The 288,358-nt window shown below is 43.8% G+C and overlaps 1 protein-coding gene across 1 annotated transcript; it reads left to right on the top strand.

Annotated features, from left to right (window-relative positions):
* Window positions 1–164,744: 164,744 nt before the first annotated feature.
* LOC123426711 lies at window positions 164,745–168,005 on the top strand. Its single transcript, XM_045110581.1, has 6 exons — window positions 164,745–165,419; window positions 165,503–165,616; window positions 166,043–166,123; window positions 167,006–167,178; window positions 167,257–167,353; window positions 167,612–168,005. The coding sequence occupies exons 1-6, from the start codon at window positions 165,114–165,116 to the stop codon at window positions 167,729–167,731; spliced, it is 891 nt and encodes a 296-aa protein (XP_044966516.1). The 5' UTR covers window positions 164,745–165,113; the 3' UTR covers window positions 167,732–168,005.
* The last annotated feature ends 120,353 nt before the right edge of the window (window positions 168,006–288,358 follow it).

Genomic DNA, 288,358 nt, shown 5'->3' with positions numbered 1-288,358 from the left:
GAGTCCGTACTCAACATAGTAGTCATCTATTCAAACATTGCATACTCAAATTCCAGACTATAAATAGATATACTTGTTATTAAAATAGTTAATTATACTATGATATTGCAATGCAATTAAGAAAATGAGAGTTGTGGCTTGCCTGGGGGTGATGGAACCATCGGGAAGAAGTGCGGAGAGTCTGCGGAATTGATTGCCAGACACAGTTCTCTCTCGGTGGGGCTCTTCAGAGGCAAGGGCAAACTGGTCATTTCCACTGTATGAACACATAGTGAAAACTATACCTACATGACGGGCTCGATGAGACGAAGACGTGGGCTTTGGAATCACCAAAATCGGAGTTACGTATGAAGAGATATGGGTGTTTGAATACCAAGGACTAATCTGTAAAAATTAGTTCTACAAACAGGCCCCTGGCTAAGAAACAGAACGCGCCTTCTCTGGAAATACGCTTTCCAAAAAGGAAAGCGCATCTCCTGGTTTACGCATCCACTTATCCAGCTGGCGGGCCTCCTCTCTCTCTCTCTCTCTCTCTCTCTCTGGATGACGCGCGGGCCCTACCTCATCCCTTTCTCTCTCCTGGCCGGCTTCTCCTACCTCTTGACGGGGCTACACGGGCGGCCGGCCGTGGCAGATGCCGGCGAGGCGAGGCACGACAGGCCCGACCAGCTAAGGGGATGGGCTCGCAGCTCCTTCCCGTGCCCGTGGGTGGTCGAGGTGGAGGCGGGGATGCACTGCGGCGGGCGGTTGAGGAGGAGGCCGAAGGCGGCGGCCATGGCGGCACAGGGTGGTGGAGAGGGGTTCCCAGCTGGATGGGGGTTTCGGGGAGGAACAAGGGAGGGAGAAGAGGATGTCGGTCAGCACGAGGGGCTCCGAGGCGGCCTATATATAGGCGCCCGACGACGAGCGGATGAGATAGGCTGCCATGGCGGCCTTAGCCACACACTGAGCTCGTAGTGAGCTGGTCGTGGACGGTAGAGGGGTCAGGAGGCTTCGAGGAGGGAAGGAGATGGCTCAGGCGAGCTCGGGAAAGCTCCAGAGAGCTCAGGGGAAAAAGACGACAATGCAGGTCGCGAGCAGAACAGAGTGGGGCTCGTCGCGGGACGGCGAGGAAGAATCTGGAGGGGGGAGGGGTCCAGGAGGAAGGGGGCAACAAGGGGAAGCTGCTGGACATGCCTAGGGGTCGAGGGAGAGAAGAAATCGACGAGGCCGAGGCCTCCACTGCACAGAACACGACTATTGCACGCCTGCTGCATGGTCACCGCGTGTGCTGGTGCACGCGGTGCACCCTGACATGCAGCACCATGTCTAGCAGAGAGTCCTTCCAAGGACCAGCCCCTCTGAGGAGATAGGTCACCAAAAGACACCAAGAGATGATGGGAGGCTTCACTGGACGTTTCCTGCAGTAGACTTGACCCTATTACTGTGATCAACAGAGAAGATATAAGGGCAAAATATCATGTCTGGGAGGTTTATGGTAGGAAGGACTACTATCCGCGGAAGTTGGAGAAGAAGAGGACTAAGATTTAATATAGTTGCTTTGCAACTACCCAATCTGGTCCAGAACAAACATTTTGATGTGGCACTCACATACTTGCTTGGATGGAGCTGAAACTTGGAGGAAATGAATTATTTAGGATTATTAAGATGTTGTATAAATTTCATACCATCTGGATAAACCAAAGTGGCACTTCCTTCACATAGTATCCCACTAGACAGAATCTTAGGAAAATTACTGGGGAAAATGGCTAGGTAAAATGAGCTTAAATTTGGTTTACAGATGTTTTATAGATAGGAGAATGTCGTGGTAAAATTTCAGAAATTATGGAGCAACATAAAGCATAGTTGCTTCACAATCCAAAATAATGACGCGAGACAAAGATTTGATGTTGTGGTCACATGGTTGATGAGGTGATGCTCAAATTTGGTGGAGAGGCATGATTTGAGAATATTGAGATGATGGCAAAGTTTCAACTCATTTTCATACTCTCACCTACACTTGCTTCACAAAGCTTCCTCTAGATCAAAAACTTTGGAAATTTGCCATGAAATATTTAATAGTCAAATGAAGTTGAATTTTGTCATGAGGCAATGATATGGATAGGAAAGAGTGCCCACAAATTTTGAGAGCAAGAAAACACATATAAAGGGTACTTGCTTCACAACTTGACAGATAGGGCAGAATCAGAAAAGGAATATTTGAGGAATATTTCTGAACATGACAAGGGAGGATTTTTTCATATCTCGGGAATATATGACCCAAGAGATTTATGAGAATTATTTGGGAATTTTTGGGATGATAGAAATGTGGGTTGCTTCACAACCCACAGCAAACAGGATTATTCCTTTAAAAGAAAAAGGAATATTCCTAGGGAAAAGAATATTGGGATTGGCTCAAGATGAAATTGGCAAGGTCTTGGGATGGTTTGGAGGTTGGCAAGCCACTAGGGAAGAGGAATCAAGGGTGATCCCTTTAGGTATCAAAACTATTAAGACACACAAAAGCAGAACCAGACCATAATAAAAAAAGAAAGGGGCAGAATCGAGGGTGTTACACTCGACCCCCTTTAACAGTATGGTGTTCCTATGACTCAAGAGTGAAGAAAATGAACAGAAAAAATAAATCTTCACGCTTAAAAGTCTTTGACTGATTTTCTTCGGAACACCCCGAATTCCTCATCTTCAATATCTTCATGAGGAATATCAATTTCATCGCAATTTCTTCGCGATCAAAGTCTTCAGCATAAGAACAATTTCTTCAGCCGAAGACATACATTTTTTGGGGTCGATATTCATCGTATAACTCAAACTCCTTGGCAACTTATAGAGCATGTGAACACTTATAAACACATTAGTTACTTAACCTATAAGTCTTCAAACCACCAAAATCACCAAGGGCACTAGATGCACTTACAATCTCCCCCTTTTTGGTGGTTGATGACAATAAGGTTAAGTGTTCAACGGGGATAAAAATGTGTAGTGTAAATACTGAGTTTGAGGAATTTGTAATCAAGATACTGAGAGACTCCCCTGAAGATGTGCATATTTTGAGGAATTTGCTTTTCACAACAAATGCACATTGGTGATTTTTATCATGGAGATCTCCTCCTGTATCTCGTAAATCATGCATACATTTGACATATAAAATGAGGAATTTGAGAATGCATGATGAGAAATGGTATCTGACGAATTTTATCATGCGTGCATTACTATATTTTGAGGAATAAGCATGCGAAGAAAAACGTTCAAAAGAGTCAGAGTACCATCGGGCTTAAGTTACAACTCATTACATAAAACACTTCACAAGAACCAAGAGTTTGTAACTTAAGAAAGTTCATAAGCCCCAAAATATATACCCCACGTGAAGACTAACTCAGATTTCTCCCGCTTTGTCATCAAGTGACGAAAAGGGACAAAACTGAGGACTAACGCCCCATGAAGACTTTCACTTCTTGGCTGCTGAAGAGGCGTGACGATTCTTGGCGACAGCCTTCTTCCTTGGACCAGTTGCAGTGTCTTCTGGTTCTTCATCAGACTATGCAGTGCGGAATGAAGAAAAAGAACTGTCCTCAAGGTCAGGAACTGGGATTGGCTTGAATTTCTTCTTGGGAGGCCAATTCCTCAAGTTCCTCTTGAGTCTTCATATGAGCCAAGGTGGCCTAGGTACGATCAAACACCTCATGAAGATAATAGTTATTTTTCCTCACTACATTCTGAGTCTCGTTGAGGGTTTTCACAATGGCACTGAATTGACGTTTGACCCATTTGTGATTGCGATCGACCTTCTAATGAAGACTGAGGAGTAGCTCTTTGTTATTCATCACTCTTGGGCCAGTTGAGCTTGGTGGATCTTGGGTAGCAGTGTCATCATATGAAGAATATGACTCTGCTTCACTAAACTGGCCATCAAGGGGCCGATTTCCTTCATCAATAACATATTTTCCTTTTCCTTCAACAGGCTCAAATGTCTTCTTGATGACTCTGATGGGCGGCAGATATCCAATGTGGTTAGGAAAATCAGCATGGTAGTTGATGTCTGACCTGCTTCTGATGAATATCATGATCCACGGAGCATAAATCTTCATGTCCAAAGGCGACAGTGCATTATCAGCCAAAGTCCTCAGGAAGAAGTCATAAAGGTTTATTGGTATGCCATGGATGATATTGAAAAGGATATTCTTCATGATGCCTACGACATCTTCTTCATCATCATGGCCTTTGATAGGAGCGATGACATTGGCTAGGATTCTGTAGACTTTTCGTGGTTCATACTTCAAGTCTTGAACCAGAAAGCGAGTCCTTGGAGGTTGGTCCTTGGCCAAAGGCTTCATGAGGACTTCCATCAGTCTGTTGGGCAGCTCACGTTCATCATACATCAGCACCACATTTTTTGAGGGAATTGAGACTAGAAGAGCTCGAAGCAATTCAGTGGCAGGTGCTTTGTAGTGCGTGTGCTGAGTCGTCTAGTCCAAAACCCAAGTGTTGACATCCTTTGTGTCACCAGAGATATGTAGAGTGGCATAGAACTGAAGAATTATGTCACAGTTCCAGTCACCAATGTCATTGCAGAGAGGGAGCAGTCCAGCTTCATGAAGAACATTGAGGACTGGAGTGAAGCAACTTCCATGTCACAGTGAGGAATATGCTTGTGCTGAAATATTTTGTTCCTCCCACAGAGCACAGAGGCATAGTAGTTGAGCTGGTTCCTCGTCCAAAACTTCCGGTGCCTGATGCGAAGCTTATCATACGGATTTGCACTTGTGAAGTACATCCTTTATTCATAGAATGCTTCCTGTTGAAACTTTGGCCTTTTTGAAAAAGGTTGATTTTGCTTCGGTTGAAGATTATGCTGCTGTCCTTGACGAGGAGCTACTATCATTGTTGTTTCTGTGTGGACCACAACAATAGCAGTTTTGGTATTTGGGGCAGGAGCATTTTCTTCATTCTGACCTTTTTCTTCAGGTTGACGATTTTCCTCAACTTGAGGAATTTTCTTGGTGGAGGAGGCAGTTGTAGCATTGGTCGCTGCACTATCCTTAGCTGATGCAGCTGATTCTTGAGAAGATTCCTCATGGAAGGTCTTCCCATCAGATCATGTGAGGATTTCTGTTGCAGCAGGAGTAGGAGGGATTTGGGTTGGCTTTGGTGAGCGATGAGTTTCTTCCCATAAGTTATCACGAATAACTAGAGTGGTGCATCCAGTTTCATCATCACCCACAATTTCATCAGAGATCTTTTGAGGAATGGAGGGTTTAGGAATGTCATCAATTTGTATTTCCTCATCCATGATTTCTTCAGCTTCAGCATCTTCCATTTCCTCGTCATCTTGAGGAATGACATAGTCAACTCTGAAGGGAACCGGTGAGTAGGATGAGCTACATTTAGAGGTGTAGCATCCACTGGGGCAGTTGAAGACTCTGTCTGAGTGACCTTTGGGCGCTTGGCCTCTAAGGATTCTGAGGTCATCGAAGCTTTTCTCTTCTTTGCTTCTTTCTCAGCAACTTTGATCTTCTTAACGTCTGATGCAGACGAAATCATCTTCTTCACCTTTGAGGGTTGAGGTGAAGGTATTGTTTCTTCAGGAGCTGGTGCAGACACAGTCCTGGCAGTTTCCTCGGCTGAAGGATTTTCTTTAGCTCGAACGTTTTCTATAGCTGCAGCAAATTCATCAGCTGGAGCATCTTGAGGAATTTCCTCAACAGCAGGTTCATCATCTTCATCTTCTTCTGTCAGCTGAACCGTGTAGCTAGACTCAGGTAGCTTTTCTTGCACAGTAGGAGCAGCTTTCTTGTTGTATTCATCAACTGCGTCAGTTGCAAGCTTGATGAAATTCACCTTGACACTTTGACGATCAGATTGGCTTGTGTACTTATCAGACAAGGTTTTCAGTTCACCCTGGGTTGAAACAAGAGCTCCAGGCGTCAGATTGAGGATATTCTACTTGAGGAATTTCTCCTTCTTTAGTTTAGCAGCCTTTGCTTGCCTGGCTTGTTGTTCTTTCCATTTTGGCTCATTGATGAATGTGGCAACCATGTGACTGACACTAGGGGAAGCTTCAAGTCATCAATGGGAGTGTTTGGATCTTCATACCAGAGATTGATGAAGTCGAGCAGAACTTTGGGGTAAATGGCAAGAGGCATAGAGATGCCTAAGGCTTGTGCAACTCGTTCCTGCTTGTTTCTGATGATTGCTTGAAGAGTTTCATCATCGGATTCCTCACTTCCTTCTGATGGAGAAGGAATGTTGATGACTTTGCTTGGACTGGGCCTGATGCCTCTTCCAGCAGTCATTTTAGTCTTCAAAAGAGTTGGTGAAGACTTTGTAGCAGAGCTCGTGGCAGATGGCACTCGGGAACTTGAATGAACAGGCTGATGCTTCACTATCTACTTTTGTTGAGGTTGTACGGACTGTGGTGTTGTTGAAGGTTTTGGCCCTGGTGCAGCCTTCTGAGGCAATTGCTCTTTTGGCATTGAGGCCTTTGGTTTCTTTGGCACAGTTTTCTTCTGAGTAATAGTTGTACCAGAGGCTTCAACATCTGAAGAGGTGGCAGCAGTAGCAGAGTCCTCATTGAATTTGTTCACTGCAGCTTCTGTTTTCTTCTGTAGCTTTGACAAATGTTTGTCATTTTTCTGAGGGTAATCCTCAATTGTTTCAACACTTGAGGGATGTGCAGCTTGTTGATTACCCAGAGGAGGCCTCTTGCAAGATGGCTTGAGGGCGAATTTCTTCACATATTTTGGAGATACATGGCGGTATTCCTTCCACTCCTTAGTCCACTTGCATTCGATTTTCTGAAGACTTATCTTGTGCTTCGCCATGGTTTCTTTGCCATATATTTCCTCATCAAGAGTGCAGTAGTCAGCATATATTTCTTCAGGAATAACAACTACAGTGTTCTGTTCAAGTTTCTTTCCTCCCTTTTGCTTTCTGTCATCTTAAATTTTCTTCAACTGAGGCTTTTGCTGAGGAATATGCACTTTTGAAGATTCTGATGACACTAGTAAGTTTCTTCGAGGAACGCTGCAAATGAGTTAAGTTGATGAGAACCTAGTGATTCATCAGCTGGCATTTTGTACCTGTGAACAGAGTATGGGTGCGAAGAATTTGGAGAGGTCATATGCGTTCTTAGATTTGAAGAAATTGAAAAATTTAGAAGTTGAGGAATTTGACCAGCGGTTGAGGAATTTGACTAAGCATTCTCATATTGGGTTCCAGAGTTGTGCAGATTCGAGAATTTATACAATTGAGGTATATCATCAAGAATTTGAGTTGCTTAGTGAAATCCATAAAGGGTTTTAGGAGTGTGCGAGGCTGACACACACTAAGGAAAAACATATTTCATGAATCTAAAGTGAAATAATGGATCAACAAAGGTAGTAAAATAAGATTTTAATTACCCTGAGCAAAGAACACAAAGAACAGGAGCAGTAAAAGTGAGAAGCTCTTCGGTTAAGATCTTCTGTGCCCTAACTTGGCAGCAGAAGTCAGCTTCGGCGGTGGCGGAGGAAGAGATTCGGCTTCCGGCGGGAGTTCGGCGACGGCGAGGGCGAGGCAGTGAAGTTGTTCCTCACCGGCGACGAGATTGCTAGTGGTGGCGCTAGGGTTGAGCTCGCGCGGAGAGGTGACGAGAGGAAGAAGGGTTTTAACTGAGGGGGGTAAGGATCTATTTATAGCTCAGGTGAAAAACTGTTCAGGCGAATCTTTCAGACCGAACTGCCCTTTCCTATTCATCTCCGCACAACATGTGGAGCCCACGATTGAAGCAGTGGAGATCGTGCTTAGCCGATCATGGGGGGTGGGTCCAGTTACTGTGTAACGTTATAAAATTCATTTTTGAATATTTGAGGATTTTGTTGCAAAATACTCAGCTGACAAGGACACAGTGAGGACTTTGAACAAGTTTCAAGTTGAACGCATATGAAGAATTGAATAGACTGGGTTGAGTATAGCATAGAGGGGAGTCGGGTCCGATCACATTCACTTAGATGAAATATCAAATTGAAGACAGAGCTATAAGTGAATGTTGTTGAGGACTTTGAAATCTCAGTCTATATATATAGGCAAATAAAAATCATCAAGCATTTTGAAGATTTTGAAGGTTTATGAGAATCTCGAGGATTTTGTGACAAAGCGTCAGGTTGATGAATTTCATCTTTGAAGAAAAACAGCTTGAAGAATTTCAAAGTTGGGTTGTGGCATGACCCACCGTATAAGAAAGATGATTTCAGGTGCCGCGTACAATTGTCGTAGGGCCCTGAGAGCCAAATTCTTCATTAATTTTCTCAAACTAAGAGTGATATTCTTCATTGATTGAAGAAAATCGATTCTTTGTGTGTTGCACATCTAAGACATCAATTTTGCATAAGTGTTAGGATGTGTGCACTTTTTCACAAAATATTCGAAGACTCTAAGATATTTAGCTCACACCTCAACTTGCAAAACCTTTTCTCATCCAAGGGCTTAGTGAAAATATCTGCTAGTTGATCGTCAGTCTTCACATGGTCGATGATGATATTGCCCTTGAGGACATGGTCCCGAAGAAAATGATGACGAATCTGGATGTGCTTAGTCTTGGAGTATTGTACTGGGTTGTATGCGATCTTGATTGCACTCTCATTGTCGCAGTAGAGAGGCACATTCTTCATGTTGATGTCGTAGTCTTTGAGGTTTGCTTCATCCATAGCAATTGAGCACATCATGATCCAGTAGCAATGTACTCCGCTTCGGCAGTGGAGAGGGAAACACAGTTCTGCTTCTTTGAGGACCAGCGGACTAATGATCTCCCAAGGAAATGACAAGTGCCAGATGTTGACTTGCGATCCACGCGGTCACCAGCATAGTCAGAATCAGAATATCCCACGAGATGAAGATTTGAGCCCTTGGGGGTACCATATCCCTAGTGTTTGTGTGTGAGCTAAGTATCGAAGAATATGCTTCACAACCTTATGGTGTGATTCCTTCGGTTTTGCTTGAAAATGAGCACACATTCAAACACTAAGCATTATATATGGCCTAGATGCACATAGATACAATAAGGATCCAATCATCGAGCGATATACCTGTTGATCGAAATCTTTACCATTTTCGTCAGTGAAGAGGTGGCCGTTGGTAGGCATGGGAGTCTTGGCGCCTTTGCATTCATGCATGTTTAATTTCCTCAGAACATCCTTGAGGTATTTCTCCTGTAATATGAAGATGCCATTGCGTTGTTGACGAATTGGAAGACCTAAGAATAATTTTAGCTCCCCCATCATAGACATCTGATATTCTTCACTCCTCATGTAAGCAAATTCATCACTATAGCGTTTGTCAATACAACCAAAGATGATGTCATCGATATATATTTGACACACAAATAGTTCATTATCATAGGATTTTGTGAAAAGAGTTGGATCGAGTGAACCAGGTTTGAAGCCTTTCTTCATGAGGAATTCCTTCAATGTATCATACCATGCCCGCGGGGCTTGGTTGAGGCCATAGAGTGCCTTTTTGAGTCTGAAGACTTTGTCTGGATCCTTCGGATCCTCAAAACCTGGAGGCTGAGACACATATACTTCTTCCTCAAGCTTACAATTGAGGAATGCACTTTTCACATCCATTTGATATAAAGTAATGTTATGATGTTTAGCATAAGCAAGTAGAATTTGAATAGCTTCAAGTCTAGCAACAGGTGCAAAAGTTTCATCGAAATCAATTCCTTCAACATGTGTGTAGCCTTGGCCTACAAGTCGTGCCTTATTCCTCACCACTTGACCATCCTCATCTTGCTTGTTTTGGAAAATCCACTTGGTACCGTTGATAATGTTCTTGCGGGGATCTGGCCATTTGACGAGTTCCCACACGTCATTTAGCTTGAATTGAAGAAGTCCATCTTGCATGGCTTGAATCCACTCAGGTTCCATGAAAGCTTATGCAACTTTTGAGGCTTCTGTGATAGACACAAAAGAAGAATGCCCGCAAAAGTTAACTAAGTGTGAAGCTTTTGAGAGAGTGAGAGGACCTGATGCGTTGATGTAATCAAGGATTTTGTCGAGTTCTACTTCATTTGCAATCCTTGGATGAACTGGTTGAGGATATTTTCTGGGCTGAGGAATTTGTTCTGGAGCAATTTCCTCAGGAGCATCTTCTTGAATTTCATCAGTGCTAGGGACGATTTCTTCAACAATTTCCTCAATAGGAACAATGTCTTCAGTAGCTTCGAACTTGATGGCTTGCTCATGAGATAATTTATATGGCAGAGGAGGCAATTGCTCTCTTTGCGAGCCATTAGTTTCATCGAATCGCACATCTACAGATTCAACAACTTTGTTGTGATAGGTGTTGAAGACTTTGTAGGTGTGCGAGTCCTTTCCATAACCAAGCATAAAACCCTTATGTGCTTTAGGATCTTTAATCCAACACCTTGCACCGAAGACTTTGAAATAACTTACATTGGGTTTCTTGTCATTGAGGAGTTCATATGAGGTTTTCTTGAGGAATTTGTGAAGATATACCCTGTTGATGATGTGGCAAGCAGGATTGATTGCTTCAGGCCAGAAACGACGAGGAGTCTGATATTCTTCAAGCATAGTCCATGCCATTTCAACCAGAGTCATGTTCTTTCTTTCAACGGCGCCATTCTGTTGAGGAGTATAAGGAGCAGATAATTCATGAGTAATACCAAGTTCATCAAGATAATCATCAAAACTAGTGTTTTTGAATTTTGTCCCATTGTCACCCCTGATGTGTTTGATCTTGACGCTGAAGTTTGTCGAGGGCCTTGAGGAAAATCATTTGAAGACTTCCTGCACTTCAGTTTTATATAGAATGATATGCACCCAAGTATATCTAGAGTAGTCATCAACGATGACAAACCATATAAGGATGTTGCATTGGTTAGAGTAGCATAATGAGTAGGTCCAAATTGATCCATGTGAAGCAATTCAAACGGATGAGTAGTGGTCATGATAGTCTTCGAGGAGAGTTTGGATCTGGTCATTTTTCTAGACTCGCAAGCACCACAGAAGTGATCCTTGAGGAATTTGACGGATTCGATGCCGATGACGTGCTCTTTCTTTGCCGGCATGTGCAAATTCCTCATACCTGCATCACCAAGTCTTCGATGCCATAGCCAGCCTTCTGAGGTTTTTGCTAGTAAGCATGTGGTTAGTTGAGGACGTGTGGAAAAATCAACAATGTACAAATCTCCTCTCCTAAAGCCTTCGAAGACTTTGGATCTGTTAGATTCCATGATGGCTAAATATCTATATTTTCCAAAGATAACAACCATATCAAGATCACAAATCATTGAGACTGACATGAGGTTAAACCCAAGGGATTCGACAAGCATCACCATGTCCATGTGCCTGTCCTTGGAAGTAGCCAGTTCGCCAAGTCCGAGTACCTTGCTTTTACCTTTGTCAGCGTAAGTGATTTGCTTCAGTGGTGATGGAGTCAGTGGCATATTCATCAGCAAGCTTCTATAACCATTCATGTGGTTTGTGCAACCACTATCAAGAACCCACTCAGTACTCGTGGGTTTGTCATCCTGCAGATGAATTAGTATAGCTTACCATCTCATATGCTTCAGACTTGAATAATATGATATCAATTTCATCAGATGGGAATTTTATCATAAGCAGTAAATTTGAGGACGTGTGAAATGTTGTCATTTCATCAATTTTAGCTTGCGACCAATCAAGCATTTTCCTCAGGTCTCCAGCAAATTCTTTCGATAATAATTTTCATCTGGAGACCTGACCTGCAGAAGTGATTAGTTCAATTTCTTCACCACCCACATCTGAAGGGGTGGCAAAGAGTTCATCATCCCGCGAGCACCATATGAGAAAGGGGGCATTGAAGCTAATGCACTTCTCTTTACAGTAGGGGGGTTAGAGTACTCAAATGAATAGGCAGAGAAGTTCTTTGAGGATTTATGAACATAATGATTTGAGGTATAAGGCTCGTATTCATATCCCTTGTAATTTTTCTGCATATCACATGCATTAGGACGAGTACGAGCATAGTTTTGACCAGTTGGGGATTTTGCTTCTCTTGAAGACTTTGGTCCACCTGAGGAATTTGATCTGGGGTTCAGGTTCTTCACAGGTGGTGTCATGAGGACATTCACATGAAGATTTTCCAAGCAACTTTTGGGGACCCATATTTTCCTCACGGGTGGTCCATTCCTGCAGTTAGTTCCAACATATCGAGAAAATACTTCACCAAATTGATTTTTGAACAATTTATAGTTGGAGTCAAATGACTCATCTGAGGAATATGGTAATTCACATGCAAAGCCTTTTAGATTGGATGGATTAACAGGAGGTCCTTTAGCAGCATCCCATGAGGTTTTGGGATACTGCTCAGGTTTCCAGTATGATCCATCAGCATTCAGTTTCCTTTCAAAGGCAATTGCTTCTTTTCTTTGGTTCCTGTTCAAAATCTGCTTTTGGAGCACATCGCAAAGGGTTTGATGCCCTTTGAGACTTTTGTACATGCCTGTCACATACAATTCCTTCAGACCTGCATTTTCGTCAGTAACATTTGTGGTTTCCTCAAGTGAGGAATTTGTTACCACATGATCAGTTGAAGAATTTGTAGCAATAGAAGCATTTGATGATTCTGGTGAAGAATTGGCAGTTTCATGCTCGATGCATTTGAGACATGGTGGAGTGAATTCAACCTGAGCGGCACTGATCTATTTAGCAAGTAATGAATCATTTTCCATTCGAAGATCATTATGAAACATCTTCAACTTCTCAAGATCAAGTTTCCTTTGAAGAAATTGATAGAAAAGTTTCTCATGATTAGCCAAGAGTGTGTCGTAAAGATCTTGAAGACTATCAAATCTGGACTGAAGAGTTTTCACATCTTCAGTGAGGATTTGAGTATGATTCATTTCATCATTCAACAAGTCGTCGCTTCTATCTAGCAGTTTTTGAAGCTTTTCAATGGCACTTTGTTGTTTAGTTGCAATGTTGGCAAGTTTACTGTAACTGGGTTTTTTATAACCATCAGGTTCACAGTCACTTGAATTAAAGGAGGAATTGTCACTCGGTACCTTTGAACCTTTTGCCATGAAGCAATAGGTTGGGGCAAAATCATTAGCATAGTCATCAGTGTAGATAGCGTTGTCATTATCTTCAAGGTTGAAGATTGACTTGCTGACGAATGTGGTAGCCAGGGCAAGACTTGCCACACCAGACTCTGAGTCTTCTTCAGAACCTTCCTCTTCATCACATTCCTCAGATTCTTCCTCAGAATCCATTTTGTTGCCAATGAATACCCGAGTCTTCCTGAAACTACTCTTCTTGTGCGATGAGGACTTTGAGGATGAGGATTTTGAAGATTTCTTCTTTTTCTTCGAGACATCAGAACTTTCATCCCTCTATTTCTTCTTCTTTGATTCCTTTACCCAACGAGGACAATCAGCAATATAGTGACCGGATTTCTTGCATTTGTGGCAGGTTCTTTTCTTGTAGTCCTCAGATGAAGATTCTGATTTCCTCATATCTCTTCTTGAAGATTTACCAAACTGGCCACTCCTTGTAAACTTCTGGAATTTCCTCATGAGCATTGCAAGTTCCTGTCCAAGTTCTTCAGGATCACCAATGTTGCAATCTGAGTCTTCTTCTTCAGATGAGGAAATTGCTTTGGAGTTTAGCGCACGAGGTCTAGAGTAGCTTGGTCCATACATATCTCTCTTTTCTTCCTGCTGAAGCTCATGAGTATTGAGTCTTTCAAGTATATCAGCAGGATCAAGCATCTTGTATTCTTCTCTTTCTTGAATCATTAGAACCAGTGTATCAAATGATGGATCCAGAGATCTCAGCAGTTTCTTCACAACTTCATGGTCAGTGATGTCTCGAGCTCCCAGTGCTTGCAGTTCATTTGAGATGTGAGTGAGGCAATCAAAGGTGTCTTGGCAGCTTACATTGTCAAGCCTCTTGAAGCGATTGAAGAGATTGCGAAGAACATCAACACGAGAGTCACGCTGAGTGGAAATTCCTTCATTGACTTTGGACACCCTATCCCAGATAAGCTTCGTTGTGCCCAAGGCACTCACTCTACCATACTGACCATTGCCCAGATGGCCACAGATAATATTCCTTGCTTGAGAATCAAGTTGCTTGAATTTCTTCACGTCAGCGGGAGAGACAGTAACAGCGATGGAGGGAATGCAATGTTCCACAATGTACGAGAGATCATTGTAAATAGCCTGAAGATGCATTTGCATCTTCGTCTTCCAATAGGGAAAGTCCTTTCCTTCAGAGGTAGGACATCCAGCAGTAACCTTGATCATACCTGTAGTCGACATAACTAAAACTCCAGGTGGTTAAATGCAAATCACACAGAACAAGGGAGTACCTCGCTCTGATACCAATTGAAAGTGTGTTATATCGACTAGAGGGGGCGTGAATAGGCGATTTTTTGAATTTTATCGTTGAGGAAATTCCTTTCGAGGAAATTCCTCACTGATGAATAACATGCAGCGGAAATAGCACACGATCAGAGGTGCAACGATTACAAAAGCAGTTTACTTGACAAAGATTATGAGAATATGTTTGCATAGTATGCAGGCACAGAATAAGAAGGTGAAGATTAACTGGTATGAAGAATTTGAGGTTGAGGAAATTCACAGAAAGTCTTCACCAAATTCTTCAAACACTGACAATGAAATTCATCAACATACAATATTGAGGAACTGAAAGAGTTGAAGAAATAGAACCCGTATCACGATGAAGAGAGTTGTTGATGACCCAGTTCCAACTGTTGTGATAGTCGTACGTCTGGTTTGGAGCGGCTTGATATTTAAACCAAAGGACACACAGTCCCTACCATATTCTCCTTGATCTAAGGACACACAGACCTCGCCCAATACTCATGGTAAGTCTTTAGGACAGACTTCCAAACCGTCACAAACTCGGTCACCCGGCGATCCACAATTGACTATTGGATGCTCTAGACCATGACGCCTAATAGTCTGGAGGATGCACAGTCCTCAAAGTTAAAAGGCTTCAGTTACACACAGGAACAAATTCTTCAGTGATGCTCAAACACTTGGTTTGGTTTGTGGTTTGGTGTTTGGGGTATTTCCTCACTTGATGATTAACTCTCGAAGACTCTGAGGAATTTGGGTTGCTCTAAATGACAAGTGTCAGTTTCTCGCGGAGTAGCCAACCAGCTAGTGGTTGTGGGGGGTGGCTATTTATAGCCTGGGAGCATCCCGACATGATTTGATATAAATGCCCTTACATAATATGACTGTTGGTGTGGATAAGATCGGTGAGGTGGCGCGTATCCCGGCAACGGTCGGAACTCTCAACTGTGAGAGTCCTCATGTGTCTCGTATTCCTCACTTGAGGCTTTTGTACGTTTAGGCTTGGGTTGAGCATCATGAGGAAATTCATTCCGTAATATTACCTCGACCCCCTTTAATAGTATGGTGTTCCTATGACTCAAGACTGAAGAAAATGAAACAGAAAGAATAAATCTTCCCGCTTCAAAGTCTTCGGACTGATTTTCTTCGGAACACACCGAATTCCTCATCTTCAATATATTCATGAGGAATATCAATTTCATCGCAATTTCTTCTTGATCAAAGTCTTCAGCACAAAACCAATTTCTTCAGCCGAAGACATACATTTTTAGGGGTCGATACTCATCGTATAACTCAAACTCCTCAGTGACTTGTAGAGCATGTGTACACTTATAAACACATTAGTTACTTAACCTATAAGTCTTCAAACCACCAAAATCACTAAGGGCACTAGATGCACTTACATGTCTCCTTTACCATATCGGTAATAAAAGCTAGCTCCTCCTCGGTGGTGTCACGAATGAGGTCCTTCTCCTATCTGACGGGCCTCTCCAACATAGTAGCAAACCACTCCCTCACCACATCGTCTGGTGGTGCCTTCCATGAGCTTTTGACTCCATGAGTATTGCACAATGGCATCATTTCCGACATGGCATCCTTGGCGCGGTTATTGTATAGTGGAACAATGACTACTCACAACTTGAACTTGTCGGTGGTTTGGAAAATTTGGTGCCAAAGGGCTTTGTGATCCAGTACCATCAAGTTGGCGCCAAGCCCGATGCGCAATCACATGATATCTTCCATGTTCTAGAAATCCCAAGCACAATGCTTCCTGCCCAACAGGGGTCGGTGCGGCAGCGAAGGAAATCAACGCCAGTCATCTCGATGGTGAGGTCGACGACTCTAAGGTGAATAATGCAGTTAGTGGCAATTTTGAGCTTGTCATCATAGGCATCAAGATTGATCCAGCCCTTGATGCGGTCCAACTTATTTGTCCGGGGTTGGCAGAAGTGAGGGAAATCATTCTCCTTGATCCAACACTAGTCCGCCCGCCATTCATTCCACTTTAAGTGTAGCTGGCCCTCGGGATAGACCTCCTTGCTGTCGGTCCTATTATCTAGGTGACACTGCCAGAGGGAGAGTCTCCTTTGATGCGTGGGATGAATAAGTGGTGGAACAAGGCTACATTGGGTTCTACTCCAACAAAATTCTCGCACATGTGTGAGAATACGAACATACAATTGACCACATTCGAGGTGAAATCTAGAAGGTGGAATCCGTAAGTCCACATGAGCTCATATAAGAAATCTGAGAAAGGGGGATGAGTCCGCGATAGAAGTATGCATAGAAGAAAGGGTGCTTGTCGTCGATGGGGTTGGAACTATAGGGGAGCACGAGTGGTGCCGTGTGTGCTGACTTCTCCTTTCCCCACATGTACGCATACCGCATCACAAGGTCGTTGCGGTCAAGCAGCGCCGATATGAAGACAATGTTCTCCCTCCACAACTTCTCTAAGGCCTCCTTCCTCGGCTACGCCTACGGGTCAACTGGCTTGCTAGCTTAATTCGGTGCCATGGATGACTCGGGAAGGTGAATTTGGTGATGGTGAAGGCGCAACACGGCGATGGTGAGAAGCTCTTCTTTGTGCAAGGTTGAATATGGAGGCAGCAAGATTTGGGAATGGTAGCAATGAATGAGAAGTGCCCTCGTGGTTACCTTTTTAGGGGGAAGGCACGGGGCCTGTCTCTTCACTATCTCTCGTGGCTACGCTTTTTTAGGTGCACTACCCCTCGGCATTGTTTCACTCCACCTCTGCCATGTCATGCATTTAATGTGTGTCATGGGCAGGTAGTAAAAGTCATGATTATAGTAGTAACTTCCCTCCACTATGCCTACACTGCTTTGGGCTTAGCCTAACGATGCTCCGCACATGTGTGTGGCCCAGGCCTGGGGCTTCTGTCGGTGTACTAAGACATGAGTGCCCTAGTACCCTGAGTTGTGTATAGGTGAGAATAGCAGCCCTCATGGTGTCACGACTTGTCAAAGGATGACTCTAGTACAAGAGATCAACCATTAGGTTGCTGGCAAGCTATTTGGCAGCAACAGAAGACCCGACAAGCTCCATGTTGGCAAGCTCTCCACTACCAGCCCATTGCTCCACCTTTGCAACCAACCAATCAAATGTCAAATAGGTATTTAGTGGGCAGGTGGTTCGATGAGGTTTATCATGGCACGTGTTAGCTCACCACCGAAGGATCAACTTTATTGCCACCCATCCTAGTGGCATGGTAAGGAAATAGGAGGTGGTTGGGCGAGCTACACGAAAGGAGAGGCATTCCTTGCCAGAGAACATCCTCAGTGTGACACCTCATGACGAATATAATGTGTTTGTCCTAACCCATTATGGTTAGGTATTTGGCACTGTAGCCACTATTTACCCACTATAAAGACCATTTTTCGACTGTGGTAACCCCTTAATCTATAAAAGGAGAGCCAAGGCTACCTTTACAAGGGTCGACACCCTGCTCATTTTCATCTAGTAGCTGCACTTCCCGTGCACTCTTGCCCGCAAGCAACGATCCTTGTAATTTGAGCTCCCACATATTAATCCAAAAAAGAAGGAGTAAGGTTCTACACCTCGCGGTGGCTCAAACCTAGGTAATGTGTTTGTGTTGATTGTTGGTTCCGCTCCTTGCGTACACTGATCCCCATAGTCGAACCACAAAGGGGACTTTGTTGGTGCCATAAATTGTCGTACCGCAACACGCAACTGCTATGAGGCCTCCTCCTCCTCGTCACTAGAGGGGACTATGATCTCCTCCTTGTTCGAGGAACCGACCGTGGCGGTGCCAAGATCTGGATCAAGAGGAGATCCAGAGCCACTTCCTGCACATGGAGAGAACCATAACTTCAGCATGGTGCGGTGTGTTGTGGACGGCACCAGTGCAAAGAAGATCAGAGACGTTGTGATTTGAGAAGAGAGGTGTGGTGTGTGTGCACTATGCCACAGTCGTGCTTAAATAGGCACGACCATGTGAACGGACGGGAAATCTTCTTCAATGCGGCGCAACATACGGAGTAGGCTTCTTGATTGTTGTATCAGCATTGAGGCGGCACGGCCTGCGCGTTCGGCCCCGTCATTCTGACTTGCATCTATATCATTGGTTCATGCCTGCTATGGAGGGGCGCTGGCCTACATGAATGCACAACAACCACTTCGCGTGAAGAGGGCCTACATGTACACGCAATAACCACTTCGCGTGAAGTGGTTTTTTGGTGGGGATAGTGTGTCCGTCCGTGGCTATGGTCTGTACAACCACAAAGCCCATGATTTCATTCAGTTTGCGGGAAAACAAAGAACTGAACTGTCTGGGAACAAATGGAATACATTATTGGATGGCAAAGTCCACCTGGACACATCAGTCTAGCATTTGCGACAGTTTGAATGGTCCGCATTAGAGACGCCCCTAGACATAGTGAAAGAATGGAGTATCACGTCAAATTATATCCTACATTACTACAAAAGAAATGTATAATTTTGAACATACAAATGTTAGATATCACAACAACAAATCTATCGAGTAGTTTGAGCGTATGATTTTTCAATCTAGCATAGAGTATAAATGGATACTATTATAAACTAGTAGAATGCACGTGCGTTGTTACGGGCAAACTACGAAAACAAATCGTTTATCTATTTATTTAGTGGATACATGAGAGAAATTATGCATCAATCGCTTGTTTACTTTTTTGGTGGTAAAATAAAATGATCGTTGTCTTATTCCTATTTCTCTTCATCCTTACGCCCTCACGACCGATACTTCAACATAGGTCATGGCCAACGCCAATGTCGTGTGCCACATTACCCAAGCCACTTTCTCCGTCGGTTCTTCATTGTCCCTGACCATCCCTCTATCACCTCCCCTCTTCTAGAATTCCATGCTCGGTGTCTTCTTTTCCTCCTTCCATCCCCATGACCCACCTTTTGTCACTAGTTGTGGCTGGTGCCGATATTGTGTGCCACCCTGGCCGGGGAGCCTTCTTCGACGCCAACGTTTCCCCCGACCATACCTCTAAACCCTTTCCCCCTTCTACGACATTGGTGAACACCCACACAACATGATTGGTAAGGCTACAATTTTTGTTGCCAAATTTAAGATAAATATTTTTTTTCTAGTTTTCATTCATAACTTGCACTTTATTTGAATACCAACATGGTATAAGAAAAACATGCAGTAGAATGACGGTAAAGACAAGAACTTATAGTGAACTTCATCAGGTGGTCTACCACTCTATCTTTGGACGTCACATTTGTCATAATTTGTTGAATCCTTAGCACGACCTATACAAAACTGAAGAGTTTGACAGATGATTTCTCCTGCTATAGTATGACACTTCAAAGTGTGAGCACATCCAGTTGTTTTTATATTCTAATTAAGTTATGTTGTAGAAATAACCTTTTGTGTTAGAAAAATGGAATAATAAAGAAGCGAGTTGTTGCAAGTAATTAGCTGAATTATGTAGTATTTACCTCTTGTGTCATCGCCTTCATCTAGCCAATTATAAATAAGAATGACCCTCCACTACCTACCCACCATCAATTCTATAGAACAATATTTTAATTATGATTAGTGGTAAAAAAGCAACGACCACTCATCTACTTCCTCCTCTAGGATCAACCTAAGTACTAATATAGAGGAAGACTAATTTCTCCCAGTTTTCGGTACTTGTTCTTAATTCCTATCATGGAATCACTGCACAATGCATTGCACTAAGAACCTTCTTTGTGATATTGAGATGGGCGGTTTAAAAGATCAAGGAACTAGTTTCTTAAAAGGATATATAAGTTGTACTTCAATAACCCTATGGGAGTCAACACACAAAAATAAATAAGTTTACTTTAATAAGTAGATATGGGATGTAACTACCACAACAAAGGATTCAATGTATTTTTGTAATAATAGCCTCAGAGCTAAGTTATAAGTACTCCTTAAAATATGTCTCTAGCATTTTGTTCAAGTACCTTGTAGGCAACAACAATGACAATGCTTCGAGGGAATTAAATTCTCTCGCAAACAATCCGACTTGTATATAGGGTTCATAATACAAGTATAGACTGTAAGCCTATGTAATGTTTATTTTCTTCAACTACCTTGTAGGCAACAAAAAAAATACAAGTAATCCTATTACTTGCATTGTTGTACACAAATCCCAACCAATCATTACATAGGTTATCCAAAGAATCGATAAACCAGAATCGGGACTTTAAGAGAAAAAGTATTTTTACCTAAACATCCAAGAAATCATCGAAGGAGAAGTAGTTTCCCTCCCATTAATAAATTTCCAGGTGAATAGGAGAAACACGACAGTAGAATCATTCATGGATACCTAAATAGAGTCATAACTATCCTGCCAATATCACATCTCTCCCTCCCTCTCCCCCCTCTCTCTCCCTCCCCCCATCTCTCTCCGTGAATACAAAATAAAAAACTTGATATTTTACAGAAATAAAATAAAATTTAGGGTCTCTATTGTGGCCTTCTAGTTTACGAAAGGATAAAAAAAGAACTTAAATAAACTTGTACACATTGAGGATTCATTATATGAAGGACAAAAATGATATCATTCTTCAGTGTTGAATGCAACTAAATTGAAAACCTTGCGTACCCCTAGGGCATCAAAACCAGAATATTGCAATCAAAACAAAAGGAAGTTGATAGGTCACACCACATAAATAAATAGTGTTATATTCTCTCATCACCAATAGGTAGGATGCAAAGAATGGATAAACATTTTCTCTCAATTGTGTGTGCAAGATTACCTTTTCTACAACAAAGAAAAATTGGACGTGAAAATTATGAAATCAACTACTTCAATGAATTCATAAAGTTTCTTCACCAAGGAGTCACTCTTTACCATATTGCTCGTCTTCTACTCATTTTCAACAAAGTACTTCCTTGTCACTCCCTTCGGCTGATATGGTTGAGCCCGATATAACATGTAGTTGTTGCTCTCTTGAAAGCCAAAAAGCATCTTTGTTTAGATACAGTTAAATCAAAAGAAAATATACAATGATAAATAGTACTTAGTTGAACACAAGATCATAAGAGTATCGAAGAAATAATTCATATACTTGTAGAGAAATAAAGACATGAAACTATTATATAGCTTAAAGTTAACATTTAACAAATACACTCAGAAGAAAGAATAGCTAGATAGCTTCCTCATTAGATGAAAGGAGGCCTCGTCAAATTGATGATAATTAGTCCATGATGAACGCAATCAAACCACGATGGTAAATCCTTCCTTTCTCAGTAAACTAACGATTTATGGAACACCAGAATAGTTGAAAAAAAATAGACACTCCCAATTAATACGAGTCCTTAATTTCGTGTCATCGGATGCTACCTCTAGCGAATTATGTAGTACAAATTCATTATTTTAGGTATTTTATGAAACCCATGGCATTCACTTGATACAGGAATACCTCGGCACTCACTTGTTCTCAATGAAGTCCATGCCCCCTCTAGTCGAGCCCGCACAGAACAATCTTGACATGTTGGACTAGAGGTCTCTATACATGCGACGGTATGCGTAGTTAATGGATGCCTCCATCTAATATGGGAACCAATTTAATGGAAACTTTTAGCTAAAAAATTCAAAAATGCAATGGTGTAGTAAGGGAAAACTTAAAATCCAAACATGGGATCAACTAAATACTACTCAAGTCAGTAAATTGCTTAAAGGCCTAACCAGGGTCAGCTAAATAAAATTAAGATCCCACGATTCCTAGCAGTACTATGAATTGGCAGTGGACTAACATAACAACACAACACATAATCAAAGGAATGTAGGGGAAAACCTTTCTTTCTCTTTAAATTCTTGAGGATGGTAACATTTTGTTAATAGTGTTTAAGATTGAGTTCTAATATTTTGGGGTTGCTAATCCATTTTAAGTAATCATTGCTTAACTACAATGTTATCCCAATCTAATACAATTACAATGATTCAGAAGGATTTACATGAGTACAAGAACTACCATATGTAAAGAAAAATCATTCTCACACAAAATAAATATGATATAAAATCCAATCCAGTAGAACTGGGGACAGTACTATCTGTTGCATAACTAAAAAAGACTAAATATGTAGTTTTAGTAATACACTATTGATTAATAGACAAAATATCACATTCAATCTTTCCACGTGAAGTTGCTAGCAACCTCTGTCGTTTAGTGAAGATGTGGTGGGTGTGGTGTTAGTACAAAAATTAGAAAGAATGGTGCACTGATGTATTGCAAGTTTCTTGAGACAAATATAACAGCTTTGAAGATTTCCTACACTAATCCTAGTGTCATGCCATTCCACACATCCTATTTAGATGAAGCAAGAGCAACCATGTACTGTAAAATAAATATATATCAGCTTCACAAAGGTACTACAGAAAATATTTGAATTAAACATACACATATCTCTATGGTTCTACCTTCTACATATTACTTCTATATTCCTGGATTTTATAGCACTTCTTTCACATAGAGTTACTTTAAGAAGAATTCATTCTACTGCTAGTACATGTCTCTTCCAAAGCTATTTATATATCTCTTTAAAAATCAATTGCTGAAAATGCTTATGGATGGACTTGAAGGTGGCTGTATATCCGACGACATCATTTTTCAGAGGACATACTGATAACATATTCAAAAGTTTTCCAAGTTATAGAAAATGTAGGTGCCAACAAAGATATTTTAAAAATTGCACATTATTTGCATGACATAAAACGAAATGAGGTACCACTCAAGTCACATGAACTTTGGCTAACATTCTAGATAAGCAGTGATTACTTCAAATGGATTAGCAACCCCAAAATGTTAGGACTCAATCTTTAACACTTGTAACAAAATGTTACCGTCCTCAAGAATTTAAAGAGAAAGAAAGGTTTGCACTTACATTCGTCTATTTATGTTTATGTGTTGTTTTGTTAGTCCACTGGAAATGGAATACATCCGGTGCTTCGACATTCCTTGTAATATGGAAGAAATAAATATATTACAAATACCATAAATATGTCACTAAATGCTGAAAAAATTACTGTTATGTAATATGAAAGTATTAGAAGTGATGGAAGATGGTTTCAATAACACCAATAACATGCATTCGTATTTTAAGTCTTAATACTATAGAATTATCTACGTACAAATGATTTGTGCATAAATACTCACAACACTTGGATAGTACATACACATGGGATTATATATTTAATTCACATAATCAGTTCTTCTGCTTCCATAAATCCAGAATTGCATCAAAAAGTATGTGTCTATTGTCGGGACCCCGATCCTAAGTCATAAGAACCCAGCCTGTAACACATCACATCACTTTGCGGCCTCACGCACGGTAACTCCACGGCTGCCACCTTACCTTGGTCGGGACCGTTTGTGTCTTTTGGCTCACGTATATGAATATGTTGCTAGCGTTCAAACGACAAAGAACCCGGGTCGACATGACTAGTTATAAACCCAAGCGATACATCCGTACAGGGACAGGCATACATAACCCAGCAAAGCAGGTGTCGGTCATCAGCTTGTGTAGAAGAGTCGTAGAAAGCTACAAGGACTCCATTACACCGCGTGACATTTCCCCGAGGGGATAGCAGCAAAGAAGGATACATGCCGGTCAATCAATGTGTTCCGAGCAGTAGCAAACTACCAAGGCTCGATGGAATCACAAAGAGGCATTTCCCTGTAAAGAGTACTACTAAAGGCAAACAACTAGGTGTCGAATCCCACACATATAATGCATTTCAAACATACACACATTATGCACGATATGTGCAGATACAACATGGCATCACAACATAACTCTATGACTCAAGCATTTATTAAAGACTCATGAGAGTCAACATAGTAAGATACTACAAACAGGGGTCTCGTGACCCGACACTCAAGTCATACAAACAACAAGCGGAAGCAAATCATGTCTGGGTACACACATCTACTAAAAGTGGCTAGAAGAGCCTGAAAAGTTGCTACGACCCTACCAAAGGAGCCAGACCTCTGTCTGGGATTCCCAAGCTATTCCGGTCAACATCGAACACATCGCGTAGAACCTTTTAATGAGTCTAAGTCTTCTCTGCAAAACATAAATAAAGCAACCGTGAGTACAAAGGTACTCAGCAAGTCTTACATCAGAACTATCTACATATGCATCATGTTTCAATGAAAGGATTGTGGGGTTTGATTGCAGCAAGCCAGCTTTCACTCTCGGCTAACCTGTACTACGACTACAAGTTCTTTCTTTGAAGTGGGATAATGCACACGAGTCCACATATTCACCAATTCAATACACCACTATGGATCCACTCTCGTCTCCCTACGAGAAGGCCTTCCATAGCACTCACACTTATCTTGCATGTTTTAGAGTATCCATTTAAATTGTCTATGTACCACGTAAAGTTTCCAAGTAGTCCATAACCGAGGACGTGGCTATTCGAACAGATTGAATCACCCTGCAGGGGTATACTTCTTCACACATGCTCCCACCACTTAGCACCATATGCACGTCATGCATCTCGGCAACCTTCAAGCGGAAGCACTGGCGTGGGTGTCGGCCACGACCGTTAACCACACAAGACCCTAGTCCAGGTTTATTGCCTATTTGAGACTGAACCCGCAAGGAAGTCGGGCCGAGGTTTCCTCTACGGCCCCAAACGATGCGCGCAGGGTTCCCAAGCCCACCATTTGGGTGCCACTTGGTACACCGTGCAACTGTGTATCTACCGTAGTGAAGCCTACCCCGTCGGGCAGAGCTAAACACGGCCGCCAACACTTTTCCTACGAACACCAGAAACTAATTGCAACTCCTGGACATAGATCTAGGCAATTAATAAGCCGAGCGGGGTCATATTTCAGGGCCCAATGCATGGTAGTATCTTGTCTTGGATAACATACACAGAACTCAGTTCTTAAGGACGGTCCCAATGAGGCAACCCGCCATGTACTCCTACATGGCCCCTCATCGCTACCTTTACGAAATCAGATTCACACCTTTACTCTCACACTGTAGGACATGAACACAACCATTCCGATTCATCATCCAGACGGATCAGACCCGACACGACTCTAAGCATAGCAGGCATTGTAAACAAGCATGGATGAGTAAGCACATCAAGGCTCAAGCAGTTTCTACTCATGCTAAATGGTTTCAACTATTTACTGTGACAAAATCAGGTCATGCAAAGGAATGGGTTCAACTACCGATAACATGTACAGTTGAATCGTGTTTGTCCTAATGCAGTAAAAGAGAGAGCAGGAGCGAGAGAGTGGGTTTATTTCAATATGCTCAAGGGGGTTTGCTTGCCTGACACGTCTGAAGATAGCAATGAGTCGTCATCAATGTCAACGATCATATCATCAGAAACATCGTTTAGCGAGAGGAAACAACACCGACAAACAAGAAAGAACAACAATTACTTCACGAAAATGCAACACTATGATGCATGCTCAAGACATAAATGAAAAGTGGCAGGGCTAATGTGGCTATCATTTCTTAAGTCGAAGTTGGTTTGAATTAGGATACAAGCATGACTTCAAACCGAGTATCTTTCCAAGTACCCTTATAATTGATTCGACCTGATGCTCATAACAAATTTTTTGAACATGCATGGGGTTAGTTTTTGAGGTACTGATTTGCATTGACCAATGTTTGGTCATAACAATTGAAGTGGATTCAAATAAGCATCAAATTCCAACTCCAAACTATTTATTAAATTTACCCTATTCATCATTTTGCCTATTTGGTGTTGTTAACTTTTTCAAACATGCATGAAAATGCCATAATCAGATTCTTTGGATTTTTCTGATCCTTTTTCATATATAAATTATTTCCATCCGAGTTATATTTTAATTTCTATGATTTTTACAAGTTTTAGCAATTTCCTGGATTTATCTTATAATTGAAAATCAATTACTACGTCAGCACTGCATCTGAATTACGTCAGCAGTCAACTGGTTTGGTCAGAGTCAAACCTGACGGCCAGGGCCCACTAGTCAGTGACACACGTGTTAAGAACAGTTTAATTTTAATCTTTTATTCCTAATTAGGGTCTGGGCCCACTGTCAGTGAGTCATTAGATTAGTTAACCTATTTATTTAATTTTTGAGATTAACTAAAACCTAACACGGGCTAGGCCCCACGTGTCTGTGACCCTGGTGATGGGGAACGTAGCATAAATTCAAAATTTTCCTACGCATGTTCAGATCTTCCTATGGAGAGACCAGCAACGAGAGAAGGGTGAGAGCATCTTCGTACCTTTGAAGATCGCTAAGCGGAAGCGTTGCTAGAACGCGGTTGATGGAGTCGTACTTGCAGCGATTCCGATCTAGTGCCGAACAACCGCACCTCCGCGTTCAACACACGTGCAGCCCGGAGACGTCTCCCGCACCTTGATCCAGCAAGGAGGAGGGAGAGGTTGGGGAAGAAGTCCAGCAACACGACAGCGTGGTGTCGGTGGAGAGACGAGGTCTCCCGGCAGGGCTTCGCCAAGCACCGGCGGAGAGGAGGAGGAAGAAGAGCAGGGCTGCGCCGAGGGAGAGGGAAAAGTGTGTTCTCCAAAGGCCAAAACCCCTCTATATTTATAGGAGTAGGAGGAGGGGGTGCAGCAGCCACCAGATGGGAGGGGGGCGGCGGCCAGGGCAGGGAAAGAGGGGGGGCGCGCCCTAGGTGGGCCTTGGGCCTCATCTGCGCCTAGGGTTTCCCCCTCCCCCCTTCTCTGGTGCGCATGGGCTGGGTGGGGGGCGCACCAGCCCACCTAGGGGCTGGTTCCCTTCCCCACTTAGCCCATCTAGCCTCCCGGGGTCGTTGCCCCCCTTCGGTGGTCCCGGTGGTCCCGGTACATTACCGGTGACGCCCGAAACTCTTCCGGTGTCCAAAACCATCCGTCCTATATATCAATTTTTACCTCCGGACCATTCTGGAGCTCCTCGTGACGTCCGGGATCTCATCCGGGACTCCGAACAACTTTCGGTAACCTCGTACAACAATTCCCTATAACCCTAGCGTCATCGAACCTTAAGTGTGTAGACCCTACGGGTTCGGGAGACAGGCAGACATGACCGAGACACCTATCTGGCCAATAACCATCAGCGGGGTCTGGATACCCATGGTGGCTCCCACTTGCTCCACGACGATCTCATCGGATGAACCACGATGTCCAGGATTCAATCAATCCCGTATACGATTCCCTTTGTCTGTCGGTATAGAACTTGCCCGAGATTCGATCGTCGGTATACCTATACCTTGTTCAATCTCATTACCGGTAAGTCTCTTTACTCATTCCGTAGCACGTCATCGTGTGACTAACTCCTTAGTCACATTGAGCTCATGATGATGTTCTACCGAGTGGGCCCAGAGATACCTCTCCGTCACACGGAGTGACAAATCCCGATCTCGATTCGTGCCAACCCAACAGACACTCTCGGAGGTACCCGTAGTGCACCTTTATAGTCACCCAGTTACGTTATGACGTTTGATACACCCAAAGTACTCCTACGGTATCCGGGAGTTGCACAATCTCACGGTCGAAGGAAAAGATACTTGACATCAGAAAAGCATTAGCATACGAACAATACGATCTAGTGCTACGCTTAGGATTGGGTCTTGTCCATCACATCATTCTCCCAATGATGTGATCCTGTTATCAATGACATCTAATGCCCATGATCAGGAAACCATGATCATCTATTGACTAATGAGCTAGCCAACTAGAGGCTTGCTAGGGACACATTGTGATCTATTCATTCACACATGTATTACTGTTTCCTGTTAATACAATTATAGCATGAAAGATAGATGATTATCATGAACAAGGAAATATGATAATAACCATTTTATTATTGCCGCTAGGGCATATTTCCAACACCTGGGAGGTCAAACCCCTGGTCGACAGGGTCAGACCCACCGGCGGCTCGACGCCGGCGAGGTCCGAGACGCCGGAGGTGATCGGAAATCACCCTCCGGTGACCAATCGAGCGGCGGAGGCTACCTACATGGAGCTGGGACTCGCCCGCATCCATTCCAGCCGATTTGGGGCTCTGAGGTGAGCTGGAGCAACGGCGGCGACGAGTGGAGCGGTCGCCGGAGTTCGGCCACGGTGGGGAACAGGGGTACGGGGCACGAGAGAAAGAGTTGGAGGCGGCTACGGGTTCCTCCGAGCGCGGAGAGGTGCTCGGCTGCGGCCCTAGGTGGCTCTAGCCACGACGGCGCCATGGCCGGCGGCAACGACCTTCAGACTACAGTGGCACACGCCTCTAGGAGAGGGGAACGGCGATGAGGCGAGGGGGAAACGGATCCGGAGCTCACCGCGAGTCTTATGGCGTCAACGGCAAGCTCGGGGTCGCTTCAGATGCTGCGAATCGACGGCGGCGACGTCTGGTGGCCGGCGGTGAGGATGATGCGGATGGCTGCGCTGCAGGGCGCCTGAGATCCATTCTTCTGGCATAGGGATGGGGAGGAGAACGGCGGAGCTAGGGGACACAGACTCTGGGCCGGTGGTCGCGGTGGTGTTCGCCGGCGCTCTCGGGCGTGCGCTAGGAAGAGAGACAGAGGGGGAAGGAAGATAGAGGGAGCAAGGAAAGAGGTTGAGGGAGGCAAGGAAGAGAGCGTGGCATCCTTAGCCAGCTCCAGACGACCGGAGGCAAGCATGAGGTGGCCAGGGGACGTGGCGGTGCCCGGCGATGCGTCGGGCACGCAACTGCTTCTCCTCGTGACAGGAGGAAGAAGATAGTGGTGCCCTTGGTGGGCTGGGCCGCTTCAGGTGAGCGCAGGTAAGGTCTTCCCTCTGTTTTTCCTTTTTCTGTTTTTATTTCTTTCTGGCATTTCGGTTTAGGTTTTAAAATAAAATGTTTAAATATTTTATAAAACCCTAAATTAGTGTTATGTGACAGTGATAAAAATAAGCAATGCCACATAATAGTTTCAACATTTTTGAAACTTTTAAAAAATATAAAAGACAAAATAACTCCATTCCAAAGAGTTATTTGATCAAATCAAAAATCCATCTCAATAAGTTCTTGTCACCTAAAATTTTGTTTTGACAAAGTTATTTTATGTCACTATTTTCTCAAATATTTGGAACATTTTCCTGGTTCATTTTAAGGTAATAATTTTATTGCCTTTTTGTCAAATTTCAAATAATTGGGCTTGATCACTTCCCAAAAGAAAAACAAAAGAGTTTAAATATGCATGCATGAATGCTTGTCAAGCAAGGTGAAACCAGGGCTGTAACAGCTCACCCCTACTAAACAAGAATCTCGTCCCGAGATTCAAGCGTAGTCGGCAAGAGGAAGAGGGGACACTAAATTATCACAATCTTCACGATCCATTTGCTCCTCTCGAGGACGTTGATTCATCGCACCATGTTGATCTTGACATCTTTGTCCTTGTGGTCTTCATCTGGCTTGGCGACAAAAGAACAGGGAGACTACACAAGATTCGATCTCCTCGAAGATCGAGCAACTCAAGATCAACTCATAGAATGAGACATAGGAACGTCCCTTGAGCTGAGACACAACACATAACACGAATGAGAAGATGAGGCATAAGACGAAGGTTCAATTGGTAGGCAACAATTCCACGCTTAAAATAGATGGGGACGAGGTTTCAAAGTAGCGATGATTAGGTTGCCCTTCATACCACAACGGGGCACCTTAGGAAGGTGACTCTTAGAGTTATTCTCCTCAAGTGGCAAAAAGAATTACTTTTGATACTAAGATCATTGAAACTCTTCCTATCAGGAAAGACAATTCACGAATGATTGTTCGAAGGAATTTGAAAGAATGGCATACTCAGGTTGGAAAGAAACTAGGGTTATAGAACAACTCGACGAACGGATGGCACATTCCAAATATTACCGAGGATATAACCTAGTGTCTAAGCGTGCTCTCAAGAACTTTAGCATTTCCATATTCATCAGGGTTCACCAACATCCGTGCCAAGGATCCTGGTGACACAACATACTACCATGATGAACAGTGATGGAGGATGCGGATGCAAGGGAAGACAACACTTCCTCAGATTTCATCTTAGCTGTGCCAAGGAAACGAAATCTGGTTGATCGACCGAGAGACATTTAGCACTCCGCTTCTAATGTTCTCCTTGATGTACTAGCACAACCCAATTATAGATCATGCTTGATATCTAGCACATCGAGTATAGGTCGGAATTCGGGGCATAAAAGGAAGTCCATGAGGAACAACTTCCAAAATAAGGCATACAAAACCTCACGAGGAGATGGCTAAGATTGCTGATACAAGATATTATAATATCAAGTCTTCCGGCTAGATGTGTTAGCCATTACATCACTTTACCAGGTTACATAGAGACCAATATTATAATTCTTGGGGAAAATTCCAACCATTATAACTGCCTGAGATTCAGCTCCGGTTGGTGACATGATGCTTCAGACTCAGCATGTCTGAAAAGAAAGTTTGCAAGAAAAATCGACGGGATAACGTTGCAAGATTCTGAGGAAATGAACCACGGAGGACAACTCCAAAACATGAGTTGGATCGCAAGACCCACGTGAACACACTGCCCAAGACAACTGCGAACACATGAAAAGTCTTACAACAAAACACTACCGAGTTCTGGATGGGAACCATCATTAAGAATACCAAAGTCCTTACACAAGTCATATGATTAGCTCTTAGGAAGGAACTCCTTTTTCTTAAACAAATCAATCAGTGGCTTGGTGTGATAGGAGATACACATGGAGAGAAGATGATCAGTCTATCAAACCATAGAATAGTTCACACGTGCATGATTGACTTGGGATGATTCCGAAGAAACAAATTAACTTTTCTCGAATTCACGGCGGCTACTTGTATCAGATGCACATGAATTAGAGGAAGTCACTTCTTACACCTAACATATACCTCGTGCTCAAGACACGAAGACAATATCTACAAAGTTTCCAGCACTAGCTTAATGTCCAACATAGATCATGGAACAAATGAGAATGTTGCCGATGAGCTCAACAACAATTCATCAAGATACCCATATAAATGGATTTCCATAACTATGTGAGCAAGATAATAGCATTGGTCAGATCAAAGAATACAATAGTGTAGGCTCAAGGTAAACCCTGAGTAAGACACCGCTACGAAAATCTTTGGTTCTGAGTTTGATTTGACAATAGCCCATGCTCAAATCAAAATTGAACAAGATAATATATGCAACAGTTGATCACATGAATCAACCAATGAAAATATCATATTTCTTCAGACTCACACAACAAAAGGATATCCCTTTTAATTGAGCTGAGTTTAGGCGAAGCTTTTATCTTCCAACTCTCCAAGATGTTGTTTAGCTTAAACAACTAGCTCGGGGTATCCAACACGGACTCTTGGAGAAGATGGCTTATAAAGAAACCAACTTGATCACGAGCTCTATCATAACAGTCAGGGAACGACCTGGTAATACTTTCGATAAGATATTCGAAAAATTACGAACCACCGATATATTATTAAGCTCGGGAACAATCTTGCTTTTGAGGGCAAGATGATGTGATCAATAGAGCGAGGGATTGACACAATCCTAACCCATCGATCTAAAAGTGCACCATGAAACATGGACTAGGTAGCACGGTCAATCCTAGGATGACAATTCAATCATCATCACCATAAGAGTGAATTAATTGTCCATTAACTACTAAACAATGGCATTTCTAGGAGTATTGATTTCACACATCATGGTTCACTTGTCGATATTCCGGTTACAACCAACACGAAAACCGAGGGATGAACAATGATAGCGAGAAGTATCACTACATCAAGAGTTCCTAAGAGATGGTGCAATTCTCACAACACTCTTGACAAAAGAGGGTAATACTCCAAGATAGAACAGAACAAAAGCTGGTTTAGCATTTCGATCTGCGGAATACAACTACTTTGACCCAATCGAAGAAATGGATGAGGTACTGGAGTTTGCTTCTCCCAGTCCTTCAAGAATAGAACAACTTGATAGACTAAAAGAATAATAGGCATCGATGACATGGATGCACAACTGCTCTTAACTATCCTCTCATAGATGAAGCTCAGAATCCAACTAAGGAGGGAAACTAAAAGGCGCATGATTTTCGGAGTTGTAGATGCATAGAATAACATGTCGAACGAGTTCAACATAATTCTTCCAGATAACCCATGCAGAAGGGCAGAGTAGGCAGTATCACAATATGGAGTGGGGAATGCATCACGAGCACTCTTATTATGATCTTTAGTTCAAGAAGAACTTTTGACAGAGATGGTCCGTGGTATTGGAAGAATGATATACCATGCACCTTGAGGATTACAACAAGGTTACTAATCATTCTAGAGGAACTAGCAACACTATCAACAGAGATAAGCAGAATGATCATTGGATTCAGAGACCCAGAAATAGAGTACCTACAAGCTATTTAATATCACGAGATGTTTTCCGAAAATGATGGCCAGAACTATCACACTGGAAGACATACCACACATCTGGACTATTGGGTAGTTTTCGGAGTAACATGTTTTCCTAATACTTCAACAAAACATTGAGGTAATAAAGTACCTCAACACAATTATTAGTGTGCTTTGTCCGGCCAAAAGACATTGGGAAAAAGGAAGGAATTTGCATTCGCATCAGACTATTTGGGAACTTTGGAAAACTCGGACAGCATAACGGCTGTACGGGCATGAAATATGAGGCAACCTGCAAGAAAACTAACAACATAACAATAGAATTCTTATGGAGACACTGATCCAGGAAGACAACAACTTTTCTATAAGTCTCTAGCATGGTAACTCGTCATCCTAATGAATAGATGAGAAAGCTAATTCTTAAACCCCGTAGAATAAAGAAGAGGGTGACTCAGAATGAGAAGGACACAAGGAAAGGAGTAAAAAGAGCCTTACGTTCCCTTCCACAAAGAATTCCCTTATATAACTAAAGAGGTGCTAGACTCAACATCGACAAGTTTGGCTTGGTTATCCTACAGGCAGTCAAGCTCTGATACCAAAGCTATCGGGACCCCGATCCTAAGTCATAAGAACCCAGCCTGTAACACATCAGATCACTTTGCGGCCTCACGCACGGTAACTCCATGGCTGCCACCTTACCTTGGCCGGGACCGTTTGCGTCTTTCGGCTCACGTATATGAATATGTTGCTAGCGTTCAAATGACAAAGAACCCGGGTCGACATGACTAGTTATAAACCCAAGCGGTACATCCATACAGGGACAGGCATACATAACCCAGCAAAGCAGGTGTCGGCCATAAGCGTGTGTAGAAGAGTCGTAGCAAGCTACAAGGACTCCATTACACCGCGTGACATTTCCCCGAGGGGACAGACACAGTAGCAAAGAAGGATACATGCCGGTGAATCAATGTGTACCGAGCAGTAGCAAACTACCAAGGCTCGATGGAATCACAAAGAGGCATTTCCCTGTAAAGAGTACTACTAAAGGCAAACAACTAGGTGTCGAATCCCACACATATAATGCATTTCAAACATACACACATTATGCACGATATGTGTAGATACAACATGGCATCACAACATAACTCTATGACTCAAGCATTTATTAAAGACTCATAAGAGTCAACATAGTAAGATATTACAAACAGGGGTCTCGTGACCCGACACTCAAGTCATACAAACAACAAGCGGAAGCAAATCATGTCTGGGTACAGACATCTGATAAAAGTGGCTGGAAGAGCCTGAAAAGCTACTACGACCCTACCGAAGGAGCCAGATCTCTGTTTGGGATTCCCAAGCTATTCCGATCAACATCGAACACATCACGTAGAACCTTTTAATGAGTCTAAGTCTTCTCTGCAAAACATAAATAAAGCAACCGTGAGTACAAAGGTACTCAGCAAGTCTTACATAAGAACTATCTACATATGCATCATGTTTCAATGAAAGGATTGTGGGGTTTGATTGCAGCAAGCCAACTTTGACTCTTGGCTAACCTGTACTACGACTACAAGTTCTTTCTTTGAGGTGGGATAAGGCACACGAGTCCACATATTCACCAATTCAATACACCACTATGGATCCACTCTCGTCTCCCTACGAGAAGGCGTTCCATAACACTCACACTTATCTTGCATGTTTTAGAGTATCCATTTAAATTGTCTATGTACCACGTAATGTTTCCAGGTAGTCCATAACCGAGGACACGGCTATTCGAACAGATTGAATCACCCTGCAGAGGTATACTTCTTCACACATGCTCCCACCACTTAGCACCATATGCACGTCATGCATCTCGGCAACCTTCAAGCAGAAGCACTGGCGTGGGTGTCGGCCACGGCCGTTAACCACAAAAGACCCTAGTCCAAGTTTATCGCCTATTTGAGACTGAACCCGCAAGGAAGTCCGGCCGAGGTTTCCTCTACGGCCCCAAACGATTCGCGCAGGGTTTCCAATCCCACCATTCGGGTGCCATTTGGTACACCGTGCCACTGTGTATCTACCGTAGTGAAGCCTACCCCATCGGGCAGAGCTAAACACGGCCGCCAACACTTTTCTTACAAACACCAGAAACTAATTGCAACTCCTGGACAGAGATCTAGGCAATTAATAAGCCGAGCGGGGTCATATTTCAGGGCCCAATGCATGGTAGTATCTTGTCTTGGATAACATACACAGAACTTAGTTCTTAAGGACGGTCCCAATGAGGCAACCCGCCATGTACTCCTACATGGCCCCTCATCGCTACCTTTACCAAATCAGATTCACACCTTTACTCTCACACTCTAGGACATGAACACAACCATTCCGATTCATCATCCAGACGGATCAGACCCGACACGACTCTAAGCATAGCAGGCATTGTAAACAAGCATGGATGAGTAAGCACATCAAGGCTCAAGCAGTTTCTACTCATGCTAAATGGTTTCAACTATTTACTGTTACAAAATCAGGTCATGCAAAGGAATGGGTTCAACTACCGATAACATGTACAGTTGAATCGTGTTTGTCCTAATGAAGTAAAAGAGAGCAGGAGCGAGAGAGTGGTTTTATTTCAATATGCTCAAGGGGGTTTGCGTGCCTGACACGTCTGAAGATAGCAATGAGTCTTCATCAATGTCAACGATCATATCATCGGAAACATCGTTTAGCGAGGGGAAACAACACCAACAAACAAGAAAGAACAACAATTACTTCACGGAAATGCAACACTATGATGCATGCTCAAGACATGAAATGAAAAGTGGCAGGGTGATGTGGCTATCATTTCTTAAGTCGAAGTTGGTTTGAATTAGGATCCAAGCATCACTTCAAGCCAGGTATCTTTCCAAGTACCTTTATAATTGATTCGACCTAATGCTCATAACTAATTGTTCCAACATGCATGGGGTTAGTATTTTGAGGTACTGATTTGCATTGACCAATGTTTGGTCATAACAATTGAAGTGGAATTCGAATAAGTATCAAATTCCAACTCCAAACTATTTATTAAATTTACCCTATTCATCATTTTGCCTATTTGGTGTTGTTAACTTTTTCAAACATGCATGAAAATGCCATAATCAGATTCTTTGGATTTTTCTGATCCTTTTTCATATATAAATTATTTCCATCCGAGTTATATTTTAATTTCTATGATTTTTACAAGTTTTAGCAATTTCCTGGATTTATCTTACAATTGAACATCAATTACTGCGTCAGCACTGCATCAGCAATGCGTCAGCAGTCAACTGGCTTGGTCAGAGTCAAACCTGACGGCCAGGGCCCACTAGTCAGTGGCACACGTGTTAAGAACAGTTTAATTTTAATCTTTTATTCCTAATTAGGGTCTGGGCCCACTGTAAGTGAGTCATTAGACTAGTTAACCTATTTATTTAATTTTTGAGATTAACTAAAACCTAACAGGGGCTAGGCCCCACCTGTCTGTGACCCTGGGAGGTCAAACCTCTGGTCGACAGGGTCAGACCCACCGGCGGCTCGACGCCGGCGAGGTCCGAGACGGCGGAGGTGATCGAAAATCACCCTCCAGTGACCAATCGAGCGGCGGAGGCTACCTACATGGAGCTAGGACTCGCCCGCATCCATTCCAGACGATTTGGGGCTCTAAGGTGGGCTGGAGCAACGACGGCGACAAGCGGAGCGGTCGCCGGAGTTCGGCCACGGTGGGGAACAGGGGTACGGGGCATGAGAGAAAGAGTTGGAGGTGGCTACGGGTTCCTGCGAGCGAGGAGAGGTGCTCGGCTGCGGCCCTAGGTGGCTCTAGCCACGACGGCACCATGGTCGGCGGCAACGACCTTCAGACTACGGTGGCACATGCCTCTAGGAGAGGGGAACGGTGATGAGGCGAGGGGGAAACGGATCCGGAGCTCACCGCGAGTCTTATGGCGTCAACGGCAAGCTCGGGGTCCCTTCAGATGCTGCGAATCGACGACGGCGACGTCTGGTGGCCGGCGGTGAGGATGATGCGGATGGCTGCGCTGCAGGGCGCCTGAGATCCATTCTTCTGGCGTAGGGATGGGGACGAGAACGGCGGAGCTAGGGACACAGACTCTGGGCTGGAGGGGGCCGGTTGTCGCAGTGGTGTTCGCCGGCGCTCTCGGGCGTGCGCTAGGAAGAGAGACAGAGGGGGAAGGAAGAGAGAGGGAGCAAGGAAAGAGGTTGAGGGAGGCGAGGAAGAGAGCGTGGCATCCTTAGCCAGCTCCAGACGACCGGAGGCAAGCAGGAGGTGGCCAGGGGACGTGGCGGTGCCCGGCGATGCGTCGGGCACGCAGCTCCTTCTCCTCCTGGCAGGAGGAAGAAAACAGTGGTGCCCTTGGTGGGCTGGGCCGCTTCAGGTGAGCGCAGGTAAGGTCTTCCCTCTGTTTTTCCTTTTTCTGTTTTTATTTCTTTCTGGCATTTCGGTTTAGGTTTTAAAATAAAATGTTTAAATATTTTATAAAACCCTAAATTAGTGTTATGTGACAGTGATAAAAATAAGCAATGCCACATAATAGTTTCAACATTTTTGAAACTTTTAAAAAATATAAAAGACAAAATAACTCCATTCCAAAGAGTTATTTGATCAAATCAAAAATCCATCTCAAAAAGTTCTTGTCACCTAAAATTTTGTTTTGACAAAGTTATTTTATGTCACTATTTTCTCAAATATTTGGAACATTTTCCTGGTTCATTTGAAGGTAATAATTTTATTGCCTTTTTGTCAAATTTCAAATAATTGGGCTTGATCACTTCCCAAAAGAAAAACAAAAGAGTTTAAATATGCATGCATGAATGCTTGTCAAGCAAGGTGAAACCAGGGCTGTGACATCTATCTAGCTAGTATAGATAAGGATTTGAATTGTTGATGCATGGCGGTGGAGCCATCCACTTGCCAATTGCTTTTTTAGCATGGACGACATCCACATAGTGCAAAGCTGGCTGAAGTAGCTGATAGATTAGATCTCGACAAGACTCACACATCCATAATGTTTGTTTCCCCTGCCTTGATTGATTTACCCACTATGGCAAGGTTGCACACATAGAGGAAGACTCGACGGATTCTTGCCGGCTAGAAACGAACACAAGCAAACATGTAGGTGATGCCAATATCTTTGCAACACATGTGTGTCGCTTGACGCAACGGTGGTAAATTAATATGTATATAGTGATTTTACCTCATAGATATTTTGGCAGCTCCACTCCATAAGTATAAAATTCGTGGTGTTGGAAACCCGAAACAAAAAGGGAAATAATGATTTCCTTCATAAATATCAACAAAAGGAGAATGTGTTATTTGGGCGACCAATCAAAGTCCTTCAAAGTTCAATACATCAGTTTGTTTACAGCAAGTGTGTACCTGCAAATCAATTCTTTCTTTGAGTTGCATGTAAATATATCATCACATTAAGATAGACCATCCACAACGCACGAGAGTTCATCTCTGGAGTGCCTCCGAGCTCCCACCATTGGCGCTGCAGTTCACATCTGGTCACCGTCGAACTCCCATGATCATTGCCGCCGTTACAGTTCACATCTGGTCGCGTTCGACGCTCTGAGCTCGCATCGATAGTGGGAGGTAGCTCACCCTTGCCATCTCGTTAGGTTGTTTCCCTGCGGCCACTACCACCACTGAAAAAATAGTGAGTATGGGATGCATGGAGAGAAGGGGTCTAGTCCAGAGTGGATGTAGAGGAGCTGCATGACGGCTGGTCTTGGCCTTCAAAAATCCGCAGCGCACCAACGCCCACGCCCTTAGGCCTCCGCCCCCTCTGGTCATGTGCTACAAAGAGAGCACGAGTGGGACATGCTTGGGGAGAGAGGGGCTCCTACCTGATTTGTCGTCGCGCCAAACGATACGTTTATCGGTCACCAATGTTCCAAGGGAGAGGGGAACGAGGGGGCCATCGCCACCACCTAGGCGTCCTTCTCCATATCCTTGTCAGCGCGCCAGCGTGGGCAGGGTTGGCTACGCCCGAACCCTGGACATGGGTTCGACAGGAGAGATCACGGAGACCATGCGGGCATGGGTCTTGTGCCTTCCTTGTTGTCGGTGATGATTCTTCGATCTTAGGCATGATCCACGCGAGCGACTCATAAAATACAGGCGTGGCTTAGCACTAAAAAATCAGTGGGGTGGGGGCTTATGATCAAACAAAAATCGGTGGTGGGAGGAGGGATCGATGAGGGAGTACCAACAAGGACGTACGAACGAAACAAGCCACCCCTTAGGTACCAACACTTTAGGAGTAGATATTTTGCAAGATAAGAAAAGACATGTAAAAAATTTTATTAGGAAAATTGTGATTGTGATTCTAATATAGATAATGATCTCATCACCTTCCTAAATATTTTTTATTGTTGACTATTTGATTTATTTTGGGTGGTTACTAAGAAAAATCTACGGTCTACATTTTAGGAAGGTGATCTCACATATAAGGGCTCTTTTTAAAATCTCAGTTACCTTACATGATTTAATTGAATGGACACCTTCCAAAGAAAACACACAAAAATGGAAAGAGAATTTTGGAAGGTTATTAAGAAAAATCTTGGGTCTATATTTTAGGAAGGTGATCTTACACATATGGGCGGTTTTTAATTCTCAACTACCTTACATGATTTAATTGAATGGGCACCTGCCAAAGCTAACACACAAAAATGGAAGGAGGATCATACAAATTGATTTGGATTTTAGTGGGAGGAAAACAATTGAGTGGGGTGGTGGTGGTGGGAGGTGAGACAAAAATAAACGAGTGGGTTGCCTCCACATCACATGAGAGTTAACCCCTGGGTTGCTTCCTAGCTCCCACCACCGGCGCTGCAGTTCACATCTGGTCGCCTCCGAGCTCCCGCCTTTGCCGCCGCCGTTGTAGTTCACACCTGGTCGCGTCCGAGGATCCAAGCTCACATTGATAGTGGGAGGTGTTGGGGAACGTTGCATGGGAAACAAAAAATTCGTATGTACACGAAGACCTATCATGGTGATGTTCATCTACGAGAGGAGATTAGATCCACATACCCTTGTAGAGCGCTAAGCGGGAAGCGTTAAGAAACGCGGTTGATGTAGTGGTACAGCTTCGTGATTCAAATCACCGTCATCCCACGATCCGTCCCGATCTAGCGCCAAACGGACGACACCTCCGCGTTCAGCACACGTATAGCTCGATGACGATCCCGGCCTTCTTGATCCAGCAAGAGAGACGGAGAAGTAGATGAGTTCTCCGGCAGCGTGATGGTGCGCCGGTGGTGGTGATGATCTACTCCTACAGGGCTCCGCCTCAGCTCCGCAGAAATCCGATCTAGAGGTAGAACTACGTGGTATAGGTTTGAGTTGCACGCGGAAAAAGTTGTGTCTCAAAAGCCCTAAAACCACCAATATATATAGGAGGAGGGAAGGGGCTAGCCTTGGAGCTCAATGGAACCCCAAGGGCGCCGGCCAAGGAGGAGGAGGTGGACTCCCACCCCAATTCTGTTTGGGGGAAGGGGTCCACTCCTTCCTTCCCACCTCCCTCTTTCCTTGTTTTTCCTTTTTCCTTTGGATTTTTCTTCTTGTGGTGCCATAGCCCTCTTGGGCTAGCCTCACCATCCCACTAAGAGCTGGTGCACCACCCTAGGGTCACTGGGCTCACTCCCGCGTGGGTGGGCCCCTCCCGATGAATACCCAGAACCCATTCGTCACTCCCGGTATGCTACCGGTAATGCCCGAAAACTTTCTAGTGACCAAATGAAACCATCCTATATATCAATCTTCATTTCTGGACCATTCCGAAAACACTCGTGACGTCCGTGTTCTCATCCGGGACTCCGAACAACCTTCGGTCACCAACACATATAACTCAACTATACTAAAACATCATCGAACCTTAAGTGTGCAGACCCTACGGGTTCGAGAACTATGTAGACATGACCCAAGACACTCCTCGGTCAATATCCAATAGTGGGACCTGGATGTCCATCTTGGATCCTACATATTCTACGAAGATCTTATCAGTTGAATCTCTGTGCCAAGGATTCATATAATCCCGTATATCATTCCCTTTGTCCTTCGGTATGTTACATGCCCGAGATTTGATCGTCGGTATGCCTACACCGATTTCAATCTCGTTACCGGCAAGTCTCTTTACTCATTTCATTAATACAAGAACCCGTGACTAACACTTGAGTCACATTGCTTGCAAGGCTTGTATGTGATGTTGTATTACCGAGTGGGCCCCGAGATACCTCTCCGTCACACGGAGTGACAAGTCCCAGTCTTGATCCATGCTAACTCAACGGACACCTTCGGAGATACCTGTAGAGCACCTTTATAGTCACCCAGTAATGTTGTGATGTTTGATACAGACAAGGTATTCCTCCGGTGTCAGTGAGTTACATGATCTCATGGTCATAGGAATGAATACTTGACACACAGAAAACAATAGCAACAAAATGACACGATCACATGCTATGTTTATAATTTGGGTCTTGTCCATTGATACGTCCATTTTGCATCATGCTTTCATGTTGATATTTATCACTTTGTGGGCTGTTATTACACTTCACGGTACAATACTTATGTCGTTTCTCTCTTATTTTATAAGGTCTACATGAAGAGGGAGAATGCCGGCAGCTGGAATTCTTGTCTAAAAAAGGAGCAAGTTTGAGATACCTATTCTCCGCAACTCCAAAAGCCGTGAAAATCAACGAGGAATTATTTTGGATTTTATAAAAAAATACTGGGCTGAAGAAGTACCAGAGGGCAGCCACCACGAGGCCACAAGCCTGCCAGGCGCTGCCTACCCCCCTGGTCGCACCTAGGTGGCTTGTGGGCCCCATGTTGCCCCTCTGGCTCCCATCCTTTGCTATAAGGAGGGTTTTGTTCCAGAAAAAATCAAGAGGAGGCTTTCAGGAGGAATCGCCGCCGCCACGAGGCGGAACTTGAGCAGAACCAATCTAGAGCTCCGGCAGGGCCGTTGTGCCGGGGAAACTTCCCTCCCAGAGGGGGAAATCGTCGCCATCATCATCACCAACACTCCTCTCATCGGAGGGGACTCATAACCATCAACATCTTCATCAGAACCATCTCATCTCCAAACCCTAGTTCATCTCTTGTAACCAATCTCCGTCTCGCGACTGCGATTGGTACTTGTAAGGTTGCTAGTAGTGTTAATTACTCTTTGTAGTTGATGCTAGTTGGATTACTCGGTGGAAGATTATATGTTCAGATCCTTGATGCTATTCAATACCTCTCTGGTCATGAACATAATTATGCTTTGTTAGTAGTCACTTTTGTTCCGGTGGACATGGGATAAGTCTTGCTATAAGTAGTCATGTGAATTTGGTATTCGTTCGATATTTTGATGCGTTGTATGTTGTCTTTCCTCTAGTGGTGCTATGTGAACATCGACTACATAACACTTCACCATTATTTGGACCTAGAGGAAGGCATTAGGAAGTAATAAGTATATGATGGGTTGCTAGAGTGATAGAAGGTTAAACCCTAGTTTATGCGTTGCTTCATAAGGGGCTGATTTGGATCCACTAGTTCAATGCTATGGTTAGACTTTGTCTTAATTCTTCTTTGGTAGTTGAGGATGCTTGCGAGAGGGGCTAATCATAAGTGGGATGTTTGTCCAAGTAAGGGCAGCACCCAAGCACCGGTACACCCACATATCAAACTTTCAAAGTAGCAAACGCAAATCATATGAACATGATGAAAACTAGCTTGACAGAAATTCCCATGTGACAGAAATTCACCTCCTACAAGAGTTTGTCCAGGCTTGTCCCTTGCTACAAAAGGGATTGGGCCACTTTGCTGCACCTTTGTTACACAACTATCTGTTACCGATAATTTCAGTGCTTGCAGAGAATACCTTGCTGAAAACCATTTGTCAGTTCCTTCTACTCCTCGTTGGGTTCGACACTCTGAATTATCGAAAGGACTACGATAGATCCCCTACACTTGTGGGTCATCTAGACTTATTTCTGGCGCCATTGCCGGGGAGTAAAGCGCCTTTGGTAAGTGGAATTTGGTAAGGAAACATTTATATAGCATGCTGAAATTTATTGTCACTTGTCACTATGGAAACTAATCCTTTGAGGAGCTTGTTCGGGGTATCTTCACCTCGAACGGAAGCAAAAGGAGTTGCTCCTCAACCTAATGCACCTACTGAAAATATTTGCTACGAAATTCCTTCGGGTATGCTAGAGAAACTGTTGGCTAATCCTTTTATAGGAGATGGAACATCACATTCCGACTTGCGTCTAATCTATGTAGATGAAGTTTGTGGTTTATTTAAGCTTGCAGGTTTGCCCGAGGATGAGGTCAATAAGAAGGTCTTTCGCTTATCTTTGGGGGATAAAGCATTGACATGGTATAGTCTATGTGATGATAATGTATCATGGAACTACAACCGACTGAAATTGGAATTTCATCAAAACAATTGTCATATGCATTTGGTACATTGTGATCGGAATTATATCTATAACTTTTGGCCTCGTGATAGAGAAAGTATCGCTCAAGCTTGGGGGAGGCTTAAGTCAATGTTATATTCATGCCCCAACCATGAGCTCCCGAGAGAAATTATTATTCAGAACTTTTATGCTCGGCTTTCTCATGATAATCGCACCATGCTTGACACTTCTTGTACCGGTTCTTTTGTGAAGAGAGATATTGACTTCAAATGGAATTTATTGGAAATAATTAAACGCAACTCTGAATATTGGGAGTTTGATGAAGGTAAGGAGTCACGTATGAATCTTAAGTTCGATTGCGTTAAATCCTTTGTTGAAACAAATACTTTTTTGTGATTTTAGCTTAGTAGCTTCATTATGTGAATCTTTTGCTGCTCATATTAATCTCCCTAAAGAGAAGTGGTTTATGTTGGAAATATGCCCTAGAGGCAATAATAATTATTTATTATTATATTTCTTAGTTCATGATAATCGTTTATTATCCATGCTATAATTGTATTGATTGGAAACACAGTGCATATGTGGATACATAGACAAAACACTGTCCCTAGTAAGCCTCTAGTTGACTAGCTCGTTGATCAAAGATGGTCAAGGTTTCCTGACCATAGGCAAGTGTTGTCACTTGATAACGGGATCACATCATTAGGAGAATCATGTGATGGACTAGACCCAAACTAATAGACGTAGCATGTTGATCGTGTCATTTTGTTGCTACTGTTTTCTGCGTGTCAAGTATTTGTTCCTATGACCATGAGATCATATAACTCTCTGACACCGGAGGAATGCTTTGTGTGTATCAAACGTCGCAACATAACTGGGTGACTATAAAGATGCTCTACAGGTATCTCCGAAGGTGTTCGTTGAGTTAGTATGGATCGAGACTGGGATTTGTCACTCCGTGTGACGGAGAGGTATCTCGGGGCCCACTCGGTAATACAACATCACACACAAGCCTTGCAAGCAATGTGACTTAGTGTAAGTTGCGGGATCTTGTATTACGGAACGAGTAAAGAGACTTGCCGGTAAACAAGATTGAAATAGGTATGCGGATACTGACGATCGAATCTCGGGCAAGTAACATACCGAAAGGACAAAGGGAATGACATACGGGATTATATGAATCCTTGGCATTGAGGTTCAAACGATAAGATCTTCATAGAATATGTGGGATCCAATATGGGCATCCAGGTCCCGCTATTGGATATTGACCGAGGAGTCACTCGGGTCATGTCTACATAGTTCTCGAACCCGCAGGGTCTGCACTCTTAAGGTTCGACGTTGTTTTATGCGTATTTGAGTTATATGGTTGGTTACCGAATGTTGTTCGGAGTCCCCGATGAGATCACGGACGTCACGAGGGTTTACGGAATGGTCCGGAAACGAAGATTGATATATAGGATGACCTCATTTGATTAGCGGAAGGTTTTCGGAGTTACCGGGAATGTACCGGGAATGACGAATGGGTTCCGGGTGTTCACCGGGGGGGCAACCCACCCCGAGGAAGCCCATAGGCCTTGGGGGTGGCGCACCAGCCCTTAGTGCGCTGGTGGGACAGCCCAAGAAGGCCCTATGCGCTATAGGAAGAAAATCAAAGAGAAAAGGAAAAAAAGAGGAGGTGGGAAAAAGGGGAAGGACTCCTCCTTCCAAACCTAGTTGGACTCGGTTTGGAAGGGGAGGGTTGTCCCCCTTGGCTCGGCCGAACCCCTTGGGGGTCCTTGGACCCCAAGGCAAGGCTCCCCCTCTTCCCCCTATATATACGGAGGTTTTAGGGCTGATTTGACACAACTTTGCCACGGCAGCCCGACCACATATCTCCACGGTTTTACCTCTAGATTGCGTTTCTGCGGAGCTCTGGCGGAGCCCTGCTGAGATAAGATCACCACCAACCTCCGGAGCGCCGTCACGCTGCCGGAGAACTCATCTACCTCTCTGTCTCTCTTGCTGGATCAAGAAGGCCGAGATCATCGTCGAGCTGTACGTGTGCTGAACGCGGAGGTGCCGTCCGTTCGGCACTACATCGTGGGACGGATCGCGGGACGGTTCGTGGGACGGTTCGCGGGGCGGATCGAGGGACGTGAGGACGTTCCACTACATCAACCGCGTTCACTAACGCTTCTCCTGTGCGATCTACAAGGGTACGTAGATCGGAAATCCCCTCTCATAGATGAACATCACCATGATAGGTCTTCGTGCGCGTAGGAAAATTTTTGTTTCCCATGCGACGTTCCCCAACAGTGGCATCATGAGCTAGGTTCATGTGCAGATGTAATCTCGAGTAGAACACAAAAGTTTTTGTGGGCGGTGATGTGTGTTTTGCTGCCCTCCTTAGTCTTTTCTTGATTCCGCGGTATTGTTGGATCGAAGCGGCTCGGACCGACATTACTCGTACGCTTACGAGAGACTGGTTTCATCGCTACGAGTAACTCCGTTGCTCAAAGATGACCGGCGAGTGTCGGTTTCTCCAACTTTAGTTGAATCGGATTTGACCGAGGAGGTCCTTGGATGAGGTTAAATAGCAATTCATATATATCTGTTGTGGTGTTTTTTGTAAGTAAGATGGGATCCTACTAGATACCCATGGTCACCACGTAAAACATGCAACAACAATTAGAGGACGTCTAACTTGTTTTTGCAGGGTATGCTTGTGATTTGATATGGCCAACGATGTGATGTGATATATTGGATGTATGAGATGATCATGTTGTAATATTTAATATCGACTTGCACGTCGATGGTACGGCAACCGGCAGGAGCCATAGGGTTGTCTTTAAACTAACGTTTGTGCTTCCAGATGCGTTTACTATTTTGCTAGGATGTAGCTTTAGTAGTAATAGCATGAGTAGCACGACAACCCCGATGGCGACACGTTGATGGAGATCATGATGATGGAGATCATGGTGTGACGCCGGTGACAAGAAGATCGTGCCGGTGCTTTGGTGATGGAGATCAAGAAGCCCATGATGATGGCCATATCATGTCACTTATGAATTGCATGTGATGTTAATCCTTTTATGCACCTTATTTTTCTTAGAACGACGGTAGCATTATGAGGTGATCTCTCACTAAAATTTCAAGACGAAATTGTGTTCTCCCCGGCTGTGCACCATTGCGACAGTTCTTCGTTTCGAGACACCACGTGATGATCGGGTGTGATAGACTCAACGTTCACATACAACGGGTGCAAAACAGTTGCACACGCGGAACACTCGGGTTAAGCTTGACGAGCCTAGCATGTGCAGACATGGCCTCGGAACACATGAGACCGAAAGGTCGAGCATGAATCGTATAGTTGATATGATTAGCATAGAGATGCTTACCACTGAAACTATTCTCGACTCACGTGATGATCGGACTTGAGATAGTGGATTTGGATCATGTACCACTCAAATGACTAGAGAGATGTACTTTTTGAGTGGGAGTTCTTAAGTAATATGATTAATTGAACTAATTATCATGAACATAGTCTAATGGTGTTTGCGAATTACGATGTAGCTTGCGCTATAGCTCTACTGTTTTTTATATGTTCCTAGAGAAAATTTAGTTGAAAGTTGATAGTAGCAAACTTTGCAGACTAAGTCTGTAAAACCGAGAATTGTCCTCGTTGCTGCGCAGAAGGCTTATGTCCTTAATGCACCACTCAGTGTGCTGCACCTCGAGCGTCGTCTGTGGATGCTGTGAACATCCGACATACACGTTTATGATGACTACACGATAGTTCAGTGCAAAATACTTAATGGCTTGGAAGCAAGGCGCCGAAAACGTTTTGAAACGTCACGGAACATAAGTGATGTGCTAAAGAGATGAAATTGTGATTTCATGCTTGTGCCCTTGTTAAGAGGTACGAGACCTCCAACAAAATTCTTTTTCCACAAAGTAAAGGAGAAAAGCTCAATCGTTGAGCGTGTGCTCAGATTGTCTGAGTACGACAATCGCTTGAATCAAGTGGGAGTTAATCTTCCAGATGAGATAGTGATAGTTCTCCAAAGTCACTGCCACCAAGTTGTGAGAGCTTCGTGATGATCTATAACATATCAAGCATAGATACAATGATCTTTGAGTGATTCGCGATGTTTGACACTGCGAAAGTAGAAATCAAGAAGGAGCATCAATAGTTGATGGTTAGTTAAACCACTAAGTTTCGAGAAAGGCAAGGGCCAGAAGGGATACTTCGTGAAACGGCAAAACAGTTGCTGCACTAATGAAGAGACCCAAGATTAAACCCAAACCCGAGACTAAGTGCTTCTGTAATGAATGGAACAGTCACTGAGGCGGAGCAACCCTAGATACTTGGTAGATAAGAAGGCTGGCAGAAGTCGAAAGAAGTATATTTGATATACATGATGTGTACTTTACTAGTACTCCTAGTAGCATGAGGGTATTGGATACCAGTTCGGTTGCTAAGTGATTAGTAACACGAAATTATAGCTACGGCATTAACGGAGACTAGCTAAAGGCGAGGTGACGATACGTGTTGGAAGTGTTTCCAAGATTGATATGATCAAAACGTCGCACGCTCCCTCTACCATCGGATTGGTGTTAAACTTAAATAATTGGTATTTGGTGATTGCGTTAAGCATGAACATGATTGGATCGTGTTTATTGCAATATGATTATTCATTTAAAGAGAATAATGGTTACTCTAATTGCTTGAATAATCACCTTCAATGGTTTATTGAATCTCGATCGTAGTGTTACACATGTTCATAATATTGGTGCCAAAAGATACGAGGTAATGATGATAGTACCACTTACTTGTGGCACTGCCGCTTGAGTCATGTTGGTATAAATTGCATGAAGAGGCTCCATGCTGATGGATCTTTATACTCACTTGATTTTGAATCACTAGTGACATGCAAATCATACCACATGAGCAAGGCCTTGTTTTCATTGAGATGAAACAAGATAGTAACTTGTTGGAAGTGATACATTTTGATGTATGCAGTCCAATGGGTGCTGAGGCACGCAGTGGATATCATTATGTTCTTACTTCAATGACGATTTGAGTACATACTAGAGTATTTACTTAATGAATCACAAGTCTGAAATATTGAAAAGTTCAATTCTGCTTCGGAGTGAAGTTCGTCGTAACAAGAGGATAAACTGTCTACGATATGATCATAGAAATGAATATCTGAGTTACGAGTTTTGGTACGCGGTTAAGACAATGTGGAAATTGTTTCACAGTTCATGCAACCTGGAACATCATACTGTGATGATGTGTCTGAACGTCATAGCCATGCATTATTTGGTATGGTGCATGCTATGATGTCTCTTATCGAATTACCACTATCGTTTATGGGTTATGCATTAGAGACAACCGCATTCACTTTAAATAGGGCACCGCGTATTTCCGTTGAGGTGACAAAGTATAGACTGAGGTTTAGAGAAATCTAAAATGTCGTTTCTTGAAAGTTTGGGGCTTCGACACTTGTGTGAAAAAGTTTTAGTCTGATAAACTCGAACCGAAAGCGGATAAATGCATCTTCATAGGATACCCAAAACAGTTGGGTACATCTCCTATCTCAGATCCAAAAGCAAAGTGTATGTTTCTAGAAACGGATCCTTTCTCGAGGAAAGGTTTCTCTCGAAAGAATTGAGTGGGAGGGTGGTAGAACTTGATGAGGTTATTGAACCATCACTTCAACCAATGTGTAGCAAGGCGCAGGAAGTTGTATCTGTGGCGCCTACACCAATTGAAGTGAAAGCTGATGATGGCGACCATCGAGCATCAAATCAAGTTACTCCAAGCCTCGTAGGTTGAAAAGGTCGTGTACTACTGCAGAGTGGTACGGTAACCCTGTCTTGGAGGTCATGTTGTTGAGCAACAGTGAACCTACGAGTTATGGAGAAAGCAATGGTGGGCCCGGATTCCGACAAATGGCTTGAGGCCATGAAATCCGAGAGAGGATCCATGTACGAAAACAAAGTGTAGACTTTGGAAGAACTACTTAATGATCAAAGGACTATTGAGTAAAGATGGATCTTTAAAAGGAAGACAGACGATGATGGTGATAAGTCACTATTAAGAAAAGCTCGACTTGTCGCAAAGATGTTTCCGACAAGATCAAACAGTTGACTATGATGAGACTTTCTCACTCGTAGCGATGCTGAAAGTCTATTAGAATTATGTTAGTAGTTGCTGCAGTATTTATGAAATATTGCACATAGGATGTCAAAACAGTGTTTCCTCGACGGTTTCCTTGAGCAAACATTGTATGTGATACAACCAGGAGGTTTTGTCGATCCTAAAGATACTAGCAAGGATGCAAGCTCCAGCGATCCTTCAATGGACTGGTGCAAGCATCTCGGAGTTGGAATATACACTTTGATGAGATGATCAAAGATTTTGGGTTTGTACAAGGTTTATGAGAAACTTGTATTTCCAAACAAGTGAGTGGGAGCACTATAGAATTTCTGATAAGTATATGTGGTTGACATATTGTGGATCAGAAGTAATGTAGAATTTCTGTAAAGCATACAAGGTTGTTTGAAAGGAGTTTTCAAAGGAGTACCTGGATTACGCTACTTGAACGTTGAGCATCAAAGATCTATGGAGATAGATCGAAAGCGCTTAATAGAAGTTTCAACAAGATGCATGCCTTGACAAGTTTTTGAAGGAGTTCAAAATAGATCAGCAAAGAAGGAGTTCTTGGTTGCGTTGTGAGGTGTGAATTTTAGTACGACTCAAAACCCGACCCCGGCAGAATAAAGAGAATAGACGAAGGTCGTCTTCTATGCCTTGGCCGTAGAATCTGAAGTATGCCATGCTGGGTACCGCACCTGATGTGTGCCTTGACTCAAAGTCTGTTGAGAGGTACAGAAAGTGATCCATGATTGAATCATTGATCAGCGGTCAAAGTTATCCTTAGTAACTAAATAGACTAAGGAATTTTTCTCGATTATGGAGGTGGTTAAAGAGTTCGTCGTAAAGGGTTACGTCGATGCAAGCTTTGACACTAATCCAAATAACTATGAGTAGTGAAACGGATTCGTATAGTAGAGTAGATATTTGGAGTATTTCCGAATAGCACATAGTAGCAGCATCGATAAGATGACATAAAGATTTGTAAAGAACACACGGATCTGAAAGTTTCAGAACCATTGACTAAAACCTCTCTCACGAGCAAGACGTGATCAGACCCCATAACTATATGGGTGTTGGATTCGTTGAAATCACATGGTGATGTGAACTAGATTATTGACTCTAGTGCAAGTGGGAGACTGTTGGAAATATGCCCTAGAGGCAATAATAATTAGTTATTATTATATTTCTTAGTTCATGATAATCGTTTATTATCCATGCTATAATTGTATTGATTGGAAGCACAGTGCATGTGTGGATACATAGACAAAACACTGTCCCTATTAAGCCTCTAGTTGACTAGCTCGTTGATCAAAGATGGTCAAGGTTTCCTGACCATAGGCAAGTGTTGTCACTTGATAACGGGATCACATCATTAGGAGAATCATGTGATGGACTAGACCCAAACTAATAGACGTAGCATGTTGATCATGTCATTTTGTTGCTACTGTTTTCTGCGAGTCAAGTATTTGTTCCTATGACCATGAGATCATATAACTCACTGACACCGGAGGAATGCTTTGTGTGTATCAAACATCGCAACATAACTGGGTGACTATAAAGATGCTCTACAGGTATCTACGAAGGTGTTCGTTGAGTTAGTATGGATCGAGACTGGGATTTGTCACTCCGTGTGACGGAGAGGTATCTCGGGGCCCACTCGGTAATACAACATCACACACAAGCCTTGCAAGCAATGTGACTTAGTGTAAGTTGCGGGATCTTGTATTACGGAACGAGTAAAGAGACTTGCCGGTAAACGAGATTGAAATAGGTATGCGGATACTGACGATCGAATCTCGGGCAAGTAACATACCGAAAGGACAAAGGGAATGACATACGGGATTATATGAATCCTTGGCACTGAGGTTCAAACGATAAGATCTTCGTAGAATATGTGGGATCCAATATGGGCATCCAGGTCCCGCTATTGGATATTGACCGAGGAGTCACTCGGGTCATGTCTACATAGTTCTCGAACCCGCAGGGTCTGCACACTTAAGGTTCGACGTTGTTTTATGCGTATTTGAGTTATATGGTTGGTTACCGAATGTTGTTCGGAGTCCCGGATGAGATCACAGACGTCACGAGGGTTTCCGGAATGGTCCGGAAACGAAGATTGATATATAGGATCACCTCATTTGATTACCGGAAGGTTTTCGGAGTTACTGGGAATGTACCGGGAATGACGAATGGGTTCCGGGTGTTCACCGGGGGGGCAACCCACCCCGGGGAAGCCCATAGGCCTTGGGGGTGGCGCACCAGCCCTTAGTGGGCTTGTGGGACAGCCCAAGAAAGCCCTATGCGCCATAGGAAGAAAATCAAAGAGAAAAGGAAAAAAAAGAGGAGGTGGGAAAAAGGGGAAGGACTCCTCCTTCCAAACCTAGTTGGACTCGGTTTGGAAGGGGAGGGTTGTCCCCCTTGGCTCGGCCGAACACCTTGGGGGTCCTTGGGCCCCAAGGCAAGGCTCCCCCTCTTCCCCCTATATATACGGAGGTTTTAGGGCTGATTTGACACAACTTTGCCACGGCAGCCCGACCACATATCTCCACGGTTTTACCTCTAGATCGCGTTTCTGCGGAGCTCGGGCGGAGCCCTGCTGAGATAAGATCACCACCAACCTTCGGAGCACCGTCACGCTGCCGGAGAACTCATCTACCTCTCCGTCTCTCTTTCTGGATCAAGAAGGCCGAGATCATCGTCGAGCTGTACGTGTGGTGAACGCGGAGGTGCCGTCCGTTCGGCACTAGATCGTGGGACGGATCGCGGGACGGTTCGCGGGGCGGATCGAGGGATGCGAGGACGTTCCACTACATCAACCGCGTTCACTAATGCTTCTGCTGTGCGATCTACAAGGGTACGTAGATCGTAAATCCCCTCTCGTAGATGAACATCACCATGATAGGTCTTCGTGCGCGTAGGAAAAATTTTGTTTCCCATTCGATGTTCCCCAAGTTTAAATATCATCCTCCCATAGAAGTCAATGTAGTTAAACCCAATCCGGTTGAAGAGAAAGTCATTGCTTATAATGATCCTATTGTTCCTAGTGCTTACATTGAGAAACCACCTTTCCTTGTTAGAATAAAGGATCATTCTAAAGCTTCAACTGTGATACGTAGGGGCTACATTAGAACACCTACACCCCCTGAGAAAATTAGAGTTGAACCTAGCATTGCTATTATCAAAGATCTCCTATCCAACAATGTTGATGGCCATGATATTCACTTCTGTGAAGATGCTGCTAGAATTGCTAAACCTCATGCTAGAGACAAACATAGGCCTGTTGTTGGCATGCCTCTTGTTTCTATTAATATAGGAGATCTTTTTTATCATGGTTTATGTGACGTGGGTGCTAGTGTTAGTGCAATACCTCAATCTTTATATGATGAAATTAAAGACGAGATTGCATCTGTTGAGATGGAACTTATTAATGTCACTATTCAGCTTGCCAATAGAGATACTATCTGCCCTTTGGGAATTTTTAGAGATGTTGAAGTCTTGTGTGGTAAAACTAAGTATCCTGCTGATTTTCTCGTTCTTGCTACTACACAAGATAGCTTTTGTCACATCATATTTGGCAGACCCTTCCTCAATACTGTCAATGCTCATATTGACTGTGAGAAGCAAATTGTCACTGTTGGCTTTGAAGGTGTGTAACATGAATTCATTTTCTCCAAGTTTGGTACACAACCTCATGAAAAAGAATTGTCTAGTAAGGTTGAAATTATTTCCCTAGCTTCTATTGATGTGCCTCCTACTGATCCTTTAGAGCAATACTTGCTTGAGCATGAAAATGATATGCATATGGATGAAAGGAATAAGATAGATAGAGTTAGCTTTGAACAACATCCTATCCTTAAGAATAATTTGCGTGTTAAACTGCTTGGAGATCCACCCCCACCATAGGGTGATCCTGTGTTCGAGCTTAAACAGTTACCTGATACTCTTAAGTATGCTTATCTTGATGAAAAAGGGATATATCTTGTTATTCTTAGTGCTAGCCTTTCAGAGCATGAAGAAAAGAAATTATTGAAAACTCTGAGGAAGCAACGTGCTGCTATTGGATATACTCTCGATGATCTTAAGGGCATTAGTCCCACTCTATGCCAGCACAAAATTAAAACCGATCATTATTCCAAACTAGTTGTCGATCATCAACGGAGATTAAATCCTAAGATGAAAGAGGTAGTAAGAAAAGAAATACTAAAGCTCCTGGAAGCAGGTATTATCTATCTTGTTGCTCATAGTGATTGGGTAAGTCCGGTGCATTACATCCCTAAGAAGGGAGGTATTACCGTTGTCCCTAATGATAAAGATGAATTGATCCCACAGAGGATTATTACTGGCTATAGGATGGTGATGTATGTTATGAAATTGAATAAAGCCACTAGGAAAGATCATTACTCTTTGCCTTTTATTGACCAAATGCTAGAAATATTGTTTAAACACACACACTCCTGCTTTCTAGATGGTTATTTTGGTTTCTCCCAAATACCTGTTGCACAATCTGATCAGGAGAAACACACTTTTACTTGCCCTTTCGGTACCTTTGCTTACATACGTATGCCTTTTGGCTTATGTAATGCACCTGCTACCTTTCAAAGATGTATGATGGCTATATTCTCTGACTTTTGTGAAAAGATTGTTGAGGTTTTCGTGGATGACTTCTCCGTTTACGGGTCTTCTTTTGATGATTGCCTCAGCAACCTTGATCGCGTTTTGCAGAAAGTGCCATGCCCTACAGATATCAAAGGTATAAGAAGTTTCCTTGGTCATGCTAGTTTCTATAGAAGGTTCATTAAGAACTTTTCTAAGATATCTAGGCCTCTTACTAATCTCTTGCCAAAGGATATTCCTTTTGTTTTTGGCCATGATTGTGAGGAAGCCTTTGAAATACTTAAGAAGGCCTTGATAACTTCACCTATTGTTCAACCACCTGAATGGAACTTACCTTTTGAAATTATGTGTGATTCTAATGATTATGATGTTGGTGTTGTTCTAGGATAAAGAGTTGATAAGATATTGAATGTTATTCACTATGCTAGTAAAACTCTAGACAGTGCCCAAAGAAACTATGCTACTACTGAAAAGGGATTTTTAACAGTCGTGTTTGCATGTGAAAAGTTGAGATCTTACATTGTTGATTCCAAGGTTACTATTCACACTGATCATGCTGCTATTAAGTATCTCATGGAAAAGAAAGATGCCAAACCTAGACTTTGATTTGCATGTTGTTGATACGAAGGGTGCTGAGAACCCCGTAGGAGATAACTTGTCTAGGTTGGAGAATGTTCTTGATGACCCACAACCTATTGATGATAGCTTTCCTGATGAGCAATTGAATGTCATCAATGCTTCACGTAGTACACCGTGGTATGCTGATTATGCAAGTTATGTAGTTGCCAAATATGTACCACCTAGTTTCACATACCAACAAAAGAAGAAATTCTTCTTTGTTTTGAGACATTACTTCTTGGATGATCCTCACCTTTATAAGGAAGGAGTAGATGGTCTTATTAGATGTTGTGTACCTGAGCATGAACAGGGACAGATCCTACACAAGTGTCACTCCGAGGCTTACGGAGGACACCATGCGGGAGAGAGAACTGCACACAAGGTATTGCAATCAGGTTTCTCTTGGCCTACTCTCTTCAAGGATGCTCGTAAGTTTGTCTTGTCTTATGATGAATGTCAAAGAATAGGTAATATCAGTAAACGTCAGGAAATTCCTATGAATTATTCACTTGTCATTGAACCATTTGATGTTTGGGGTTTTTATTATATGGGACCTTTTCCAGAGTCCAACGGGTATACTCATATCCTACTTGTTGTTTATTACATTACTAAGTGGGTAGAAGCTATCCCAACTAGTAGTGTTGATCATAACACCTCTATTAGGATGCTTAAAGAAGTTATTTTCCCTAGATTTGGAGTCCCTAGATATCTAATGACTGATGGTGGTTCACATTTTATTCATGGTGCTTTCCGTAAAACGCTTGCTAAGTATGATGTCAACCATAGAATTGCACCTCCCTATCATCCTCAGTCTAGTGGTCAAGTAGAGCTAAGTAATAGAGAGATTAAACTAATTCAGCAAAAGACTGTTAATAGGTCTAGAAAGAATTGGTCTAAGAAGCTTGATGATGCACTTTGGGCTTATAGAACTGCTTATAAGAATCCCATGGGCATGTCTCCGTACAAAATGGTTTACGGTAAAGCATGTCATTTACCTCTTAAGCTAGAGCATAAGGCTTATTGGGCAATCAAAGATCTCAACTTTGATTTCAAACTTGCTGGTGAGAAGAGGTTATTTGATATTAGCTCACTTGATGAATGGAGAACTCAGGCATATAAAAATGCCAAGTTGTTCAAAGAAAAAGTTAAGAGGTGGCATGATAAAAGGATACAAAAACGTGAGTTCAATGTAGGTGATTATGTCTTGCTATACAATTCTCGTTTAAGATTTTTTGCAGACAAGCTTCTCTCTAAATGGGAAGGTCCTTACATTGTTGAGGAAGTATATCGTTCCGGTGCCATCAAGATCAATAACACAAAAGGTAATTTTCCAAGAGTGGTAAATGGGCAAAGAATCAAGCATTATATCTCACGTACTCCCGTAAATGTTGAAATCAATGTTATTAATACCATAACTCCGGAGGAGTACATAAGGGATATTTATCAGCCTGTTTTAGACTCCAAAAACGAAGAGGTATGTGATTGATGATCCATAAGTATAGGGGATCTATCGTAGTCCTTTCGATAAGTAAGAGTGTCGAACCCAACGAGGAGCAGAAGGATCTGACAAGTGGTTTTCAGCAAGCACTGAAATTATCGGTAACAAGTAGTTGTGTGGTGAGATGATTCATAGCAAGCAACAAGTAACAAAAGTAAAAACGGTGTAGCAAAGTGGCCCAATCCCTTTTGTAGCAAGGGACAAGCCTGGACAAAGTCTTATAGGAGGTAAAACGGTCCCGAGGACACATGGGAATTTTTGCCAAGCTAGTTTTCATCATGTTCATATGATTCGCGTTCGTTACTTTGATAGTTTGATATGTGGGTGGACCGGCGCTTGGGTACTGCCCTTACTTGGACAAGCATCCCACTTATGATTAACCCCTCTCGCAAACATCCTGAAATACGAAAGAAAAATTAAGACAAAGTCTAACCATAGCATTAAACTAGTGGATCCAAATCAGCCCCTTACGGAGCAACGCATAAACTAGGGTTTAAGCTTTTGTCACTCTAGCAACCCATCATCTACTTACTACTTCCCAATGCCTTCCTCTAGGCCCAAATAATGGTGAAGTGTTATGTAGTCGACGTTCACATAACACCACTAGAGAAAAAACAACATACAACACATCAAAATATCGAACGAATACCAAATTCACATGATTACTTATAGCATGACTTATCCCATGTCCTCAGGAACAAAAGTAACTACTCACAAAGCATAATCATATTCATGACCAGAGAAGTAATGAGGAGCATCAAATATCTGAACATAAACTATTCCACCAAGTAATCCAACTAGCATCAACTACAAAGAGTAATTAACACTACTAGCAACCTTACAAGTACCAATCGGAGTCGCAAGACGGATATTGGTTACAAGAGATGAACTAGGGTTTGGAGATGAGATGGGGCTGATGAAGGTGTTGATGGTGACGAGTCCCCTCCGATGAGAGGAGTGTTGGTGATGACGATGGAGACGATTTCCCCCTCCGGGGGGGGGGGGACGTTTCCCCGGCAGGATCGTCCTGCCGGAGCTCTAGATTGGTTCTGCTCAAGTTCCGCCTCGTGGCGGCGGCGAATCCTCCGAAAAGCCTCCTCTTGATTTTTTCAGACCGAAATCCTTCTTGTAGCAAAAGGGGGAGCGAGAGGGCCAAGTGGGAGCCCACAAGCCCCCTAGGCGCGGCCAGGGGGAGGTTGTGCCTAGCAGGCTTGTGGCCTCCTGCTCGCACCCCTCTGGTACTTCTTCAGCCCAGTATTTTCTATAAAACCCCAAAAAAATCCACGTTGGTTTTCACGGCTTTTGGAGTTGCGCATAATAGGTATCTCAAACTTGCTCCTTTTTCAGGCCAGAATTCCAGCTGTCGGCATTCTCCCTCTTCATGTAAACCTTGCAAACTAAGAGAGAAAAGGCATAAGTATTGTACCTTGAAGTGTAATAACAGCCCAAAAGGCGATAAATATCAACATGAAAGCATGATGCAAAATGGGCGTATCAACTCCCCCAAGCTTAGACCTCGCTTGTCCTCAAGCGAAAACCGATATCAATAAATATGCCCACATGTTTAGAGAGAGAGGTGTCGGCAAAACAAGATACGAACATGCAGGCATCATGATCATGATCAGAACAACAATACCATCATATCATCTCTTATGCTGAAGTGACAATTCCTTCACAAAGTAAAGTATGGATCAAGAACCTTACCGAGAATTAACAACCGATATCCTTTAGTCATTGAAGCAATTGCAATTTATCACAACATCAGAAAGAGTCAAATAAGAGCTTGTAAAGGAAATCCACATACTCAATCATCTTTTCGTTCTCTACAGTTGCTACAACTCACGTGGTACTCATGAGGTCAAAGTTTTAGTTGGACACAGAGAAAGATAGGGGCTTTAGTTTCGCCTCCCAACCATTTACCTCAAGGATAATGTCAACAACAATAATTCCTGAATACTTACCTCCAAGTTGACATATGAATATAGATCTTTCCCAAGCATATGACGTTAGCCAAGATAAAGGCGAAATAAGGAATTGGTGTAGATCACCATGACTCTTTCAGGGGCAAAAAGTAAAGGTACAAGATAGGCCCTTCGCAGAGGGAAGCAGAGGTTGTCATGCGCTTTTGAGGTTTGGATGTGTGTCCTCTTAGTGTGGAGGAACGTCACTTTATATTGCCTCCTGTGATAAAGAACTTTAGTATGCAATCTGTTGCTTTTATGTCTTCCTCATCACAAGTTCGTACAAAGCTTATTTTCCATGCACTAATAGATCATACATATTAGGGAGCAATTTTTATTGCTTGCACCGATGACAACTTACTTGAGGGTCTTATTCAATCCATAGGTAGGTATGGTGGACTTTCATGGCAAAACTGGATTGAAGGTTTATGGATGCACAAGTAGTATCTCAACTTGGTGCGGGAGTTTTGGCTAATATGAGGTGGAAGCAATCGTCACATGCTAAGGGATCTCTAGTCATATAACGTTGTTGGAAACCAAGCAAACACAATTCATTATGTTGTCTTCCTTGTCCAACATCTACTTCTGAGCATGTAATAGTTTACTGAGTGTTCACAATCATAGATGGTGTCAAAGATGATATATTTATATGTGAACCTCACCTTGTTTATCACTTCATATTAATTGCGACAAAGACCAAGGTCTACATTTGTCTACCCTCAATAAATTTCAATCATCATTCTTTTTATATGTGAAGCCATCACTTCCCATAAGATCGTTGCACGATCTTTCATGCTTTTGTTGTTTTCTCATTCTATTGATCATGGCATGAGGCAAGGCCCTTAACTAAGTAACTCTTTATTATATGGCTCACGAGCTCGAATACATCGGGGGTGACATAAAGCAAAACTCAAGCCTAAAACACTAAGACCTTTAATCTACTAGAGAAAGAGAAAACTGAAAAGGAACAAACTAAAACAAAGGTAAAGGCAAAAGATGTGATGGTGATACGATACCGGGGCAACTCCCCCAAGCTTGGCACTAGCCAAGCGGATTGCCCATACCCATGCTTAGTTGTCTTCCTTTGGAGGTGATGGTGGTGGAGTTGTTTCAACATGGGTTTGATCCTCCGTCTTCCAAGGCATAGGTGCTCCAACATGGAAAGATGACCGAGTCTCCGGAATCCTCAAATCTGCAGCCAACTGTATTGATTTAAATCTATACTCATACTCATAGTTTTGGTTGTGCAGGTCATAGATCTGGGCTTGGAGGTGATCAATCATATCATAGAGCCTGGAGAGGTGCTTCCCGATGTCATTGGCATCGATCTTGTACTTGCTGGTGAACTCCGTGATCATCATGTGGTTGGCGCTGAGTCCACGCTCCACCATCCCTTGGCACTTGAAGACTTGTTGCTCCATTGCTTCGAGCCTCGCGTCCACTCTTCCAGTCTTCTTAGGCCCCTCAACATCACGGATGTGCAACATCCCCTCACGCATCTTGATAGATTGAGGGTGTTGCAGCACTCCTGTGAGGTAGGGATTGATGACCTTCTCGAAGATCTTGTCCATCGGAGCTTTTGGGGACGTCATAGCAATCTAGATCTGCAAGAGAAACAGGCTCGAAATGAAAACAGAGGAAGTTTGCGTGATATGAGAGTCAGACCTTTCGGGAGAATATATAATTATTTTTTTAGACCAAAAGGAGTACTCCGCAAGAAAACGGAGTCCAGGAGGCACACGAGGTGGCCACAAGCCCCCAAGGCGCGGCCAGGGGGTGGCCCGCGCCTGGCAGGCTTGTCGCCTCCTCGTGCGCTTTCCGGACTACTTCAAACTTTTCTATTTTTTTAAATATTCCAAAACGGAGAAAATTACAACTGGAAAAGTTTTGGAGTCTGTTTACTTACAGAATCACATACCTCTTCGTTTTCGGAGTGTGAAACAAGCTGATAAATATACCTTAGGTACTCCTCCGGAGTTATGGTATTGATAATATTTCTTTCGACATTTATGGGAGTACCTGAGATATAATGCTTGATTCTCTGCCCATTTACCACTCTCGGACAATTACCTTCCGTGTTGTTGATCTTGATAGCACCGAAACGATATACTTCCTCAACAATATAGGGACCTTCCCAATTAGAGAGAAGCATGCCTGTAAAAATCTTAAACGAGAATTATATAGCAAGACATAATCACCTACATTGAACTCACGCATTTGTATCCTTTTATCATGCCACCTCTTAACCTTTTCTTTGAACAACTCGGCATTTTCATATGCCTGAGTTCTCCACTCATCAAGTGAGCTAATGTCAAATAACCTCTTCTCACCAGCAAGTTTGAAATCAAAGTTGAGCTATTTGATTGCCCAATAAACATTATGCTCTAGCTCAAAAGGTAAATGACATGCTTTACCGTACACCATTTTGTACGGAGACATGCCCATGGGATTCTTATAGGCAGTTCTATAAGCCCACAGTGCATCATCGAGCTTCTTAGACCAATTCTTTCTAGACCTATTGACAGTCTTTTGCAGAATTAGTTTAATCTCTCTATTTCTTAGCTCTACTTGACCACTGGACTGAGGGTGATATGGGGACACAATTCAATGGTTGACATCGTACTTAGCAAGCGTTTTACGGAAAGCACCATGAATGAAATGTGAAAAACCGTCGGTCATTAGATATCTAGGGACTCCAAATCTAGGGAAAATAACTTCTTTAAGCAGCCTGATAGAGGTGTTGTGATCAGCACTACTAGTGGGGATAGCTTCTACCCACTTAGTGACGTAATCAACAGCAACTAGGATATGAGTATACCTGTTGGATTTTGGAAAAGGTCCCATATAATCAAAGCCCCAGACATCAAACGGTTCAATGACAAGTGAATAGTTGATAGGCATTTTGTGACGTTTACCGATATTACCTATTCTTTGACATTCGTCACAAGACAAGACAAACTTACGGGCATCCTTGAAGAGAGTGGGCCAATAGAAACCTGATTACAATACCTTGTGTGCAGTTCTACCTCCCGCATGGTGTCCTCCGTATGACTCGGAGTGACACTTCTGTAGGATATGTCCCTGTTCATGTTCAGGTACACAACGTCTAATAACACCATCTACTCCTTCCTTATAAAGGTGAGGATCATCCCTGAAGTAATGCCTCAAGTCAAAGAAGAATTTCTTCTTTTGCTCGTATGTGAAACTAGGTGGTATATATTTGGCAACGATATAGTTTGCATAATCAGCATACCACGGTGCACTATGTGACGTATTGATGACATTCAATTTCTCATCAGGAAAGCTATCATCAATAGGTTGTGGGTCATCAAGAATATTCTCCAACCTAGACAAGTTATCTGCTACTGGGTTATCAGCACCCTTCCTGTCGACAACATGCAAATCAAATTCTTGAAGCAAGGGAACCCATCTGATAAGTCTAGGATTAGCGTCCTTCTTCTCTATAAGGTACTTAATAGCAGCGTGATCAGTGTGAATAGTGACTTTGGAATCAACTATGTAAGACCTGAACTTTTCACATGCAAACACGACTGCTAAAAATTCCTTTTCCGTAGTAGCATAGTTTCTTTGCGCACTGTCTAGAGTTTTACTAGCATAGTGAATAACATTCAACTTCTTATCAACTCTTTGCCCTAGGACAGCACCAACAGCATAATCACTAGCATCAGACATGATTTCAAAAGGTAAGTTCCAATAAGGTGGTTGAACAATAGGTGCAGTTATCAAAGCCTTCTGATGTATTTCGAAGGCTTCCTCACAATCATTGTCAAAAACAAAAGGAATATCCTTTTGCAAGAGATTGGTAAGAGGCCTAGAAATCTTAGAGAAGTCTTTAATGAACCTTCTATATAAACCAGCATGACCAAGGAAACTTCTTATACCTTTGATATCTGTGGGGTATGGCATTTTCTCAATTGCATCAACCTTAGCCTGATCGACTTCAATACCTCTTTCAGAAATTTTATGTCCTAAGACGATGCCTTCATTAACCATAAAGTGGCACTTCTCCCAATTCAAGACAAGGTTGGTGTCTTTACATCTCTGCAAGACTCGATCAAGGTTGTTGAGGCAATCATCAAAAGAAGACCCGTAAACGGAGAAGTCATCCATGAAAACCTCAACAATCTTTTCAAAAAAGTCAGAGAATATAGACATCATACATCTTTGAAAGGTAGCAGGTGCATTACATAAGCCAAAAGCCATACGTCTATAAGCAAAGGTACTGAAAGGGCAGGTGAAACTGGTTTTCTCCTGATCAGCTTGTGCAACTGGTATTTGGGAGAAACCAGAATGACCGTCTAGAAAGCAGAAGTGTGTGTGTTTAGGCAGTCTTTCTAGCATTTGGTCGATAAAAGGCAAAGGGTAATGATCTTTCCTAGTGGCCTTATTCAATTTCCTAAAGTCGATGACCATCCTATAGCCAGTAATAATCCTCTGTGGGATCAATTCATCCTTATCATTAGGGACAATGGTAATACCTCCCTTCTTAGGGCCGCAATGCACCGGACTCACCCAATCACTATGAGCAACAGGATAGATAATACCTGCTTCCAGGAGCTTTAGTATTTCTTTTCTTACTACCTCTTTCATCTTAGGATTTAATCTCCGTTGATGATCAGCAACTGTTTTGGAATCAGGATCAGTTTTAATCTTATGCTTGCATAGAGTGGGACTAATGCCCTTAAGATCATCAAGAGTATATCCAATAGCAGCACGGTGCTTCCTCAGAGTTTTTAATAACTTCTTTTGTTCATGCTCTAAGAGGCTAGCACTAATAATAACAGGATATATCTCTTTTTCATCAAGATAAGCATACTTAACAGTATCAGGCAATTGTTTAAGCTCGAACACAGGATCACCCTTTGGTGGGGGTGGATCCCCAAGCAGTTCAACAGGAAAATTATTCTTAAGGATAGGATATTGTTCTTGGAAAACTCTATCTATCTCATCCCTATCATCCATATGCATATCATTTTCATGCTCAAGCAAGTATTTCTCTAAGGGATCAGTAGGAGGCACGACAATAGAAGCTAAGGCAATAGTTTCATCCTTACTGGGCAACTCTTTTTCATGAGGTTCTCTACCAAACTTGGAGAAATTGAACTCATGTGACACGCCTTCAAAGCCAACAGTGACAGTTTGCTTCGCACAGTCAATATGAGCATTGACGGTATTAAGGAAGGGTCTGCCAAATATGATGGGACAAAAGCTATCTTGTTTGGTAGCAAGAACGAGGAAATCAGCACGATACTTCATTTTACCACACAAGACTTCAACATCCCTAACAATTCCCACAGGACATATAGTATCTCTATTGGCAAGCTGAATAGTGACATCAATAGGTTCTATCTCAAAAGGTGCAATCTCGTCTTTGATTTCATCATATAAGGAATGAGGTATTGCACTAACACTAGCACCCACGTCACATAAACCATGATAACAATGACCTCCTATCTTAACAAAAACAATAGGCGTGCCAACAACAGGCCTATGTTTGTCTCTAGCATGTGTTTACCAATTCTAGCAGCATGTTCACAGAAGTGAATATCATGTGTTTACCAATTCTAGCAGCATGTGTTTACCAATTCTAGCAGCATCTTCACAGAAGTGTATATCATGGACAGGAGATCTTTGATAATAGCAATGCTAGGTTCAACTCTAATTTGCTCAGGGGGTGTAGGTGTTCTAATGTGGCCCCTACGTATCACAGTTGAAGCATTAGAATGATCCTTTATCCTAACAGGGAAAGGTGGTTTCTCAATGTAAGCACTGGGAACAATAGGATCATTATAGGCAATGACTTTCTCTTCAACTGGATTGGGTTTAACTACATTGAGTTCTAAGGGAGGATGATATTTAAACAACTTCTCTTTGGGGAGATCAATATGAGCAGGAAATGATTCACACAATGAAGCTACTAGCTCAGAGTCAAGTCCATACTTAGCGCTAAAATCACAAAAAGTATTTGTTTCAACAAAGGATTTAACGTAATCAAACTTGAAATTCATACCTTACTCCTTACCTTCATCAAGCTCCCAATCTTCAGAGTTGCGTTTAATTATTTCCAATAAATTCCATCTGAAGTCAATATCTCTCTTCATAAAAGAACTAGTACAAGAAGTGTCAAGCATGTTGCGATCATCATGAGAAAGCCGAGCATAGAAGTTCTGAATGATAATTTATCTTGAGAGCTCATGGTTGGGGCATGAATATAACATTGATTTAAGCCTCCCCCAAGCTTGAGCGATGCTTTCTATATCACGAGGCCAAAAATTATAAATATAATTCCGATCACGATATACTAAATGCATAGGATAAAACTTTTGATGAAATTCCAATTTCAACCGATTGTAGTTCCATGATCTAGTATCATCACATAGCCTATACCATGTCAACGCCTTATCCCTCAAAGATAAGGGAAAGACCTTCTTCTTGACCTCATCCTCGAGCAAACCTGCAAGCTTAAATAAACCACAAACTTCATCTACATAGATTAGATGCAAGTCTAGATGTGATGTTCCATCTCCTGTAAAAGGATTATCCAGCAGTTTCTCAAGCATACCCGAAGGAAATTCATAGAAAATATTTTCAGTAGGTGCAGCAAGTTGAGGAGCAACTCTTTGTGCTTCTGTTCGAGGTGAAGATACCCCCGAACAACCCCCTCAATGGATTAGTTTCCATAGTGACAAGTGACAATAAATTTCAGCACACTATATAAATATTTCCTTACCAATTTCCACTTACAAAAGGCGCTTTCCCCAGCAACGGCGTCAGAAAAGAGTCTTGATGACCCACAAGTATAGGGGATCTATCGCAGTCCTTTTTATAAGTAAGGGTGTCGAACCCAACGAGGAGGAGAAGGATCTAACGAGTGGTTTTCAGCAAGGTAATATCTGCAACAACTGAAATTATCGATAACAAGTAGTTGTGTGGTGAGATGATTCATAGCAAGCAACAAGTAACAAAAGTAACAACGGTGCAGCAAAGTGGCCCAATCCATTTTGTAGCAAGGGACAAGCCTGGACAAAGTCTTATAGGAGGTAAAACGCTCCCGAGGACACATGGGAATTTCTCTGAAGCTAATTTTCATCATGTTCATATGATTCGCGTTCGTTACTTTGATAGTTTGATATGTGGGTCGACCGACGCTTGGGTACTGCCCTTACTTGGACAAGCATCCCACTCTCTCGCAAGCATCCGCAACTACTAAAGAAGAATTAAGACAAAGTCTAACCATAGCATTAAACTAGTGGATCCAAATCAGCCCCTTACGAAGCAACACATAAACTAGGGTTTAAGCTTCTGTCACTCTAGCAACCCATCATCTACTTACTACTTCTCAATGCCTTCCTCTATGCCCAAATAATGGTGAAGTGTTATGTAGTCGACGTTCACATAACACCACTAGAGGAAAAACAACATACAACACATCAAAATATCGAACGAATACCAAATTCACATGACTACTTGTAGCATGACTTATCCCATGTCCTCAGGAACAAAAGTAGCTACTCACAAAGCATAGTCATATTCATGACCAGAGAGGTAATGAGTAGCATCAAAGATCTGAACATAAACTATTCCACCTAGTAATTCAACTAGCATCAACTACAAAGAGTAATTAACACTACTAGCAACCTTGCAAGTACCAATCGGAGTCGCGAGACGGAGATTGGTTACAAGAGATGAACTAGGGTTTGGAGATGAGATGGTGCTAATGAAGATGTTGATGTTGATGAGTCCCCTCCGATGAGAGGAGTGTTGGTGACGACGATGGCGATGATTTCCCCCTCCGGGACGGAAGTTTCCCCGGCACGATCATCCTGCCGGAGCTCTAGATTGGTTCTGCTCAAGTTCCGCCTCGTGGCGGCGGCGAATCCTTCGAAAAGCCTCCTCTCGATTTTTTCCAGACCAAAACCCTTCTTGTAGCAAAAGGGGGAGCCAGAGGGCCAAGTGGGAGCCCACAAGCCCCCTAGGCGCGGCCAGGGGGGAGGCCGCGCCTAGCAGTCTTGTGGCCTCCTGCTAGCGCCCCTCTCGTACTTCGTCGGCCCAGTATTTTTTATAAATCCCAAAAAAATCCGCGTTGATTTTCACGGCTTTTGGAGTTGCGCGGAATAGGTATCTCAAACTTGCTCCTTTTTCAGGCCAGAATTCCAGCTGCCGGCATTCTCCCTCTTCATGTAAACCTTGCAAAATAAGAGAGAAAATGCATAAGTATTGTACCTTGAAGTGTATAACAACCGAAAAAGCGATAAATATCAACATGAAAGCATGATGCAAAATGGATGTATCCGTGATTCGGTAAGTAAACCGACTCCAAAACTTTTCCAGTAGCAATTTTTCTCCGTTTTGGAATTTTTAGAAAAATAGAAAAAATTGAAGTAGTCCAGAAAGCGCACGAGGAGGCAACAAGCCTGCCACGCGCGGCCTACCCCCTAGTCGCGCCTGGGTGGCTTATGGGCACCTCGTGTGCCTCCCGGACTCCGTTTTCTTACAGAGTACTCCTTTTGGTCGGGAAAAATTCATTATATATTCTCCTGAAAGGTCTGACCCTCGTATCACGCAAATATCCTCTGTTTTCGTTTCGAGCTACTGTGGAGACAGATCTAGATCGCTATGGCGTCCCCAAAAGTTCCGAAGGACAAGTTCTTCGAGAAGGTCATCAATCCCTACCTCGCGGGAGTGCTGCAACACCCTCAATATATGTTGATGGATGAGGGGGTGCTGCACATCCGTGATGTTGAGGGGCCCAAGAAGACCGGAAGCGTGGAGGCAAGGCTCAAAGCAATGGAGCAGCAAGTGTTCAAGTGCCAAGGGATGGTGGAACGCAGACTCAACGCCAACCACATGATGATCACGGAGTTCACCAACAAGCACAAGATCGATGCCAATGACATTGGGAAACACCTCTCCAGGCTCTATGACAAAATTGGTCACCTCCAAGCCCAGATCTATGACCTGCAGAACCAAAACTGTGAGTATGAGTATAGATTTAAATCAATACGGTTGGCTGCAGATTTGAGGATTCCGGAGACTCGATCATCTTTCCATGATGGAGCACCTATGCCTTGGAAGACGAAGGATCAAACCCAGGTTGCAACAACTCCACCACCATCACCTTCGGAGGAAGACAATTAAGCACGGGTATGGGCAATCGCCTTGGCTTGTGCCAAGCTTGGGGAGTTGCGCCGGTATCGTATCACCATCACATCTTTTCCCTTTACCTTTTTCTTAGCTCGATCCTTTTTCGCTTTATCTTTCTCTAGTAGAATAAAGTTCTTAGTGTTCTAGGCTTGAGTTTTGCTTTGTGTCACCCCCAATGTATTCGAGCTCGTGAGTCATATAATAAAGAGTGCTTTATTTAAGGGTTTTGCCTCATGCCATGATCTAAAGAAAAGAATGATAAAAGAACAAAAGCATGAAAGATCATATAATGATCTTATGGGAAGCGATGGCTTCACATATAAAAAGAATGATGATTGAAACTTGTTGTGGGTGGAAAAACGTAGACCTTGGTCATTGTTGCAATTAATAGGAATTAATAAAGAAAGAGAGGTTCACATATAAATATATCATTTTGGGCACCATCTATGATTGTGAACACTCATTAAACTATTACATACTTAGAAGTAGATGTTGGACAAGGAAGACAACATAATGAATTATGTTTGTTTGGTTCCGAACAATTTATATGACGAGATCCCTTAGCATGTGACGCTAGCTTCCACCTCATATCAGCCAAAACTTCCGCACTAAGTAGAGATACTACTTGTGCATCCATAAACCTTCAACCCAGTTTTGCCTTGAGAGTCCACCATACCTACCTAAGGATTGAAGAAGATCCCTCAAATAAGTTGTCATCGGTGCAAGCAATAAAAATTGCTCCCTAAATATGTATGATCTATTAGTGTGTGGAAAATAAATTGTGTACGAACCTGTGATGAGGAAGACATAAAAGCGACAGACTGCATAATAAAGTTCTTTATCACAGGAGGCAATATAAAGTGACATTCCTTCACACTAAGAGGACACACATCCAATCCTCAAAAGCGCATGACAACCTCTGCTTCCCTCTGCGAAGGGCCTATCTTGTACCTTTACTTTTTTGCCTTAAAAGAGTCATGGTGATCGACACCAATTCCTTATTTCGCCTTTATCTTGGCTAACGTCATGTGCTAGGGAAAGATCTATATTCATATGTCAACTTGGAAGTAAGTATCCGTGAATTATTATTGTTGACATTACCCTTGAGGTAAGTAGTTGGGAGGCGAAACTATAAGCCCCTATCTTTCTCTGTGTCCAACTAAATCTGGGAACGGGTTGATAACCAAACCATAACTAAACCATACCCATACACATATGTATCAAAACCAAACGTAAACCATAAACAATTAATACCATTTTCAGCCCAACCAAACTAAACCCAATATTTTTCTCACCCAAACCAGTTTAAACCCAATACATAACTATGGGTTTAAACCCAATACAAAACCATGGTAGCCAATATATAATAATTGTTGAACAACAATATTTTGAACAACAATATTTTGAACAACAATATTTAAAATGATCATGGAATATATTCGAATGCGCCCTTGGGAGTTTGTGAGGGCAATACATGGAATATATTTAACCATTAATTCCCCGAATGCCAGCAACAGGAATAACAGAACAGAGATGACCGAGCGGTTCAGTACCCAGATGACATTAATGATACTAGCCAGATGCAAAAAGGGTTCAGTACATCGTTCAGTAGCCAGATGCAAACAGGAATAACAGGAATATCACTCTGAAATGCACAATGGGTTCAGTACCCTACTTCTACATTCAGAATGCTCATGTCAGCCAACAACACAATTAGGAGGGAAACGATGACCTCCATTTCGATGACCGAGCGGGACATTGGCTCGTAGAATAAGTGATGTGACACCACTGCTTCATCAGTTCGTCCAGAAGAGAATGGCAGCCATGGCATGTATATATGATGCGCTTTAAGTACACCAAGGATCCCTGTAAGCAGAGGCCGGGAGTTAATCTTCCATATATAATAATTGTCTGCGCCAATGATTCAAAGAGAATATGGTAAACACGTCGACGGTGGCTCCCCACCTATGCTCCTAAAGGAAAAAAGAATATTAACAAATAATAATCAGCTACTTGTAAACTTGTAGCGCATCTACCGCTAGTAATAGTGGAACCAAAAGACAAAGACAAACTAGTGGCTCCCCACCTATGCTCCTAAAGGAACAAAAGTACGACAGCGTACTGTGATGGCCCCATAGATGGCCCCATAGAAATGTAATCAGGATTCAGGATAATCCCCAGCAAGTAGATGGATTCAGGATAATCCCCGGCAAGTATCTACTGCTAGTATTTGGGACAGCTCAGCGTGACAAGAAGCAAATGAAACAAGTCTGATCTACTGCAAATGAAACAAGTCTGATCTACTGCAAATGAAACAAGTGTGGACTACCATTAAGTTTACATACCATTAGGTTTACAGGGATAACCTTGTTCCAGTGAGTTGCGTCCTTACTGTCCATCTACTGCAAATGAAACAAAATATTAATTTAAAGGCATATCAACACTTTTATACTTCAAGTTTCATATATCACAAGTTACATCCACACATACTCACCTTTCTTTGGTATGAACAACCAATCTTTAGCACAAACAAGCGCTTCTAGCATATCAGGGGTCAAAGAGCTTCACGAGTCGCCAAGTATCCTTTTACCACAGCTAAAGGCTGCTTCAGACGCCACGGTGCTCAAAGGAATTGCAAGAAAGTCACGAGCCATGGTAGCCAATATAGGAAACTTCTCGGCATGCCTCTTCCACCAAGCCAAAACATCAAAGTCAGCACCATCCTCCTCGGATGCTTCTTCCAAGTATGCGTCAAGCTCGGATTTGTGTACACGTGTCCTCCGACGGGACTTGTGTTGGGCAAACTCTTCTTCCAACTTTATTTTCCCTACAATAGGAGATCCAATAGTGGTATTGCCTTGACTAGAGGGTGTCGAGTGTGCAGTGCTTGTCGCTACAAGTAGCTCATATTCTTTGAAATACTTTCTCAACCATTCTAAAGCAACCTCCACTTGTTTTGAAACCTCCTCCTAGTTGGTAGACAATTTGCAATAGAAGAAATCCAAGTAATCTTCTTTCCTCCTTGGATCTAGGAATGTAGCAATGACAAGTGCGTGGTTGAAGGCAATGTCCTTGCTTTTTCTGCGACGGTTAGGCTCTGCATTCTCCTTCTCCTCGGGATCCCAATATTTATCCAGCTTTGTTTGCATCGCTGCCGCCAATTCTTTCAGCACATCAGAGGTCTGCCAACCCGGATCTTTCAATGCATGGCGAATACAAAGCACAACCCGCAGAAACTTATGTGCAGTTGGCTTCTTGTGAGCTGAAACAATTAAGGTAAGCTCTTCAAAAGCTTTTAGAAAGTCACAAATAGCTTCTGCCCTCTTCCATTCTTGCTCACTTGGAGATTCTATCATCTTTCGATTGGCGTAACTAGTAAGGACAGATTTGTATCTCAATGCTTCTACAAGCATTTTCCAAGTTGAGTTCCATCTGGTTGGTGTATCAACAGAGATACCTTTTTTTGAAGGCAGGCCCATCCCAATTGCAATTGTATTGAATTCTTGAAGCCTTGAAGAAGAAGAGTTAATATATTTCAGCAGCTCACGTATCTTATCAATGGCTCCATGGATTATTTTCATTCCATCCTGAACCAAGATATTAAGAATGTGTGCACAACACCTGACATGCAAATGTTCACCTTCAAGGAGAAGCTCATGCTTGTGATACTTTATTAACTCGTCACATGCATTAGCGTTATTACTCGCATTATCTAGTGTCAAAGTGAATAGCTTGCCCCTTATGCCCCATTCTGTTAAGCAACCAACGATTTCTTCTTCTATTGCATAGCCTGTGTGGGGATACTTCACGTCTGTGAAACTTATGATCTTCTTCTTGTAGTTGAATTCTGCATCGATATAATGGGCGGTGATGGACATGTAGCCCAAATTTTGTGATGATGTCCACATGTCAGATGTTAAGCAAATGCGGGAGTCCAAATTTTGGAGCTCAACTTCGATATCTTTCTTCATTCCCTTATACATCTTCAGTGCATCATCACGAATCGTGTGACGACCCTTGATTTGAAATGCTGGCTGGAATGAGTCAATCCATGGCTAAAGGTGTGGATCTTCAAACTTAAGAAAGGGGATCTCAGCATGGATGCAAAACTTGACCATTAGTTCACGACTAACTGTTTCATCAAACACTAACGGGCCTTCGGATGGCTTTTTTTCATGGTGAATAGGAACCTCTTCCTGCAAGCATCCTCAATTGATCGGCAAGCCTCTGCAATATGGGTTCTCAAATTACTAGTCCCAAACTTGGTGTGAAATTGCCGTCGACAGTATTTGCACACGGCCTTGGGGTCTCCTTCTACGACAACCAGTTCTTGTTCATAGTGCTCCCATACTTTGGACCTTCTAGCATGTGGTACTTGACTCGTATCCTCATCCATGGAATTGGCAGTCTCATGTCACATCCCTGACCCCTTAAGAAAGTTAGCTTGTGCTCATGTTTTCTTGGCATTGCATCTATGAAATTCTCAACAAGAACAAAGCAAATGATGAAGGAAAATGCTAAAACCCTAGCCACTTCTTAAAGTGAGGGAAAATTTCAAACTAGTTAAAATCAATGAACCCAAAATGGCCTCAAGAAAAGTTCAAACTTTCTGATAAATCATGAAAGTAAATGAGCAATGAAGAAAACCATTTTCTTGACACTTTAAGCATTTTAAATAAATGCAAAAAGCTACTGGTTTCAAGTTTTAAATTTGAAATTAGAAACTTTAAACTTTCAAAAATGTTGAAAACTTTAGGAATGGTTGGAAATATTCCAACAAATATTCTAGGGTGCTTAACATAGTTTTTACAAATTATTTGGGAGTTGAAATAAATAGAAAATCAATGAAATAGCAAAACAAAAACAAAAACAGAAAAAAAAGAAGAGAAAAGAAGTTACCTGTCGCCTAACCGGCCCAGCCCAGCTCCCCCTGTCGTCTTCCTCCCCAGCCAGTGGGCAGCAGGAGGTGGCCGCCGCGTACTCCGGCGCGGCCACATACCTGTGCGTGCCTGGCCGCCGCTTCGCGCTGGCAAGCATGGGGATAAGCTCCCCGAGGCCGACCCTATCGATTCCCAGCGCCAGTTCCCCCCCCCCTCCTCTCGGATCTCTCCTCCCTCCTTCTGCCGCCATTGGAGCCCGAGCAGAGCTCAAGCTCGCCGTCGATCTAGCCGACCCTTCTCCCTCCTGAGCCACGCAGTAGGTCCGTCGCATCCCCCTGAAGCTCCCTAGCCACGAGCCCGACGCCCAGATGCAGTGAAACGACGAGAAGCAGTCGTCTTCTTCCTCGGGTCACCGAAGATCGTCGCCGACGTTCTCCCTCTCCAGGCCGTCCCCGAGCAAACTAGCGCCACCACTGCACTCCCCGTGAGCATGTGGTCATTTCCCCTAAGCTCTCCCCGTTGATCCCCTCCTCTAGGCTTAGTTCCATCGGAGCCCGACGAGGACCTCCGCTGCAGCTCGTGGCCGGTAGCCCTCCGGTGACGGGTTGGTCCGTCTGAGGTCACCAACAGCCTCAGGACATCATGTAGATGCGTTAGGTGCCCAGCCCCGCGCGTTTTGACCCCGTATTCGATGGCTTCAACGATGGCCGAACTTGGTCGCTGCCAAGCTCGTCGCCGGCGTTGATTCCGGCCACCCCAGCCCCTGGGGCTTGTCCCATCGTGCGTGTCGTCGAGTGGCCGTTCTTCCCGTGGTCTCTGCCGTGAGTTTGGCCATCGGAGACGAGTTTCCGAGCCTCCCCCCCCCCCCCCCCGACGTTCTGGTGCTCACCGGAAGCTCCCCGCCGGCGAGGACGACCTCGCCACCGGTGGATCTCAGCTGGCCTGAGCCACTGACGGGTGGGGCCAGCCTCTAGATAGTTTAGAGATAATAAAAATAAATCAGATAAATTAATAAGACACTAACATGTGGGTCCAGTGAGTTTAATTAACTAAATAAGATTAATCCTAATCTAAAATTGACCAGAGACACTGACCAGTGGGTCCCACTGGTCAGGTTTGACTTTCAACGGCCAAATGGACCTGCTGATGTCATGCTGATGCAGTAAAAGTATTTTCCAGTATAAAAATAATTCCAGAAATGTTTAAAACTTCAAAAATTCATAGAAATTAATCTGTAACTCCAATGAAAATAATTTATATATGAAAAAGTATCAGAAAAAATTCAAGGAATCTGAATATGCTATTTTCAATCATGTTTGAAAAAGTTACAGAACCCAAACATGTAGATTAATGAATAAGTCAATTCTTATAAATACTTTATAAATGGAATATGGAAAGTATTTAAATTTCTTTTTGTTTGACATGATCAAACATTGTTCTAATAACAAACCAGCAACTTAACATGACATCCCATGCATGTTAACATCAAGTTGATCTGAGCATCAGGTCGAATCAATTAAATCGGTATCCGAGAATACCTCATTTGAGGTGATATTTGAATTTAATTCAAATCAGCTTCAAACCCAATACATGTTGATTATAATAGTATATCACCTTGCATTCTCATGCCATGCTCATGCATCATCTTGTTTCCATATGATTGTTATTGATTGTTGTCATTCCTTCCGGTAGGCTCCGCTCCCCCGGATTCCACCGAATGTCCGTCTGACGGATATTGTCCCTCCTCTGAGCAACAAGGCAAGCAACCATTTTGATCATCCCGATAAATCCCATGTTCTTGCTCCTGCACCTGTTTATTGCATTAGAATCAAATGCTTCAACTGCTTTTGCCACGTTAGTTGAACCCACTTCCTTTGCATAACCTATCCTTGTCACAGTAAATAGTCGAACCTTGCAACCAAGCATACCTGGTAGTTGCTTGAGCCATAATGTGCCTTATCCTGCTATGCATGCTATGCTTAGAGTTGGGTATGGTCTGTCATCTGGGAGATGAACAGAATTGTGAGAATGTGTTCGGTAATCAAAGGTTGTGTGTGTGAACCTGATTTGGTAAAGGTACCGGTGAAAGGCTGTGTAGGAGTACATGGCGGGTTGTTTCATTGGAACCGTCCTTAGGAACTGAGTTCCGTGTATGTAATCCAAGACTAGATACTACCACACGTTGGGATACTTAATTGACCCTCTCGACTTATTAATCGCTTAGTACTCGGTCCAGGAGTTGCAAGTAGTTTCTGGTGTTTATAGACATGCTGGAGGCCGTGCATGGTGCTGACCTGAGAGGTGGGCCGTGATGCGGTAGGCAGTGGCACGGTGTACCAAGTGGCACCCGGATGGTGGGCTTGGGAACCCTGCGCACATCGTTTGAGGCCGTGGCGGAAACCCCGGCCGGACTTCCGTACGGGTTACTCTCAGATAGGCGATAAACTTGGACTAGGTACTAGTGTGGTTAACGGTCGTGGCCGACTCCCTCGCTAGGCTTCCGCTTGAAGGTTGCCGAGGTGCATGACGTGCACATGGCGATAAGTGGCGAGAGCGTGTGTGACGAAGTACACCCCTGCAGGGTTATGAGCTATTCGAATAGCCGCGTCCGCGGATATGGACTACTTGGAGACATATGTTGTTCATAGATAACTTCAATGGCTACTCATAAAATTGTCAAGATAAGCGTGAGTGTCGTGGACGGCATTTCCGTATGGAGACGGAATGATTCCACGATGGTGTATTGTTGTGGTGTTAGTGGACTCGTGTGCGAGAAATCAAGTTGTCAAAATTATTTAAAAATGCAAGTTGTCTAGCCACGAGTCAAATGCTGGCTTTCCGCATGAAACCCCACAATACCTTATTGATACCTTGCATGAGTAGTTAGTTATCCTAAAGTCTTGCTGAGTACCTTCGTACTCATGTTTGCTTAATAAATGTTGTAGAGGTTGCTAATGACCCTAATGGAGGGTTCTTCGTAGACATCGACGACGACGAGTAGCTGGTGTCCCAGCTACGATCTGGCCCTACGTTGGGTCTATAGTTTAGTCAGGCCATGTGCCTTCTAGTTGCCCTGTCTGTACTCAGACAGTTTTAAACTCTTCCGCTGGCTTGTAACTGAATGACTGCTATTATGGGTCATGAGACCCTTAATGTGTAATATTATGTGTGTGGCTCTTCTGAGCCTCTTAAATAAAGCTTGTATGTTTATGGTTATGTTGTGATGCCATCGAAGTATCTATACATATCGGTATGCCATGCGTACGTGTGTCGTACTTGATATGTATCGGGTTCGATTACCTAGTCATGAACTTTAGTAGCACTCCTTACAAGGAAATGCCCCTTTGTGATCCAACGAGCCTTGGTAGTTCGCTACTGCTCCGGACACATTGGTTGACTGGCATGTGTCCTTCTTAGCTGCTGTGTCTGTCCCCTTTGGGGAAATGTTACACGATGTAATGGAGTCCTTGTAGCTTGCTAAGACTTGTCTACACTCGCTGGTGACCGACACCTGCTTTGTTGGGTCATGTATGCATGTCCTTGTGCGGTACTGCCACTTTGGTTTGTGACTAGACTTGTCGATCCGGGTTCTTGACATTGGAATGCTAGCGACACTATTGCATACGTGAGTCAAAAGACGCAAACGGTCCCGGCTAAGGTAAGGCTGCAGCCGTGGAGTTAACCGTGCGTGAGACTGCAAAGGGATGCGATGTGTTACAGGCTGGATTCCTATGCCCTAGGATCGGGGTCCCGTCAGTGTTGGTATCAGAGCCTGACTGACTGTAGGATTACTAAGCCAAACTGGTCGAAGTTGAGTCTAGAATTGCTTTGGTTATATATAAGGGAATTGTTTGTGGAAGGGAACGTAAGAATCTTGTTCTCTTCTCAAGTTATTCTATTCTGGTCATCCTCATCTTTTCTGCGGGAATTAAGGACTAGGTTACTCATCTTCTTCTAGGCTCGTGTTTCTGATCGGTAGATTATAGGACTACGGGTCAAGAGATATTTGGGTTTCTTTCATTCCTAGGAAAAAGGAAGTAGGTTTGATGATCATAGAATTGAACTTGATAGCTGAGTGGTTACGCTATTCCATTTTGGGTTGTCTCAAAATTTGTTTTGAGCATTTACAGCTGTTATGCTACCCAATTTTCCGTTCGGAGCTCTAATGCTTTTGCATTACTCTCTATTTACAGATGCCTGGCCGTCCTTCTCGTCAGGTGGTACGTCTGACCAGGTGCATTGATGTACCGGGTCATACGGCCATGCTGGTTAGGGTGATGTCGGTGTGCGGTTACCGCTGGTACCCCGAGTACACAGTGGAGGAACAGTACCGAGACTTCAACCAGAGCCAGTACATCTGCACTGTTAGGGTATTTCCAGACTACCCTGGAGCTGAGGAACCAATCCATTGGTCCTATGGGTTGGGAGTCACTGTTGACATGGCAGTACAAGATGTTGCCTATTCAATGCTGACCATTATGAGAGCGAGACATGCACTGCTGCAGAATTCAGAATTCTGCTATGTTCCGGCCTCTCAGCCTGGTGAAGAGGGATACCTCAGTGGAGTCTATTTTTATTCTTCTATGGAGGATCCACTACTGCAGTCCACTGTTGAGATGCTAGAGAACAGAAACAGGGGTGCTCGTGCTCTCCGCATGGAGCTTTATGCTACCCGTGCCCGTCTGTGGACGGCTTTGACGCAGCTGGCACCGGTAGTCCAGACAGGGTATGGAGAGATGGAGATGTTGAACCCTGTTAGGACCCATCTTCTAGCCCACGTTGACTGGCCAGCTATAGGAGGAGTCACACCTCTTCGGGGACCCCTCTTACCACCAGTCAGGGGACCAAGGCCCCATCCGTGTCCTTATGGATCCCAGGGATCTCAGGCTAGAGTGTTTCCTGATCCGCAGGTTGAGCTTCCAGGTCATGGAGGTAATCTCTATGAGATGTTCTATGCGGATGCCTGAGCAGTGAGCGGAAGGATAGTATGGTAGTAGCCGTACGTTCACAGTCCTGTCTGACTTGTGAAGTATGCCTCTAATGTGAAATGAATTCCGGAGGCCTAGATAAATCATGTATAGGAAGCTTGTAAGCCTCTGATGAGTAGTTTCATAATTTCAGTAGTTTGCTCTTCGGTTAAGGTTGTACTGAACTATGTAAGGGTGTGTATGAACCATGGTGTATATATAGCAGTTGCTTGTTACCATGATGTTCGGATATTCATTTCCGCATTCCGTGTGTTCAGTACATTCTTAATCCATAGCTAGTATTGATATGATATTGGTCTAAGCTGTGAGTTTGTTTGTCAGGATGGTGTTCACCAGGTTGAACCGTGCCCCTGGTCGTGAGCAAGGCGAGGGTAGTCAAGCGTCGCAGGAAGACCTGCCTCACCCGCCCTCTCTGGCGGAAGTGATGATTGAGGCAGAGAGAAACAAAAGGGAGACCAACCGACTGTTAGAGCGTATTGAGCAGAATACGGCTCGTCAGCCTAGGAATGTTGCAGTGTCCCTCAACGACTTTGTGCAGCTGAATCCTCCAAAGTTTCATCATTCCGTCGATCCCCTCGACGCTGATGACTTGCTGTGCAGCATCTCACGCAAGATTCGCTCTGCGAATGTGTCTGAGGCTGACAAGGTGACCTTTGCAGCGTATTTCGTGGAAGGACTCGCCAATCTGTGGTGGGAGAATTTTGAAGCAATGCGTCCCGCTGAACCAGCAGCCACATGGGCAGACTTCAGTGCAGCTTTTCGTCTGCACCGTATTCTAGAGGGCCTGATGGACAGAAAGAGAGAGGAGTTCTGTGCCTTCACTCAGGGCAAGTTGACTGTGGATGCCTATAGCCGCGAGTTCGGTAATCTCGCCCTCTATGCAACAGAGGAGGTGTCTATTGACGCCAAGAAGCAAGCAAGGTTCCGTAAGGGTCTGAGCTTCGTCGTGATCTGCGCCTCCATGAGTGTGCAAGCTTTCAAGCCCTGGTCAACAAGGCGATCAGTGCCGAGACTGGTCATACTGACTTTGAAGCCATAAGGAAGCACTCCCGTGACTTTGGCTCGTCTTCTGGTTCCGCGTTTCCCAAACACAGGCTGTGGGTTCCGAACAGTTCTCTGCCGCCAAGATACACTCCGAGGCCATCCTACGTGGCGCCTTAGACGAATCAGGCCAACCCTCCAGCAAAAGCTTATGGTGGTCCAGCTAGCAATGCTGCACCACGTGCCAAGCTTATGGAGAACCAGGGCACTATTCCTGTGAGTGTCCTCAAAATGTGGGTGCCAAGCAACCCGGAAAGTCCGTCAGGCAAGCCAAGTCGGGCAAAGCTTACTATGTGAAGCCAACTCCTGCACGTGGCCGAGTGAACTATGTCTCAGCAGAAGAAGCTGCAGAGGATCCCGACGTCATGCTGGGTATGCTTCTTGTTAATCATCACCCAGCGTCCGTTCTCTTTGACACTGGGTCTTCTCATTCCTTCATTTCAGAAAGTTATGCACAGTTGCATAACATGTCTTTTTGTGATGTGCCAATTCCATTGGTTGTCCAAACTCCTGGTAGTAAATGGCAAACCTCTAGGATAACCTATGACAATGAAATTCTAGTAGATAGGCTAGTTTTTCTAGCCTCATTGATAGCCTTGAAATCTTCGCATATTAATATCATCTTGGGCATGGACTGGATGTCAGCTCACTATGCCAAGATTGATACTCATTCTAGAAATGTCCAGCTTACCCATCCCTCGGGTGAGATAGTAAATGTCTCTACTCGAGTTGCCCAGTGCCAACTCTATTCCTTAAATGCCAACCCTCTTCCGGAACTTGAAGACATTCCGGTAGTCCGTGACTTCCCGGATGTTTTTCCAGAGGAACTGCCAGGAATTCCACCTGACAGAGATGTAGAGTTCGTGATAGATCTTGTTCTGGGAACTGTCCCAATAGCCAGAAGACCTTATAAGATGGCACCCCTGGAGCTAGCCGAACTTAAGAAGCAATTAGATGAGGCGTTGAACAAAGGTTTCATTCGTCCTAGCTCTTCTCCTTGGGCTTGCCTCGTCCTCTTCGTCAAAAAGAAAGACGGAACGGATCGGATGGTTGTAGATTACCGACTAGTTAATCTGGTCACCATAAAGAACAAGTATCCGCTCCCCAGGATCAACGATCTGTACGATCAGCTCGCTGGATCCTCAGTCTTCTCCAAAATGGATTTGAGGTTGGGATACCATCAAATCAAGATCAAAAATGGGGACATTCCAAAAACGGCTTTTGTTACTCGTTATGGCCAATACGAGTACACCGTCATGTCCTTCGGTTTAACCAATGCCCCAGCCACCTTCTCTCGTCTGATGAATTCAATCTTCATGGAGTATTTGGATAAATTCGTCGTGGTATACCTCGATGATATTCTCATCTACTCGAAGAACGAACAAGAACATGCCGAGCATCTAAGGCTGGTATTGATGAAACTTCGAGAGCATCGCCTTTATGCCAAGTTTTCAAAATGTGAATTTTTGTTACCAGATGTGACCTATCTAGGACACGTAATCTCTGGTAAGGGTATTGCTGTCAACCCCGAGAGAGTTCAGCTGTCCTTGATTGGACTCAACCTGAATCGGTTAAGCAAGTTAGGAGTTTTCTTGGTCTAGCGAGCTATTGTCGCCGCTTTGTCGAGAATTTCTCCAAGGTTGCAAAGCCTCTAACTGAACTCCTCAAGAAGGATAAAAAGTTCGAGTGGACACCACAGTGTGAGCATAGTTTTCAGGAATTGAAAAGACGCCTGACTTCCGCACCTGTGTTGCTACCACCAGATTTTTCTAAAGACTTTGTTATCTATTGCGACGCCTCGTGACAAGGATTAGGTTGCATTCTCATGCAAGATTGTCATGTGATCGCATACGCATCTTGACAGTTGCGTCCACATGAGGATAATTATCCCACACATGACCTTGAGCTTGCAGCTGTGGTCCATGCACTAAAAACCTGGCGACATTACCTTCTGGGTAATCGTTGCGAAATATTCACTGATCACCAAAGTCTGAAATATATCTTCACCCAGCCGGATTTGAATCTCAGGCAAAGACGGTAGGTTGAGTTGATCTCGGATTACGACTTAGGGATAACTTACACCCCGGGGAAGGCCAATGTTATGGCCGATGCACTAAGTCGTAAATCTTATTGTAACAATTTGATGCTACAACAAGGTCAACCACATCTCTATGAGGACTTTCGGAAGTTGAATCTTCATATTGTTCCTCAAGGATTCCTTTCTACCCTAGTGGCGAAGCCTACTCTTAGGGATCAAATCGTAGCCGTGCAGGCCTATGATAAGGGTATATCCCGGATCAAGGAGAATATTGCTTGCGGCAACGCTAGGGAATTCTCCATCAATGAGAAAGGTGTTGTGTTCTTTCAGAACCGTTTAGTGGTTCCCAAGAGCAAACGTCTGCGGCAATTGATCCTTAAGGAGGCTCATGATTCTCCTCTCACCATTCATCCCGGTAGTACTAAGATGTATCAGGACCTACGCCAGAGGTTCTGGTGGACTAGGATGAAGAGAGAAATTGTTGAATTCGTTGCTAACTGCGACATTTGTCGTCGAGTTAAGGCAGAACATCAAAGGCCTGCTGGCACCCTTCAACCTCTAGCTATTACTGCATGGAAATGGGATAAAGTTAGCATGGATTTCATTACCGGATTTCCCAAGACCAAGAAAGGAAATAATGCTATCTTTGTGGTCATTGACCGTCTTTCCAAAGTGGCTCATTTTCTTCCCGTTCGTGAGAGTATAACAGCTAGCCAGCTAGCAGAATTATATGTCTCTCGAATAGTGTCTCTTCATGGTGTCCCCCTGGAGATTAACTCGGACCGTGGAAGTATCTTTACTTCTCGCTTCTCGGAAAGTTTTCAGAATGCCATGGGGACTCACTTATCTTTTAGCACTGCTTTCCATCCCCAATCAAGTGGTCAAGTAGAAAGAGTGAATCAAATCCTAGAAGATATGCTCCGAGCTTGTGTTATATCGTTCGATATGAATTGGGAGAAGTGCCTTCCATTCGCCGAATTCGCTTATAACAATAGTTATCAATCAAGCTTGGGCAAAGCCCTTTGAAGTTCTCTATGGACGAAGATGTCGAACACCTCTTAATTGGTCAGAAACCGGAGAGAGGCAACTCTTTGGCCCGGATATGATCCAGGATGCAGAAGAGCAGGTTCGCATTTTTCGTGAAAAGTTGAAAACAGCCCAGTCTCGTCAAAGGAGCCAATATGATCGTCATCATAAGGCTGTGACATTTGAAGTTGACGAGAAGGCTTACCTTCGGGTTACACCTTTGAAGGGCACCCATCGATTCGGTATCAAGGGCAAGTTGGCTCCTCGTTACATTGGTCCTTTTCGCATTCTTGCCAAACGAGGAGAAGTTGCCTACCAGTTGGAACTTCCTCCGCATCTTTCCAAGGTTCATGATGTCTTCCATGTCTCACAACTCACGCGTTGCTTTTCGGATCCTATCCGTGAACTGGACCACGAAACGCTTGATCTCCAAGATAACCTTTCATACCGAGAATACCCCGTGCGTATTCTTGATCAAGCTGAGCGTACCACTCGAGGTTGAAACCTCAAGTTTCTTAAAGTTCAATGGTCAAATCATTCTGAAAAGGAGGCAACTTGGGAAAGAGAGGATCGTCTCCGACTTGAGTATCTTGCGTTATTCCCGACGACTTCTAAATCTCGGGACGAGATTCCTTTGAGTGGGGGTGAGTTGTCACGTCCCCGACCCCTTAAGCAAGTTAGCTTGTGCTCATGTTTTCTTGGCATTGCATCTATGAAATTCTCAACAAGAACAAAGCAAATGATGAAGGAAAATGCTAAAACCCTAGCCACTTCTTAAAGTGAGGGAAAATTTCAAACTAGTTAAAATCAATGAACCCAAAATGGCCTCAAGAAAAGTTCAAACTTTCTGATAAATCATGAAAGTAAATGAGCAGTGAAGAAAACCATTTTCTTGACACTTTAAGCATTTTAAATAAATGCAAAAAGCTACTCGTTTCAAGTTTTAAATTTGAAATTAGAAACTTCAAAAATGTTGAAAACTTTCGGAATGGTTGGAAATATTCCAACAAATATTCTAGGGTGCTTAACATAGTTTTTACAAATTATTTGGGAGTTGAAATAAATAGAAAATCAATGAAATAGCAAAACAGAAACAAAAACAGAAGAAAAAAAGAGAAAAGAAGTTACCTGTCGCCTAACCGGCCCAGCCCAGCTCCCCCTGTCGTCTTCCTCCCCCGCCAGTGGGCAGCAGGAGGTGGCCGCCGCGTACTCCGGCGCGGCCACACACCTGTGCGCCTGCCTGGCCGCCGCTTCGCGCTGGCAAGCACGGGGATAAGCTCCCCGAGGCCGACCCTATCGATTCCCAGCACCAGTTCCCGCCCCCTCCTCTCGGATCTCTCCTCCCTCCTTCTGCCGCCATTGGAGCCCGAGCAGAGCTCGAGCTCGCCGTCGATCTAGCCGACCCTTCTCCCTCCTGAGCCACGCAGTAGGTCTGCCGCATCCCCCTGAAGCTCCCTAGCCACGAGCCCGACGCCCAGATGCAGTGAAACGACGAGAAGCAGTCGTCTTCTTCCTCGGGTCACCGAAGATCGTCGCCGACGTTCTCCCTCTCCAGGCCGTCCCCGAGCAAACTAGCGCCACCACTGCTCTCCCCGTGAGCATGCGGTCATTTCCCCTAAGCTCTCCCCGTCGATCCCCTCCTCTAGGCTTAGTTCCATCGAAGCCCGACGAGGACCGCCGCTGCAGCTCGTCGCCGATAGCCCTCCGGTGACGGGTTGGTCCGTCTGAGGCCACCAACAGCCTCAGGACATCATGTAGATGCGTTAGGTGCCCAGCCCCGCGCGTTTTGACCCCGTATTCGATGGCTTCGACAATGGCCGAACTTGGTCGCCGCCAAGCTCGTCGCCGGCGTTGATTCCGGCCACCCCAGCCCCTGGGGCTTGTCCCATCGTGCGCGCCGTCGAGTGGTCGTTCTTTCCGTGGTCTCTGCCGTGAGTTTGGACGTCGGAGACTAGTTTCCGAGCCCCCCCGACGTTCTGGTGCTCGCCGGAAGCTCCCCGCCGGCGAGGACGACCTCGCCGCCGGTGGATCTCAGCTGGCCTGAGCCACTGACGGGTGGGGCCAGCCTCTAGATAGTTTAGAGATAATAAAAATAAATCAGATAAATTCATAAGACACTGACATGTGGGTCCACAGAGTTTAATTAACTAAATAAGATTAATCCTAATCTAAAATTGACCAGAGACACCGACCAGTGGGTCCCACTGGTCAGGTTTGACTTTCAACGGCCAGATGGACCTGCTGATGTCATGCTGATGCAGTAAAAGTATTTTCCATTATAAAAATAATTCCAGAAATGCTTAAAACTTCAAAAATTCATAGAAATTAATCTGTAACTCCAATGAAAATAATTTATATATGAAAAAGTATCAGAAATATTCAAGGAATCTGAATATGCTATTTTCAATCATGTTTGAAAAAGTTACAGAACCCAAACATGTAGATTAATGAATAAGTCAATTCTTATAAATACTTTATAAATGGAATATGGAAAGTATTTAAATTTCTTTTTCTTTGACATGATCAAACATTGTTCTAATAACAAACCAGCAACTTAACATGACATCCCATGAATGTTAACATCAAGTTGATCTGAGCATCAGGTCGAATCAATTAAATTGGTATCCGAGAATACCTCATTTGAGGTGATATTTGAATTTAATTCAAATCAACTTCAAACCCAAGACATGTTGATTATAATAGTATATCACCTTGCATTCTCATGCCATGCTCATGCATCATCTTGTTTGCATATGATTGTTATTGATTGTTGTCATTCCTTCCGGTAGGCTCCGCTCCCCCGGATTCCACCGAATGTCCGTCTGACGGATATTGTCCCTCCTCTGAGCAACAAGGCAAGCAACCATTTTGATCATCCCGATAAATCCCATGTTCTTGCTCCTTCACCTGTTTATTGCATTAGAATCAAATGCTTCAACTACTTTTTCCACGTTAGTTGAACCCACTTCCTTTGCATAACCTATCCTTGTCACATTAAATAGCCGAACCTTGCAACCTAGCATACCTGGTAGTTGCTTGAGCCATGATGTGCCTTATCCTGCTATGCATGCTATGCTTAGAGTTGGGTATGGTTTGTCATCTCGGAGATGAACAGAATTGTGAGAATGTGTTCGGTAATCAAAGGTTGTGTGTTGAACCTGATTTGGTAAAGGTATCGGTGAAAGGCTGTGTAGAAGTACATGGCGGGTTGTTTCATTGGAACCGTCCTTAGGAACTGAGTTCCGTGTATGTAATCCAAGACTAGATACTACCACACGTTGGGATACTTAATTGACCCTCTTGACTTATTAATCGCTTAGTACTCGGTCCAGGAGTTGCAAGTAGTTTCTGGTGTTTATAGACATGCTGGAGGTCGTGCATGGTGCTGACCTGAGAGGTGGGCCGTGATGCGGTAGGCAGTGGCACGGTGTACCAAGTGGCACCCGGATGGTGGGCTTGGGAACCCTGCGCAGATCGTTTGAGGCCGTGGCGGAAACCCCGGCCGGACTTCTGTACGGGTTACTCTCGGATAGGCGATAAACCTGGACTAGGTACTAGTGTGGTTAACGGTCATGGCCGACTCCCTCGCTAGGCTTCCGCTTGAAGGTTGCCGAGGTGCATGACGTGCACATGGCGATAAGTGGCGAGAGCGTGTGTGACGAAGTACACCCCTGCAGGGTTATGAGCTATTCGAATAGCCGCGTCCGCGGATATGGACTACTTGGAGACATATGTTGTTCATAGATAACTTCAATGGCTACTCATAAAATTGTCAAGATAAGCGTGAGTGTCGTGGACGGCACTTCCGTATGGAGATGGAATGATTCCACGATGGTGTATTATTGTGGTGTTAGTGGACTCGTGTGTGAGAAATCAAGTTGTCAAAATTATTTAAAAATGCAAGTTGTCTAGCCACGAGTCAAATGCTGGCTTTCCGCATGAACCCCACAATACCTTATTGATACCTTGCATGAGTAGTTAGTTATCCTAAAGTCTCGTTGAGTACCTTCGTACTCATGTTTGCTTAATAAATGTTGCAGAGGTTGCTAATGAACCTAATGGAGGGTTCTTCGTAGACATCGACGACGATGAGTAGCTGGTGTCCCAGCTACGATCTGGCCCTACGTTGGGTCTGTAGTATAGTCAGGCCATGTGCCTTCTAGTTGCCCTGTATGTACTCAGACAGTTTTAAACTCTTCCGCTGGCTTGTAACTGAATGACTGCTATTATGGGTCGTGAGACCCTTAATGTGTAATATTATGTGTGTGGCTCTTCTGAGCCTCTTCAATAAAGCTTGTATGTTTATGGTTATGTTGTGATGCCATTGATGTATCTATACATATCGGTATGCCATGCGTACGTGTGTCGTAATTGATATGTATGGGGTTCGATTACCTAGTCGTGAACTTTAGTAGCACTCCTTACAAGGAAATGCCCCTTTGTGATCCAACGAGCCTTGGTAGTTCGCTACTGCTCCGGACACATTGGTTGACCGGCATGTGTCCTTCTTAGCTGTTGTGTCTGCCCCCTTTGGGGAAATGTCACGCGATGTAATGGAGTCCTTGTAGCTTGCTACGACTCGTCTACACTCGTTGGTGACCGACACCTGCTTTGTTGGGTCATGTATGCCTGTCCTTGTGCGGTACTGCCACTTTGGTTTTTGACTAGACTTGTCGATCTGGGTTCTTGACATTGGAATGCTAGCGACACTATTGCATACGTGAGTCAAAAGACGCAAACGGTCCCGGCTAAGGTAAGGCTGCAGCCGTGGAGTTAACCGTGCGTGAGACCGCAAAGGGATGCGATGTGTTACAGGCTAGATTCCTATGCCTTAGGATCGGGGTCCCGACATCTCAGAACCCTCCGAGGTAGACATTCCTCAAATTTTAGAGCACACTGCATATGAAAAAACCAGCAAAGTATATTAGACAAAATGGTTCAAGACAAAGTATATTAGACAAAGTGGTGAGAGCAGCTGCAGAGAGCCAACCATCGAGCAGACATGATTAATTCACACCCTCCAAATTGTTCTTCAGATCAGACCCAACCTAAAGAAAGAGCACACTGCAGGTGGTTGCTATGTTCGCACACTGCATTTAGGGCAGTTTCGGGACCTGATACTACTCTGCTGCTTCATCTTAGTACGTACCAAGCAGGGAGAAACCATAAACGCTACTGAACCCGAAGTCAATAATCTTCAGAGTACCGAACAAGGATGCAGCAGGATGCGAAAGCTCCCTTGTTGCAGAAGCTGATGGTGATGATGCCAATAACTTGAAGTGAAATATCCAAGCATTACAGTGGAGATATGTATGTTCAGAAGTTCTCGAGACTGAAGGTCTGAAGAACCTGAACTTTGTTCCTCTCCAAGTCTCCATACGGCCATGCTATGAAACTGTACATGTTTTCCCTCCCTATTTATGTAAACCTTGTCCTCTGGTGCTGAATTTCTCATCACTCGCTGCACTAAATCGGGTCCTGATCTGGGCACATAACTCGGATCAAGGTTCAACGAACAGAAGCCCGATAAGAATTGATACTGTTTTTCATGTAAATTGCAAGAGACAGTTTTGAGAATTGATACTGCCTTCTTCATCAGAATCATAAGCTACTCTACTCTACATGTTAGTGCTACATGACCACAAAGTTCTTCCTGCTTCTTGTCCCGAAGTGAAACCTACCTAAAAGGCTCTGTTCCTAAAATTTGGGCACAAATAGCGATTCCCCACGAAACCAAACAAGCAGAAAATCGAGATCACCGGAAGGAAGCAATCACGGGAGGGGAGGGAGGAGAGGGAGGCTTACCAAGTGATGGTCCGGGAAGGGGCGACCGCTACTGCCCGCGCCGCGCGATCTTTGGAGGCTTAGGCACCGCGGTCGGGGAGAGGGCGGCCGACGGGGAGGAGGCCTGCGTGCGGCGGACGGTGGGGAGGAGGCGTGCGTGCGGCGGACGGCGGGGAGGAGACCTGCGTGCAGCGGGCAGCGGCCGGTGGGGAGGAGCTTGTGCGTGCGGCGGCCGAGTCGGGAGTAAATCTGAGAACGAGACAGGGGTGGCCGAACCAGTGCAATAACCGGGTTCTACCGACAGTTCAAGCCCAAAATCCATAAAACGGTTCCGGCCCCTAACCAGCCATATCCAAATTACTTTCTCTGTAAACTCAAACCAAACCAAACTTAAAAATCCTCAACCCAATTAAACCTAAACCAGTCAAGGCCCAGTATAAAAACCAAACCATTTTAACCAGTTTTTTTTAAACCGTTCTCATATTTATGTCCAACTGAAACTTTGATCTCATGAGTACCACGTGAGTTTAAGCAATTGTAGAAGACGAAAGGATGATTGAGTATGTGGATTTGCTTTACAAGCTCTTATTTGACTCTTTCCGATGTTATGATAAATTGCAATTGCTTCAATGACTAAAGGCTATTGGTTGTTAATTCTCAATAAGGTTCTTGACCCATACTTTACTTTGTGAAGGAATTGTCACTTTAGCATAAGAATTTATATGACGCTATTGCTGTTCTAAGTATGATCATGATGCCTGCATGTCCGTATTTTGTTTTACCGACACCTCTATCTCTAAACATGTGGGCATACTTATTTATCTCGGCTTCTGCTTGAGGACAAGCGAGGTCTAAGCTTGGGGGAGTTGATACGTCCATTTTGCATCATGCTTTCATGTTGATATTTATCGCTTTATGGGCTGTTATTACACTTCACGGTACAATACTTATGTCTTTGCCCTCTTATTTTATAAGGTTTACATGAAGAGGGAGAATGCCGGCAGCTGGAATTCTGGTCTGAAAAAGGAGCAAGTTTGAGATACCTATTCTGTGCAACTCCAAAAGCTGTGAAAATCAACGAGGAATTATTTTGGATTTTATTAAAAAATACTGGGCTGAAGAAGTACCAGAGGGGAGCCACCAGGAGGCCACAAGCCTGCCAGGCGCGGCCTACCCCCCTGGCCGCGCCTAGGTGGCTTGTGGGCCCCCTGTTGCCCCTCTGGCTCCCATCTTTTGCTATTAGGAGGGTTTTGTTCCAGAAAAAATCAAGAGGAGGCTTTCGGGAGGAATCATCGCCGCCATGAGGCAGAAATTGAGCGGAACCAATCTAGAGCTCCAGCAGGGCCGTCTTGCCGGGGAAACTTCCCTCCCGGAGGGGTAATCGTCGCCATCGTCATCACCAACGCTCCTCTCATCGGAGGGGACTCATCACCATCAACATCTTCATCAGCACCATCTCATCTCCAAACCCTAGTTCATCTCTTGTAACCAATCTCCGTCTCGCGACTCTGATTGGTACTTGTAAGGTTGCTAGTAGTGTTAATTACTCTTTGTAGTTGATGCTAGTTGGATTACTCGGTGGAAGATTATATGTTCAGATCCTTGATGCTATTCAATACCTCTTTGGTCTTGAACATAATTATGCTTTGTGAGTAGTCAGTTTTGTTCCTGAGGACATGGGATAAGTCTAGCTATAAGTAGTCATGTGAATTTCGTACTCGTTCGATATTTTGATGTGTTGTATGTTGTCTTTCCTCTAGTGGTGTTATGAGAACGTCGACTACATAACACTTCACCATTATTTGGGCCTAGAGGAAGGCATTGGGAAGTAATAAGTAGATGATGAGTTGCTACAGTGACAGAAGCTTAAACCCTAGTTTATGCGTTGCTTCGTAAGGGGCTGATTTGGATCCACTAGTTTAATGTTATGGTTAGACTTTGTCTTAATTCTTCTTTCGTAGTTGCGGATGCTTGCGAGAGGGGTTAATCATAAGTGGGATGTTTGTCCAAGTAAGGGCAGCACCCAAGCACCGGTCCACCCACATATCAAACTATCAAAGTAGCGAATGCGAATCATATGAACATGATGAAAACTAGCTTGACAGAAATTCACGTTTGTCCTCGGGAGCACTTCACCTCCTATAAGAGTTTGTCCAGGCTTGTCCCTTGCTACAAAAGGGATTGGGCCACTTTTCTGCACCTTTGTTACTATTGTTACTTGCTACTCGCTACGAATCATCTTATCACACAACTATCTGTTACCGATAATTTCAGTGCTTGCAGACAACCACTTGTCAGTTCCTTCTTCTCCTCGTTGGCTTCGACACTCTTACTTATCAAAAGGACTACGATAGATCCCCTACACTTGTGGGTCATCATCCATCTAATGATTCTCCTAATGATGTGATCCCATTATCAAGTGACAACACTTGTCTATGGTCAGGAAACCTTGACCATCTTTGATCAACGGGCTAGTCAACTAGAGGCTTACTAGGGACAGTGTTTTGTCTATGTATCCACACATGTATTTGTGTTTTCAATCAATACAATTATAGCATGGATAATAAAAAATTATCATGAACAAATAAATATAATAATAACTAATTTATTATTGCCTCTAGGGCATATTTCCAACAGTCTCCCACTTGCACTAGAGTCAATAATCTAGTTCACATCACTATGTGATTTTAACGAATCCAACACCCGTACAGTTATGGGGTTTGATCACGTCTTGCTTGTGAGAGAGATTTCTAGTCAACAATTCTGAACCTTTCAGATCGTGTGCTTTACAAATCTTTATGTCATCCTATAGATGCTGCTACTACGTGCTATTTGGAAATATTCCAAATGACTACTCTACTATACGAATCCGTTTTTACTACTCTGAGTTATTCGGATTAGTGTCCAAGCTTGCATCGACGTAACCCTTTACGACGAACTCTTTAACCACCTCCATAATCGGAAAAAATTCCTTAGTCCATTTAGTTATTAAGGATAAGTTTGACCGCTGTTTAGTGATTCAATACTGGATCACTCTTTGTACCCCTTGACAGACTCATGGCAAGTCACACATCACGTGCGGTACATAGCATGGCATACTTTAGAGTCTACGGATAAGGCATAGAAGACGACCTTCCTCCATTCTCTTTATTCTATCGTGGTCAGGCTTTGAGTCTTACTCAAATTCACACCTTACAACACAGCCAAGAACTCCTTCTTTGCTGATCTATTTTGAACTCCTTCAAAAACCTGGCAACGCATGCGTTTCATTGAAAGTTCTATTTAGCGTTTTGATCTATCTCTATAGATCTTGATGCTCAATGTTTAAAGTAGCTCTATATAGGTCTTCCTTTGAAAAACTCCATTCAAACAACCCTTTATCCTTTACAGAAATTCTACATTACTTCCAATCAACAATATGTCAACCACATATACTTATCAAAAATTATATAGTGCTCCCACTCACTTCTTTGGAAATACAAGTTTCTCATAAAACTTGTATAAACCCAAAAGCTTTGATCATCTCATCAAAGCGTATATTCCAACTCCGAGATGCTTGCACCAGTCCATAGAAGGATCGTTGGAGCTTGCATACTTGTTAGCATCCTTAGGATCAACAAAACCTTCTGGTTGTATCGCATACAACCTTTCCTCAAGGCAACCGTCGAGGAAACAATGTTTTGACATCATATGTGCAATATTTCATAAATAATGCAGCAACTGCTAACATAATTCCAACATACTTTTAGCATCGCTACGAGTGAGAAAGTCTCATCATAGTCGACTCTTTGAACTTGTTGGAAACATCTTTGCGATAAGTCGAGCTTTTCTTAACAGTGACTTTTCACCATCATCGTGTGTCTTACTTTTAAAGATCCATCTTTACTTAATAGTCTTACGACCATCAAGTAGTTCTTCCAAAGTCTACACTTTGTTTTCATACATGGATCCTCTCTCGGATTTCATGGCCTCCAGCCATTTGTCGGAATCCGGGCCCACCATCGCTTCTCCATAGCTCGTAGGTTCATTGTTGTTCAACAACATGACCTCCAAGACAGGGTTACCATACCACTCTGTAGTAGTCGCGACCTTCTCAACCTACAGGTTTGTAGTAAGTTGATCTGAAGCTTTAATGATCACCATCATTAGCTTCCACTTCAATTGGTCTAGGCGCCACAGGAACAACTTCCTGCGCCCTGCTACACACTGGTTGAAGTGACGGTTCAATAACGTCATCAAGTTTCACCACCCTCCCACTCAATTCTTTCGAGAGAAACCTTTCCTCGAGAAAGGACCCGTTTCTAGAAACAAACACTTTGCTTCCAGATCTGAGATAGGAGACACTACTGGAAATCAGTACTTTGCCATCTGCCTAGTCTTTGCCGTCTGCTAGCTGATGGCAAAGATAGTCTTTGCCGTCATCTTCAGCAAAACGGACGGCACAGTACTGGCTGATGGCATACAGCCTTTTTGCCATTTTTCACCTCTTTGTCGTCTGCTAGCGGACGGCAAATAGTCCAGAGGCAGACGGCAAAGATGTAGATAGTCCCACCTGACCGCGGGGTGGCAAGGTCAAACAGGAGTCGGAGCTTTGCCGTCTGCTAGCGGACGACAAAGAGTCCGGAGGCAGACGGCAAAGAGTCTAGACTCTTTGTCGTCCGCCGGCAGACGGTAGAGCGCTAACTCCGTTAACGGCTCCTTCCCCCCCACCCCGCCCCTCTCTCTCTCTGTAACGGATCATCCCCGCGTGCCCCTCGCTCTCTCTCCCCACCCCGCGCGCTCCTCTCTCTGTAACGGCCACCAGGACCACCGTCGCGCCGCCGGCCCCATCGCGTCGCCACCCCTACCGCTGCCCCACCTCGCCCCCACTGTCGCTGCCGCTGTCGCTGCCGCCCCTGCTGCCGCTGCCCCACCTTGCCCCCGCTGCCGCTGTCGTTGCCCCACCACCGTCGCGTCGCCGCACCTGGCGCCCCCGGCACCGCCCCGCCACCCCGGCCCCTCCACAGCCGCCCCTCTCGGTGAGCCCCCACACCCCCACCCCCACCCCCCCACCCGCATTATTTTTTACGTGTTTTATTATTTTTTAGTAGTTTTAGTAGTTGTTATTGTTAGTAGTTTTAGTGGTAGATTTAGTTAGGTTAGTAGATTTAGTTAGGTTAGTAGTTTTAGTTAGGTTAGTCGATTTAGTTAGGAGGAGAAGAGGAGAAGAGGAGGAGGAGGAGGACAAGAAGAGGAGAAGAAGAAGAGGAGTAGGAGGAGGAGGAGGAGAAGAAAAAGAAGAAGAAGAGGAGAAGAAAAAATAAGAAGGAGAAGAAGAAGAAAAAGAAGAAGAAGGGAAGAAAAAAAATAAGAAGGAGAAGAAGTAAAGAAGAAGAGAAGAAGAAGAGAAGAAGAGAATAAGAAAAAAATAAGAAGGAGAAGCAGAGAAAAAAGAAGAAGAAGTTGATTTTTTATTGTTTGGTATTTAGTGGTAGCTAGATTCTTTTTTAGTTACTTAGTCGTAGATTCTGTTTTTGTTATAGTGGTAGATTCTGTTTTTGTTATTTTTTTGCTGTTTAGTGCTATCTAGGTTTAGCGATAGGTTTAGTTAGCTTGGTTAGTTAGGTTAGTTAGTTAGTTAGCTTACTAGAAAGAATAGGAAGAAGAAGAAGAGGAGGAGGAGAAGAGGAGAAGAGGAGGAGGAGGAGAAGAAGAAGAAGAAGAAGAATAGGAGGAGGAGGAGACAAAAAGAAGATCACATGTTTGGTATTTAGTTTTTTGGAATTAATTAGTAGTTTTAGTGGTAGATTCTGTTAGTTAATTAATAGATTTAGTGGTAGATTCTGTTAGTTCATTCGCCCATCATTGCTTAGGTTCAAGACTAGTTCAAAGAAGATCACATGTTCTTTTGTTGAAATCAAGTCTATCAAAATAATGTATCGTCTATATTAATTGGTACCGGAGCAAAACAGGACAACTTAAATAATATTGCCATCCTCAAATGTAGAAGATATCGAAAAGTTTTATATAAACTGAAAAGTAGTATCGGTAACCTGGAAAGTCCTCTGGACCAAAAGGGCAACTTCTGGACCTGCGAACTTTGCATGGTAGGTGCATGTCCATGCAGCAGGGTAATTTCCCCAACAATGACATAATTAGCCCATTTAGCTCCAAACTACCATAATAAGCTCAAAATGGCATAAGAACCTTGGTTACTCATGAATATTATATACTTAGCTTGTTTTCCTCTAAAATGGGATAATTAGCCCATTTAGCTCAAAAAATACATAATTAGGTAATTTAGCTCCAACAAGAGGAGAAGAGGAGAAGAAATAGGCAAAATGAAAAGAAAGAAGAAGAAGAAGAAGAAGAAGAAGAAGAAGAAGAGAATAAGGAGAAGGAGGAGGAGGAGGAGGAGAAGGCCAAGGACCTTCTATCCTTCTCCTCCTCCTCCTCCTTCTTCTTGATTTCTTCTTCTTCTCCTCCTCCTCCTATTTCTTCTCTTCTTTCATATTATCCTTGCTTTAATTAACCCAACAATGACATAATTAGCCCATTTAGCTCCAAAATACCATAATAAGCTCAAAATGGCACAAGAACCTTGGTTAGCTCATGAATATTATATACTTAGCTTGTTTTCCTCTAAAATGACATAATTGGAATATTTAGCTCAAAAAAGACATAATTAGGTAATTTAGCTCCAACAAGAGGAGAAGAGGAGAATAAATAGGCAAAATGAAAAGATAGAAGAAGAAGAAGAGATGAAGAAGAAGAGAAGAAGGAGGAGGAGGAGGAGGAGGAGGAGAAGGCCAAGGACCTTCTAGTCATTCTCCTCCTCCTCCTTCTTCTTGATTTCTTCTTCTTATCTTCCTCCTCCTCTTTCTTCTCCTCTTTCATATTATCCTTGCTTTAATTAAACCAACAATGACATAATTAGCCCATTTAGCTCCAAAATACCATAATAAGCTCAAAATGGCACAAGAACCTTGGTAAGCTCATGAATATTATATACTTAGCTTGTTTTCCTCTAAAATGACATAATTGGAATATTTAGCTCAAAAAAGACATAATTAGGTAATTTAGCTCCAACAAGAGGAGAAGAGGAGAAGAAATATGCAAAATGAAAATATAGAAGAAGAAGAAGAAGAGATGAAGAAGAAGAGAAGGAGACGGAGGAGGAGGAGGAGGAGGAGGAGGAGAAGGCCAAGGACCTTCTAGTCCTTCTCCTCCTCCTCCTTCTTCTTGATTTCTTCTTCTTGTCCTCCTCATCCTCTTTCTTCTCCTCTTTCATATTATCCTTGCTTTAATTAACCCAACAATGACATAATTAGCCCATTTAGCTCCAAAATACCATAATAAGCTCAAAATGGCATAAGAACCTTGGTTAGCTCATGAATATTATATACTTAGCTTGTTTTCCTCTAAAATGACATAATTGGAATATTTGTGTTGATCGGGTGGATTTACATGTGATAGTTGTCTCGTCGCTGTGAGGTCTGCTATGTGAAGACCTGCCCGTGCGTTGTACGAGCTCCTCCCCTGCATTCGTGGGTCAGTACAAATTTCATCTCCTCCTCGCCCCTTCATTTACTGTGGCTCGGTTTCCGGATGAAACTTTATAGATTTAGGTAATTCAATTAATTTATCAGTATGCGTGACCAGTATGCGTCTCCCGTTCGACAGGGCGACATCTATAAATATGCATGTCTTTGCATATTTATAACCGCCATCCTTTCGAATTGTCCAACATTATCCATGGACAGCCCAAGTATGTGTAGATTGGGTTCGTTTTCCCGTATGCTGTGCTCTGGATCCGATGCGGAATTTCGTCAGTGCCTCCCTGTTGTTCTCCGGATGCACATCCTCTCTGTTTATTGCGGAGACGTGTATCAGGAGAACAACGGGGAGGTGCTGCCAAAATTTTGCGTTGGATCCGGAGCAGAGCATGGGAAAACGAACCCAATCTACACATACTCGGGTGGGATTAGGACCTATCTTTACCTATTAGCATGTAGGTTGCCTGGACGTAATAAAAATGGCGAACCTGATTAACCGATGAATATAAATGCTAAATTATATATAAATATATTTCTTCTGTATTTAGTAGCTACGCAAGATGAGTGATCGTGCGTGGATGTATACCGGTCACCCTAGTCAGAAAGAGATGACGAAAGAATGGTTTTTTTATAACAAAGGAATTTGTGAAAGCCGCATTCGCAGATGGCCAAGAAAGAAACTATTGCCCCTGTCCTGGATGCGACAACTATAAAAAGACGACAGAGGCTGTAATGATTAAACACCTACAGAGGAGGGGTTTTAAGCCTAATTATACGGTGTGGACATTTCATGGTGAGTCTATACAACGCACAAGAGCTGAGGTGGTCCGTCGTCGCACGAACGATCATGGTACTGGGATCGAAGACATGGTGCAAGACTTTGATGATGCTCGGGATTCGGAAGATGAGATGGAGGAATCTGCAAAGGCCTTTTATGAAATGTTGGAGTCTTCAAAACGTCCTCTCCATGAGCACACTGAGCTCTGTCAGCTGGATGCAATTGCACAAGTAATGGCTCTGAAGGCTCAGTTCAACTTGGGAAGAGAATGCTACGACGCGATGATGACACTATTTGGACGTTTCCTACCCAAAGGCCATGTCATGCCTACAAACCTGTACCAGTCGGACAAAATACTTCGTGTACTTAAGATGCCTTATGAGAAGATAGATGCATGTGAGAAAGGATGTGTCTTATTTAGGAAGGAGTATGCACACTTGGACTATTGTCCCAATTGCGAGTCTTGCAGGTATCTTGTGGTAGACAGCGGTATGGGTGAGAAGAGGCAGACCAAAATCGTAGTTAGTGTTCTTCGGTATATGCCAATCGTACCAAGACTTCAATGTATTTTCATGGTCGAAGAGACAGCCAAACAGATGACATGGCACAAATTGGGCAAAAGAACCGAACTAGATGCGGATGGGAATAAGATGATGGTACACACATCGGATGGGGAAGCGTGGAAACATTTCGATGGATTGCATCAGGATAAAGCGGCAGATCCAAGGAATCCTCGAGTCTGCGCCGCCACGGATGGTTTTAATCCCTTCGACATGACGGCAACCCAATACAGTTGTTGGCCTGTATTTGTCATTCCACTGAATCTCCCCCCCCCCTGGCAGATTATGCAAAGAAAGAACATATTTCTGACGTTGATAATTCCAGGGCCCAATTATCCGGGGAAGAATATGAATGTGTACCTGCAACCGCTTAAGGATGAATTGTAAGAAGCTTGGGAAAATGGGGTCAAGACATACGATGCCGCTAGAAAAAAAACTTCAAAATGCATGTGTGGTACATGTACTCTATGCATGACTTGCCAGCGTATGCGCTATTCTCTGGATGGTGTGTGCATGGAAGGTTCCCGTGCCCCCAATGCAAGGCAGCTCTTCAGTTTCATTGGTTGCAGGAGGGTCGGAAGTATTCTTGCTTTGACTTGCATAGACAGTTCCTGGATCCTGACCATCAGTTCAGAAAAGACAAGAAGAACTTTACCAAAGGTAAAGTTGTCAAAAACTTGGCACCACCTGCGTTCACAGGCCAACAGATCCTGGATCAGTTAAACGCCCTCGAGCCTGATCCAGAGCGTCCAGGGTATTTCAAGGGGTATAATTCAAAACATGCCTGGACTCACAAGCCATGCTTCTGGGATCTGCCTTACTTCAAAGACCTCCTTCTTCCACACACTATCGACATGATGCACACTGAAAAGAATATCGGAGAGGCTATTTTTGGTACATTGTTCGACATAGATGGGAAGACAAAGGATAATATTAAGGCTAGAGTCGATCAAGAGACACTATGTCATAGACCGTTACAAAACATGCGAGAAGGCAAAGGAAAGCAGAAGTGGTCGAAGCCAAAGGCCTGGTTCAATCTTGGAAGGCCAGCTATGAGGGAAATTATCTTGTGTGTCAAAATGCACTTGATGTTCCCCGATGGGTATGCAGCGAATCTAAAGAGGGGAGCGAGTCTTGAAAAATTAAAAATCTTTGGTCTCAAGAGTCATGATTGGCACATATGGCTAGAGTGGGTAATGCCGGTGATGTTACGTGGCTTTATTCCTGAGGATGAATGGCTAGTACTGGCGGAGCTGAGCTATTTCTTCCGTGTTCATTGTGCGAAAAAATTGTCACCTGGCGTGGTAGAAGACATGGAGGAGTTTGCACCGGAGTTGTTGTGCAAGTTAGAGAAGATCTTTCCACCGGGCTTCTTTAATCCAATGCAGCATTTGATTTTACATCTACCGACCGAGGCAAGATTGGGTGGGCCCGTGCAAGATCGTTGGTGCTATGCAACTGAGAGGATGCAGAAGACCCTTCGAGCTAAATGTAAAAATAAGCGTAGAATTGAAGCATCGATGGCTGAGGCATTCATTACTGAGGAGGTGGCAAACTTTGTGACAGCACACCACGAAGCCAAAAATCATCATTTGCATAATCCGAAGCCTCGGCACAATGATGGAGACCCTAAAAAGGTGGGTCCAACCTCAGCCTATTCAAAGGGAAGCTCGCACCAGCCGGTGCTTCGAAACCAATAACGTTGGATATCGAAGAATGGCAGAACATTTCGTTGTATATCTTCAACAACCTAACAGAAGTGCGGCCGTACATCGAGTGAGTTCTCGGCACATTTTCCCGTAACTTCTAATTCATTTGAACTGCTCTTATTCCTGGATATTTCAAACAGCCGTTACGTCGTCAAATTCTCGGATGGAGCGGTGATCGAAAATGATTCCGTCGAAGAGTATGAGCTTCTGTCAAAGACAGGAGGCGGCTATCCCGGTTTCATCTCTTGGTTCAAACAAATGGTAATTATCAATAATGGACCATTTCATTCTTGGTCTAACTTGTGGCTAATGCAACAACCGTTTCGTATTAAACTTGTAGGCTAATTCAGAGTCTATGGACGCTGAATTGAGACAAGTCGCTAATGGTTTTGACTATAAGGTCCGTTCATTTGAGAAATACAACATCAACGGGTAACTCTTTCGTACCTTTGGCAAAGAGCTATCTATGCCCGACCGGAAATCTACAAATTGTGGTGTCTCTGCTATCGGCGAAGGTGTTATCGAGTATTATGGAAGAGTTGAAGCAATTTATGAACTTCAATTCTATGGTGAAAACCCATCGAACGTCGTAGTCTTCAAATGTTATTGGTTCCAGCCGAAAAAGACTAGAAGGACTCATGAACATATAGGACTAGTCAAAATCAATCCAAACACCCATTTAGATGTTCCCGATGTCTATATTACGGCTCAATAGGCGACCCAAGTTTTCTATCTACCGTGGGCATGCCAAACGAATAAGAATCTTGAAGGTTGGTATGTTGTTTATGAAGTGCCGCCACATGTCAGACCACCTCTCCCAAATGAACAGGATTATGAACCTCACATTAACCCAGACACATATGATGGAGAATTCTTCCAAGAAGCACGTCTTTCCAGGAAACATTTCAAGAACCGCCGTGCTTCATCCAAGAACATGGAAGTAGACAGCAACAATGAATCCGACTCCAGCCCTGAGCCGGAACCAGAAGACCTGGAACTCGTAGAGGTTACTGATGCGGATGACCTGTCAATGCTTCAACGATTAAAGGAAGGCCTTTCACAACTTCACGCCGTTGAACCCGATGAGCACGTCATTCATGAAGACATGCGTGATAGTGATGATGATGATGATGCATTTATTGATGATGATTATTAGTTTGTAAGATTCACAACTTAAATTATATATATATTTGAATCTTTATTATTCATGTACATATTATTATTCATGTCAGTCATTCAATTTTTTTATGTTGTACTAATTTCTTTTAATCTTTATCATGGCAGGTGTTGAAAGATGGTGGGTGCGGGTCCAGAGTGCTCGACGGGTTCTTCCCAGGCACCCCGCACGAGGGGTGGTACTTCCCTTCCACCCCTATCTCTCCGTAGAGCCTTGGCAGACAGTCTTTCGACACCAACCGGGGGTTCTTCTTCGTCGCGGCATTGCCTACTGCGAGAGGTGCTGGTCGGGTAGGGAGGAAGGGGAAGGGTACAGGGAGAGGTGGTGGCCGCGGAAGATCCAGGAGGACTATTGAGCCGTCCTCGCCACCACCACCAGCTCATTCACCCGAGCATCGGACTAGTATGGTCGATCCGTTTGCGGAGGAGGCTACGGGGACTCCGGTCCAGGAGCCCGGTGTTCACGGGCATTCGTCCCATGAGACTCCGGTCCAGGAGCAGCCTCGGGTCGAGGTGCACTCGGCCCAGGAGCAGCCGGAGGAGACTGCGGTTCCGGAGGCTTCACCCGACGTGGAGAGGCCCGGATGGGAGCCTTGGCCAGATCGTACCGAGTTGCCGGATTGGACCGAGGGTCCGGGTGGCTCACGGGGCGGGGATGGCGGGGATGAGCTTACGGATAGTGAGGGCGATGTGCAGGTGGACGGGGCCACCGTGTACAAGCGTGGTAGTACACGTCTCCCGGTCGCCCCGGCTACCCGCGAGCAGAGGCCGGTGATTAAACCTGAAGGAGATAGGTAAGTACATTTACCCTTTTTTTAGCTTTTGCCTTCAAGTTTGTTCAAATATCTAATGCGCTGACCTTATCATACTGCAGGGGATGGGTACACCCTCTTGGAGTCCGCAGGCCGAACTCCGTCCTTGGTGTGCTTTGCCGGACAAATTTCCCGGGATTTGTCACGTTGCCTGGTGAGGGTCAGGTTCCTACACTAGGATTTACCTCGGAGCACTACCAGGCTGCGCAGGCCTCGCCGGAGGAGATTATAGATGGTGTCTTGTGCCACACGAGGGCCGAGATGGTGATCAAGAGCTTTTGGGTAAATTATCCTTTTACAGAATCTAAAATTAACAATATACCTAATTATTGTACTAATCGGTGTTTTCACGTTTGATTGCAGACCTTCTATAGGTGTGAGGATGGATATGAGGAGGAGGCGGCCAGGGTTCTCGAGGTCGAGTGTAGGCGGTTACTACAGAACTTGCGCCACGAGGCTCGGCCGCAGGCTATTCGAGATTACTACGCCACGCGTGGTATTAAGAAGGAGAAGAAGGATTGCGCGGAAAGTTTCTGAAGAAGGAGCAATACATGAAGGTAATTACCTATTCTTAAGTCCTTCTACGTAGCTTTCTTGATTTCATTCATAGGCGTAGCGCTGAAAATTCTTTCTAATAACTTAGAGGTGCCCCCGAGATGGTGTGCGGATAAGATGGATTGTTGGGAGGCGTTGGTTGACGAGTGGTGCACAGGCAGCTGGCGAGCCGTCCACGAGAATGCGAAGGATCGGCGTAGCCAAATGGTTGGTGTGCCACACCATCAAGGCAGCGCCAACTTACTTCAGTTTGGACAAAACTGGGTATGTGATTTGCTTCATGATTCATGCAATTCATTCTTGATGCTAATATTTTGTTCCTCTCTTTTAGGCGCATCACAATAAGACTTATATGCCACACTTGTACGACCTTTATGGCATGGCCCATACTGCCTCGTACAAGAAGGCGAAGGCATTCTCTGAGTCTGACCTGGATGATCCCAGTAACTTCACCAACATATCATCCCACCAGAAGCTCGTGGCATACAGGGACGCGGGGATGGCTATGGAAGGGGATGACTTTAACCCTCGCCAGGAACCTTTGGATCCAGAGCTGGTGATGATATCTGGTGGCGGGAGGCCCCATGGCTCGATAGCCATTGGAGATGGGATAATAGTTGTCCACTCACTCTTCCAGAGATCAAGGCGCGCCGGTCGAGCAGATGTCCTGAGATAACGCCTCGTCCATGGCCAGTCGAACTTGCCATCGAGGTTAGTTGTACGGACTAAGAACACTTTCATCCATTTCATTATGTGTGTCACCATAGATCATTACTGTGGTAACGAGGAATGGTTTTTCAGGCTGCTCTTCAGAAAGAGAGAGCGGCAAACCAGACTGCTCTTGAGAAAGAGAGATTGGCAAGCCAGGCTGCTCTTCAGGCTGCTCTTGATGAGAGGGACCAGAGCACGGCACGATTGCTTGAGAAGGAGAGGGCCCGGAATGAGGCGGGTCAACGGGCCCTGTACGAGCTTTTTGTGGTATGTTTTTTTTCACATTAGCCAAATCATGTGTGTAATGTCTGTTTCAATACTAACTAATACGACCCACTCTTCAGGGTCTGTGCGAGAAGAGCGGTCAAGTCCCTCCGCCGATGCCCGTCTTCTCTTCGATTGGCACGGTGAGTTTCATTATAAACTAGTATTAATAATTGAGTGTCATCATGCTAACTAAGACATTGCAAAATATCTTTTCTGCAGAATAACTCCCGAGCGGCATCGCACGACCCTTCTCCAGGTCAACCGTCTCCAAACGAAGCCGGCGCGAGCAACTGTGGTGTTTCTCCTCCTTGATGACCACTACGGTAAGTTTCTCCTCCAAACTTAGCTTGTTTTCCTCTAAAATGAGATAATTAGCCCATTTAGCTGCAAGAAGACATAATTAGGTAATTTAGCTCCAACAAGAGGAGAAGAAATAGGAAAAATGAAAAGAAAGAAGAAGAAGAAGAAGAGAAGAAGGAGGAGGAGGAGGAGGAGGAGGAGGAGAAGGAGGACAAGGCCAAGGACCTTCTAGTCCTTCTCCTCCTCCTCCTTCTCCTCCTTCTCCTCCTTGATTTCTTCTTCTCCTCCTCCTCCTCTTTCTTCTCCTCTTTCATATTATCCTTGCTTTAGTTTCCCCAACAATGACATAATTAGTCCATTTAGCTCCAAAATACCATAATAAGCTCAAAATGGCATAAGAACCTTGGTTAGCTCATGAATATTATATACTTAGCTTGTTTTCCTCTAAAATGGGATAATTAGCCCATTTAGCTCAAAAAGACATAATTAGGTAATTTAGCTCCAACAAGAGGAGAAGAGGAGAAGAAATAGGCAAAATTAAAATAAAGAAAGAAGAAGAAGAAGAAGAAGAAGAAGAAGAAGAAGAGAAGAAGGAGAAGGAGGAGGAGGAGGAGGAGGAGAAGGCCAAGGACCTTCTATCCTTCTCCTCCTCCTCCTCCTTCTTCTTGATTTCTTCTTCTTCTCCTCCTACTCCTCTTTCTTCTCCTCTTTCATATTATCCTTGCTTTAATTAACCCAACAATGACATAATTAGCCCATTTAGCTCCAAAATACCATAATAAGCTCAAAACGGCATAAGAACCTTGGTTAGCTCATGAATATTATATACTTAGCTTGTTTTCCTCTAAAATGGGATAATTAGCCCATTTAACTCAGACATAATTAGGTAATTTAGCTCGAACAAGAGGAGAAGAGGAGAAGAAATAGGCAAAATGAAAAGAAAGAAGAAGAAGAAGAAGAAGAAGAAGAAGAAGAAGAAGAGAAGAAGGAGAAGGAGGAGGAGGAGGAGGAGAAGGCCAAGGACCTTCTATCCTTCTCCTCCTCCTCCTTCTTCTTGATTTCTTCTTCTTCTCCTCCTCCTCCTCTTTATTCTCCTCTTTCATATTATCCTTGCTTTAATTAACCCAACAATGACATAATTAGCCCATTTAGCTCCAAAATACCATAATAAGCTCAAAATGGCACAAGAACCTTGGTTAGCTCATGAATATTATATACTTAGCTTGTTTTCCTCTAAAATGACATAATTGGAATATTTAGCTCAAAAAATACATAATTAGGTAATTTAGCTCCAGCAAGAGGAGAAGAGGAGAAGAAATAGGCAAAATGAAAAGATAGAAGAAGAAGAAGAGATGAAGAAGAAGAGAAGAAGGAGAAGGAGGAGGAGGAGGAGGAGGAGAAGGCCAAGGACCTTCTAGTCCTTCTCCTCCTCCTCCTTCTTGATTTCTTCTTCTTCTCCTCCTCCTCCTCTTTCTTCTCCTCTTTCATATTATCCTTGCTTTAATTAACCCAACAATGACATAATTAGCCCATTTAGCTCCAAAATACCATAATAAGCTCAAAATGGCACAAGAACCTTGGTTAGCTCATGAATATTATATACTTAACTTGTTTTCCTCTAAAATGACATAATTGGAATATTTAGCTCAAAAAGAAGGAGAAGGAAGAAGAAGAAGAAGAAGAAGAAGAGAAGAAGAAGAGCAGGAGAAGGAGAAGAAGAAGAAGGAGGAGGAGAAGAAGGGAAGAAGAAGGAGAAGGAGGAGAAGAAGGAGAAGGAGCCCTCCTTCTTCTCCTTCTTCTTCTCCTCCTTCTTATCCTTCTTCTTCTCTTCTTTTTTCTTCTTCTCCTCCTCCTTCTCCTTCTCCTTCCCCTTCCCCTCCTCCTCCTCCTCCTCCTCCTTCTTGTTTTTCTTCTCCTTGTTCTCTTCTTGCTTCTTCTCTTTCTTCTTCAATTTAGCTTATTTGTCATATATATGTTGTTCTTCTTCTTCTTCTGACTTTCTTATTCCCATTTTGCATATTGGATGTACTACATGCATGGAAGCTGGCGTTGGAGTGCTCTAGTTTCCGTTTTTATTTGAGTTGATGAACAATGTGTTGGTTTTTTGTATGTGTTGATGAACAATGTGTTGATGAAAAATATATGTGCAACTATATGTATGTATATATGGATGAAACTTTGTATGTGTTGGTTCTTTTGATATATGGGATGTACGTTGATGAACAAATGGCATTGATGAGCTTTATATGTATATCATATATGTGTTGTGATCTATTTATGATATATGTGCTATGAATTATATGTATATGTGCTATCAAATAGAAAAAATAAATAAATATGTGACAATATAAGCTCTTTGCCGTCTGCCAGCTGATGGCAAAGGCCTTTGCCGTCAGCTGACCGACAGCAAAGGTGCCACGTGGCGCCCAGCTGTGCAACCTGGGCAGTAGAAGCTGGCCATATAGTCTCTTTGTCGTCTGCTTCCTGGGGGGCAGAAGTCAAAGATGGAGGGGGAGGGGAGGGGAGGAGAAGGTAGATGGCAAAGATTGACGGGGAGGCAGACGGCAAAGATTGACGGGGAGGCAGACGGCAAAGGCTCCGTTAACCCCTAACGGAGGCAACGCGTGTCGGCTGTCGTATCAAGAGCTTTGCCGACAGCTCCTGAGGAAAGCTGACGGCAAAGAGCTTTGCCGTCCGCCTTACGCGGGCAGACGGCAAAGAAGGACCTATGCTGTTGTAGGCTGACGCAGCAATTTTGCCGGCCGTGACAATCTTTGCCATCTGTGGTATTGTCTTTGCCGTCAGGGATACTGTCTTTGCCGTCTGTGATGGCAGACGGCAAAGAAGGTGATTCCTGTAGTGAGATGTACCCAACTATTTTGGATATCCTATGAAGATGCATTTATCCACTTTGGGTTTGAGCTTATCAGACTGAAACTTTTTGACATAAGCGTCGTAGCCCCAAACTTTCAAGAAACGACAGCTCAGGTTTCTCCAAACCATAGTTCATACTGTGTCTTTTCAACGGCAATACGCGGTGCCCTATTAAAAGTGAATGCGGTTGTCTCTAATGCATAACCCATAAACAATAGTGGCAATTCGATAAGAGACATCATAGTATGCACCATATCAAATAGGGCGCGGTTATGACGTTCAGACACACCATCACACTATGGTGTTCTAGGTGGCATGAATTGCGAAATAATTTCCACATTGTCTTAACTGTGTACCAAAACTCGCAACTCAAATATTCATCTCTATGATCATATCGTAGATAGTTTATCCTCTTGTAACGACGATCTTCACTCTAAAATAGCTTTGAACTTTTCAATATTTCAGACTTTGTGATTCATCAAGTAATTACTCTTGTATCTTACTCAATTCGTCAGTGAAGTAAGAACATAATGATATCCACTACGTGCCTCAGCACTCATTGGACTGCACACATCGAAAATGTATTGCTTCCAACAAGCTACTTTCTTGTTCCATGTGGTATGATTTTGCATGTCTCAAGTGATTCAAAATCAAGTGAATCCAAACGATCCATCCGCATGGAGTTTCTTTATGCGTTTATTCCAACATGTGTGGTTTGCATGTCTCAAACATTTCAAAAATGAGTGAGTACAAAGATCCATCAACATGGAGCTTTTTCATGCATTTTACACCAACATGACTCAAGTGGCAGTGCCACAAGTAAGTGGTACTATCATTATTACTTTGTATCTTTTGGCACCAATATTATGAACATGTGTAACACTACGATCGAGATTCAATAAACCATTGAAGGTAATTATTCAAGCAAACAAAATAACCATTATTCTCTTTAAATGAATAATCGTATTGCAATAAACACGATCCAATCATGTTCATGCTCAACGCATACACCAAAGAACAATTATTTAGATTTAACGCCAATCCCGATGGTAGAGGAAGCGTGCGATGTTTTGATCACATCAACCTTGGAAACACTTCCAACACGTATCGTCACCTCTCCTTCAATTAGTCTCCATTTATTCCGTAGATTTTATTTTGAGTTACTAATCACTTAGCAACCGAACCGGTATCTAATACCTTCGTGCTACTAAGAGTACTAGTAAAGTACACATCAATATCATGTATATCAAATGTACTTCTGTCGACTTTTCCAGCCTTCTTATCTACCAAGTATCTAGGGTAGCTCCGCCTCAGTGACCGTTCCCCTCATAACAGAAGCACTTAGTCTCGGGTTTGGGTTCAATCTCAGGTTTCTTCATTAGAGAAGCAACTGGTTTGTCATTTCATGAAGTATTCCTTCTAGCCCTTGCCTCCTTGAAACTAGTGATTTTACTAACCATCAACAATTGATGCTCCTTCTTGATTTCTATTTTCGCAGTGTCAAACATTGCGAATCGCTCAAGGATCATCATATATATCCTTGGTATGTTATAGTTCATCACGAAGCTCTAGCAGCTTAGTGGCAGTGACTTTGGAGAACCATCACTATCTCATCTGGAAGATAAACTCCCACTTGATTCAAGCGATTGTTGTACTCAGAGAATCTGAGCACACGCTCAACGATTGAGCTTTTCTCCTTTACTTTAGACAAAGAATCTTGTCGGAGGTCTCATACCTCTCAACAAGGGCAGGAGCATGGAATCTCAATTTCATCTCTTAGAACATCTCTTATGTTCCATGATGTTTCAAAACGTCTTCGGCGCCTTGCTTCTAAGCCATTAAGTATTACGCACTGAACTATCACGTAGTCATCAAAAAAGTGTATGTTAGATGTTCGCAACATCCACAAACGACACTCGAGGTGTAGCACACCGAGTGGTGCATTAAGGACATAAGCCTTCTGCGCAGCAATGAGGACAATCCTTAGTTCTACGAACTGAGTACGCAAGGTTGCTACTATCATCTTTCAACTAAATTTGATCTAGGAACATATAAAAAACAGTAGAGCTATAGCGCAAGCTACATCACAATTCGCAAAGACCTTTTGACTATGTTCATGATAATTAGTTCAATTAATCATATTACTTAAGAACTCCCACTCAAAAAATACATCCCTCTAGTCATTTGACTAGCGCATGATCCAAATCCACTAATTCAAGTCTGATCATCACGTGAGTTGAGTATAGTTTCAGTAGTAAACATCTCTATGCTAATCATATCAACTATATAATTCATGCTCGACCTTTCGGTCTCTTGTGTTCCGAGGCCATGTATGCACATGCTAGGCTCGTCAAGTTTAACCCGAGTGTTCCGCGTGTGCGACAGTTTTGCACCCGTTGTTTGGGAACGTTGAGTCTATCACACCCGATCATCACGTGGTGTCTCGAAACGACAAACTGTCGCAACGGTGCACAGTCGGGGAGAACACAATTTCATCTTGAAATTTTAGTGAGGGTCACCTTATAATGCTATCTTCGTTCTAAGCAAGATAAGGTGCATAAAAGGATTAACATCACATGCAATTCATAAGTGACATGATATGGCCATGATCTTGTGCTTCTTGATCTCCATCACCAACGCACCGACATGATCTTCTTGTCACCGGCGTCACGCCATGATCTCCATCATCGTGCCGCCATCGAGGTTGTCGTGCTATCTATGATATTACTACTAAAGCTACAACCTAGCAATATAGTAAACGCATCTGCAAACACAAACGTTAGTTTCAAGACAACCCTATGGCTCCTGTCAGTTGTCGTAGCATCGACGTGCAAGTCAATATTAACTATTACAACATGATCATCTCATACATCCAAATATCACACCATGTCATTGGCCATATCATATCACAAGCATACCCTGCAAAGACAAGTTAGACATCCTCTAATTTGTTGTTGCATGTTTTACGTGGTTGCTACGGGTATCTAGTATGATCGCATCTTACTTACGCAAAAACCACAACCGAGATGTGCAAATTGATATTTAACCTCTCTCCAAGGACCGCCTCGGTCAAATCCAATTCAACTAAAGTTGAAGAAACCGACACCCGCCAGTCATCTTTATGCAACGAGCTGCATGTTAGTGGATGAAACCATTCTCTCGTAAGCGTACTAGTAATGTCGGTCCGGGCCGCTTCAATCCAACAAAACCGCCGAATCGAGAAAAGACTAAGGAGGGCAGCAAATCAAACATCAACGCCCAGAAAACCTTTTGTGTTCTACTCGAGATAACATCTACGCATGAACATAGCTCTAATACCACTGTTGGGGAACGTTGCATGGGGAAAAAATCCTACGCACACGAGACCTATCATGGTGATGTTCATCTATCAGAGGAGATTAGATCCACATACCCTTGTAGATCGCTAAGCGGGAAGCGTTAAGAAACGCGGTTGATGTAGTGGTACTGCTTTGTGATTCATATCATCGTCGTCCCACGATCCGTCCCGATCTAGCGCCGAACGGACGGCACCTCCGCGTCCAGCGCACGTACAGCTCGATGACGATCTCGGACTTCTTGATCCAGCAAGAGATACGGAGAAGTAGATGAGTTCTCCAGCAGCGTGACGGCACGCCGATGGTGGTGATGATCTACTCCTGCAAGGCTCCGCCTGAGCTCCGCAGAAATCCGATCTAGAGGTAGAACTACGTGGTATAGGTTTGAGTTGCACGTGGCAAAAGTTGTGTCTCAAAAGCCCTAAACCACCAATATATATAGGAGGAAGGGAGGGGCTAGCCTTGGGGCTCAAGGGAACCCCAAGGGCACCGGCCAAGGAGGAGGAGGTGGACTCCCACCCCAATTCGGTTTGGGGGAAGGAGTCCACTCCTTCCTTCCCACCTCCCTCTTTCCTTGTTTTTGTTTTTCCTTTGGATTTTTCTTCTTGTGGCCCCATAGCCCTCTTGCTTGGCCTCACCAGCCCACTAAGGGATGGTGCGCCACCCTAGGGTCACTGGTCTCACTCCCGGGTGGTTGGGCCCCTCCCGGTGAATACCCGAAACCCATTCGTCCCTCCCGATACACTGCCGGTAATGCCCGAAAACTTTTCGGTGACCAAATGAAACCATCCGATATATCAATATTCATTTCTGGACCATTCCGGAAACCCTCGTGACGTCCGTGATATCATCCGGGACTCTGAACAACCTTCGGTCACTGATACGTCTCAAATGTATCTATAATTTTTGATGGTTTCATGTTGTTATCTTGTCATCTTTGGATGTTTTATGTACCTTTTATATATTTTTTGGGACTAACTTATTAATTCAGTGCCAAGTGTTAGTTCCTGTTTTTTCTGTGTTTTGGCTCTTTTCAGATCTGATTTTGGAACGGAGTCCAAACGGAATAAAATCCCCAAAATGATTTTTTCCCAAACGGAAGAAGATCAGGGGGCCTGTGGGCCAAGCCAGGAGGGCTGCAGGGACCCCACAAGCCCCCACTCCGCCACTAGGGGGAGGCGGCGGTGGGCAGGCTTGTGGCCTCCCTGAGTGCCCCCTGACCTAGATCTTGCGCCTATATATTCCCTAAAAATCAGAAAAATATCAAGGGAGCCACGAAAATACTTTTCCGCCGCCGCAAGCTTCCGTTTCCGCGAGATCTCATCTGGAGACCCTTCCCGGTGCCTTGCCGGAGGGGACTTTGGAGTTGGAGGGCTTCTTCATCATCATCGTCGCCCCTCCAATGACTCGTGGGTAGTTCACTTCAGACCTACGGGTCCGTAGTTAGTAGCTAGATGGCTTCTTCTCTCTCTTGGATCTTCAATACAAAGTTCTCCATGATCTTCATGGAGATCTATCTGATGTAATCTTCTTTGGCGGTGTGTTTGTCGAGATCTAATGAATTATGGATTTGTGATCAGATTATCTGTGATATATATTTGAGTCTTTTCTGATTTCTTATATGCATGATTTGATATCCTTGTAAGTCTCTCCGAGTCTTGGGTTTTGTTTGGCCAACTAGATCTATGATTCTTGCAATGGGAGAAGTGCTTGGTTTTGGGTTCTTACCATGTGGTGACCTTTCCCAGTGACAGTAGGGGCAGCAAGGCACACATTAAGTAGTTGCCATCAAGGGTAACAAGGTGGGCTCTGTCGTTGATATGAGATTGTCCATCTACATCATGTCATCTTGCTTAAGGCGTTACTTTGTTCTTTTGGACTTAATACACTAGATGCATGCTGGATAGCGGTCGACGTGTGGAGTAATAGTAGTTGATGTAGCCAGTATCGGTCTACTTGTTTTGGACGGGATGCCTATAGATATAATCATTGCCATAGATGACGTCATGACTTTGCACGGTTCTATCAATTGCTCGACAGTAATTTGTTCACCCACCGTCTACTTGCTTTCATGAGAGAAGTCACTAGTAAACACTACGGCCCCCGGGTCTATTCACATCTATCGTTTCCACTTTCGCTTTTACTTTGCTTTGTTACTTTGTTGCTTTCAGTTCTCACTTGGCAAACAATCTATAAGGGATTGACAACCCCTTCATAGCGTTGGGAGCAAGCTTTTTGTGTTTGTGCAGGCACTTGTGATACTCCTTCACTGGATCGATACCTTGGTTCTGAAACTGAGGGAAATACTTACCACTGCTGTGCTACATCACCCTTTCCGGTTCGAGGGAACACCAACGCAAGGCTCCAAGGCCACGGGGGAAATCTTTTGCATATTTGCCTAGGAAGTCCCTTAAGGCGTAGCCGTAGCAGAACGATTCCTGGTGCCGCTGCTGAGGAGTATCAAGAAATACTCCTATTTCTGGCGCCGTTGGAAGGTCTTTTGTTGCAGTAGCAGAAGTATTTCTGGCGCCGTTGCCGGGGAGGAGAGATCAAGATCTATCCAAGTAGGTCTCACAAACTCATCTCTTGCATTTACTTTTTTGCCAGTTGCCTCTCGTTTTCCTCTCCCCCACTTCACATTTGTCGTTTTCATTTGCCTTTCTCCTTTGTCGTTTTCTTTTGCTTTTGCCGTTTTCCTTTACCGGTTTTCTTGCTTGCTTGTGTGCTTGTTTGTTTGTTGAAGTCATCATGGCTGAAAACACCAAACATTGCGACTTCTCGAGCACTAATAATAATCATTTTATTAGTACTCCGATTGCTCCCGCCACTAGTGCGGAATCGTATGAAATCAACGTAGCTTTGCTGAATCTTGTTATGAAAGAGCAATTCTCGGGCCTTCCTAGTGAAGATGTCGCATCCCATCTCAATACCTTCATTGAGCTTTGTGATATGCAAAATAAAAGAGATGTGGATAATGACGTGATTAAGTTGAAGCTTTTTCCTTTCTCGTTGCGAGATCGCGCAAAAACTTGGTTTTCTTCTTTGCCTAAAAATAGTATCGACTCTTGGGATAAGTGCAAAGATGCTTACATATCCAAGTATTTTCCACCGGCTAAGATCATCTCCTTACGTAACGATATCATTAATTTCAAGCAACTTGATCATGAACATGTTGCACAATCTTGGGAGAGGATGAAGCTTATGATTAGAAATTGTCCTGCTCATGGCTTGAGTTTGTGGATGATTATACAAATCTTTTACGCTGGCTTGAATTTCGCTTCTCGCAATATCTTGGACTCCGCCTCACGTGGAACGTTCATGGAAATCACGTTAGGAGACGCTACAAAACTCCTAGACAATATCATGACCAACTACTCTCAGTGGCACACTGAAAGGTCACCTGCTAGCAAAAAGGTACACGCTATAGAAGAGATTAACTCGCTTAGTGCTAAGATGGATGAGTTGATGAATTTGGTTGCTAGTAGAAATGCTACCGTAGATCCTAATGACATGCCACTATCTTCTTTGATTGAGAATTGCAACGCTAGTTTGGACATGAATTTTGTTGGTAGGAACAATTTTGGCAACAACAATGCTTTTAGAGGAAACTATGTTCCTAGGCCTTTTCCTAGTAACTCCTCTAACAATTATGGCAATTCCTACAACAACACTTATGGAAATCACAACAAATTACCCTCTGATTTAGAGAGTAATATCAAAGAGTTCATCAACTCTCAAAAGATTTTCAATGCGTCCATAGAGGAAAAACTACTCAAAATTGACGATTTGGCTAAGAGCGTTGATAGGATGTCTTGTGATATTGATGCTTTGAAAGTTAGATGCGCTCCTCCCAAGGTCAACTTGGATGAAACTTTGAAAGCTATGCCTATCTCCATGAGTGAGAGCAAAGAAAGAACCGCCCAAATTCGCGCTAGACATGAATGGTTTAAAAGGGTGTGTTCTAGTGATGCAAATCACGAAGATCTTAAAGTGCTTGGTGTGTATCCTCTTGAATCTTTGTTTTCGCGTGTCAAACCTATTTATGGAGGGGCTGGATATGAATCCACTTTTGTTGAAAAACGCCCCAATGATTCGGAGTCCACCCATCTTGATGATAAAGGTGTGGAGAGTGGAGTAAAAGAAATCAAAATTTTGGGTAGTAATGAAACTCCCACTTTGGATTTCAAGGAATTCAATTATGATAATTTCTCCTTGTTTGAATGCATTTCTTTGATGCAATCCATTGCAAACTCTCCACATGCTTATAGCCAAAGCAAAGCCTTTACCGCGCATATCAGATGCTATGATGAAATCTCTTGAAGAGAAGCTCGAACTAGAAGTCTCTATACCTAGAAAACTTCATGATGAGTGGGAACCTACTATCAAGATCAAGATCAAAAACTATGAGTCCAATGCTTTATGTGATTTGGGTGCTAGTGTTTCCGTGATTCCTAAGTCTTTATGTGATATTCTCGGTTCTCATGAGATTGAAGAGTGTTCTCTTAATTTGCATCTTTCGGATTCTACTGTCAAGAAACCCATGGGAAGGATCGATGATGTTCTTATTGTTGCAAATAAGAACTATGTACCCGTGGATTTCATTGTACTTGACATAGATTGCAATCCTTCATGCCCCATTATTCTTGGTAGACCTTTCCTATGGACTATTGGTGCTATCATCGATATGAAGGAAGGGAATATTAGATTTCAATTTCCCTTAAAGAAGGGCATGGAGCACTTTCCTAGAAAGAAAATAAGATTGCCTTATGAATCTATGATGAGGGCTACTTATGGTTTGAGCACCAAAGATGACTATACGTGATTCCATCACCTTTCGCCTAGCTAAGGGCGTTAAACAAAAGCGCTTGTTGGGAGGCAACCCAACGAATCTATTCTTTTTCTTTCTGTTTTTTGTTTTCCACACTTTCATAATTCTGTTATGATTGTGTTTTTTCTGTTTCTTTTTGCGTTTGTGCCAAGCAAAACCGTTATGATTAGTCTTGGGGATGATCGTTTGGTCATGCTGGAAAAGACAGAAACTTTCTGCTCACGAAAAGAATTTTCATTTTTTTCTGTAAGAGATTTTGAGTTGATTCTTTTTTCTGCTGATTTCTACGCAAATTATTCAGACTTCCGCAATCTTTCAGAATTTTTGAAGTACCAGAAGTATACGAAATATACAGATTGCTACAGACTGGTCTGCTGTTAACAGATTCTGTTTTTTTTGTGTTGGTTGCTTATTTTGCTGAAACTATGGATAGTATCGGGGGGTATTAGCCATGGAAGATTGAAAATACAGTAACCCAACATCAGCATTAGTAGAATTTAAGTTTGCAACAGGACCTAAGGAAGTGGTGGTTTGCTTACTCATATTAATGTTATCACGAGTTTCTGTTTAAGTTTCGTGTTGTGAAGTTTTCAAGTTTTGGGTGAAATTCTTATGGACAAAGAGATAAAGAGTGGCAAGAGCTCAAGCTTGGGGATGCCCAAGGCACCCCAAGAGATTCAAGGATGCCGTAAAGCCTAAGCTTGGGGATGCCCCGGGAAGGCATCCCCTCTCTCGTCTTCAATCCATCGGTAACGTTACTTGGGGCTATATTTTTATTCACCACATGTTATGTGTTTTTTCTTGGAGCATCTTGTATCGTAGGAGTCTTTTATTTTTGTTGTGTCACAATCATCCTTGCTGCACACCTAGAGAGAGAGGCATGCACACACCATGATTTTGTCGAGCTTCACTTATATCTTTTGGTAGACAATTCAGCTCACATGTGCTTCACTTATATCTTTTGAGCTAGATACTTTTGCTCTATGTGCTTCACTTATATCTTTTGAGCTAGATACTTTGAGCTAGATATTTTGAGCGCAGCGGTGTGTGGCTTGGTAGCTGGTCTATGCTTTGAAAGTAGTCTCAAAAAGGGGTAGTTATCCAAAGGGATACGAAAACTTCCACCTTCATGTGCATTGAATAGTTAGAGAAGTTTGATTCATCTCAATTAGTTTTGAGTTGTGGTTATGGTAATATTGAAGTCATGTTAGTAAGGTGTTGTGGATCTAGAAATACTTGTGTTGAAGTTAGTGATCCACGTAGCATGCACGTATGGTGAACCGCTATGTGATGAAATCTGAGCATGATTAGTCTATTGATTGTCATCCTTTGCGTGGCGGTCGGGATCACGCGATGGTTTATACCTACCAACCCTTCCCCTAGGAGTATGCGTTGAATGCTTTGTTTTGATTACTAATAAAACTTTTGCAACAAGTATATGAGTTCTTCATGACTAATGTTGAGTCCATGGTTTAGATGCACTTTCACCTTCCACCATCACAATCTTCTTAGTGTCGTGCAACTTTCGCCGGTGCACAAAACCCACCATTAGCCTCCCTCAAAATAGCCACCATACCTACCTACTATGGCTTTTTCAAAGTCATTCCGAGATATATTGCCATGCAACTACCACCATGACATGTGCCACCATGTCTACACTGCCATTGCATGATCGTAAGATAGCTAGCATGATGTTTCCATTAATGTCTATGACATGCTAGATCATTGTCACGGTACACTACCGAAGGCATTCCATATAGAGTCATCGTTGCTCTCAGTTTTGAGTTGAAAGTGTGATGATCATAATTAATGGAGCATTGTCCCATGTGAGGAAATAAAAGAGGCCAAAGATGCCCAGCAAAATAAATAAATAAATAAATAAGAGGCCAAAGAGCCCACCAAAAAATAAAAATAAAAAAATGAGAGAAAAAGAGAGAAGGGACAATGTTACCACTTTTCCACACTTGTGCATATTAAGCACCATGATCTTCATGATTGAGAGTCTCTCGTTTTGTCTTCACCATATAGCTAGTGGAAAATTTTCATTATATAACTTGGCTTGTATATTCCAATGATAGGCTTCCTCAAAATTGCCTTAGGTCTTCGTGAGCAAGAAAGTTGGATGCACACCCACTAGTTTTCTTTAAGAGCTTTCACATACTCTTAGCTCTAGTGCATCATTTGTATGGCAATCCCTACTCATTCACATTGATATCTATTGATGAGCATCTCCACAGCTCATTGATATGCCTAGTTAATGTGACGATCTTCTCCTTTTTGTCTTGCAACCTCCACCACACTCCACACCATCTATAGTGATATAACCATGGCTCACGATCATGTATTGCGTGAGAGTTGAAAAGGTTTGAGAAAGTAAAGGTGTGAAACAATTACTTGGCCAATACCGGGGTTATGCATGATTTAAATTCGTTTTGCAATGATGATAGAGCATAGCCAGACTATATGCTTTTGTAGGGATAACTTTCCTTTGGCCTTGTTATTTTGAAGGTTCGTGATTACCTTGCTAGTTTGCTTGAATTATTATTGTTTCCACGTCAATAGAAAACTATTGTTTTGAATCTAATGAATCTGAACATTCACGTCACATAAGAGGAGTTACAAAGGACATCTATGCTAGGTAGCATGAAAGCATCAAAAATTCATTCTTTATCACTTCCCTACTCGAGGACGAGCAGGAGTTAAGCTTGGGGATGCTTGATACGTCTCAAACGTATCTATAATTTTTGATGGTTTCATGTTGTTATCTTGGAATCTTTGGATGTTTTATGTACCTTTTATATATTTTTTGGGACTAACTTCTTAATTCAGTGCCAAGTGCCAGTTCCTATTTTTTGTGTTTTTGGCTCTTTCCAGATCTGATTTTGGAACGGAGTCCAAACGGAATAAAATTCCCAAAATGATTTTTTGATTTTTTTCCTGAACGGAAGAAGATCAGGGGGCCTGTGGGGCAAGCCAGGAGGGCTGCAGGGAGCCCACAAGCCCCCACTCCGCCACCAGGGGGAGGCGGCGGTGGGCAGGCTTGTGGCCTCCCTGAGCGCACCCTTACATAGATCTTGCGCCTATTGAAAGTGCGTTATATCGACTAGAGGGGGGTGAATAGGAGATTTTTAGAATTTCATCACTGAGGAAATTCCTTTTGAGGAAATTCCTCACTAATGACTGACTTACAGCGGAAAGAGTAAAGGATCAGAAGTGCAAAGTTTCACAACATCAGTTTTTCAGTGTGAGGAATGTGAAAACAGATTGCAAAGTGAGCAGGCACGCAGAAAACAGATGAGGATTAACTAGCGTGAATAATTTGGGGTTGAGGAATTTCAGAGAAAGTCTTCAGCAAATTCTTCAAACAGTAACAGTGAAAGTCATCAACACATAATCTGAGGAAAGTGAGGAGTTGAGGAATTAGAACCCGTTTCACAGCAAAGACAGTAGTTGATGACCCAGTTCCAACTGCTGTGACAGTTGTACATCTGGTTTGGAGCAGCTTGGTATTGAAACCAACGGACACACAGTCCCTACCATGTTCTCCTTGGGCTAAGAACACGCAGTCCTCGCCCAACACTTGTGGTAAGTCTTCAGGGCAGACTTCCAAACCCTCACAAACTTGGTCACCCGGCGATCCACAATTGACTGCTGGAAAGCTCTAGACCATGACGCCTAACCGTCTGGAGGATGCACAGTCCTCAAAGGTAAAAGGCTTCAGTCCCACACAGGAACAACTTCTTCAGTGATGCTCAATCACTTGGTTCTAGGTTTGTGGTTTCGGTGTATGGGGTATTTCCTCACTGATGAATTACTCTCGAAGACTCTAAGGAATTAGTTGCTCTTATGACAAGTGTCAGTTCCTAACGGAGCAGCCAACCAGCTAATGGTTGTGGGGGCGGCTATTTATAGCATGGGAGCATCCCGACATGATTTGACACTAATGCCCTTAAATAATATGACCGTTGGTGTGGATAAGACCAATTATGTGGCGTGGCTATCGAAACGGTCGGAACCCTCAACTGTGAGAGTCCTCATGTCACTCGTATTCCTCACTTGAGGCTTTTGGTAGGATTAGGCTTGGGTTGAGCATCATGAGGAAATTCATTCCAAAGTGTAACTTTGACCCCCTTTAACAGTACGGTGTTCCTATTACTCAAGTGTGAAGAAAACAAAACAGAAAGAGTAAATCTTCATGCTTCAAAGTCTTCAGAATGATTTTCTTCAGGACACACCGAATTCCTCAATTTCAATATCTTCATGAGGAATATCAATTTCATCACAGATTCTTCGCGATTCAATTCTTCAGCTTCACACCAATTTCTTCAACCGAAGATATACATTTTTAGGGGTCGATATTCATCAAATATTTCAAACTCCTCAGAGACTTATATATCATGTGTACAATCAAGAGCACATTAGATACTTAACCTATAAGTCTTCAAACCACCAAAATCACTAAGGGGCACTAGATGCACTTACAATCTCCCCCTTTTTGGTGGTTGATGACAATTAGGTTAAGTCTTCAACAGGGATCAAAAATATGAAGTGTAAATACTCATTCGAGGAATTTGAAATCAAGATTCAGAGAGACTCCCTGTGAAGATGTGAATATCTTGAGGATTTTGCTTTTTCAGCAAATGCACATTGATGATTTATATCATGGAGATCTCCCCCTGAGTCTTGTAAATCATGCATACATGTAACATATAGTATGAAGAAAATGAAGATGCATGATGACAAATGGTATCTGACGAATTCCAGCATGCGTGCATTAAAACTTGAGGAATAAGCGTGCGAAGAAAAACGTTCAAAAGCGTCAGAGTACCATCGGGCTTAAGTTACAACTCATTACAAAACGGAACTTTAGAAGAGCCAAGAGTTTGTAACTTAAATATAGTTCATAAGCCCCAAAATATCCCGCTTGAAGACTAAATCTCAAGTTTCTCCCCCTTTGTCATCAAGTGACAAAAAGGGACAAACTGAGGACTAACGCCCGTGAAGACTTCACTTCTTGGCGGTTGATGAAGATGCATGGTGCTTCTTAGGAGTAGTCTTCTTCCTTGTACCGGTGGCAGTATCGAGTTGTTCTTCATCAGATTCAGTAGTGCGGAATGAAGAAAAGGAACTGTCTTCAAGGTCTGGGACTGGAATTGGCCTGAACTTCTTCTTGGGAGGCCACGACCAGTCAAAGTCTCGCTCAAAGTCCAAATCTTCAAGCTCTGTCTGAGTCTTTAGATGAGCAAGTGTGGCCCAGGTGTGATCAAAAACCTCATGCAGATAGTGATGGTTAAGCTTCACAGAGTTCTGTGTTTCAGTGAGGGTTTTCACAATGGCGCCGAACTGGCGTTTGACCCACTTGTGATTGCGATCCACCTTCTGGTGAAGACTGAGGAGAAGCTCTCTTGTATTCAGCACGCGAGGAGCAACAGGACTTGGCGGGTGAGTCTCGGTATCATCCCATGAAGAATATGGCCCAGGTTCTCTGAACTGGCCATCAAGGGGCCTACTGCCTTCATCAATGACAGATTTGCCTTTTCCTTCAACAGGCTCGAAAGTCTGCTTTTTGACCCTGATAGGACGCATGTAGCCAACGTGGTTGTTGCAATCAGCATGAAAGTTGATTCATGTCCTTGTCCTGGTGAATCTCATGATCCATGGGGCATATATCTTGTGATCAAATGGACACATAGCATTGTCGACCAAATTCCTCAAGAAGAAATCATGTATGTTGATAGGAATACCATGGATGATGTTGAACAGGATATTCTTCATGATGCCTACAACATCTTCTTCATCATCATGGCCTTTGATCGGCGCAAGCACACTGCATAGGATTCTGTAAACTGACCTTGGTGTATATTTGAGCTCGTGGACGAGAAAGGTTTTTCTCGGTGGTTGCCCTTTAGCCAAAGGCTTCATGAGGACTTCCATCATCCCGTTGGGCAGCTCACGCTCACCGTAAAGCTTCACAGCCTGTTTTGAGGGAATAGATACTGGCAGTTCACGCAGTAGCTCAGTAGAAGGAGCCTTGTAGTGAGTGTTTTGTGTCATCCAGTCAAACACCCAGGTGTTAATGTCTTCAGGATCGCCAGATATGTGAAGAGTGGCATAAAACTGAAGAATGAGCTCACCGTTCCAATCAGAGATGTCTGAGCACATTGGTAGCAGTCCAGCTTCGTGAAGAACATTGAGGACTGGGACCAGGCATGGAATTGCTTCAAGTTCAACATGAGGAATATGCATGTGCTGGAATATCTTATTTCTTCCACACAGCACAGAGGCATAATAATTCAGTTGTGTCCTCGTCCAAAACTTCAGATGTCTGATTTGAGGCTTGTCATAGGGATTTTCTCCAATGAAGTACATGCGTTCTTCAAAGAAGTTCTCCTTTTCAAACTTTGGACGCTTGGAGAATGGCTGACGCTGCATTGGCTGAAGATTTTGCTGAGGAACAGGAGGGGAGACAACAATTGCAGTCTCGGGGTTGAGCACGACGAATGCATTGTCTTGATCAGGTGCATTTTCTTCAGCATTGTCCTCAGGGTGAGGAATTTCATCAACTTGGGCTTCAGGCTGAGGAGCTTGCTCATGTTGTGCTTCATGTTGAGGAATGGGATTTGGCTGGGCACCAGGCTGTAGAATAGGTTCATTCCGAGCCTCAGTGTGAAGATCTTGCTGAGGTGGAGGAGTTGGGTCAGCCTGTTCCTCATCTTGAGGATTTTTCTCAGGACTTCGAATTTCATCAGCTTGAGGAATTTCACTTTGCTCTTCCTCAGCTGGCTTGGTGACAGAGGCAGTTTCATCAGCTGGTGCAGCTGATCCTTGTGCAGTGTCTTCCTGAGGAATGGAGGGCTGAGGACTGTCATCAATACGAATTTCTTCGTCAGTGTGTTCCTCAGATGCGGCATCCTTCATTTCCTCATATGTCCCTTTCTCTTGGTATGCAAGGGTGACCATTTCATAGGATGGAGCGACGTTGAGGGGCACAGGGTCCAGTGGAGCATTTTCTTCAAGCACTTTGAGGCGCTTGGCCACAGTTTCTTCTTCTGCTAAGGAGGCCTTTCTCTTTTTGGCTTCCTTCTCAGCAACCCTGGTTTTCTTCACGTCTGATGCAGACGGAGTCATCATCTTCACCTTTGAAGATTTTGGTGAAGGGGTTCTCTCGACAGATTCATCAGCTGGCTTTGAGGAACCAGCTGGAGCAGAGTCATCAGCTTGCTTTGATGAAGCAGCTAGGTCAGGGGCAGTCTCACTAGCTGTAGCAGATTCTTCGGCTGGATTTTCTGTGGTGATTTCTTCAATAGCCGGTACATCCACACGGCTTTCTTGGGGTATTTCCTCAGCTTGAGGAGTTTCATCAGCTTGAGGAGATTCATCGGCTGGCTCTTCAATCAGAGGCTGAGGAGTTGATACTGGAGGGCAGCCGTCTTGTTGTAGTCATCAATAGCTTTAGTGGCAAATTTGATGAAACTACTTTTGAGACTCTGACGATCAGATAGCTTGGAGTACTTATCAGTCAAAGTCTTCAACTCAGCCTGTGTTGACACCAGTGCATCAGGCGTCAAGTTGAGGAGATTCTGCTTGAGGAATTTCTCCTTTTTAAGCTTAGCAACCTTGGACTGCTTGGCTTGTTGTTCTTTCCACTTGGCCTCGTTGATGAATGTGGCCACCATGTGGCTGATGCCAGGGGGAAGTTTCAAGTCATCAAGCGGAGTGTTGGGGTCCTCCTTGTTGGGTTACGTAGCATAAATTCAAAATTTTCCTACGCATATTCATATCTTCCTATGGAGAGACTAGCAACGAGAGAGGGGTAAGAGCATCTTCATACCTTTGAAGATCTCTAAGCGGAAGCATTGCTAGAACGCGGTTGATGGAGTCGTACTCGCAGCGATTCCGATCTATTGCCGAACAACGGCACCTCCGCGTTCAACACACGTGCAGCCCGGTGATGTCTCCCGCACCTTGATCCAGCAAGGAGGAGGGAGAGGTTGGGGAAGAACTCCAGCAGCACGACGGCGTGGTGTCGATGGAGAGACGAGGTCTCCCGGCAGGGCTTCGCCAAGCACCGGCAGAGAGGAGGAGGAAGAAGGGCAGGGCTGCGCCGAGAGAGAGGCAAAAGTCTCTTCTCCAATGGCCAAAAGTGCCCACTATATATAGGGGGAGGGGAGAGGGGGTGCCACCCCTAGGGTTCCCACCCTAGGTGGTGCGGCAGCCCCCCCAGATGGGAGGTGCGGCGGCCAGAGGGGGGAGGAGGGGGTGGCGCACCACCTCGTGGGCCTTAGGCCCACCTGGCTTAGGGTTTGCCCCCCCCCCCTTTTCTCTCCCCTACGCATTGGGCTGAGTGGGGAGGCGCACCAGCCCACCTAGGGGCTGGTTCCCACCCCCACTTGGCCCATCTCACCTCCTGGGGTCGTTGCCCCCCTTCGGTGGACCCCCGGGGCCACCTCCGGTGGTCCTGGTGGTCCCGGTACGTTACCGGTGATGCCCGAAACACTTCCGGTGTCCGAAACCATCCGTCCTATATATCAATCTTTACCTCCGGACCATTCCGGAGCTCCTCGTGACGTCCGGATCTCATCCGGGACTCCGAACAACTTTCGGTAACCTCGTATAACAATTCCCTATAACCCTAGCGTCACCGAACCTTAAGTGTGTAGACCCTACGGGTTCGGGAGACAGGCAGACATGACCGAGACGCCTCTCCAGCCAATAACCATCAGCGGGGTCTGGATACCCATGGTGGCTCCCACTTGCTCCACGATGATCTCATTGGATGAACCACGATGTCAAGGATTCAATCAATCCCGCATACGATTCCCTTTGTCTGTCGGTATAGAACTTGCCCGAGATTCGATCGTCGGTATACCTATACCTTGTTCAATCTCGTTACCGGTAAGTCTCTTTACTCGTTCCGTAGCACGTCATCATGTGCCTAACTCCTTAGTCACATTGAGCTCATGATGATGTTCTACCGAGTGGGCCCAGAGATACCTCTCCGTCACACGGAGTGACAAATCCCGATCTTGTTTCGTACCAACCCAGCAGACACTTTCAGAGGTACCCGTAGTGCACCTTTATAGTCACCCAGTTACGTTGTGACGTTTGATACACCCAAAGCACTCCTACGGTATCCGGGAGTTGCACAATCTCACGGTCGAAGGAAAAGATACTTGACATTAGAAAAGCTTTAGCATACGAACAATACGATCTAGTGCTATGCTTAGGATTGGGTCTTGTCCATCACATCATTCTCCTAATGATGTGATCCCGTTATCAATGACATCTAATGCCCATGATCAGGAAACCATGATCATCTATTCACTAACGAGCTAGCCAACTAGAGGCTTGCTAGGGACACTTTGTGATCTATTTATTCACACATGTATTAATGTTTCCTGTTGATACAATTATAGCATGAACAATAGACGATTATCATGAACAAGGAAATATGATAATAACCATTTTATTATTGCCTCTAGGGCATATTTCCAACAGTCTCCCACTTGCACTAGAGTCAATAATCTATTTACATTGTGATGTATCGAACACCCATAGCATTATGGTGTTGATCATGTTTTGCTCGTGGAAGAGGTTTAGTCAACGGGTCTGCAATATTCAGATCCGTGTGTACTTTACAAATATCTATCACTCCACTCTGGACATGGTCCTGGATGGAGTTGTAGCGGCGTTTGATGTGCTTCGTCTTCCGGTGAAATCTGGGCTCCTTGGCTATGGCAATGGCCCCAGTGTTATCACAGAAGAGTGTCATTGGACCCGACGCGCTTGGAACCACTCCAAGGTCGGTGATGAGATCCTTCATACAAATTCCTTCCTGAGCTGCTTCTGAAGCAGATATGTACTCCGCTTCACATGTAGATGCTGGCACGACTTCTTGCTTTTTGCTGCACCAGCTCACAGCCCCACCATTCAACACATATACGTATCCGGTCTGTGACTTAGAGTCATCCGGATCTGTGTCGAAGCTAGCGTCGACGTAACCCTTTACGACGAGCTCTTCGTCACCTACATAAACGAGAAACATTTCCTTAGTCCTTTTCAGGTACTTAAGGATATTCTTGACCGCTGTCCAGTGTTCCATACCTGGATCACTTTGGTACCTCCCTACCAAACTTATGGCAAGGTTTATATCAGGTCTGGTACACAGCATGGCATACATTAGAGAGCCCACGGCTGAAGCGTAGGGGACAGAACTCATCTTCTCTCTATCTGCTGCCGTGGTCGGCGACTGAGTCTTACTCAATCTCATACCTTGCAAAACTGGCAAGAACCCTTTCTTTTAGTTTCCATATTGAACTTCTTCAATATCTTGTCAAGGTATGTACTTTGTGAAAGACCTATGAGGCGTCTTGATCTATCTCTATAGATCTTGATGCCTAATATGTATGCAGCTTCTCCAAGGTCCTTCATTGAAAAACTCTTGTTCAAATAGGCCTTTATGCTCTCCAACATCTCTATATTATTCCCCATCAATAATATGTCATCCACATACAGTATGAGGAAAGCTACAGATCTCCCACTCACTTTCTTGTACAGACAGGCTTCTCCGTAAACCTGTATGAACCCAAACGCTTTAATCACCTCATTAAAGCGAGTGTTACAACTCCGAGATGCTTGCACCAGCCCATAGATGGAGCGCTGGAGCTTGCACACTTTGTTAGCACCCTTAGGGTCGACAAAATCTTCTGGTTGCATCATATACAACTCTTCCTTAAGGTTCCCGTTAAGGAACGCTGTTTTGACGTCCATTTGCGAAATTTCATAATCATAAAAGGTGGCAATTGCTAACATGATTCGGACTATTTCAGCTTCGCTACGGGAGAGAAAGTCTCTTCGTAGTCAACTCCTTGAATTTGTCGAAAACCCTTTGTGACAAGTCGAGCTTTGTAAACGGTTACATTACCGTTTGCATCAGTCTTCTTCTTGAAGATCCATTTATTTTCTATGGCTCGCCGGTCATCGGGCAAGTCCACCAAAGTCCATACTTTGTTCTCATACATGGATCCTATCTCGGATTTCATAGCCTCAAGCCATTTGTTGGAATCCGGGCCCGCCATCGCTTCTTCATAGTTCAAAGGTTCACCGTTGTCTAACAACATGATTTCCATCACAGGGTTTCCGTACCACTCTGGTGCGGAGCGTGCCCTTGTAGACCTTCGCGGTTCAGTAGTAACTTGATCCGAAGCTTCATGATCATCATCATTAACTTCCTCTTCAATCGGTGTAGGCGCCACACGAACAACTTCCCGCGCTGCGCTACTATCCTGTTCGAGAGGGGGTGTAATTACCTCATCAAGTTCTACCTTCCTCCCACTTACTTCTTTCGAGAGAAATTCTTTCTCTAGAAAGGATCCGTTCTTGGCAACAAGGGTTTTACCTTCGGATCTAAGACAGAAGGTATACCCAATAGTTTCCTTAGGGTATCCTATGAATACGCATTTCTCCGCTTTGGGTTCGAGCTTTTCTAGTTGAAGTTTCTTCACATAAGCATCGCAGCCCCAAACTTTAAGAAACGACAACTTAGGTTTCTTGACAAACCATAGTTCATACGGTGTCGTCTCAACGGATTTAGACGGTGCCCTATTTCAAGTGAATGCTGCAGTTTCTAATGCGTATCCCCAAAATGATAGCGGTAAGTCGGTAAGAGTCATCATAGATCGTACCATATCTAATAAAGTGCGATTACGACGTTCAGACACTCCATTGCGTTGCGGTGTGCCAGCCGGCGTCAGTTGTGAAACGATTCCACACTTCCTTAGGTGTGTGCCAAACTCGTGACTCAAATATTCTCCTCCACGATCATATCATAGACACTTGATTTTCCTGTCATGTTGATTCTCGACCTCACTCTGAAATTCCTTGAACTTTTCAAATGTCTCAGATTTGTGCTTCATCAAGTAGATATACCCATACCTACTCAAATCATCAGTGAGGGTGAGAACATAACGATAGCCACCGCGAGCTTCAACGTTCATTGGACCACACACATCATTATTTCCAATAAGTCGGTTGCTCTCTCCATTATACCTGAGAATGGAGTCTTAGTCATCTTGCCCATGAGGCACGGTTCGCATGTGTCAAATGATTCAAAATCAAGAGACTCTAATAGTCCATCAGTATGGAGCTTCTTCATGCGCTTAACGCCGATATGACCAAGGCGGCAGTGCCACTAGAATGTGGGACTATCATTATCAACTTTACAGCTTTTGGTACTCACACTATGAATATGTGTAACATCACGATCGAGATTCATCAAGAATAAACCACTCACCAGCGGAGCATGAGCATAAAACATATCACTCATATAAATTGAACAACCATTATTCTCTGACTTAAATGAGTAGCCGTCTCGCATTAAGCAAGACCCTGATACAATGTTCATGCTTAAAGCTGGTACTAAATAACAATTATTAAGGTTTAAAACTAATCCCGACGGTAGATGTAGAGGTAGCGTGCCGACGGCGATCACATCGACCTTTGAACCATTCCCGACGCGCATCGTCACCTCGTCCTTGGCCAGTCTCCGCTTATTCCGCAGTTCCTGCTTCGAGTTGCAAATGTGAGCAACAGCACCGGTATCAAATACCCAGGAACTACTACGAGCGCTTGTAAGGTACACATCAATAACATGTATATCACATATACCTTTAACATTGTCGGCCTTCTTGTCCGCTAAGTATTTGGGGCAGTTCCGCTTCCAGTGACCTTTTCCCTTGCAATAGAAGCACTCAGTCTCTGGCTTGGGTCCATTCTTTTTTTCTTCCCGGCATGTGGCTTACCGGGCGCGGCAACAGCTTTGCCGTCTTTCTTGAAGTTCTTCTTACCCTTGCCTTTCTTGAAACTAGTGGTCTTGTTGACCATCAACAATTGATGCTCTTTCTTGATTTCTACTTCTGCAGACTTGAGCATCGAGTACAACTCGGGAATGGTCTTCTCCATCCCTTGCATGTTGTAGTTAAGCACAAAGCCTTTGTAGCTTGGTCGGAAAGACTCGAGGATTCTGTCAATTATAGCATCATCCGGAAGTTCGACTCCAAGTGAAGTCAGACGACCGTGTAACCCAGACATTTTGAGTATGTGCTCACTGACAGAACTGTTCTCCTCCATCTTACAGCTAAAGAACTTGTCGGAGACTTCATATCTCTCGACACGGGCATGAGCTTGAAAAACTAGCTTCAGCTCCTGGAACATCTCATATACCCCGTGTTGCAAAAAACGCCTTTGGAGCCCCGTTTCTAAACTATATAACATGCCACACCTAACCAGAGAGTAGTCATCACTCCGCGTTTGCCAGACGTTCAGAATGTCCTGGGCTGCTGCGGGAGCGGGAGGGTCACCTAGCGGCGCATCAAGGACATAAGCCTTTTTAGCTGCTTCAAGGATGAGCTTCAATTTGCGAACCCGGTCCACATAGTTGCTACCATCATCTTTCAGCTTGTTTTTCTCTAGGGATGCGTTGAAATTGAGGTTGACGTTGGCCATCTACAATATTTATAAATACAACTTTTAGACTAAGTTCATGACAATTAAGTTCATTTAATCAAACTAAGTATGAACTCCCACTTAAATCAACATCCCTCTAGTCATCTAAGTGATACATGATCCATGTTGACTAACCCGTGTCCGATCATCACGTGAGACGGGCTAGCCACCATGGTGAGCAACTTCATGCTGGTCGTATTCAACCATACGACTCATGTTCGACCTTTCGGTCTCTTGTATTCGAGGTCATGTCTGTACATGCTAAGCTCGTCGAGTCAACCTAGGTGTTTCGCGTGTGTAAATCTGGCTTACACCCGTTGTATGCGAACGTTAGAATCTATCACACCCGATCATCACGTGGTGCTTCGATACAACGAACCTTCGCAACGGTGCACACTTAGGGGAATACGTTCTCGAAATTTTAAGAGGGATCATCTTATTATGCTACCGTCGTTCTAAGCAATAAGATGTAAAACATGATAAACATCACAATGCAATCATATAGTGACATGATATGGCCATTATCATCTTCGCCCTTTCGATCTCCATCTTCAGGCATCGCATGATCATCATCGTCACCGGCGTGACACCATGATCTCCATCATCGTGTCTCCGTAAAATCGTCACTCCAACTACTACTATCACTACTACTATAGCTAACCGTTAGCAATGAAGTAAAAGTAGTAAGCACATGGCGTTGCATCTCATACAATAAATTAAGACAACTCCTATGGCTCCTGCCGGTTGTCATACTCATCGACATGCAAGTCGTGAAACCTATTACAATAACATGATCATCTCATACATCATACATGCAACATCACAACTTTGGCCATATCACATCACATGTCAAACCCTACAAAAAGAAGTTAGACGTCCTCTAATTGTTGTTGCAAGTTTTACGTGGCTGATTTGGGTTTCTAGCAAGAACGCCTTCTTACCTACGTGACAGCCACAACGATGATATGCCAAAGCTATTTACCCTTCATAAGGACCCTTTTCATCAAATCCAATCCGACTAGAGTAGGAGAGACAGACACCCGCTAGCCACCTTTATGCACGGTGTGCATGTCTGTCGGTGGAACCAGTCTCACGTAAGCGTACGTGTAAAGTCGGTCCGGGCCGATTCATCCCACAATACCGCTGGAAAAGAATAAGACTAGTAGCGGCAAGCAAATTGACAAATCATCACCCACAACTTTTGTGTTCTACTCGTGCATAGAATCTACGCATAGAAAACCTAGCTCGGATGCCACTGTTGGGTTACGTAGCATAAATTCAAAATTTTCCTACACATATTCAGATCTTCCTATGGAGAGACCAGCAACGAGAGAGGGGTAAGAGCATCTTCATACCTTTGAAGATCGCTAAGCGGAAGCATTGCTAGAACGCGGTTGATGGAGTCGTACTCGCAGCGATTCCGATCTAGTGCCGAACTACGGCACCTCCGCGTTCAACACACGTGCAGCCCGGTGACGTCTCCTGCACCTTGATCCAGCAAGGAGGAGGGAGAGGTTGGGGAAGAACTCCAGCAGCACGACGGCATGGTGTCGATGGAGAGACGAGGTCTCCCGGCAGAGCTTCACCAAGCACTGGCACAGAGGAGGAGGTAGAAGGGCAGGGCTGCGCCGAGAGAGAGACAAAAGTCTCTTCTCCAATGGCCAAAAGTGCCCACTATATATAGGGGGAGGGGAGAGGGGGTTCCACCCCTAGGGTTCCCACCCTAGGTGGTGCGGCAGCCCCCCCCCCCCCCCCCAGATGAGAGGTGCGGCGGCCAGAGGGGGGAGGAGGGGGTGGCGCACCACCTGGTGGGCCTTAGGCCCACCAGGCTTAGGGTTTGCCCCCCCCCCCCCCATTTCTCTCCCCTGCGCATTGGGCTGAGTGGGGAGGCGCACCAGCCCACCTAGGGGCTGGTTCCCACCCCCACTTGGCCCATCTCACCTCCTGGGGTCGTTTCCCCCCTTCGGTGGACCCCCGGGGCCACCTCCGGTGGTCCCGGTGGTCCCGGTACGTTACCAGTGATGCCCGAAACACTTCCAGTGTCCGAAACCATCCGTCCTATATATCAATCTTTACCTACGGACCATTCCGGAGCTCCTCGTGACGTCCGGGATCTCATCTGGGACTCCAAACAACTTTCGGTAACCTCGTGTAACAATTCCCTATAACCCTAGCATCACCGAACCTTAAGTGTGTAGACCCTACGGGTTCGGGAGACAGGCAGACATGACCGAGACGCCTCTCCGGCCAATAACCATCAGCGGGGTCTAGATACCCATGGTGGCTCCCACTTGCTCCACGATGATCTCATCGGATGAACCACGATGTCAAGGATTCAATCAATCCCGTATACGATTCCCTTTGTCTGTCGGTATAGAACTTGCCCGAGATTCGATCGTCGGTATACCTATACCTTGTTCAATCTCGTTACCGGTAAGTCTCTTTACTCGTTCACTAGCATGTCATCGTGTGACTAACTCCTTAGTCACATTGAGCTCATGATGATGTTCTACCGAGTGGGCCCAGAGATACCTCTCCGTCACACGGAGTGACAAATCCCGATCTCGATTCGTACCAACCCAACAGACACTTTCGGAGGTACCCGTAGTGCACCTTTATAGTCACCCAGTTACGCTGTGACATTTGATACACCCAAAGCACTCCTACGGTATCTGGGAGTTGTACAATCTCACGGTCGAAGGAAAAGATACTTGACATTAGAAAAGCTTTAGCATACGAACAATACGATCTAGTGCTATGCTTAGGATTGGGTCTTGTCCATCACATCATTCTCCTAATGATGTGATCCCGTTATCAATGACATCTAATGCCCATGATCAGGAAATCATGATCATCTATTGACTAACGAGCTAGCCAACTAGAGGCTTACTAGGGACACTTTGTGATCTATTTATTCACACATGTATTACTGTTTCCTGTTGATACAATTATAGCATGAACAATAGACGATTATCATGAACAAGGAAATATGATAATAACCATTTTATTATTGCCTCTAGGGCATATTTCCAACACTCATACCAGATGTTTATGTATTCTAGGAGGACCTTGGGGTCCATGGCCAGAGGAATGGCGCTACCAGAAGCTTGAGCTACCCTCTCCTGCTTGTTTCTGATTATAGCTTGCAGGGTTTGATCATCATATTCATCACTACCCTCTGATGCTGACGGGACTGTGATGATTTTGCTGGGGCTTGGTTGTGTTGCTCTTTCAGCACACACCTGAGTCTTCACAGGAGGTGGTCAAGACTTTTTCTCCGAGCTGATTGCAGCTAGGAGTGAGGAGCTGGAGGTAGCGGGCATTGGCTTCATGACCGGCTTCATTTCTGGTTTCTCTTGAGGCTTTGGTCATGGTACTGAGGATTTTTGCGCTGAGAATTTTGGCGTTGAGGGTTTTGTAACTGATGCCTGAGCTGGTTTCTCTTTAGGCTTTGGAGCCCTTGTTTTTGACGGCACAGACTTTGGTTGAGGAATTGCTGAACCAGAGGTCTCGGCGGCAGAGGAAGTAGCCGCAGTTGAAGCAGCAGCTGAGGATTCATTGAATTTACTCACCACAGCATCTGCCTTCTTCTTAAGCTTAGCCAAATGCTTGTCCTTTTCATCAGGATAGTCATCAAGGGTCTTGAGGCTTGAGGGGTGTGCTACTTGATGAGCCTCAAGTCGGGCCCGTTTGCGAGGAGGCTTCAGGGCGAATTTCTTCGCATACTTGGCAGTTACAAATCTGTATTCCTTTCATTCCTTAGCCCATCGGCATTCTATCTTCTGAAGCCGAATATTTCTCTTGGCCATTGTTTCATTTTCATCAGGTGTGCAATAGTCCAAGTAACTATCCTCAGGGATATCCAAAGTTGTGTTCTGCTCAAGTTTCTTCCCTCCCTTCTCTTTCCTGTCATCCTTCATTTTCTTCAGCTGAGGATTTTGCTGATGAGATTGAATTCTTGAGGATTCTGATGAGACTTGAAGATTTTCTTCAAGAAACGCTGCCAATGAGTTAATGTGATGAGAACCGAGAGATTCATCAGCTGACATGTGTGTACCTGTGAACAGAGTATAGTTGCGAAGAATTTGGAGAGGTCATATGCGTTCTCAGATTTGAAGAAAATGAAAAAGTTTGACAGTTGAGGAATTTAACCAGTGGTTGAGGAATTTGCCTAAGCATACTGTTCTTGGGTTCCAGAGTTGTACAGATCCGAAAATTCGCACAATTGAGGAATCTCGTGAAAATCTTAGATGCTTAGTGAAGTTCATCAATGGTGTGGTCATAGGCAATGTTTGAGGAATCAAGTGCATATTGATTCTTGAGGAAAACAGATTTCACATCGGAGATGTAAAATAGTAGATCTAACTTGCTGTAAAAATGGGGTTTTTATTTACCCTTGAAGGCGCGCATGAAGAACACAAAAAAGTTGTAGAGAGAAGCTCTTCGGTGCGTGTCCAATGCGCCCTAACCCGGCCGCAGAGGACATCTACGGCGGCGGCGGACGAAGATGGTCTGACTCAGGCGTGGTTCTGGCGAAGGAGAAGTCGAGGCAGTGAAGCTCTCCTTCGCCGGTGACGAGACTTCCAGCGGTGGCACTAGGGTTCGGTGCTTTTTGCTGTAGCAAGAGAGCGATGGGGCGAAGAAGTGTTTGCCAAGGGGGATAAGGACATATTTATAGCCAGACAGTTACTGTTGCCGCGAAGAATTCGGACCAAACAGCCCCTGCCTCTATGTCTCCACAGGACACGTGTAGTTCCCGAGCAAGGCGGTGGAGATAGTGGAGATCGTGGTTATCCGCACGTGGGAAGTGGGGTTCAGTTACTGTGCATTAATGAAACATTTTTTGAAGAGTTGAGGATTTTGTTACATAATCATCAGCTGACAAGGACGCAGTGAGGATTTTGAACAAAGTTTCAAGTAGAACGCATATGAAGAATCGAACACTGGATGAGAATAGCATAGAGGGAAAGTAGGGTCCGATCACATTCACTTAGATGAAATATCAACTTGAAGAATTAGCTATAAGTGAATGTTGCTGAGGACTTGAAATCACAGTCTATCTAGTCAAATGAAGATCATCAAGTGTTTTTGAAGATTTTAGTAACTTGAGGATTTTGTGATAAATCATCACATGAAGAACAACTGTTTTGAAGAAAAACACATTTTTGAGGAAATGGAACATTGAAGAAAATCAACTTGAGGAATTTCACGTTGGGCGGTGGCGTGACCCACCATATAAGAATGTTGATTACAGACGCCGCGTACAATTGTCGTAGGGCCCTGAGAATCAATTTCTTCGTTGATTTCTTCACATTCAGAGTGACATTGTTCATCAGTTGAAGAAAATCGATTCATCATGTGTTGCACATCTAAGTCATCTATTTTGCATAAGTGTTAGGATGTGTGCATGTTTTTACAAAACATTTGAAGATTCTAAGATACTTAGCTCACACCGCAACTGGCAAAACCTTTTCTCATCCAAGGGCTTAGTGAAGATATCTGCCAGTTGATCATCAGTCTTCACATGGTCGATGAGGATATTGCCCTTGAGGACATGGTCCCGAAGAAAATGATGACGAATCTGGATGTGCTTAGTCTTCGAGTGTTGTGCTGGGTTGTATGCAATCTTGATTGCACTCTCATTGTCGCAGTAGAGAGGCACATTCTTCATGTTGATGCCGTAGTCCTTGAGGGTTTGCTTCATCCATAGTAATTGAGCACAGCATGAACCAGCAGCAATGTACTCAGCTTCGGAAGTGGAGAGTGATACGCAGTTCTGCTTCTTTGAGGACAAGCAAACTAGTGATCTTCCGAGGAAATGACATGTACCAAAAGTTGACTTGTGATCCACACGATCACCAGCATAGTCAGAATCAGAATATCCTACCAGATGAAGATTGGAGCCCTTGGGATACCATAATCCTAGTGTTGGTGTGTGAGCTAAGTATCGAAGAATATGCTTCACAGCCTTATGGTGTGATTCCTTTGGTATTGCTTGATAACGTGCACACATGCAAACACTAAGCATTATATCTGGCCTAGATGCACATAGATACAATAAAGAGCCAATCATAGAGCGATATACCTGCTGTTCAAATTCTTTACCATTTTCATCAGTGCCGAGATGGTCATTGGTAGGCATTGTAGTCTTGGCACCTTTGCATTCATGCGTGTCTAATTTCCTCAGAACATCCTTGAGGTATTTCTCCTGTGATATGAAGATTCCATTGCGTTGTTGACGAATTTGAAGACCTAAGAAGAGTTTAAGCTCCCCCATCCTAGACATCTGATATTCTTCACTCATCATGTATGCAAATTCATCACTGTATCGTTTGTCAGTACAGCCAAATATGATATCATCGACATATATTTGGCACACAAATAGCTCATTATCATAGGATTTAGTGAAAAGAGTTGGATCGAGTGAACCAGGTTTGACGCCTTTATTCATGAGGAATTCCTTCAATGTATCATACCATGCCCGCGGGGCTTGCTTGAGACCATAGAGCGCCTTTTTGAGTCTGAAGACTTTGTCTGGATTCTTTGGATCCTCAAAACCTGGGCGTTGAGCAACATATACTTCTTCCTCAAGCTTACCATTGAGGAATGCACTTTTGGCATCCATTTTATATAAGTTGATGTTATGATGATTAGCATAAGCAAGTAGTATTCGAATAGCTTCAAGTCTAGCAACAGGTGCAAAAGTTTCATCAAAATCTATTCCTTCAACCTGGGTGTAGCCTTGGGCCACAAAGTCGTGCCTTGTTCCTCACCACTTGACCGTCCTCATCTTGCTTGTTTCGAAAAATCCACTTGGTACCGATGATGTTGGGCTTGCGAGGATCTGGTCGTTTGACGAGCTCCCATACGTCATTCAGCTTGAATTGAAGAAGTTCGTCTTGCATAGCTTGGATCCACTCCAGTTCCAGGAAAGCCTCAGCAACTTTTGAGGGTTCTATGATAGATACAAAGGAGAAATGCCCACAAAAGTTAACTAAGTGTGAAGCTTTTGAGCGAGTGAGAGGACCTAGCGCGTTGATGTCGTTGAGGATTTTGTCAAGTTCTACTTCATTTGCAATCCTCGGATGAGCTGGTTGAGGATTTCATCTGTTTGAGGAAGTGATTCTGGTGCAATTTCCTTAGGAGCATCTTCTTGATTTTCATCAGTGATGGGGATCGTTTCTTCATCAATTTTCTCAGTGGGAAAAATGTCTTCATTAGGTTTGAGCTTTATTGCTTCCTCAGGAGACAGCTTATCTGGATCAGAAGGCAATTGCTCTCTTTGCGAGCCATTAGTTTCATTGAACCGCACATCTACAGTCTCAACAAATTTGTTGTGATAGTTGTTGAAGACTTTGCAGGTGTGCGAGTCCTTTCCATAACCGAGCGTAAAACCCTCGTGTGCCTTAGGTGCAAATTTTGAGCTATGGTGAGGATCTCTAATCCAACATTTTGCACCGAAGACTTTGAAATAACTTACATTGGGTTTCTTGTCAGTGAGGAGTTCATATGAGGTTTTCTTGAGGAATTTGTGAAGATATACCTTGTTGATGATATGGCATGCAGTGTTGATTTCTTCAGGCCAAAAGCGACGAGGAGTCTGATATCTTCAAGCATAGTTCTTGCCATCTCAACCAGAGTCCTGTTCTTCCTTTCGACGACACCGTTCTGCTCGGGAGTATAAGGAGCAGATAATTCGTGAGTAATACCAAGTTCATCAAGATAATCATCAAGACCAGTGTTTTTGAACTTTGTTCCATTATCACTCCTGATATGTTTGATCTTGATGCCAAAGTTCGTCGAGGCCCTTGAAGAAAATCGTTTGAAGATTTCCTGCAATTCAGTTTTATATACTATGATATGCACCCATGTATATCTGGAATAATCATCAACTATGACGAAGCCATATAAAGATGCTGCATTGGTTAGTGTGGCATACTGAGTAGGTCCAAATAGATCTATATGAAGCAATTCAAAGGGATGAGTAGTGGTCATGATAGTCTTCGAGGGATGCTTGGATCTGGTCATTTTCCCAGATTCACATGCACCGCAGAGATGATCCTTGAGGAATTTGACAGATTCGATGCCGATGATATGCTTCTTCTTCGCGAGCGTGTGCAAATTCCTCATGCCTGCATGACCTAGTCTTCGGTGCCACAGTCATCCTTCTGAGGTTTTTGCTAGTAAGCAAGTGGATGGTTGAGGACATGTAGAGAAATCAACAATGTACAAATCCCCTCTTCTTACACCTTCGAAGACTTTGGATCTGTCAGATTCCATGATGACTACACATCTATATCTACCAAAGATAACAATCATATCAAGATCACAAAGCATCGAGACTGACATGAGGTTAAAACCAAGGGATTCAACAAGCATCACTTTGTCCATATGCCTATCCTTGGAAATAGCCACTTTGCCAAGTCCCAATGCCTTGCTTTTACCTTTGTCAGCATATGTGATTTGCTTCACAGGTGATGGAGTTAGTGGCATATTCATCAACAAGCTTTTGTCACCAGTCATGTGATGTGTGCAGCCACTATCAAGAACCCACTCAGTATTCTTGGGTTTATCATCCTGTAGATGAATTAGCACAGCTTACCATCTCATATGCTTCAGATTTGAAGAATATGATATCAATTTCATCAGATAAGAATTTTGTCACAACAGAATTATAAGGACGTGTGAAATATTTCTATTTCATCAATATTAGCTTGCGTCCTATCAAGCATTTCCTCAGGTCTCCAGCAAATTCTTCAGATGATGATTTTCATCTGGAGACCTGGCCTGTAGAAGTGATTAGTTTGATTTCTTCACCACCCACATCTGAAGGGGTGGTAAAGCATTCATCATTCTGCGAGCACCATATGAGAAAGGTGGCATTGAAGCTAATGCACTTCTCTTAACAGTAGGGGGTTAAGGTACTCATATGAATATGCAGAGAACTGGTTTAAGGATTTATGAACATAATGATTTGAAGTGTAACGCTCATATTCATATTCCTTGTAGTTTCCCTGCATGTTAGACGCAGTAGCACGGGTACGAGCATAATTTTGACCAGTTGAGGATTTTTATCCTCTTGAACACTTTCGTCCTCCTAAGGAATTTGATGTGGGGTTCAGATTCTTCATCGGTGGTGTCATGAGGACATTCACCTGAAGATTTTCAAGACAGCTTTTGGGAACCCAGATTTTCCTCAAGGGAGGACCATTCATGCAGTTAGTTCCAACATATCGAGCAAATACTTCACCAGATTGATTTTTGAACAGTTTATAGTTGAAGTCAAATGACTCATCTGAGGAATAGGATACTTCACATGAAAAGCCAGTTAGATTGGATGGATCAAAAGGAGGCCCAGTAGCAGCAACCCATGAGGTTTTGGGATACTGCTCAGGTTTCCAATAAGATCCACCAGCATTTAATTTCCTCTCAAAGGCAATTCCTTCTTTCCTCGGGTTCCTGTTCAAGATCTGCTTTTTGAGCACATCACAAAGGGTTTGATGTCCTTTGAGGCTTTTGTATATGCCTGTCACATACAATTCCTTCAACCCTGCATTTTCATCAATAACATTTGTGTTTTCCTCAATGAGGAAATAGACACTACAGGTGCAGTTGAAGAATTTGTAGCAATAGAAGCACTTGATGATTCTGGTGAAGAATTAGCAGTTTCGCGCTCAATGCATTTAAGACATGGAGGAATGAATTTAGCTTGAGCAGCGCTAATCTGTTGAGCTAGTAATGAATCATTTTCCATACGAAGATCATCATGAGAAATCCTCAGCTTCTCTAGATCAAGCTTCCTTTGAAGAAATTCATAGGAAAGTTTCTCATGATCAGTGAGGAGTGTATCATAACGATCTTGAAGATTATCAAATCTAGACTGAAGACTTTTCACATCTTCAATGAGGATTTGGGTAAGATTCATTTCATCATTCAACAGATCATCACTTCTATCTAGCAGTTTCTGAAGCTTTTCCAGGGCAGTTTGTTGTTTAGTGGCAATGATAGCAAGTTTACTGTAACTGGGTTTTTTATAGTCATCAGGTTCACAGTCACTTGAATCAGAGGAGGAAGCATCATTTGGTACCTTTGAACCTTTTGCCATGAAGCAATAGGTTGGAGCGAAGTCATCAGCATAGTCATCAGTGTGGATGATGTTATCATCTTCTTCAAGGTTGAAGATTGACTTGCTGACGAAAGTGGTTGCCAGTGCAAGACTAGCCTGTCCGGATTCTGAGTCTTCATCAGCACCCTCTTCATCACATTCCTATGATTCTTCCTCGGAGTCCATTTCCTTGCCAATAAGTGCCCAAGCCTTTCTGAAACTAGTCTTCTTGTGCGATGAGGGCTTTGAAGATGAGGATTTTGAAGATTTCTTCTTCTTCTTTGAGTCATCAGAACTTTCATCCTTGTATTTATTCTTCTTTCATTCCTTTCCCCAACGGGGACAGTCAGCAATGTAATGACCTGATTTCTTGCATTTGTGGCAGGTTCTTTTCTTGTAGTCCTCAGATGAAGATTCTGATTTCCTCATGTCTCTTCTTGAAGATTTACCGAACTGGCCACGTCGTGTAAACCTCTAGAATTTCTTCACGAGCATTGCAAGCTCCTGTGCAAATTCTTCAGGGTCACCAATGCTATCATCCGAATCTTCTTCTTCAGATGAGGAAATTGCTCTAGCCTTCAGTGCACGTGGTCTAGAATAGCTTGGTCCATATAGATCTTTCTTTTCTTCTAGTTGGAATTCATGAGTATTGAGTCTTTCGAGTATATCAGCTGGATCAAGCATCTTGTAGTCTGGTCTTTCTTGAATCATCAGTACTAAAGTATCAAATGAAGAATCCAAAGATCTTAGCAGTTTCTTCACAACTTCGTGATCAGTAATGTCTCGAGCTCCCAGTGCTTGCTGTTCATTTGATATGTTAGTGAAGCGATCAAAGGTATCTTGGCAGCTTTCATTGTCATGCCTCTTGAAGCGATTGAAGAGATTGCGAAGAATATCAACACGAGAGTCACGCTGGGTTGATACTCCTTCATTTACTTTGCATAGTCTCTCCCAGATGAGTGTTGCAGAGCCCAAAGCACTCACTCTTCCAAACTGGACAGGGCTCAGATGGCCACAGATGATATTCTTCGCTTGAGAATCAAGTTGTTTGAATTTCTTCACATCCGCAGCAGAGACACTGGCAGAGATGATGGGGACACCATGTTACACAATATACCAGAGATCATTGTCAATAGCTTGTAGATGCATTTGCATCTTGTCCTTCCAGAAGGGAAAGTTCTTTCCTTCGAAAGTAGGACATGCTGCAGTAACCTTAAACATGCCTGCAGTCGACATAACTAAAACTCCACGTGATTAAACCAAAATCACAAAGAACAAGGGAGTACCTTGCTCTCATACCAATTGAAAGTGCGTTATATCGACTAGAGGGGGGTGAATAGGAGATTTTTAGAATTTCATCACTGAGTAAATTCCTTTTGAGGAAATTCCTCACTCATGACTCACTTACAGTGAAAACAGTAAAGGATCAAAAGTGCAAAGTTTCACAACGGCAGTTTTTCAGTGTGAGGAATGCGAAAACAGATTGCACAGTGAGCAGGCACGCAGAAAACAGATGAGGATTAACTAGCGTGAAGAATTTGGGGTTGAGGAATTTCAGAGAAACACTTCAGCAAATTCTTCAAACAGTAACAGTGAAAGTCATCAACACATAATCTGACGAAAGTAAGGAGTTGAGGAATTAGAACCCGTTTCATAGCGAAGATAGTAGTTGATGACCGAGTTCCAACTATTGTGACAGTTGTACATCTGGTTTGGAGCGGCTTGTTATTGAAACCAAAGGACACACAGTCCCGGGACACACAGTCCCTACCGTGTTCTCCTTGGGCTAAGAACACGCAGTCCTCGCCCAACACTCGTGGTAAGTCTTCAGGGCAGACTTCCAAACACTCACAGACTTGGTCACCCGTCGATCCACAATTGACTGCTAGAAAGCTCTAGACCATGACGCCTAACCGTCTGGAGGATGCACAGTCCTCAAAGGTAAAAGGCTTCAGTCCCACACAGGAACAACTTCTTCAGTGATGCTCAATCACTTGGTTCTAGGTTTGTGGTTTCGGTGTATGGGGTATTTCCTCACTGATGAATTACTCTCGAAGACTCTGAGGAATTGGGTTGCTCTTATGACAAGTGTCAGTTCCTAACGGAGCAGCCAACCAGCTAATGGTTGTGGGGGCGGCTATTTATAGCATGGGAGCATCCCGACATGATTTGACACTAATGCCCTTAAATAATATGACTGTTGGTGTGGATAAGACCAATGATGTGGCGTGGCTATCGAAACGGTCGGAACCCTCAACTGTGAGAGTCCTCATGTCACTCGTATTCCTCACTTGAGGCTTTTGGTAGGATTAGGCTTGGGTTGAGCATCATGAGGAAATTCATTCCAAAGTGTAACTTTGACCCCCTTTAATAGTACGGTGTTCCTATTACTCAAGTGTGAAGAAAATAAAACAGAAAGAGTAAATCTTCATGCTTCAAAGTCTTCAGAATGATTTTCTTCAGGACACACCGAATTCCTCAATTTCAATATCCTCATGAGGAATATCAATTTCAATGCAGATTCTTCGCGATTCAATTCTTCAACTTCAGACCAATTTCTTCAACCGAAGATATACATTTTTAGGGGTCGATATTCATCGAATATTTCAAACTCCTCAGAGACTTATAGATCATGTGTACACTCAAGAGCACATTAGATACTTAACCTATAAGTCTTCAATCCACCAAAATCACTAAGGGGCACTAGATGCACTTACACCTATATATTCCCTAAAAATCATAAAAAAATCAAGGGAGCCACGAAAATACTTTTTTGCCGCCGCAAGCTTCCATTTCCGCGAGATCTCATGTGGAGACCCTTCCCGGTGCCCTGCCGGAGGGGACTTTGGAGTTGGGGGGCTTCTTCATCATCGTCATCGCCCCTCCAATGACTCGTGAGTAGTTCACTTCAGACCTACGAGTCCGTAGTTAGTAGCTAGATGGCTTCTTCTCTCTCTTGGATCTTCAATACAAAGTTCTCCATGATCTTCATGGAGATCTATCTGATGTAATCTTCTTTGGCGGTGTGTTTGTCGAGATCTAATGAATTGTGGATTTGTGATCAGATTATCTATGATATATATTTGAGTCTTTGTTGATTTCTTATATGCATGATTTGATATCCTTCTAAGTCTCTCTGAGTCTTGGGTTTTGTTTGGCCAACTAGATCCATGATTCTTGCAATGGGAGAAGTGCTTGGTTTTGGGTTCTTACCATGTGGTGACCTTTCCGAGTGACAGTAGGGGCAGCAAGGCACACATTAAGTAGTTGCCATCAAGGGTAACAAGGTGGGCTCTGTCGTTGATATGAGATTGTCCATCTACATCATGTCATCTTGCTTAAGGCGTTACTCTGTTATTTTGGACTTAATACACTAGATGCATGCTGGATAGCGGTCGATGTGTGGAGTAATAGTAGTAGATGCAGACAGTATCGGTCTACTTGTTTTGGACGTGATGCCTATAGATATAATCATTGCCATAGATGACGTCACGACTTTGCGCGGTTCTATCAATTGCTCGACAGTAATTTGTTCACCCACCGTCTACTTGCTTTCATGAGAGAAGTCACTAGTAAACACTACGGCCCCTGGGTCTATTCACATCAATCGTTTCTACTTTCGCTTTTACTTTGCTTTGTTACTTTGTTGCTTTCAGTTCTCACTTGGCAAACAATCTATAAGGGATTGACAACCCCTTCATAGCGTTGGGAGCAAGCTTTTTGTGTTTGTGCAGGCACTTGTGATACTCTTTCACTGGATCGGTACCTTGGTTCTCAAACTGAGGGAAATACTTACCACTGCTGTGCTACATCACCCTTTCCGCTTCGAGGGAACACCAATGCAAGGCTCCAAGGCCACGGGGGAAATCCTTTGCATATTTGCCTAGGAAGTCCCTTAAGGCGTAGTCGTAGCAGAAGGATTCCTGGTGCCGATGCTGAGGAGTATCAAGAAATACTCCTATTTCTGGCGCCGTTGGAAGGTCTTTTGTTGCAGTAGCAGTCACCAACACATATAACTCGACTATGCTAAAACATCATCGAACCTTAAGTGTGAAGACGCTGTGGGTTCGAGAACTATGTAGACATGACCCGAGACACTCCTCGGTCAATATCCAATAGCGAGACCTGGATGTCCATATTGGATCCTACATATTCTACGAAGATCTTATCCGTTGAACCTGTGTGCCAAGGATTCATATAATCCCGTATATCATTCCCTTTGTCCTTCGGTATGTTACTTGCCCGAGATTTGATCGTCGGTATCCCTATACCTATTTCAATATCGTTACCGGCAAGTCTCTTTACTCGTTCTGTTAATACAAGATCCCATGACTAACACTTGAGTCACATTGCTTGCAAGGCTTGTATGTGATATTGTATTACCGAGTGGGCCCCGAGATACCTCTCCGTCACACGGAGTGACAAATCCCAGTCTTGATCCATGCTAACTCAACGGACACCTTCGGAGATACCTGTAGAGCACCTTTATAGTCACCCAGTAACGTTGTGACGTTTGATACACACAAGGTATTCCTCCGGTGTCAGTGAGTTACATGATCTCATGGTCATAGGAATGAATACTTGACATGCAGAAAACAATAGGAACAAAATGACACGATCACATGCTACGTTTATAATTTGGGTCTTGTCCATCACATGATTCTCCTAATGATGTGATCCCGTTATCAAGTGACAACACTTGTCTATGGTCAGGAAACCTTGACCATCTTTGATCAACGAGCTAGTCAACTAGAGGCTTACTAGGGACAGTGTTTTGTCTATGTATCCACACATGTATTTGTGTTTCCAATCAATACAATTATAGCATGGATAATAAACGATTATCATGAACAAATAAATATAATAATAACTAATTTATTATTGCCTCTAGGGCATATTTCCAACAGGAGGTAGCACACCCTTGCCATCTCGTCAGGTTGTAGCCCTACGACCACCACCACAGCTGAAAAGTCAGTGAGTATGGGATGCGTGCATTGGGAGAGAAGGGGTCTAGGCCAGTGTGGGTGTAGGGGAGCTACACAACGACCTGGTCTTGTCTCTAAAAAATCCATAGTGCACCAACAACTACACCCTCAGTCCTCCGCCCCTTATGGTCATGTGCTCCTGAGAGAGGATGAGTGGGACATGCTTGGGGAGAGAGGGGCTCCTACCTGATTTGTTGTCGCCGCCAAACGATGCCTTCACTATCCGCCAATGTTCTGAAATATAGAGGAACGAGGGGACCGTCACCACATCATCAGCCTCCTTCGCCATCTCATTGTTGGCATGGCGGCGTGGGTGGGGTTGGCGGCGCCTGAACCCTAGAGAAGGGTTCGGCAGGAGAGATCATGGAGACCGTGCGAGCACGGATGTTGTGCCTTCCTTATTGTCGGGGATGATTCTTCGATATCGGACATGATTCATGCAGGCGACTCGTAAAAAAATGGTGTGGCTTACGACTAAAAAAAATCAGCGAAGTGGGGCTTACGATGGAACAAGAATTGATGGTGGGAGGAGGTATCGATGAGGGATTACCAACAATGATGTACAAATGAAACGAGCCACCACTTAGGTACCAAGACTTTAGGAGTAGATATTTGGCAAGATAAGAAAAGACATGTAAAAAATGTATTAGGAAAATTGTGATTGTGATTCCATAGTATAGATAATGTTCTCATCACATTCCTAAATGTTTTTTATTTGTTGACTATTTGATTTATTTCAGAAGGTTATGAATAAAAATTTTTGGTCTACATTTTAGGAAGGTGATCTCACATATACGGGCGGTTTTTAAATTATCAAATACCTTACATGATTTAATTGAATGGACACCTTCCAAAGCAAACACAAAAAAATGGAGAGAGAATATTTTGGAAGGTTAATAAGAAAAATCTTCGGTCTACATTTTAGGAAAGTGATCTCACATATATGGACGGTTTTGAAATTCTCAATTACCTTACATGGTTTAATTGATTGGGCACCTGCCAAAGCAAGCACACAAAAATGGAAGGGTGATCATATGAATTGATTAGTTTTTAGTGGGAGAGAAAAAATCGAGTGAGGGGTGGTAGTGGGAGGTGAGACGAAAATAAACCAGTGGGGCGCAGTGGTGGGAGGTGAGATGAAGAAAACCAGTCGATGGTGGGAGGGAGACAAAAAAATCCGGTGAACATGGGCTACCAACTGCTCAATTTGGAGTAGAGATTCCTATGGATTCCATACATGTGAATCAAACTATCACCATAGGAAAATAATCTTGATATCCAAATCCTATATAATCCTATGATTAATTAAATTAATAAAAAAATTCAACCAAAACAATCCTGGAAGGTATTTTATTATACCAGGAAGATTAAGAAACAACCCTAATCTTTAGGTTAGGAAAACCAAAGGGACGTCATCCTCGATGCACCCCTAGTTGGTCCTTGCAAGAACACACCTCACCTCAACCCTTTTTTATCCACCTGCATATGAAACCACAACAAGAATAAAGCTTGTATTCTCCATGCAACAACTTATTCACCCATCAACCCCTCAACGAGCTTGCCAATTTTCTTGTGAAAAATAATGCAGAAAGATTCGTAGAAAGTATCGGGAGACACACAAAGAAAGAGGTGAGGCAAAGTCAATTCATACATTACAAGAGTGGTTCCGACTACGAGTGTTGTTTGGTTTTAATGAGAACGACGTGATGATGAGCAGATGTGACGAAATCATAATGACTACAAGCATGAAAGAGTGGAACAAGACCGAGAAAATGTAAATGCAAATTTACCCCTCGAGAGGAAATGTGAAAAAAACCAAAAGAATCTGAAAAGATGTGAATCTTGAATCAATTGTTTACCAGCCGTCTGTCTCCCGTCCATAGAGATATACATGCACCATTTTTTTTGAAATCCATCGTTATGATTGTGTAACACCTATGTAATGACGGACAAATCATGCCACGGTATCTGACCGTCATTGAGTATGTGCTGTACATTAGTTCTTTATAATACTATAGTGCAAATTCATGATTTTTTGAAGTTTTTCATGGTTTAAAGGTGAAATCAAATATAGCTCAAAAAGGGAATTTGTTATCTAAATAGGGTATTTTTAAAAAGAAAACTCACAAGAAATGTGTTACTTCCTCCCTCCCATAGTATAAGACATTTTTACTAGATATATTAGCTAGCAAACATAGCTAGCCAAAATGTCTTATATTGTAGTACGGAGGGAGTACTATATACAATATATATTTTGATTTTGCCAACCACGTGTCCCATGTGGTCACAAGAAATGTGTACTTTTCCTCTAACCCTAAAACCCTCTGGCGACTAGGGTTAGGTGGAAGCAATGGTGTCCGTTGATCTCATCGACGGTGTGCATCGAGTGATCTGGTGAGGAATGGCGACATCATCTACCAGGAACGTCAGGCAATGAAGTGGCGCTCTCTCCCCTCGCTCGACGCAAGCGTAGATGGATAAGGCACTAGGGAAGCCGGACATCTCTGAGGAGGAAGCGACACCTTTGGTTATCGACGACTCCGACGATGGTTCTCCGCAGAAGTGGGTTCTAGCGGGCAAGGTATTATTCCGAAATCTGCTACACATCCAGATGATTCAGAGCGCCCTTCGCCCGGCATAGGGAAACCCCAGAGACCCGATCTTCTGCTCTTTGGGAGAAAACATGTTTGCTGCTGAATTCAAGACTAAGAGGGATCACGATCGTGTGTGGGAGGGATCCCCATGGCACATCAACAAGCATGCGGTGATCCTGCAAGATTTTGAAGAACAGATGCAACCATCAGAACTCAAGTTTGACAGTCTGCCGATTTGGGTTCGGGTAGTCAATCTACCATATAATGTTGGAAATAACAAGTGGGGTTTGGCAATCGCTCAACAGATTAACAAGACCACCACCATTGTACAGATTGATCCAGTCGGAGGGTTCTTGAGGACTAGAGTTTCAATTAATGTTCAGAAACCTTTACGTAGATGGATCTTGATTGATTCAGCAAAAAGAAAAAGTACGGAAAAGTATGATATAGAGTATGAACATATTCCGCACTTTTGTTTTTCGTGCGGCCGATTGGGTCATGCTGATCCTTTCTGCCCTACTCCCAGGACTAGAGATGAGAACGGAGATCTTCCGTTCAAGTTGGGTCTGCATGCTTCAGATGATCACAGAAGAATGAACTCAGGTGAGAACCAGCCAAAGTCCAATAATCAGAATAGCACTACAGAGTCGCGTTCTTCAAGCTCTAAACAGAAGGATGGAGTTGAGGTTACGTCGCCAGCTAAAACTCCAGTCCAGAATAAGAGAAAAGAAGGACCGCAGAGCAATCAGGTCTACAGGCTGGTTGCAAAACTTTCGCTTGCAATCACTGAACATGGCGAGGCCATGGCGTGCAGGGAGGCAGCAATGGATTTGGTTTTCCAAGGAGCGGCGAGTGTTGAGGATCCTACTGATGTGATTACTGAGAGATCCAAAGAAAAAGAGGCCTACACCACCTTCTTGTGAATCTTCGGCAGCGGCTGCGAGTGAGCCCTACCTAGGACAATGAGTTGTTTAAGTTGGAACTGTCGGGGGCTTGGGAACCCTAGGGAAGTTCGTGAGCTTTGCAGCATTGTGAAGCAAGAAGGGCCCAATCTCCTCTTTGTTATGGAGACTAAGATAGCGGCAGTGAGAGTGGAAAGACTACAAAACCAACTGGGTTTTGCGGGGTGTTCTGCCGTAAACCGTGCGGGATTAAGTGGTGGGATCGGCATGTTTTGGACAACTAATTTGACGTTGATTTGAAGAGTTACAGTCCCAGTCATACAGATATTATGGTGTGATGGAAGAATAATGCCAACAAGTCTTGGCGAGTTACTCTTTTCTATGGAGCTCCATGACCTGAAGATAGACATCACAACTCGAGGCTTATAAGGACCTTATTTGCAATCCAGCATGAGGCATGGATGTGCAACAGTGATTTTAATGAGACTTTAGTGGGTTCTGAACACTTCTCGAGATCGAATCTACCCGAATGGAAGATGCATGCCTTTCGAGAAGTGATGGACGATTATATGCTCGAAGACTTGGGATGGTCTGGTGCTGCATACACTTGGGACAATGGTCAGGCAGACAGATTCAATGTCAAGGCCCGTCTGGATCGTGCGTTCGGTAATGCGGCTTTGATGAACTTGTTGATGGGTAACGTAGCAAAAATCAAAAAAATTCCTACGCCATATTCAGATCTTCCTATGGAGAGACCAGCAACGAGAGAGGGGTGAGTGGATCTTCATACCTTTGAAGATCGCTAAGCGGAAGCGTTGCTACAACGCGGTTGATGGAGTCGTACTCGCAGCGATTCAGATCACGGTGTGATTCCGATCTAGTGCCGAACCACGGCACCTCCGCGTTCAACACACGTGCAGCCCGGTGACGTCTCCTGCACCTTGATCCAACAAGGAGGAGGGAGAGGTTGGGGAAGATCTCCGGTAGCACGATGGCATGGTGTCGATGGAGAGACAAGGCCTCCCGGCAGGGCTTTGCCAAGCACAGTGGGAGAGGAGGAAGAAGAAGAGCAGGGCTGCGCCGAGAGATAAATGGAAAACCATGTCTCCAATGGCCAAAACCCCTGCTATATATAGGGGGAACGGAGGGTGGCGCCCCCTTTAGGGTTTCCCCCTTGAGGGGGGGCAGACCTAGATGGGGGAAGGGGTGGTGGCTAGGAGGGGAGGAGGGGGTGGCACACCCCTGGTGGGCCTTAGGCCCACCTGCGCTAGGGTCCCCCCCCTTCCCCCTCTTAGGCGCCATGGGCCAGGTGTGGGGGGCGCACCAGCCTACAGAGGGGCGGGTTCCCTCTCACACTTGGCCCATGTAGCCTCATGGGGCTGGTGGCCTCTCCCGGTGGGCCTCCGGAACCCTTCCGAGGGTCCCGGCACTTTTCCGGTGGTGCCCGAAACATTTCCGCGTCCAAACCCATCCATCCTATATATCAATCTTTACCTCCGGACCATTCCGGAGCTCCTCGTGACGTCTGGGATCTCATCCGGGACTCCGAACAACCTTCGGTAACCTCGTATAACAATTCCCTATAACCCTAGCATCATCGAACCTTAAGTGTGTAGACCATACGGGTTCGGGAGGCATGCGGACATGACCGAGACATCTCTCCTACCAATAACCATCAGCGGGGTCTCGATACCCATGGTCTCTCCCACATGTTCCACGATGATCTCATGGATGAACCATGATGTCAAGGATTCAATCAATCCCGTATACAATTCCCTTTGTCTGTCGGCATAGAACTTGCCCGAGATTCGATCGTCGGTATACCCATACCTTGTTCAATCTCGTTATCGGTAAGTATCTTTACTCGTTCCATAGCACATCATCCCGTGACTAACTCCTTATTCACACTGAGCTCATTATGATGATGTTCTACTGAGTGGGCCCAGAGATACCTCTCCGTCACACAGAGTGACAAATCCCGATCTCGATTCGTACCAACCCAACAGACACTTTCGGAGGTACCCGTAGCACTCCTACGGTATCCGGGAGTTGCACAATCTCACGGTCGAAGGAAAAGACACTTGACATTAGAAAAGCTTTAGCATACGAACAACACGATCTAGTGTTATGCTTAGGATTGGGTCTTGTCCATCACATCATTCTCCCAATGATGTGATCCCGTTATCAATGACATCTAATGTCCATGATCAGGAAACCATGATCATCTATTGATCAACGTGCTAGCTAACTACAGGCTTGCTAGGGACACATTGTGATCTATTTATTCACACATGTATTACTATTTCCTATTAATACAATTATAGCATGAACAACAGACGATTATCATGAACAAGGAAATATGATAATAACTATTTTATTATTGCCTCTGGGGCATATTTCCAACAGTCTCCCACTTGCTCTAGAGTGAATAATCTAGTTACATTGTGATGTATCGTACACCCATAGCATTGTGGTGTTGATCATGTTTTTCTCGAGGAAGACGTTTAGTCAACGGGCCTACAATATTCAAATCCGTGTGCACTTTACAAATATCTATTACTCCTCTCTGGACCTGGTCCTTGATGGAGTTGTAGCGGCGTTGGATGTTCTTGGTCTTCCGGTGAAATCTCGGCTCCTTGACTATGGCAATGGCTCCAGTATTATCACAGAAGAGTGTCATCGGACCTGACGCGCTTGGAACCACTCCAAGGTCGGTGATGAGCTCCTTCATCCAAATCCCTTCATGAGCCGCTTCTGAAGCAGCTATGTACTCCGCTTCACATGTAGATGTTGCCACGACATCTTGCTTGCTGCTGCACCAGCTCATTGCCCCGCCATTGAAAACATGCACGTATCCGGTCTCTGACTTAGAGTCATCAAGATCTGTGTCGAAGCTAGCATCGGCATAACCCTTTACGACGAGCTCTTCGTCGCCTCCATAAACGAGAAACATCTCCTTAGTCCTTTTCAGGTACTTAAGGATATTCTAGACCGTTGTCCAGTGTTCCATATCGGGATCACTTTGGTACCTCCCTACCAAACTTATGGCAAGGTTTATATCAGGTCTGGTACACAGCATGGCATACATTAGAGAGCCTACGGCTGAAGCGTAGGGCACAATACTCATCTTCTCTCTATCTGCTGTCGTGGTCGGTGACTGAGTCTTACTCAATCTCATACCCTGCAAAACTGGCAAGAACCCCTTCTTTGAGTTTTCCATATTGAACTTCTTCAATATCTTGTCAAGGTATGTACTTTGCGAAATACCTAAGAGGCGTCTCGATCTATCTCTATAGATCTTGATGCCTAATATGTATGAAGCTTCTCCAAGGTCCTTCATTGAAAAACTCTTGTTCAAGTAGGCCTTTATGCTCTCCAATAACTCTATATTATTGCCCATCAATAATATGCCATCCACATATAGTATGAGGAAAGCTATAGAGCTCCCACTCACTTTCTTGTACAGACAGGCTTCTCCATAAACCTGTATGAACCCAAACGCTTTAATCGCCTCATTAAAGCGAATGTTCCAACTCCGAGATGCTTGCACCAGCCCATAGATGGAGCGCTGGAGCTTGCATACCTTGTTAGCACTCTTAGGATCGACAAAACCTTCTGGTTGCATCATATATAACTCTTCCTTAAGATACCTGTTAAGGAACGTTGTTTTGACGTTCATTTGCCAAATTTCATAATCATGAAAAGCGGCAATTTCTAACATGATTCGGACTGACTTCAGCTTCGCTACATGAGAGAAAGTCTCATCGTAGTCAACTCCTTGAATTTTTCAAAAACCCTTTGCGACAAGTCGAGCTTTGTAAACGGTCACATTACGTTTGCGTCAGTCTTCTTCTTGAAGATCCATTTATTTTCTATGGCTCGCCGATCATCGGGCAAGTCCACCAAAGCCCATACTTTGTTCTCATACATGGATCCTATCTCGGATTTCATAGCCTCAAGCCATTTGTTGGAATCCGGGCCCGCCATTGCTTCTTCATAGTTTGAAGGTTCACCGTTGTCTAACAACATGATTTCCATCACAGGGTTGTTGTACCAGTGGTGCGGATCGTACCCTTGTGGACCTTCGTGGTTCAGTAGCAACTTGATCTGAAGCTTCATGATCATCATCATTAACTTCCTCTCCAGTTGGCATAGGCGCCACAGGAACAATTTCCCATGTTGCGCTACTCTCCGGTTCGAGAGGGGGTGTAACTACCTCATCAAGTTCTACTTTCCTCCCACTTACTTCTTTCGAGAGAAACTCTTTCTCTAGAAAGGATCCATTCTTGGAAACAAAGGTTTTACCCAATAGTTTCCTTAGGGTATCCTATGAATACGCATTTCTCCGCTCTGGGTTCGAGCTTCTCTGGTTGAAGTTTCTTCACATAAGCATCGCAGCCCCAAACTTTAAGAAACGACAGCTTAGGTTTCTTGCCAAACCATAGTTCATACGGTGTCGTCTCAATGGATTTAGACGGTGCCCTATTTTAAAGTGAATGCTGCAGTTTCCAATGTGTATCCCCAAAATGATAGCGGTAAGTCGGTAAGAGACATCATAGATCGTACCATATCCAATAAAGTGCGATTACGACATTCAGACACTCCGTTACGTTGCGGTGTGCTAGGCGGCGTCAGTTGTGAAACAATTCCACATTTCCTTAGGTGTGTGCCAAACTCGTTACCCAAATATTCTCCTCCACGATCAGATCATAGACACTCTATTTTTTGTCACGTTGATTCTCAACCTTACTCTGAAATTCCTTGAACTTTTCAAAAGTCTCAGATTTGTGATTCATCAAGTAGATATAGCCATACCTACTCAAATCATCGGTGAGAGTGAGAACATAACGATAGCCACCGCGAGCCTCAATGTTCATTGGACCACACACATCAGTATGTATTATTTCCAATAAGTCGGTTGCTCTCTCCATTATTCCTGAGAATGGAGTCTTAGTCATCTTGCCCATGAGGCACGGTTCGCATGTGTCAAATGATTCAAAGTCAAGAGACTCTAATAATCCATCAGTATGGAGCTTCTTCATGCGCTTAACACCAATATGACCAAGGCGGCAGTGCCACAAGTATGTGGGACTATCATTATCAATTGTACATCTTTTGGTACTCACACTATGAATATGTGTAACATCACGATCGAGATTCATCAAGAATAAACCATTCACCAGCGGAGCATGACCATAAAACATATCACTCATATAAATAGAACACCCATTATTCTCTGGCTTAAATGAGTAGTTGTCTCGCATTAAGCAAGAACCTGATACAATATTCATGCTCAAAGCTGGTAATAAATAACAATTATTAAGGTTTAAAACTAATCCCGGCGGTAGATGTAGAGTCAACGTGCCGACGGCGATCACATCGACCTTGGAGCCATTCCCGACGTGCATCGTCACCTCGTCCTTGGCCAGTCTCCGCTTATTCCGCAGTTCCTGCTTCGAGTTCCAAATGTGAGCAACAACACCGGTATCAAATACCCAGGAGCTACTACGAACGTTGGTATGGTACACATCAATAACATGTATATCCTTTAATGTTGCCAGCCTTCTTGTCCGCTAAGTACTTGGGGCAATTCCGCTTCCAGTGACCTTTTCCATTGTAATAGAAGCACTCAGTCTCAGGCTTGGGTCCATTCTTTTTCTTCTTCCCGGTATCTGGCTTACCGGGCGCGGCAACGGCTTTGTCATCTTTCTTGAAGTTCTTCTTACCCTTGCCCTTCTTGAAACTAGTGGTCTTATTGACCATCAACACTTGATGCTCTTTCTTGATTTCTACTTCTGCAGACTTCAGCATCGAGTACAACTCGGGAATGGTCTTCTCCATCCCTTGCATGTTGTAGTTCAGCACAAACCTTTGTAGCTTGGTGGGAGAGACTAGAGGATTTTTTCAACTACAGCGTCATCCGGAAGTTCAACTCCAAGCGAAGTCAGACGACCGTGTAACCCAGACATTCTGAGTATATGCTCACTAACAGAATTGTTCTCCTCCATCTTACAACTAAAGAACTTGTCGGAGACTTCATATCTCTCGACACGGGCACGAGCTTGAAAAACTAGTTTCAGCTCCTAGAACATCTCATATGCTCCGAGTTGCTCAAAACGCCTTTGGAGCCCCGTTTCCAAACTGTATAACATGCCACACCTAACTAGAGAGTAGTCATCACTCCGCGTCTGCCAGACGTTCTGAATGTCCTGGGCCGTTGCGGGAGCAGGAGGGTCACCTAGCGGCGCATTAAGGACATAAGCCTTTTTAGCTGCTTCAAGGATGAGCTTCAAGTTGCGGACCCAGTCCGCATAGTTGCTACCATCATCTTTCAGCTTGTTTTTCTCTAGGAATGTGTTGAAATTGAGGTTGACAGGTGCGTTGGCCATTGGATCTACAATATTTGTAAAGACAACTTTTAGAATAAGTTCATGACAATTAAGTTCATTTAATAAAATTAAGTATGAACTTACACTTAAATCGACATCCCTCTAGTCATCTAAGTGATACATGATCCATGTCGACTAACCCATGTCAGATCATCACGTGAGACAGACTAGTCGTCATGGTGAGCAACTTCATGCTGATCGTATTCAACCATACGACTCATGTTCGACCTTTTGGTCTCTTGTATTCATGATCATGTCTATACATGCTAAGCTCATCGAGTCAACCTAAGTGTTCCGCGTGTGTAAATCTGGCTTACACCCGTTGTATGCGAACGTTAGAATCTATCACACCCGATTATCACGTGGTGCTTCGAGACAACGGTCCTTCACAACGGTGGACACATAGGGGAATACGTTCTCGAAATTTTTATGAGGGATCATCATATTATTCTACCGTCGTTCTAAGCAATAAGATGAAAAACATGATAAACATCACATGCAATCATATAGTGACACGATATGGCCATTATCATCTTTGCTCTTTCGATCTCCATCTTCGGGCATCGCTTGATCATCATTGTCACCGGCGTGACACCATGATCTCCATCATCGTGTCTCCGTGAAGTCTTCAAGCGAACTACTACTACTTCTACTACTATAGCTAACTGTTAGCAATGAAGTAAAAGTAGTAAACACATGGCGTTCAATCTCATACAATAAATTAAGACAACTGCTATGGCTCCTGCCGGTTGTCATACTCATCGACATGCAAGTCGTGAATCCTATTACAAGAACATGATCATCTCATACATCATACATGTAACATCACAACTTTTGGCCATATCACATCACATGTCAAACCCTGCAAAAACAAGTTAGACGTCCTCTAATTGTTGTTGCAAGTTTTACGTGGCTGATTTGGGTTTCTAGCAAGAACGCCTTCTTACCTACGTGACAGCCACAACGATGATATGCCAAAGCTATTTACCCTTCATAAGGACCCTTTTCTTCAAATCCAATCCGACTAGAGTGGGAGAGACAGACACCCTCTAGCCACCTTATGCACCTAGTGCATGTTGGTCGGTGGAACCTGTCCCACGTAAGCGTACATGTAAGGTCGGTCCGGGCCGCTTCATCCCACAATACCGCCGGAAAAGAATAAGACTAGTAGCGGCAAGCAATTGACAAAACCATCGCCCACAACCTTTTTGTGTTCTATTCGTGCATAGAATCTACGCATAGAAAACCTGGCTCTGATACCACTGATGGGTAACGTAGCAAAAATCAAAAAATTTCCTACGCCATATTCAGATCTTCCTATGCAGAGACCAACAACGAGAGAGGGATGAGTGGATCTTCATACCTTTGAAGACCTCTAAGCGGAAGCGCTGCTAGAACGCGGTTGATGGAGTCGTACTCGCAGCGATTTAGATCGCGGTGTGATTCCGATCTAGTGCCGAACCACGGCACCTCCGCGTTCAACACACGTGCAGCCCGGTGACGTCTCCCGCACCTTGATCTAGAAAGGAGGAGGGAGAGGTTGGGGAAGATCTCCGGCAGCACGACGGCGTGGTGTCGATGGAGAGACGAGGCCTCCCGGCACGGCTCCGCCAAGCACCGTGGGAGAGGAGGAAGGAGAAGAGTAGGGCTGCGCCGAGAGAGAGATGGAAAACCGTGTCTCCAATGGCCAAAACCCCCGCTATATATAGGGGAAGCGAGGGTGGCGCCCCCTTTAGGGTTTCCACCTTGAGGGGGGTGAGGCAGCCCTAGATGGGGGAAGGGGTGGCGGCCAGGAGGGGAGGAGGGGGTGGCGCACCCCTGGTGGGCCTTAGGCCCACCTGCGCTATGGTACCCCCCCCCCTTCCCCCTCTTAGGCGCCATGGGCCAGGTGTGGGGGACGCACCAGCCCACCCAGGGGCTGGTTCCCTCTCACACTTGGCCCATGTGGCCTCTTGGGGCTAGTGGCCTCTCCCGGTGGGCCTCCGGAACCCTTCCGATGGTCCCGGCACTTTGCCGGTGGTGCCTAAAACATTTTCGGCGTCCAAACCTATCCATCTTATATATCAATCTTAGCTCCGGACCATTCTGGACCTCCTCGTGACGTCCGGGATCTCATCCGGGACTCCCAACAACCTTCGGTAACCTCGTATAACAATTCCCTATAACCCTAGCGTCATCGAATGTTAAGTGTGTAGATCCTACAGGTTCGGGAGGCATGCAGACATGACCGAGACATCTCTTCGGCCAATAACCATCCGCGGGGTCTGGATACCCATGGTGGCTCCCACGTGTTCCACGATGATATCATCGGATGAACCACGATGTCAAGGATTCAATCAATCCCGTATATAATTCCCTTTGTCTGTCGGTTTAGAACTTGCCCGAGATTCGATCATCGGTATACCCATACCTTGTTCAACCTCGTTACCGGTAAGTCTCTTTACTCGTTCCGTAGCACATCATCCCGTGACGACCTCCTTAGTCACACTAAGCTTATTATGATGATGTTCTACCGAGTGGGCCTAGAGATACCTCTCCGTCACACGGAGTGACAAATCCCGATCTCAATTCGTTCCAACCCAACAGACACTTTCGGAGGTACCCGTAGTGCACCTTGATAATCACCCAGTTACGTTGTGACCTTTGATACACCCAAAGCACTCCTACGGTATCCGGGAGTTGCACAATCTCACGGTCGAAGGAAAAGACACTTGACATTTAGAAAAGCTTTAGCATACGAACAACACGATCTAGTGCTATCTTAGGATTGGGTCTTGTCCATCACATCATTTTCCCAATGATGTGATCCCGTTATCAATGACATCTAATGTCCATGATCAGGAAACCATGATCATCTATTGATCAACAAGCTAGCTAACTACAGGCTTGCTAGGGACACATTGTGATCTATTTATTCACACATGTATTACTGTTTCCTGTTAATACAATTATAGCATGAACAACAAACGATTATCATGAACAAGGAAATATGATAATAACCATTTTATTATTGCCTCTAGGGCATATTTACAATACTTGTTCGAACACATCAAGGTGCGGCATATTGTTGCTACGGAGTCGGACCACTGCTTTGTTATGGTGGGTCTCTGTGAGACATCAATGTTCAACCAGCCGAGAGGGCCTCGCTCGTTTTGGCATGAAGATGCTTGGTAAACGCACATCAACTATGACTAATTCATCGTCAATAAATGGTGTCATGGGGCGGGAGGCCAGGGGCTGCATGGAGTTTCTCAAGCGCTTTAGGCACTCCAACATGACCTGGTGTCGTGGGGGCAAGAGAATTTGGCTGTCTTGATCGCAATATTCGCAAGTTACGAGAGAAACTTACTCGTCTTTGGGAACGTTCAGTAAAAAGTATCCCTTCAGCAGAGGAGAAGGAAATCACAAAACAGCTCAAGCTTGCACTCAAGCAAGAAGAGATCTCGATGAGACAGTGTTCCCGAGTCACTTGGTTGCGAGAAGGTCATAGAAACACGGGATATTTCCAGGCACAAGCTTCGCAACGCAAAGGCACGAACAAAGTCAGAGGAGCATCCAGAGGCATTTGAGTAAGCTATCGATCGCCATGGATAAATCACTTACTTTTCGCGGATGACAGTCTAATTTTTATGCAAGCCAAAGATTCAAGTGACCACCGACTGAATGATATCTTGCAGATTTACGGTGAGTGCTCAGGACAGGCTGTTAACAAGGAGAAGAGCTCTATATATTTTATCCCGAATACTTCTATGTTGGTCCGTCAGGACTTAAAACAAATCATGAACATTTTGGTAGAAGCATTCAGGGAATGATATCTTGGCCTTGTGATACGTCTCCAATGTATCTTTAATTTTTGATGGTTCCATGCTATTATCTTGTCAACTTTGGATGTTTTGTATGCATGAATATGCTATTTTATATCTTTTTTGGGACTAACCTTTTAACTCAGTGCCAAGTGCCAGTTTCTGTTTTTTCCATGTTTTTGACCTTTTTCATAGGAGAATATTAAACGGAGTCCAAACGGAATAAAACCTGCGGGATGATTTTTTCCATAACAGAAGATACACAAGAGACTTGAGAACCAAGGCAGGGGACCTCGGGGGAGGTCACAAACCCCCTAGCCGCGGCCTGGGTGGGGGTCGCGCCTGGCAGGCTTGTGGGCCCCACGTGGATCCTCTGCCCTACCTCTTTTTCCTATAAATTCTCTAAACATCCAAAACCACGGAAGAGAGCCACGAAAATACTTTTCCATCGCCGCAAGCTTCTGTCTCCGCAAGATCCCATCTGGGGACCGTTCTGGTGCCCTGCCGGAGGGGGATTCGGACACGGAGGGCTTCTTCATCAACACCATTGCCTCTCCGATGATGCATGAGTAGTTCACCATAGACCTTTGGGTCCATAGCTAGTAGCTAGATGGATTCTTCTCTCTCTTGGATCTTCAATACAAAGTTCTCCATGATCTTCATGGAGATCTATCTGAGTAACCTTCTTTTGCGGTGTGTTTGTCGAGATCCGATGAATTGTGGATTTATGATCAGATTATCTATGAATATTATTTGAGTCTCCTTTGATCTCTTATATGCATGATTTCGTATCCTTGTAATTCTCTTCGAGTTGTGGGTTTTGTCTGGCCAACTTGATCTATAATTCTTGAAATGGGAGAAGTGCTTGGTTTTGGGTTCATATTGTGCGGTGTCCTCACCTAGTGACAGAAGGGGTAGCGAGGCACGCATCGTGTTGTTGCTATCAAGGGTAAAAAGATGGGGTTTCTATCATATTGCATGATCCTATCCCTCTACATCATGTCATCTTGCTTAAGGCGTTACTCTGTTTGTTATGAACTCAATACACTAGATGCATGCTGGATAGCGGTCGACGTGTGGACTAATAGTAGTAGATGCAGAAAGTATTGGTCTACTTGTCTCGGACGTGATGCCTATATGTAAGATCATTGCCTTAGATATCATCATGACTTTGCGCGATTCTATCAATTGCTCGACAGTAATTCGTTCACCCAACGTAATACTTGCTATCATGAGAGAAGCCTCTAGTGAACACTATGGCCCCCGGGTCTACTTCACATCATAGTTTCAGTTCCTCAAAATTACTTTGTTGCACTTTCCACCTTCAGATCACACCTTGCAAATAATCATGAAGGGATTGACAACCCCTTTATAGCGTTGGGTGCAAGTTTGTTTGTTTTTGCGCAAGTACATTGGTGCCTCATCTTGATACTCCTACTATATTGATACCTTGGTTCTCAAACCGAGGGAAATACTTATCGCTACTGTGCTGCATCACCCTTTCCTCTTCAAGGGAAAAACCAACGCAAGCTCAAGAGGTAGCAAGAAGAATTTCTGGCGCCATTGCCGGGGAGTATTCAAAGTGAAGCATATCCAAGTAACTATCGCGAACTCGTCTCTTGCATTTACTTTATTTGCCTTTTGCCTCTCGTTTTCCTCACCCCCACTTCTAAAAAAATACAAAAATATTTGGCTTTTTCGTTCGCCCTTTTCTTTCGCTTGCTTTCTGTTCTCTTGTGTGCTTGTGTGCTTGCTGAGTCACCATGACTGAGAACACCAATTTGTGTGACTTCTCGAATACTAATAATAATGATTTTATTAGTACTCCGATTGATCCCGCCACTAGCGCGGAATCATATGAAATCAATGCTGCCATGCTGAATCTTGTTATGAAAGAGTAATTTTCCAGCCTTCCCAATGAAGATGTCGCATCCCATCTTAATACCTTCATTGAGTTATGCGATATGCAAAAGAAGAAAGATGTGGATAATGACGTGATTAAATTGAAGCTATTTCCGTTCTCATTACGAGATCGGGCAAAAACTTGGTTTTCATCTTTACCCAAAAATAGTATTGATTCTTGGAACAAGTGAAAAGATGCTTATATTTCTAAGTATTTTCCACCAGCGAAGATTATCTCTCTCCGTAATGATATCATGAATTTTAAGCAACTAGATCATGAACATGTTGCACAATCTTGGGAGAGAATGAAATTTATGATTAGAAATTGTCCCGCTCATGGCCTGAGTCTTTGGATGATTATACAAATCTTCTATGCTGGTTTGAATTTTGCTTCTAGAAATATCTTGGATTCCGCCTCCGGTGGAACTTTCGTGGAAATCACACTAGGAGAAGCCACAAAACTCCTAGATAATATCATGACAAACTATTCTCAATGGCACACTGAAAGGTCACCTACTAGTAAAAAAGTGCATGCTATAGAAGAAATTAACTCTTTGAGTGCTAAGATGGATGACTTAATGAAATTGTTTGCTAGTAAAGTGCTCCTTTAGATCCAAATGATATGCCTTTGTCTTCCTTGATTGAGAATAGCAATGAGAGCTTGGATGTTAATTTTGTTGGTAGGAATAATTTTGGCAACAACAATGCTTATAGAGGTAATTTTAATCCTAGGCCTTTTCCTAGTATTCCCTCTAATAATTTTGGCAATTCCTACAACAATGCTCATGGAAATTACAGTAAATTACCCTCTGATCTTTAGAGTAATATTAAAGATTTTATCAACTCGCAAAAGATTTTCAATGCGTCCATAGAAGAAAAACTGCTCAAAATTGATGACTTGGCTAGGACCGTTGATAGAATGTCTCTTGATATTGATGCTTTGAAATTGAGATGTGCTCCTCCCAAGATTAATATGGATGAAACCTTGAAAGCTATGTGTGTTTCCATGAATGATAGTAAAGAAAGAACCGCCCAAATTCGTGCTAGACATGAATGGCTTAAAAAAGGCGTGTTCTCGTGATGAGAATCACGAAGATCTTAAAGTTGTTGGTGAGACTCCTATTGGATCCTTGTTTTCTAATGTCAATCCTAATGATGATGGAGCTGGATATGATTCCACTTTAGTTGAGAAACTCCCCAATGATTCGGAGTCTATTTATCTTGACGCTAAAAGCACTGAAATGGAGTAGAGGATATCAAAACTTTGAGTAGTGATGAAGTTACTACTTTGGATTTCAAGGAATTCAATTATGATAGTTTCTCTTTGATTGAATGTATTTCCTTGATGCAATCCATGCTAAACTCTCCACATGCTTATAGCCAAAATAAGGACTTTACCGATTGATGCTATGATGAAATCTCTTGAAGAGAAACTTGAGTTGGAGATATATATTCCTAGAAAACTTCATGATGAGTGGGAACCTACTATCAAAATCAAGATTAAAAACTATGAATGCAATGCTTTGTGTGATTTGGGTGCTAGTGTTTCCGCTATTCCAAAGTCTTTATGTGATGTTCTAGGCTTCAATGAGATTGATGAGTGCTCTCTTAATTTGCATCTTGAGGATTCTACTGTCAAGATACCTATGGGAAAGATCAATGATGTTCTTATTATTGCAAATAGGAACTATGTGCCCGTAGATTTCATTGTGCTTGATATTGATTGCAATCCGACATGTCCCATCATTCTTGGTAGACCTTTCCTTAGGACTATTGGTGCTGTCATCGATATGAAGGAAGGGAATATTAGGTTTCAATTGCCATTAAAGAAGGGCATGGAACACTTTCCTAGAAAGAAAATAAGATTGCCTTATGAATCCATGATGAGGGATACTTATGGTCTGAGCACCAAAGACGACGATACTTGATTCTATCGCCTTATGCCTAGCTAAGGGCGTTAAACAATAGCGCTTGTTGGGAGGCAACCCAATGAATTTATCTTTGCTTTTTTTCTTTCTATTTTGTTGTGTCCTCGCCATCATAATTCTGTTATGATTGTGTTTTTATGTTTCTTTTAGTGTTTGTGCCAAGTAGAATCTTTATGATCAGTTTTGGTGTTGGTTGTTTGATCATGCTGAAAAAGACATAAACTTTGTGCTCACGAAATTATTTTTAATTCCTATTAAGAAAGAGCTTTTGAGTTGATTCTTTTTGCTGCTGGTTGATATGCGAATTGCCCTAATTGTCATAATTTTTCAAAAAAATTGGAATATCATAAGTATACGAAGTATACAGATTGCTACAGACTGGTCTGTTTTTGACAGATTGTGTTTTTGTTGTGTTGATTGCTTATTTTGATGAAACTATGGATAGTATCGGGGGGGTACTAGCCATGGAAAAGTGAGAATACAGTAATCTAACATCAATCTAAATAGAAATCAAGTTTTCTACAGTACCTAAAGAGTTGGTAGTTTGTTTTATTATGCTAATGATATCACGAGTTTCTGTTTAAGTTTTGTGTTGTGAAGTTTTCAAGTTTTGGGTGATGTTCTCATGGAAAATGGGATAAAGAGTGGAAAGAGCTTAAGCTTGGGGATTCCCAAGGCATCCCAAACCAAATTTAAGGACACCAAAAAGCCTAAGCTTGGGGATGCCCCGGGAAGGCATCCCCTCTTTCGTCTTCAATCCATCGGTAACGTTACTTGGAGCTATATTTTTATTCTTCACATGATATGTGTTTTGCTTGGAGCGTCGTGTATTATAGGAGTCTTTTCTTTTTGTTGTGTCACAATCATCCCTGCTGCACACCTTTTTGAGAGGGACATGCACTCATCGTGAATTTTCTAGAATACTCATTGAGCTTCACTTATATCTTTTGAGTTAGGCAATTTAGCTCACATGTCCTTCACATATATCTTTTGAGCTAGATAACTTTGCTCTAGTGCTTCACTTAAATCTTTTTAGAGCACGACAGTGTCATATTTTTAAGAAATAAAAACTCTCGATCTTCACTTATATCTTTTTGAGAGTGCTCTCTCTAAGTAACTTGGTAATTGGTGTGTGCTCTGAAAGTAGTCCTAAAGATGATATGCGTCCAAAGAGGATATAATAAAAACTTCCATATTATAGTGCTTTGATTAGTAAGAGAAGTCTGATTCCTCACAATTAGTTTTGAGATATGGATATGGTAATATTAGAGTTATGTTAGTAGGGTGTTGTGAATCTAGAAATACTTGTGTTGAAGTTAGTGATTCCCGTAGCATGCACGTATGGTGAACCGCTATGTTAGGAAGTTGGAGCATAATTGATTTATTGATTGTCATCCTTTGTGTGGCGGTCGGGATCTTGCGATGGTTAACACCTACCAACCCTTCCCCTAGGAGTATGCGTTTAGCACTTTGTTTCGATTACTAATAAAACTTTCGCAATAAGTATATGAGTTCTTCATGACTAATCTGAGTCCATGGTATAGATGCACTTTCACCTTCCACCATTGCTAGCCTCTCTAGTGCCGTGCAACTTTTGCCGGTGCACAAACCCACCATATACCTTCCTCAAAAACAGCCACCATACCTACCTATTATGGCATTTTCATAGACATTCCAAGATATATTTCCATGCAACTCCCACCGTTCCGTCTCATGACATGTGCCATCACTTTAATATTGCCATTGCATGATCGTAAGATAGCTAGCGAGATGTTTCAACGTCATACGCTAGGCTAGATCGTTGCACATCTCGGTACACTGCCGGAGGTATTTCCTATAGAGTCATCCTTGTTCTAAGTATTGAGTAGTAAGTAAATAAAAGTGTGATGATCATCATTATTAGAGCATTGTCCCATGTGAGGAATACAAAAAAAGAGGCCAAAGATGCCCACCAAAATAATAAAAAAAAGAGGCCAAAGAGCCCAAACAAAAAATGAGAGAAAAAGAGAGAAGGGGCAATGCTACTATCTTTTTCCACACTTGTGCTTCAAAATAGCACCATGTTCTTCATGATAGAGAGTCTCTTGTTTTGACACTTCTTATACTAGTGGGAATTTTCATTATATAACTTGGCTTGTATATTCCAATGATGGGATTCCTCAAAATTGCCCTAGGTCTTCGTGAGCAAGCAAGTTGGGTGCACACCCACTAATTTTCCTTTTGAGATTTCACACACTTATAGCTCTAGTGCATCCGTTGCATGGCAGTCCCTACTCATTCACATTGATATCTATTGATGGGCATCTCCATAGCCCATTGATATGCCGAGTCGATGTGACCATCTCCTCCTTTTTGCCTCACAACCTCCACCACATTCTATTCCACCTATAGTGCTATATCCATGGCTCACGCTCATGTATTGCATGACAGTTGAAAAGGTTTGAGAAAGTAAGAGTGCGAAAACAATTACTTGGCCAATACCGGGGTTGTGCATGATTTAAATTTGTTGTGTGGGGATGATGGAGCATAGCGAGACTATATGATTTTGTAGGGATAACTTTCTTTGGCCTTGTTATTTCAAAAGTTCGTGGTTACTTTGCTAGTATGCTTGAAGTATTATTGTTTTCATGACAATAGTAAACTATTGTTTTGAATCTTATGGTTCTGAACATTCATGCCACAAGAAAGAAGTTACAAAGGACAAATATGTTAGGTAGCATTCCACATCAAAAATTCAGTCTTTATCACTTCCCTACTCGGGGACGAGCGGGAGTTAAGCTTAGGGATGCTTGATACGTCTCCAACGTATCTATAATTTTTTATGGTTCCATGCTATTATCTTGTCAACTTTGGATGTTTTGTATGCATGAATATGCTATTTTATATCTTTTTTGGGACTAACCTATTAACTCAGTGCCAAGTGCCAGTTTCTATTTTTTTCCGTGTTTTTGACCTTTTTCAGAGGAGAATATTAAACGGAGTCCAAATGGAATAAAACATGCGGGGTGATTTTTTCCATAACAAAAGATACACATGAGACTTGAGAACCAAGGCAGGGGACCTCGGGGGAGGTCACAAGCCCCCTAGTTGCGACCTAGGTGGGGGTCGTGCCTGGCAGGCTTGTGGGCCCCACGTGGCTCGTCTGCCCTACCTCTTTTGCCTATAAATCCTCTAAAAATCCAAAACCACGGAAGAGAGCCACGAAAATACTTTTTCGCCGCCGCAAGCTTCTGTCTCCGCAAGATCCCATCTGGGGACCGTTCTGGTGCCCTGCCGGAGGGGGGATTCGGACACGGAGGGCTTCTTCGTCAACACCATTGCCTCTCCGATGATGCATGAGTAGTTCACCACAGACCTTCGGGTCCATAGCTAGTAGCTAGATGGCTTCTTCTCTCTCTTGGATCTTCAATACAAAGTTCTCCATGATCTTCATGGAGATCTATCCGATGTAACCTGCTTTTGGGTGAGTTTGTCGAGATCCGATGAATTGTGGATTTATGATCAGATTATCTATGAATATTATTTGAGTCTCCTTTCATCTCTTATATGCATGATTCTGTATCCTTGTAATTCTCTTCGAGTTGTGGGTTTTGTTTGGCCAACTTGATCTATAATTCTTGCAATGGGAGAAGTGCTTGGTTTTGGGTTCATACCGTGTGGTGTCCTCACCTAGTGATAGAAGGGGTAGCAAGGCACGCATCGTGTTGTTGCCATCAAGGGGTAAAAAGATGGGGTTTCTATCATATTGCATAAATCTATCCCTCTACATCATGTCATCTTGCTTAAGGCGTTACTCTGTTTGTTATGAACTCAATACACTAGATGCATGCTGGATAGCGGTCGATGTGTGGAGTAATAGTAGTAGATGCAGAAAGTATCGGTCTACTTGTCTCAGACGTGATGCCTATATGTAAGATCATTGCCTTAGATATCATCATGACTTTGCACGATTCTATCAATTGCTCGACAGTAATTCGTTCACCCACCGTAATACTTGCTATCATGAGAGAAGCCTCTAGTGAACACTATGGCCCCCGGGTCTACTTCACATCATATTTTCAGTTCCTCAAAATTACTTTGTTGCACTTTCCACCTTCAGATCTCACCTTGCAAATAATCGTGAAGGGATTGACAACCCCTTTATAGCGTTGGGTGCAAGTTTGTTTGTTTTTGCGCAGGTACATTGGTGCCTCATCTTGATACCCCTACTGGATTGATACCTTGGTTCTCAAACTGAGGGAAATACTTATCGCTACTGTGTTGCATCACCCTTTCCTCTTCAAGGGAAAAACCAACGCAAGCTCAAGAGGTAGCACCTGCTATGGGGCGAATCACGAGCGGAGCTTTCAATCATATCCACGACAGGATTCGCGCAAAGCTTCAGGGAGGGGCAGAGTGAATGATCTCCTATGCGACCAAAGAGGTTAGATTGAAAACGGTGGTTCAGGCACTTCCAACTTTCAGCATGTACTGCTTCAAATTGACAAAGTAGGTTTGCAAAAGTCTGGTTTCGCTAATGGCAAAATATTGGTGGAGTTCTTCCCTAGATCGTCGGTCTATGCACTGTCTCTCGTGGGAGGCTATGTCCGAGCCGAAGTCGCGAGGAGGAATGGGTTATAGGGACTTAGAAATGTTGAACCTTGCGTTTCTAGGCAAACATGGATGACGAATGCTGACTGATCCCAGCTCTCTAAGCGCTCGAGTGTTGAAAGGAAGATACTCCCCAGATAGTGATTTCATGCAAGCTACAACGCCTAAAAGCTCAGCGGCTACTTGGTGAGCGATTATTGCGGGAAGAAGAGCTCTGCAAACTGGCCTTATCAAGCGAGTGGGCAATGGCTCAACAATCTCCATTTGGGAGGACATGTGGATTCCCAACACGGTGACGATGATTCCGACACGAACTGAAGTTGCTAATGTTACCTGGGTGTCTCACCTAATTGATGAGGATATTGGTGCTTGGAAGACGGATGTAGTCCGCCAAAACTTCACCCTGCCAGATGCTGACGCTATACTGAACACCCTCCCAAGGGCTGGCGGGGGGGGAGAGATATCTTGGCTTGGGCTCGTGAGAAGTCCGGGATTTACACTGTGAAATCTGCGCACCGTTCTCTAATGACTCAAAATGAGCTGCAGGCTCTAAAGGAAGGGACGATGACGGAAACCTCAATGATAGAAAAACAGACGTGGTCTCGGTTATGGAAGCTAAAAGTCATCCCTAAGGTACGCGTATTTTGGTGGTGTGTGCTGCGAGGTATTCTCCCAGTTGAATCTCTGCTCAAGTATCGCCATATTTCAATGGACAACACATGTAAGCTTTGCACGGATCCGAATGAGACACTTCTGCAAGCGCTGCTGCATTGCTCCATTGCGATGAAGTTCTGGAACGCAACCCCAAAATGGTTGGATATCAGGCGGCCAGATTTACATCCCCTCACTTGGAAGAAGGACATTCTTTGTGATCCTCGTTCCACTGACCCTAATAGGACAAAGTTGGCCTCTATTATGTGGGCTATTTGGACTTCCCACAACAATCTCACACATGATAGGGGATCAATAAACCCAGTTCAGTCTTTGATCATGATGCGAGATGCACTAACTTTGCTGGATCTTCCTCGCGATGATGCGAGAGTTCTCCTTGGGCATGGTTGGCGCCCACCTGACAAAGAAGATGCCAAGATCAACACCGACGGCGGCATCGCCATGAAGGCAAGCCGGGGTGGTGGTGGAGGAGTTGCCAGAAATACAGCGGGGTCGGTGACCTCTCATAGCGGAAGAACTTGCTCTACGAGATGGGGTCCTCTTTGCGAGGTTGAGAGGCCTCTTATCATGGAAACAGATTGTGTGGAATTAGTCCAACCCTCGAATTTGCGTCACAATTCGAGATCGATGGTGACGCTTATCTTAGAGAAGATAAGGGAGCACGTAGTTTCTTTTACTTCTTTTGTTATTCAACATTGTAACAGATCAGTTAACATGTGCGAAGCAAGGTAACACTCTAGGTGTGACGGATTGCTTGTTTGACTCGAATCCTAGCCTCGTAACCAGCCTTATGGAAGACTCTCTCGGGCCTTCCGTTGAATAAAGCTTTCAATATTCTGGTTCGAAATTTTTTCACAAGAAATGTGTTACTTTTTTGGATAAAAAATGTGTTACTAATCCATGAATTATCCACAGCCAACCTCTCCGATAACGGTGGGTGACCTATTTTTCCTTTTATTTTAGCGCCGGCGAAGTAAATATTTTAGTGACCGACGGACGGCGACGCGAGTGACGGACGACGACGGATCCCTGTGCGTGCTGCGTGCTGCGTGCGTGTGGGTGTGCCCGCAAGATGGGATCTTTCCTTTCCTGATTCCAACACGTTGCTGTTCCATCCAATGATGATGCGCTAGTCGCTAATCCGCACGAATTATCCGCAAGAATCAGGGCTGGGGTTCTCGGCGTTGGCGCCGGGCGGAGCCACAGAAATGGGGGCCGAGAACAGCGGCTAATTTTAGCCAGCAGCGCGGAGGGAAAAGCCTGAGGCAGCCGCTCGCCCGCCTGCCTCCAAGAAACCGCGGCGATCTGTCGCCTATCCAATCGCGTCGCCGCCGAACTCGAATTCGATTTGGTTTCCTGGGCGGTGGGAGAGGATGCAGTGGGTGGGCCTGAGCTCGCCGCCGGCGGCGCCGACGGCTGTCTGGATGCGGCGGCGTCCAAAAACAACGAGATGGCCGCAGAGGAGCTCGTCTGCCGCACGGAGGGCGGTCGTGGCGGCCGCGTCCTCGTCGCCACCGTCATCCGATGCCAACTCGAGCTCCAACTCGCCGGGTAGTGACGAGGAGGCGGAGGAGGCCGCGGGGAGGGCGGAGGGTGACAAGACGGCGGCGGCCTTCTTGTTGAGGAGCCAGAAGTACGCTATGCTCAAGCAGCAGCTCGCCGTAGCCGCCCAACTCGAGGTAGGGTCCGCAGAATGCGAAAATTGCTACCAACCAATGCAAATCTGGGCTGCTCGGTGACTGTAAGTTGCAATTTGTTGCAGGATTACAAGGAGGCGGCGAGGCTGAGGGACTCGTTGAGGTTGTTCGAGGAAGAGGAGCCCGTCCTCCGCCTCCGCCGCTCGCTGAAGAAGGCGGTCGAGGAGGAGAGGTTTGCGGTAGGTGCACTCTTCCATTGCCATTGTTCCTGCCAATTTTGCTACATCTAGTTTCTAGTTGCTTCATTTCCATTTCTAGTAGCTGATCAAACCAAAACGACGCAGCGGCTCAGCATAGCAGTAGGATATGCTGCTGTACTGACCATTGATTCAACAATTTAACAGGACACCTTACTGTTTTTCTCCCTCATGTTTGAAGAGTCTATTGCAACGAGAGGAAGTCTTAAGGCAGTCATTTTAACAAGCATGCGACCATACTCTTATCTCTATTGAAATTGTGCCTTTTCTATTATCATTGTTTGAACTGTGAATGTGATCAATACTTGGTGCTATTTCTCTGTCTTGCTGGTCTCAAGCAAACATGATTTGTTCATCTCTTAGCATTCTATGATGTTCATATTTTTTTTCTGCACTCATACTTTTCAGGATGCTGCCAAGTACAGAGATGAACTGATGATTTTGGCTCCGCACTCCCTCCTCAAATGTTCTAGTGATGCTACAACTCTGGTATTTCTTCTAGTTGAATAATTCTACTAATTCTGCAACTTTGTTATCTTTCCTAAAACTAAATTCTGACATCTACCTTTTAACGGATAAAGTACTGAGTTTTCTAGGTAATCATTTGTCTGTTTCAACTTCAGCATTAAGGTTCACTATAGTTTTCTATGACATCATTCGAGCGCTGAAAATACACCAGCTAGTTATGTGAGCAAGAATTGACTAGGAAAATTGAGGTACAGAAAGTCCTTACTATGAAAAGGGAAAGAAACATAAGAGGCCAACAGGGTCAGGTTCTAGGAATTTTTTTGTACCTGACTTGGTCAAAACTGCGCGCTTTGTGCACGGGTTGGTCAATCCACATGTTATGACACTCTTCTCTTTTCAACAAGATCTCTACCTTTACTGGTATTGGGTCTACTGCCCAACCTTTTCTACATGTTCTAGCATGCATGTTGAATTTACATGTGCCGTGGTTGATGTGCAATGCACCACTTCCCAACTCTGTTAATTCTTTGATCTAATTAAATTTTATTGGAGGGAACTATTTACATGTAAATATGTGGTCGCGGCGCTATTTAACATGTACCCCCTCCGTTCCTAAATATAAGTCCTTTTAGAGATTCACTCATTTTGCTCCGTATGTAGTCCATAGTGTAATCTCTAAAAAGACTTATATTTAGGAACGGAGGGAGTATAACTTGAGGTGGCTGTAAGGATATGTTTTTTCATAGTACCGCTGTTAAGGAAAAACTGAATCAACCTAGGAATTGATCCGAACGACTAATTTTCTCGTAGTATTACACCTTAGTGATATAGATAAATTTTGTCACACTGTTGACCAATTTCAACTTGATCTCCTAATATGGTTGAGAAATTTGGATGTTACAGGGGATAAGGGTACAAGTCAGGAGTGTCTATATTGAAAGCCGGAGCCAACCCTTAAAGGGGAAATTCTTTTTTGCCTACAGAATCAGAATTACAAATAATTCTCAACGTGCTGTACAGCTTCTCAGACGACACTGGATTGTCACCGATGCGAATGGAAGGACAGAGAATGTTTGGTTAGTCTTTGTGATATAATCACCATATTGTAATTATCTTAAGCAAAACACTAATAAGACTTGTTCAATTCTTGTCAGGGGTGTTGGTGTAGTGGGAGAGCAACCTGTAATATTCCCAAAGACTGGTTTTGAGTACTCATCTGCATGCCCACTAAACACGCCAAATGGGAGAATGGTGAGATGATACAAGTTTCTTTTCTTGCATAATTTCTTCACAACCTATGCCTCCATGTTTTCGAAGAAGACGGGTACTTGTCAACTTTTACCCATACAAGAGATTCTTATGATTCTTTGATTTCTGGAACTCAGCCCCAAGACTTGGCACCTTATCCTTGACTCAGTTGTTTTAAGCTATTTGTTGCATTTGAATGTTTACGCCTTGCGGTATATCTGAAAAGTTAAGTTTGACCTGAATAAATGTTCTGAATTGCAGGAAGGAGATTTTGAGATGAAGCACATTGACAAGGTTGGATCCTCAACATTCAATATCGCCATCGCACCATTCTCTCTGTCAATCCTCGGGGACGACAATGACGCTCCCCTCAGAAGGTGATTGAGTAGCAGGGCGAGTTTGAAAAAATGGCAATGCCAGTAAGAGTTTGCACAAATACACAAACATAGTTAATGTTGTTAGAGAAGTATTTAGAGCATGGAACATAGTCCGGACTGATGTTATGTCTACTATGAAAAAGAACAGTGTCAAATATGAATGGTGAAGGTGTCTTGGAAGGTATGGAATTAACACGGTTCTTGTAAGTTTGTGGGCTATGAGCGCTTACTGTATCAATTCCACTTTTGAATATACAGCATATAGAGAGCTTTGTTGATTTGCTTGTTTAATGGTGGAGTGCGGCCTTGCAAAGGCCGGGCTCCATGGAGCCCGTTTTGCAAAAAAAAAAAAAAAAAACCCTATATCTATATCTACGTATATCTCTACATCTATATCTATCTATATCTTTATCTTTACCTATTAATAAAGCAAAGGTGTGTTTTTCCGATTTTCTCATCTGTTCACCGTTGAAAATATTTACTATCCGAGGTGGTACTAATTTTTTACGTGTCAATCTGTTAGAAAAAAGCCCGATCTATTCAGACTTTCATACGTGGGCTGCACGTGCTGTGGCCCAGAAAAATCAGCTCATGTATTGCCCGCGCAGATGAAAATAATCCTATTTGCCGCACGGCTGCAAATAGTCCGAGTTTTCCACAGTGCGCCCAAGACTGGGCAGGCTCATTTTCCTTTTTTCTATCTTCTGTTTCTATTTTCTTTTTTCAGTTCTTTTTTCCTCTTCTAAAAGATGTTTGGAGGAATCCATGATCCTCCTACACTTTGAGGCTTTGGCAGTTCGGAAGGCCCTTGCGCTCGCCAAGGACCTCAACTTGCAAGAAATCCAAGTTGCGAAGTGGTGGTGGACGACATTAAGCAACGCAACATGGCTACCTATGGCACTATCATCCATGAAATAGTAGAGTGTAGTTGTTCTTTTCTACCTGTAATTTTCTTGATGAGTTTAGGAGTTTGAATTTTGAGGCTCATAATTTAGCGAAGAATGCTTTAAACCTAGGGACAGACCGCCATGTTTGGTTAGGCCATCTTGCGAATTTCTTGTTCGTCTCTGTAAACATTGTGACAACTGAATAAAAACTTCGCAAGATTGTCTAAAAAAGGTTCTTTTTTCTCCTTTTTTATAATTTCTTTTTATTTTCTCTTTCAAGTTTTTTTCATTTTTCATTTTTTCGTACATTCAAATTTTTCAAAAAGCATTCAGATATTTATTTTTTGTTAATTTTTCAAAAAATGTTTAGTATTCCAAAATTTTGATCCCATTTCGAAATAAAATCAGAACTTTAATTTTTATTCTCATTTCAGAAAAAATCAGATTCTAAAAATGTTTGTGTTTCCAAAATTGTTGGAGTTTTAAAAAAATGCATTTTAAAAAGGTTTCACATTCGAAAAGTATATTTTGTGAAATGTTCACAGATTCAAGGCAAAAATATTTGAAATAGCCCACACTGCTCCTTTGCAAACAGTCGTACCAATTTATATACGTGTGTGAAATTACATGTAGTAATAAGTTGGATGAAGGATGGATGGATTGGTGTATGAGCTAGCTGGTAAAGGACACTGAATTTATTAAAAAAATGTTCCAATTGTTTCAAAAATGTTTGTGTTTTCCAAAAATGTCTGAGATTTTCAAACAAAATAGCATTTAAAAAATGCTAACAATTCAAAAAATATTCTTGTTTTAATAAAATATTCACAAATTCAAATTAATGTTCGTTTTTTAAAATACGCATTTTCTAAAAAAAACATCTTCAAAATATTTTCGTGTTTTTAAAATTGTTCACAAATTCAAAAAATGTTTATGTTTTTATTCATGGTTCATGCAATAAAAGATGTTTGTATATTTTAAAAATGTCCCTGTTTCTAATTTTGTTCGTGTTTTCCAAAATATAAATAAAAATTTCAAAGAAAATGTTCGAATTTTTAAAACTGTTCGGGATTTCAAAAATTATTCTTGTTTTCAAGAGTATTCGGCAGTTCATTATTATATTATTTTTTGAAAAGTTAAATTACTTTCAAAAAATCAAATGATATTTTATTTCTGACACTACAGTATGTTCTTAAATACTCCGTATGTGCGTTGGTCATTGGTTAGCAGGACATGTTTGTTTAAGTGGCAGGCACCCCTTGGTCTGGTTTTTGTGGTCGTTAGTTCGAACGTTCAACTCATCCTTATTTGGACTTTCAGTTGCGCCTTACAAACCAGATCGCTTCGGAGCTTGGGTCTTTCACAACCCACGGGCCCACAGTGGTGCCACATATGCAGCCTGCATAGGGTCCATGATTTTGGGGGGCCTTAATATATATAATTCTTTAGCCTCCCCTTCGTTACTTCCGCTATTGGGCTGTTGAATTAAGAAAGATCCATTAGCGATTGTTTCCATTAAATAATCCAGCAGATAAGACGCAAGTTTCAACAACCCACTTGATACTCGCTGCATGCTTTGGTTGAGCTAACGAGGAGATAACAATCCAATGCATGCATTCCATTGGATTGAGGAGTAGTATGTTCACACGTTCCTAAATAAAACAATAATACATACTTCTATGAGATTACCATGTATTGTACGAAAATATACACGTTTAATTAATATAGAGTATCATTTCTCAAGAAAAAAAGAGTATTACTTTGTTTGAAAAGAGACACTCTAGAGAGGAGTATATTCAACCCAATAGTATATCCCAAAAAATAAAGTTGTAAAGTGATTATATATTTCTCCAAACTGAAGTATAGTATATTTTATGTCGCAGAAAAAAAGGTATATACACCAATAGTAGTATGAAGTATATACACCAAGAGTAGTGTGGAGTATGCCCGCAAGAAAAAAAAGTAGTATGAAGTATATGGAAAAAATGTATAGTGTACTTAACAAAGTAAAATATGTAGTATGTCAATAGTCAAGACAAAGATCGAGTATGCTAATGGAATTAAAAAGTGAGCATATGTAAAGTAATAGTAGTATGTGGGTATACATCCTTCGAATTGCTCAAGCACTGTCAGATGCATGCATATAGTACAAATAATAGATGAATGGGGTATGTAGATTACAAGAAAAGGGTATTTGTAATAAAAATAGTATTATGGAGTATAATAAGCAAGGTAGTATCTAGTATGTAGTTTTATCTCCTGCTACAACAAAGGTACGGAGCCAACATATCGCTGTTCGCTTTGACTTGAGGTAGTTATATAGGATAAGCCTGACCATATAAATCGGAAAGGTGCAGCCGTATATTTGATTGGGTAGAGAAAATCTAGGTGGTTTCAAAACCGTGACCCTTTAATCAACTTCCATACATGGATGAGATCCGACGGTAGTAAGGGTGGTGGTAACTACCACTAAGTGGTAGAATCTATTTTCCATATATATATATATATATATATATATATATATATATATATATATATATATATATATATATATATATGACAAATTTTATCTACCATCGGTGGTAGTTACCACCACTTGCGTTTTGTATGTTGTATGGAGTATGTATCAAATTGGAGAGTATGTATGCGTAGTATGTAGTATATAATCATGTTTAGGTAGTATATATACTGTTTTTTTGTAGTATGTATCATATTTTGTATATGCTCTTTTTTACATACAAATATATATGTATTTCACAAATATAATAAAAACTGTGGGTCAACTTTTAATTTTTTCATGTAACTCACTTTGAAAAATCTTGTATACAGTATATAAACATAATTAAACTGATAAATTATTATATATACTCCCGCATGATAGTATATTGAACATGTGGGGTAACTACCCCTGGGTGGTAGGATGTATTTTTCACATATATATATATATATATATATATATATATATATATATATATATATATATATATATATATATATATATATATATAGCATATAGTTGTATTAAAAAAGAGTCGTGCGGTAGTGGGTGACTGGGCGTTTGGCCTCGTGGGCGTCGTGGCTCGTCTCTGCGTCGTGGGCGCCTCGAGCGAGCTGGCCACTGGGCGCCTGGGCCAGTGGCCCGTTGCCTCGAGGCTCAAGCGACCTTGGCGTGATTGCCAGGCCTGGTGCCTTCCTGGTAAACGTGATCGCCTAGCCGCTGGGCTCCTGATCGCATGATCCCATCAGATCACCAACGAGAGTAGCTTGTCCACCTCTGTAGACGATACGCGTCGTGCCGTCGTCCACCTCGGATCGCCAGCGAGAGCAGCTCGTCTCTGCCATTGACGCCGTGCGTGCGCAACTGCGCATGTACGAGTAGCGCTCTCCATCTATATTTCGGTAAGAAAAGAATATCTTGTCGGCTCGTCGTCTCCGTCGTTCGTACAATCACTGATAACTTCATTTGTTCATCAGGTCGATCCCGTGATCCGATTCAGGCCACCGCTGAGACTCGTCGTCTCGTCGGATCGATCCCAGTTCATCCGTGCAGGACCCAAAATTAGGTGAGTTAGATAGTTCGTCTAAGTGCCAAACATTGATGCATGATCTCCAATTAATATATGCTACTGTATAACTTTAATTTCATTGTCTTCATCTTTTTAATCTTGTGTTTCAATAATATAGTTTTGAGTCATCATGGGGAAACATCAGTCTGGTGCCTATAAGCGCAAGAAAAAAGCGAAAGAACAAAATTTAATTAATAAATCTTATAAAGGAGGCATGGACAAATTTGTTAGAGAAGAAGCACCGCAAGTGTCATCCGGTAATCAGTCTGTTGATGCTTCTATCCTTGCAATTGTTCCTTACAATGATGCTACACATGGTCAGAGAGAGAGACAAATAATATGGAGGTAGAGGAAGATCATATTGATGTTAACTTGAATAGTTCACCTCGTGAGGATGTTGATGATTCTTCTAAGTCTGATATATTTGATCCAAGAAACTAGGATTCTCTTGATTTTAAACGGATTGATATCTTAGCACAAAAGGGTCCAAAAAGAGATAATTCAATTAAGAAAGGTCCTAAAGATAGATATCGTAAAAGGTTTACCGCAATATTCTATACTAAATTTCTATCAAATGGAGAGTGTTGCGATAGAGACTGGCCATTTGATAGAGTCTTTTGCTTTGCTTGTAAGTTATTTAGAAAAAGTCATCAGAAAGGTCAATTGGCAAATGAGGGCTGTAATGATTGGTCACATATGACCAATAGACTAAAAGACCACGAGACAAGTGGGGATCATGTTTTGAGTATGACTAATTGGTATGAGTTGCGAAGTAGATTGGAAAAACATCAAACTATTGATAAAGCAGCTCAACGACAACTTGAGAAAGAGAAGGACCATTGGAGAAAGGTATTATTCAGAATTGTTTGCATTGTAAAATTTCTTGCCAAGCATAATCTAGCATTTCGTGGTACTAATGGCAAGTTGTATGAAGATAGCAATGGTAATTTCTTGGGTTTGGTAGAGATGTTGGCTGAATTTGACCCCATTATTCAGGAGCATGTTCGTCGTATTACAAATGAAGAAACTCATGCTCATTATCTTGATCATAAGATTCAGAATGAATTGCTACACTTGCTTGCTTCTTGTATCAGGTCTGAAATTGTCGAGAAAATAAAGAGCCCAAAGTATTTCTCTGTCATACTTGATTGTACCCCTGATGCAAGTCACCGAGAGAAAATGTCTTTAATTATAAGATATGTGGATTCATCACCAAGTCAAGTTTGCATAGAAGAGTCCTTTCTAGGATTTCTTGATGTAAATGATACAACTGGCCAAGGACTTTTTGAGGTGCTATAGAATGAGCTAAAACTTCTTGATCTTGATATAAATGATGTGCGAGGACAAGGTTATGATAATGGATCAAATATGAAAGGAACGCATCAAGGGGTACAAAGAAAACTTTTGGATGTAAATCTTAGAGCTTTCTTATTCTGCTTGTGGTTGTCATAGCCTTAATTTAACACTTTGTGATATGGCCAAGACTTGTGGTAGAGCAAAAGAATTTTTTGGGATCATCCAACGCATCTATACAATTTTTGCAAATTCTACTAAGAAATGACACATTTTGAAAGAAAACATATCAGGATTGACTCTCAAGTCTGTGTCAGCTACGCGTTGGGAGAGTCGTGTTAAAATTGTTAAACCAATTAGATTTCAATGTTCAGACATTCGGGACGCTCTACTTCAGGTAACCAATATGTTCATATTGATAATGATGTAATTCATCCAAGCTTTGACTAGATCCAGCCATAACATTTATGAACTTTTTTTTAATTTCAGGTATCTCAAACTGATAGTGATCCAAAGGCAAGCAGTGAGGCTCTAGATTTGGCAAACAATGAACTTGAAGAGTATGAATTTATCCTGGCAATTGTCATTTGGTATGAGGTATTGTCTGCTATTAATTTAGTAAGCAAGAACTTACAAACAAAGGATATGCTTATTGATGTTGCAATTGAGAAAGTGAAGGGCTTATTTCTTTCTTTGAGGGGTACAGAGAAACTGGTTTCTTAGAAGCATTGGAGATAGCCAAAGAAATTGCACTTGAGATGAATATTGATGCAACATTTCGTAAAAGAAGAGTAATTAAAAGAAAGAAACAGTTTGATGAGAACCTAGACGACACAAATATTGCCACACAGTCTGCAGAGGAATCATTTAGAGTCAACTATTTCATACGTGTTGTTGATCAAGCAATTTCCTCACTCACAAGGAGATTTGAGCAATATGAAGGTTATCAAAAAATATTGGGTTTCTTATTTACCTCTGAAACATTGCGTTCATTGGATAAGGATAGTTTGAAATCTTCTTGTGTTAATCTTGAGGCTTCCCTTATGAAGGATAAACAATCTGATATTGATGCCAATGAACTATTTGTTGAGTTGAAGTTTCTTCAAAAATTCATGCCAAAAGAAAATATCGAACCTGTTGAAATTCTATTTTTTTTAAAGCGGCATGATTGTTCTCCCAATGCAAGTATTGCATATAGAGTTTGTTGACCATTCTTGTGACAGTTGCATCGGCAGAAACAAGTTTTCTAAATTGAAACTATTGAAATCCTATATGCGTACTACTATGACACAACAAAGACTCAATGATTTGGCCACAATAGCACTTGAGAGTGAAGTCTTGGAGAAGATTGATTACGAGGATATCATTGAAGATTTTATTTTAAAGAATACTGCAAGAATGAGGATGTTCAAATAAATAGCAATCAGGAGTTGCATAGGTATGATTTTTTTATATGTCCAATTTTTTATGTAAGATATTATATTATATACAATTATAATTTTTTCTGCGAGACATATATATATTATAATTGCTCGCTAGTTCATATTTTTGTGAGATAAGGCCTTATTTTTTCGTTTCGCATAGGGCCCTGAATTTTGTCGGCCCAGCCCAGAACTTAGCCGACCCAATACCTGAGAAATATGACAAAAATATCTTAGATAGTCAAACATTGCTCCTTTACATACAGTCACACCAATTTATATACATGTACGAAACTACATGTAGTAAACTCGATGAAGGATGAATGGATTAAACTGGACAAAGGATGGATGGATTGGTACGTGAGCTAGCTCGCAAAAGACTCTAAATTCTTTAAGTAACTCTTTGTTTTGAAACGCATCCTTTAAATAACTCTAGTACGTGAGTTTGATGGACAGATTGCTAGCTGAACTAGCTACAAAGGACCCTGAATTTCTTAAGGATGGCTAGATTGCTAGCTGAACTAGCTACAAAGGACCCTGAATTTCTTAAGGATGGCTACATATGGTTATGCTTGGACATATATTTCTCAATAAATATGAATGCGCATTTTTTTCTGCATTGCAACAGACGGTCATATGTGCTAGTATGTATAAAAAATACATCCTACCACCTCGGTAGATACCCCACATGTCTCATATACTATCATGTAATATTATATATACTATTTTATTATTACAAGCATGTTTATATACTATATATAAGATACTTTAAAGTCATTTACATGAAAAAATTATAAGTTGACACATGTATTTTATTATATTTGTGAAATACGTACATATTTATACTTTAAAAAAATCTAATCAAAATATGATACATACTATCAAAAAAGTAATATATATAAAACCTAAATATTCTTATAAACTATATGTTACGTGTATATACTCTTCAATTTTATAGATGCTACATACAACCTATAAAACACAAGTGATGCTAACTACATACATACCCCTTAGAGTAGTGGCCGTTTGGAGTATCTAGGTGGCGAGGCTCCTTGCCTGTCCACCGGTAGATTGCATTTAGATGCGCACTATTATAACGGGTATGTTTGTTAATGGATTATTCCGTTAGAAGCCATTGATGAAATAATTATCACATCAACACTAGTTGAATGTAAAAAATATGGCCCCACATACCATGTGTCGTGGGGGATAACCGAGGGGTAGTTCCAAGGAGACGACTCAACATTTTAAAACATCGTGGTGGCTAATGCCCGTTGGTCCTGCTGCTCCAGCTGGCTCCCCGCTCCGGCTGGCTCCTAGTTGGCCGGCTCCAGGGTTGGCCGGCTCTACGACCCCCGGTCCGGCTACCCCGCTGGCTCCTCGGTCCGGCTGGAGCCTTGCCGGCTGCTCGCTGCTCCTGTTTGAGTGCGGGTTGCCGGCATCACCCGACCGGCTAGGGCCTGTCCGGATGGAGCCTGGCCGACTGCAACCCTGCAAAGTCAACTACAACATCCTGTCGGACGTGACGCGAGGACGCTGCAGTCTGCATCATGCGTCACATCCCTCCGGCCCAGCAGTCCAAAACTATTGGCAAATAGTGATGTACAGTGCACTTGTCATCCATCACTCAAACAGTAAAGTTAGGCCATGTGGGCCATCCTTTGTCCCCTGGGCACCCCTTTATAAGGTGACCCAGGGAGCCAGCCTAGGGGGAGCCTCCTCACTCTCTTTCATTTCCCTCTCATGCACACACACACACACGCATGAGGAGAGGAGCCCATGGCTCCCTTCTCCCATACATCTCTAGGAGCAACTTTGTAGTCCCGAATGCACTGCATATATCACGAGACATACAGGATTAGGGGTATTATCTCACTGCGAGAGCCTCAAACCTGGATAAACCACCGTGTGCTACTACCCTATCTCATCCCGGATCCTCCACGTCAGCCTTGCTTCACCTCGATTAGCCACCCCCTCACATCTGTTGTGAGAAAAGGACGACTATTAGCGCCCACCGTGGGGCTGCTGCTGCCGGAATCGCGGTCTGAGCGGGACCCTTTTTCCGTCATCACCACCCCGACGTCGCCGCCATCTCTCCAGCAGGGTTGGGGGGGGGCAGACATCAACACGCCCCATGGCGGTCGTGCCGGCGCTGGTCGCGCCCCCGCCGCCGGCCTCGACATCGTCCTCCTACGGCACCACGCCCGTGCGTGCCCTGCCCGAGCCGTTGCGCTGTCCCGCTCCGTCTACGCGTGGGCGTGCTCAGCCTCCGTCCACACACGCATACGGTTGCGTCCGGCGTCATCATCCTCGTCCGCGCCCCCACGAGCACCTCCACCTTCCTACCTTCTTCTCCTTCAGCCACCAGAGCTCCCAGTCGGGGCCAGATCCCCATGGACGCGCCTCCGTTGCTGTTGCTTTGCCATTAACACTCGCTCGCCATCACGCGTTCCACGGCGTCTCCGGCCGCGCCTCTCGACCGCTGTCTCGCGTCGCCGGCCCGCATCAGTTCCTTCGTTTGTGCATCCCGACCGCATTGTCTCTCGTAGCAACCGTGCACCTGCGTCCCTCAACTTCGTGTGATTCATTGTGCCCTCCACGCGCTGGCGCTTCTCCTGGCCGTCGTCGTCGCGCAGGCGTGACCGCATCCCCACGGCTGCTGCGACCACCGTTCACGACATTCGTCTACCGACCCTTGTGGCCTCGGTCGCGTTTTCTGCATGTCGGTAATCCGCAAGGCCCAGCCATCACGCTAACGCGACTGCTTCGTCCAGCACCCAAGGTCTCTTCACCACCTTGCAGCGTGCCCGCCGGTTCGCACCCCGCGTTTGTCGTCTCCCGCGTGCCTTGCCTCTGCTCCGACCAGCTGATGTCGTGGTCGCCTCAAACTCCGTCGTCGTGCAGGCCTCCCTGCAATTCGCCCGTGGCCGGACTTCCCGTGTAGGCCTCCCTGCACTTCTCCCTTTGTCGGGCTTCCCGTGCGGCTCGTCCTTCCACGCGTCCCCCGCTCCGCCTCGTCGTGCCACCCGCGCATGCTCGGCCTATCGCGCCAGCTCCAGCTCCTCGCCTGTGCGGCCTTGGCCTCGTCCGACTCCACCTGGTTGCCCTGCCGGCTCCGTTAGGCGAGTCGTAGGCCGCCTTGTCCGACGATCGGTGCCACCACCACTGCTCTCTACCCACCGCACGGGTGTCTCCAGCGTCGCGCCACCACGCTCCACCTTGCCATGTGTGGCCGCCTCCCACACCCACCGGTACCGTTCGACCCACGGTCGGCTCGCCGCCTGTCGTCCTCGCCTGTGCCCTTGCGCGTCACGCCGACTCCGTCATCCCCCGCGGCCGGCCCGCTGTCTCGTCCGCCCCGATGGGTCCGCACCCGGGCCTCCCCGTGCCTTCGCGGCGGGCTGCGCCTCGCGCTTCCGCTCCATGCTGGCCAGTTCAAGCACGCTCCTCGTCGAACCGTGCTCCCCTTCGCGCGTGTAGACCCGCGTCCGGCTCTACTACATGCGGTCCCCGCGCCATCTGGCCGCCTTCGGCCTCGCTCTAGCTCACGCGCTCCCGTGTGCATACCTGCATTGGATGCATAGTGACGCGCCCCACCCGCCTATGTCATCGCGCCCGCGCGCGCTTTTGCGCGACGACGTGTTCGTCCCGGCCTCCCGCGTGCCTCCGCGTTGCGTCTCGCTCTAGCGTGATCATCCGCGCGTCCTGATACGTCCATTTTGCATCATGCTTTCATGTTGATATTTATTGCTTTTTGGGCTGTTACATTACTTGTGGTACAATATTTATGCCTTTTTTCTCTTATCTTGCAAGGTTTATTTTAAGAGGGAGAATTCAGGCAGCTGGAATTCTGGACTGGAAAAGGAGCAAATCTTAGTCCACTATTCTGCACATCTCCAAATGCCCTGAAAAGTTGCGTGGATTTTTTGGGATTATATAAAAAATACTAGGCGAAAGAACTACCGGAGGGGGGCTGCCAGGGCACCACAAGCCCTGCCACCGCCACCACCCCCTGGTGGCGGAGTGGGGGCTTGTGGGCTCCCTGACGGCCCACTAGCCCCCTCTTTTGCTATATGAAGGGTCTTGGTCCAGAAAAAATCATACACGAGCTTTTTCATGGTTTCGCCGCCGCCACGAGGCGGAACTTGAGCAGATCCAATCTAGAGCTCCGGCATGACGATCCTGCCGGGGAAACTTCCCTCCCGGAGGGGGAAATCGTCGCCATCGTCATCACCAACACTCCTCTCGTCGGAGGGGAGGCATCTTCATCAACATCTTCATCAGCACCATCTCCTCTCCAATCCCTAGTTCATCTCTTGTAATCAATCTCCATCTCACGACTCCGATTGGCACTTGTAAGGTTGCTAGCAGTGTTGATTACTCTTTGTAGTTGATGCTAGTTGGATTACTTGGTGGAAGAGTTTATGTTCAGATCCTTGATGCTATTCATTACACCTCTGATCATGATTATGATTATGTTTTGTGAGTAGTTACTTTTGTTCCCGAGGACATTTGATAAGTCATGTTAATAATAGTCATGTGAATTTGATATTCGTTCGGTATTTTGATATGCTGTATGTTGTCTTTTCCTCTAGTGGTGTTATGTGAACGTCGACTATATAACACTTCACCATACTTGGGCCTAGAGGAAGGCATTGGGGAATAGTAAGTAGATGATGAGTTGCTGGAGTGACAGAAGCTTAAAGCCGAGTCTATGCGTTGCTTCGTAAGGGGCTGATTTGTATCCACTAGTTTAATGCTATGGTTAGACTTTGTCTTAATTCTTCTTTTGTAGTTGCGGATGCTTGCGAGAGAGGTTAATCATAAGTGGATGCTTGTCCAAGTAAGGGCAGTACCCAGGCGCCGGTCCACCCACATATCAAACTATCAAAGTAACGAACGTGAATCATATGAACATGATGAAACTAGCATGACAGAAATTCCCGTGTGTCCTCGGGAGCGTTTTTCCTCCTATAAGACTTTGTTCAGGCTTGTCACTTGCTACAAAATGGATTGGGCCACTTGCTGCACTGTTGCTACTACTAGCTACTTGTTACTCTTTGCTTGCTACATTTCACCTCGCTACACAATCACTTGTTACCGCTACTTTCAGTGCTTGCAGTTATTACCTTGCTGAAATCCGTTTATCAGAGCCTTCTGCTCCTCGTTGGGTTCAACACTCTTACTTATCGAAAGGACTACGATTGATCCCCTATACTTGTGGGTCATCAAGACTCTTTTCTGGCGCCATTGCCAGGGAGTGAAGCGCCTTTGGTAAGTGGAAATTGGTAAGGAAACATTTATATACTGTGCTGAAATTTATTGTCACTTGTCACTATGGAAAGTGTTCCTTTGAGGAGTTTGTTCGGGGTATCTTCACCACGAATGGAAGCACGAGGATTTGTTCCTCAACCTGAGGTACCTACTGAAAATATCTTGTATGAAATTCCTTTGGGTATGCTTGAGAAACTGCTGGCTAATCCTTTCACAGGAGATGGATCTTCACATCCAGACTTGCATCTGATTTATGTAGATGAAGTTTGTGGTTTATTTGAGCTTGCAGGTTTGCCCGAGGATGAGGTAAAGAAGAAAGTCTTTCCTTTATCTTTGAAGTATAAGGCATTGACATGGAATAGGCTATGTGATGATACTGGATCATGGGGCTACAATCGGTTGAAATTGGAATTTCATCAAAAGTTCTATCCTATGCATTTACTACATCGTGATCGGAACTTCATTTATCACTTTTGGCCTCGTGACAGGGAAAGCATATCTCAAGCTTGGGGGAGGCTTAAATCAATGCTATATTCATGCCCCAATCATGAGCTCTCAAGAGAAATCATCACTCAAAACTTTTATGCTCGACTTTCTCATGAAGATCGTACCATGCTTGACACTTCTTGTACCGGTTCTTTTATGAAGAAGGATATTGATCACAAGTGGAATTTATTGGAGATAATCAAACACAACTCTGAAGATTGGGAGCTGGAGGAAGGTAAGGAGTCAGGTATGAATTTCCAGTTTGATTGCGTTAAATCTTTTGTTGAGACAAACACTTTTAGAGATTTTAGCGCTAAGTATGGACTTGACTTTGAGATAGTAGCTTCTCTATGTGAATCTTTTGCTGCTCATGTTGATGTTCCCAAAGAGAAGTGGTTTAAATATCATCCTCCTGTAGAAAGCAACATAGCCAAAACCAATCTAGTTGAGGAGAAAGTAATTACTTTTAGTGATCCTGTTGTTCCTTTTGCTTACACTGAGAAACCACCATACCCTGCTAGGATAAAGGATTATTCTAAAGCTCCAACTGTGATACGTAGGGGTTACATTAGACCACTTGCACCCCGTGAGGAGATTAGAGTTGAACCTAGTGTTGCTATTATCAAAGATCTCTTAGCCGAAGACATAGATGTGCATGTTATCAAATTCTGTGAGGACTCCGCTAGAATTGCTAAACCTCACGCGAAAGACAAATACAGACCTGTAGTTGGCTTGCCCGTTGTTTCTGTTAAGATAGGAGATCACTGTTACCATGGTTTATGTGATATGGGAGCTAGTGTTAGTGCAATACCCCGTTCTCTATATGATGAAATCAAAGATGAGATTGCACCTGCTGAGTTAGAACCCATTGATGTCACTATTACGCTAGCTAATAGAGACAATATCTGCCCTCTGGGAATTGTGAGAGACATAGAAGTCCTGTGTGGTAAGACGAAGTATCCTACTGATTTCCTCGTCCTTGGTACTGCACAAGATAGCTTTTGTCCCATCATATTTGGTAGACCCTTTCTCAACACTATCAATGCTCACATTGATTGCATTAAGCAGATTGTCACAGTTAGTTTCGAGGGTGTGTCTCATGAATGTAACTTCTCCAAGTTTGGAAGACAACCCCATGAAAGAGAGTCGTCTGGTAGGGATGAAATCATTGCTCTTGCCTCTATTTCCATACCTCCTATGGATCCTTTAGAGCAATATCTTCTTGAGCATGAAAATGATATGCATATGGAGGAGAGAGATGAGATAGATAAAATTGTCTTAGAACAATATGCTATTCTCAAGAATAATCTGCCTGTTGAACTACTTGGGGATCCTCCCCCACCAAAGGGTGATCCTATTTTCGAGCTTAAACAGTTGCCTGATACTCTTAAGTATGCCTATCTTGATGAGAAGGAGATATATCCTGTCATTATTATTGCTCTCCTGTCAGAGCATGAAGAGAAGAAGTTACTAAGGACTCTGAGGAAGCACCGTGCTGCTCTTGGATATACTCTTGATGATCTTAAGGGTATTAGTCCTACTCTATGTCAGCACAAGATTAAAACCGATCCTGACTTTAAACCAGTTGCTGATCATCAAAAGAGATTAAATCCTAAGATGAAAGAGTTCGTTAGAAAAGAAATATTAAAGCTTCTGGAAGAAGGAATCATTTATCCTGTTGCTCATAGTGATTGGGTAAGTCCAGTACATTGCGTACCCAAGAAGGGAGGTATCGCCGTCGTTCCTAATGATAAGGATGAACTAATCCCACAAAGGATTATTACTGGCTATAGGATGGTGATAGACTTCCGGAAACTAAACAAGGCAACCAGGAAAGATCATTATCCTTTGCCATTTATCGACCAAATGTTAGAAAGGCTATCCAAACACACACACTTTTGCTTTCTAGACGGTTATTCAGGTTTCTCTCAAATACCTGTTGCACAATCTGATCAAGAGAAAACCACTTTCACCTGCCCCTTTGGTACCTTTGCCTATAGACGTATGCCTTTTGGCTTATGCAATGCACCTGCCACCTTTCAAAGATGTATGATGGCTATATTCTCTGACTTTTGTGAAAAGATTGTCGAGGTTTTCATGGATGACTTCTCTGTTTACGGGTCTTTCTTTGATGATTGCCTCAGCAACCTTGATCGAGTCTTACAGAGATGCGAAGAAACCAACCTCGTCTTGAATTGGGAGAAGTGCCACTTTATGGTTAATGAAGGTATCGTCTTAGGACACAAAATTTCTGAAAGAGGCGTTGAAGTTGATAAGGCTAAGGTTGATGCAATTGAGAAAATGCCTTGCCCCACAGATATCAGAGGTATACGAAGTTTCCTAGGTCATGCTAGTTTCTATAGAAGGTTCATTAAAGACTTCTCTAAGATTTCTAGGCCTCTTACCAACCTCTTGCAGAAGGATGTTCCTTTTGTTTTTGATGAGGATTGTGAGGAAGCCTTTGAAATACTTAAGAAGGCTTTGATATCCGCACCTATTGGTCAACCACCTGACTAGAACTTGCCCTTTGAAATCATGTGTGATGCTAGTGATTATGCTGTTGGTGCTGTTCTAGGACAAATAGTTGACAAGAAGTTGAATGTCATTCACTATGCTAGTAAAACTCTAGACAATGCCCAAAGAAACTATGCCACTACGGAGAAGGAATTTTTAGCAGTCGTGTTTGCATGTGAAAAATTCAGATCTTATATAGTTGACTCCAAAGTCACTATTCACTCTGATCATGCTGCTATTAAGTACCTTATGGAGAAGAAGGACGCTAAGCTTAGGCTGATCAGATGGGTTCTCCCGCTACAGGAATTTGATTTGCACGTCGTTGACCGAAAGGGTGCTGATAACCCTGTAGCAGATAACTTGTCTAGGCTAGAGAATGTCCTTGATGACCCACTACCTATTGATGACAACTTTCCTGATGAGCAACTAAATGTCATCCGCACTTCACATAGTGCACCGTGGTATGCAGATTATGCAAATATATCGTAGCCAAATACATACCACCCAGTTTCACCTATCAACAAAAGAAGAAATTCTTCTTTGATTTAAGACACTACTTTTGGGATGATCCTCACCTTTATAAGGAAGGAGTAGATGGTGTTATTAGACGTTGTGTGCCTGAACATGAACAGGGACAGATCTTGCAGAAGTGTCATTCCGAAGCCTACGGAGGACACCACGCTGGAGATAGAACTGCCCATAAGGTATTGCAATCAGGTGTCTATTGGCCCACTCTCTTCAAGGATGCCCGTAAGTTTGTCTTGTCTTGTGACGAATGCCAAAGACTAGGGAACATCAGTAAGCGTCAAGAAATGCCTATGAACTATTCACTTGTCATTGAACCATTTGATGTCTGGGCTTTGATTATATGGGACCCTTTCCGAGTTCCAATGGGTACACTCACATCTTAGTTGTTGTGGATTACGTTACTAAGTGGGTAGAGGCTATCGCCACTAAAAATGCTGATCACCACACCTCTATTAAGATGCTTAAAGAAGTCATATTCCCAATATTTGGAGTCCCTAGATACTTGATGACTGATGGCGGTTCACACTTCATTCATGGTGTTTTCTGCAAGATGCTAGCTAAGTATGATGTCAACCATAGAGTTGCATCTCCTTATCATCCTGAGTCTAGTGGTCAAGTGGAGTTGAGTAATAGGGAGATCAAGTTGATCCTACAAAAGACCATCAATAGACCTCGAAAGAATTGGTCTAGCAAACTTGAAGATGCACTATGGGCTTATAGGACTGCTTATAAGAATGCCATGGGCATGTCACCATATAAAATGGTTTACGGTAAGGCCTGTCATTTACCTCTTGAGCTAGAACACAAAGCTTATTGGGCAATCAAAGAGCTCAACTTTGATTTCAAACTTGTTGGTGAGAAGCGGTTGTTTGATATCAGCTCGTTAGATGAATGGAGAGCCCACGCAGATGAGAATGCCAAGTTGTTCAAGGAAAAGGTTAAGAGATGGCACGACAAACGAATACAGAAACGAGAGTTCAATGTAGGTGATTATGTCTTGCTATACAATTCTCGTTTGAGATTCTTTGCAGGCAAGCTTCTCTCTAAATGGAAGGTCCCTATGTTATCGTGGAAGTATATCGTTCCGGTGCCATCAAAATCAATAACACGGAAGGAAATTTTCCTAGAGTGGTAAATGGGCAAAGAATCAATCATTACATATCTGGTACTCCCATAAATTTTGAAACCAATATCATCAATGTCATAACTCCAGAGGAGTACATAAGGGATGTTTATCAGCCTGTTTTAGACCCTGAAAACGAAGAGGTATTTGTTTCGGTAAGAAATTGGACTCCGATGCTTTTCCAATAGGAAATTTCCTCCGTTTTGGATTTTTTAGAAAATTAGAAAAATAAAATGCAGTCCGGAGAGCGAACGAGGCGGCCACAAGCCCTGCCACCGCCCCTACCCCCTGGTGGTGGAGGGCAAGCTTGTGGGCACCTCGTGTGCCTCCCGGACTCCGTTTTCTTGCGGAGGACTCCTTCTGGTCCAGAAAAAATCAATATATACTCGCCCGAAGGTTTTGATATCCGTATCGCGCAGTATTCCTTTGTTTTCGTTTCGAGCTTGTTGTCTACCGCAGATTTAGAGCAAAGATGTCTCAGGAATCTATTGGGGAGAATGATCTCCACCAAGTTCATGAGGAAGTAGATGCTGATCTGAAAAGAGTAGAAGTCACGGAAGCCAGCGAACAAGCTAAGGAGAAAACCCAAGCTAGGGAGGAGGTTCAACCTATGTTCAACATTGAGGACGTTGAAGGAGTAGACTTTCTCCAACCCTTCCTCCACGTGTTGTCTCCATCCTTGATTGAACTCTTGAGGTTTTGCGAAACAACTCGTGCTCGCAATATTTCCCTGTCTTGTGAAGTTGTTTTGCTGGAAAACCATGTCACAGATCTCAAAGGTATAAATCAAAGATTGATAGCTCTCTTGGAATCAAAGGCGACAACTTCACCACCATCACCATCGAAGGAACACAACTAAGCATTGGTATGGGCAATCCCCTTGGCTTCTGCCAAGCTTGGGGGAGTTACCCTGGTATCGTATCACCTTTTTATCTTTTGCTTTTACCTTTGTTTTAGTTCTTTCCTTTTTAGTTTTTATTTCTTCTCTTAGAGGAATAAGTCTTTAGTTTTTAGTTTGAGTCTTTTGCTTTTGTCTCTCCCCCGATGTATTCGAGCTTACGAGCTATATAATAAAGAGTATCTTAGTCAAGGGCTTTGCTTTGTGCCATGATCAAAAGTATGAAAAGAACGATATCATGAAAGATCATGAGATGATCTTATGGAAAGTGATAACTTCACTTATGACACGTATGATGATTGAAACTTGTTGAGAATAAATCAACATAGACCTCAGTCATTGTTGCAATTAATAAGAAGTAATAAGGAAAGAGAGGTTCAGATATAAATATATCATCTGAGACACTTTTTACAGTTGTGAGCACTCACCAAACTATTACATGCTTAGGAGTAGATGTTGGACAAGGAACACAACATAATGAATTGTGTTTGCTTGGTTCCAAACAATGTTAAATGATTAGAGATCCCTTAGCATGTGACGATTGCTTCCACCTCATATTAGCCAAAACTCCCGCACCAAGTAGAGATACTACTTGTGCATCCATAAACCTCCAACCAGTTTTGCCATGAGAGTCCACCATACCTACCTATGGATTGAATAAGATCCTTCAAGTAAGTTGTCATCGGTGCAAGTAATAAAAATTGCTCTCTAATATGTATGATCTATTAGTGTCTGGAAAATAAGCTTTGTACGAACTTGTGATGAGGAAGACATAAAAGCGACAGACTGCATAATAAAGTTCTTTATCACAGGAGGCAATATAAAGTGACGTTCCTCCACACTAAGAGGACACGCATTCAAACCTCAAAAGCGCATGGCAACCTCTGCTTCCCTCTGCGAAGGGCCTATCTTGTACCTTTACTTTTTGCCCTTGTAAGAGTCATGGTGATCATCACCAATTCCCTATTTTTGCCTTTGTCTTGGCTACCGTCACATGTTTGGGAAAGATCTATATTCATATATCAACTTGGAGTTGAGGACTTATGCTTTATTGTTGTTGACTTTACCCTTGAGGTAAATAGTTGGGAGGCAAAACTATAAGCCCCTATCTTCCTCTGTGTCCAGCTGAAACTTTGACACCATGAGTAGCACGTGAGTTGTAACAATTGTGGAAAACAAACGAGATGATTGAGTATGCGGATTTGCCTTACAATCTCTTATTTGACTCTTTCTGATGTTGTGATAAATTGCAATTGCTTCAATGACTATGGATTATTGTTGGTTACTTCTCGGTAAGGTTTTTGTTTCATGCTTTACTTTGTGAAGGAATTGTTACTTTCCCATAAGAGTCTTTATGATGTATTGCTGTTCTATGTGTGATCATGATGCCCTCATGTCCGTATTATGTTTTATCGACACCTTCGTCCCCAAACATGTGGACATGTTTATGGAACTTGGTTTACGCTTGAGGACAAGCGAGGTCTAAGCTTGGGGGAGTTGATACGTCCATTTCGCATCATGCTTTCATGTTGATATTTATTGCTTTTTGGGCTGTTATATTACTTGTGCTACCATATTTATGCCTTTTCTCTCTTATTTTGCAAGGTTTATTTGAAGAGGGAGAATTCAGGCAGCTGGAATTCTGGACTGGAAAAGGAACAAATCTTAGTCCACTATTCTGTACATCTACAAGTGCCCTGAAAAATTATGTGGATTTTTTTGGGATTATATAAAAAATACTGGGCGAAAGAACTACCGGAGGGGGGCTGCCTGGGCGCCACAAGCCCTGCCACCGCCACCACCCCCTGTTGGCGGAGTTGGGGCTTGTGGGCTCCCTGACGGCCCACTAGCCCCCCTCTTTTGCTATATGAAGGGTCTTGGTCTAGAAAAAATCATACGTGAGCTTTTTCATGGTTTCGCCGCCGCCACGAGGCGGAACTTGAGCAGATCCAATCTAGAGCTCCGACAGGATGATCCTGCCGGGGAAACTTCCCTCCCGGAGAGGGAAATCATCGCCATCGTCATCACCAACACTCCTCTCGTCGGAGGGGAGGCATCTTCATCAACACCATCTCCTCTCCAATCCCTAGTTCATCTCTTGTAATCAATCTCCGTCTCACGACTCCGATTGGTACTGGTAAGGTTGCTAGTAGTGTTGATTACTCTTTGTAGTTGATGCTAGTTGGATTACTTGGTGGAAGAGTTTATGTTCAGATCCTTGATGCTATTCATTACACCTCTGATCATGATTATGATTATGTTTTGTGAGTAGTTACTTTTGTTCCTGAGGACATGGGATAAGTCATGTTAATAATAGTCATGTGAATTTGATATTCGTTCGGTATTTTGATATGATGTATGTTGTCTTTTCCTCTAGTGGTGTTATGTGAACGTCCACTACATAACACTTCACCATACTTGGCCCTGGAGGAAGGCATTGGGGAGTAGTAAGTAGATGATGGGTTGCTGGAGTGACAGAAGCTTAAACCCCAGTCTATGCGTTGCTTCGTAAGGGGCTGATTTGGATCCACTAGTTTAATGCTATGGTTAGACTTTGTCTTAATTCTTCTTTTGTAGTTGCGGATGCTTGCGAGAGAGGTTAATCATAAGTCGGATGCTTGTCCAAGTAAGGGTAGTACCCAAGCGCCGGTCCACCCACATATCAAACTATCAAAGTAACAAACGCGAATCATATGAGCATGATGAAACTAGCATGACAGAAATTACCGTGTGTCCTCGGGAGAGTTTTTCCTCCTATAAGACTTTGTCCAGGCTTGTCCCTTGCTACAAAAGGGATTGGGCCACTTGCTGCACTGTTGCTACTACTTGTTACTTGTTACTCTTTGCTTGCTACGTTTCACCTCGCTACACAATCACTTGTTACCGCTACTTTCAGTGCTTGCAGTTATTACCTTGCTGAAATCCGTTTATCAGAGCCTTCTGCTCCTCGTTGGGTTTGACACTCTTACTTATCGAAAGGACTATGATTGATCCCCTATACTTGTGGGTCATCACGTCCTCGCGGCCAATCCGGTTGTGCGCCCGAGGCAACCCATAACCCGTGTCCGCGTGTTGTGGCTACTGCTCCGCCTGCTTCCGTGCACTGCGGTGCGGCTGTTAGGGCATATTTTGTTTTAAGTAGTTTTGGTGATTGATGACAGCACCTCTGCAGACTAACCGTGTGCATTGAGCATTTTAGATAATACATCACATGGCACAAGATGATTCGTCGCCCCTCGGTGTTGTTGGAGCACGGTCTTTTCCACAGTTCTCTTTGGTAGTGTTTGTTGGGTAACGTCGCATGGGAAACAAAAAATTTCCTACGCGCACGAAGACCTATCATGGTGATGTCCATCTACGAGAGGAGATTTGGATCTATGTACCCATGTAGACCGCACATCAGGAAGCGTTAAGAAACGCGGTTGATGTAGTGGAACGTCTTCACGTCCCTCGATCCGCCCCGCGAACCGTCCCGCGATCCGTCCCACGATCCGCTCCGATCTAGTGCCGAACGGACGACACCTCCCCGTTCAGCACACGTACATCTTGACGATGATCTCGGACTTCTTGATCCAGCAAGCAAGACGGAGAAGTAGATGATTTCTCCGGCAGCGTGACGGCACTCCGGTAGTGGTGAAGGATCTACTCCTGCAGGGCTCCGCCCGAGCTCCGCAGAAATACGATCTAGAGGAAAAACCGTGGTGTTTGTGGTCGGGCTGCCGTGGCAAAAGTTGTCTCAAATCAGCCCTAAAACTCCACTATATATAGGAGGAGGGGAGGGGAGGCTTGCCTTGGGGTCCAAGACCCCAAGGGTGCGCCAGCCAAGGAGGTGGAGGAGTCCACCTCCAATCCTAGTCCAACTAGGATTGGAAGGTGGAGTCCTTCCCTTCCTTCCCACCTCTTTTTTTTCCTTTCTCTTTGATTTTCTTACCTCTTGTGCATAGGCCTTATTGGGCTGTCCCACCAGCCCACCAAGGGCTGGTGCGCCACCCCTAGGGCCTATGGGCTTCCCCGGGTGGGTTGGCCCCCTCCCGGTGAACATCTAGAACCCATTCGTCACTCCCGGTACATTCCCGGTAATGCCCGAAAACCTTCCGGCAATCAAGTGAGGTCATCGTATATATCAATCTTCATCTCCGGACCATTTCGGAAACCCTCGTGACGGCCGTGATCTCATTCGGGACTCCGAACAACATTCGGTAACCACACATATAACTCAACTATACTAAAACATCGCCGAACCTTAAGTGTGCAGCCCTACGGGTTCGAGAACTATGCAGACATGCCCCGAGGTACTCCTCGGTCAATATCCAATAGCGGGACCTGGATGCCCATATTGGATCCTACATATTCTCCGAATAACTTATCGGTTGAGCCTCAGTGTCAAGGATTCAGGCTATCCCGTATGTCATTCCCTTTGTCCTTCGGTATGTTACTTGCCCGAGATTCGATTGTCGGTATCCGCATACCTATTTAAATCTCGTTACCGGCAAGTCTCTTTTCTCGTTCTGTAATACAAGATCCCGTGACTTACACTTAGTCACATTGCTTGCAAGGCTTGTGTGTGATGTTGTATTACCGAGTGGGCCCCGAGATACCTCTCCGTCACACGGAGTGACAAATCCCAGTCTTGATCCATACTAACCCAACGGACACCTTCAGAGATACCTGTAGAGCACCTTTATAGTCACCCAGTTACGTTGTGACGTTTGATACACACAAGGTATCCCTCCGGTTCCAGTGGGTTATATGATCTCATGGTCATAGGAACAAATACTTGACACGCAGAAATAACGGGGAGAGGAGGGGGCTACCTTGACTGGGCAGTAGCTCCGGCGAGGGGTGGCTGCCGACGAGGGAGGTGGAAGCTCCGGGGGCGGTGGAGATGGGGCGGCGGCGGCGGGGCAATCCTCCTCCTCGGGGAGGCGCTCGGGGAAGAGGGGGCTCGGGGGGTGGCGCTCCCAGGGCGGCCGAAGTGTGGCAGAAGGTGCTGCTCCGGCGGGCGGCAGTGCAGGGGCTTCGGGCGGCGGCGGCGGTGGGGTAGGGTTGGGAACGGGGTCGGTTAGGGGTGGGGAGTATTTATAGGCTGGGAGGGCGAGCTAAGGTAAGAGAGGGAGAGAAAATCGGGGAGGGAAATCTCTGGTTCCTGCTCGGGCTCGGTTTCGGGAGCAGAAGGAAGGAAAGAGAGGGAGGAAGGAGAAGGCCGCGGGAGGGAGAGGCTCGGCCAGGGTGGGGCCCGCAGGTAAGTGGGAGGGAGGAGGGGAGGTTGGGGTCGGGCGCCCGATTCTTAAGGGATCTGGGATCCCAGGACTGTGGGGATTCGGCCCAAGCCTATCTAGCGCCCAGGCGGCGGCTAAAAAAAAACAAAAGGTTTCCTAATTAAAACCTTTTTCCGAAATAGAAAGTAAAAGCGAATAAAAAGGTAATAAATCAAAATATTTATATATGGTATTATATACCAAAAAAATCAGAAAAAAGATCTCTACCCAAATAACATTTTTTTAAAGCCAAAATAATTTTTTTTTTAAAAAATGTTTTTTCAGAAATTCCCAATTTGCTTTATTTCTTTTTTGCAATTATTTTTGCAAAAGAACTTTGGGTTTTCTTGGCTCAAATATTTCAAAAATTTTGCCCGCACTTTGGAGGGTCATTTTCCTCCGCTCTCCCTCTTGCGTGCAAGAGAGTTTTCTCCGGGCATTTCTCGTGCGAGGAAAAATGGAAATGCAAATCAAGACGAAGGAAAAATTGAGGAGCTTAATTTTATTTGACTCAATATGCATAGATGCTTAGCTACAATGTAAAACATTCCCAAATGGAAAAATGGGATGTTACAAACCTACCCACCTTAAGATGAATCTCGCCCTCGAGATTCGGGTTGGCTAGAAAATAGGTGCGGGTGGTCTCGACGGAGATCCTCTTCTCTTTCCCACGTGGCTTCTTCCTCGGTGTGGTGGCTCCACAACACCTCGCAGAACTTGATGATCTTGCTGCGGGTAACTCTGTTGGCAGTCTCGAGAATCCGGACGGGTTTCTCCTCATACGTCAGATCACTGTCAAGCTGTATGGCCTCTAGGGGCACTGTATCTCTCAACGGAACATCGGCCATCTCAGCGTGGCATTTCTTCAACTGGGAAACATGGAAGACATCATGAACTCCGGACAATCCTTCCGGCAGTTTCAATTTATATGCAACTTCGCCTCTACGTTGAAGAATTTTGTAGGGGCCAATGAAATGTGGTGCTAATTTTCCTTTCACCCCGAATCTCTTGATTCCTCGAAGTGGAGACACCCGAAGATATGCTCGGTCTCCCACTTCGTACGTTACTTCCTTGCGTTTGCTGTCGGCATAACTCTTCTGCCTGGACTGAGCTATCTTGAGTCGGTCACGAATTAGCTTGACCTTCTCTTCAGAATCTCGGATAAGGTCGGGACCAAAAAGTTGTCGGTCTCCAACTCCATCCCACATCAACGGTGTTCTGCACCTCCTTCCGTATAGAGCTTCAAAAGGGGCCATCTTCAGACTGGTCTGGTAGCTGTTGTTGTATGAGAACTCGGCATACGGTAAATTGTCATCCCAACTAGACCCATAGTCTAGTGCACAAGCTCTCAACATGTCCTCCAGAATCTGATTAACTCTCTCGGTCTGTCCATCTGTCTGCGGGTGAAAAGCGGTGCTGAACTCCAATCTTGTTCCCAAAGTTTCATGCAGTTGGTGCCAAAATTTTGATGTGAACTGAGTCCCTCTATCGGACACAATGCTCTTTGGTACTCCGTGCAGACATACGATCCTCGTCATATATATCTTGGCCAGCTTGGCACTCGTGTAAGTAGTCTTCACCGGAATGAAGTGAGCTACCTTAGTCAAACGATTGACCACAACCCAAATAGAATCATAGCCAGAACGGGTTCGAGGTAATCCTGTGATGAAGTCCATACCAAGCTTTTCCCATTTCCACTCGGGTATCGGCAGAGGTTGGAGCAAACCTGCTGGCTTCTGATGCTCGGCTTTTACTCGCTGACAAACATCGCATATAGCTACAAACTCGGCAATGTCTTTCTTCAATCCTGTCCACCAGAAAGTTTCTTTCAGATCCAGATACATCTTGGTGTTACCTGGGTGTATCGAGTACGGGGAATCATGAGCTTCCTGAAGTATCAACTTCCTGAGTTCGGGATCATTGGGCACATAGATGCGATCCTCAAACCATAAGGTTCCGTGTTCATCCTCACGAAAACCTTTAGCCTTCCCGTCTTCCATTCTGTGCTTAATCTCAGCTATATCCTTGTCTGCTTTCTGTGCTTCGCGGATCTTTTCTGTCAAAGTGGACTGAATTTCCAGAGTGGCAACAAATCCTCTTGGGACTATCTCCAATTTGAGCTCTCGGAGGTCATCGACTAACTCCTGGGGTAATCCTCCAGCTGTGAGCGTGTTCACATAACTCTTGCGGCTCAACGCATCGGCTATAACATTTGCCTTGCCAGGGTGATAATGCAATCTCATGTCATAGTCCTTGATCAACTCTAGCCATCGCCTCTGTCTGAGGTTCAACTCCTTCTGCGTGAAGATATATTTCAGGCTCTTGTGATCAGTGTAAACATCACAACTATTTCCGATCAGGAAATGTCTCCAGGTCTTGAGAGCGTGCACTACGGCTGCTAGTTCCAAGTCATGTGTGGCATAGTTCAACTCATGAGGTCTGAGCTGTCTGGATGCATAGGCTACAACTTTGCCTTCTTGCATGAGCACTCCTCCGAGTCCTTGACGAGAAGCGTCACAGTAAACCTGGAAATCCTTCCGAATGTTCGGCAATATCAGCACTGGGTTGTAACAAGACGTTTCTTCAGCTCTTGAAAACTGGTTTCACATTCCTCAGTCCAAATATACTTGGATTCCTTCTTCAACAACTCTGTCATGGGCTTGGCAATCTTTGAGAAATTCTCAATGAACCTCCGGTAATATCCGGCAAGTCCGAGGAAACTGCGGATCTCCTTGACTGAAGTGGGTGCTACCCATTCGGTGACTGCTGCGACCTTGGCAGGGTCCACTGCTATGCCTTCTCCTGAGATGACGTGTCCGAGGAATCCGACTTCCTTCAACCAAAACTCACATTTGCTAAACTTTGCATATAGCTTATGCTCTCGAAGCTTCTCCAGAACTAGACGCAGATGTTCCTTGTGTTCCTCTTCGTTCTTGGAGAATATCAGTATGTCATCGATGAACACCACGACAAACTTGTCCAAGTATTCCATAAATACCTTGTTCATCAGATTCATAAAATATGCCGGAGCATTAGTCAGTCCAAATGACATGACCGTGTACTCATACAAGCCGTACCGAGTGGTGAAGGCTGTCTTGGGTATATCTTGTTCACGAATCTTCAACTGATGATACCCGGATCGAAGATCGATCTTTGAGAATACGCGAGCTCCAACTAACTGATCAAACAGATCATTGATCATCGGCAAGGGGTACTTGTTCTTGATGGTCACATCGTTCAATGCACGATAATTGACAACCATTCTCAGGGACTTGTCCTTCTTTTAAACCAAGAGCAATGGGGCTCCCCAAGGTGAAGAACTTGGGCGAATATACCCTTTGTCCAATAACTCCTTAATTTGCTTCTTGATTTCTATCAAGTCATTTGCGGGCATCCGATAAGTCTCTTGGATATCGGGGCTGTTCCGGGTAATAGCTCAATCAAGAACTCAATCTCTCTATCGGGTGGCATGCCCGGCAATTCCTCCGGAAATACATCTGGATACTCCTGTACAATCGGTACGTCCTCCTAGACTACTCCCGTGAGAGAGTTTACCCGCTTACTCCGTGTCGGGCGCTGAGACACGTACTTAATCCGCTTCTGCTCGGGGGTGGTGAGCAAAATAGACTTAAGGGCACAATCGATATTCCCTTCATACTTGGCCAACCAATCCATGCCTAGGATTACATCCAATCCCTGGGACTCTAATACAATGAGGTCGGTGGGAAAATTATGGTTCCCGATGTTGAGACTCAAAGCATGGCATCCTATCCCGGCTGTCATCATGCCTCCCGGGGAACTGACCTTAATAGGCTGGCTGAGGGTTCTAGTTGGCAAACTATACTTTTCCACAACTACCCTTGATATGAATGAATGTGTTGCACCAGAATCAAAAAGTACCAATACTGGACGTGAATTTAGCAAAAACTTACCAACCACAGTATCGGGGTGATCATAGACCTCTTCAACATCAATGTGGTTCACCTGAGCTCGAGGAAAAGGATTGGGCTTCTTTGCTGCAGAGTTGCCGTTGCCGTTTCCATTTCCCTGCTTGTTCTGGGGACAATCAGTGGCATAATGTCCCGTCTTCTGACACTTAAAGCAAGTGATGTGAGTCAGATCCTTCTGAGCTGGAGCTGAATGCTGCTGAGTGCCAGTACCGCCATTCTTGAAGTTGCTGTTGTTGCGGTGGTTCCCATTTCCTCCATGGTTGTGGCCTCCATGGTTGTGCACTGGGTGGTTATGCTGAACGTGTCCTCCAAACTTACCGGATCCAGTCCCGGTATTCCCTGGATAAGGGGTGTAGCGAGGCTTCTGCTGAGTGCCGGAGTTGAACTTTCCAACCCCATACTTTCGCTTGCGGTTCTCCATCTGCTGGTGTTTCCCCTCCAAGATGAGGGCCTTATCAACCAGCTCCTGGTAGTTGTTGAAGGTGGCTACCGTCAACTGAATGCTTAGCTCATCATTCAGTCCTTCCAAGAACTTTTCCTGCTTGGCCGCATCATCGGCCACATCTCCAGGTGCATAACGGGCGAGCATGCTGAATTCATCGACGTACTGAGCCACAGAGCGATTCCCCTGGCGTAAGTTGCGAAACTCACGCTTATTTAGACTCATCGCACCAGCTGAGATATGGGCGGTGCGGAAGGCTTGCTTGAATTGCTCCCAAGTGACTCCAGCAATGGGATAAGTGGTGGTGTAGTTCTCCCACCAAGCAGCTGCAGGGCCTTCAAGTTGATGCGCGGCAAAACGCACCTTCTCAGCTTCAGAACAACCAGCCGTGATAAGTTCACGCTCCATCTTGCGGAGCCAATCATCTGCCACAATGGGCTCAATGCTGCTGGAGAAAGTTGGAGGGTTCAACCTCAGAAAACGGGTGAGATTGTCAGCCTGGGGTGGATGGTGGTTGTTGTTGTTCTGGTTCTGGATGATCAGCTGCATCAGGGTGTTTTGTTGCTGGATCAACTGGGTGAGTTCCGGCGGAAAGTTCGACTCAAGGGCGCGTCTCGGAGGCATCTGATGTTTGTAGAGGGGTGAGATTAGCATAGAACAATGGTCTAAGAGTAATTACACTACCCATATGAATGCAACACACAAGTATCACACCACACATTTTATTCAATCATCACAAAGGTTCACACGGGGATACAAAATTCGATAATCCTAAACAACGGCCTAAAACGTAAAACGATAAAGTAAATTTGGTGGTCTAGTCTAAGTGTCCTCCTCAGAATAGCATGGTGGCGGGTCCTTCGGTGGAGCTTTCTTCATAGTCCTCGTCGTTGCTGATCAAGGGGGCTACGTCTCCTTCGGGATGAAGGTTCTCGCCCATGTCCAGTTCTTCCTCCAGGTATGCAACTCGAGTCTTCAGCTTCTCGATCCGCTCCAGAAAGTCCTTCACTTCTAGCTCATGCTCATAGTGGGCTTCCCGAGCTGCATCTTCAAGCTCAAGCTCGCGGAGTGACAGTTGCTTGATCTTCCTGGCGTCCTTGATCACGTGATACTCCAGAGTCCCGCTGTGCTTCTCCAAGGTCTGGGCATAAGACAAGAGAGCGTCCTTGGTTTTGCTTGAGATGATATCTCCGTCTTCGTTTCTCCGGGATACGGCGAATAGGTCTGGAGAAATAGGGCAGCCTTTGTATTCTTCCTTGATACGTCCGAGTGCACAATGGATCGCCATGTCCCTTCCGAGAATCCAGTTGGGTGCGATGAACTTGAAATCCATCGGCTCGGTGCGCGGCTGGAATGTCCTTCCGGGAATGTGCACCTCGATCCTGTAGCGTGAATCCTCCGGGTAAGACGAAGTTGGATTACCAGTGATAGTCGGCAGAGCAATCCTCAAATCCTTGGTGATCTGCACCAGCTCCTTTCCGAACGGCATAGTGGTGTCGGGCTGGCAAAACTCCGTGAACTTAACAGGGATGAAGGTGGCCATCTAAACATTGGAAAATCGGAGAGAAGTCACAAATGATCAGAAGAGGAAATAGAAGATTTATAGACATAAGAGAAAATAGTTTTCTTCCTAAGGCTTTTCCATTCCTAGAGGTTACGTCCTAAGGTCAGCGTGTGCTCTGAATACCATTTCTGTAGCGACCCGACTCAAGACGAGTCAAGCCTCTGGTGTTTCTGTACCATCCCAAGATCATGCTGGTACACACACAATACATAATGTATATATTCAAGAGTTCAATCACACAGCTTTATTAATCTAAATCTCATAAAGAGTACTATATTACAATAAAGGACTACAATAAAGTGGCTGAAGGCCAACTCATGAGATTATCTAACGAAGACTAAGCGGAAGCATCAGGTAGACGAGTCCATCCGACTCCAAGGGCATGTCGCTGAGCGTAGATCGTAGCCTCACTCCTGGTCGGAAAAGTACTCTGCAACATGATACGTTGCAGCCGTGTAGGTCAGCATATTGAATATGCCGGCAAGTCATCAAAGAGAGGAGTAAAATAATAATCAACTATCTCTATATGCATATTTGGCCGGTGGGGGTAAGTTTTGCATAAAAGCCAGTTTTATCCTACAACAAGAGGGGTTGAAAGCAAAATTTACTACAATGTTTGTTGTTAACGAGATGGTTCCGCCAACCAATTCTCATACCCGAATAGTTGTTAACACCCACATCATTATTAAGTTGTGTCGAGAGTTCAGGGGAAATTCAATGCCTTCGGCTAAAGTTTTCCATGACCGTGGACACGGCTAATCGATTAGGTTGGCCACTCTGCAGAGTTTTGCACACGTTCCCAACAAGATTTGATCACCTCCGGGTTTGTCCTCGCACTTCAGGGTGTTTGAAGACCGGATGATCAAAACATTGTCTTTCAACGGGTCCCTCTGAATCCCTGTCGGTGCCCATCCATTCCTACCGTTCGTCTACATCTGCTAGCACCGCCTATCGAGAGTCGCCGCGTTGTCCAACCAAGCCAGAGCCCATAATGACTTGTGGCTGTGCAGGTAAGCCTTGAGTCTTGAAGTCTCCGTCCGTCTCTTCGAGCATGGGTGAAGCTTTCCGCAGGATGACATGGCCTCTCCAGCATCCCGGGCATCCACTGGGTTCTCCAGGGAGCCGATCAACCGTCCTTCAACCAGAGTTGCATTGCGTCCGAGGTCTTGAAAATCTTGTCTTAGTCCGGTCTTGATTATTATATCAACCTCGCATCACTCGTGGTATACACTCAACCGATAACCCATCTACTCAAGCATAGCATTAAGATATTGTCGTCCCGGGGCCAAGTGTCGGGGTTGTTGTGTTCCTACCACATGATACTACAACTTACACTAAAGTTTCCAAGTACCTAGGCAGCATGCAAATTGGGCAAATAAGGTGATCTACCATGCATCGAAAACATAGGTAAAATAACATGATCAAAAATGACTTGCCTTGATGATAGTTGTCATGCTCGAGCGCTTCTAAGTAACACGCTTCACACTCCGGATGATCTACCGATACAAACACAAAGCACACCATAAGCAATTCAATTATGCCACAAGTAAAAATAACATCACATGCAAGGAATTGCTAAAGTCTAAGCAAGGGAGTTCAACACGCGCCGGTATGGCAGAAACTTGTTTCTGTTGAAAACACCAGTAAAAATACTTTAAAAATTCTGAAACCTCTACCACAGTAAGATTTTATCACTATAAAGCAGTAGCAAAAAGAATCAACTCAATATCATTTTTCAAACTCCTGGAATAGGCAAAACAACGTTTAAACTAAATCTGCTCTAACTTATATTTGAAAATTTCAAACATAGACAAATTATATGTTTTTAAAAACTACAGGAAATTTGTGAGCTACTGGAAAAAGAATCAATGTCACTGGACTTCGGGATAAAAAGTTGTGGCCAAAACAAAACAGAAAGTTTCTGTTTTTGTAAACAGGCAGAAAATTATAAAACTACTAGTACTAAAAAGAGGGGTACACGTGACTTGATGCTATTGGCTGCGGAGGCTGTTTGTTGGAACGCTTCGGGCAAACGGCCGAAGCTAAGGAAAATCGCTGGTTAAATCATAAGTGACTAAAAAAAACCCACTGGTTTACTGGACTAAACCGAAAGGTTACCTAGTGATCTAATCTAGGCCCTATATCCAATATCTAACGACTAAAAAAAAGAAGACATGAAATAACGGGGAGAGGAGGGGGCTACCTTGACTGGGCAGTAGCTCCGGCGAGGGGTGGCTGCCGGCGAGGGAGGGGGAAGCTCCGGGGGCGGTGGAGATGGGGCGGCGGCGGCGGGGCAATCCTCCTCCTCGGGGAGGCGCTCGGGGGGAGAGGGGGCTCGGGGGGTGGCGCTCCCAGGGCGGCCGAAGTGTGGCAAAAGGTGCTGCTCCGGTGGGCGGCAGTGCCGGGGCTTCGGGCGGCGGCGGCGGGGGGGTAGGGTTGGGAACGGGGTCGGTTAGGGGTGGGGAGTATTTATAGGCTGGGAGGTCGAGCTAAGGTAAGAGAGGGAGGGAAAATCGGGGAGGGAAATCTCTGGTTCCTGCTTGGGCTCGGTTTCGGGAGCAGAAGGAAGGAAAGAGAGGGAGGAAGGAGAAGGCCGCGGGAGGGAGAGGCTCGGCCAGGGTGGGGCCCGCAGGTAAGTGGGAGGGAGGAGGGGATGTTGGGGTCGGGCGCCCGGTTCTTAAGGGATCTGGGATCCCAGGACTGTGGGGATTCGGCCCAAGCCTATCTAGCGCCCAGGCGGCGGCTAAAAAAAACAAAAGGTTTCCTAATTAAAACCTTTTTCCAAAACAGAAAGTAAAAGCGAATAAAAAGGTAATAAATCAAAATATTTATATATGGTATTATATACCAAAAAAATCAGAAAAAAAGATCTCTACCCGAATAACATTTTTTAAAGCCAAAATAAAAACTTTTTTAAAAAAAGTTTTTTCAGAAATTCCCAATTTGCTTTATTTCTTTTTTGCAATTATTTTTGCAAAAGAACTTTGGGTTTCCTTGGCTCAAATATTTCAAAAATTTTGCCCGCACTTTGGAGGGTCATTTTCCTCCACTCTCCCTCTTGCGTGCAAGAGAGTTTTCTCCGGGCATTTCTCGCGCGAGGAAAAATGGAAATGCAAATCAAGACGAAGGAAAAATTCACGAGCTAAATTTTATTTCACTGAATATGCATAGATGCTTAGCTACAATGTAAAACATTCCCAAATGGAAAAATGGGATGTTACAGTGCTACTCATGCTATTACTACTAAATCTACGTCCTAGCAATATACTAAACACATCTGCAAGCACAAACGTTAGTTTAAAGACAACCCTTTGGCTCCTGCCGGTTGCCGTACCATCGACGTGCAAGTCGATATTAACTATTACAACATGATCATCTCATACATCCAATATATCACATCACGTCATTGGCCATATCATATCACAAGCATACCCTGCAAAAAAAAGTTAGACGTCCTCTAATTGTTGTTGCATGTTTTACGTGGTTGCAGTGGGTATCTGGTAGATCGCATCTTACTTACGCAAAAACCACAACGGAGATGTGCAAATTGCTATTTAACCTCTCCAAGGACCGCCTCGGTCAAAACAAATTCAACTAAAGTTGAAGAAACCGACACCCACCAGTCATTGATACATCCATTTTGCATCATGTTTTCATGTTGATATTTATCGCTTCTTTGGCTGTTATTTCACTTCATGATACAATTCTTCTGCCTTTTCTCTCTTATTTTGCAAGGTTTACATGAAGAGGGAGAATGCCGCCAACTGGAATTCTGGCTTGAAAGTGGAGCAAAGTTGAGATACCTATTCTGCGCAACTCCAAACGCCGTAAAAATCAACAAGGATTTTTTTCCGGATTTATAAAAAATATTGGGCCGAAGAAGTGCCAGAGGGGCGCGTGCAGGTGGCCACAAGCCTGCACGACGCGACCACCTCCCAGGCCGCGCATGAGGGCTTGTGGGCAGCCTGCTGGCCCACTTGCCCCCTCTTCTACTATATGAATGGTTTCGTCTGGAAAAAAAATCAGAGATGAGTTTTTTCGTGGTTTCGCCGCCGCCACGAGGCGGAACTTGAGCAGAACCAATCTAGAGCTCCGGCAGGACGATCCTGCCGGGGAAAGTTCCCTCCCGGAGGGTAAAATCTTCACCATCGTCATCACCAACACTCCTCTCATCGGAGGGGACTCGTCACCATCAACATCTTCATAAGCACCATCTCATCTCCAAACCCTACTTCATCACTTGTAACCAATCTCCGTCTCGCGACTCCGATTGGTACTTGTAAGGTTGCTAGTAGTGTTGATTACTCTTTGTGGTTGATGCTAGTTGGATTATTTGGTGGAAGAGTTTATGTTCAGATCCTTGATGCTACTCATTACCTCTCTGGTCATGAATATGATTATTCTTTGTGAGTAGTTACTTTTGTTCCTGAGGACATGGGATAAGTCATGCTAATAGTAGTCATGTGAATTTGGTATTCGTTCGGTAATTTGATGTGTTGTATGTTGTTTTTTCCTCTAGTGGTGTTATGTGAACGTCGACTACATAACATGTCACCATTATTTGGGCCTAGAGGAAGGCATTGGGAAGTAGTAAGTAGATGATGGGTTGCTAGAGTGACACAAGCTTAAACCCTAGTTTATGCGTTGCTTCGTAAGGGGCTAATTTGGATCCACTAGTTTAATGTTATGGTTAGACTTTGTCTTAATTTTTCTTTCGTAGTTGTGGATGCTTGCGAGAGGGGTTAATCGGAAGTGGTATGCTTGTCCAAGTAAGGGCAGTACCCAAGCGCCGGTCCACCCACATATCAAACTATCAAAGTAACGAACGCGAATCATATGAACATGATGAAACTAGCATGACAGAAATTCCTGTGTGTCCTCAGGAGCGTTTCCTCCTATAAGACTTTGTCTAGGCTTGTCCCTTGCTACAAATGGGATTGGGACACTTTTCTGCACCATTGCTACTTTTGTTGCTTGTTGCTTGCTACAAATCATCTCACCACACAATCACTTGTTACCGATAATTTCAGTGCTTGCAGATATTTCCTTGCTGAAAACCACTTGTCAGATCCTTGTGCTCCTCGTTGGGTTCGGCACTCTTACTTATTGAAAGGACTATGATTGATACCTTTTACTTGTGGGTCATCAAGATTCTTTTCTGGCGCCGTTTCCGGGGAGTGAAGCGCCTTTGGTAAGTGGAACTTGTTAAGGAAACATTCATATAGTGTGCTGAAATTTATTGTCACTTGTCACTATGGATACTAATCCTTTGAGGGGCTTGTTCGGGGTATTTTCACCCCGAACGGAAGCACAAATAATTGGTCCTCAACCTGCTGCACCCTCTTAAAATATTTTCTTTGAATTTCCTTCGGGTATGCTTGAGAAACTGCTGGCTAATCCTTTTACACGAGATGGAACATCACATCCATACTTGCATCTGATCTATGTAGATGAAGTTTGTGGTCTATTTAACCTTGCAGGTTTGCCCGAGCATGAGGTCAAGAAGAAGGTCTTTCCTTTATCTTTGAAGGATAAGGCATTGACATGGTACAGGCTATGTGATGATACTGGATCATGGGACTACAATCGGTTGAAATTGGAATTTCATCAAAAGTTTTATCCTATGCATTTAGTACATCGTGATCGGAATTATTTTTACAATTTAAGCTTTGGGGAGGCTTAAATCAATGTTACATTCATGCCCAATCATGAGCTCTCGAGAGAAATTATCATTCAGAACTTCTATGCTCGGCTTTCTTATGATGATCGCACCATGCTTGACACTTCTTGTACCGGTTCTTTTATGAAGAGAGATATTGACTTCAAATGGAATTTATTGGAGAGAATTAAACGCAACTCTGAAGATTGGGAGCTTGAAGAAGGTAAGGAGTCGGGTATGAATTTCACGTTTGATTGCGTTAAATCCTTTGTTGAGACAAATACCTTTAGTGATTTTAGCGCTAAGTATGGACTTGACTCTGAGATAGTAGCTTCGTTGTGTGAATCATTTGCTACTCATATTGATCTCCCCAAAGAGAAGTGGTTTAAATATCATCCTCCTTTAGAAGTCAATGTAGTTAAACCCACTCTAGTTGAAGAGAAAGTCATTGCCTATAATGATCCTATTGTTCCCAGTGCTTAAATTGAGAAACCACCTTTCCCTGTTAGGATAAAGGATCATTCTAAAGCTTCAACTGTGATACGTAGAGGCTATATTAGAACACCTACACCCCCTGAGCAAATTAGAGTTGAACCTAGCATTGCTATTATCAGAGATCTTCTGTCCGACGATGTTGAGGTACATAATATTCACTTCTATGAATATGCTGCTAGAATTGCTAAACCTCACGTTAGAGACAAACATAGGCTTGTTGTTGGCATGCCTGTGGTTTCTGTTAAGATAGGAGATCATTTTTATCATGGCTTATGTGACGTGGGTGCTAGTGTTAGTGCAATACCTCAATCCTTATATAATGAAATCAAAGACGAGATTGCACCTGTTGAGATAGAGCCTATTGATGTCACTATTTAGTTTGCCAATAGAGATACTATCTTCCCCGTGGGAATTGTTAGGGATGTTGAAGTCTTGTGTGGTAAAACGAAGTATCCTGCTGATTTCCTCGTTCTTGCTACTGCACAAGATAGCTTTTGTCCCATCATATTTGGCAGACCCTTCCTCAATGCTGTCAATGCTCATATTGATTGTGAGAAGCAAACTGTCACTGTTGGCTTTGAAGGTGTGTCACATGAGTCCAATTTCTCTAAGTTTGGTAGACAACCTCATGAAAAGGATTTTCCTAGTAGGGATGAAACTATTGCCTTAGCCTATATTGCCGTGCCTCCTACGGATCCCTTAGAGCAACACTTGCTTGAGCATGAGAATGATATGCATATGGATGAAAGGGATGAGATAGATAGAGTTGTCTTAGAACAATATCCTATCCTTAAGAATAACTTGCCTGTTGAACTGCTCGGGGATCCACCCCCACCAAAGGGTGATCCCGTGTTCGAGCTTAAACAGTTGCCTGATACTCTTAAGTATGACTATCTTGATGGAAAGGAGATATATCCTGTCATTATTAGTGCTAGACTCTCAGAGCATGAAGAAAAGAAGTTGCTAAAAACTCTGAGGAAGCACCGTGCTGCTATTGGATATACTCTTGATGATCTTAAGGGCATTAGTCCTACTCTATGCCAGCACAAGATTAAAACTGATCCTGACTTCAAACCAGTTGCTGATCATCAAAGGAGATTAAATCCTAAGATGAAAGAAGTAGTGATAAAAGAAATACTAAGGCTCCTTGAAGCATGTAGTATCTATCATGTTGCTCATAGCGATTGGGTGAGTCCGGTGCATTGCATCCCTAAGAAGGGAGGCATTACTATCGTCCCTAATGATAAGGATGAATTGATCCCACAGAGGATCATTACTGGCTATAGGATGGTGATCGATTTTAGGAAATTGAATAAAGCCACTAGGAAAGATCATTACCCTTTGCCTTTTATCGACCAAATGCTAGAAAGGTTGTCCAAACACACACACTTCTTCTTTCTAGATGGTTATTCTGGTTTCCCCCAAATACCAGTTGCACAATCTGATCAGGAGAAAACCACTTTCACGTGTCCTTTCGGTACCTTTGCTTATAGACGTATGCCTTTTGGCTTATGTAATGCTACTGCCACTTTTCAAAGATGTATGATGGCTATATTCTCTGACTTTTGTGAAAAGATTGTTGAGGTTTTCATGGATGACTTCTCCGTTTACGGGTCTTCCTTTGATGATTGCTTTAGCAACCTTGATCGAGTCTTGCAGAGATGTAAAGACACCAATCTTGTCTTGAATTAGGAGAAGTGCCACTTTATGGTTAATGAAGGCATCGTCCTAGGACATAAAATTTCCGAAAGAGGTATTGAAGTCGATAAGGCTAAGGTTGATGCAATCGAGAAAATGCCATACCCCAAAGATATCAAAGGTATAAGAAGTTTCCTTGGTCATGCTGGTTTCTATAGAAGGTTCATCAAAGACTTCTCTAAGATTTCTAGGACTCTTACCAATCTCTTACAAAAGGATATTCCTTTTGTTTTTGATGATGATTGTGAGGAAGCCTTCAAAATACTTAAGAGGGCTTTGATAACTGCACCTACTGTTCAACCACCTGATTGGAACTTACCTTTTGAGATCATGTGTGACGCCAGTGATTATGCTGTTGGTGCTGTTCTAGGGCAAAGAGTCGATAAGAAGTTGAATGTTATTCACTATGCTAGTAAAACTCTAGGCAGTGCCCAAAGAAACTATGCTACTACGGAGAAGGAATTTTTAGCAGCCGTGTTTGCATGTGAAAAGTTCAGGTCTTACATAGTTGATTCCAAAGTCACTATTCACACTGATCATGATGCTATTAAGTACCTCATGGAGAATAAGAACGCTAAACCTAGACTTATCAGATGGGTTCTCTTGCTACAAGAATTTGATTTGCACGTTGTCGACAGAAAGGGTGCTGATAACCCAGTAGCATATAACTTGTCTAGGTTGGAGAATGTTCTTGATGACCCACAACCTATTGATGATAGCTTTCCCGATGAGCAACTGAATGTCATCAATGCTTCACGTAGTGCACCATGGTATGCTGATTATACAAACTATATTGTTGCCAAATACATACCACCTAGTTTCACGTATCAGCAAAAGAAGAAATTCTTCTTTGACTTGAGACATTACTTTTGGGATGATCCTCACCTTTATAAGGAAGGAGTAGATGGTGTTATTAGACGTTGTGTACCTGAACATGAACAGGGACAGATCCTACAGAAGTGTCACTCCGAGGCCTACAGAGGACACCATGCGGGAGATAGAACTGCACACAAGGTATTGCAATCAGGTTTCTATGGGCCCACTCTCTTCAAGGATGCCTGTAAGTTTGTCTTGTCTTGTGACAAATGTCAAATAATAGGTAATATTAGCAAACGTCAGGAAATGCCTATGAACTATTCACTTGTCATTGAACCATTTGATGTCTGGGGCTTTGATTATATGGGACCTTTTCCAAAATCCAACGGGTATACTCATATCCTAGTTGTTGTTGATTACATCACTAAGTGGGTAGAAGCTATCCCCACTAGTAGTGGTGATCACAACACCTCTATCAGGATGCTGAAAGAAGTTATCTTCCCTAGATTTGGAGTCCCTAGATATCTAATGACCGACGGTGGTTCACACTTCATTCATGGTGCTTTCCGTAAAACGCTTGCTAAGTACAATGTCAACCATAGAATTGCGTATCCCTATCATCCTCAGTCCAGTGGTCAAGTAGAGCTAAGTAATAGAGAGATTAAACTGATTCTACAAAAGACTGTCAACAGGTCTAGAAAGAATTGGTCTAAGAAGCTCGATGATGCACTGTGGGCTGATAGAACTGCCTATAAGAATCCCATGGGCATGTCTCCGTACAAAATGGTGTACAGTAAAGCATGTCATTTACCTCTTGAGCTAGAGCATAAAGCTTATTGGGCAATGAAAGAGCTTAACTTTGATTTCGAACTTGCCGGTGAGAAGAGGTTATTTGATATTAGCTCGCTTGATGAGTGGAGAACTCAAGCATATGAGAATGCCAAGCTGTTCAAAGAGCAGGTTAAGAGGTGGCATGATAAGAGGATACAAAAGCATGAGTTCAATGTAGGTGATTATGTGTTGCTATATAACTCTCGTTTAAGATTCTTTGCAGGCAAGCTTCTCTCTAAATGGGAAGGTCCCTATGTTGTTGAGGAAGTATATCGTTCCGGTGCTATCAAGATCAACACCACCGAAGGTAATTGTCCGAGAGATGTAAATGGGCAGAGAATCAAGCATTATTTCTCAGGTACTCCCATAAATGTTGAAAGCAATATTATCAATACCATAACTCCGGAAGAATACCTAAGGGATATTTTCAGCCTGTTTCAGACTCCGAAAACGAAGAGGTATGTGATTCGGTAAGAAAACAGAGTCCAAAACTTTTCCAGTAGGAAATTTTCTCCCTTTTGGAATATTTGAAAAAATACAAAAATTGGAAGTAGTCCAGAAAGTGCGCGAGGAGGCGACAATCCTGCACGGCACGAGCCCACCCCCTAGCCACGCCGTGAGGGCTTTTGGCCACCTCGTGCGCCTCCCGGGCTCTGTTTTCATCCGGGGTACTCCTTCTGGTCTGAAAAAAATCAATATATATACTCCTGTTTGGTCTGACCCCTGCATCACAAAGATTTCCTTTGTTTTTTGTTTCAAGCCTGTTTTCGGCCGCAGATTTAGGGCAAGATGTCTTCTCAAGATTCAGAGGGGGGGGGAGCTTTGTGGCAGATTACCTTGCTAATCCCAAGGTCTATGGGGACTTGGATCCTTATGGCTGGACCACTGATGAGGAAGAAGATTATGATCCGAAGGGGAAGGAACAAACAACTTCTGATGAAGAGGAGGCTCCTCTACCTCAACATGGACACACACATGTGGAGTTCAAGAAGTCGAGCCTCCCTGACTCAAGGAAGAATCCTAAGACCTTTTTATCCCTTCTCGTTTCTTGCAGGAGAGTAAGCAGGAATTATGCTAAAGGGTGTTGAAGCCTGAAGAGGAAAATGATAATCTGAGGGAGCAGAATTTTATGCTCAAGTGGAAATTAAACAAGCTCAAGACCTCTGCAACAACTCCTCCACCTTCACCACCAAAGGAAGACAACTGAGCATTGGTATGGGCAATCCCCTTGGCTTGTGCCAAGCTTGGGGGAGTTGCCCCGGTATCGTATCACCATCACATCTTTTGCCTTTACCTTTGTTTTAGTTTGTTCCTTTTCAGTTTTCTCTTTCTCTAGTAGATTAAAAGTCTTAGTGTTTTAGTCTTGAGTTTTGCTTTGTGTCACCCCTGATGTATTCGAGCTCGTGAGCCATATAATGAAGAGTGTCTTAGTTGAAGGGCTTTGCCTCTTGCCATGATCAAAAGAGTGAGAATAGAACAAAAGCATGAAAGATCATGTAATGATCTTATGGGAAGTGATGGCTTCACATATAAAAAGAATGAGGATTGAAACTTGTTGAGGGTAGGCAAACGTAGACCTTGGTCATGGTTGCAATTAATAGGAAGTATTAAAGAAGGATAGTTTCACATATAAATATATCATCTGTGACACCATCTATGATTGTGAACACTCACTAAACTATTACATGCCTAGAAGTAGATGTTGGACAAGGAAGACAACATAATGAATTGTGTTTGTTTGGCTCCGAACAATGTTATATGATTAGAGATCCCTTAGCATGTGACGATTGCTTCGACCTCATATTAGCCAAAACCTCCTGCACCAAGTAGAGATACTACTTGTGCATCCAAAAACCTTCAAACCAGTTTTGCCATGAGTGTCCACCATACCTACCTATGGATTGAATAAGATCCCTCAATTAAGTTGTCATTGGTGCAAGCAATAAAAATTGCTCTCTAATATGTATGATCTATTAGTGTGATGAGGAAGACATAAAAGCGACAGACTGCATAATAAAGTTCTTTATCAAAGGAGGCAATATAAAGTGACGTTCCTCCGCACTAAGAGGACACGCATCCAAACCTCAAAAGCGCATGACAACCTCTGCTTCCCTCTGCGAAGGGCCTATCTTGTACCTTTACTTTTTTCCCTTGAAAGAGTCATGGTGATCTTCACGAATTCCTTATTTCGCCTTTATCTTGGCTACCGTCACATGCTTGGGAAAGATCTATATTCATATGTCAACTTGGAGGTAAGTATTCATGAATTATTATTGTTGACATTACCCTTGAGGTAAGCAGTTGGGAGGCAAAACTGTAAGCCCCTATCTTTCTCTGTGTTCAGCTGAAACTTTGATCTCATGAGTACCACGTGAGTTGTAGCAATTGTAGAGAACGAAAGAATGATTGAGTATGTGGATTTGCTTTACAAGCTCTTATTTGACTCTTTCTGTTGTTGTGATAAATTGCAATTGCTTCAATGACTAAAGGCTATCGGTTGTTACTTCTCGGTAAGGTTCTTGATCCATGCTTTACTTTGTGAAGGAATTATTACTTTAGCTTGGGAGATCATATCTTGGTATTGTTGTTCTGATCATGATCATGATGCATGCATGTTCGTATCTTGTTTTGTCGACACCTCTGTCCCTAAACATGTAGACATATTTATTGAGCTAGGCTTTCGCTTGAGGACAAGCGAGGTCTAAGCTTGGGGGAGTTGATACGACCATTTTGCATCATGTTTTCATGTTGATATTTATCGCTTCTTTGGCTGTTATTTCACTTCACGGTACAAGTCTTATGCCTTTTCTCTCTTATGTTGCAAGGTTTACATGAAGAGGGAGAATGCCGCCAACTGGAATTCTGGCTTGAAAGTGGAGCAAAGTTGAGATACCTATTCTGCGCAACTCCAAACGCCGTAAAAATCAACAAGGATTTTTTTCCGGATTTATAAAAAATATTGGGCCGAAGAAGTGCCAGAGGGGCGCGTGCAGGTGGCCACAAGCCTGCATGGCGCGACCACCTCCCAGGCCGCGCATGAGGGCTTGTGGGCAGCCTGCTGGCCCACTTGCCCCCTCTTCTACTATATGAATGGTTTCGTCTGGAAAAAAAATCAGAGATGAGTTTTTTCGTGGTTTCGCCGCCGCCACGAGGCGGAACTTGAGCAGAACCAATCTAGAGCTCCGGCAGGACGATCCTGCCGGGGAAAGTTCCCTCCCGGAGGGTAAAATCTTCACCATCGTCATCACCAACACTCCTCTCATCGGAAGGGACTCGTCACGATCAACATCTTCATAAGCACCATCTCATCTCCAAACCCTACTTCATCACTTGTAACCAATCTCCGTCTCGCGACTCTGATTGGTACTTGTAAGGTTGCTAGTAGTGTTGATTACTCTTTGTGGTTGATGCTAGTTGGATTATTTGGTGGAAGAGTTTATGTTCAGATCCTTGATGCTACTCATTACCTCTCTGGTCATGAATATGATTATTCTTTGTGAGTAGTTACTTTTGTTCCTGAGGACATGGGATAAGTCATGCTAATAGTAGTCATGTGAATTTGGTATTCGTTCGGTAATTTGATGTGTTGTATGTTGTTTTTCCTCTAGTGGTGTTATGTGAACGTCGACTACATAACACGTCACCATTATTTGGGCCTAGAGGAAGGCATTGGGAAGTAGTAAGTAGATGATGGGTTGCTAGAGTGACACAAGCTTAAACCCTAGTTTATGCGTTGCTTCGTAAGGGGCTAATTTGGATCCACTAGTTTAATGTTATGGTTAGACTTTGTCTTAATTTTTCTTTCGTAGTTGTGGATGCTTGCGAGAGGGGTTAATCGGAAGTGGTATGCTTGTCCAAGTAAGGGCAGTACCCAAGCGCCGGTCCACCCACATATCAAACTATCAAAGTAACGAACGCGAATCATATGAACATGATGAAACTTGCATGACAGAAATTCCCCTGGGTCCTCCGGAGCGTTTTTCCTCTTATAAGACTTTGTCTAGGCTTGTCCCTTGCTAAAAAAGGGATTGGGCCACTTTGCTGCACCGTTGCTACTTTTGTTACTTGTTGCTTGTTACGAATCATCTCACCACACAATCACTTGTTACCGATAATTTCAGTGCTTGCAGATATTTCCTTGCTGAAAACCACTTGTCAGATCCTTCTGCTCCTCGTTGGGTTCGACACGCTTACTTATCGAAAGGACTACGATTGATCCTCTATACTTGTGGGTCATCAGTCATCTTTATGCAACTAGGTTGCATGTCAAGCGATGAAACCAGTCTTTCGTAAGCGTACGAATAATGTCGGGCCGGGCCGCTTCAATCCAACAATACCGCCAAATTGAGAAAATACTAAGGAGGGAAGCAAATCAAACATCACCATCCACAAAACCCTTTGTGGTCTACTCGAGATTACATCTACGTATGAACCTAGCTCATGATGCCACTGTTGGGTAGCATCGCATGGGAAACAAAAAATTTCCTACGCGCACGAAGACCTATCATGGTGATGTCCATCTACGAGAGGAGATTTGGATCTATGTACCCTTGTAGATCGCACAACAAGAAGCGTTAAGAAATGCGGTTGATGTAGTGGAACGTCCTCACGTCCCTCGATCCGCCCCATGAACCGTCCCACGAACCGTCCCGCGATCCGTCCCACGATCCGCTCCGATCTAGTGCCGAACGGACGACACCTCCGCGTTCAGCACATGTACAGCTCGACGATGATCTCGGCCTTCTTGATCCAGCAAGCAAGACGGAGAAGTAGATGAGTTCTCCGGCAGCGTGATGGCGCTCCGGTTGTGGTGAAGGATCTACTCCTGCACGGCTCTGCCCGAGCTCCGCAGAAATACGATCTAGAGGAAAAACCGTGGTGTTTGTGGTCGGGCTGCCGTGGCAAAAGTTGTCTCAAATCAGCCCTAAAACTCCACTATATATAGGAGGAGGGGAGGGGAGGCTTGCCTTGGGGTCCAAGACCCCAAGGGTGCGCCGGCCAAGGAGGTGGAGGAGTCCACCTCCAATCCTAGTCCAACTAGGATTGGAAGGTGGAGTCCTTCCCTTCCTTCCCACCTCTTTTTTTCTTTTCTCTTTGATTTTCTTATCTCTTGCGCATAGGCCTTATTGGGCTGTCTCACCAGCCCACCAAGGGCTGGTGCGCCACCCCTAAGGCCTATGGGCTTCCCCGGGTGGGTTGGCCCCCTCCCGGTGAACATCAGGAACCCATTCGTCACACCTGGTACATTCCCGGTAATGCCCAAAAACCTTACGGCAATCAAATGAGGTCATCCTATATATCAATATTCGTCTCCGGACCATTTCGGAAACTCTCGTAACGGCCGTGATCTCATTCGGGACTCCGAACAACATTCGGTAACCACACATATAACTCAACTATACTAAAACATCGCTGAACCTTAAGTGTGCAGACCCTGCGGGTTCGACAACTATGCAGACATGCCCCAAGGTACTCCTCGGTCAATATCCAATAGCGGGACCTGGATGCCCATATTGGATCCTACATATTCTCCTAATAACTTATCGCTTGAAACTCAATGTCAAGGATTCAGGCAATCCCAATGTCCTTCGGTATGTTACTTGCCCGAGATTCGATCGTCGGTATCCGCATACCTATTTCAATCTCGCTACCGGCAAGTCTCTTTTCTCGTTCCGTAATACAAGATCCCGCGACTTACACTTAGTCACATTGCTTGCAAGGCTTGTGTGTGATGTTGTATTACCGAGTGGGCCCCGAGATACCTCTCCGTCACACGGAGTGACAAATCCCAGTCTTGATCCATACGAACCCAACGGACACCTTTGGAGATACGTGTAGAGCACCTTTATAGTCACCCTGTTACATTGTGACGTTTGATACACACAAGGTATCCCTCCGGTTCCAGTGGGTTATATGATCTCATGGTCATAGGAACAAATACATGACACGCAGAAAACAATGGCAATAAAACGACACGATCAATATGCCACGTTCATTGTTTGGGTCTAGTACATCACATGATTCTCCTAATGATGTGATCCAGTTATCAAGCAACAACACTTTGCACATAGTCAGAAAACCTTGACTATCCTTGATCAACTTGCTGGCCAACTAGAGGCTTGCTAGGGACATTGTTGTGTCTATTTATCCACACATGCATCTATGTTTTCATTCAATACAATTATATCATGGATAATAAACGATTATCTTTAAACAGGAAATATAATAATAACTGTTTATCATTGCCTCTAGGGCATATTTCCAACAGTGTTGAGTAGTAGGAAAGCCGTACTATTAAGAGGGGTAAGCGTCGGAAAGGTTTGGGTGGAATCAACTCACACACGTGCACATTTTCTTTCCACCACCTTCTCTTTGCGACAATGAAGCACCCGCTTGGTCTATCCTTGCATTTGCAAAGGGTCCAGCGGTAGTACCGCTCGCTAGCCGTAGTACCGCTTCAGATGAGCGGTAGTACCGCTCGAGTCGAGCGGTAGTCCCGCTTAGGTACAGTAGTACCTCCCTCTATGAGCGGTTGTACTTCATCGGACTTTTTGCAAATACTTTTATAGCGGTGGCAGGCTCGGTAGTAGTATTTCTACTATCGTGGCTTTGAGTCTGCCTAGCGGTAGTACCGCCCAGGTCGGGCGGTAGTACCGCTGAGGCTTGCAGTAGTACCATTCCCACCAGGCGGTAGTACCGCTAGGGACAACGGTAGTACCGCTTCCCCCAAGCGGTAGTACCGCTAGAGGCGTGTTGATATTGGGGTAAAGGCTGGACTTGTTCCCCCACTATATAAAGGGTTCACCTACCTCACGAACCCTACCTTTGACCCTCCAAGACTCCATTGTTGCTCCCTAAGGTCATATATGCCCGATATCTCTCCCTAGCCAATCAAACTTGTTGATTTCCTAGGGATTGGTTGAGAAGGCCAAGTCCTACACTTCCACCAAGAGAAAATTGACCCCCCCCACTAATCCGTTGCAGATCTTGTTACTCTTCGGTGTTTGAGCACCCTAGACGATTGAGGTCACCTCGGAGCCACATTCCATTGTGGTGAAGCTCCCTAGTCTTGTTGGGAGCCTTCAAGTTTTGTGTGGAGATAGCCCCAACCTTGTTTGTAAAGGTTCGGTCGCCACCTTCAAGGGCACCCATAGGGGAATCACCATAACTTGCATTGTGTGAGGGCGTGAGGAGAATACGGTGGCCCTAGTGGCTTATTGGGGATCATTGTGCCTCCACACCGCTCCAACGGAGACGTACTTCCTGTCAAAGCAAAGGAACTTCGGTAACACATCCTCGTCCTCATTGGTTCCTCTTGCGGTTATCTATTACCCTTACATTATGTATGCTATTGTTGAAGAGTATTTCTTACTTGCTTTAGTGGTCATAGTCGGTAGCATATATAGGTTGCTCACCTAGTTGTTATTATAGAGAACCTTTATGTTGCTAAGCCTAGCTTTTTAAGAAAAGCTAAAAATTGGTAGTTGCCTATTCACCCCCCTCTAGTCAGCCATATCGATCCTTTCAATTGGTATCAGAGTCACGTCTCTTTATTAAGGGTTTCACCACCCGAAGAGTATGGCTGACGATGAGGAGGGATTCCATGGACCACCCGAGGCCGTGGCCTTGACTTCGGTACCAAGGGACGACTTGAATGCGGCTATGGCCAACCACATGATGTGCTTGACGAACGAAGTGAAGACCATGTTTAAAGAGTTGCTTGAGGGGATTAAAAGTTCTCCCGAACCGGTGTTGGTGGTTAAACCTACCAACACGGAATCAGAGGCCAATTCCTCCAAGGAAGCAGCTAAAGGTTTGCAACCTTCTTCCCCTCTCGACAATAATGGGACTGGAACCTATGCCTCAGTTCCACCTCCCCTGGTCTATGGAGGACCGGTTCCTACACCGCATATCAATAATCTTGGTCATCCTCCTAAGTTTATTAAGGGTGAGTTTGCTAACTAGGTGTTTTGCATTAAGTTTCACTAGCAGCCAGAAGGGAGTTTCATCATCCTTTCTTCACTGAAGTTGTGTTTATGGCCCGTTGGAATATTTGGACAGTTCGAAATGCTAAGATCTTCAACCATGAGAGACCATGCTTGAGTAAATGGAAATCTGGTTTCCTTCATGATATATCCCTTTTAGCCGATAGGATTAAGGCTAGTTTTAGGTATGACCTACTTAAGTGGATATCTTTCTTACCTCCTTGAGGTTTGTAATCTTATCACCTCCTCCTCACTTGTACATCCCAACCACCTCCCATGTACATATAATCTGTTTATGGAATAAAAGAAAAGTTGTGGGGTGTTTCCCTATAGTAGCTTGTCAAAAAAAACTTATGGAGAATAATTGAGCAAGGCTACTATCCGCATGACCCAAGCAACCTCAGTCCAAGAGAAGAAGCGAACAATCAATATAATCACTCTGCATTATTCATTCTCCAGTACGAAGTGCCTCCTAAAGATCTTTCTCACTTGCGCCCCTTCACTCAGGCTAAGGACTATTGGGAGCAAATCATGGTGTTGTACAAGGGAAGCTCAAGCATTCAATGGTCCAACTATGAAGTGGTTCTTGATGAGGCCGATGAGTTTGTGATGAAGGAAGATGAGGACCCTCGAAATCTCTATCGAAGGGTGACTACTATTGTTGTTGCTCTCAAGGATCATGGAAGCAAGGATGTGGATGACACATGGATCAAGCGCAAGTTTCTCAACGCCATCATGCCATTCAACAAAACCATGTCTTCCGTCATTTGCCAACGGCCAGATTTCCACTCCTTGTCCACCAGTGAGGTGTTGGATGAATTCATTGCAATGACTATCATGAACAAGACTGCTGATAATGCTCTTGATCGCGTTCGGTCAAAGACAGCTTCACCCAACCTTGCCTTAAAAGCCAAGGCTGCTTCTGAAGAAGAAGAAGAGGACGGCTTCCCTGAAGACACTAAGTATGCCTATCACGAGCACATGGCTCTTGCGTCAAGGCAATTCTGGGGCAACAAGACAAACTGAAGGCCCAATTTCTCCAAGAATAACTCAAGTGGGTTCAAGACTAAGCAGCGGGTGAGGACATGCTATAAATGCGGCAATGTGAGTCACCTCATGGCAGAGTGTCCCTATGAGAAGAGGGAAGACAACGGTGGCAAGCTCATTTGCAAAGACAAAGCCAAGTCTTTCCCAAACAAGAACAACTTTGTCAAGAAACCCCATCCAAAGGGTATGGTGGCACTTGAAGAGTACACCTCCGACGATGATGATATGGTGGCTATGTCTACTGTAGCCATTGCCACCTCCTCTCCCAAGGTGCCTCTCTTCGGCGCCCCAACGATAACCGCATCGCCAAGTGCCTTATGGCCAAAGGTATCGATCAGGTAACGCCCATCATTAAGACCACCATCACTACTCCTCCTTCATTGTTAAACTGTGTTGATGGTGTGGAACTTAATGAGCATGAGTTTTGACAAATTTCTGTGTAAAATCAAAGGAGAATCCAAGAAGCACTTTGTTGCTCTTTTGGAACAACTAGGTGAGGCTAGTGACCTCATCGAGTCTCATGAGGAGACTATCTCCGAGATGCAAGGACATAGTCGTGACTATGCCGATGAGATTCCTGAATTATCTATTGCTCTACAAGAAGAGCGCAGTCTTCGTTTGGCTCTTGAGGAGTCACACAACAATGATTGTGCTAAAATACAAAAGGAGCTAGATCACACTATTGTCCTTACACGCGTGCTTAAGTCTGAAAAGGCTGCACTTGGGGTTGGCCATGACAGACTCAAGGAGGAGTTTTATACACTTGACAAGGCCCACAAGGTTTTGAAAGGTGCTCATTTCTCTTTGAATGAGTCTCATGATCAACTCCAAGCAAAGCTTACCAAGGAGATCTCTACCTGTCCTCCCTTTGTTATAATTGATAATTCTTGTGCAACTAAACCTTCTTGTGAGCATGTATATCTTGTGGAGGAAAATGCTAAGTTGAAGGATCAACTTGAGAAGGGCCTTGTGTCATGCATTCAAGGTGAGAAGAACCTAAACGACCTTTTGAGTAATCAAAAGGGAGTTGTAGGAAAGGAGGGACTTGGACTTACATCCAAGTCAAAAAGAAAAAGGAAGAACAGGAACAAGCGATCTCTTACCCTCATGGACATTTTTTTCAAAGAGGGCGAAGGGACTCAGAAGGAGAACAGGAACAAGGTAGAGGATGGTATTGTCAAGAAGGGCAAAACCATTCCTACCAACACAACCGGCAAATTTAATCCCTCTTATGTTTTATGTCATGCTGGTGATGGGCATGTTTATGCCAGATTTGTTGGTTCTTATTATGAGTCCATTGAATGGGATATTTGGGTTCCTAAGACCCTTGTTTCTAACATCAAAGGACCCATTTAAAAATGGGTACCTAAAACCAAGCCTTGATCTATTGCAGGAGTTTGCTTCCTCTAGGGTGTCATGGTTGCTCGATAGTGGAGCAACAAATCATATGACCGGAAGCAAGGACTTAGTGGTGGACATGCATCCTACACCATCTATGACCACCCATGTCCAATTTGCTCATGCTTCAACGTCCAAGGTATTGGGATTTGTAAGGTGGTCATCTCTCAAGATGTATCTATTGAGAAGGTCGTTCTTGTTGAGTTCCTTGCTTACAATTTACTTCCTGTTCGTCAACTTGCAATTATGAGCTTTGCCACATTATTTAATCTTGATACCGTGGTCCTTTTGTGGAGCAAGACTCTTAAAGTAGCCTATGTTGGATATGTCAAAAATGGTCTCTATGTGGTGAACTTTTCACACCGACCCACTAAGACTACGACTTGTCTAATGGCTAAAGTTGATGCGGGCTGGCTTTGGCATCACCGACTAGCTCATGTCAATATGAGATCTTTGCAAAGTCTCATCAAAGGGGACCATGTTCGTGGACTAACGAATGTGAGTTTTGCCAGAGATCGTGCTTGCAGGGCTTGTATTGAAGGGAAGATTCATGAGACTACTTATCGTCCCACGACTCTCATTTACACTAAGAGACCCTTGGAGCTCCTTCATATGGATTTCTTTGGTCCCCCATATTTTGATAGTCTTGGGGGTAGAAAGTACTGCTTGGTGATTGTTGATGATTACTCAAGAAACACTTGGGTATATTTCTTCAAAAGGAAGAGTGAGACTAAACAAATCGTCATCAGCTTTGCTAATGAAGCTCAACGACAACATGAAGCAAAGATTTTGATGATTAGAAGTAACAACGGCACCGAGTTCAAGAACAACACCCTGGATGAGTTTCTTAGTGATGAGGGGATCAAGCATCAATATTCAGCACCCTACACCCCTCAACAAAATGGTGTGGCGGAGAGGAAGAACCAGACGTTAATGGACGCGACAAGAACAATGATGGCGGAATTCAAATCTCCGTACAACTTTTGGGCCAAAGCCATCGACACAGCATGTCATGCATCCAATCAACTCTATATCTGCAAAGGCTTGAGCAAGACTCGATATGAGATTCTCGCCGGAAACAAACCCAACCTCAAGTACTTCAGGGTGTTCGAGCATAAGTGTTTCATTCTCAAGAAAGGTGCACATTTAGCTAAATTTGATTCTAGAGCTCAGGAGGGCATTTTTGTTGGTTATGCTACAAACTCTCATGCTTACTTTGTCCTCAACAAGTCCACCAGGCTCATTGAGGAGACGTGTAACGTGGAGTTTGATGAAAATAATGGCTCCCAAGTGGATCAAAGTGGTCTTTGTGATGTAGGTGATGAAATTCCTCCCCAAGCCATAAGAAGAATGGGGATTGGTCAAATACTCCCCATTGAGGAACCCCTTGTGGCTCAAGGGGAAGGACAATGCTCTACTAAAGTGGAGCCATCACCCTCGCTAGCCCCACACGCTTCTGATGAACAAAGAGAAGACCCTCAACTAGCTGAACATGATCAAGGGCAAGATCAACCACATGAAGATGGTGATGCACCACATGATGTCCAAGTGCTTACACAAGATTCCGAATCTGCTCAAGATCAAGATCAGGTGCAGCCACAAGATCAAGATCAAGAGCAGCGACAAGATCAAGAACAAACCAATGAGCCTGCTCAAGACGAAAATCAAGTTGATCAAGTCCTACTGCAGCTCAATTTCCTACTGCAGCTCCTAAGAGGGGTCTTGGTGCCAAGGAAGGATAAAAAAAATCAAAGCCAAGGCCAAGCAACTTGATCAAGTTGATGCTCCCCAATTAACAAGCGTGAAACTCTTGGAGCGACGCGCAGCCAAGATAGCATCCATGCTGAGAGTCAAATCACATCTTATGAAGAACGTGCTTAAAAGCTTAAAATGGGGAGTATCCACTCATCAACAAATTTTAAATTTTTGTGAGCATCATGCATTTGTTTCGTATTGTGAACCTCAAGAGGTACAGGAAGTGCTCGATGATGAGGATTGGCTTATGACCATGCATGAAGAACTGAACAACTTCGAGCGTAATCAAGTCTGGGAATTAGTGCCAAGACCAAAGGAGGAACATAATGTCATTGGGACCAAATGAATCTTCAAAAACAAGCAAGATGCCAATGGGATTGTGGTTCGAAACACGGCGAGATTGGTGGCTCAAGGCTACTCCCAAGTCGAGGGTATCGACTATGGTGAAACCTTTGCCCCTGTTGCTCGTTTAGGATCTGTTCGCATGCTGCTTGCATTTGCATCTCATCATGATTTAAAATTACAACAAATGGATGTGAAAACTGCTTTTCTTAATGGTCCTTTAAATGAGTTGCTATATGTCAAATAACCCCCGGGATTCGAACATCCCAAGCTCCCCAATCTTGTATACAAACTTAATAACGCACTCTATGGCCTTAAACAAGCCCCACATGCGTGGTATGAGTACCTTATTGAGTTGTTACAAGATCGTGGGTTTGAAATTGGGAAGATTGATCCCACTCTTTTTACCAAGAAGGTCAAAGGGGATTTGTTCATATGCCAACTATATGATTATGATATTATTTTTGGTTCCCCCAATTAATATTTTAATGAAGAATTTGCTGCACTAATGACCGAGAAATTTGAGATGTCAATGATGGGTGAGTCGAAGTTCTTCCTCAGGTTCGAGATTAAACAAGGTTTAGAAGGAACCTTCATCAAACAAGCCATGTACACCCAAGACATGCTCAAGAGGTTCGAGCTAGAGGACGTCAAGCCGTTCAAGTTTCCCATGCCAACCAGATGTAAGCTTGACAGTGATCCCAATGGTAAAGTAGTGGATGCAAAGGTATATCGCTCCATGATTGGATCCCTTCTTTACCTTTGGGCATCTAGACTGGATATCATGTTGAGTGTAGGGATTTGTGCACGGTTTCAATCTGCACCAAAGGAAAGCCATTTTATGGCTGTCAAACGAATCTTTCGATATTTGGCTCATACCCCAAGCTTTGGCCTATGGTATCCCAAAGGAGCAAGCTTCAACCTAGTGGGCTATTCTGACTCAGATTGGGCGGGAGACTGTGTGGAGAGGAAGTCAACTTCTGGAGGATGTCAATTTCTTGGTCGTTCGCTGGTAAGTTGGTCTTCAAAGAAGCAGAACTGTGTCTCATTGTCTTCCACCGAAGCTGAGTATGTTGTAGCTGCGAGTTGCTGTGCACAGTTGCTATGGATGAGGCAAACTTTAAAGGATTACGGTGTCACTTTTGACAAAGTGCCTCTTCTATGTGACAATCAAAGTGCTATCAAGATTTCCCTCAATCCGGTGCAACATAGCAAGACCAAGCACATTGATATTCGTCATCACTTCATTCGTGAGCATATCAAGCGTGGTGATATTGAGGTTCATTTCATCAACACTGTAGAGCAACTTGCAGATATTTTCACTAAGCCCCTAGATGAAGCAAGGTTCCCGGAGTTAAGGCATGAGCTAAATATCATTGATTCAAGTAATGTGGATTGAAACTAGGCACTCTGCACCTCATTCCGCATTATATCTAGTTCTAGGTGTAGGCATGGACATAGGGGGAGTGTTGTTCTCTCAATGAAGTCCCCCCCCCATTATGCATAAATTGATCAAGTATTTCACATTGGCCATTATTGATGGCACTTGTGCTTCAAAGATGAGCGTTGGTCATGAACCCAAGGATAATTCTTCGCGGTGTCATACCTTTTGTCTCAAACATAGGTGGCTCCAGCCACTGCCCCCTCTCTCCCGGGAAAGGAGGGTTATAATATTTCTAGTCAGCATATTTTGCTTGTGTTTTTACTCTAGTACTGACTAGTAGGTGCCTGTAGTGTTTTCGCACCGTTCTGGCAAGTTCTGGAAATTTCTATATGTTCTCGAGTGGTACTACCGCTAAGGGGAAGCGGTACTACCGCCAGGGGGAGCGGTACTACCACCCGAGGATCGGTACTACCGCGATGAACAACACGGTGCTACCGCTGACTAGGGCTAGAATCTACACCTCTTTAGGGGGAGCGGTACTACCGTGATGACTCGAGCGATACTACCATGGCCAGCGGTACTACCGCGATGACCCGAGCGGTACTACCGCCCTACCCGTGCCCTAGGGGGTATTCAAAGAGAGGGGGCAGTTTTCTGTGCCCCATTTGTTTCTTTTTCGTGGAGCTCCCTGATACGTCTCCAACATATCTATAATTTTTGATGGTTTCATGCTATTATCTTGTCAAACTTTGGATGTTTTGTATGCCTTTTATATCTTTTTTGAGACTAACCTATTAACTCAGTGCCAAGTGCCAGTTCCTGTTTTTTCCATGTTTTTGACCCCTTTCAGAGGAGTATTTTAAACGGAGTCCAAATGGAACGAAACTGCCAAAGAGATTTTTTCCGAAACAGAAAAAGATCGGGAAGCCTCAGAATCAGGGCAGGGGGCCACCAGAGACCCCACAAGCCCCCTAGCTGCGGCCAGGGGGGGCCCGTGCCTCCTAGGCTTGTGGGCTCCCGGGCCTCCTCTGCCCTAGGTCTTTCGCCTATAAATTCCCTAAAATCCAAAAAAAATCAGGAGATCATCAAAAGTACTTTTCCGCCGCCGCAAGCTTCTGTCTCCGCAAGATCCCATATGGGGCTCGTTCTGGTGCCCTACAGGAGGGGGAGATTCGGATACACAGGGCTTCTTCATCAACACCATGAGCTCTCCGATGATGCGTGAGTAGTTCACCATAGACCTACGGGTCCATAGCTAGTAGCTAGATGGCTTCTTCTCTCTCTTGGATCTTCAATACAGAGTTCTCCATGATCTTCATGGAGATCTATCCGATGTAATCTTCTTTTGCGGTGTGTTTGTCGAGATCTGATGAATTGTGGATTTATGATCAGATTATCTATGAATCTTATTTGAGTTTCTTCTGATCTCTCTTATGCATGATTTCATATGCTTGTAATTCTCTTCGAGTTGTGGGTTTTGTTTGGCCAACTAGATCTATGATTCTTGCAGTGGGAGAAGTGCTTGGTTTTGGGTTCATACCGTGCGGTGACCTCACCCAGTTAAAGAAGGGGCAGCAAGGCACGCATCGTGTTGTGGCCATCAAGGGTAAAAAGATGGGGTTTTCATCATTGGTTTGAGTTTATCCCTCTACATCATGTCATCTTGCTTAAGGCGTTACTCTGTTCATCATGAACTCAATACACTAGATGCATGCTGGATAGCGGTCTATGTGTGGAGTAATAGTAGTAGATGCAGAAAGTATCGGTCTACTTGTCTCGGACGTTGCGTGGTTCTATCAATTGCTCGACAGTAATTTTTTTACTCACCGTGATATTTGCTATTTTGAGAGAAGCCTCTAGTGAACACTATGGCCCCTGGGTCTACTCCACACCATATTTTCAGCCTTACACTTTTTCTTCGTTTCACTTTCCGCCTCCAGATCTCACTTTGCAATCAATCTTGAAGGGATTGACAACCCCTTTATAGCGTTGGGTGCAAGCTCGTTTGTGTTTGCGCAGGTACTACGGACTTGACGAGATTCTCCTACTGGATTGATGCCTTGGTTCTCAAACTGAGGGAAATACTTACTGCTCCTGTGCTACATCACCCTTTCCTCTTCAAGGGAAAAACCAACGCAAGAAAGTCTCCGTTAACGTGTCAAATTCTGGCACTGTTGTTTGAGAAGTAGGAGAAGGATTTCTGGCACCGTTACCGGGGAGGATCAAGTCAAGAACTCATCCAAGTAAGTGTCGCAAACTCATCTCTTGCATTTACTTTTTTGCCTCTCGTTTTCCTCTCCCCCACTTCTGAAAAACAAAAATTTACAAAAAAATATTTGCCTTTTACGTTCACCCTTTTTCTCGCTTGCTCTTTGTTCGCTTGTGTGCTTGCTTTCTTGCCGAAGTCACCATGATTGAAAACACCAAACTTTGTGACTTCTCGAATACTAATAATAATGATTTTATTAGTACTCCGATTGCTCCCGCCACTAGTGCGAAATCATACGAAATCAATGCTGCTTTGCTGAATCTTGTTATGAAAGAGCAATTTTCCGGCCTTCCTAGTGAACATGCCGCATCCCATCTTAATACCTTCATAGAGCTTTGCGATATGCAAAATAAGAAAGATATGGATAATGATGTGATTAAATTGAAGTTTTTTTCCTTTCTCGTTGCGAGATCGAACAAAAACTTGGTTTTCATCTTTGCCCAAAAATAGTATCGATTATTGGGATAAGTGCAAAGATGCTTATATATCCAAGTATTTTCCGACGGCTAAGATTATCTCTCTCCGTAATGATATCATGAATTTTAAGCAACTTGATCATGAACACGTTGCACAATCTTGGGAGAGAATGAAATTGATGATTAGAAATTGTCCCGCTCATGGCTTGTGTCTTTGGATGATTATACAAATCTTCTACACTAGCTTGAATTTCGCTTTAGAAATATCTTGGACTCCGCCTCAGGTGGAACATTCATGGAAATCACGTTAGGAGAAGCCAGGAAACTCCTAGACAATATCATGACGAACTACTCTTAGTGGCACACTGAAAGGTCACCTACTAGTAAGAAAGTACACGCTATAGAAGAAATTAACTCGTTGAGTTCTAAGATGGATGAGTTAATGAATTTGGTTGCTAGTAGAAGTGCTCCTTTAGATCCTAATTATATTCCCTTGTCTTCTTTGATTGAAAGTAGCAACGCTAGCTTGGACGTTAATTTTGTTGGTAGGAATAATTTTGGCAACAATAATGCTTTTAGAGGAAACTATGTTCCTAGGCCTTTTCCTAGTAACTCCTCTAATAACTTTGGCAACTCCTACAACAATACTCATGGAAATTACAATAGATTACCCTCTGATCTAGAGTGTAATATCAAAGAGTTTATCAACTCGCAATTTTTTTCAATGCGTCCATAGAGGAAAAACTACTCAAAATTGACGATTTGGCTAAGAGCGTTGATAGAATGTCTAGTGATATTGATGCTTTGAAAGTAAGATGTGCTCCTCCCAAGATCAATATGGATGAAACTTTGAAAGCTATGCGTGTTTCCATGATTGAGAGCAAAGAAAGAACCGCCCAAATCCGTGCTAGACATGAATGGCTTAAAAAGGCGTGTTCTTGTGATAAGAATCACGAAGATCTTAAAGTGCTTGGTGTGACTCCCATTGAATCTTTGTTTTCTTGTGTCAAACCCACTTTGGTTGAAAAATGCCCCAATGATTCGGAGTCCATCTATCTTGATGCTAAAAGCATTGAAAGTGGAGTAGAAGATATTAAAACTTTGAGTAGTAATGAAATTACTACCTTGGATTTCAAGGAATTCAATTATGATAGTTGCTCCTTGATTGAATGCATTTCCTTGATGCAATCCATGCTAAACTCTCCACACGCTTATAACCAAAACAAGGCATTTACCGATCATATCATCGAAGCTATGATAAAATCTCTCGAAGAGAAACTTGAATTGGAAGTCTCTATCCCTAGAAAGCTTCATGATGAGTGGGAACCTACTATCAAAATCAAAATCAAAAACTATGAATGCAATGCTTTGTGTGATTTGGGTGCTAGTGTTTCCGCGATTCCAAAGTCTTTATGTCATGTTCTGGGTTTTAATGAGATTGAGGAGTGTTCTCTTAATTTGCATCTTGCGGATTCTACTGTCAAGAAACCCATGGGAAGGATCAATGATGTTCTTATTATTGCAAATAGGAACTATGTACCCGTGGATTTCATTGTGCTTGACATTGATGGCAATCCTACATGCCCTATCATTCTTGGTAGACCTTTCCTAAGGACTATCGGTGCTATCATCGATATGAAGGAAGGGAATATTAGATTTAAATTTCCTTTAAAGAAGGGCATGTAGCATTTTCCTAGAAAAAAATAAGATTGCCTTATGAATCCATGATGAGGGCTACTTATGGTTTGAGCACCAAAGAGGACGATACGTGATTCTATCGCCTTATGCCTAGCTAAGGGCGTTAAACAATAGCGCTTGTTGGGAGGCAACCCAATGAATTCATTTATTTTTATTTCTGTTTTGTTGCGTCCACACTATCATAATTCTGTTATGATTGTGTTTTTTGTGTTTCTTTTTGTGTTTGAGCCAAGCAAAACCTTTATGACTAGTCTTGGTGATGGTTGTTTGATCCTGCTGGAAAAAGACAGAAACTTTTTGCTCAAGAGATGATTTTTCATTTTTATTCAGAAATAGATTTTGAGTTAATTCTTTTTGCTGCTGGTTGATATGCCTTTTTCCCAGGCATTCGTAATGTTTCAGAATTTGTGAGGTAGCAGAAGTATACGAAGTATACAGATTGCTACAGACTGGTCTATTTTTGACAGATTCTATTTTTGTTGAGTTGGTTGCTTGTTTTGATGAAACTATGGATAGTATTGGGGGGGGGGTACTAGCCGTGGAGAAGTGAGAATACAGTATCCTAACACCAATATAAATAGAAATAAAGATTTCTACAGCACCTAAAGTGGTGGTAGTTTGTCTTCTTGTGCTAATGTTATCACGAGTTTCTATTTAAGTTTTGTGTTGTGAAGTTTTCAAGTTTTGGGTGATGTTCTCATGGACAAAGAGATAAGGAGTGGAAAGAGCTCAAGCTTGGGGCTTCCCAAGGCATCCCAAGCCAAATTCAAGGACACCAAAAATCCTAAGCTTGGGGATGCCCCGGGAAGGCATCTCCTCTTTTGTCTTCAATTCATCGGTAACGTTACTTGGAGCTATATTTTTATTCACCACACGATATGTGTTTTGCTTGGAGCGTCTTGTATCTTAGGAGTCTTTTCCTTTTTTTGTGTTACAAAAATCCTTGCTGCATACCTTTAGAGAGAGACATCCACTCATCGTGATTTTGCTAGAATGCTCATCGTGATTCACTTATATCTTTTGAGCTAGATAATTTTGCTCTATGTACTTCACTTAGATCTTTTAGAGCACGGCGGTGCGTGACTTGGTAGTTGGCTTGTGCTATGAAAGTAGTCCCAAAGGTGATAGGTACCCAAAGAGGATACAAAAAACCTCCATCTTCGTTTGCATTGAGTAGAAAGAGAAGTTTTGGTTCCTCTCAATTAGTTTTGAGACGTGGATTTGGTAATACTAAGAGTTATGTTAGTAGGGTGTTGTGAATCTAGAAATACTTGTGTTGAAGTTAGTGATTCCCATAGCATGCACGTGTGGTGAACCGCTATGTTAGGAAACCGGAGCACAATTGATCTATTGATTCTCATCCTTTGTGTTGAGGCCGGGATCGCGCGATAGTTAACACCTACCAACCCTTCCCCTAGGAGTATGCGTTTAGCACTTCTTTTCGATTACTAATAAAAACTTCCGCAATAAGTATGTGAGTTCTTCTAGACTAATGTGAGTCCATGGTATAGATGCACTTTCACCTTCCACCATTGCTAGCCTCTCTAGTACCGCGCAACTTTCGCCGGTGCACAAACCCACCATATGCCTTCCTTGAAAAAACCACCATACCTACCTACTATGGCATTTTCATAGCCATTCCGAGATGTATTGCCATGCAACTCCCACCATTCCGTCTCATGACTTGTGCCGTCACTCTCATATTGCCATTGCATGATCGTAAGATAGCTAGCGAGATGTTCCAATGTCATACGCCAAGCTAGATCGTTGCACATCCCGGTACACTGCCGGAGGCATTTCCTATAGAGTCATCATCGTTCTAAGCTTTGAGCTGTGAGTAAATAAAAGTGTGATGATCATCATTAGAGCATTGTCCCATGTGAGAAAAAAGAGGCCAAAGAGCCAAAAAAAAGGGAGAGAGAAAAAGAGAAAAGGGACAATGCTACTATCTTTTTCCACACTTGTGCTACATAACAGCACCATGTTCTTCATGTTTGAGAGTCTCTCGTTTCGTCACTACCATATGCTAGTGGGAATCTTCATTATATAACTTGGCTTGTATATTCCAATGATGGGCTTCCTCAATATTTCCCTAGGTCTTCGTGAGCAAGCAAGTTGGATGCACACCCACTAGTTCTCCTTTTGAGCTTTCACATACTTATAGCTCTAGTGCATCCTTTGTATGGCAATCCCCACTCATTCACATTGATGTCGATGAATGGGCATCTCCATAGCCCTTTGATACGCTGAGTCAATGTGACCATCTCCTCCTTTTTGTCTCACAGTGTAACATCCCAATTTTCCTAATTGGGAATGTTTTACATTGTAGCTAAGCATCTATGCATATTGATTGAAATAAATTTAGCACGTGATTTCTTCGTCTTTTTGATTTGCATTTCCATTTTTTCCTCGCACGAGAAATGCCCGGAGAAATACTCTCTTGCACACAAGAGAGAGAGCGGAGGAAAATGACCCTCCAAAGTGCGGGCAAATTTCTGAAATATTTGAGCCAAGAAACCCAAAGATTATTTGCAAAAAGAAGTAAAGCAATTTAGTGAATTTCTGAAAAAAAACATTTTTTTAAAGTTTTTATTTTTGCTTTGGAAAAATGTTATTCGGGTAGAGGATATTTTTCTGATTTTTTTGGTATATAATACCCTATATTAATATTTTGATTTACTTCCTCTTTATTCGCTTTTATTTTCTGATTCGCAAAAAGTTCGAAATTAGGAAAGTATTTTTTTTAGAAACCGCTGCCGGGCGCATTATAGGCCATGGGCCGAAATCCCCCGCCGCGAGGGAATGGATCCCTTAGATCTCGGCCGACCGCCCCTCTCTTCCCCGCCTCCCTCTCTATGACCGCTGGGCCCCACCAGCCCGAGCCACTCCCCCGTCGGCCACCTTTCTTCTTCCTCCTTCCAAAGTTGCTGCCCGAGACCGAGCCCCGATCCCTCTCTCCCCCTTCCTTTCCTCTCCCCTCCCCAGGCCTATAATTACCCCCACCCCCGGCCGCCCCCGTTCCCACCCTAACCCCGTCGAACCGCCGCCGCCACAAGCCACTTCCGCAGCCGCCGCAGCTGCCGAGCTGCTGCACTTCCACCGCCCGTGGGAGCGCCACCCGAGCCGCCCCCACTCCGCCCGACGCTCCCCCTCGGAGGAGGACCACCGCCGCCGCCGCCCCGTCCTCTCCACCGCCCCCTGGAGCCCCCTCACCCTCGCCGGCGACGCCACCTCGCCGGAGCTGCCCCCAGCCACGGTAGCTCTCCCTCCCCTCTCTGTTCTTTATTTTTTTTCTTTGGTAGCCGTTAGATCTTAGAGGTGTGGTGTAGATTACATCCTAGGATAACCCTTCGGTTTAGAGTAGAAAACCGGCAGTTTTTAATTCACTTATTCTTTTAGCCAGTAGTTTTTGGTTAGCCTCGGCTGTTTGCTCCTAGCCATGCAACAAACATCTCCTGCAGCCTATAGTAGCGCGCCACGTGTAACCCCTGTTAGATACTAGTTAACTTCAGTTTTTCTGTCTAAATTGCAAAAAACAGAAAGTTTCTGTTTTGTTTTGGCCACAACTTTTGATCCCGAAGTCCAATGACATTGATTCTTGCTCCAGTAGACCCCAATTGTTCTGTAGTTTTTAAAAACATATAATTTGTCTATGTTTGAAATTTGCAAATATAAGTTATATCAGATTTAGTTTAAACCTTGTTTTGCCTATTCCAGGAGTTTCAAAAATGATTTTGAGTTGATTCTTTTTGATACTGCTTCCTAGTGATTAAATCTTACTATGGTAGAAGTCTCAAAATTTTTAAAGTATTTTTACTGGTGTTTCCAACAGAAACAAGTTTCTGCCATACCGGCGCGTGTTGAACTCCTTTACTTAGGCATTAGCAAATCCTTACTTGTGATGTTATTTTTACTTGTGGCTTGATGGAACTGCTTATGGTGTGTTTTGTGTTTGTATCAGTAGATCATCCGGAGTGCGAAGCGTGTTACTTAGAAGCGCTCGAGCAAGACAACTATCATCAAGGCAATTCATTTTGATCATGTTATTTTTCCTATGTTTTCGATGCATGGTAGATCACCTTCTTTGCCCAATTGCATGCTGCCTAGGTACTTGGAAACTTTAGTATAAGTAGTAGTATCATGTGGTAGGAACACAACAACCCCGATACTTGGCCCCGGGACGACAATTTCTTAATGCTATGCTTGAGTAGACGGGTTATCGGTTGAGTGTATATCACGAGTGATGCGAGGTTGATACAATAATCAAGACCGGTTAAGACAAGATTTTCAAGACCTCTGACGCAATGCAACTCTCGGTGAAGGACGGTTGATCGGCTCCCTGGAGAACCCAGTGGATGCCGGGGATGCTGGAGAGGCCATGTCATCCTGCGGAAAGCTTCACCCAGGCTCGAAGAGACGAACGGAGACTTCAAGACTCAAGGCTTATCTGCACAACCACAAGTCATTATGGGCTCTGGCTTGGTTGGACAACGCGGCGACTCTGGACAGGCGGTGCTAGCAGATGTAGAAGAACGGTAGGAATGGATGGGCACCGACAGGGATTCAGAGGGACCCGTTGAAAGACCATGTTTTGATCATCCGGTCTTCAAACACCCTGAAGTGCGAGGACAAACCCGGAGGCGATCAAATCTTGTGGGGAACGTGTGCAAAACTCTGCAGAGTGCCCAACCTAATCGATTAGCCGTGTCCACGGTCAGGGACAACTTGAGCCGAAGGCATTGAATTTCCCCTGAACTCTCTACACAACTTAATAATGATGTGGGTGTTAACAACTATTCGGGTACGAGAATTGGTTGGCGGAACCATCTCGTTAACAACAAACAATGTAGTAAAATTTTGCTTCCAACCCCTCTTGTTGTAGGATAAAACTGGCTTTATGCAAAACTTAGCCCCACCGGCCAAATATGCATGTAGAGATAGTTGATTATTATTTTACTCCTCTCTTTGATGACTTGCCGGCATATTCAATATGCTGACCTACACGGCTGCAACGTATTATGTTGCAGAGTACTTTTCCGACCAGGAGTGAGGCTACGATCTACGCTTAGCGACATGCCCTTGGAGTCGGATGGACTCGTCTACCTGATGCTTCCGCTAGTCTTCGTTAGATATCTCATGAGTTGGCCTTCAGCCACTTTATTGTAATCCTTCATTGTAATAAAGTACTCCTTATGAGATTTCGATTAATAAAGCTGTGTGATTGAACTCTTGAATATATACATTATGTACTGTGTGTGTACTAGCATGATCTTGGGATGGTACAGAAACACCAGAGGCTTGACTCGTCTTGAGTCGGGTCGCTACAGAAATGGTATCAGAGCACACGCTGACCTTAGGACGTAACCTCTAGGAATGGAAAAACCTTAGGAAGAAAACTATTTTCTCTTATGTCTATAAATCTTCTATTTTCCTCTTCTAATCATTTCTGACTTCTCTCCGATTTTCCAATGTTTAGATGGCCACCTTCATCCCTGTTAAGTTCATGGAGTTTTGCCAGCCCGACACCACTATGCCATTCGGAAAGGAGCGGGTTCAGATCACCAAGGACTTGAGGATTTCTCTGCCGACTATCACAGGGAAGCCAACTTCGTCTTACCCGGAGGATTCACGCTACAGGATCGAGGTGCACATTCCCGGAAGGACATTCCAGCCGCGCACTGAGCCGATGGATTTCAAGTTCATCGGACCCAACTGGATTCTCGGAAGGGACATGGCGATCCATTGTGCACTCGGACGTATCAAGGAAGAATACAAAGGCTGCCCTATTTCTCCAGACCTATTCACCGTATCCCGGAGAAACGAAGACGGAGATATCATCTCAAGCAAGACCAAGGACGCTCTCTTGTCTTATGCCCAGACCTTGGAGAAGCACAGCGGGACTCTGGAGCATCATGTGATCAAGGACACCAGAAAGATCAAGGAACTGTCACTCCGCGAGCTTGAGCTTGAAGATGCAGCCCGGGAAGCCCACTATGAACATGAACTGGAGGTGAAGGACTTTCTGGAGCGGATCGAGAAGCTGAAGACTTGAGTTGCATACCTGGAGGAGGAACTGGACATGGGCGAGAACCTTCATCCCGAAGGAGACGTAGCCCCCTTGATCAGCAACGACGAGGACTATGAAGAAAGCTCCACCGAAGGACCCGTCACCATGCTTTTCTGAGGAGGACACTTAGACTAGACCACCAAATTTACCTTACCGTTATACTTTTAGGCCGATGTTTAGGATTATCGAATTTTGTATCCCCGTGTGAACCTTTGTGATGATATTGAATAAAATGTGTGGTGTGATACTTGTGTGTTGCATTCATATGGGTAGTGTAATTACTCTTAGACCATTGTTCTATGCTAATCTCACCCCTCCACAAACATCAGATGCCTCCAAGACGCGCCCCTGAGTCCAACTTTCCGCCGGAACTCACCGAGTTGATCTAGCAACAAAACACCTTGATGCAGCTGATCATCCAGAACCAGAACAATAACAACAACCATCATCCACCCCAGGCTGACAATCTCACCCGTTTCCTGAGGTTGAACCCTCCAACTTTCTCCAGCAGCATTGAGCCCATTGTGGCAGATGATTGGCTCCGCAAGATGGAGCGTGAACTTATCACTGCTGGTTGTTCTGAAGCTGAGAAGGTGCGTTTTGCCACGCATCAACTTGAAGGCCCCAGAGCTGCTTGGTGGGAGAAATACACCACCACTCATCCCATTCCTGGAGTCACTTGGGAACAATTCAAGCAAGCCTTCCGGACCGCACATGTCTCAGCTGGTGCAATGAGTCTGAAGAAGCGTGAGTTTCGCAACTTACGCCAGGGGAATCGCTCTGTGGCCCAGTACGTTGATGAATTCAGCATGCTCGCCCGTTATGCACCAGGAGATGTGGCCGATGATGCGGCCAAGCATGAAAAGTTCTTGGAAGGACTCAATGATGAGCTGAGCATTCAGTTGACTGTAGCCACCTTCAACAACTACCAGGAGCTGGTTGATAAGGCCCTCATCTTGGAGGGGAAACACCAGCAGATGGAGAACCGCAAGCGAAAGTATGGGGTTGGAAAGTTCAACTCCGGCACTCAGCAGAAGCCTCGCTACACCCCCTATCCAGGGAATACCGGCACTGGATCCGGTAAGTTTGGAGTACACGTTCAGCATAACCACCCAGTGCACAACCATGGAGGCCACAACCATGGAGGAAATGGGAACCACCGCAACAACAACAACTTCAAGAATGGCGGTACTGGCACTCAGCAGCATTCAGCTCCAGCTCAGAAGGATCTGACTCACATCACTTCTTCAAGTGTCAGAAGACGGGACACTATGCCACTGAATGTCCCCAGAACAAGCAGGGAAATGGAAACGACAACGGCAACTCTGCAGAAAAGAAGCCCAATCCTTTTCCTCGAGCTCAGGTGAACCACCTTGATGTTGAAGAGGTCTATGAGCACCCCGATACTGTGGTTGGTAAGTTTTTGCTAAATTCACGTCCAGTATTGGTACTTTTTGATTCTGGTGCAACACATTCATTCATATCAAGGGTAGTTGTGGAAAAGTATAGTTTGCCAACTAGAACCCTCAGCCAGCCTATTAAGGTCAGTTCCCCAGGAGGCATGATGACAGCCGGGATAGGATGCCATGCTTTGAGTCTCAACATCGGGAACCATAATTTTCCCACCGACCTCATCGTATTAGAGTCCCAGGGATTGGATGTAATCCTAGGCATGGATTGGTTGGCCAAGTATGAAGGGAATATCGATTGTGCCCTTAAGTCTATTTTGCTCACCACCCCCGAGCAGAAGCGGATTAAGTACGTGTCTCAGCGCCCGACACGGAGTAAGCGAGTAAACTCTCTCACGGGAGTAGTCCAGGAGGAAGTACCGATTGTGCACGAATACCTAGATGTATTTCCGGAGGAATTGCCGGGCTTGCCACCCGATAGAGAGATTGAGTTCTTGATTGAGCTATTACCCGGAACAGCCCCGATATCCAAGAGACCCTATCAGATGCCCGCAAATGACTTGATAGAAATCAAGAAGCAAATTAAAGAGTTATTGGACAAAGGGTATATTCGCCCAAGTTCTTCACCTTGGGGAGCCCCAGTGCTCTTGGTTGAAAAGAAGGACAAGTCCTTGAGAATGGTTGTCGATTATCGTGCATTGAACGATGTGACCATCAAGAACAAGTACCCCTTGCCGATGATCAATGATCTGTTCGATCAGTTAGTTGGAGCTCGCGTATTCTCAAAGATCGATCTTCGATCCGGGTATCATCAGTTGATGATTCGTGAACAGGATATACCCAAGACAGCCTTCACCACTCGGTACGACTTGTATGAGTACACGGTCATGTCATTTGGACTGACTAATGCTCCGGCATATTTTATGAATCTGATGAACAAGGTATTTATGGAATACTTGGACAAGTTTGTCATGGTGTTCATCGATGACATACTGATATTCTCCAAGAACGAAGAGGAACACAAGGAACATCTGCGTCTAGTTTTGGAGAAACTTCGAGAGCATAAGCTATATGCAAAGTTCAGCAAATGTGAGTTTTGGTTGAAGGAAGTCGGATTCCTCGGACACGTCATCTCAGGAGAAGGAGTAGCAGTGGACCCTGCCAAGGTCGCAGTAGTCACCAAATGGGTAGCACCCACTTCAGTCAAGGAGATCCGCAGTTTCCTCGGACTTGCCGGATATTACCGGAGGTTCATTGAGAATTTCTCAAAGATTGCCAAGCCCATGACAGAGTTATTGAAGAAGGAATCCAAGTATATTTGGACCGAGGAATGTGGAAGCAGTTTTCAAGAGCTGAAGAAACGTCTTGTTACAGCCCCAGTGCTGATATTACCGAACATTCGGAAGGATTTCCAGGTTTACTGTGACGCTTCTCGTCAAGGACTCGGAGGAGTGCTCATGCAAGAAGGCAAAGTTGTAGCCTATGCATCCAGAAAGCTCAGACCTCATGAGTTGAATTATGCCACATATGACTTGGAACTAGCAGCCGTAGTTCACGCTCTCAAGACCTGGAGACATTTCCTCATCGGAAATAGTTGTGATGTTTACACTGATCACAAGAGCCTGAAATATATCTTCACGCAGAAGGAGTTGAACCTCAGACAGAGGCGATGGCTAGAGTTGATCAAGGACTATGACATGAGATTGCATTATCACCCAGGCAAGGCAAATGTTGTAGCCGATGCGTTGAGCCGCAAGAGTTATGTGAACACACTCACAACTGGAGGATTACCCCAGGAGTTAGTCGATGACCTCCGAGAGCTCAAATTGGAGATAGTTCCAAGAGTATTTGTTGCCACTCTGGAAATTCAGTCTACTTTGACAGAAAAGATCCGTGAAGCACAGAAATCAGACAAGGAGATAACTGAGATTAAGCAGAAAATTGAAGATGGGAAGGCTAAAGGTTTTCGTGAGGATGAACACGGAACTTTATGGTTTGAGGATCGCATCTATGTGCCCAATGATCCCGAACTCAGGAAGTTGATACTTCAGGAGGCCCATGATTCCCCGTACTTCATACATCCCGGCAACACCAAGATGTATCTGGATCTGAAAGAAAGTTTCTGGTGGACAGGATTGAAGAAAGACATTGCTGAGTTCGTAGCAATATGCGATGTTTGTCAGCGAGTAAAAGCCGAGCATCAGAAGCCAGCAGTTTTGCTCCAACCTCTGCCGATACCCGAGTGGAAATGGGAAAAGCTTGGTATGGACTTCATCACAGGATTACCTCGGACCCGTTCTGGCTATGATTCTATTTGGGTTGTGGTCGATCGTTTGACCAAGGTAGCTCACTTCATCCCGGTGAAGACTACTTACACGAGTGCCAAGCTGGCCAAGATATATATGACGAGGATCGTATGTCTGCACGGAGTACCGAAGAGCATTGTGTCCGATAGAGGGACTCAGTTAACATCAAAATTTTGGCACCAACTGCATGAAACCTTGGGAACGAGATTGGAGTTCAGTACAGCTTTTCACCCGCAGATAGATGGACAGACCGAGAGAGTCAATCAGATTCTGGAGGACATGTTGAGAGCTTGCGCACTAGACTATGGGTCTAGTTGGGATGACAATTTACCGTATGCCGAGTTCTCATACAACAACAGCTACCAGACCAGTATGAAGATGGCCCCTTTCGAAGCTCTATACGGAAGGAGGTGCAGAACACCGTTGATGTGGGATGGAGTTGGAGACCGACAACATTTTGGTCCCGACCTTATCCGAGATTCTGAAGAGAAGGTCAAGCTAATTCGTGATCGACTCAAGATAGCTCAGTCCAGGCAGAAGAGTTATGCTGACAGCAAACACAAGGAAGTAACATACGAAGTGGGAGACCGAGCATATCTTCGGGTGTCTCCACTTCGAGGAATCAAGAGATTTGGTGTGAAAGGAAAATTAGCACCTCGTTTCATTGGCCCCTACAAAATTCTTGAACGTAGAGGCGAAGTTGCATACAAACTGGAACTGCCGGAAGGATTTTCCGGAGTTCATGATGTCTTCCATGTTTCCCAGTTGAAGAAATGCCACGCTGAGATGGCCGATGTTCCGTTGAGAGATACAGTGCCCCTAGAGGCCATACAGCTTGACAGTGATCTGACGTATGAGGAGAAACCCGTGAGGATTCTCGAGACTGCCAACAGAGTCACCCGCAGCAAGGTCATCAAGTTCTGCAAGGTGTTGTGGAGCCACCACACCGAGGAAGAAGCCACCTGGGAACGAGAAGAGGATCTTCGTTGAGACCACCCGCACCTGTTTTCTAGCCAACCCGAATCTCGAGGGCGAGATTCATCTTAAGGTGGGTAGGTTTGTAACATCCCAATTTTCCTAATTGGGAATGTTTTACATTGTAGCTAAGCATCTATGCATATTGATTGAAATAAATTTAGCACGTGATTTCTTCGTCTTTTTGATTTGCATTTCCATTTTTTCCTTGCACGAGAAATGCCTGGAGAAATAGTTTAAACCTTGTTTTGCCTATTCCAGGAGTTTAAAAAATGATTTTGAGTTGATTCTTTTTGCTACTGCTTCCTAGTGATTAAATCTTACTATGGTAGAAGTCTCAAAATTTTTAAGGTATTTTTACTGGTGTTTCCAACAGAAACAAGTTTCTGCCATACCGGTGCGTGTTGAACTCCTTTACTTAGGCATTAGCAAATCCTTACTTGTGATGTTATTTTTACTTGTGGCTTGATTGAAGTGCTTATTGTGTGTTTTGTGTTTGTATCGGTAGATCATCTGGAGTGCGAAGCGTGTTACTTAGAAGCGCTCGAGCAAGACAACTATCATCAAGGCAAGTCATTTTGATCATATTATTTTTCCTATGTTTTCGATGCATGGTAGATCACCTTCTTTGCCCAATTGCATGCTGCCTAGGTACTTGGAAACTTTAGTATAAGTAGTAGTATCATGTGGTAGGAACACAACAACCCCGATACTTGGCCCCGGGACGACAATTTCTTAATGCTATGCTTGAGTAGACGGGTTATCAGTTGAGTGTATATCACGAGTGATGCGAGGTTGATATAATAATCAAGACCGGTTAAGACAAGATTTTCAAGACCTCGGACGCAATGCAACTCTGGGTGAAGGATGGTTGACCGGCTCCCTAGAGAACCCAGTGGATGCCCGGGATGCTGGAGGGGCCATGTCATCCTGCAGAAAGCTTCACCCAGGCTCGAAGAGACGGACGGAGACTTCAAGACTCAAGGCTTACCTGTACAGCCACAAGTCATTATGGGCTCTGGCTTGGTTGGACAAGGCGGCGACTCTAGACAGGCGGTGCTAGCAGATGTAGAAGAACGGTAGGAATGGATGGGCACCGACAGGGATTCAGAGGGACCCGTTGAAAGACCATGTTTTGATCATCCGGTCTTCAAACACCCTGAAGTGCGAGGACAAACCCGGAGGCGATCAAATCTTGTGGGGAACGTGTGCAAAACTCTGCAGAGTGCCCAACCTAATCGATTAGCCGTGTCCACGGGCAGGGACAACTTGAGCCGAAGGCATTGAATTTCCCTTGAACTCTCGACACAACTTAATAATGATGTGAGTGTTAACAACTATTCGGGTACGAGAATTGGTTGGCGGAACCATCTCGTTAACAACAAACAATGTAGTAAAATTTTGCTTCCAACCCCTCTTGTTGTAGGATAAAACTAGCTTTATATAAAACTTAGCCCCACCGGCAAAATATGCATGTAGAGATAGTTGATTATTATTTTACTCCTCTCTTTGATGACTTGCCGGCATATTCAATATGCTGACCTACACGGCTGCAACGTATCATGTTGCAGAGTTCTTTTCTGACCAGGAGTGAGGCTACGATCTACGCTCAGCGACATGCCCTTGGAGTTGGATGGACTCGTCTACCTGATGCTTCCGCTAGTCTCCGTTAGATATCTCATGAGTTGGCCTTCAGCCACTTTATTGTAATCCTTTATTGTAATAAAGTACTCTTTATGAGATTTCGATTAATAAAGCTGTGTGATTGAACTCTTGAATATATACATTATGTACCTTGTGTGTACCAGCATGATCTTGGGATGGTACAAAAAAACCAGAGGCTTGACTCGTCTTGAGTCGGGTCGCTACACACAGCCACCACCACACTCTATTCCACTTATAGTGCTATATCCATGGCTCACGCTCATGTATTGCGTGATAGTTATAAAAAGTTTGAGAAAGTAAGAGTGCAAAAACAATTACTTGGCCAATACCGGGGTTGTGCATGATTTACATTAGTTGTGTGATGATCATGGAGCATAGCCAGACTATGTGATTTTGTAGGGATAACTTTTTTTGGCCTTGTTATTTTGAAAGTTCATGATTACCTTGCTGGTTTTCTTGAAGTATTATTGTTTTCATATCAATAGCAAACTATTGTTTTGAATCTTATGGATCTGAACATTCATGTCACATGAAAGAAGTTGCAAAGGACAACTATGCTAGGTAGCATTCCACATCAAAAGTTCATTCTTTATCACTTCCCTACTCGAGGACGAGCAGGAGTTAAGCTTGGGGATGCTTGATACGTCTCCAACGTATCTATAATTTTGATGCTTTCATGCTATTATCTTGTCAAACTTTGGATGTTTTGTATGCCTTTTATATCTTTTTTGAGACTAACCTATTAACTCAGTGCCAAGTGCCAGTTCCTGTTTTTTCCATGTTTTTGACCCCTTTCAGAGGAGGATTTTAAACGGAGTCCAAATGGAACGAAACTACCAAAAAGATTTTTTCTGAAACAGAAAAAGATCGGGAAGCCTGAGAATCAGGGCAGGGGGCCACCAGGGACCCCACAAGCCCCCTAGCCGTGGCCAGGGGGGCCCACGCCTCCCAGGCTTGTGGGCTCCCTGGGCCTCCTCTGCCCTAGGTCTTTCTCCTATAAATTCCCTAAAATCCTAGAAAAAATCAGGAGATCATCGAAAGTACTTTTCCGCCGCCGCAAGCTTCTGTCTCCGCAAGATCCCATCTGGGGCACGTTCTGGTGCCCTGCCGGAGGGGGGATTCGGATACGGAGGGCTTATTCATCAACACCATGACTTCTCCGATGATGCGTGAGTAGTTCACCATAGACCTACGGGTCCATAGCTAGTAGCTAGATGGCTTCTTCTCTCTCTTGGATCTTCAATACAAAGTTCTCCATGATCTTCATGGACATATATCCGATGGAATCTTCTTTTGTGGTGTGTTTGTCGAGATCCGATGAATTGTGGATTTATGATCATATTATCTATGAATCTTATTTGAGTTTCTTCTGATCTCTCTTATGCATAATTTCATATCCTTGTAATTCTCTTCGAGTTGTGGGTTTTGTTTGGCCAACTAGATCTATGATTCTTGCAATGGGAGAAGTTCTTGGTTTTGGGTTCATACCATGCGGTAACCTCACCCAGTGACAGAAGGGTAGCGAGGCACACATCGTGTTGTTTCCATCAAGGGTAAAAAGATGGGGGTTTTCATCATTGCTTTGAGTTTATCCCTCTACATCATGTCATCTTGATTTAGGCGTTACTCTATTCGCCATGAACTCAATACACTAGATGCATGCTGGATAGCGGTCGATGTGTGGAGTAATAGTAGTAGATGCAGAAAGTATCGGTCTACTTGTCTCGAACGTGATGCCTATATGTATGATCATTGCCTTAGATATCGTCATGACTTTGCACGGTTCTATCAATTGCTCGACAGTAATTTGTTTACCCACCGTGATATTTGCTATTTTGAGAGAAGCCTCTAGTGAACACTATGGGCCCCCGGGTCTACTCCACACCATATTTTCAGCCTTACACTTTTTCTTCGTTTCACTTTCTGCCTCCAGATCTCACTTTGCAATCAATCTTGAAGGGATTGACAACCCTTTTATAGGGTTGGGTGCTAGCTCGTTTGTGTTTGCGCAGGTACTTTGGACTTGACGAGATTCTCCTACTAGATTGATACCTTGGTTCTCAAACTGAGGGAAATACTTGCTGCTCCTGTGCTGCATCACCCTTTCCTCTTCATGGGAAAAACCAACACAAGCAAGTCTCCGTCAACGTGTCAAATTCCGGCGGTGTTGTTTGAGAAGTAGCACTCCCCCTCTCTATCTCGAGTTCCCCCAGATCTGATCTTCCTCCACGGAGCTTCTCCTCCCGTTCCAGTTGGAGGGATTACTCCCCTCCTCCTTCCTCCTCCATGTGCCATGGACTCTGGTACTGCCCCTATTCTCCTTTGTTGTGTTGATGTTCTTGGTTCTAGGGTTAGGGGCTAGATGTAGTGGCTTCATTGCTTTGGCATGATTTTGTCTCGTGCATGGATTGGAAGAGAGATAGTGGAAAGTGCCTCAATATGTTTTGGATCTGCATAGTTTTGGTCCCTAATGATTTTAAATCTGCAGCATAGTGGTTAGATCCATGTCTTGTTCCTCCAGATCTGTAACCACGCGGTACTACCGCCCTGCCCCGAGTGGTACTACCGCTCGCGCACGATACTACCGCTCGCGCACGGTACTACCGCCCTGATCGAGCGATACTACTGCTCATGGAGCGGTACTACCGCCCTGACCAAGCACTACTACCGTTCATGGAGCGGTACTACCGCCCTGTATGAAGCGGTACTACTGCTCGCACACAATTTGCTGCCTATGCTTGCTCCTACTTGGTTTTATTTGTGTTTTCTCGTGTGTTCTGCATGTTGCCATGAATTCTTTTATTGTTTTTGCGTGTTTGTGTTGCGTGTCTCAGGTGGTGGATCCCGTCGTTCCAACCCAGTTCGCAACACCGAGTCCAAGAGGTACCGCAACACTAAAGAACCGGAAGGTTCCAATCCTCCGAAGCGCAATATCAAGAAGACTGCATCGAAGGACAAGGAGACCAACATTGACTATGACACTATGCCTCTCAAGGAGTATGCGCGGCTCCAAAAGCAAAATCCTTATGTCACTGAGAGGGCCCAGTTCAGGGGTGGTCAGATGTTCTGGTCCAAGCAGCAGCTCATGATCTATCAAGATGTCGTCCTGACTAAGAAGAAGAAATATGTTCAAGTGCAGTGGATTGATCTCAATCATCTGTGGAAGGATACTGCATATTTTGGAGAGGCCCTGAGTATGATTGAGCAGCTGGGTATTGATGATATCATCACTTTTCATGGTGACATCGATCCAGAGGTAGTGGCTCAATTCTATGTCTCTGTCCTCTTCCATAATGATGAGAATCTCTCTTTGACCTGGATGACTCATGGCGAGAAGATGACTGGCTCTTGGGCTGAGTTCATGAAGCTTTTGAAGATCAATTTTGCTGGGTTGCATAACCCTGTTGGTCTGCGCCCTCATCGAAATGCTGGTACCACCCCCAAGGAGAAGCTGATGCCTTTCTATGTCAGGAAGGGTGTGCTCATTCCTTCTTGGATATCATGCACGGGGTCTTCCGCAACACCCTGTTCCCTCGGGTTGGTAACAAAGACGAAGTTCATTCATATCTGGTGGACATGCTCCTGATGTGTCAAGAAGGACGGACACAACCCAATGGGCTACTTGATGTCCCAAATGTGGTGTTTTGCGAGCTTCAGATGGCCATATACAACCGTAAGGTTCCCATCTATGGGCATTACTTGTTCTACTACATCAAAACTAAATGGGATGAGTCCTTTCCTAGCAGGTCCTTCCCTGCACCCATACAGTTCTTCAGCCATGATCCCATCAAACTGCGCTAGAAAGAGAAGTGGGCCAACACCTCCACTTCATGGTCTACCGACCACATGGAGACTGGGGAGGAGACTGCTGCTGCTGGGCTGAGGGCAGCTCTGCTTCACTGACCCGTTCTTTTGCTAAGCCATCTTGGTCACGGAAGCTGAAGGAACAGATGGGGTCCCTGAAGGGACAGATGAGGACCTTGTTTTGCATGCATGCAAAAGGACATTATCTAACTCATGTGGCTCAGAAGAAGAGCCTTCAACGGGATAAGTGCCTGCTGAGGACGCTTGATGTGCACGTATCTAGTTGTTCTGAGGATGTCATCACTCCAGAGGCTACCTGGATGCAGGCTAGAGACTACTAGTGGGATGGGACTGATCAGGAGGTGTCTGACGAAGAAGATGCAGCGGGGTCTGATCACGAGGAGCAACATGAGGATGATGAGGACGATGAGGACGCTATGGATGTGTCTGCTGACTGAGCCACCACCTATGTTTGCGTCCTCTCTGCCTTTTTGGTGTACTGATGCCAAAGGGGGAGAGAGTGTTAGAGATTTGCCTTTGGTTTTTCGTTTGTGTTTGAGTCTTTCTTTACTTAACTTGGTTGGTTTAAGTCTGTTGGATATTTTATTATGTGTGTGAAGACTCTTCGTCATATGGTGTGAGACATATGCTATCCTTATATTATCTCTAAAGTCTCTCTATATTCTTAGCCTGTGAGATCATTTATCTTGTGCCTTTATCTTTATGCTCACATGTCTATGTTTTCATTAATATGTTTTTGTGCAAATCCGGTGTTGTCATCAATCCACAAAAAAGAAGGAGATTTTTACGGCATATTTTGTTCTAAGTAGTTTTGGTGATTGATGACACCACCTCTGCGGACTAATCGTGTGCATTGAGCATTTCAGATAATACATCACATGGAACAAGATGATTCGTCACCCCTCGGTGTTGCTGGAGCACGGTGTTTCCTACGGTTCTCTCTGGTAGTGTTGAGTAGTAGGAAAGTCATACTATTAAGAGGGGGTCCGCGTCGGAAAGGTTTGGGTGGAATCAACTCACACACGTGCACATTTTCTTTCCACCACCTTCTCTTTGCGGCAATGGAGAACCCACTTGGTCTATCCTTGCATTTGCAAAGGGTCCAGTGGTAGTACCGCTCAAGCTGAGCGGTAGTACCGCTCGCTAGCGGTAGTACCGCTGCAGATGAGCGGTAGTACCGCTCCAGATGGGCGGTAGTACCGCTAGCTGAGCGGTAGTACCGCTCCAGTCGAGCGGTAGTACCGCTTAGGGACGGTAGTACCTCCCTCTCTGAGCGGTTGTACTTCGTCGGACTTTTTTTGAATACTTTTCTAGCGGTCGTAGGCTCGGTAGTAGTATTTCTACTACCGTGGCTTTGAGTCTTCCTAGTGGTAGTACCGCCCAGGTCTCGCGGTAGTACCGTTGGGGCTTGCGGTAGTACCGCTCCCACTAGGCGTTAGTACCGCTTCCCCCAAGCGGTAGTACCGCTAGGGGCGTGCTGATAGTGGGGGTAATGGTTGGAATTGTTCCCCCACTATATAAAGGGTTCACCTACCTCACGAACCCTACCTTTGACCCTCCAAGACTCCATTGTTGCTCCCTAAGCTCATATGTGCCCGATCTCTCTCCCTAGCCAATCAAACTTGTTGATTTCCTAGGAATTGGTTGAGAAGGCCAAGATCTACACTTCCACCAAGAGAAAATTGATTCCCCCCACTAATCCCTTGCGGATCTTGTTACTCTTGGGTGTTTGAGAACCCTAGATGGTTGAGGTCACCTTGGAGGCACATTCCATTGTGGTGAAGCTCCGTGGTCTTGTTGGGAGCCTCCAAGCTTTGTGTAGAGATAGCCCCAACCTTGTTAGTAAAGGTTCGGTCGCCTCCTTCAAGGGCACCCATAGTGGAATCTCGATACCTTGCATTGTGTGAGTGCGTGAGGAGAATACGATGGCCCTAGTGGCTTATTGGGGAGCATTGTGCCTCCACACCGCTCCAACGGAGACGTACTTCCTGCCAAAGGGAAGGAACTTCGGTAACACATCCTCGTCCTCATCGGTTCCTATTGCGGTTATCTCTTACCTTTATATTGTGTATGCTATTGTTGAAGAGTATTTCTTACTTGCTTTAGTGGTCATAGTCGGTAGCCTCATATAGGTTTCTCACCTAGTTGTTATTATAGAGAACCTTTATTTTGCTAACTCTAACTTGTTAAGAAAAGCTAAAAATTGGTAGTTGCCTATTCACCACCCCTCTAGTCAACCATATCGATCATTTCAGCGGCCGCTGCTTCGTCCTCTTCTGCATCACCTCACCTCTGCTCCAACTGCGTCGCCCCGGGTGTCCCTGTCTCCTTGCATGGGCTCACCACAGCCTCCTCGCCTGCCCGAGCACACATCCGCGCTTCCTTGTTCCGTTTCGCGCCCGTGCGCCCGCACGTGTCGGCTCCGTTCTGGCTCCCCGGCCGCACCCGGCCCTCGCCTCCTCCCAGCGCGCACCTGCACTCCCGCCGCTGGCGCTGGCTGTCGTGGCTAGCGCTCTTGCTTCTATCGTGCCAAGTCTCGCGCGCCACGCCTCCACTTGGCTCGTCGCCCGTGGCTTTGCCGCCTGCACCTTGGTCAACCCCCATGGCCGCGTGCTCGGGCCGCTTCCGCTCCATCTCTGTGCGTCCGTGCTTTGGCTGGTCCCCGCGCCTCGGTCATCTTGGCCCTAGCGCCCCCACGCATGTCCTCCGCTTAGATAGCTCAGCACTCCCATTCGGCGCGTTCGTGTCGCGCCGCTCAACCGTCGCCTCCGCGTGCGGCACCACCCGCGGCCCAGCATCTCCCCTACCGTGGTGCCGGTCGGCTGGGCCTTACCCGTGTCGCGGCCGCGCGCTGATATGTCCCAAACACATCTATAATTTCTGCTTTCTCCATGATCTTTTGGGTGACATTGTTATATGTTTTGCTACACTTTTATATATTTTTACACATATTTGGACTAACCTACTAACTCAATGCACCTAGTGCCAGCTTTTGTTTGCTGATGTCTTTTTTGGAGGGGCTTTTACCCAAATTTCCGGAACTCCAAAAATCCCGAGAAAAATATATAAAAATCAGCGTGACAGAAGCTTCCAGATCACCGAAGATGGGACATAGGGGAGCCAGGGGTTGCACAGGCGACCACCTGGCGCGGCCTGGCCCCTTGCCGCGCCCACAGGCCGCCTGGGTGAGTTCCACCTCTTTTGACACCCTCCTTTGGCCTATATTTACCCCTCTGATCGGAAACCCTTCCATCAAATCTAGAATTGCGAATTTCTCCATCATTCCACCACCGCAGCGCTTCCAAGATCGGGAGCGTCATGAGACCTCTTCCGGGCAGCCTACTGGAGGGAGGATTCACCTCCGGGAGCTTCTCCACCGCCATGTACGCTTCCCGGACGTGTCGTGAGTAGTCCACCTTGGACCAGGAGTCCATGACCAGTAGCTATGTGTTGTCTTCTCTTCAATCTTGTGCTTCAGTGATTAGCCCTTGTGAGCTGCCCTACATGAGCAAGGCACGTATGTAATTTTCGTGCTATGCTATGCTCGGTTTGTTGGGATCCGATGGATTATGAGATTATGTTCAGATTGTTATGAGTTATATATTTGATTATCCTTTTATATTATGTTCTTTAGTGATTCATGCATGTTCTCCGTTGCCCTTTATTACTTTGGTCAAGTAGTAGATCGTAACTCCAAGAGGGTGTGTTATGCATGATTCTGGGTTCATGCCTGCTACGGCAACAAACAACAACGCTAGAAATTGGCACGTTGATGGAGACATGGCTTGCGCAGGTTTTTCCCTTGAAGAGGAAAGGGTGATGTAGCACAGGAGCAGTAAGTATTTTCCTCAGTTTGAGAACCAAGGTATCAATCCAGTAGGAGAATCACGTCAAGTCCAGATTACCTGCGCAAACACAAAAGAGCTTGCACCCAACGCTATAAAGGGGTTGTCAATCCCTTCAAGATTGATTGCAAAGTGCGATCTGAAGGCGGAAAGTGCAACGAAGTAAAAGTGTAAGGCTGAAAATATGATGTGAAGTAGACCCGGGGGCCATAGTATTCACTAGAGGCTTCTCTCAAAATAGCAAATATTACGGTGGGTGAACAAATTACTGTCGAGCAATTGATAGAACCGCACAAAGTTATGACGATATCTAAGGCAATGATCAGACATATAGGCATCACGTCCGAGACAAGTAGACCGGTACTTTCTGCATCTACTACTATTACTCCACACATCGACCGCTGTCCAGCATGCATCTAGTGTATTGAGTTCATGACGAACAGAGTAACGCCTTAAGCAAGATGACATGATGTAGAGGGATAAACTCAAAGCAATGATGAAAACCCCATGTTTTTACCCTTGATGGAAACAACACGATGCATGCCTCGCTACCCCTTTTGTCACTAGGTGAGGTCACCGCACGGTATGAACCCAAAACCAAGCACTTTTCCCATTGCAAGAATTATAGATCAAGTTGGCCAAACAAAACCCACAACTCGAAGAGAATTACAAGCATATGAAATCATGCATAAGAGAGATCAGAAGAAACTCAAATAATATTCATAGATGATCTGATCATAAATCCAGAATTCATCGGATCTCGACAAACATACCGCAAAAGAATATTACATCGGATAGATCTTCATGAAGATCATGGAGAACTTTGTATTGAAGATCGAAGAGAGAGAAGAATCCATCTTGCTACTAGCTATGGACCCGAAGGTCTATGGTGAACTACTCATCCATCATCGGAGAGGTCATGGTGTTGATGAAGAAGCCCTCCGTATCTGAATCCCCCCTCCGGCAGGGCACCAGAACGTGCCCTAGATGGGATCTTGCGGAGACAGAAGCTTGCGGCGGCGGAAAAGTATTTTCGTGGCTCCCTTGATTTTGTCTAGGATTTAAGGGAAGTGATAAAGACTGAATTTTTGATGTGGGATGCTACCTAGCATAGTTGTCCTTTGTAACTTCTTTCATGTGACATGAATGTTCAGATCCGTAAGATTCAAAACAATAGTTTGCTATTGACATGAAGACATTAATACTTCAAGTAAACTAGCAAGGTAATCATGAACTTTTGAAATAACAAGGCCAAAGAAAGTTATCCCTACAAAATCATATAGTCTGGCTATGCTCCATCATCCCCACACAACTAATTTAAATCATGCACAACCCCGGTATTGGCCAAGTAATTGTTTTCACACTCTTACTTTCTCAAACCTTTTACAACTATCATGCAATACATGAGCGTGAGCCATGGATATAGCACTATAGGTCGAATAGAGTGTGGTGGTGGTTGTGAGACAAAAAAAAAGGAGGAGATGGTCACATTTACTTGGCGTATCAAAGGCTTATGGAGATGCCCATTAATAGATATCAATGTGAATGAGTAGGGATTGCCATACAAAGGATGCACTAGAGCTATAAGTATGTGGAAGCTCAAAAAGGAGAACTAGTGGGTGTGCATCCAACTTGCTTGCTCACGAAGACCTAGGGCAATTTGAGGAAGCCCATCCTTGGAATATACAAGCCAAGTTATATAATAAAGATTCCCACTAGTATATGGTGGTGACAAAGCAAGAAGCTCTCAATCATGAAGAACATGGTGCTATTATGAAGTAGAAGTGTGGAAAAAGATAGTAGCATTGTCCCTTCTCTCTTTTTCTCTCTCTTTTTTGTTTGGGCTCTTTGGCCACTTTTCATTTTTTTGGTGGGCGTCTTTGGCCTCTTTTTTTTATTTCCTCACATGGGACAATGCTCTAATAATGTTGATCATCACACTTTTATTTACTCACAACTCAATACTTAGAGCAATGATGACTCTATATGAAATGCCTCCGGCAGTGTACCGGGATGTGCAACGATCTAGCTTGGCGTATGCCATTGAAACATCTCGCTAGCTATCTTACGATCATGCAATGGCAATATGAGAGTGACGACACAAGTCATGAGATGGAACGGTGGGAGTTGCATGGCAATATATCTCAGAATGGCTATGAAAATGCCATAGTAGGTAGGTATGGTGGTTGTTTTGAGGAAGGCATATGGTGGGTTTGTGCACCGGCGAAAATTGCGTGGTACTAGAGAGGATAGCAATGGTGGAAGGTGAAAGTGCATCTATACCATGGACTCACATTAGTCATGAAGAACTCACATACTTGTTGCGGAAGTTTTTATTCGTAATCAAAACAAAGTGCTAAACGCATACTCCTAGGGGAAGGGTTGGTAGGTGTTAACCATCGCGCGATCCCGACCTCAACACAAAGGATGACAATCATTAGATCAATTATACTCCGACTTCCTAACAGAGCGGTTCACCATACGTGCATGCTATGGGAATCACTAACTTCAACATAAGTATTTCTAGATTCACAACACCCTACTAACATAACTCTTAATATTACCAAATCCACATCTCAAAACTAATTGAGAGGAATCAAACTTCTCTTTCTACTCAATGCACATGAAGATGGAGGTTTTTGTATCCTATTTGGGTACCTATCACCTTTGGGATTACTTTCATAGCACAAGCCAACTACCAAGTTACGCACCGCCGTGCTCTAAAAGATCTAACTGAAGCACATAGGGCAAAATTATCTAGCTCAAAATATATAAGTGAAGCACGATGAGCATTCTAGCAAAATCACGATGAGTGCATGTCTCTCTCAAAAGGTGTGCAACAAGGATGGTTGTGACACAACAAAAAGAAAAGACTCGTACGATACAAGACGCTCCAAGCAAAACACATATCGTGTGGTGAATAAAAATATAGCTCCATGTAATGTTACCGATGGATTGAAGACGAAAGAGGGGATGCTTTCCCGGGGCATCCCCAAGCTTAGGCTTTTTGGTGTCCTTGAATTTGGCTTGGGATGCCTTGGGAATCCCCAAGCTTGAGCTCTTTCCACTCTTTATCCCTTTGTTCATGAGAACATCACCTAAAACTTGAAAACTTCACAACACAAAACTTAAACAGAAACTAGTGATATCATTAGCAGAAGAAAACAAACTACCACCTCTTTAGGTAACGTAGCAATCTTGATTTCTATTTACATTGGTGTTAGATTACCGTATTCTCACTTTTCCATGGCTAGTACCCCCCCGATACTATCCACAGTTTCATCAAAACAAGCAACCAACTCAACAAAAACAGAAACTGTCAAAAACAGACTAGTCTGTAGCAGTCTGTGTACTTCGTATATGTAGCGACCGACTCAAGACGAGTCAAGCCTTTGTGTTTCTGTGCCATCCCGGGATCAGTATGCTGGCACACACAGTACATCAATGTATATATCAAAGTGCAATCACATGTAAATAGCGTAAAACTGATATATACCTTAAATATCTCAGCGGAAGCAGTCAAGGGAGTGGAGTCCCACTAAACACCAACGACAAGTTGAGTGTAGACCGTAACCCTGAATCGTACTCTTATTCGTCGAAGAAAAATATCTGCAACATAAGACATTGCAGCCGTGTAGGTCAGCATATTGAATATGCCGACAAGTCACATAAGAGAGGGGTGAAAAGTAATCATCTATACTATATGCATATATGGCAGGTGGGGCTATAAGTTTTTAGCGAAAAGCAAGTTTTCTCCTACATCAAGAGAGGGCTAAAAGCAAAATGTTACTACATTGTTGGTTGTTAACGAGATGGTTCCGCCAACCAATTCTTGTACCCGAGTTGTCAATAATCCCCACATCAATATTATTATTTGTGTTGAGAATTTCAGATAACTTCAGTTACTTTGGCTCAAGTTGTCCATGACCGTGGACACGGCTAATCGATTAGGTTTGAGTACTCTGCAGAGTTTTGCACACGTTCCCCACAAGATTTGATCGCCTCCGTGTATTTCCTCGCACTTCAGGGTGTTTGAAGACCGGAAGATCAAAACATGGTCTTTCAACGGGTCCCTGTGAATCCCTGTCGGTGCCCATCCAATCCTACCGTTCTTCTACATCTGCTAGCACCGCCTGTCCAGAGTCGCCGCGTTGTCCAACCAAGCCAGAGCCCATAATGCCTTGTGGTTGTGCATGTAAGCCTTGGGTCTTGAAAATATCCGTCCCTCTCTTTGAGCCTGGGTGAAGCTTTCCGCAAGATGTCATGGCCGTCTCCAGCATCCCGGGTCATCCACTGGTTTCTCCAGGGAGCCGATCAACCGTCTTTCACCCAGAGTTGCATTGCATCACGAGGTCTTGAAAAGTCTTGACTTAACCGGTCTTGGTTATTAAAGTATCCTCGCATCACTCGTGATAAACTCTCAACCAGAATCCCATCTACTCAAGCATAGCAATATGAAATTTGTCGTCCCGGGCCTAGTAACGGGGTTGTTGGGTGCCTACCACATGATACTACAATATGTAACCATAATTTCCAAGTACCTAGTAAGCATGCAATTGGGCATAGGATGGTAGAACTACGATGCATAAAACATAGGTGATACATGATCAAATGACTTGCCTGGCGATGTTGACGAAGAAGAATTTCTCGAGAAATAACTTGATAGACTACTCATCACTCTCTGATGAAATCTATATAACAAACATATCATTCACATAAGCACTCATACTAGCAATCTTTCTAGCAATCAAAACAAAAGAGAGAGTGAATAAGAATCCGAAGGAAAATTCAAATAAAACTAGGGAGTCTTCTACTACATCGAACACTAAATAGTTTTTGTCCAACGGAAAATAATAACAGGGAACTAAGATATAAATTTAACTAAGATAAAATAAAGTATTTTTCACAAAACTATTTGAAAGTATTTCCAAACGGGAGTTGAAACAGTAAAGAAATCAATTGCAAGTTATTAGAGAACTAGAATTGATTTCATGATAACAAATAAAATAAAAATAAAACTTGTTGAGAACCTACTGTTTAACTAGCAGAAACTAAACATAAACTCTCTGAAATATAAAAGAAAATAATTTAAAAACAATTATAGAAAAAGAAATAGCCATAATCCTAAAAGAACTAAAACATAATCTGTTTTTGTAAAAACCCCAAGTAAAATTATTTAAAAAAATTGAAACTTAAACTACTCAAATATATTATCACTAGGAAGCAGCAGCAAAAAGAATCAAATTATAAGCTATATTTAAACTCCTGGAATAAGCAAAACAAGGTTTAAACTAAATCTGATCTAATTCAAATTTTATAAATCCAAACATAGAAAAACTATATATCTACAGAAACTACATAAAATTTATGATCCAACGCAAAAAGAATCACCTAATTCGGAGTTATAGACTAATAGATATGAATTTTCTAAGATTGCAATTTTCTAAAAAAACTGCAATACGGGATTTCGTGAATCTCACCATGGGTGACAGAGAGGAAGAACTCCGGCGAGGTAGCTGCTCTGGCGAGGTGGGGAGGTCGCTGGCAGGGAGGGGGAATGGCGGAGGGGGTCCCGGAGGCGAGGAAGGGGGCGTCAGGGGCTCCTGGGTGTTCTTCTGTTCGGCTCCTTGCAGGAACAACAATGGTGGGGGCGTCGTGGCTACGGGCAGGGAGAGGGCGAGCTGATGGGGAAAATGGAACGAGGAGAGGAGGGGTATTCTTATAGAGGTGGTGGGAGGCTCGGGAAGGAAGTGTAGCCCGCGAATCGGGGGAGGGAAGCTTCCTGGGAAGCTTCTCCCATGGCCACAAAAGGAAGCTCGTGAGGAGGAAGAAGAAGGTGGGATTGGGCCAGATTGGTTTCCTAACGTGGCCCAAGTACATTCCTAAAATAAGAGATCTGTTTCCCTTTTTATTAAAACAGGAATTAATACGATTAAAAGGAAATAGAATATCCTTGGAATATAGGGGTATAATATTTTAAAATTTTGAGAAAAATAAATTCAAAAAGATGGACATTTTTCCACGGCCAAAATACTTCAAAAAATGTTTTTTCAGAAAATCCCTAAATGCTTTATTTCTTTTTGCAAATAATTACTCAAATAAATCTTGGGTGTCATGGCTCAAATATTTCAAAGAATATCCCCGGGTTTGGAGGGTCATGTTTCTCCTCTCTTTTTCTCTTGTTTGACAAAGTATTGTTCCCGGCATTCCGTGAGTGAAGAAGAAAACAAAATGCAAATGAAAAATCGAAAGGAAATTCAAGTGCCACCTTGGTTCTAATTCTTTATAGTTGAAGAAGTCATGCTATCTCCTCTCTCTGGTTTTGAAAAGATGAATTTGAACTCACAGGAAACGGGGAACTCATTTTATTCCCTCTCATTCAAAAGTTTTTGAAAAGTTTCAAATTTCACTCAAGTTTCAATCACTCAAAAAAACAAACAATCAATCTAATAATTTTATTAACATTCCAAAATTTGGGATGTTACAGTATATTTCTGGTACTTAAAAAATTCTGAACAATTACGACTGCGTGGGCAAAAGGCATATCAACCAACAACAAAAAGAATCAACTCAAAATCTCTTTCTGAATAAAAAATGAAAAATAATCTCTTGAGCGAAAAGTTTGTGTCTTTTTTCAGCAGGATAGAACAACCAACACCAAGGCTAGTCATAAAGATTTTGCTTGGCTCAAACACAAAAAGAAACACAAAAGACACTATCATAACAGAAGTACGATGGCGTGGACGCAACAAAACAGAAATAAAAAGATAAATTCATTGGGTTGCCTCCCAACAAGCGCTATTGTTTAATGCCCTTAGCTAGGCATAAGGATTTCAATGATGCTCATAGAAAAGACAAGAATTGAAGCACAACGTCAGCATCATAAAGCATGTGAAAATCTAATCTAATCTTGACATATTTCCTATGCATAGGCATTTTATAGGAAAACAAATTGGCAAGACAACCAATAGTTACCAAATGTAAGGAAGAAGAAAGAGACAATAGCAATCTCAACATAAGGAGAGGTAATTTGGTAACATGAAAGTTTCTACCACAATATTTTCCTCTCTCATAGCAATTACATATGGGACCATATTCAAAGTCAACAATATATCTATCACAAAGGATATTCTTTTCATGATCCACATGCATGCAAAGTTGACGCTCTTCAAAAATAGTGGGATTATCATCAACTAAAGTCATGACTTCTCCAATCCCACTTTCAAAGTTATTACAAATATCATATTCATCATGAGGCTTAAACAAATTTTCAAGATCATAAGAAAAATCATTACCCCAATCATGATCATTGCAACAAGTAGTGTACATAGCAAAACTAGCATCCCCAAGCTCAGGGTTTTGCATATTATTAGCATGATTGTCACTAATAGAATTTATAGTGAAACCATTGCAATCATGCTTTTCATTCAAGGAGCCCTCGTGAATCACTTCATAAATTTCCTCACCACGATTTTCAGATTCACGCATCTCAAGCAAAACTCCATAGAGAAAGTCAAGTGCACTCAACTCACTATCAATTGGATCAACATAATTGGATCTCTTAAAGAGATTGGCAAGTGGATGAGTATCCATATAAATAGATTTTCAGCAAGCGAAGTGGCAAGCATATTGAAGGCACATAGCACACAAGCAAAGAGAAAGCAAGCGAAAGAAAGGGCGAACGAAAAAGGCAAATGAAGAAGAGGGCAAACGAAGTAAAGGGCAAATATTTTTGTAATTTTTTGTTTTTCAGAAGTGGGGGAGAGGAAAACGAGAGGCAAAAAAGTAAATGCAAGAGATGAGTTTGCGACACTTACTTGGATGAGTTCTTGACTTGATCCACCCCGACAACGGCGCCAGAAATCCTTCTGCTACGGCAACACACAAGAGCGCCAGAAATTGGCACGTTGACAGAGACTTGGCTTGCGCTGGTTTTTCCCTTGAAGAGGAAAGGGTGATGCAGCACAGGAGCAGTAAGTATTTCCCTCAGTTTGAGAACCAAGGTATCAATCTAGTAGGAGAATCGCGTCAAGTCCAGAGTACCTGCGCAAACACAAAAGATCTTGTACCCAACGATGTAAAGGGGTTGTCAATCCCTTCAAGATTGATTGCAAAGTGAGATCTGAAGGCGGAAAGTGCAATGAAGTAAAAGTGTAAGGCTGAAAATATCATGTGAAGTAGACCCGGGGGCCATAGTGTTCACTAGAGGCTTCTATCAAAATAGCAAATATTATGGTGGGTGAACAAATTACCGTCGAGCAGTAAATAGAACCGCGCAAAGGCATGATGATATCTAAGGCAATGATCATACATATAGGCATCACGTCCGAGACAAGTAGACCGATACTTTCTGCATCTACTACTATTACTCCACACATCGACTGCTATCCAGCATGCATCTAGTGTATTGAGTTCATGACAAACAGAGTACCGCCTTAAGCAACATGACATGATGTAGAGGGATAAACTCAAACCAATCATGAAAATCGCATCTTTTTACCCTTGATGGCAACAACACGATGCGTGGCTCGCTACCCCTTCTGTCACTCGGTGAGGTCACCGCATGGTATGAACCCAAAACCAAGCACTTCTCCCATTGCAAGATTCATAGATCAAGTTGGCAAAACAAAACCCACAACTCGAAGAGAATTACAAGGATATGAAATCATGCATAAGAGAGATCAGAAGAAACTCAAATAAGATTCATAGGTAATCTGATAATAAATCCACAATTCATCGGATCTCGACAAACACACTGCAAAAGAAGACTACATCGGAGAGATCTCCATGAAGATCATGGAGAACTTTGTATTGAAGATCCAAGAGAGAGAAGAAGCCATCTAGCTACTAGCTATGGACCCGTAGGTCTATGGTGAACTACTCACGCATCATTGGAGAGGTCATGGTGTTGATGAAGAAGCCCTCCGTATCCGAATCCCCCTCCGGCAGGGCACCAGAACGTGCCCCAGATGGGATCTTACGGAGACAGAAGCTTGCGGCGGCGGAAAAGTTTTTTCGTGGCTCTCCTGATTTTTTTTGGGATTTTCGGGAATATATAGGCGAAGGAGCTAGGGCAGAGGAGGCCCATGGAGCCCACAAGTCTAGGAGGCGCGGGCCCCTGGCCGCGCCATGAGGGCTTGTGGGGTCCCTGGTGACCCTCTGCCTTGGTTCTCAAGTCTCCCGATCGTCTTCTGTTTTGGAAAAAATCTTTTTGGAAGTTTTATTCCATTTGGACTCCGTTTAAAATACTCCTCTGAAAAGAGTCAAAAACACGGAAAAACAAGAACTGGCACTTGTCACTGAGTTAATAGTTAGTCCCCAAAAAGATATAAAAGGCATACAAAACATCCAAAGTTTGACAAGATAATAGCATGAAACCATCAAAAATTATAGATACGTTGGACACGTATCAATGCCCCCTGATGTCTAGCTTGAGTGACAGAAACATGAGACTAGGGGATGTGCTGTTGCCACGAGGGAGAAAACAACAGTGCTTGTGACCATGGTTGCAAGGATTGTTTACCTTACGCATAGTTCGTTAATGCAGTTGTCCGTTGCTTTGAGTTTACACTTTGGGTGGGGCACACAACTTAATATCAACGAGATGTTCTGGATAGATATCTCAAGGTGGATGATTAGTAAGTAGATGCTTATGAATAAACGTTTACTTGTCTTGGCATACTCCCCAGTACTATTGAGCCTCTAACTTTCAAGTAGCATAATTAGCATTGTGGTGCGCTTATAATTCTGTCAATTGCCCAGCTGTAATGTTTTTACCCTAGCATAGTTATTTATCGTCTTTTGGGAGAGAGACATCACTAGTGAACATCATGTGACTCTGGTCCATATCACCACCATTTCTTACACCTCCATCATTTACTGCTTTCATTTACTTTTCCGTTGCAATCACTATCACTATTCCCGCTTGTGTTTTGATCCTTTGCAAACTACAAGGCCGGAGAGATTGACAACCTCTCTGTACTCGTTGGGAGCAAAGTTATTTGTGTGTGTGAAGGTCCATGTCTTCTGCTTGTGCCATTGCAGTAGACACCTACTTGTTGATCCTCGGAGTCCTCCTGGTTCGATAAACCTTACAGTCTCTGTTTAAGGGAAACTTGCTGCTCACTACATCTCCACCTTCCACTTGGGGTAACCAACGAGGGGCGAGAAGTATATTCATCAACTCGTCATCAAGCAAGTTTCTGGCGCCGTTGCCGGGGACTCCAGTCTTCAAGATAGGGGAGTTGCACACTATCTTTTACTTTTTCTTTTTAGTCTTGTTAGTTTCCTTTCTAGTTTTTGCTTTAGAATCTTATACCAAAAACCACAAAAAATTTGTTGCTTTGTTCTTGCTTGTTGCTGCTGCTATGGATTCCACAGAAAACACCAAGTTGTGTGACTTCACTAGTCACAACAACATTGACTTTATCTGCACTCCTATTTCTGCTCTTGCCAGTGGGGCTACCTCCTATGACATTAAACCTGCCTTACTGAACCTTGTTATTAAAGATCAATTCTTCGGTGCTGGAGATGATGCTGCTTTGCACTTGATTAATTTTGTTGAGCTTTGTGATATGCAAAAGTATAAAGAAGTAGATGGTGATATTGTTAAACTTAATCTTTTTTCCTTTCTCCTTAAGAGGAGGAGCTAAAGTGTGGCTTCAATCTTTGCCTAGGAATAGCATATATTCTTGGGATAAGTGCAAAGATGCTCTTATTGGGAAGTACTACCCGCCTGCTAAGATTATCCAATTAAGAAGTAACATTATGAATTTTAGGCAACTGGATAATGAACACGTTGCTCAAGCTTGGGAATGTATGAAATCTCTTGTTAAGAATTTCCCTACACATGGTTTGACTACTTGGATGGTTATCCAAACTTTCTATGCAGGATTGAACTTTACCTCGCGGAATCTGATAGACTCGGCCGCGGGAGGAACCTTTATGTCAACTACACTTGGTGCTGCGACAAAGCTATTGGATGAGATGATGACAAATTATTCTCAATGGCACACCTAGAGAGCTCCAACAGGTAGGAAGGTAAACTTTGTTGAGGAGATATCCTCCCTCAAAGATAAGGTTGACATGATCATGACTTTACTAACTAAGCAAGCTCCTTTTGATCTTCATGATGTTCCTTTAAATTCTTTGGTTGCTAAAGAAAGAGAGCAAGTTGATGTTAATTTTATCTCTAGGAATAACTTCAATAATAATGCTTATAGGAGTAATTTTGGTAGCAATCCTAGACCGTTCCCATCCAACAACTGTGGGGACAACACCAATTATCCTAGCACCAAAAACTCCACTTCTGAATTAGAGAGCATGCTTAAAGACTTTATCACTTCTCAAAAAGCCTTCAACAAGAGTGTAGAAGAGAAATTAGAAAAAATAGATAGTCTCTCTTTGAAGGTACACAACATAGCTCATGATATAGAGATGCTTAAAATTAGACCCCCCCCCCCCCTTGAAGAAAGGAACACCACACCCATGAATGCTATCCAAGTCCAAATTAATGAGAACATAAGAATGCTAGACGAACTTAAAGATATATGGGCTAGAGAAAAAGAAGAGGAAGATAGGATTAAGAGCCTTCCTACACATACTACTATTGCTACTATACAAGTTGTTGAGGATCTCAAAAAATTTAGCACCCATCACACCCCTAGTCCCAATGGACCTATTAATGGTGATGCTAATACCTCAACTATAGGACAAGAAGGTCCTTTGAATTTAGATACTACCAAAAGAATGAGCTTAGATGACATTACCACCAATTTAATTAATGGCAGTAATCTTGATTTTGACAATTGTAGTCTTTCCGAAGTTATCACCTTTTTGCAAAGAATGGCTAAAGACCCCCCACACTAGTACAGTCAATATTGCCTTTACCGAGCATATTACCAATGCTCTTATCAAAGCTAGGGAGGAGAAGCTGAAGTTAGAGGCTTCTATTCCTAGAAATCTAGAATATGGTTGGCATCCTATGGTCAAGATTAAATTGAATAATATCTCTTGCTTTGGTTTATGTGATGTTGGAGCTAGTGCCTCCGTTATGCCCAAAAGAATGTATGATATGCTTGTTTTGAAACCTTTTGATCCATGTTATTTTGGTGTTCGTCTTGTTGATTCTTCCATAAATAAACCTTTAGGGATAATTGATGATGTTCTTATTGTTGTCAATGATAATTATGTGCCCGTTGATTTCTTATTATGGACATTGAGTGTGATCCCTCATGTCCAATTATTTTGGGACGTCCTTTTCTCCGCACCGTTCGTCCTATCTTTGACATGAAAGAAGGGACCGTTAGATTCCAATTTCCCATTGAAAAGGGAATTGAACACTTCCCTCGAAAGAAGATTAAGTTACCTTATGAGTCCGTTATTTGGGCAAGTTATTCTCATGGAGTTGATAACACTTGATCTTTTTGCATCATGCCTTGCTCAAAGGCATAAAAGAAAGCGCTTGTTGGGAGGCAGCCCAATTTGTTTTTACTTTCAATTTTAGTGGTCTTGATGCTTGTTACTACTGTAGCAACATCATTGTATCTTTATTTTCAAGCTTTGTGCCAAGTTTTAGCCTCTGATTGCAAGAAAGTTCAAAAGTTGTGACATGCTGACCAGAAACAGATTATGTGTGCTTGACGGAAAAATTCGCCAAAAATCACCAGATCATCTTTTTGATCTTAATTTTTTGATAGAATTCTCTATATAATTGTATTTCTGGCATCTTTTCTGAGTTTTTCGATTTGAGTTGTAGAAGTGCCCAAAAAATTATTTACTACGTGTTGTTCTCTTTTTGACAGATTCTGCCACGTTTTGCGTTTTCATCATTTTGCAAATCTTAAGCTTGTCTTTCCTTTGCAAAAACCTTTTGGAAATCATGAGAAACTATAGATTTTCATGAAAATCTTTATTTCCAGTAGGTAATGAATTATTTTATCACGGGTACTAACCACTCTAATCAGCTTATGATGAGTTTCGTATGAAGGGAGTTTTCAAGTATGCGATGTAAGATGATGAAAGAAGATCCACGAGTGTCAAGCGCTCAAGCTTAGGGATACCCCTATGCACCCCCAAGAAATATTCAAGGAGACTCAAGCGTCTAAGCTTGGGGATGCGCCCGTGCATCCCCTTCGGCATCAACAATCAATAGTTCATCCATCTCCATGCTATATTTTTATCACTTCATATGTTATGTTCTATGCTTGGAGCATCCCTCTCTTTACCTGTTAGTTTGTTTTAATTTTTCTTGCTGGTCATAACAAGTCGGAACCTAGCCTACCTTGTTTGGGAGAGAAACACGCTCCATTCCACTCTAGAACATAACATAGGTTTTCATGCTTTTCTTTTGTGTGTGTTCTTTATCTCTACATAGCTGCTGTCATGCTTAGCTCTTAGTTTTCATGCTATATCTTTTCAAGAGCTTTTATTTAGGTTTCTTTTGGAACTGTCTTGAGTTATCATGCTTATCTTGTTTAGAGAGTTGGCTCGTTGCACTGAGTTGTGTGTCTTGCATGAGTAGGTGACTGAGGTTGCTATTTAAGTATAATAGTAACTTGCAATAGTTTTGAGGTATTGATTTGAGTAATGTTTGGACTATTGGTGCCAAGAAATTGAGCCTATTAGTGACAGGTGTCGTATTTTGGGAAATCCGTGTGTCTTTCAAAAACTAAAAATTAGTTGAGAACTCTAGCTACTAGATTGATCGCTAACCTATGGACGGGTTGGAATATATAGAGTACCCTCACGTTACCATGGGTCGAGGATGCGCTAGGATAACCAAACCTCCGAACACTCCTCCTCGGGGTACTTGTCTCTTTGTGAATTTCCTAACTAGATAGAGAGTTACCGAAAATAAGTGTATGACTTCTTTGGACTAATGGGAGTATTCGATTGTTCGCACTTCCACCATCCATATTTTGCTAGCCTCTTCGGTACCGTGCATTGCCCTTTCTCACCTTGAGAGTTGGTGCAAACCTCGCCGATGCATCCAAACCCTTGGCATGATACACTCTGTCATCATAAGCCTCATTATATCTTTCCTCAAAACAGCCACCATACCTACCTATTAAGGCATTTCCATAGCCTTTCCGAGATACATTGCCATGCAACATACACCATCTCATGACTTGATCTTCATGTCATACATGCTTTTGCTTGATCAAGGAGCCGCATGATAGTTGGGCCTTGCCCTTATTATTGCTACATGATGCGCTAGTATCATTGCATATCCTGCTACACTCGCAGAGGCATACATTTGCATACATCATGATAGTTTTTATTTGTCTTTATGTTGAGTACTTCTTATAAAGTGTGATGATCTTTTTTTATTCTTGTAGAACATAGAGTGTTGCCCTTAAGTGAGGAAAATATCCCAAAGAGGACAAATGAAAAGATCCCAAAGAGGACAAATGAGAGATAAAAAGGAAGAGCCAAAGAGGCCACAACAAAAAGAGAAAAAGAAAAGGAGAAAAATAAAATAAAAAGAGAGAAGGGGGCAACACTACTATTCCTTTTAAAAGATCCACACTCGTACTCCATTGCTATATTTGTACTACATAGAGATTATCATTCATGCACAACTATGTGGGGACCCTTACACTATAGAACTTGGCTTATATATTCCAATTATGAGCCTCCTCAAATGAGCTCTAGGTCTTCATGACAAAGGAAGTTGGATGCACCCCCACTAGTTCCATTGGAGAGCTTACCTTAGCTCATATGTGCATCTGTTGCACGGCAATCCCTGCTCCTCACATCATATCTATCATTTGGATTTCTCTCACCTATGGTTGTCTCATTGATGTGAGCCTTTCACACCTTGTTGTCCTCCTTCCCCGTCATTATTCTATTCCCATATTAAGTTCCAACATATCTTGCTTGCGCTCATCCATTGCATGAATGCTCAAAGTCGAAAGGAGAGGATCATTTTTTGCTTGTGCCTGACTAGTGGTCTGGGGATGAGTCAAAATAAGATTCCGAAGGAGACCAAGTGTGATGTTTAGTAGATTGAGTTCTCAATTAAAAGAATAATCTCTAAACCCATCTCCCACTTCTTTCACGCAAACACCATTTCGAGATATTCGAGTCACGGACATCGAGAGCTCTTGCACCTTTATGTTCTTACTTTGCTAAGTTCAATACTAGATATAAACTCTTGCTTGTTATTATATTGACTTGAATTGCATATCTTACTTGCTTTACTTTGAAGTTCTTATATGTGTGTTAGCATGTCACCACATAAATTATTGTGTTATCATTTACCTACTCGAGGATGAGAAGGAATTAAGCTTGGGGATGTTGATACGTCCCAAACATATCTATAATTTCTCCTTTCTCCATGATCTTTTGGGTGACATTGTTATATGTTTTGCTACACTTTTATATATTTTTACACATATTTGGACTAACCTACAAACTCAGTGCATCCAATGCCAGTTTCTGTCTGTTGATGTCTTTTTTGCAGGGGCTTTTACCCAAATTTCCGGAGCCCCAAAAATCTCGAGAAAAATATATAAATATTAGTGTGACGGAAGCTTCCAGATCACCGAAGATGGGCCACAGGGGAGCGAGGGGCTGACCAGGCGACCACCCGATGCGGCCAGGCCCCTGGCCACGCACACAGGCTGCCTGGGTGGGCCCTATCTCTTCTGACGCCCTCCTTTGGCCTATATTTACCCCTTCGATCAGAAACCCTTCCATCATATCCAGAATCACGAATTTCTCCATTGTTCTGTCGCAGCTTCGCTTCCGAGATTGGGAGCGTTAGGCGACCTCTTCCCGACACCCTGCTCGAGGGAGGGTTGACCTCCGGGAGCTTCTCCACCTCCATGGACGCTTCCCAGACGTGCCATGAGTAGTCCTCCTTGGACCATGAGTCCATGACCAGTAGCTATGTGATGTCTTCTCTCCAATCTTCTGCTTCAATGATTAGCCCTTGTGACCTGCCTTACATGATCAAGGCACCTATGTAATTTTCATGCTATTGCTATGCTCGGTTTGTTGGGATCTGATGGATTATGAGATTATGTTCAGATTGTTATGAGTTATATATTTTAGTATCCTTTGATATTATGTTCTTTAGTGATTCATGCATGTTCTCCGTTACTCTTTATTGCTTTGGCCGAGTAGTAGATTGTAACTCCAATAGGGAGCGTTATGCATGATTGTGGGTTCATGCCCCCTGATGTCTAGCTTGAGTGACAGAAACATGAGACTAGGGGATGTGATGTTGCCACCAGTGAGAAAATAACTGTGCTTGTGACCATGGTTGCAAGGTTTGTTTACCTTACGCATAGTTCGTTAATGCAGTTGTCCGTTGCTTTGAGTTTACACTTTGGGTGGGGCTCGCAACTTAATACCGGCGAGATGTTATGGATAGATATATCAAGGTGGATGATTAGTAAGTAGATGCTGATGAATAAATGATCTACTTGTCTTGGAGTGTTGCCCATTACTATTGAGCCTCTAACTTTCAAGTAGCATAATTAGCATTGCGGTGCCTTTATAATTCTGTCAATTGCCCAACTGTAATTTGTTTACCCAAGCATAGTTGTTTATCGTCTTTTGGGAGAGAGACATCACTAGTGAACATCATATGACTCCGGTCCATATCACCACCATTGCTTACACCTCCATCATTTACTGCTTTGATTTACTTTTCCGGTGCAATCACTATCACTATTCCCGCTTGTGTTTTGATCCTGTGCAAACTACAAGGACGGAGAGATTGACAACCTCTGTGTACTCGTTGGGAGCAAAGTTATTTGTGTGCGTGCAGGTACATGTCTTCTGCTCGTGCGAGGGCAGCGGACACCTACTTGTTGAACCTCGGACTCCTCTTGGTTCGATCAACATTATAGTCTCCGTGTAAGGGAAACTTCTTGCTGACTACATCTCCACCTTCCACTTGGGGTAACCAACGAGGGGCGAGAAGTATATTCATCAACTCGTCATCATGCGCCACCTCAGCTACACCCCATGCCTGACATCCACCTCATCTACGGCCGCGACCACGTCGCTGCACTGCACCGGCCTGCAAGCTATGCCTACACCACCATGCGCTGGCTCGCCACCCGTGTCGGTCGCTTCGGCTCCGGCTGCCGCCCCGCGCGCCCGAGAGTCGGATGTCGCTCTGTGGACAGCTCTGTATGCACCCCTCCACCTAAGCTGGCATGTCCCCGCTGCTCCTGTTGCACCTCTCGCGGCTCCGCCTCACCTCCCGGTCATGCCAGCTCCGCCCCTGGTCGCGTCGCTTACCGGCTTCGGCTGCACCCCCGGCTCCCGCACTGCTTCTGTGTGGACGCCTACAAAAAAATACTAGTTGTGCCCGCCCGTGTCCGTCACCACTTGGTCTGCTGACCTGCGTTGCCGCCAGGCCGGCTGGCCTGCCCGCCTACTTAGACACCCGGACGGCTCTAGTTGCCCGACCGCTCTGACACATGATCGGTTGGGCGAGGGAGGCTCACACGGCCATTGAACGCCAAAGGCTCAATGACCACACCTAGCGGGTGCGCCGACACGCCGGTGCGCTCAGCTCGCAGAAAGCCGCACCGGTTGTCATCAATAACAACCGCCTCAACAAACCTTCTCGCCAGCACAAAAAAAACAATATGAGCCCTAGTACGCATGACTTTGCACAACGTGGAAAAACAGATACCCCGAGCGTACCTCGACGGCCGTCCCCACATTTGTTTTAGCTACTTTACTGTTCACCCCGATGCCAGCTGCCTCGGCTCGGGGGTTGTTTGCGTTGCCCGATACGTTCGTTCCCATGAGACGGCTTAGTAGCATGTACGGGACCGAAGGTCCACTCTTTGTCTCAGCTACAAACCGCACCACGGCTGTACGGCTAGTGAGAGCAAAAGCTGGAGGTCACCACCCACGAAAAACGTCCTGGGAGAAAATGGCTTGGGCGACCCGTTCGTTTCATTTTTGAGTATCTGCTCAGTCGAGTCCGTTCCCAGTGTTTGAGTATTGTATGCTCCATTCCGCGGCCCACTCTTTGCCTCAACTACATACCGGCTCCTAGCTGTCCGGCTGGCAAGAGGAAAAGAGAAACAACAGAGAGAACATGAAAAAGACTCGCACTACCAGAACCAAACATTTGATATATCTTTGACAACTAACTATGTCTTATGCATGACCATTTCCATTTGGACCCCCTTCACCCGAAGGCTACTGTCGGGGGATAACCCCCGGATAGGCCTCTGTCCGACTAGCTCCTAGTTGACCGGCTCCAAGGTTGGCCGACTACAAGGTTTACTAGCTTGCAAGTTGGCCAACTCCCCTGTTTGGCCGGCTCCCCGGTCCGGCTGCTCGAGCTGCCTCCCCAGTTTGGCTGGATCCTAGTTGGCCGGCTCCAGGGTTGAACGGCTCCAAGCCCCCCGGTCCGTTTACCTCGAGTAGGCCTCTGTTCGGCTGATTCCTAGTTGGCTGGCTCCAAAGTTAGCCAGTTCCAATGTTAGCCAGCTACCAAGTTGGTCGGCTCCCCAGTTTGACCGGCTTCCAGGTCCGGCTGCTCCAGCTGCCTCCCTGGTCCGACTGGCTCCTAGTTGGCCGGCTAAAAGCCCCCTAGTTCGGTTGTGCAGGGTAGACCTCTGCCCGACTAGCTCCAAGGTTAGGTGACTCGAAGGTTGGCCGGCTCCCAAGTTGACCGGCTCCCCAGTTTGGCCAGCTCCCCGGTTCGGCTACTCCAACTACCTCCCCGTTCGGCTCCTCCGGCTGGCGAGCTATGGGAAGTCCCCGACGGACTCCGTGTCTGGTGTCACATCCCCGAAACCCTAACCAAGGTTTAGCATTGTGCTCATATCTTCATTGCATTGCATCCAAGAAATTTGCAACAAGATCAAAGCAAGTGGTGAAGCAAAACTCAAAAACCCTAGCCACTTCTCAAATTCAAAGAAATTCTAAACTTGTTCAAATCAATGAACCCAAAATGGCCTCAAGAAAAGTTCAACTTTTCTGATAATTCATGAAAGCAATTAAGCACCGAAGAAAACTATTTTCATAACACATTTGGCATTTTATTTAAATGCAAAAAACTACTGGTTTCAAGTTTAAATTTGATTTCAAAAACTTTAAGTTTTCAAAAATGTTGAAAACTTCAGGAATGGTTGGATATATTCCAACTAATATTCTGGTGTGTTCAAAATAATTTTATAAACTATTTTGGAGCTGAAATAAATAGCAACTCAAAATAGTTAGCAAAACAGAAAAAAATGAAGAAAGACTTACCTGTCGCTCACCTCAGCCCAAGCCCAGCTCCTGTGTCGTCTTCCTCCTCGCCAGTAGGAGCAGGAGGTGGCTGCCGCGACGCCCGGTGCCTCCACGCAGCTCCCTACCTACCTGGCCGCCGCTTCGAGCTGGCACGTGCGGGGATAACCTCCCCGAGCACGGCCCTATCCATTCCCGTGAACGTTTCCTCCCCTCTCCTCTCGGTTGCTTGATCCCCACTGCCGCCATTGACAGGAGCTCGAGCTCGAGCTGCCCGTGCCTCTAGCCACAGGATCTCCCTCCCGAGTGTTCCATTCGCTCCGCCTCGACGAGCTGGTCATTCCTGCGGAAGAAGAAGACCCCCAGAGCCCTGCAACGCCCACGGCACCGTCGTCTTCCAGCTTCGGCCGCCGCCAAGCTTCAATCGATTCGTCGCCCACGGCGCCTCCCCGAGCCGTCTAAGTCCTCCACTGCACTCCCCGTGAGCCTAGCAAGCTTTCCCCCAAGCTTCCCCCTTCGATCACTTCCTCTAGGCCTAGTTCCACCGGTGCCCGACAAGGACCGCCGCTGCAGCTCGTCGCCAGTAGCTCTCCGGTGAACGGCTCGTCCTTCTAAGGCCACCAGCAGCTTCTGGCCGTCGCATAGATGCTTTAGGTGCCCAGCCCCGCGCGATTTGACCTTGCTTCCGATGACCTCGACGATGGCCGAGCTTCGGTCGCTACCGAGCTCGTCGCCGGCGTCGATTCCGGCCACCCCAGCCCCTGGGGTTTGCTCCATCGTGCGCGCCGTCGAGTGGCCGTTCTCCATATGGTCTCTGCCGTGCGTTTGGTCGTCAGAGACGCGTTTCTGGTGCCGTCCGCCGTCTCTGGTGTCGCCGGAGGCTCACCGCCGGCGAGGATGACCTCGCCGCCGGTGGATCTCAGCTGGCCTGAGCCACTGACGCGTGGGGCCAGCCTCTGGATGTTTTGGGTTAATAAAAATAAAATTAATTAAACTAATAAGTCACTGACATGTGGGTCCAGTGCTGTTAATTAGCTAATTAAGTTTAAAACTAATCTAAAACTGACCAGAGTCACTGACTAGTGGGTCCCACTGGTCAGGTTTGACTTTCAACGGCCAGTTGGACCTGGTGATGCCATGCTGAACCTTGCAACCTAGCATACCTGGTAGATGCTTGAGCCATGATGTGCCTTATCCTGCTATGCATGCTTTTCTTAGAGTTGTGTATGGTCTGTCATCTGGGAGATGAACAGAATTGTGAGAATGTGTTCCGTAAGTAAAGGTTGTGTGTTGAACCTGATTTGGTAAAGGTACCGGTGAAAGGCCGTGTAGGAGTACATGGCGGGTTGTTTCATTGGAACCGTCCTTAGGAACTGAGTTCCGTGTATGTAATCCAAGATGAGATACTACCACATGCTGGGCCCTGAAATATGACCCCGCTCGACTTATTAATCGCTTAGTACTCGGTCCAGGAGTTGCAAGTAGTTTCTGGTGTTTATAGTCATGCTGGAGGCCGTGCGTAGTGTTGACCTGAGAGGTGGGCTGTGATGCGGTAGGCAGTGGCACGGTGTACCAAGTGGCACCCGGGTGGTGGGTTTGGGAACCCTGCGCACATCGTTTGGGGCCGTGGCGGAAACCTCGGCCGGACTTCCGTGCGGGTTACCCTCAGATAGGCGATAGACCTGGACTAAGTATTAGCGTGGTTAACGGTCGTGGCCGACTCCCTCGCTGGGTTTCCGCTTGAAGGTTGCCGAGGTGCATGACGTGCACATGGCAATATGTGGGGAGAGCGTATGTGAAGAAGTACACCCCTGTAGGGTTATGATCCATTCGAATAGCCACGTCCGCGGATATGGACTACTTGGAGACATATGTTGTTCATAGATAACTTCAAAGGCTACTCATAAAATTGTCAAGATAAGCGTGAGTATCATGGACGGCATTTCTGATTGGAGACGGAATGATTCCACGATGGAGTATTGTTGTGGTGTTAGTGGACTCATGTGCGAGAAATCAAGTTGTCAAAAATTGTTTTAAAATGCAAGTTGTCTAGCCACGAGTCAAATGCTGGCTTTCCACATGAAACCCCACAATTCCTTATTGATACATTGCATGAGGAGATAGTTATCCTAAAGTCTTGCTGAGTACTCTTGTACTCATGTTTGCCTAATAATTTGTTGCAGAGGTTGTTAATGACCCTAATGGAGGGTTCTTCCTAGACATCAACGACGACGAGTAGCTGGTATCCCAGCTACGATCTGGCCCTTGGGTAGGTCTGTAGTATAGTCAGGCCATGTGCCTTCTAGTTCCATCAGTCTGTACTCAGATAGTTTATCTACTTCCGTTGGCTTGTAACTTGAATGACTGTTATGATGGGTCATGAGACCCCTACTGTGTAATATTATGTGTGAGGCTCTTCCGAGCCTTTTAAATAAAGCTCGCATGTTTTTGGTTATGTTGTCATGCCATCGATGTATCTATACATATCGGTATGCCATGCGTACGTATGTCGTACTTGATATGTATGGGGTTCGATTACCTAGCCATAGGCTTTAGTAGCATTCCTTACAGGGAAATGCCCCTTCGTGATCCAATGAGCCATGGTAGTTCGCTACTGCTTCAGACACATTGATTGACCGGCATGTGTACTTCTTAGCTGCTGTGTCTGTCCCCTCTGGGCAAATGTCACGCGATGTAATGGAGTCCTTGTAGCTTGCTATGACTCCTATGCATTCGTTGATGATCGACACCTGCTTTGCTGGGTCATGTATGACTGTCCCTGTGCGGAATTGCCGCTTTGGTTTATGACTAGACATGTCGATCCGGGTTCTCTGTCACTGGATTGCTAGCAACACAATCGCATACGCGAGTCAAAAGGCGCAAACGGTCCCGACTAAGGTAAGGCTGCAGTCGTGGGGATAATCGTGCGTGAGACCGCAAAGAGATGCGATGTGTTACAGGCTAGGTTCCTATGACTTAGGATCGCGGTCCCGACATCCGGCAGTGCCAAGCGCCCATCAGCCGGTGGACCCTCGCATTCTCGCCCGGTAGAGCTCTGCTCCCACCAGCCGGCGGACCCCACATTCGCACCCGGCAGGGGCCCGCGCCCATTAGTCGTCGGACTCCGTGTCGGCGCCCGACATCTTCGACGCCATCGTCTGCTTCAACAACAACAAAGACCCTCCGTCTCGACTCTTTGAGTCACCCGGAGGCTCGAAGGATACACCCAGCGGGTGGGCTTGCACGCCCCCGCTGGAATCAGCCAACCGTCGGACTCCGCATGCACGCCCGGCAGGGCCCCGTGCCCATCAGCTGGCGATCTCCGCTGAGGGAGACGGGACTAAAGGGTCCTCGGGCCACCGGCCTATCTCTACGGGTCGGACTCCTGGGCTACTTCGGGCAGCCGATGACATATACGAGGAAGACTCCACAAGACGATGATCAAGACAAGGACTCCTCTACACCGACGCAGCCGACTAGGACTCTTGTTATCCTAGGCCTCCTTGTGTTATATAAGTCGAGGCGAGGCTAGTTTATAGGTATTCATTAGATAGAATGTCTATGTTATTAGAGTTTAGACCATAACATATGATCTGGAGGTAGATCAACTCTGTACTCGATACTTCATTATCAATATCAACAAGATGTAGGGTTTTACCTCCATCAAAAGGGCCTAAGTCTGGGTAAATACCTCGTCCTTCGTCCCTTGTTACCCATCAATCCAAGGTCCACAGTCCAGATCCCCTACTCGAGATCAACAAACTTTTATGTCGACATTGGTGATTTCATTAAGAGTTTCGTTTATGATCAGCAGAAGGATTGATGGCTCGTGTGCATATTGATTGCAGTTTTTTCTGGACAACGAATTTGTGTTCATCGTCCCCGTTTCCACGAGCATCGCTTTGACGATTTCTTTGATGGCATTGGGCGGAATCGTATCTACAACAACACTGCAAATTTTCGCCGCGTTCCCATGGAAAAATCTCTAGTGATCTTCAATATACCGGAGCCATGTCAAATCTGGACGGGAATCTGGATAACTGTACACCGAGGGGTCCGGTATCCAGCTCGGCCATCTGTCAAAAAAATCCAACTGTTCATTCGTTGCGGAATTCCTGTATCGATCAGCCCTCCAAATTTCAGCTCGATCTGACCGTCCAAACTCCAAAAAACATCCGATAAGTACAAATAATTTTGGATCTCTTTTCTTCACGAAAATGAATCCGACCCGAGTTCATCTTTCTTCATGAACGGGGTTTTCGACATCCTTTTTGAAGAAATATTTTCAAGTTATTATGTGTTGTTCTAAAATGCATGCTCATAAATTTTGAGCCTTTTCTAAGGCAATCTTTACCGTCGCGCCGGTGTCAAACCGGCCTGACAATATTGCTCCATGGCTTTCGACCTGTGCCTGTATTGACCGCGCTGCTGCTCCATCAATGCAACGATAACCACCTCGGATCATCACCTCGACGAGCCGACCAAGAGTTCGGGATCGTGATGGCTGAATAATTATCAATAAGAACCTCATCATCCGCAGGTTGCACGAGTCAGGTGCGCCGTTGCTTCCTAAAGCCAGCATTGAGCGCGTCATAAATTCTGACCTGCATCGTCATTGCCGCGCTACCGTTTTTTCAAGCCGACATCCACCACGCCAACCTGCTTTGACACATCGGCTGGCAAGGGGGTGTTGGGGAACGTTGCATGGGAAACAAAAAATTTCCTACGCACACGAAGACCTATCATGGTGATGATCATCTACGAGAGGGAGATCGGATCCACATACCCTTGTAGATCTCTAAGCGGGAAGCGTTAAGAAACACGGTTTATGAAGTGGAACGTCTTCGCGATCCAAATCGCCTGCGTCCCATGATCCGTCCTGATCTAGCACTGAACGGACGACACCTCTACGTTCAGCACACGTACAACTCGATGATGATCTCCACCTTCTTGATCCAGTAAGTGAGACGAAGATGTAGCTGAATTATCCGGCAGCACGATGGCGTGGCGGTGATCATGTCGGAGCTACTCCGGCAGGGCTTCGTCGTGCCATACCGATCTAGCTACGAGGTGTCACGAAGTAGTGGAGGGAGAGAGGACTGCACAAAGGCTTGAGGTGCAAAAACCCTAAATACCTCCACTATATATAGGAGGAACCAATAGGTGGTTGGCTTGCCTCCTACTCCAAGGAGGAGTCCTCCTCCAATTCGGTTTGGTGGAGGACTGCTTCCTTTCTTGTCCACCTCCTTTTTTTTCTTTTCCTTCTTTATTATTGCCTTGGCCGAAAATATCCCTATTGGGCTGGACTCACCAGCCCACTAAGGGCTGGTGCGCCACCCATGGGCCTATTTGGTTCTCTCCCGGTGGGTGGCCCCTCCCGGTAAAACCCCGGAACCCATTCGTCACTCCCGGTACTTTACGGGTAATGCCCTAAATTTTTTCGGAAGCCAAATGCAACAATCCTATATATCAATCTTCGTTTCCGCACCATTCCAGAGACACTCATGATGCCGGGATCTCATCCGGGACTTCAAACAACATTCGGTTACCAACATCAATAATTCAACTATACCGAAAACGTCACCGAACCTTAAGTGTGCAGACCCTGCGGGTTCGAGAACTATGTAGACATGGCCAAGGCACTCTCCGGTCAATATCCAATATTGGGACCTGGACGTCCATATTGGATCATACATATTCTATGAAGATCTTACCGGTTGAACCTCTATGTCAAGGATTCACACAATCCCGTATATCATTCCCTTTGTCCTTCGGTATGCTACTTGCCCGAGATTTGATCGTCAGTATCGCCAAACGTATTTCAATATCGTTACCAACAAGTCTATTTACTCGTTCCATAATACAATATCCCATGGCTAACTCTTTAGTCACATTGCTTGCAAGGCTTGTTTGTGAACTTGTATTTACGAGTGGGCCCCGAGATATCTCTCCATCACACGGAGTGACAAATCCCAGTCTTGATCCATGCTAACTCAATGGACACCTTCGGAGATGCGTGTAGAGTACCTTTATAGTCACCCAGTAATGTTGCGACATTTGTACACACAAGGCATTCCTCCGGTGTCAGTGAGTTTCATGATCTCATGGTCATAGGAATGTATACTTGACATCCAGAAAACAATAGCAACAAAATGACACGATCATATGCTACGTTTATAGTTTGGGTCTTGTCCATCACATCATTCTCCTAATGACGTGATCCTGTCATCAAGTGACAACATTTGTCTATGGCTAGGAAACCTTAATCATCCTTGACCAACAGGCTAGTCAACTAGAGGCTCACTAGGGACATTGTTTTGTCTATATATCCACACATGCATTTATGTTTCCATTCAATACAATTATAGCATGGATAATAAACAATTATCTTGAAACAGGAAATATAATAATAACTATTTTATTATTACCTCTAGGGCATATTTACAACAGTCTCCCACTTGCACTAGAGTCAATAATCTAGCTTCACATCTCTATGTCATTTACAATGTAATGAATCTTACACCCATACAGTTCTGGTGTTGATCATGCTTTGCTTGTGGAAGAGGTTTAGTCAGCGGATCTGCAACATTCAGATCCGTGTGCACTTTGCAAAATTTATGTCCTCCTCCTTCATGTAATCGCGGATGGCATTGAAGCGTCTCTTTATGTGTATGGTCCTCTTGTGAAACCTTGATTCCTTGGCTAGAGCAATGGCACCAGTGTTGTCACAGAACATATTGATTGGGTGCAGTGCACTTGGCACTACTCCAAGATCTGACATGAACTGCTTCATCAACACACCCTCCTTAGCCGTGTGTGAGGCAGCTATGTACTCTGCATCACATGTGGAATCAGCTACGATGCTTTGCTTGGAACTGCACCAGCTTACCGCACCCCCATTAAGAATAAATATGTATATGGTTTGAGACTTAGAGTCATCCGGATCAGTGTCAAAGCTTGCATTAACATAACCCTTTACGACGAGCACTTCGTCACCTCCATAAACGAGAAACATTTCCTTAGTCCTTTTCAGGTACTTCAGAATATTCTTGACTGTTGCCCAGTGTTCCACTCCTGGATCACTTTGAAACCTGCCTGCCATACTTATGGCCAGGTTGACATCCGGTCTTGTGCACTACATTGCATACATGATAGACCCTATGGTCGAGGCATAGGGGATGACACTCATCTTTTCTCTATCTCCTACAGTTACTAGACATTGAGTCTTACTCAACTTTATACCTTGTAACATAGGCAAGAACCCCTTCTTGGATTGTTCCATTTTGAACTTCTTCAAAACTTTATCAAGGTATGTGCTTTGTGAAAGATCTATTAGGCGCCTTGACCTATCTCTATAGATCTTTATGCCCAATATGTAAGCAGCTTCTCCTAGGTCCTTCATTGAAAAACTTTTATTCAAGTAATCCTTTACGCTTTCTAGAAACTCTACATTTTTTCCAATCAGCAATATCTCATCCACATATAATATTAGAAATACTATAGAGCTCCCACTCACTTTCTTGTAAATACAAGCTTCTCCAAAAACTTGCATAAACCCAAACGCCTTGATCACCTCATCAAAGCATTGATTCCAACTCCGAGATGCTTGCACCAGTCCATTAATGGATTGCTGGAGCTTGCGCACTTTGTTAGCATTCTATAGACCAACAAAACCTTCGGGTTGCATCACATACAACTCTTCCTTAAGAAACCCGTTAAGGAACGCCGTTTTGACATCCATCTACCAGATTTCACAATCGAAAAATGCAGCTATTGCTAACATGATTTGGACGGACTTAAGCATCGCTGCGAGTGAGAATGTCTCATCGTAGTCAACTCCTTAAACTTGCAAAAACCCCTTTGCCACATGTCGAGCTTTATAAACGGTCACATTACCGTCCGTGTCCGTCTTCTTCTTAAAGATCCATTTGTTCTGAATAGCCTTGCGACCTTCAGGTAATACTTCCAAAGTCCATACTTTGTTTTCATACATAGATCCTATCTCGGATTTCACGGCTTCTAACCATCTGTTGGAATCTGGGCCCACCATTGCTTCTCTATAATTCACAAGCTCATTTCTGTCCAACAACATGATTGACAAGACAAGATTCCCGTACCACTCCGGAGCAGTACGTGCTCTTCTCGACCCGCGAGGTCCGACAGTAACTTGATCTGAACCTTCATGATCATCATCATTAGCTTCCTCTTTAACTGGTGTTGCCTCGACAGAAATTTATTTCTGCTCTCCACCACCTCATCAACTTCTATCCTCCTCGCACTCAATTCTTTCGAGAGACACTATTTCTCAAGAAAAGCTTTGTTCTTAGCGACAAACACTTTACCCTCGGATCTGAGATAGAAGGTATACCCAACTGTCTCTTTCGGGTAACCTATGAAGACACACCTTTTCTGCTTTGGGTTCCAGCTTTTCAGGCTGAAGCTTTTGACATAAGCATCACATCCCCAAACTTTAAGAAACGACAACTTTGGCTTCTTGCCATATCATAGCTCGTATGGTGTCGTCTCAACGAATTTTGATGGTGCCCTATTTAAAGTAAATGCATCTGTCTCCAATGCATAGCCCCAAAATGATAATGGCAAATCGGTAAGAGACATCATAGAACACACCATATCTAATAAAGTATGATTACGATGTTCGGACACACCATTACCCTATGGTTTTCCAGCCGGTGTCAACTGTGAAACAATTCCACATTGTCTTAAGTGAGCACCAAACTCGTAACTCAGATATTCACCTCCTCGATGAGATCGTAGGAACTTTATATTCTTGCTACGACGATTTTCAACTTCACTCTGAAATTGTTTGAACTTTTCAAACGTTTCGGACTTGTGCTTCATCAGGTAGATATAGGCATACCTACTCAAATCGTTAGTGAAGGTGAGAAAATAATGATATCTGCCGCGTGCCTCTATGCTCATTGGTCCGCATACATCAGTATGTATGATCTCCAACAAGTTACATGCACGCTCCATTGTTTCAAAGAATGGAGTCTTAGTCATCTTGCCCATGAGACATGGTTCGCATGTGTCAAGTGATTCAAAATGAAGTGACTCTAAAAGTCCATCAACATGGAGTTTCTTCATGCGCTTAACACCAATATGACCTAAGAGGCAGTGCCACCAAAAAGTGGCGCTATCATTGTTAACTAGGCCTGGGCATAAAAACCGAGGGATCGAACACCGAACCTAAACCGAAACCGAAATAACCGAATTTTCGGTTTTTTCACTCCTATATATAATTTCGGTTTTTAGTTGTAAAAACCAAACTAAGTTCGTCAGGCTCGGTTTCTCTCTCGGTTAGACAATATGAAACCGAATTCTAAACTCGCGCGGAACTCTCGGTCTCCCACATGAGCTGGATGAATGCTTTAGTTTTCCCATATGCTAAGGTAGGCATGGGTGTTTTGTGTAATGCTAGCCCACTAGTTCATGCATAGTATTTTTCATTTGAGACAAAGCCCATATGTACGTGGCACTAGCAGTAAGTAGGCCTGGGCATTACTCGCATGGACCATGGTCCAACCTCGTGGACAGAAGCATGTTACCGGTCAAGTGTAGATACTTGATCTCTTTTAGTCCCTCCTCGCCTCGGTAAGGAGCATAGGCAGTGACATGTGGCTATATAAGAGTATGTCGCTATGACTTGTAACGCAGTTGCTCACCGCATTCTCCATACGGTTTAAACCGAAAAACGGACCGAATTACTCGGTTAACCGAATTTTCAGTTAGTTACTATTTGTTGCAATTTTTGGTTTTCAATTTCCCTAACCGAATTTGAGAATAAACCGAATGGCAAAAACCTAATATTTGGTTTCTACCAAATGCCCAGGTCTATTGTTAACTCTACATCTTTTGGTCTCAGTGTTATGGATATGAGTGTCAACACAATCGAGATTCAATATGAACAAACCCCTCACATTGGGTGCATGACCATAAAAGATATTACTCATATAAATAGAACAACCATTATTCTCTAACTTAAATGAGTAACCGTCTCGCAATAAACAAGATCCAAATATAATGTTCATGCTCAACGCAAGCACTAAATAACAATTATTTAAGTTCATCACTAATCCCGATGGTAACTGAAGTGAGACTGTGCCGACGGCGATCACATAAACCTTGGAACCATTTCCCACGCACATCGTCACTTCATCCTTCGCCAGCCTTCATTTATTCCACAGTTCCTGTTTCGAGTTGCAAATGTGAGCAACAGAACCGGTATCAAATACCCAGGCACTACTACTAGAGTTCATGAGGTACACATCAATACCATGTATATCATATATACCTTGTTTGTCATATTCCACCTTCTTATCGGCCACATACTTGGGGCAGTTGCGCTTCTAGTGACCAGTCCCCTTGCAATAATAACACTTAGTTTCTGGCTTAGGTCCAGCCTTGGGTTTCTTCATCGGAGGGGCAATAGCTTTGCCACTCTTCTTGGAGTTACCCTTCTTGCCTTTGTTGTTTTTCTTGAAACTAGAGGTCTTATTGACCATCAACACTTGATGTTCTTTCTGGATTTCTCACTTAGCGACTTTTAGCATCGCAAATAACTCACCGGGTGACTTATTCATCCCTTGCATGTTATAGTTCAACACGAAGCTCTTATTGCTAGGTGGCAGTGACTGAAGAATTCTGTCAATGATAGCTTCTTGCGGGACTTCAATCCCCAGCTCAGCTAGATGGTTAGAGTACCCAGACATTCTGAGCACGTGTTCACTGACACACGAATTCTCCTCCATTTTGCAAGCATAGAACTTATCAGACGTCGCATACCTCTTGAACCGGGCATTCCTATCAAAGATAAACTTAAACTCCTCGAACATCTCATATGCTCCATGACGTTCAAATCATCTTCGAAGTCACGGTTCTAAGCCATACAAAACTGCACATTGAACTAGTGAGTAGTCATCCTTACGCGCTTGCCAAGCATTCAAAACATCATTGGTTGCCATAGCAGGTGGTGTATTACGTAGCGCAGCATCAAGCACATATTGCTTTTGGCCAGCTTGGAGGATAAGCCTCAGATTTCGAGCCGAGTCAACAAAGTTGCTTCCATCATCTTTCAGCTTAGCTTTCTCTAGGAAAGTATTAAAATTCAGGGTTGCTACTGCGCGAGACATTGATCTACAACATAAAATTTTGCAAAGATTACTTAGACTATGTTCAAGACAATTGAGTTTAGCTAATCACATTACTAATGAACTCCCACTCAAATAGATATTCCTCTAGTCACTTGAGTGTTTGCATGATCAAAATTCGCTAACTCAAGTCCGATCATCACGTGAGTTGAGTATAGTTTCAGTGGTGAACATCTCCATGTTGATCAGATCAACTATATGATTCATGCTCGACCTTTCGGTCTCTTGTGTTCTGAGGCCATGTCTGTACATGCTAGGCTCGTCAAGTTTAACCCGAGTGCTCCGCATGTGCAACTGTTTTGCACCCGTTTTATGTGAACATTGAGTCTATCACACCCGATCATCACGCGGTGTCTCGAAATGACGAACTGTCGCAACGGTGCACAGTCGGGGAGAACACAATTTTATCTTGAAATTTTACTGAGGGGTCACCTTATAATGCTACCATTATTCTAAGAAAAATAAGGTGCATAAAAGGATTAACATCACATCCAAATCATAAGTGACATGATATGGCCATGAACTTGTGCTTCTTGATCTCCATCACCAAAGCACCGGCATGATCTCCATCGTCACCATTGCCACACTATGATCTCCATCATCGTGCCGCCATCGATGTTGTCATGCTATCTATGCTATTACTACTAAAGCTACAACCTAGCGATATAGTAAAAGCATCTACAAGCACAAACATTAGTTTAAAGACAACCCTATGTTCCTGCCGGTTGCCGTAGCATCAACGTGCAAGTCGATATTTAACTATTACAACATGATCATCTCATACATCCAATATATCATATCATGTCTTTGGCCATATCACATCACATGCATACCCTGCAAAAACAAGTTAGACGTCCTCTAATTTGTTGTTGCATGTTTTACGTGGCTGCTATGGGTATCTAGATGACCGCATCTTACTTACGCGAAGCCACAACGGTGATATGGAATTTGCTATTTAACCTTCTCCAAGGACCGCCTCGGTAAAATCCGATTCAACTAAAGCTGAAGAAACAGACACCCACCAGTCATCTTAATGCAACAAGTTGCATGTCAGTCGATGAAATCGGTCTCTCGTAAGCGTACGAGTAAAGTTGGTCCGGGCCGCTTCAGTCCAACAATACTGGCAAATCAACTAAAGACAAAGGAGGGCAGAAAATTGAACATCAATGCCCACAAAATCTTTTGTGTTCTACTCGAGATATCATCTACGCATGAACCTAGCTCTGTTACCACTATTGGGGAACGTTGCATGGGAAACAAAAAGTTTCCTACACACAGGAAGACCTATCATGATGATGATCATCTACGAGAGGGAGATCAGATCCACATACCCTTGTAGATCGCTAAGGGGGAAGCGTTAAGAAACGCGGTTGATGTAGTGGAACGTCTTTGCGATCCAAATCGCGCCATCCCACGATCCGTCTCGATCTAGCACCGAACGAATGACTCCTCCGCGTTCAGCACACGTACAACTCGACGACGATCTCCACCTTCTTGATCTAGCAAGAGATACGAAGAGGTAGATGAATTTTCCGGCAACACGACGGCGTGGCGGCGATGATGGTGGAGCTACTCCGCAGGGCTTCGTCGTGCCGTACCGATCTAGCTACGAGGTGTCACGAAGTAGTGGAGGGAGATAGGGCTCCACAAAGGTGAGGTGCAAAAATCCTAAAACCCTCCACTATATATAGAAGGAACCAAGGGCTGGTTGTCTTGCCTCCTACTCCAGGGAGGATCCTTCGGCCGAGGCAAGGAGGGAGGAGTTGTCCTCCAATTCGGTTTGGTGGAGGACTCCTTCCTATCTTCTCCACCTCCTTCTTTTTGTTTCTTTTCCTTCTTTATTATTGCCTTGGACGAAAATAGCCTTATTGGGCTAGACTCACTAGCCCATTAAGGGCTGGTGCGCCACCCATGGGCCTATTTGGTTATCTTCCGGGTGGGTGGCCCCTCCCGGTAAAACCTCGGAACCCATTCGTCACTCTCGATACTTTAATCTTTCCGAAAGCCAAATACAACAATCCTATATATCAATATTCATTTCTGGACCATTCAAAAGACACTCATTACATCTGGGATCTCATCCGGGACTCCGAACAACATTCGGTTACCAACATCAATAATTCAACTATACCGAAAAGGTCACCGAACCTTAAGTGTGCAGACCCCGCGGGTCCGAGAACTATGTAGACATGACCGAGACACTCTCCGGTCAATATCCAATAGCGGGACCTGGACGTCCATATTGGATCCTACATGTTCTACGAAGATCTTATCAGTTGAACCTCTATGTGAAGGATTCACACAATCCCGTATATCATTTCCTTTGTCCTTCGGTATGTTACTTGCCCGAGATTCGATCGTCGGTATTGCCATACCTATTTCAATCTCGTTACTGGCAAGTCTCTTTACTTGTTCCGTAATACAATATGCCGTGACTAACTCTTTAGTCACATTGCTTGCAAGGCTTGTTTATAATGTTTTATTGCCGAGTGGGCCCTGATACGTCTCCAGCGTATCTATAATTTTTGATGGTTTCATGCTATTATCTTGTCAAACTTTGGATGTTTTGTATGCCTTTTATGTCCTTTTTTGGCATTAGTAGATGCATGAGTAGTTCACCACAGACCTTCGATCCATAGCTAGTAAGTAGATGGCTTCTTCTCTCTCTTGGATCTTCAATACAAAGTTCTCTATGATCTTCGTGGAGATCTATCCGATGTAATCTTCTTTTGCGTTGTGTTTGTCGAGATCCGATGAATTGTGGAATCTTATTTGAGTTTCTTCTAATCTCTTATATGCATGATTTCATATCCTTGTAATTCTCTTCGAGTTGGGGGTTTTGTTTGGCCAACTTGATCTATGATTCTTGCATTGGGAGAAGTGCTTGGTTTTGGGTTCATACCGTGCGGTGACCTCACCCAGTGATAGAAGGGGTAGCGAGGCACGCAACATGTTGTTGTCATCAAGGGTAAAAAGATGGGGTTTTCATCATTGGTTTGAGTTTATCCCTCTACATCATGTCATCTTGCTTAAGGCGTTACTCTGTTCGTCATGAACTCAATACACTAGATGCATGCTGGATAGTGGTCGATGTGTGGAGTAATAGTAGTAGATGCAAAAAGTATCGGTCTGCTTGTCTCGGACGTGATGCTTATATGTATGATCATTGCCTTAGATATCGTCATGACTTTGCGCGGGTCTGTCAATTGCTCGACAGTAATTTGTTCACCCACCGTAATATTTGCTATTTTGAGAGAAGCCTCTAGTGAACACTATGGCCCCTGGGTCTACTTCACATCATATCTTCAGCCTGACACTTTTACTTCGTTGCACTTTCCGCCTTCGCGTCTCACTTTGCAATCAATCTTGAAGGGATTGACAACCCCTTTATAGCGTTGGGTGCATGCTCTTTTGTGTTTGCGCACGTACTCTGGACTTGACGCGATTCTCCTACTGGATTGATACCTTGGTGCTCAAACTGAAGGAAATACTTATTGCTCCTGTGCTGCATCACCCTTTCCTCTTCAAGGGAAAAACCAGCGCAATCCAAGTCTCCGTCAACGTGCCAATTTCTGGCGCTGTTGTCTGTTGCCGTAGCAGAAGAATTTCTGGCGCCGTTGCCGGGGAGGATCAAGTCAAGAACTCATCCAAGTGTCGCAAACTCATCTTTTGCATTTACTTTTTTGCCTCTCGTTTTCATCTCCCCCACTTCTGATAAACAAACATTTACAAAAACATTTGCCTTTTTTGTTTGCCTTTTTCGTTCGCCCTTTTATCTCGCTTGCTTTCTATTCGCTTGTGTGCTTGCTTGCTTGCTGAAGTCACCATGACAGAAAACACCAAACTTTGTGACTTCTCAAATACTAATAATAATGATTTTATTAGTACTCCGATTGCTCCCACCACTAGTTTGGAATCATTCGAAATCAATGCTGCTTTGTTGAATCTTGTTATGAAAGCGCAATTCTCCGACCTTCCTAGTGAAGATGTTGCATCCCATCTTAATACCTTCATTGAGCTTTGCGATATGCAAAAGAAGAAAGATGTGGATATGATGTGATTAAATTGAAGCTTTTTCCGTTCTCGTTGCGAGATCGAGCAAACACTTTGTTTTCGTCTTTGCCCAAAAATAGTATTGATTCTTGGAACAAGTGCAAAGATGCTTATATATCCAAGTATTTTCCGCCGGCTAAGATTATCTCTCTCTGTAATGATATCATGAATTTTAAGCAACTTGATCATGAACATGTTGCACAATCTTGGGAGAGAATGAAATTGATGATTAGAAATTGTCCCGCTCATGGCTTGAGTCTTTGGATGATTATACAAATCTTTTACGTTGGCTTGAATTTCGCTTCTAGAAATATCTTGGACTCTCCCTCAGGTGGAACGTTCATCGAAATCACGTTAGGAGAATCTACAAAACTCCTAGACAATATCATGACGAACTACTCTAAGTGGCACACTGAAAGGTCACCTACTAGTAAAAAGGTACACGCTATAGAAGAAATTAACTCGTTAAGTGCCAAGATGGATGAGTTAATGAATATGGTTTCTAGTAGAAGTGCTCCTTTAGATCCTATTGATATGCCCTTGTCTTCCTTCATGGAGAGTAGCAACGCTAGCTTGGACGTTAATTTTGTTGGTAGGAATAATTTTGGCAACAACAATGCTTTTAGAGGAAACTATGTTCCTAGGCCTTTTCCTAGTAACCCCTCTAATAACTTTGGCAACTCCTACAACAATACTCATGGAAACTACAATAGATTACCCTCTGATCTAGAGAGTAATATCAAAGAGTTTACCAACTCGCAAAAGATTTTCAACGCGTCCATAGAGGAAAAACTACTCAAAATTGACGATTTGGCTAGGAGCGTTGATAGAATGTCTAGTGATATTTATGCTTTGAAAGTTAGATGTGGTCCTCCCAAGATCAATATGGATGAAACTTTGAAAGCTATGCATGTTTCCATGAGTGAGAGCAAAGAAAGAACCGCCCAAATTCGTGCTAGACATGAATGGCTTAAAAAGGCGTGTTCTCGTGATAAGAATCACGAAGATCTTAAAGTGCTTGTTGTGACTCCCATTGAATCTTTGTTTTCTTGTGTCAAACCTAATGATGATGGGACTGGATATGAATCCACTTTGGTTGAAAAACGCCCCAATGATTCGGAGTCCATCTATCTTGATGCTAAAATCATTGAAAGTGGAGTAGAAGATATTAAAACCTTGAGTAGTAATGAAATTACTACTTTGGATTTCAAGGAATTCAATTATGATAGTTGCCCCTTGATTGAATGCATTTCCTTGATGCAATCCATGCTAAACTCTCCACACGCTTATAGCGAAAACAAGGCCTTTACCGATCATATCGTCGAAGCTATGATAAAATCTCTTGAAGAGAAACTTGAATTGGAAGTTTCTATCCCTAGAAAGCTTCATTATGAGTGGGAACCTACTATCAAAATAAAAATAAAAACTATGAATGCAATGCTTTGTGTGATTTGGGTGCTAGTGTTTCCGCGATTCCAAAGTCTTTATGTGATGTTCTAGGTTTTAATGAGATTGAGGAGTGTTCTCTTAATTTGCATCTTGCGGATTCTACTGTCAAGAAACTCATGGGAAGGATCAATGATGTTCTTATTATTGCAAATAGGAACTATGTACCCATGGATTTCATTGTGCTTGACATTGATTGCAATCATACATGCCCTATCATTCTTGGTAGACCTTTCCTAAGGACTATCGGTGCTATCATCGATATGAAGGAAGGGAATATTAGATTTCAATTTCCTTTAAAGAAGGGCATGGAGCACTTTCCTAGAAATAAAATACGATTGCCTTATGAATCCATGATGAGGGCTACTTATGGTTTGAGCACCAAAGACGACGATACGTGATTCTATCGCTTTATGCCTAGCTAAGGGCGTTAAGCAATAGCGCTTGTTGGGAGGCAACCCAATGAATTTATCTTTTTCTTTCTGTTTTGTTGCATCCACACCATCATAATTCTATTATGATAGTGTATTTTGTGTTTGTTTTTGTGTTTGACCCAAGCAAAACCTTTATGACTAGTCTTGGTGATGATTGTGTGATCCTGCTGGAAAAAGACAGAAACTTTTCGCTCACGAGATTATTTTTCGTTTTTATTCAGAAAGAGCTTTCGAGTTGATTCTTTTTTTCTGCTAGTTGATATGCCTTTTTCCCAAGCAGTCGTAATTTTTCCGAATTTTTGAGGTACCAGAAGTATACGAAGTATACAGATTGCTACACACTGGTCTGTTTTTGACATATTCTGTTTTTTGTTGAGTTGGTTCCTTGTTTTGACGAAACTATGGATAGTATCGGGGGGTAGTAGCCATGGAAAAGTGAGAATACAGTAATCTAACACCAATATAAATAGAAATCAAGATTTCTACAGTACCTAAAGAGGAGGTAGTTTGTTTTCTTGTGCTAATGATATCACGAGTTTTTGTTTAAGTTTTGTGTTGTGAAGTTTTCAAGTTTTGGGTGAAGTTCTCATGGACAAAGGGATAAAGAATGGAAAGAGCTCAAGCTTTGGTATGCCCAAGGCATCCCAAGCCAAATTCAAGGACACCAAAAATCCTAAGCTTCGCGATGCCCCGGAAGGCATCCCCTCTTGCGTCTTCAATCCCTCGGTAACATTACTTGGAGCTATATTTTTATTCACCACATGATATGTGTTTTGCTTGGAGCGCCTTGTATCGTAGGAGTCTTTTATTTTTGTTATGTAACAATCATCCTTGCTGCACACCTTTTGAGAGAGACACGCACTCATCGTGGTTTTCCTAGAATGCTCATCGTGCTTCACTTATATCTTTTGAGCTAGATAATTTTTCTCTATGTGCTTCACTTAGATCTTTTAGAGCACGGCGGTGCGTAACTTGGTAGTTGGCTTGTGCTATGAAAGTAGTCCCAAAGGCGATAGGTACCCAAGTAGGATACAAAACCTCCATCTTCATGTGCATTGAGTAGAAAGAGAAGTTTGATTCCTCTCAATTAGTTTTGAGACGTGGATTTGGTAATATTAAGAGTTATGTTAGTAGGGTGTTCCGAATCTAGAAATACTTGTGTTGAAGTTAGTGATTCCTGCACCATGCACGTATGGTGAACCGCTATGTTAGGAAGTCGGAGCATAATTGATCTATTGATAGTCATCCTTTGTGTTGAGGTCGGGATCGTGCGATGGTTAACACCTACCAACCCTTCCCCTAGGAGTATGCGTTTAGCACATTGTTTTGATTACTAATAAAAACTTTCGCAGCAAGTATGTGATTTCTTCATGACTAATGTGAGTCCATGGTATACACGCACTTTCACCTTCCACCATTGCTAGCCTCTCTAGTACCGCGCAATTTTCGCCGGTGCACAAACCCACCATATGCCATCCTCAAAACAGCCACCATACCTACCTACTATGGCATTTTCATAGCCATTCTGAGATATATTGCCACGCAACTCCCACTGTTCCGTCTCATGACTTGTGCCGTCACTCTCATATTGCCATTGCATGATCGTAAGATAGCTAGCGAGATGTTTCAACGTCATACGCCAAGCTAGATCGTTGCACATCCCGGTACACTACCAGAGGCATTTCATATTGACTCATGATTGCTCTAAGTATTGAGTTGTGAGTAAATAAAAGTGTGATGATCATCATTATTAGAGCATTGTCCCATGTGAGGAAATAAAAAAAAGAGGCCAAAGATGCCCACAAAAAAATGAAAAGAGGCCAAAGAGCCCAAACAAAAAAAGAGAGAAGGGACAATGCTACTATCTTTTTCCACACTTGTGCTTCATAATAGCACCATGTTCTTCATGATTGAGAGCTTCTTGCTTTCTCACCACAATATGCTAGTGGGAATCTTTATTATATAACTTGTCTTGTATATTCCAAGGATGGGATTCCCCAAATTTCTCTAGGTCTTCGTGAGCAAACAAGGTGGATGCACACCCACTAGTTCTCCTTTTTGAGCTTCCACATACTTATAGCTCTAGTGCATCCTTTGTATGGCAATCCCTACTCATTCACATTGATATCTATTGATGGGAATCTCCATAACCCTTTGATACACCGAGTCAATGTGACCATATCCTCCTTCTTTTGTCTCACAACCACCACCACACTCTATTCTACCTATAGTGCTATATCCATGACTCACGCTCATGTATTGCGTGATAGGTTTAAAAGGTTTGAGAAAGTAACAGTGCGAAAACAATTACTTGGCCAATACCGGGGTTGTGCATGATTTAAATTAGTAATGTGGGGATGATGGAGCATAGCCAGACTTCTTGATTTTGTAGGGATAACTTTCTTTTGCCTTATTATTTTGAAAGTTCATGATTACCTTGCTAGTTTGGTTGAAGTATTATTGTTTTCATGTCAATAGCAAACTATTTTTTTGAATCTTACGGATCTGAACATTCATGTCACATGAAAGAAGTTACAAAGGACAACTATGCTAGGTAGCATTCCACATGAAAAATTCATTCTTTATCACTTCCGTACTCGAGGACGAGCAGGAGTTAAGCTTGGGGATGCTTGATACGTCTCCAACGTATCTATAATTTTTTATGGTTTCGTGCTATTATCTTGTCAAATTTGGATGTTTTATGCCTTTTATATCTTTTTTGGGACTAACCTATTAAGTCAGTGCCAAGTGCCAGTTCCTGTTTTTTCCGTGTTTTGACCCTTTTCAGAGGAGGATTTTAAACGGAGTCCAAACGGAATAAAACTTCCAAAAATATTTTTTCCAAAACAGAAGACGATCGGGAGACTTGAGAACCAAGGCAGAGGGTCACCAGGGACCCCACAAGCCCCCTAGCCGCGGCCAGGGGCGCGCCTCCCAGGCTTGTGGCTCCCCTGGGCCTCCTCTGCCCTAGCTCCTTCGCCTATATATTCCCTAAAATCCCAGAAAAAATCATGAGAGCCACGAAAATACTTTTCCACCGCCGCAAGCTTCTGTCTCCGCAAGATCCCTTGTGGGGCACATTCTGGTGCCCCGTCGGAGGGGGGATTCGGTTACGGACGGCTTCTTCATCAACACCATGACCTCTCCGATGATTCGTGAGTAGTTCACCATACACCTTCGGGTCCATATCTAGTAGCTAGATGGCTTCTTCTCTGTCTTGGATCTTAAATACAAAGTTCTCCATGGTCTTCATGGATATCTATCCGATGTAATCTTCTTTTGCGGTGTGTTTGTCGAGATCCGATGAATTGTGGATTTATGATCAGATTATCTATGAATCTTATTTGAGTTTCTTCTGATCTCTTATATGCATGATTTCATATCCTTGTAATTCTCTTTGAGTTGTGGGTTTTGTTTGGCCAACTTGATCTATGATTCTTGCATTGGGGGAAGTGCTTGTTTTTGGGTTCATACCATGCGGTGACCTCACCTAGTGACAAAAGGGGTAGCGAGGCACGCATCATGTTGTTGCCATCAAGGGTAAAAAGATGTGGTTTTCATCATAGGTTTGAGTTTATCCCTCTACATCATGGCATCTTGCTTAAGGCGTTACTCTGTTCGTCATGAATTCAATATACTAGATGCATGCTGGATAGTGGTCGATGTGTGGAGTAATAGTAGTAGATGCAGAAAGTATCGGTCTACTTGTCTCGGACGTGATGCCTATATGTATGATCATTGCCTTAGATATCGTCATGACTTTGCGCGGTTCTATGAATTGCTCGACAGTAATTTGTTCACCCACCGTAATATTTGCAATTTTGAGAGAAGCCTCTAGTGAACACTATGCCCCCCGGGTCTACTTCACCTCATATTTTCAGCCTTACACTTTTACTTCATTGCACTTCCCGCCTTCAGATCTCACTTTGCAATCAATCTTGAAGGGATTGACAACCCCTTTATAGCGTTGGGTGCAAGCTCTTTTCTGTTTGCGTAGGTACTCTGGACTTGACGCGATTCTCCTACTGGATTGATATCTTGGTTCTCAAACTGAGGGAAATACTTACTGCTCCTGTGCTGCATCACCCTTTCCTCTTCAAGGGAAAAACCAGCGCAAGCCAAGTCTCCATCAATGTGACAATTTCTGGCGCTGTTGTCTGTTGCCGTAGCAGGCCCTGAGATACCTCTCCGTCACACGCAGTGACAAAGCCTAGTCTTGATCCATGCTAACTCAACGGACACCTTCGGAGATGCCTGCAGAGTACCTTTATAGTCACCCAGTAACGTTGCGACGTTTGATTCACACAAGGCATCCCTCCAGTGTCAGTGAGTTACATGATCTCATGGTCATAGGAATGTATACTTGACATGCAGAAAACAATAGCAACAAAATGACACGACCATATGCTACGTTTATAGTTTGGGTCTTGTGCATCACATCATTCTCCTAATGATGTGATCCCGTCATCAAGTGACAACATTTATCTATGGCTAGGAAACCTTAACCATCCTTGACCAACACGCTAGTAAACTAGAGGCTTACTAGGGACATTGTTTTGTCTATATATTCACACATGTATTTATGTTTCCATTCAATACAATTATAGCATGGATAATAAACGATTATCTTGAAATAGGAAATATAATAATAACTATTTTATTATTGCCTCTCGGGCATATTTCCAAGAGGGGGTTCTAACGCCACCTTACCGATCTACAACGCCACCTCGGCTACACCGGGGGCTTTGTCATCTCTTCATCAACCTGCTCTCGGGACTTCGGCGTCACCAGCCGACCAACTTCATCACCTTGGATCGACTGAGGGCTTCACCTCACCACATCGGTCGTGCCGCATCGTGACTTCATCAAGCCCATCTCTTTGCTTGGGCACCTCGGTGCTCAGGTTATATTTTTTCTAAATATTTACTTCACTTAAGTTCATTAAGTAAAGGATTTTTATTATTATTTGATATTATTTTTGGCTTGCATATTTTATGTGCACCTATGATCATCTCCGATCGGGTTAGGCAGTCACTTCGGCGCGCCGACGTTGTCGTCATGCCTCTGTCAACCAAATTGCGCCGTCGACATGGTCGTTTGACGTGGGGGCTTTTCCATTACATTGCCGAACTACTCCGTGTCCTCGGCTGGAGCAGGGGTTTTGCCTCGTCCCTTCCGAAGTGTTCTATTGTCACTTCATCAAGCCGAGCTCTGCATCGGTTACGTCGTGATAGGCTTGCGGGCTGGGACCTTGTCCCGCCATAGCTCGGCCTATGTTACACCGATCACATTAACTAGCTAAGTTCTTTCATGTTCAACCATTTTCAAATTTTTATTTCTGTGTGGTTCAACCAAGCCAAACATAAAAGTTGTTTGTTAAACACCGAGATTGTTAAAAGCATTGTTTGCTAAAAATACTTCCTTTACCACGTTAACAAGGGCTCTTAAATTTATGTGAGCCGTTATAAATAAATGTTTTTCTTCTTAGTCGTTGCAATGTCTTTTTCTAGAACTTCTTTTTCGGACACTAGTGTGTGGTCAATTGCCGGATAGTCTGATTTCTTTGTAAAGCCGCTTGAGTTTGGTTCGCTAAACACGATGCTACCTCTTGAGCTTGCGTTGGTTTTCCCTTGAAGAGGAAAGGGTGATGCAGCGAAGTAGATAAGTATTTCCCTCAGTTTGTTGAGAATCAAGGTAGCAGTCCAGTAGGAGGAACAAGCAAGGCCCCAATAGTAGTACCTACACAAATAATCAAACACTTGCACCGAGCGCTGTAAAGGGGTTTCAATCCCTTCAGAGTTTTTTTACAAGGATGAGATCTGATAGAGATAGATATAAAATATTGCGGAAACAAAAATAAATAAATTGCAGCAAAATATTTTTGGTATTTTTGGTTTATAGATCTGAAAATATAATATGGAAAATAGTCCCGGGGACCATAGGTTTCACTAGAGGCTTCTATCATAAAGGAAAATAATAGGGTGGGTGAACAAATTATTGTCGAGCAATTGATAGAAAAGCGAATAATTATGAAGATATCTAAGGAAATGATTATGTATATAGGCATCATGTCTGTATCAAGTCGATCGAAATGATTCTACATCTACTACTATTACTCAACACATCGATCGACTCCTGCCTGCATCTAGAGTATTAAGTTCACGAAGAACAGAGTATCACATTAAGTAAGATGACATGATGTAGAGGGATAAACTCAAGCAATATGATGAAAACCCCATCTTTTTATCCTCGATTGCAACAATACAATACGTGCCTCGCTACCCCTATTATGTCAGTGGGTGAGGACACCGCAAGATTGAGCCCAAAACTTAGCACTTCTCCCATTGCAAGAATTACCAATCTAGTTGGCCAAACTAAACCGATAATTCGAAGAGACTCGTAAAGATATGAAATCATGCATATAAGAATTCAGAAGAGACTCAAATAATATTCGTAGGTAATCTGAACATAAACTCACAATTCATCGGATCTCGACAAACACACCGCAAAAGAGTATTACATCGGATAGATCTCCATGAAGATCATGAAGAACATGGTATTGAAGATCGAAGATAGAGAAGAAGCCATCTAGGTACTAGCTATCGACCCATACGTCTGTGGTGAACTACTCACACATCATCGGAGGGGCAATGGAGTTGATGTAGATGCCCTCTGTGATCAATTCCCTCTTTGATAGATTACCGGAAAAGGCTCCTAGATTGGATCTCATGGGAACAGAGGATCCCGGTGGCTTAAAAGTATTTTTGTGGCTCTTTTTGGCGATACGGGGAAATTTGGGAATTTATAGGCTAAAGAATAGAGTTAGGAGGCCTGCAAGGGACCGACAATCAGGGGGGCGCGACCACCCCCCTAGGGCTCACTTTGTAGGCTTGTGGCCTCCCGACAGATGCCCTGCCCCTACTCCACGTCTCCTAGGTCTCTTGTGGTCCAAGAAAAATCTTTTCGGAAATTTTGTTCCGTTTGGACTCAGTTTAATATTCCTTATCTGCAATACTAAAAAACGTGGAAAAAACAGAAACTAGGACTAGGCTCTAGATTAATAGGTTAGTCTCAAAAATAATATAAAACAACATATAAATGCATATAGAACATCCAAAACAGATAATATAATAGCATGGAACAATCAAACATTATAGATACGTTGGAGACATAACACACGCCTCAGAGAAACACTCCTCCTTCGGGAGATGGAGGTTGAAGCCAAAGGT

The sequence above is a fragment of the Hordeum vulgare genome, chromosome 1H (assembly GCF_904849725.1).
Source record: "Hordeum vulgare subsp. vulgare chromosome 1H, MorexV3_pseudomolecules_assembly, whole genome shotgun sequence".
In the NCBI taxonomy this organism is placed as follows: Eukaryota; Viridiplantae; Streptophyta; class Magnoliopsida; order Poales; family Poaceae; genus Hordeum; species Hordeum vulgare.
This window is presented reverse-complemented; position numbering and strand designations above follow the sequence as displayed.

Coding starts and splice junctions, on each gene's coding strand:
- LOC123426711 (XM_045110581.1), top strand. CDS start 165,114: ATGCAGTGGGTGGGCCTGAGCTCGCCGCCGGCGGCGCCGACGGCTGTC. Junction 165,420..165,502: donor CCGTAGCCGCCCAACTCGAG/GTAGGGTCCGCA, acceptor AATTTGTTGCAG/GATTACAAGGAGGCGGCGAG. Junction 167,179..167,256: donor GGAAGGACAGAGAATGTTTG/GTTAGTCTTTGT, acceptor AATTCTTGTCAG/GGGTGTTGGTGTAGTGGGAG.